This window comes from Saimiri boliviensis, chromosome 13, assembly GCF_048565385.1.
Source record: "Saimiri boliviensis isolate mSaiBol1 chromosome 13, mSaiBol1.pri, whole genome shotgun sequence".
NCBI classification, from domain to species: Eukaryota; Metazoa; Chordata; class Mammalia; order Primates; family Cebidae; genus Saimiri; species Saimiri boliviensis.
The window spans coordinates 59826405-60114762 of NC_133461.1; the positions used below are offsets into that span (position 1 = coordinate 59826405).

The window sequence follows — 288358 nt, forward strand, 5'->3', positions numbered from 1 at the left end:
TTGCAGAAACCCCACCTCTCTGATGCTGGGAACTCTTTGCTGGCTTTTGAGGGATGCGGTGGGGGCTCTTTAGAGAGTCTTAGGGACCTCTCGCCTGTACAGCCCTTGGCCCTTGGCACAGGTCTGCAGCTGCTTGAACCCTCCCTGCCCCCACCTCCACCCCACCACCCTCCTGCCTTTAGCTCCCTGGCAGGTGTCCACCCATTGGCAGTTTCCTTCTGGGTCAGCTTGTCCAGAGGTAGCCCTCTTGCTGAGGCAGGGAGAACTGCCAACTGCTGGTGGCCAGCCACCTTACATGGGGTCCACTTGACCCTTGGGAAACTCATCTACTTGGCATACCTGGGAGTGAGAACACAGCATCTCGCTCCTTCTCTGTGTTCAGCGTCACAGCAGCAGCATCCAGCACTTGTCTGGAAAAGCGGATTGGCAACAATCAGATGAGAAGCAATTTCCATCATTGAACTTGTAAAGGAGAGGGTGTGTAGGAGCCTCTGCCAACTGTATAAGGAAATTTCTTGCCCCATTCCCTAACTTTGGCAGGAGAAAGAAGGGGGGAAATTCTTTTTTTATGAGATGGTCTTGTTCTGTTGCCTAGGCTGGAGTGCAGTGGCGCCATCACAGCTCACTGCAGCCTTGACCTGCCAGGCTCAAGTGATCTTCCCACGTCAGCTTTCCAAGTAGCTGCGACTATAGGTTGGCACCACCACACCCAGCTAATTTTTAAAATTTTTTGTAGATATGGGGGTCTCTCTATGTTGCCCAGGCTGGTCTTGAACACTTGGATTCAAGCAATCCTCTTGCCTCAGACTCCCAAAGTGCTGGGATTACAGGTGTGAGCTACTACACCCAGCAGAAAAAACTCTTCACCATGACAATTTTCTTAGAATGGTGTGTGTGTGGGGTGTGTGTGTGTGTGTGTGTGTGTGGTGCTGGGGTTGAGGAGGATAAAACTCTCTAAAACAGCTTCTGCTGGGAAGCTGACTCTTAGCAAACCCCTTAGGGAGTGGCAAGTTCCACAGCTGGCAGTTCTCTGAGCTTAGAATGAGGCTTCTTTTGTGCCTTTTATTCTTAGCTATGGGTCCTTAGTCTCCAATTCTGGCACGAGGCACCTCACATCATCTTATCACATGTAATTGGCAATAATGGAATTGGCTTGTGTGGTAAGCCAACAGATGTGCAGTTGGAGTGTAATTTCACACTCCTGAACCTCATTGAGCTCAGTCGACTTATCTGATCATGTTGAGAGGTACTGCTTTCACCAAACGGAATTTAAATAAGATGTGGCACAAGACGTGTTGAGAAAGAAGCACCAGAAGCCACCCAACCTAGCAGCAAAACAGTAGGAATTCGAGAAACACTGTTGGGGAAGAGGACAGATGTGAAAACTGTTTATTTGTACTGAGGAGGTTCCCAGCCACGAGGCACCTGCAGAAAAGCACATCACTTCTGTTACAACACGAGACGTGGCCTTCACTTCACAGCTGTGGCAAATCCCAACTCGCCCCACAACACATTCGTCTGCCCTCTGACCATCATTCAATGTCCCTCCAACTTTATTCAAGTCTTCTCATTAAAACTGTTTCCTAATCTCTGTGCTATTAATGGTATTTTCTTAACACATAATTCTGTAGATAAGGAAAAATGATTAAAGTGTCATTATTTGGTGCTTTTTTTATATGAATCAAAGATCTGACGTTATTTTTCCCTCAAGCCAGAAAATAACAGGGAAGAGAAAGCACGAAGATGTCTCATCCTTAACGCAAACCGTTCACGTGCAAGTCGCACAGGCCGGCTGGCTCTCCTCGCACCCCCGGTCACTTGGCCTTCTTGCCGCCTTTCTGGGACTCCAAGGCAGCCATCCTTGCCTCCTCCTCTGGGATGAACACGCTGACGGTGAAGTCGCTGGTCTCCGAGCCATACTTGTTCTTCACAACCAGCCCGTATTTGCCCGAGTCAGCCGTGCTCACACCAGTGATGGTGAAGTATGCGGTCTTCCCAGCCTCAAACTTGAGGGTGCAGTGGTCATCTGAGGCCAGGGCCTTCTCATTCTTCAACCACGAGACCTCTGGAGTTGGGTCTCCCCACACGTTACAAGTAAGATTAAGGGCCTGCAAGACAGGTTTTATGGGAGAGAAGAAGATAAATCAGATATAATAGATGCAACGTCAGCCATCTTGCTGGCTGGTGGTTTGGCATGAGCAAAGGGAGGATAAATAAAAACCTCCCAGACCAGGATTTAAAATAGTTATATGTATGCACCCATGTGGGTTACAGTTTGAAATAACATTTGAGGAGGTCTCCTCAAGGCCTTTTTGTGCTTTCTGGCTTCTGGAATGCTTCCTATCAAAAACACACGAAGGAGTTTCCATCTATTCCCCATTTTCACTTCCTCTTTCTTAAACATATAGATCCTTTTGCTCTCTTGTGGCATTTTGGGTCTGAGTAGAGCAATCTCATTGCTGTAATTGCCACCTGCTCACTTTGCATTTCATTTGCGTCAAAGAGCCCAGCAGCAGAATCATAGCAGCTGCTTCAGATCCTGTTACTAATTTTCAAATTCCACCACCTTCTTTCACTTCTCTCCTCAAACCCCATCCAATCTGTTGCAGTTGCAGTGGTCCCCTACCAAAATGCATTCCTAAAGAAAAGATTCCCATCTGTGCTGAAACCTTATTCTAAAAGATCGATATTCTAGATATACATGTAGATACAAGGTCTACAGTTCTACCTTACCTTACCTTTTTTTAATTGAAAAAAATTTAGATAATTGTAAATTCACATGCAGTTGTAAGAAATAATAAAGAGATCTATAAGAAATAATAAGGAGATCTGGTGTGCCATCTACCCAGCTTCCCCAGTGGTAACATTTTACAAAACTGTGTACAATGTTATAAACAGTTTATTGACATTGATGCAATCCACTGACCTTACAGTATTTAGATTTTTCCAATTTTACTGGCACTGATTTGTTTTTGTGTGTGTTTCATTCTGTTCAATTTACAGAATATTTTCATCACTATAAGAACCCCTTGTGCTGTCCTTTTTTAATCACACTCACCTCCCCCCTCCAACTTCCAACCCCTGTTTCTAATATCTGGCAACCACTCATCTGTTTTCCATTTCTAAAATTTTGTCATGGCAAAGATATTATGTAAATAGAATCATGCAGTATATAACCTTTCAGAATAACCTTTGTAACTCAGCATAATTCCTTGCAGATTCATCCAAGGTGCTGCATGTATCAATAGTTTATCCCTTTTTACTGCTGAATAGAATGTCATAGTATGTTTACACCCTTCAGATTCACCTAGGCTTTCTCCAGTTTTGAACTATGATGAACTAAGTTGCTATGAACATTTGTGTACAGGTTTTTATGTGAGAATAAATTTCTTTCTCTGGGATAAATGCCCAGGGATACAATTGCAGGGATGTATGATAAATGCATGTTTCATTTTTCTCTTTATTTAATTAAAAAAAATAGAGAATAGAGATGGGGTCTTGCTATGCTGACCAGGCTGATCTTGAACTCCTAACTTCAAGCAATCTTCCCATTGTGGCCTCCCAAGGTGCTTGGATTATAGGTATGAGCCACCATGCCCAGCCCATGTTTTCTTTCTTTTTTTCCCCCAGAAATTGCCAAACTGGCCGGGCGCGGTGGCTCAAGCCTGTAATCCCAGCACTTTGGGAGGCTGAGATGGGTGGATCACAAGGTCAAGAGATCGAGACCATCCTGGTCAACATGGTGAAACCCCATCTCTACTAAAAATACAAAAAATTAGCTGGGCATGGTGGCGCGTGCCTGTAATCCCAGCTACTCAGGAGGCTGAGGCAGGAGAATTGCCTGAACCCAGGAGGCAGAGGTTGCGGTGAGCCGAGATCGCGCCATTGCACTCCAGCCTGGGTAACGAGAGCGAAACTCAGTCTCAAAAAAAAAAAAAAAAAAAAAAGAAATTGCCAAACTGTTTTTCTGTGTGGCTATATAATTTTGGCTTAGATTCCCACCAGAATATACAAGTGATTCACTTTCTCCGCAGCCTCTTCACCATTTGTTGTACACCAGCCCATCCAGCTCCTATTCTTTATTACAGCAATTCTGATAGGTGTGGAGTGATATTTCATTGTGGTTTTAATGTTCACTTTCCTGGTGGTTAATGATGTTGAATTTACTTCACATGTTAAAGTTCCATTCTTGTATTTTTCTCTTACTAAAATCCAGAAGTGATAAGGAAAGAACTAGGGCTCACAATGTAGAGAGAAACAGCATCCTTCTACATATGCTTCTAATGGTGTTACATGATTATTTGTTACCTCTTTTGTAGGTGTATCATTTAAAATTGGCTAGATTAAGAAATCTGTTTTTCTCCCATCACTAATTAATATTTCTTATTGAATTACCCTACAAATACATTTCAGTCAAAAAAAGAAGTGTCCAATTATTATACTTAAACACAATGAGCAGATTAAGTATATGCTTTTGGAAATTGTGATTATTTGGGAGTTAAAGCTTTCAACAAAATCAAATGAAGAGTCTCAAACACTCCCAAACAGTCTAGTGGTTAGGAAAAAAAAATGCAAAAAAACCCAAAAAATCAAAACTCCCAAACACCTTAGGTATCATGGAAAACTCATTATGTATACTTAAGATTTGAGTTCTGCATTAAAAAGTACTTTCACATACATTCTCTTTCTTAATTCTCAGTATGACCTAGTGAGTTGTATATGTTTAACCTTGTTAGGTGAGGAAAATGGAAAAGAGAGTCGAAGAACAAAAGAGCCCCTGCAATGCTTGAGTTTAAAGTTCACTCTGATCATATTTTCCACCAAGGAGGAAATACAGTTGAATGAAACCTACCACTTGCTAAAGCATTTCCACATGCCTGGCTTTGTTACCCGAATTCCAACCACCCACTGTATGTCTTCAGTGCCCTCTGAAGTAGAAAGTTTGTTCCACTACAAATATCTCTACCCTAGGACTGGTACACTGAACTTGTTTTAATTTATTTTTTGTAGAGTGTCTGTGTTGTCTAGGCTGAAGTGAAGTGCCATGGTCATGGCTCACTGCAGCTTTGACCTCCTGGACTCAAGCAATCCTCCCACCTCAGCCTCCAGAGTAGCTAAGGCTACAGGTGTGCACCACCACACCCAACTGAATTTTAAAAATATTTTTGTAGAGATGGGGTCTCATTATGTTGTCCAGGCTAGTTTGAACTCCTGGGTGGCAATCGTCCTGCCTTGGCCTCCCAAAGTGCTTGTTTATAGGCATGAGCCACTATACCCAGTGGCTCTAAACTTTTTAATGAAACATCAAGTTAAAAAAAGTGAATCTAGGTTAGAAACTATGTTGGTTTGCTCAGACTGTGTCTAGTTAAATGAAGGTAAGAAAGGCCTTATTTGGCATCTTTATCTTACAAGAGCTCTTTGGAAAATGTACAGTACTTGTTTGGGACAAGTTTCAGTGATTTACCTGAAATTTACAATGTTGTAATCTCTTGGAGAGATTATTATAGAGCCAGGTTACATCAGTTTAAAATCAAAGGGAAAGAAAACAGAGGTGCATGTTTTTTTTTGTTTTGAGACAAGATCTCTATTATCCAGGCTGCAGTGCAGTGGTGCGATCTTAGCTCACTATAACCTCTGCCTCCTGGGCTCAAGTGATCTTTCCACTTAGACTCCTGAGTCGCTGGGACTACAGGTGTGCACCACTACATTTCGCTAATTTTTGTATTTTTTGTAGAGATGGGGTTTCGCCATGTTGCCGAGGCTGGTCTCAAACTCCTGAGCTCAAGCTATCTGCATGTCGCCTCCCAAAGTGCTGGGATTACAAGCGTGAGCCACTGCTCCCGGCCTGGGGGCACATGTTCTCAGGATCCCCTGGAGTTCTGTCACAGGGGAAAAAAATTAATAAAAAAGAAAGAAGCCTGTTTTCTTTTCTTTTCTTTTTCTTTCTTTTCTTCTTCTTCTTCTTCTTTTTTTTTTAGAGTCTCGCTCTCTCGCCCAGGCTGTGGTGCAGTGGCGTGATCTTGGCTTACTGCAGCCTTCGCCTCCCTAGTTCAAGCCATTCTCCTGCCTCAGCCTCCCAAGTAGCTGGAACTACAGGTGTGCGCTGCCATGCCCAGCTAATTTTTGTATTTTTAGTAGAGAGGGGGTTTCACCATGTTGGCCAGGATGATCTTCATCTCCTGATGTCATAATCCATCCACCTCAGCCTCCCAAAGTGCTGAGATTACAGGTGTGAGTAACTGTGCCCAGCCAAGAAGCCTATTTTCAACAGAACTAGAGCCTATAGAAATTTCCATATTCCACTCTGTTAGAGGTAATTTCTTTCTTCAATTTTCTTTGTCATACAGTTAACACAGAACATTTTCAGTTTCTCATAATTTTAAAGGGCGACTCTTGAAAGATATTACATATATCTATTAGAGATAGACTTTTATCCCGATGGTTGATGTATAAAACATTAAAATGATTGGAAAACTGATTTTTTTTTCTTTTTTGAGATGGAGTCTGGCTCTGTTGCCCGGGCTGGAGTGCAGTGGGTTGATCTTGGCTCACTGTAAACTCCACTTCCCGGGTTCAAGTGACTCTCCTGTCTCAGCCTACCGAGTAGGTGGGATTACAGGCACTGCCACCATACCTGGCTAAGTTTTGTAATTTTAGTAGACAAGGTTTCGCCATGTTGGCCAGGCTGCTCTTGAACTCCCGACCTCAGGTGATCCTCCTGCCTTGGCCTCCCAAAGTGCTGGGATTACAGGCATGAGCCACCGCACCCAGCCAGAAAGCCGACTGATTTTTAACCTTGTGTTTGTTTACTCTGGTCAAGTATAAGCAAGTGGAATAAGATGAAGACAGTAGGCCGTTAAGGGTATCTTAAAAGAAGGAACATGGTCTGGGGCACTGGAACATGTTCCTAGTGAAGAAGGAGCAGGCACAGGCGTGCTTTATGCTTACCTTCCCCTCCTGGATGGTGACCACATCTGGGAGACCTCCCAACACTCGGGCACGATCTGTAAGCATAGGCATTTCAGGTTAATCACTGCAGTGGCGAGGCCAGCGGTCATACTCAAAAAACCACCTGGGAGGCTACACTTGCAATTTAGTTTCCCTCTCCTGATAGTTCTTTTAGATAGTTTTCGACATGCAAAAGAAGAAAATGATCCAGGGATTCAGGATTTTTTTTTTCTTGAGACAGAGTCTAACTCTGTCATCTAGGCTGGAGTGCAGTGGCACAATCTCAGCTCACTGCAACCTCTGCCTCCCAGGTTCAAGCAATTCTCCTCCCTCAGCCTCCCAAGTAGCTGGGATTACAGGCATGCACCACCATGCCCAGCTAATTTTTGTATGTTTAGTAGAGATGGGGTTTTACCATGTTGGCCAGGCTGGTCTTGAACTCCTGACCTCCAGTGATCTGCCTGCCTCTGCCTCCCAAACTGCTGGGATTACACGTGTGAGCCACCACGCCTGGCTGGATTCAGGATTTTAATCCTTCTTTACCAGTATATTGTTTGTGTGTGGGGGTGCCTGTATCTGTACCTAAAATACCAGCGTGTGATAGCTTTCTCATATCAAGACCTGCTCTACCATTTTCATGGCTATATTCATCCCTGCGCCTTCTGTACCTTAGCAGGGCTAAGCTCAAGTAAGGAGAACAGATTTCTATGGGCAGCCTCCAAGCCTAGCCTGGCCTTTTTTGGGGGTTTCCATATGATGAGATAAGGTTGCATAATGGAAGGGCGGTATGCTAGGAGACTGGAGGATCATGCAGATGTAAGCATTTTTGTTTTTAAGAGACAGGGCCTTATGTTACCCAGGCTGGTCTTGAACTCCTGGGCTCAAGTGTCTTGCCTTGGCTTCCCAAAGTGTTGGGACTACAGGCTTGAGCCACCAGGCCTGGCCATAAGCTTTCTTTGAGGCTTTCTCTAGAGAGTGTCTCCCTTTCTTGTCCCCTGGTTGTTCTTGGTAGTGCCATGCAGACCACTGTGTATGGCTGTGAGTATAAAGGCCCCCAGGTGAGGAGACGAGGCACAGGATAGGTGCTGAGATCCTGGGCTGGTGCCCTTGCCAAGTTCTGTGCTCTGGGCATGACTGCCTCAGCCCCTAGAAAGGGTACATTTCTGTCATTCACTCAAAGGTGTTCTCTCTGGCATGAACACAGCAGCCACCTCCCTCTCATTTTTCAGCCTGGTTCTGTTAATGTGTGACTCTTGGCCCTCCTGTCTACAATTCCGTTCTCCACTAAGTGAGGCTAAAGCTTTGCTTTTGGTGAAACATGACAGCATTCTACTTCTGGTTCCATCACGCCACCTGTAAGCCTAACCCTTGTCTGGTTCCCTGTGTGACATGCTGTGTGATACTGGGCAGCTCACTTTACTGGGTTGGGCTCAGTCTCCTAATTTGCAGAATGGGACAAGGGGTTGCATTAGACTTGTGGGTACTATGATTATTTCTGAATAATGCCTTTTAACCAATCAAATGCTGCCTTTTCTGATACTACCTACGTCTTGCCTGGGCATGCCTACATGTGCACTGGGGGGATGGCAGGGAGCCACCAGGAATTTGTGCCTTATACATGGAGGGGCCTGGCCTCCTCAGCTCCATGGTAGCCCTGGTATTCAATTGTGGGGGGGAAACCTGCTTGGAGAACCCCTCTCTTCCCGAGAGCTTTCCTTTCACTGAATACATTCTGCACACCTCACCCTTTAATGTGTCCACGTGCCTCATTTTTCCTGGTTGTGAGACAAGAACCTGGATTTAGCTGTACTAAGGAACAAAAATCCTGCATCAATTTGAAGCAAGTGTTTCATGGCTTAAAAAAGTTTACAAACATGGAACTAGAAGAGCTCTAAGGTTGCCTTCAGTTCTAAAGCATTCATGAACTCCTTGCCCACAGAACAGTTTAAGAATCTGCAGACGGAAGACTGCTTGTGGATGTAGGCTTTGCTCAGTAGCAAACAAGAACGGCTCCCTCTTGTTCAATACCCACAGCTTACCCTGTGACCTCTGATGCCCCCGTGCCAGCCTCTGCTGCTTACCCCTAGCTGCAGTCCACAAATTCAGGGCCTGAGCAGGAGTGGAGAAAGCAGAGACGGGAATGGAGTGCAACAGTGCAGGTTTCAGGTTCAAAGGTTAAAGTTCCATCCAGAAGCACATGGAGCCCTGCAGGGAAGGATGACTTTCCTTCTCGCTCCTCCCTTTCCTCTTCACATCCAACTCAGGTGAGCTCTACCATTTTAGCCCGTAACAATTTTAAAATTCTGGCTCCCACTGGCACAGAGAAGCTGAATTAGTATTATGGATTAGTTAGTGACTCCTATGGTCCTGTAAGACTGAATTCTACAAATCTGTGTGTGTGAAACAAACAGCTCACAGGAAGGCAGCAGTGTATGTGTTTCTGGGTACACAAGCAGACTTGACAGACTGGTGTTGGTGCTCTTGGACTGTGTCTAGTCACATGAAAAGAAGAAGGGCCTTATTTGCATTCCCAGGAAAATGCACAGTACTTGTTGGGGACAACTTACAGTGAATTTACCTGATATCAAATTTACAATGTTTCTCTTTTGTTGTTGTTGTTTTTTGTTTTTGAGACAGAATCTCACTCGGTCGCCCAGGCTGGAGTACAGTGGTGTGATCTCGGCTCACTGCAACCTCCACCTCCCTAGTTCAAGCAATTCTCCTGCCTCAGCCTCCTGAGTAGCTGGGACTACAGGCGCACGCCACCATGCCTGCCTAATTTTTGTATTTTTTAGTAGAGATGGGGTTTCACCTTGTTGGCCAGGATTGTCTTGGGACTCCTGACCTCCAGTGAACTGCCTGCCTCAGCCTCCCAAAGTGCTAGGATTACAGGTGTGAGCCACTGTGACTGACCCTAACAATGTTTCTTTTCTCCAATATATATACATTTTTATGAAACATTGTACCTGCAAGTAACTAACAACCTATTTTATGATTTGCAGCCAAGAAGTTTCTCAGGATATCTGGGTCTTAGCTCAAGTCAAGGGTGGGGTGACATTCTTTACAATGTAACCTGAGACTTTCTTTTCATAGACATTCTTACTCAAAAGACTAAAATGAAAACATATGTAGAACAGCTAAGATTTAAAAAAGAAAAAAAAAACACTTCCACTCTCCTCCATCTGTAGTCATAATAGCAAAATAAAATTATCTTTTGAATCTACAGCAGGAATTTGTGTGAAAATGGTTTACTTACTTTTCTCGGCGATGGCAGCTTGTCTGTGGTTGAGAGAAACGAACAAACAGACAAACAAAGAAGAAATCTGTGTTAGTATTACTTCAAAGTAGTGAACCTTGATGACATTTTCATTGCCTCAGGAACATTCCACCTTTCCATATAATAATGGGAAGTGCTGCTTCTACTGTGCTTTCTAAAATAAAAGCCTCTTTCTCTCAGAGTGGTGAGCAGTAAGCAAGTTTCCAGGGAATGAGCTCATGCAAGTGGCATTTGTTAGGACAAGGGACTTACTTCAACCTCTGGAATTCAGCATAGGCCTCATCGTATGCTTTAAGAGAAAAAAGAAAAGTTAGAATTTTCTCACCCAGAATTGATGACACAAAGGAGCCAATGAAAATTTACAACTGGAGAGCACTGTGATCCATCCAGACATGACTAAACCAATTTCGATTAAGATTTTGCCTGTGTGTTCACTCCACAGCTTCATGTACTTAACAAGGCCAGGAGGTACTTTCTAGGTACAAAATACGAAATTGATTTTAGAAGATTTCGACTCATCAAGAGAGCTTCAATCCCTCAAACAGAAAGGCAAAGATTAGCTCCAACAAAGAAAAAATGGAAATAAAAGTCTGTTTCTTTTCTTTTTTTTTTGAGACGGAGTCTTGCTGTGCCCAGGCTGGAGTGCAGTGGTGCAATCTCCACCCACTGCAACCACCACCTCCCAGGTACAAGCTGTTCTCCTGCCTTAGCCTCTCAAGTAGCTGAGACTACAGGTATGCGCTACCACACCCAGTTAATTTTTGTGTTTTTAGTAGAGATGGGGTTTCACCATGTTGGCCAGGATGGTCTCAATCTCCTGACCTCAAGTGATCCACCCACCTCAGCCTCCTAAAGTGCAGGGATTACAGGTGTGAGCCACCCTGCCTGGCCATAAAAGTTTGTTTCAAAGAAAAGCTAGTTGTTGAGTAAACATCCTGAGTGTCAAAACAAAAACAAAAACTTTCTCTTACTAAATTATCCCCGACATCATAGCCTCCGAGATAGGCTCTTTCCGTTATGCTGTCTGGTCTACTTGGGTAAAAAGGCACAATGAGTTACTGTAATCACAGAGTGTGCTGGCGCTTGCCTGAAGCAATGTTTCTTATGTCATGATGGAGAGGAGATGAAAGCAAGTAGGACAAGAAAATCAGACCTATATAGCTCTCAAATCTTTTTTTTTCTTCTGTGCCTGCAGAGTAAGCCACTTTGATTAAAGACTCAGGCAAAATGGCAGCTTCATTTTTTTTTTTTTTTAAGAGACAGGGTCTTGCCATTGCCCAGGTTGGAGTGCAGGAGTGCAATCATAGCTCATGGTAGCCTTGAACTCCTGGGCTCATGTGATCCTCTTACCTCTCAAGTAGCTGGGACTACAGTGTGTACTACCACACCTAGCTATTTTTTTAAATTTTTTATTTTGTAGAGACAGGGTATTGCTATGTTGTCCAGGCTGGTCTGGAACTCCTGGGCTCAATGGATCCTCCTGCCTCAGCCTCTCACAATGTTGGGATGAGAGATATAAGCCACCATGTCTGGCTGGTAGCTTCATTTTGAAATCTCTCTTACCTCATCTTTAATCTCCTCAGTGGTCTAGGAATCATAATATTTTAAGTCTAGAGAATGTTTAGATAATACTAGCTTATTCCCTCATCTTATAGATGGGAAAAATAAGTATAAGGCTAGGCTTAAAGTTGCTGGCCCTGATTTTTTCTCCTCTGTAAAATGAGGGGTAGACTAGTTAGGCAGACCCAGGCTGAGGTCAATGCTTCTTCTTGTCCCCACACCACTCAGAGAGGTGGGAATGGCCGAGCCAATCTGTGCTTGGTGGCAGTGGCAATGCTGGCAGGACAATCTACAGCCTCTTCCTTAAAAGGGATTTCAGGGTGGGGTAGTTAAATATGCTTTGGTAGACCAGAGAGTAAAAATAAAATTTAAAAAAATTTAAAATTTTCCACCCACTTCCTGCTTCCCTTTTCCTATTGTGTTTCAGATTGTCAGATGGAGTGTGGAAGAAATCCCGTTACTGTGCGCGTGTGACGCAGGCAGAGTGTGTCCTAGAAAGTCCGCATCCCTCGGGAGCAGCTGCTCCCATTACTGCAGGTCCTGTATCGAGTCTTTCCAGTCACCGTGAGTGGGTGGGGTGAAGGCAAGGGGATTCAGCACCAAAAACACTCCAAGCAGGGTGAAGGACTATGCTCTAAATGATGGATCCACACTCTGAGGCTGAAAAAACCTGAGTTATTACATACTGAGACTGCATTTTTTTTTTGAGATGGAGTCTCGCTCTGTAGCCCAGGCTGGAGTACAGTGGTGCAACCTTGAATCGCTACAACCTCCGCTGCTTGGGTTCAAACAATTCTCCTGCCTCAGCCTCCCAAGTAGCTGCGATTACAGGCATGAGTCACCATGCCTGGCTAATTTTTGTATTTTTAGTAGAGACAGGGTTTTGCCACGTTGGCCAGGGGCTGGTCTCGAACCTCTGACCTCAGGTGATCCACCTGCCTCAAACTCCCAAAGTACTAGGATAACAGGTGTGAGCCACAGCGCCTGCCTGAGACTGTATTTTAAAATGAAAAAGTAGAGGAAAAGTCAGTCCACAGTTTCCTTTATTAACTCTTAATATAGTATAGACAATACTAAAAAAAAATTTTTTTAAACAGAATCTTGCTCTGTTGCCCAGCCTGCAGTGCAATAGTATGATCTTGGCTCATGGTAGCCTCAACCTTCTGGGCCCAAGTGATCCTCCTAGCTCAGCCTCCTGAGTAGTAGGGATTACAGGCATATACCACCACACCTGGTTAATTTCTTAAAATTTTATTTTTGTAGAGCTGTAGTCTTACTATATTGCCCAGGCTGGTCTTGAATTCCTGGCCTCAAGTGATCCTCTCACCTTGGCCTCCCAAAGTGCTAGGATTAAAGGCCACTGTACCTGGCCGACTATTTTATTTTTCAGGAAAGAATAAGATGAAGAGTATAGTTTTGAAAAAAGATTAAATAATGGCTCAGTATTTTTCAATTTTTTACTTATAACTGAGCATTTTTTTATTACTTATTTATTTATTTTAATAGAGACTGAGTTTCGCTGTGTTGCTCCAGGCTGGCTGGTCTTGAACTCCTGGGCTCAATTGATTTTTCTGCCTCCTTAGGTTGCTGGCACTACAGGTGTTGTTGTAGAGATAAAGTCTCACTCTGTTGCTCAGGCTGGTCCTGAACTCCTAACTTCAAGCCATCCTCCCGCCTTGGCCTCTTAAAATGTTGTGATTACAGGCATGAGCCACCATACCCAACGCCCTTCATTCCTTTTAAAAGGCTCACTCATCTAGAGTAATTTGAATCTGGAAAATAACTCTTTACCTTGTCCAGAAAGATCCACTGTCTTCTGATGTCCAGTTTTGCCATCAAAGAGCTCCATGATGTACTTCCCTTTGTCATTCGGGGTGGGCTCATTGATTTGTAGCCAGATCTGTTCTCCCGTAACCCCGGTCTTAACCCTGTCTGAGTATTTAATGGCGGTTCCACTGTAAAAATCAAAGAAAACATCCTTAGCGTTTGCTTCCATCCAGTGCTGATCTTTACTTTGTCTCTTATTGACACTCTTGACATAAAGTTTTGTAGGCTTTTAAAAAAACAAGGGATTCGCTGGGAGCGGTGCCTCATGCTTGTAACCCCAGCCCTTTGGGAGGCCAAGGCGGTGGATCACCTGAGGTCAGGAGTTTGAGACCAGCCTGAGCAACATGGAGAAACCCCATCTCTACGAAAAATACAAATCAGCCAGGCTTGGGGGTGCATTCCTGTAATCCCAACTACTTGGGAGGCTGAGGCAGGAGAATTGCTTGAATCTGGGAGGTGGAGGTTGCAGTGAGCCAAGATCACACCATTGCACTCCAGCCTGGGCAACAGAGCAAGACTCCATCTCAAAACAAACAAACAAACAAACAAACAAAACTGAGGGATCTGTATATGTTGTTCTTCTGCTTCAGAAAAATTGTGGGCCATGACATACAGAACTGGGATTCTAAGGCCCAAGTTCTGACAGTCTGAACATTTATTAATAACTCATTATAGGCTGGGCATGGTGGCTGGCACCTATAATCCCAGCACTTTGGGAGGCTGAGGTGGGCGAATCACAAGGTCAAGAGATTGAGACCATCCTGGCCAACATGGTGAAACCCTGTCTCTACTAAAAATATAAAAATTAGCGGGGCATGGTGGCGCACGCCTCTAGTCCCAGCTAATAAGGAGGCTGCGGCAGGAGAATCGTTTGAACCCGGGAGGCGGAGGTTGCAGTGAGCTGAGATCATACCTCTGCACTCCAGCCTGGCAACAGAGCAAGACTCTGTCTCAAAAAAGAAAAATAAAAAATAAAAAATAAAAAATAAACTCTTTTTTTTTTTTTTTTTTTGAGACAGAGTTTCGCTCTTGTTACCCAGGCTGGAGTGCAATGGCGCGATCTCAGCTCACCGCAACCTCCGCCTCCTGGGTTCAGGCAATTCTCCTGCCTCAGCCTCCTGAGTAGTTGGGATTACAGGCACATGCCACCATGCCCAGCTAATTTTTTTGAATTTTTAGTAGAGATGGGGTTTTACCATGTTTACCAGGATGGTCTCGATCTCTTGACCTCGTGATCCACCCGCCTCGGCCTCCCAAAGTGCTGGGATTACAGGCTTGAGCCACCGTGCCCGGCCAAAAATAAACTCTTTATAGCAGTCTCAGGTCCAGTGTAAATCACAATACTACTGCTTCTCAGTGGTATTAATTATCTTTGTTTTTGTTTGGGTTTATTTGTTGGACTGGGGTAATCTATAAAACTAGAAGGCCAAACTACATATTATTGTACTGCATATTTCATCTAGATAATCTACGGCTTGTAAAAATCAGATTTTACAAGCTAGCTGAAAAACACACTTATGGAGGCTCACCTGTGTCTGACATCTATTGACATATTTTGTTACAAAGCTATTTAAAACAGACAAATATGCACTTGGTAGGAGAGCCAAGAGTGAATAAAAAGCAGAGTTGCTGCCAACGTGAATGAGTCACGTTCTCTGCCCCAGGATGTGAGTTTCTCAGAATTCTACAATAGGTCATGGGCAGACTCATGAAATGTATTCTCTGCAAGAATATAAGGAAATACAGCCCTTTGTTTTGTGATCTTATGGAGTAGAAATGCTACCGATATAGATGAACTAAGAGAAAGCTAGGTAGACATACTTTTAATTATGTTAAAAGAAACTTTATGAAGAAGTTATTAAAAGTGAGGAAATGTTTAAAAAGTGGTATGTAAAATAACATTATTATAGTAACCATCATGCATAGAAAAAAGGCTAAAAGGAAGTATCCTAAAATATTCATAGTAGGGCTGGTAAAACTATGGATACTATTACAATTTTTTCTAATGTATATTATTATAAATGTATTTTCTGAAGCAAGCATTTCTTATGTCTGTTGTAATAAACAAAATGAACTTTAGAAAAAAATAGAAAAGCAAAATTTCTAGCTAGGTACGGTGGCTCACACCTGTAATTCCAGCACTTCGGGAGGCTGAGGGAGGTAGATCATTTGAGGTCAGGATTTCGAGACCAGCCTGGCCATACGGTGAAACCCCTGTCTCTACTAAAAATGCAAAAAATGAGCTGGTTGTGGTGGCACGCGCCTGTAATCCCAGCTACTCAGGAGATTGAAGCAGGAGAATAGCCTGAACCCGGGAGGCAGAGGTTGCAATGAGTCAAGGTCATGCCATTGCCCTCCAGCCTGGGTGAAAAAGTGAGACTCCTTCTCAAAAAAAAAAAAAAAAAAAAAAAAAAAGGTCCTACTTAAAAGTTTTTAGCTTTCAAATATTTAGTATTTTTAATAACATTAGATTTTAAAAATAACATTTATTTATCCAAAAAGATATTAAAAATTAAGATGCCATAAAACGTAGGGTAAAGAAATCCATCTGTACCCCACAGATTTTAGCCTGAGCCATAGATGTGTCTTAGAGAGTTAAACAGAAAGATTGTCCTCTGCCTTGCTATAAAAAAATCTGTTTTAATTCTTTAATCTCTGGGTAACATGGATAAGAGTATCTTCCACCTGCAATGTGCTTCAGATAAAACAGGTATGATTGGCCCTATTTTCTATAAGAGAAAACTGAGATTCAGAAAATTCAATGACCTGCCTAAGATCACAAGGGAAGATAGGAGCAAAGTGAAGACTAAAATCTGTTTCAAGGGTTTTTTCCCACAATGCCACATACCGACAACAAAGACCATCTTTATCCCTGAATCTCATGGGCACGTGGAAACAAGACACTCAAGTAGTTGACTAGACCAAATAATGAAGAAGCTTATGCTTTTCTCCTCTAATAGCAATTTCCTCAAAACATACTTTCAGTGTTCTCAGTTTTGAACAAGTAATTCTTTCAGAGATGATATAAAGCTTTTTGACTGATGATTGAATGAATTTTACTTCTCTCATTCTTCAGACTGATATATTAGAATGTCCTGGATGTCAGAGAGGAATTTCCTAGAATTTGATCTATTTTAGCCTAAAATTACTTTCCTAAAATGTATTCTGAAAGAAACTGAACAAAGGAATAAGTCCCAAGCATTCTACATTGGAATTTTACTAATTTTCGTTTTTATGACTCAGGAAATAATAAATCATAGTACTAATGAAAACACTGTTTTATACAACAGTAAGGTCATCTTAAAGAAAACACAAATGGCTGCTTTGTGGGACCTGGCTCTGGCTAACTGTTCAATCTAGCCCAGTGGTCCCCAACCTTTTTGGCATCAGGGACTGGTTTCATGGAAGACAATTTTTCCACAGACCAGGTCGAGGGAGGGTTTTGTGATGACTCAAGCACATAACATTTATCATTAGATTCTGATAAGGCGTGCACAACCTAGACCCCTTGCATGCGCAGTTCACAATAAGGTTTGCGCTCTGATGAGAATCTAATGCCGCAGCTGATCTGATAGGAGGCGGGCTCAGGTGGTCATCCCCACTCGCCTGCTGCTCACCTTCTGTTACAAAGCCCAGTTCCTAATAGGCCACGGACTGGTACCAGTCCATGGCCTAGGGTTTGGGGACCTCTAATCTAGACTTCATGCAACTGGAATCCAGTGGTGGGCAGTGCCATGGTAAACCGGGCTCTGGAGTCAGGCTGCCTGGGCTAAGCTTTGACCCACCTCTTAGCTGTGTGACCCCAGGCAGGTCACCTCCCCAAGCCCGAGCTTCCTCATCCCTCAAGTGAGGAGCACCTACCACGTAGAGTGGTGAATATGAAATGAATTCACATACATAAATGGCTTGGAGCAGTGCCTGCATACTGTCAATGCCACTGAGGGTGCAGTGTAAGGAAACACATTATATGTACCCTCCTGGGGATGCCACGTGACCTTTCCAGTGGGGCTCCTAGGAACATGGGCAGTTTGGAAGAAGCGTCCGCTGCATCCTGAGACTGCACTGAAAGTGGCTACGCCCCATCAGATTAGCTATGCCAGGCCTCTGTTCTCTTTCAGCTCAGGATGGTTCAAGGAAGCACAGAGGTTAAGGACACTGTCAAGAGTGTAAATGGGAGGCCTGGTTTGATTTAGAAACCGATTTCGGCTCTTGGAATCCCAGAAGTGAACCTGAATAGAGTCCCTGTATAAATGCACAGAGGTTGCCTGGGAATACAAAGATCTTTGGGCTCAATCCAGTTCAAACCCAGCTTCCTCAAAGTCACCTTAAGATCTCCAAAGCCTTCTGAGGGTGGACAGAAACATGCTAATGTATTACTCTGCCAGCTGCTGTTAACAACAACAATAATCTTGGGCACTCGCTGGATTAGGCTTCTTTGGTGAATATCGTGGGAAATGTGGTACCTCCTGGTGCACACTGCTTCATTTCTGTTCCTTACCATAACCCGTGTTAACCATGTGTATAGAGAAAAGGCTAAGAATGTGGCTCCCGATGCCGGCACTGCAGAGAGAGCCCAAGAATGACTGCCTGGAGGTGGAGGCTGCATTATACAGATGTCCATGAATTATGGTACTTCTTAAATCACAAAGGAAGATGTACTGTAGCTATTACTGGCCTCAGCACGTACATGTTGCGGGAAAGACCTAACCTCACAGTAAGAGAATGTCCTGGGTGTTTCTGTCTTATGCTCACCAGTTCCAGACCTGAGAATTAAGAAGACTCCTTACTCGAGAAGAACAGAATTTTTTTCTCCCTATCTTCCTGCCTTCCAGCGGGAAAATAATTTCTTTCTTTCTTTCTTTCTTTCTTTGAGACAGTGTCTCACTCTGCCACACAGGCTGGAGTGCAGTGGTGCCATCTCAGCTCACTGCAACCTCCGTCTCCTGGTTCAAGTGATTCACATGCCTCAACCTCACCAGTAGCTGGGATTACAGGTGTGTGCCACCACACTTGGCTCATTTTTTTTTTTTTTTTGTATTTTTAGTAGACACAGGGTTTCACCATGTTGGCCAGGCTGGTCTCGAACTCCTGACCTCAAATGATCCACCCGACTTGGCTTCCCAAAGTGCTGGGATTACAGACATGTGCCACAGTGCCTCGTGGGGAAAGAATTTCTGCACAGCAAGTAAGTTTCCATTTACTTACTTGTGGGACCAGTTAACTTTCAAATCTTCCACATAGTAAGTTACAAATGAGTACAGCCGGATGCCTTCAGCTGTGCTCTGGATTTTCAGGTCTGTAGCAGACAAAGCTGAAAGAAGAAAATAGTATATTTCATGCATCTGTACACCCTCCTGGCAAGAGGATTATAAAGCATTGTTGTGGTGGGAAATGTTTAACTTACCTATTTTTTTGCATACTTCTGTCATCAGTTCCTTAAAGGCTGTGGAGAGAGATTCATAGCCAAAACTTTAGCAGAAAAATTCTCAGTGTAAAGTTAAATCTCAAATTCTTAGCTCTCAGAACTTCCCTCTCTGGGTGAAAGGAAATGGAAACAAGGGAATGTGTTGACCCATTGATAAGGAGTGTTCTTTGAAGAAATAATTCAATTTTATCAAGTTTTAAAAGATCCCTGCTTGTTTTGATATTTTTTCCCTTGAGTTCTTTGTAATTATCGCCATATTTACATTCTAGAGAAAGGGCCACAAGAGATTTCTAGGAAGGTTCTTGGCTTTGAGATTTGCTTTCTCCTTAATTCCCAGGAAGGCTTAGTTTACATTAGAGGACATTTTCTTATCCGTGTCATTGATTCATAACGAATTAACCATGTAGGTCCCCTGGCCTTTGTCAGCCTCATAATGCTTTTTGCCAATAAACACATTTAGCCCACCTCCACCTAAAGTGGGAAGGTGACATTAGTCAGACTTCTGCTGTTTGTGAGCAATATTATTTTAAAAATCTTGTTCAGTAACAGAATGCTAAGTTTGGGGGTCCTGTGTAGATTTTCATCATCATGATATATTTGTCCTCAGTAGACTCTGAAAAATGCAAGTTGCTTTCTTGCTCTGCTAAAAATTGCAAGGCCTGAAATTTCATATATAAATCTTGCTTGCTACCTTTAGAGTGGACTATTTTTCATCATGCTTCTCACAGAAGTTTTTGAGCCTGGAACATTCTTTACAGAGTTGAAACAAAAATAACGATTTAAATTGAAAACAGAACCCTTGCGGACTCTGCACTATAAATTCTCTGAGGATCAAAAATATACTTCTGATTTTGAAGATGACTAGAAGTGAAGTAGTTTTGAATAAAACAGTTCACTCTGCTGGAATTTCAATTAAGCCAAAATCTGTGGACAAAAAATCAGCCTGACTTCAATTGTCAGCTCGGCCTCAATCATCAATCTGGTAAGCTGTATGCAGAAACACACAAGACAGACCCCAGCAGCTGGTGGACTGACCTTCATCCACAAGCTTCAGTCTGCTCTTATCTTTTCCTCGGTCATCTTTCAGGATAACTTCATAAATCCCAGCATCTTTCTTGGAAAACTAAGGGGTAATAGATATACCACATTATACCTTTTGTAGCCTGAGGGCATGGTATCTGCATTTTTTTTCTACTGCTTCTTCCTTTGTTTTTTTGTTTTTGTTTTTGTTTTTGTTTTTTTAAGAGACAAGGGTCTTACTCTGTTGCCCAGGCTGGAGTGCAGACAAGTGGTTATAGTTCACTGTATCCTTGAACTCCTGGCCTCAAGCCTTGGCCTCCCAAAGCACTGGGATTACAGGTGTGAGCCACTGCACCTGACCCGGTATCTGCATTTTTAAAGGCCCTTGATTTACGGAACTGCCATCAAAGCACACTTTGAGCAAGCATCTAACTGTGTGAGTGGTGAACTGTTCACAGATGCAGAAATGTGCCTCTCCATAATGATTTGACCAGTAAGCTAGCAGTCCTGACTTTTTACATTCTAAGGCTGTAACTGATAGGAGGCCTAAAGTCCTTACCTTTTACTCTGCTTTCATTTATTAAAACAAGTGATCACTAGTTTTATAGTAATATATTTAAATGCTGTGTTCTTTTAGACAGAAAGTAGATAAAAATCTCTCCTTAAATGAATACCATGTGTGATGTCTCTATACTTTCAGAGAACAAATTACCAGGAGGCTTAAGTACAAAGAAAGAAATATCCACTTAACTGCCCATATATGGATAAAAATAACTCAGGAAAGCAAGAGTTGTGGCATTCAGCTGATACTGGTTTGCTATGTAACAAATCCACACACGTCACAAGGCGAGAGAAGCTTTTGTGTTCCTACAACAGTTGGAAGTAAGCTAATATAAATCCCCTGGTCATGAAAGGAATACAGAATCTAGTCGCTGTTTTGGGGTAAGATAGAGGGTAGAAACCTAATATAATACATTTCACATTTATAATCACCTACCTCTGTTATAAGCAGGGTACATATACCATCATTAAAGTCGTGCTTTTCATCCACTGATATCTCCCTCTCATCCTTGTACCACACAATATGAGTCTCCTTTTTAATATTGGCCACCTGGGAGAAAAACCATAATTACTTTTCTTAAAATAAGGAAATGTACTCTTGTGAAGCTAAACAGTTCTTAATGCAGCAAGATACAGAAGAAAAGGCACTGAATGTGGAGTGAGAAGACATACATTTTTAAAGGAATCAATTGAAAGTTATTTTAATTGAGAAAAGAGTTTAGAATCAAGTGGACACAAATAAATAAACCTAAATCAATAGCATCTCTATTTCCAGTAGTGAAAATTGACTTTAAAATCATGTGGTAGGAAAGAAAAGAGAGAATAGATACATTTATACTGACACACATAATTAAATGAAAATAGAAATCTCAAAACCAAAGGAAGACAAATCCCATCAGATTAAAATACAGGCTGTGTTACAAAAACAAATGGCTTTATTAAAGTAAGCCCCAATCTATATCTAAAAATTTAATAAAAGATAAATGAAACATTGCAAATATATGTGGAGGGGAGGCATGGATTAATAAATTAATTCACAATTTTGATGAGACTCACTTAGATACACTAATCCACTCATCATATCATCTATTTCAAATGGACTGAGCAACTACATATGGTTAAAGGGATCTTGAACTTTATCTACAATGCTTGCATTTTTTAAAAGGGAGAATATGCTAATGTATTTCTCGTACAATTCAAATTGTATGAAAAAGTAAAGACTTCCTACAAATCAAGAACACCATCTCAAAGACTCCACTGAATAATGGGTGAAATGTACATATCATTCCCCAAAGAGAAAATACAACTATAAAACCAACAAAGAAAATGTTGTCTCATGATACATGAGTATATGCAAGTTTTTAAAATGTGAAACAATTTCAGCCAATAAATAAACATAGGAACCACCCTGGTAACTGCAGTGAAACCACTATACACAATCATTCTTTATGACCCTGCAAACTGGTTCCTGAATTACAGAAAGTGTGTTACCAGCTGACCTTGCTTACACAAAAACAACCCTGACTAGAAAGCTGCATCTGGACCCGGACGACTAGAAATGTACTCCACAGCTTTGGGCTTTGCTGAGTACATTGCTCTTGTAATTTGGACACATCCCTTGTGTGTCCCTGGAAGCTCTGCTTAGGAAATTGTTACAAGAGATACTAGTTCTTCGGGCATGAAGGTTTTTTTGTTTTTGTTTTTTTAAAGCCATGGTGCCTTCCTGCCCACTTCCTCCCAAAGTAGACCTTGCCTCCTTGCATCTGAGCTCTCTGTTGTCCGGGCTGGCAAAGATCATAGTTCCACATGTGGACTGCCGCGGGAGAGGAAGTCCCAGTGTGCAAGCTAGAGTTCCTCCTACATTCAGTTTTATTGTTTGTTTGAGACAGAGTCTCACTCCATCACCTAGGCTGCAGTGCAGTGGCGTGATCTCGGCTTACTGTAACCTCTGCCTCCCAGGTTCAAGCAATTCTCCCGCCTCAGCCTCCCAAGTTGCTGGGACCACAGGTGCCTGGCTAATTTTTGTCTTTTTAGGAAGAGATGGTGTTTCACAATATTGGCCAGGCTGGTCTTGAACTCCTGACCTCAAGTAATCCACCTGCCTTGGCCTCCCAAAATGCTAGGATTACACGTGTCAGCCACCACGCTTGGCCCCTCCTATGTTTTATTGAGTAGACTAGTGCCAAGCAAGGCCCATGATACTCTTTTGAGTCTGAATGATTAGCCGTGCATACTTATGAACTGTAATGCGATATGTGAGTGGCTAAATTTATAGAAATTGCTACAATAATGGAACAAAGAGGAAGGGGGAGGCCTTCTAGAGATAACTGAGCTGGACCTGGGAAAGGATTTTGTCAGAGAAGCTGAAAGAAGGACATTCCAGGCATCGGAACAACAGCATAAGCACGAAATGTGTGAATATTCACGACCTATTTCCAGGCTGTCCTTGGTTGCTCAGAATCTGGGTACAGGGCTGATTCTCCTGAGAAAGGTGATCACAGAACACCAGAGCTCCCCTGCAGAGGGCCACAGCAATCGCAGAAGGGGAGGAATATGTGGGCTTTTGAAAAGGGCTGGCTTATAGGGAGGGGCCATGCAGATAAGGAAGTGAGTGGAGACAGCAAGACAGAGGGCAGCTGGGATGAGATAGAAAGTGAGGGTTTCAGCTGCTGCCAGAGAAAGAGTTTTTCAAACAGCATTGCCATCTCCTGTGAGGCTAAAACCTAGAATAATTTTCCATATATGTATTTTTGATAGACTGCTGTTTCTTTGAGTTTATCAGATCTAGCAGACACTGGGGCACTTGGTTTCTGGCTTATCTCATGACAATTGTGAAATCCAGACCAAATGCCACACCTATGCTTCCACTTGTCACTGTTGGTCAGCAGGACCTTCATGCTCCAATCTCACCCACCAGTTCCTTACCCAAAACATTTCTGATGACTCACTCAGCTACATACCACATGCTAAGGTACGAACTAGTTGAGAATGCTATATAGAATTTTTTTTTACCCCGAATCCTTCCAAAGTCCTAATAAGACAATTGGTTATGAGCTTCCAGTTCTTTTCCACATCTCTCCCTCAAGACAGCACAGTGGCTTGGAGTCAGTGGCACAGCTGGGCAACACCCAGGGGTATTGTTGAGCCAACCCCACAATTTACATAGCAAGGTCCACGAAATTGCCACTGGAGTGATTCTGGAATAGGTCTATGATTTAGAATACAGATTTGGCTTAAAACAAAAACAATGTGAGAGTCTTTAGAGATTACTAATTATATAAAGGTCTAGATTCTTACTAAGTTGGTCATGAGTAGTGAATAGGAATGATCACCTTGCCTTCTCATACTTTATGCCATTTTATTTTAAATCTTTCTTATCAACAAATGGTTACGGTAACATTCAACAGTAAATATGTGTCCCGCTTATCATTTTGGCTCAGATGGAGGAGATGAAAAATTGATCTTCCTCTTCTCCACATTCTATTTCCCTTGAATCAAATATTAAAAATTTATCTACCTCTTACCTTGCACTTCAATAGTACATTACATTCACCAGTCACTTCCCAGCTCAAATATTCAGCAAAGTGAGGACCTATAAAATTTTAACGACATTAGTAATTACTCTATTAATCACAAGTGTAAAATCAAAGCTCACACTTAAGTCCTAAGGTGATTTAGGTCTGAAGCCTAAATTTTTAAATTTTGGATTTAGCTTTTAAATATTTTAATGTCTACATATTGACCATAGATGTTTTCAATTATGTTAATTTACTAGGCATTATTAACATAATAATATTTATTTTAATTTGTTATGGAAATAACCTTGGAACATTTTGTATAAAAAATTAAAAATTTTCTCACTGCCTATTTTTACCTTGTTTCCTGATCCATTCTTGCCGCTGGAATTCAGCTTCTTTCTGGAGCTTTTTGAAAACTACAAATTGAAAAATAAGGAAGTGTGAAATTGAGTTGGGTGTTATAATTGCACATGTCAGCCACTGTGCTAAGTGATTTATATTCATTATTGTAACATTCATACGTTGTGACAACCCTGCTCCTTTTTTATCTTTATAGATGAAGAAATAGGCTTAGGAAGGTTCAATAAATTGTCCAAGGTCATAAAGCTAGGAAATAGTGAAATATTATTAGATGGTGCAAATACAGATATCTGGCCAGCCTTTCCATTGCCTTCCTAACTGCCACATTTTAAATCTGGGTGGTAGTAAGTGAACAGCTGACTTACTACAATCTAGTTACAATGTATCATTAGTAGATTCGGCATGCACTTCTTTTGCAGATTTTTCTTCTCAATTTTAGTAATTTACAGTAAGTACACATGGTAAAACAGTATCATGGTTTGTTTCTGAGACACATACAGTCTTTGTTGTATTGCAATTTCCCTCACTGGAGAATTTCAGCAATAAACATTTGTTTATATATGAAAATATTTAAATGCAGTCTTGCCTGTGGGCTAGGGATATATTTGGTGTTCTTTTAAATTAACTTTCATTTGTATGAAATAAAATACCATACAAAGTATTAACTGTGGTTTGATCTCGGCTCACTGCAACCTCCACCTCCTGGGTCAAGTGATTTTCATGCCTCAGCCTCCCAAGTAGCTGGGATTACAGGTGCATGCCACCACACCCGGCTAATTTTTGTATTTTTAGTAGAGACAGGGTTTCACCATGTTGGCCAGGCTGGTCTTGAACTCCTGACCTCAGGTGATCTACCCACCTTGACCTCCATAAGTGCTGGGATTACAGGGATGATCCACTGTGCCCAGCTGAAAATTGTATTTTGAACATTAGAATTCAATTAAGCAACAATTCCTACTACCTTTCACAAAACAACTTTTGTGCCATAGAGTATTTGGATTGAAGGGAGTATCAAAGCCTGCTGGTTAATGTTTCATGGAATTCTTACCATCTCCAATGAGAACAACAGTAGAATGGTTAGTTGCTTTTCCATCTTGAAGCTGGAAAGAGTACGTTCCCTCATCCTCATCCCGTAGCTGTTCCATGAACATTTCAATGATGCCAGTGTTTCGGTCAATATGCATTTTATATTTCTTCAGTGTGAAAAGAAAATGACAGAGAAATCAGTGAGGCAGATATTTTACTTCGATGACAATAAGCTTGATGAAATAAAAATAAACCTCAAAGAATAATAATTTTATGCTAGGCACAGTGGTTCATGCCTATAATCCCAGTACTTTGGGAGGCCAAGGTGGGAGGATTGCTTAAAGCCAGAAGTTTGAGACCAGCCTGGGCAACAATGCAAGATCTTGCCTCTATAAAAATACAAAAATCAGCTGCGCATGGTGGTGTGTGCCTATAATCCCAGCTACTCAGGAGGCTGAGGTGGGAGGATCTCTTGAATCCAGGAGGTCAAGGCTACCGGGAGTCATGATTGTCCCACTGCAGTCCAGCCTGGGCAACAGAAGGAGACCATGTCTAAAAATAAGAAATAAAAATTAAAAATTAGAATAACAATTTAAATAAAATTTCTTCATAATAGAGAAAGTTCTTCATTTTCTTATACCCAGGAAAAGGGAAATGTTATGTGGAGTTTTTGACTTAGACCAGAATAGGTTACTAAAAAGTCTGAGATTTCGTTTCTTTTTTCTTTTTCTTTTTCTTTTTTTTTTATTTTTTAGACGGAGTCTCGCTTTGTCACCAGGCTGAAGTACAGTGACGTTATCTCGGCTCACTGCAATCTCTGCCTCCTGGGTTGAAGCAATTCTCTGCCTCAGCCTCCTGAGTAGCTGGGATTACAGGAGTATGCCACAATGCTAAGCTAATTTTTGTATTTTTTAGTAGAGATGTGATTTCACTATGTTGGCCAGGACAGTCTTGATCTCTTGACCTCGTGATTCACCTGCCTTGGCCTCCCAAAGTGCTGGGATTAACGCATGAACCACCACACCCCGCACCTAGCCTCATTTCTTAAATCTAAATAAAGTTTTGTTACCTCAAGTCACAAAATGTCAAAAATTGTCTTGAGACTCTCACATTACCTTCTAGATGTCTGTACGTACGTATGTTGAGACAGATTCTGGCTCTGTCACCCAGGCTGGAGTGCAGTGGTGCAATCTTGGCTCACTGCTACCTCTGCCTCCCAGGTTCAAGTGATTCTGCTGCCTCAGCCTCTGAGTAGCTGGGACCACAGGCATGTGCCACCACACCCGGCTACTTTTTGTACACTTAGTAGAGGTGCAGTTTTATTATGATGGCCAGGCTGGTCTTGAAGTCCTAAACTCAAGTGATGTGCCCACTGCAGCTTTCCAAAGTGCTGGGATTACAGGCATAAGCCACTGCTCCTGGCCTGCATTATTTTTAATTAGTAGAATAATGTAAAATCATGGGCAGCAGAGGCAGGTATCTTGCTCATTCATTGCTATTTCATTGACATCTTGCACATGCATGGAATATAATAGGCAATTAAATATCTGCTGAACTAATACATGAATAAAAATGCTTCTAAATCTATTTACTCTTTTTTTTCTCTCTTTTTAGAGACAGGGTCTCTGTTGCTTAGGCTGGAGGGCAGTGGTGCAATCATAGCTCACTGCAGCCTCGATCTCCTGGACTCAAGCCATCCTCCTGCCTTAGGCTCTTGAGGCTAGGACTATGGGCACACACCAGCATGCCTCACTAACTGTTAAAAATTTTTTGTAGAGATGAGGTTTTGCTATGTTGCCCAAGCTGGTCTCAAACTCTGAGCCTCAAGCAATTCCCCTGCCTCAGCCTCCCAAAATGCCGGGATTACTGGTGTGAGCCACCACGCCTGGCCCTATTTGCTTTTTCTGAATGGAAATAGCCCTATTAGACTATACTTACCATATCACATTTTAGACAACCTTTTTTTTCCCCAGACTGTAAAGACAAATTTTAGTCCCTGGGCATGCAAGCACAAATTTCATAATAGATTTGAACTGGTTAACGTTTGCTATAAGATATCACAGAATGAAGGCTCAGGTCTGGGCTGAACTCTGATGCAATTCATGCTCCCAAGCCTCCCCTGCAGGAAGTCAGTCTCCAACTGAGACCACATTTTTGCTTAGCATCTCCCTTATCCTCTCCCACTCCCCTGCAATATATCACTTGAGTGAGAAACTACTTCAGACTCTCCTAAGAAATATGATTTAAGAGAGCAGGCAACACGTGTGCTTGAACACATGAAGGGGAGTACGTCTATATGCACGCATGCATGAATGTTCACTCAGCAGCTGTGGGGTGATGAGTGAGGCCAACAACACTTTTCCTTCCTCTCCCCTGGCCAGGTGGTGAGGGAACACTTTGAAAGTGGAGAGGAGACAGGTCGCAGTAGACACAGGAGTCAGGAGTGACTTGCACCGGCCCCACCCCAAGTCACTCTATGCATTGGAAAGGACCATACTGCATGCTCTCCAAATATTCATGGTACTCGTTTCCCTCTCACTAACAAGTCCTCAAATGTTTTAAAAATACATCTCAGTGAAAAGAGAAAGGGTTGCTAATAATGGCCATAAACCACACCTCCTCTGCCCTTTCAGTTTCCCGTTTACACCCATGATAGCACAGGTGATGGTCGGAGCCCATGAACCCCAGTTCTTTAGTACTACTGGGCACTGGCCTGATCTTGACTTGACTGATGTCAGTGGGGAGGACAAACAAAGCATAGATGTTATAACTCTATCTATAATACCATGTTTATGTTAAAAGGAAAGCAAAGAAGCCAGGCACGGTGGCTCATGCCTGTAATCCCAGCACTTTGGGAGGCTGAGGTGGGAGGATCACCTGAGGTCGGGAGTTCGAGCCCAGCCTGACCAACATGGAGAAACCCAAACTCTACTAAAAAATACAAGATTCACCGGGCGTGGTGGCACATGCCTATAATTCCAGCTACTTGGGAGGCTGAGGCAGGAGAATTGCTTGAATCAGGGAAGCAGAGGTTGTGGTGAACCAAGATCATGCCATTGCACTACAGCCTGGGTAACAAGAGTGAAACTCTGTTTAAAAAAAAAAAAGGAAACGAAAGAATATATATATAATTACCTCTGTAAATATGATACAAACAGGCATACACACAGAGAAGCATAGAAAAAGTCCAAGAACGTATATACCAATATGTACATCAAAGATCCATAAGAAGTGTTACAGCTCTTTTAGAATTTGTCTAGCAGGCTTTTGGTTTTTGCCAGAAAACCTCCCCCAACACCAAAAGAAAAAAAAAAGCTGTAAGAATGTGTGATTAGTCCTTTCTGAATCTTTAATGCTTTTTACAAAGCATTAAAGGATGTATTGTGGTTTTTTGTTTTGCTTTGTTTTTGAGACAGAGTCTCGCTCTGTCGCCCAGGCTGGAGTGTAGTGGCGCGATCTTGGCTCACTGCAACCTCCACTTCCTGGCTTCAAGCAATTCTTGTGCCTCAACCTCCTGAGTAGCTGGGATTACAGGTGTGTGCCACCCTGCCCGGCTAGGATGTATTATGTTTTTCACCAGAAAAGCAATGAAAGGTATTTTTATTGCATTTTTCAGAGCCATTGGGACAAGAGGCCTGTTCTTCATACAATGAATCAGGTCTGTGCTGGGGTTTCCAGGGTGAGTATGATGTGAACTCAGGCGAGGGTGTGGGCTCCTCTGCCTCCCAGGAGACCCACTCTGTTCTGGTGGGTGATCATAAATCTTGGTTTTCCTGAGACCATTTTGGTTTATGACTGCTTCTGACTGCTGTCCTTTCATTCTCAAATCGTCCCAGTTTGCATAATATGATATAGTCAATCTGTATTTTCCTTTCACAGTTTTCACTTGTGAGAAGGATTTCAACTCTCCCACTCCACCACCCAGCGGTTTTTATAACAACATATCCACATCCACATAAGGCTTCCTCAGTGTATTCTACAATGATACGTTAAAAAGTCTAAACAGTGTAAAACCTACCGGGCCTTCAAAAATTTCCTTCTCGTTAAATATGTAGTTGACTTTGGCATTGGCAGATAGCTTCTCAGCCTGCATCCAAAACCGGACCTGGCCTTTCTCCAAAATTTCAACTGCCAACTCTGATTTAACTGGGACAGCTATGAAAAGTAAAAATAAACACAGTAATTATATTGGTAACCAATTATATTGATACAGATTTTCCAACAAGTGAAAAAAATAAACCAGGCAATGGAAATGACAATGTAGCACCTGCTTCCTGCAAAGCCCAGAGGCAGTGAGTGGTGCAGGGAAAGGCATAGATTAAAGACAGAGGGACTCAGCTCTGATGCTGGGACTGTCACTTAGAGCAAGTCGTTCATCCTCTTTAATCGTAGTTGTTTGAACTCTAAAAACGAGGAAGATGAACGTACCTCTGGGGGCGTAGGGGCACTTCCAGCCAACATCTGTAACTTTCTACTGTGGCATTTGGTTGGTGTTTTTTCTTTTTTTTTTTAACTATAAGATCTCGCTCTATTGCCTAATCTGGTATATAATGACACGATCTCAGCTCACTGCAACCTCTGCCTCCTGGGTTCAGGCGATCCTCTCACCTCAGCCTCCTGAGTAGCTGGGACAACAGTCACGCACCACCACACCTGGCTAATTTTTTTTTTTTTTTAGTCAGGGTCTCACTATGTTGTCCAGGCTGTTCTTGAACTCCTAGCCTCATGTGATCCTCCCTCCCTGGCCTCCCAAAGTGTTGGGATTACAAGTGTGAGCCACTTCACCTGGCTGGCATGTGTTGTATTTTAAATTAGAAGCTTTCTAACTTATGTCAAATGTAAATTAATATTTCTTTGTGTTTATTTTAAAACTACCCTTTTCAAGTTTCAAGGGATACTTTTCTTTGCATGATTCCATATTCACTACCAAGTTCAGTGTGATAAATTCATTACAATGCAGGACTGAGAGGGGGCTCAGCTGTCATCTAGTGAGGGGGTTTCATGGTAGAGAGAAGGTGGGCTTTGGAGTCCCACCAAGATCTGGACCAGTTATTCTCCTCCTTCAAACCTTACATCCCGGCCGGGCGCGGTGGCTCAAGCCTGTAATCCCAGCACTTTGGGAGGCCGAGGCGGGTGGATCACGAGGTCAAGAGATCGAGACCATCCTGGTCAACATGGTGAAACCCCGTCTCTACTAAAGGTGCAAAAAATTAGCTGGGCATGGTGGCGCGTGCCTGTAATCCCAGCTACTCAGGAGGCTGAGGCAGGAGAATTGCCTGAACCCAGGAGGCGGAGGTTGCGGTGAGCCGAGATTGCGCCATTGCACTCCAGCCTGGGTAACAAGAGCGAAACTCCGTCTCAAAAAAAAACCCAAAAAACCTTACATCCCTCACCTGCTAACATGAATGTGCTATAAAGAGTAAATATAAAGCTGGGCGTGGTGGCTCATGCCTGTAATCCTAGCACTTTGGGAGGCCAAGGTGGGTGGATCACTTGAGGTCAGGAGTTTGCGACCAGCCCGGACAACATGGCAAAACTCCATCTCTACTAAAATTACAAAAATTATCCAGGCATGGCGGTGGGCGCCTATATCCCAGCTACTCAGGAGGCTGAGGCAGGAGAATTGCTTGAACCTGGGAGGTGGAGGTTGAAACAACTAGGATTCAAAGGGGATGAACCACTTGCTCTTCTGTATTCCTCTTGGTCCTGGTGTCCATACGTTGGTTTTCCAGTGTGAGCAGGAGATCTGAGTGGACCCCAGGGCAGCAGGGGCAGAGGCTAAGCTTCTCCCTTCCAAGACACTCATGCTGCTACAGTAAGTCTTGAGGAGAGTGGAAAGAACAACTTCTAGAAACATCTGGAAAGAGACTTCATTCTAGGAAACCTAATGTGTAAGTGAGGAGGTTACCTAAGGGGCCCAGAGTGGTGAGGGAGGAGGAGGAACAGGCCTTCCCAGAAGCCTCCAGCTCCTTACTGTTTACTGTCCTCCCTGAGTCCTGAGAACAGCGGCTGAGGAATGCTGGCCGCCTTGAATGGCCACAGGGAGCATGGAGCAAACGTGGCCGTGCATACACAGAGACAGCCTGTGTCGTGGTCAGGGGAGCAGGCTCCAGAGGCAGAGAACCTGGGTTTAACCAGCTGTATGCAAATGATCTAGTTACTTAACCTCTCTGGACCTCATGTTCTTCCCCTCTAAAATCAAATCGCCACAATACCAACCCTTTTACGGTCATTGTGGAATTCAAATAATATATCCTATTTAAATACCCTGTAAAGAGCCTGGCATATAATAATGCTCTATTAATGTTGGCTGTTAATATTTTGGTATCTCTTTCCTCCTCTAGTTGCTTCTACAACACCCTACAAACACCAAAAAAAATTTTTTTTTGAGATGGGAGTCTCACTCTGTTGCCCAGGCTGGAGTGCAGCAGCACGATCTCAGCTCACTGCAACCTCTACCTCCCTGGTTCAAGCGATTCTCCTACCTCAGCCTCCAGAGTAACTGGGATTACAGGCACCTGCCACCATACCTGGTTAATTTTTACAATCAGCAATTTTAGAATATGATATGTGGACAACTAAGAGGACACACCAATATATCTATATTTATGTATATGTGCTTGTACATGTCTGCACACAAATAGCGCATGTGTACAAGACAGGTCACAACTGGTGTCTGCAAATGAAGGGCTATCATGCAGCACACTGACAATACCGGAGTGTACCCTCCCCCCACCCCCAAAATACCTTCAATTCTTGGTGTACGGACATATATTCAAATAAGCTGTCTTTCCACGCTGTAATTTAGTACCAATACTGGCAAGATAGACTAAGTCACTTTCTATTTTTAGCTTTGTGCATTTTTATTTTTTCCATTTACTCAGCTGTAAATGGCCTTAGGCTCTGTTCTCTGGCAGTTAATGTACCTCAGCAAAATATGTTATCTGTAGGTTTAAGGGACATGTTTAGTGGTTTTCAAAATATTTTTGAAAACAGCTTAAAATAGGAGAATTTACTGTGCCAAAAGATGAAGGAATCCCATGTTCTTTATTACATTCTCTACGAAATAAGACAGCTTAAAACCTTACAAAATCGGAAGAAAATGACTTCATTAACATGCCAGCATTTACAAAGAGGAAGTGGGTATGAATCAAGAAATTACATGTGCTACTTTGATCCTATCACCAGACCTCTGAAAATCATGTTGTGACCTCATTGGTCTTATAGTGGTAGGGGAAAGAGAAGAACTGGAGCTTTAGTAATGAAAAATGCTGCTTCCATGGGTTAACAAAAACACCTGTGCATTGGGGGCTTTGATTCTTGTGTGTAAGAGTTTGTTATTTTGTTATTTTTATTTTTATTTTTTTGTGACAGATTCTGACTCTATCACCCAGGCTGAAGTGCAGTGGCATGATCACAGTTCACTGCAGCCTTCAGCTCCTGGGCTCAAGTGATCCTCCCACCTCAGCCTCCCAAGGAGCTGGGAATACAGGCACATGCTGCTACACAGGACTAATTTTTCTATTTTTGTAGAGATAGGGTTTTGCCATGTTGCCCAGGCTGGTCTTGAACTCCTGGGCTCAAGTGATCCTCCCACGTTCAAGTGATCCTCCCACGTTGGCCTCCCTAAATGCTGGGATTACAGGCATGAGCCACTTTGCCTGGCCACATGTCAGAGTTTTACTCACATTCTGAGGTTCTCCCTCTGTGCCTCCCAAAATGCAACACTGGGTCTCTAATAAAAGGATACCTAAGTTTGCTGTTACCCTCTCTCCTAGCACCAATAATCAGAGTTCTTGGGCTTATGCAAGATAAAATATCTCAGTATAAATGATACTGACATCAGGCAATGCCTACTGCCTGGATGAATTCTCTTTTCAAGGCCATATGAACACTGAACTCCAGGGAGGCCTGGACACCTTGAGGTCCACAGTGACAGCCCATCTTTTCTCATCTCCACCCTTTAAGTTGAATGTAAATGTTGTTTAGACCAGTTGTCTAGACACTTAATCAATGTTTATCATCTGACTAGATTAGTAGGTGCTGCTGTTTCTCTCCATTTCTGTCAATGTTTGAGAGCAGAAGGTACAACCATCCTATGCAGCTTGGAGACTTCTGTTCTGGGCAGCAGGTTCGAGGGTCACTGGTCTGTTTCAATTAATGTTTATATTTTTCCTGAATAGTTTATGGATCAATCAATCCCACAGTTGTTATCTCTGAAGCATTTCTTTTCCTTTTTTTTTTTTTTTTTGAGATGGAGTCTTGCTTTGTCGCCCAGGCTGGAGTACAGTGGCGTGATCTTGGCTCACTGCAATCTCCACCTCCCAGGTTCAAGCAATTCTCCTTCCTCAGCCTCCCAAGTAGCTGGGATTACAGGCACATGCCACCACATCCAGTGAATTTTTGTATTTTTAGTAGAGATGGGGTTTCACCATGTTGGTCAGGCTGGTCTTGAACTCCTGATCTCGTGATCCACCCACCTCAGCCTTCCAAAGTGCTGGGATTACAGGTGTGAGCCACTGTGCCCTACCCTCTGACAGCATTTTTATATAGTAGGTGCTATAAACTATTGTGATAGCCATTCCTGGAAAAGAAACCACAACACAGAGAAATAAAAGTGAGCTGCCCAGGTGCACAGAGTGAGTCAAAGAGAGTCCAGGCCAAACACTTTGTGATACACTTCAGTACTTTCTGCAAACTTTTTCAAAATTAACATTTAAAACCTCACTCATGATATTACTTTTCCAGTTTCACAGTAAATAGGCATACAGATGAGAAACGACTTGCCTAATGCCACATGGCGGCATGGAGGGTTCTTCTCTAGAATTTAGAAGTCTGCGCCCTACAGTCACGTCTCAGGGGCACTCCACTCTGCTACTTTGCTGAACAAAGTTGGGTTTGTTTTTAGAGATAGGGTCTTGCTCTGTTGCCCAGGGTGGGGTGCAGTAGCACAATCATGGTGTACTGCAGCCTCGAACTCCTGGGCTCAAGCGATCCTCCCACTTCGGCCTCCCAGAGTACTGGGATTACAGGTGCAAACCACTGTGCCCAGCCCAAAGCTGGTTTTGAGAACGTTACAGCTGAGGCCAGTATCACCAGCACGCAGCCTCATTATCAAACAAGTCACTCCCTGCAGATATAGGAGAAGGTCAGCAATTGGTTCTAGAGCAGTGTGTGAGTCACAACCTCCACTGGGAATTTACTAAAAGTGAAGGATACTCTTCCTAGAAAAATGCACATATACAAATATACAAAGATTGTCCACAGTCTGGAATAGGGATATAGTTTTTTGGATTCCTGAAATTCCTTTATTAGTGAAGGATTTATATTTTAAGTATTAAAATTTCTGATTTAATAGAATAAGTGTATCTGATCACTTTCTACTTTTTTTTCACCAAACTCCAGGGTGTAACTTTCCCGATGCTTCACTACCTTGCCCAGTGGGTACTAATGCAAGAGATCCTATCTGGCCAGTGGAACCTTCCGAGAGTTGTTTCTGACTTCCTTCTCTTCTCTTAGTGTCATGTGGTGTTTAATCTTTTATGTAGAAAGTGCTTTATTGAAGGGTTGAAGATAGTTCAGAGGGATTCTTTTTCTGACCAAGGTATGTTTACCCTATTTTCCAGGAGTTTAAAATTGTAAGCACTGTCTTCATATTGTCTTTATTTAGAGATGTAATTCTTCTTTTAAGTGCTAATCTTACTTAGGAAAAGATTAATTTGGCTAAAGACATATAAATGTATATATCCAGAAAATATATATGCGATTCCAACATATGTAGGCAAAAAGTGAAGAACTTAATTACTCAGATGTTACACCTGTGTAGCCGCACACTTCACCATGTAATGGAGCATGGGATATTATTTTCTATGTTAGTATCCTTGATAACTCTGGGGACCAATGGCAAGGAAAAGGCATCACTTCTAGAAAGCACATCTGTAGCTACTGATCTGTGTTCCATTATATGTTCTCAAGTCTCTCTCTTAATCCCATCAGAGCTGTTATCTGATCTATTCTAGACATTGCTGCCTAGTAAGACTGCTAAAATCTGTGAATGTATTATGGATACTTACTTGGGAACTTGTGTTCATGGCTGAGAGCAAGTAACCGTTTCAATTCTGTAGGGGGAAAAAGAAGACAATTAAAACCTTAAACTACTAAAATAAAAGTCACTTAAGAATAATTGAGAAATTAAAGCAACATTCGATGTGTGAATGCACTGATTTTAAACTTACCCTCCTCATCTATTAAGTAGCTTGATGCTATCCCATCAGTGTCTGTTACATCGCAAGAGTAAAGACCCAAGTCATCCGTCCCAAGGTCTTTGAAGGTCATTTTCGTCCTTTGGAACAAAATATTTTTCTTAGAAATGAGGCTGTGTGGGATCTGTGGGCCTGTGTTTCCCCTGACTCTGGCCATTTTTCAGATGCTATTCCTTTCATTTGGATGCTTCCTCTCATCTTGCTGAGCTGTAGCCTATGTGTTCTTGGTGTTTCAAATTAAATGCTATTTCCTCTGGGAGGACTTTTCTTACCTCCTTCCAGGGGGTGATGGTGACAGGGAGTGGAACTGATATGCATCCCACATGCTCAAGTTATATTGTTTATCAGTGCACATCCTACACAAAAATATCCAGTGATCAGCCCCTGCGGGGAGCCTGACACTTCCTTCCCCAAGGACAAAACTTGCTATCGGTAACTCTGGGTGCCTCTTCTATGCCTATCTCCTGCTCTTCCCTTTTCTGAACTTATTATAAGCATCTGTATTCTCCCTACTGTATAATCCCTGTGCTTTCAGAGACAGGAACTGCTTTGTTTACTCCGGTATCCCCAGCACCCAGTACCTTGTCTGGCACATAATACACGTAATAAGTAAATGAATGGCTCAGTGGGTGAGTTCATTGTGTTTTCTAACTTTGGCAAGCTATATTGCTAGGCGGTGTCTAAGATCAACCAAATATTGACATGTTAAGTATACCAAAAAAAAACTTTATTGTTTAACTATCTTTTCTTGGGCCAAATGTGTTTTGTTTCAAGAAATTTACAGCATAGTGGTTGAAAAACATCCTTTAATTATATTCGGTATTTCCTTGTCATTCTACAACAAAATTGCTAGTTTTCTCTTTTATTTTTGAGATATACTGGGCTTCGTTTTAATAGAAAAGAGTACTTAGAAATACTGTGCTTTATCAAATTTGCCTTAGTATATTAATCCAATGTGATTGACACTATGAAAATATAAAGCTTGATAAGTTTTTACTGTAAAGCAAAGTAAAAAGAACACTCAAAATCTTGGAGCTCAACAGAAATGATAGATCATACAATTCCTCCATTCTCCCCACCCTCATTTTATAGAAAAAAGAATCCGAGGTTTATGGAAATTAAATAGCTGCCCAAGGTTATGTAGCCAGCTCCTGTTAGAGCTGGGCCTAGAGCTCATTGATCTTGTGCTTCTGTATAGAGCTTTTTCCCTATGTACTATTGTGTCACTCATGAGTGCTGGTGAAAAAAGCAGAAGAGATTATCCTCAATCCATTTAATTTACCATGACTTGAGCCAGCAAGTTCTACCTAGCCCCCTATAAGTATCCTCATCATTAATATTTCAAAATTTCATAAATAATGAGAATCATCTTTAAAGCTGATCTTCATGTCAATCAAATGTTTCTAACAACATAAATGAGACAATAAATAAGAAAGCACTTTAAATGGAATAATGTAAAAAGTACTTTCTAAGGGTTATTACTATTGTTTTATTTTATTAGAGATGGGGTCTCACTATGTTGCCCAGATTGGTCTTAAATACCTAGCTCAAGTGATCCTTCTGCCTCAGTTTCCCAAGTTGCTAGGATCTCAGGTGTGAGCCAATGAGCCAGTCGAGGATGATTACTTTTAAGGTTTAAGTTGGTTATTATTTTCTACAATACCAGATATAAAATACATATGACTTCATCCTCTTATTCCAAGCAACTTAAGTGGAATCAAAAAGCTTATCTCATTCTGTAGTGAAAAGGAAACCCATATTGTGATGGACATAGTCCTTACTTGTTGCCCTTGCTTTCGACTTCTAACCGTGGAGAGTCTTCAGTGGATACATAATCTTTGGACCAGGTGAACTCGGACTTTGGGGTCATCTGATCACATTCAAAGTTCAATGAAATGACTCCGTCATCATCCACATGTACAACAACCTCTTTGGTTCCTATAAGATAAAAAAGAAGGCACTGATACTTCATGGAGGAAAGCAACCAAGTAAGAATTTGTTACTTTGAGATCCTTCACTTTAGCCCTAAAGTAGAGCCCTGAGCCCAGGTCAGGGAAAAGCTTCACTGCTCACGTGGGTGGACAGTCCTACTCTACCATTCAACTTTTATGCCATGACACGAAATTAGATGAATGCATCACATTTCTTAGGTAGAGTCAACACCATGGACAGTACTGTTTGTGATGTGACTGATGGTACGGTTATGGGAGTGGATTGATTGCAATAACGAGACAGGGTAGCTTTGGGAAAAGGGAAAATCAATGTCTTATCAGGCCCTAATTCATGACTTTTGCTTCAATAATATCCACATGCAATCAGTCATCAGGAAAGCGTAGATAGCAGTGAAGAACCCAAAGGGAAATGGAATGGGAGAAAGTAGAGAGACTAAGAATTGCCTATATTCACATATTCAAAGTCTGTAAGTCATTTAAGAGTGGAGAAACATATAGATGCCTGCTCTGTGGATCACATAACCATAAATCAATTTAAAGATGTCCCTCTAGATTAGAGTGACAGCAACTGAGAAATGACTATTATTGAACTGCATGGAAATTTAAATGGAAATAAGTTTCAAGAGATTCAGCTCTTTCAAGAAGATTGGTTTTAGATTTAAAAAATTCAGTTAGTGTTTTGAGTTATTCTATTTTTGAGAGTTATGATAAATTGCACCTGCACCTAATAGAGAATTCAAGGAAAATTTGTAGAGCATATGAAACATTCACATCTATGCCTAAATTCAGTTGAAAGGAGTAAAATGCTCTACTCAAATTTATACTCATTCAATTGCCAGTCTAAACTTGGTTTGTTTCAGTAGATTAGGAAAAATATATTTAAACATATATTATATTTAATCACAGAAAGTACAGCTGTGTTTTTTAAAAAGCATAAAAACCTTCCAAAGGAATTGAATGTTTTCTCTCTAGAGTGTATCATAAGAGGCCAACATCCTGGCCTACAGTCCAATAAAACTTGTTAGTGGAAAAAAAATTACAAACGTTCTCCCAAGGGAAGGCCAAGAGGAAACCAGTGCCCAAATGGCGCCTGGCAGGGTCATCTGGGCTCCTGAGCCTGACAGTTGATCTAACTTGTGTCCCTACAGATGGCAGCGTGTGCTTCAACTAGAAACTTCCGAAAAGTAATTGTTAGCACATGCAAAGCTTAGAGAAGACTGGTTCTAGAAAACTTTTTAAAATTCCTTTTTCTTCAACAATGGGCTATTTTCATATTTGGTTACATAGATAAACTGAAATAACAATCAATTAAAGGCTTAATTATTCCTTAAGTGAATTGTCCACCATATGTTACTTTTAAAGGGCTACATGTATTCCATTGTAAGTTGCAGACCATATTTTATTTCTATTCCTGATAACACATGACTAATCCTCACATTCTATTTTCGTGTAATATATGTTGAACAAATGCTCTTATTAAAACTTAAGGAAAGGCTAACAGTAAAGAGTGTTGTGGTTACACCATATTATACAGTTTGTGTGACTGAGTCACAGAAAGACTATAAACAGAAATTTTTGTCTATCTGTATTGTTGCAAAGAGAAAAGAAGTGAGGTAATCTTGCTTTTTGCATATTATCTATTTTGGAAGCATGACAGATTGCTCATATCAATCATTCATTGTTATATCTGCAATTCCTTTTTAAAAGGAAGTGAATCATCCATATGCTTGCTGTTTATTACATTAGATGTATGACAAGCTCACAACAAAAATATTAAGAATCTTGATTATGTTAAAATAAAATATTTGACTTTTCTGAAAACAATATCACCACAAAACTGAAAGAATATGGACAATTTAATCAGCTTTGCATTCTCTCAATGCTATAGATAACTTTTGTACTGTAACACCTCACCCATTTGGAACATTGCCCAAAACTACGAAACAAGACAAATAAGCTCTAATACCAGTTCTGATGTGACAAAGCCCACACACTAGTGTGCTGCACACTCGCTGGAGAATTACAGAGACTTGGGATTTTTTTCTGAGGCAAGGTCTCACTCTGTCATGCAGGTTGGAGTACAGTGGCAAGATCTTGGCTCACTGTGGCCTTGGCCTCCCAGGTGATCTTCCCACCTCTGCCTCCCGAGTAGGTAGGATCACAGGTGTATGGCACTGCACCCAGCCAATTTTTTGCATTTTTTGTAGAGACAAGGTTTCATCATTTTTACTGGCTGGTCTCGAACTCCTGAGCTCAAGTAATCCACCCACCTTGGCCTCCCAAATTTCTGCAATTACAGACATGAGCCACTGTGCCCAGCTTTGGAGCCTTTTTTACTTTGCTTGAAACAATTCTCACAAGCCTAGTTGGTTTAAAAAAAGTTTCCCTCAGTAGATTAAAAAAAGAGAGGGAGGTAGGCTGGACATGGTGGCTCATGCCTGTAATCCCAGCACTTTGGGAGGCCGAGGCAGGTGGATCACAAGGTCAGGAGTTTGAAACCAGCCTGATCAACTTGGTGAGACCAAAAATTAGCTGGGTGTGGTGGTGTATGCCTGTAATCCCAGCTACTCAGGAGGCTGAGGCAGGAGAATTACAAACCTGGGAGGCGGAGGTTGCGGTGAGCCGAGATCACATCATTGCACTCCAGCCTGGGCAACAGAGGGAGACTCCATCTCAAAAAAAAAAAAAAAAAAAAAAAAAAAAAAAAAAAAAAAGGAAGTAAGAAGCTACCATGAGCAGGAGCATTAAGAATAAAGAAAATGACATCAAGAGAAGAGGGAGAAAAACTAAAAAGTAGCCTCACAAACATTATTTACTATAGAAGCAGATAGCTTCTCACCCTATAACAACACTTGAGGATTGTTATAGGGAGGATCACTTGAGGCCAGGAGTTCGGAACCAGCCTGGCCAACAAGGTGAAACCCTGTCTCTACTAAAACTATACAAATTATCCAGATGTGGTGGTGCACTTCTGTAGTCCCAGGTACTTGGGAGGCTGAGGCACAAGAATGACTTCAACCTGAGAGGTGGAGGTTGCAGTAAACTGAGATTGTACCACTGCACTTCAGCCTAGGCAAAAGAGGAAAGAAAAGAAAAGAGAGAGAGAGAGAAGAAAGAAAGAGAGAAGGAAAGAGAGAAAGAAAGAAGAGAAAGAGAGAAGGAGAGAAAAAAGAAAAAGAGAGAGAAAAGAAAGGAAGGGGAGAGATCCAAGATGGCTGATCACTAGCAGCTCAGGATTGTAGCTCCCAGTGAAAACGCAAAGAATAAGAGGACGCCACACCTTCACATGAATTCTTGTTGCTCACGCACCAGGAGATTCCCAGCGGAGGAGCCCCACGGGTTGCCAGCACGACTCTTGTGACCGGCGAGGCAGTTTTGCCAGCGCCTCGGAGCGTCAGTTCTTCGTGCAGAATCAGAAAAGCACCACCAATCTTAACGCCGCTGATTTAGTCGGCGCAGTGGATTGCTCAGATTTCGGTGCTGAGAATCAATAAGTTGGACATCCACTCAGAAACCCAATTACAAAGACGGTAATTATAAAGACCACAGATGGATAAATCTACAACGAAGGGAAGAAAACAGCCAAAAAAGGCTGAGAATACCCAAGATCAGAACGCCTCTTCCTCAGCAGGGGATCACAGTTCCTTATCAGCAACGAAACAAGGCTTGATGAAGAACGAGTGTGTTCCAATTACAGAAGCAGGCTTCAAAATGTGGATAATAAGAAACTTCTGTGAATTAAAAGAACTTGTTCTAACCCAATCCAAAGAAACTAAGCACTTTGAAAAAAGGTTTGACGAAATGTTAACAAGAATACACAATTTAGAGAGGAAAATAAGTGAATTGATGGAGCTGAAAAACACAACACGAGAACTATGTGAAGTATGCACAAGTTTTAACAGCCGAATTGATCAAGCAGAAGAAAGGATATCAGCGGTCGAAGACCAACTCAATGAAATAAAACAAGAAGACAAGATTAGAGAAAAAAGGATAAAAAGGAACGAGCAAAGTCTCCAAGAAATATGGGACTATTTGAAAAGACCTAATCTACGCTTGATAGGTGTACCTGAATGTGACGAAGAGAATGAATCCAAGCTGGAAAATACGCTTCAGGACATTATTCAGGAAAATTTTCCCAACCTAGTAAGGCAGGATAATACTCAACTCCAGGTAATACAGAGAACACCACAAAGATATTCCTCAAGAAGAGCAACTCCAAGGCACATAATCGTCAGATTCACCAGGGTTGAAATGAAGGAGAAAATACTAAGGACAGCCAGAGAGAAAGGTCAGGTTACCCACAAAGGGAAGCCTATCAAACTTACAGCAGATCTCTCAGCAGAAGCCCTACAAGCCAGAAGAGAGTGGGGACCAATATTCAACATCCTTAAAGAAAAGAACTTTCAACCAAGAATTTCACATCCAGCCAAACTAAGCTTCATAAGTGAAGGAAAAATAAAGTTTTTTGTGAACAACCAAGCACTCAGAGATTTCATCACCACCAAGCCTGCTTTACAAGAGCTTCTGAAAGAACCACTACACGTAGAAAGGAATAAACAGTATCAGCCTTTCTAAAAAATACCAACAAGTAAAGAGCATCAATATAATGAAGAATTTACATCAACTAATGGGCAAAATCGCCAGCTAATATTAAATGGCAGTATTAAACTCACATATATCATTATTAATTCTAAATTTAAATTGACTAAATCCCCTAATCCAAAGACAGACAGGCAATTTGGATAAAAAACTAAAACCCATCAGTATGCTGCATCCAGAACCATCTCACATTCAAGGATACACAAAGACTCAAAACAAGGGATGGAGAAAGATTTACCAACCAAACAGAGAGCAAAAATAAATAAATAAAAAGCAGAAGTTACAATTTTTGCCTCTGATAAAATAGTCGTTAAGGCAACAAAGATCAAAAGAAGCAAAGAAGGACATTATATAATGATAAAAGGATCAATGCAACCACAAGAAGAGCTAAAGATCCTAAATATATACGCACCCAATACAGGAATACCCAGACATACAAGACTAATAAAGAGACTTAGACTCCCACACAATAATAGTGGGAGACTTCAACATTAATATTAGACAGATTAATGAGACAGAAAATTAACAACGATATCCAGGACTTGAACTCAGATCTGGAACAAGTAAACATAATTAATATTTATAGAACTCTCCACTTTAAATACACAAAATATACACTCTTATCAGTACCACATCATATCAACTTAGAAGTTTAAGTGAAATGTTGGTTGGCTCCTTGTTTGTTATTCTCTTCCCTCATTTTCTTTTATGTCTCCATTATTAAGGACAATTATAGGCATACCCATATTTAGACTGCATTTTAGCCCGGGCAATAAAGCAATACCTCCATTCTCTCCCCCTCTTGCTCTTTCTCTTTCTTCCTCTTTATTATTTTTCTTATTATTCTTTATTTCTTTCTCAAAAAAAAGAAAAAGAAAGAAAGGAAGCAAGGAAGGGTAAGAAAGAGAGGGAGGAGGGAGGAAAGAAGGAAGGAAGGAAGAAAAGGAAGAAAAAAGGAAGGAAGGAAGGAAGGAAGGGAGAAAATCCTGTTTAGTTTTTGTCTCAGTTGCCTCAGATACTGAGCAAAGAATACAGAGCTGAATCATTGAAGTACAGTTGGTCCTTCATATCTATGGGTTCTGCAACCATGGATTCAACCAACTGTGGATCAAAAATACTTGGAAAACAAACAATAAACATGACAACACATCAATAAAAACAACGCAGACTTAACAACTATAGAGTATCACAACTCTTTACATAGCATTTATATCATATTAGGTATTGTAAGTAAGCTAGAGATGATTTAAAGTATAAAGGAGGATGTCTGTAGGTTATATACATACATTATGCCATTTTATAAAGGGACTTGAGTGTTCCTGGATTTTGGTATGTGACCAGGACAGGGGGTCCTGCAACTGATCTCCCAGGTTAAAAAAGGATAATTGTATTCTGAAAAATAAATCTTTGTAAAGCACTTTGAGATCTTTTGTGAAAATATAAAATGAAACAAAAGATGTTGTTTGTTTGCCTTTTTAAATAAAATATGTTATTTCCCTAGGTCCCAGCCACATCTGCATTTCAAAAATGACGTACGACTCACTGGAAACAAAAATCTATGAGTGATATATCATTACCTTATAGTGAGTTGTAACATAAGAAATGGGATCATTTATACTTTTAGAAAACAATGGGATCATTTATACTTTTAGAAAACAATGTGAAATTTTTTTGAAGTTTTACATTAAAAATTGTAATTTAAAATTGGGTAATTGGCTGGGCCCAATGGCTCACACCTGTAATCCCAAAACTTTGGGAGACCAAGGCAGGAGGATTGCCTGACCCCAGGAGTTTGAGACCAACCTGGGCAACAAAATGAGACTCTGTATCTACAAAAAAAATTTAAATTAGTGGGTTGTGGTGGCTAACAACTGTAGCACCAGCTACCAGGGAAGTTGAGGAAGGCGGATCACTTGAGCCTGGGAGATGAAGGCTGCAGTGAGCAATGATCATGCCACTGCCCTCCAGCCTGGGTGACAAAATGAGACCCTGTCTCCAAACAAAAGCAAAAAGAAACAAGTAATTGCTAGGAGAGAGCCAAAGAGGTAAGGATTATTGGTAATATCAACCAGTATCTAAGAGTTTTCCTTATCTGTGAAGCTTTTATGTCAAATCAGTATATCATAAGCAATATCTGTAGTGGGTGGAAAAGAGAGGCAGGAACAGTTCTTCAACTTATGGACACACAATTGTGGGTGCTACTGGTGGATTTATTAAATAAATGAACAATAAAGGAAACAAAAACAGTTAAAACTATATTTGGCACTTAAGGTTTAAAAAATAAAACTTGCTAAGAGGATTATTTAATTGGATTTTTATTTTTCAGAAAGTTGCATTGGTTGTTTAGTTTATTGAGAATAGGGTCAAATTCTACAAATGTCTTTTATATTTCCCTTACATATTTACACAGGCCAGGGACTGGACTGAGAAAAACAAACAAACAAACAGCTTTAAAAGATGAATGCTGCCAGGCACGTTGACTCACACCTGTAATCCCAACATTCTGGAAGGCCAAGACAGACAGATGAGGTCAGGAGTTCAAGACCAGTCTGATCAACATGGTGAAACCCCATCTTTACTAAAAATACAAAAATTAGCTGGACGTGGTGACGTGCGCCTGTAATCCCAGCTACTCATGAGGTTGAGGCAGGAGAATCACTTGAACCCAGGAGGCAGAGGTTTCAGCGAGCTCAGATCATGTCACTGCACTCTAGCCTGGGTGACAGAGTGAGACTCCATCTCAGGGGGAAAAAAAAGAAAAAAAAAAGATAAATGGCAGTTTAAGATTGTGACATTGATTTTATTGGAACCTTATTAAAGCTGAAGTATAACACCATTATTTTGATAAAGAGGTGAGAGGAAATAAAATCACTGATGAAACTGCCTTTGCAAAATTATAACACAGTTGACTTCATCTTGCTTCTGACCTCTAAGCTGCCCTTGGTCATTCCTGGGTATAGTCTAAGCCAACTTTGAGAGAAGTTTAGTATATAATTTAACTTGAAAGCCAGAATGACAATAGTCCTCCTCTCTTTTCAGGGGCTGAAACCACTAATAAGAAGATACAAGACAGGTGTAGTTTCTATGATCCCTTACTGCTTAGATGTCATGCGGCCAGAGGTCACAAGATCTGTGAGCTTCCCAATTGCTCCTATAGATAACAACAGTATTATAAAACCTAAGATTGTTTTTTTTAGATGTTTTTCAGACCGACTCCAGCCAGACTCATGACTTGTGACTCAACTAACTGTGGCCCCACCCAGAGATGGATTCAACATATGAGGACCATTTTCCACAGCCCTATGATTTCATTCCCAACCAATCAGGAGCACCCATTCCCTAGCCCCCACCTACCAAAGATCCCCAGCCTCTGAGCCTTCAGGGAGACTGATTTGACTGATAAGTCTTCCACTTCAGCTGGCCTGTCAATTAAACTCTTTCTCAACTGCAATGCTGCAGTCACAGTGGATTGATTTTGTTTGTGCAGTGGGAAGGGAGAACCCAATGGGCAATTACACTAACAAAGAAAATATACTAGTGGCAGTGGGTTTCCTACTTAATTTTATACTCAGAATTTGAAGCTAGATCTCCTTCTTGACAAATTTTTTGAGACAGAGTCTCACTCTGTCTCCCAGTTGGAGTGCAGTGGTGCAATCATGGCTCATTGCAGCCTCAACTTCCTGGGCTCAAGCAAACATCCTGCCTCAGCCTCCCAAGTAGCTGGGATTACAGGCATGTACCACCACTCCTGGCCAATTTTCTATTTTATGAAGAGGTGGGGTCTCACTGTGTTACCCAGGCTCTCCTTAACAAATCAGTGATGCCAACTGATGGAAAGTATAATTCAAAAAGTAATCGTAATCTCAAGCTTTAAAAAAAATCAAATTTGTTCACAATATTTCAGATACTAGTTCTTTAAGCATATTTCTGGAGTTCCATTGCAATTCTCCTTGGAAAATGTTTAGTCAAAATAATATTTCAAAGAAAGAATGCACTTAAACTAATGTCATTTACAATGTCAAATAATGTAAATGTAAGACAGAGTATGCAAATGCAACAAATTATGGCTCCTTTCCTATTTGTCACAGGAATTACAATGTGGATGCTATCACACTCTTATAATATGGCTTTTCAAGTTCAAAGCCTTTTCTTTTTTTTTTTTTTTTTGAGATGGAGTCTTGCTCTGTTGCCATCTGGAGTGCAGTGACGTGATCTTGGCTCACTGCAACCTCTGCCCCGCCCAGGTTCAAGCAATTCTCCCACCTCAGCCTCCTGAGTAGCTGGGATTACAGGCATGCACCACCACAACCCACTAATTTTCATATTTTAGTAGAGAAGGCGTTTCATCAGGTTGACCAGGCTGGTCTTGAAGACCTGACCTCAAGTGATCCACCTGCCTTGACCTCCCAAAGTGCTGGGATTACAGGCGTGAGCCACCACACCTGGCCTCAAGCTCAAAGCCTTCTGTTACCATTTGGTTTTAATTAATTTGTTAACATAGTCCTTTGAATAAAGGCATTTTAAAAAGATGCCTATAATGGGAAAGTAAATTGATGTTGACTTTGGAGAAAAAATAGACTTTCTTCACCTTGGGTTTAGAGAAGAAAGATATTTTGGGGAAATACTTTAAAGAAATTACTTGGGACAGCAAGGAACTAATGTGAGAAAGTAGGAGTTTAAAATGAAATATATCTCTTGGAAAATTTAAAAGCAGGAAAAACAAAAATAAGCTAGGAAGCTTTTTTGCATCTGAAAAGGAAGGACATGTAGGGTTATAGCTTTCTATTTATATTAGAGGAAATAGACATGTTTATCTGGGGCAATTTTTTCACATATTGAAATCTAAAAGGAATTATAGAATTATTTAAATAAGGATCCTGTACATAGTAGACAAAAAATTCTATTGCAATTTAACAAAAGATACATGATATTCAAATGGATAATTCTTTTTAGAGATGCCCTAGCAAAACCAAAGCTGATATATTAGCCTACAAAGCAATGAGAGCATTTCTTTTTTCTTTTTTTTTTTTTTTCTGCTGAGATGGAGTCTTGCTCTGTCACCCAGGCTGGAGTGCAGTGGCACAATCTCAGTTCACTGCAACCTCCACCTCCTGGAGGGTGGAGCCTCCCAAGTAGCTGGGCTTACAGGTACGCACCAACACACCTGGCTAATTTTTGTATTTTTAGTAGAGAGGGGGTTTCGCCATATTGGCCAGGCTGGTCTTGAACTCCTGACCTTGTGATCCGCCTGCCTCAGCTGCCCAAAGTGCTGGGATTACAGATGTGAGGCACTGCGCCCAGCCAGTGGCAGCATTTCAGCATTTCTAACATGCCCCAGGCTAACCCACGAGACAGTGCCTTGTGAAGATTAACTTGGTACAATGTCACAGAAAAAGCCCAAGGGAAAAATCTACCTATAACATCCTCCTCACATTTTCCTTCTTCTTCTTCTTTTTTTTTTTTTTTTTTTTTTTTTGAGATGGAGTCTTGCTCTGTCATCCAGGCTGCAGTGCAGTGGTGTGGTCTTGGCTCACTGTGACCTCTGCCTCCCAGGTTCAAGCAATTCTCCTGCCTTGGCAGCCTGAGGAGCTGGGCTTACGATGCTCACCACATAACCAGCTAATTTTTTTGTATTTTTAGTAGAGATGGGGTTTCACCATGCTGGCCAGGCTGATCTCAAACCGCTGATCTCAGGTAATCTGCCCGCTTGGTCTCCCAAAGTGCTGGGATGATAGATAGGCATGAACCACCGTACCTGGCCAAATTTTCTTTTCAGAATGTCCCACAGCTTAGCTGAGGTTTTTCCAAGAGATGAGCTCCTGTCAATTAGTTCATGGCTGAACTGAGAAATGCCTAAAGAGGCATATTCTCTCAAGTTGATTGATGATTAACATGGTTCTGATAATTAATGGGCAGGAAGCAAGTTTGATGTTCTGCTATCAAAGTAAAGCAGTCCTTGTGGGTATTCTTTTTTTTTTTTTTTTTTTTTCCGGAGTTTCGCTCTTGTTACCCAGGCTGGAGTGCAATGGCGCCATCTCGGCTCACCGCAACCTCCGCCTCCTGGGTTCAGGCAATTCTCCTGCCTCAGCCTCCTGAGTAGCTGGGATGACAGGCACGTGCCACCATGCCCAGCTAATTTTTTTGTATTTTTAGTAGAGACGGGGTTTCACCATGTTGACCAGGATGGTCTCCATCTCTTGACCTCGTGATCCACCCACCTCGGCCTCCCAAAGTGCTGGGATTACAGGCTTGAGCCACCGCACCCGGCCCTTGTGGGTATTCTTATCCAGATAAGAGGCCATTCCACTTTCCCACAAAGTTGGACTGAAAAGTGGACCAAAATTTGGCATCACTTAGATTTTCTCAGAAACAACCTCAGAAATGATCATGACTTGCTCATGATTATGAAGAATTTAATTAAGATGTCAGGAGATGCAGGTATAAAACATGAGAGAGTTGTTGTTGCCTAAAAAGGATTTAAGAAGAGTTGTCTAGTCAGCTCCTCAACCCTAAGCAAATCCTTAATACAGACACAGAGATAACGGATGGTAACGGATCTCATTTTACATTATCATTTTTTCTTTTCTTTCCTATTCTTTTCTAATAGAGACAGGTCTCACTATGTTGCTCAGGGCGATCTCCAGTTCCTGGGATCAAGTGATCCTCCTATCTGGACTCCCAAAGTGTTGAGATTACAGAACCAAGACAGCATTCCAACGGTCCCTCAAGGCTTGCCAATAACTCCCAGGATGTAAATGGGTTCAGGTGCAGCTCAGGACTAAAACGATCTATTTGGAAACTAATTCACTTCCTTCCACTTTTCTCTCCCCTCCCCACAAAAATGATAAAAACAAACAAACAAAATTTGAAAGCTTAAATAAAATCACAGTAAACTGTTCACCTTCCTATACATTTTGTAATCTGATATGATAATTCTTTCTCATATAAAGTGTTTTACATGAGCATGAATATATCACTTTTATAAGCCTTAATTATTTTTTCTCCATGGTGTAGGTAATGGGTGTGTGTGGTGATGTTTAAAATATTCAAGAGTGGAGCTGGGCACGATGGCTCACACCTGTAATCCCAGCGCTTTGGGAGGCTGAGGTGGGTAGATCACGAGGTAGATCATGAGGCCAGACCAGTCTGGCCAAGATGGTGAAACTTTATCTCTACTAAAAATGGAAAAATTAGCTGGGTGTAGTGGCAGGTGCCTGCAATCCCAGTTACTTGGGAGGCCGAGGCAGGAAATTGGTTGAACCTGAGAGGTGGAGGTTGCAGTGAGCCGAGATCACGCCACTGCACTCCAGCCTGGGCGGCAGAGTGAGACTCTGTCTGAAAAAAAAAAAAAAAAAAAAAGGCAGACAAAAATGAATTAATGTAATCAGTCAGGTGTAATACTGAGCTTCCTTGTGTTTCAGATGAGGACTGGCGGCTGACCATTCACCCTCATGCCCACATCGGAGCCTCACCAGATGTTACTTTCCCAGCTCACCCATCATAACCAGGGCAGGCAGTACAAGATGATTAGGGTGAAGTGCACACACTGAGGCTACAAGACAGAGGCATACTCACTGGCAAAACAGGCTAGTCATTCATTATATTTTCATTCAAAAAATTAGCTACTACATACCAGGTACTATGCCAGACTCTCAGCATATGTACAGAAAAGGCACAGCTCCTATTTTGAGGAGCCATGGTCTAATGTACAGTTCACAAGCCTAGTGTCACACTGGAATTACCCAAAGAGCTAAACAAACAGCAATAAGCCTGTACTCAGGTACCTAGCCTAAGAGTTTTGTTTGTTTTTGTTTTTGTTTTTTTAGAATATCTGATCTTCTGTCATCATCCCTTTAGCACTGAAGATCCTGATTTAATTGGTCTTGAATAGAGTCTGGATATCAGTATTTTAAAACTTTCCTGGTATGATTCTAATGTACAGGTAAGGTTCAGAACTACAGTGCCAGCATATGAAAGAGGTCAGTTAGTGAGCAAGTACAAGTGCAGTTTTCTAAATGAACCAGCTGAGCTCATCTTTAAAGTTAGTCTGGCTTCCTGCTTTAGAATCTTTCACTTCATGACTCCACCACTTGGCCATTGAGCACACATTTGCCTTCTCATTCCTGCCAGTCTCTGGAAACAACCAGTGTTTAGGCACTGGGATTGTAATGAGCCCTTGCTTAGTAGGTTACCAACTCAGTCCCAACTCACAATTCCTTCTGGTAATGCTTTCTCCTAACCTCCCTTGCTCCTTGTGACCAAGCTAACTTCTATAACCCAGTTTTGCCTGGGACTCAGCCCATCACCTGACTCTCCTGCCCACTGCTCGGTTTCTCTGGTAAGAATACCTGTGGTCTGTACTGCCAGCTGTAGTGCCATCCAGATCACCTGCCAGGCTGTGGCAGGTCTCTCTCTCGTCTTCCATTTGATCTGGCACACATGGCCTTCATTGTCACCCAGGCTTGATGCAATCAACTACAGCTACTGTTTTTTAAATATCTAAATATCAAGAAGAGAACATCCTCTTTTTATGCACCAACTCATCCACATTATGTTTCACTCTATTATTTTCATAGGTTTCTTTAGCTAATAGATTTCTTGGTAAAGCATGACACACTCAGTCCATTATCTGGATTCTCATTACTAGCACAATGAGACAAGAATACGTCCACTTGCAATGTATTCTTTGACTTTAAAGGGAGACCAGTGACCCTACCAACCCCAGTAGATTAACTATTAAAGTGGAATTCAAATTACCCTTGAAGTATCTTGTTAGATATATTTGTGGTTTGCTATTACAAGATAAGCTTTGTTTTCTATCTGAAATTTTAATAATGCATCCCCTAAAAAGTTGTTCTTCTGAAATAGCAATCCAAGTTTCACATCCCAAGTCTTGAAGTTGATAACATGCTCCCCTGTCACGTGTTCCAACATAAAATAAATAATGTGGGTAAAAGTAATATGTTGATATCTAATAAAATGAATACATACAGAAAATTTTAGGCTACATACAAAGTTTTTAAAGGGACTTATAAAACCTTGCTACCTAGCTTATAGCTTATTTGGCTATAAGAAATCCTTTATGAACACCTATCCCAGCTCTCATCATTGTATGCTATAAACATTATCTTTTCCATTAGATTGTAAGCCCAGCATGCAGTGATGATGTCACATTATTCCTGGGGTCCAAATGGCACCTGACACACTGTAGGAGCTCAAGAAATACATGTGGCAACAGTGAGTGTGTGCCTACTGCATATAAAACAGGCTCAGATGTCACGGGATTTTGGTGCTCTTTCACAGGAAAGCATTTGGACTTTGTGTATCCTGGGTTCTTCTCTACGCTGTGAGCCAGTGGTTTGTCTGTGGGTGCTGCTTAGCATAGCAGTGTTGCAGCTGTCGGTAGTTAGAGTCTAGGAAAGGAACAGCACATAAATGACTTTTGGTTCCTTCAAGCCAGTGAAACAAAACTCTCGCCCAGGAGGTCACCAGCAGATCCTTTTCTGGTGGCAAAATTTCCCTAATGATGGCTCTGCTAATGTCATGCCTGGTCACCTGCCAGTCTGAGGCTAAAAACGAGAAAATAAAAAATTGACTTAAACTCTTTTAACAATCAGATTTGGAACCCATGGCTTCCAGGGTGCTTTTAATATAGTCCAGACTAGATTAAGTGTTTACTTGTGTAGCAATCTATGGTGTTCTGAGAGCAAACTCTGCCATTGGGTCCTTGGAGATGTCCATTTGGCACCTTTAATATCACACAATTGTCAGCTGAAGGATTTGATTTCTATAGCAATATGTGTTCTGGTGTCTTTGTGTGTTACCTTTTACCTGGTGTATACGTTCCTAGCACTTTTCTGTTTTCTCATGAAATTTTGCAAAGGTTATTTACATGAAGTGTGGCACTTCTTACAGACACCTACCACACTTTCGTCTAAGAAGGTCACTTTTGTCAGACCCATGTCTAGAGAGTACTTCTAAGACTAGCTGAAAACTGGTTATGAATAAATAGGATGAAAGGGGAAGATATTTTCTCAAAGGGTTCATTTTATATTCTTTTCAAGTAACATGCAGTGAAAGCAGTTTTCTATGTTTACATCCTTTTCTCATCAGAAAAATAAATATTCCATTCTGTATCTGCTCTTTGTTTATTTCAGCCTGAAAATAGGGACAGATTAAAGCAAAAGTGCTCATACTAGAATGAATACAAACTTAATGTAATTGGATGATTTAAAAAAAAATTGTACAAATTTATAGGGCATATATGCAATTCCATTACATGCCTAGATGGCATAGTGGTTACGTCATGGCTTTTGGGGTATCCATAACCCCCAATAACGCACATTGTACCCAGTATGTAATTTTTCATCATCCACACCCCCTTCAGCTCTTCCCCTTCAGAGTCTTCAAAGTGATACACTTTATCATCTCTTTCAGACAGGGTCTCACTCTGTCGCCCATGCTAGAATGCAATGGTGAAAACATGGCTCCCTGCAGCCTTGACCTCCTAGGCTCAAGTGATCCTCCCACCTCAGCCTCCAAGTAGCTGGGACGATAGGCATGTGCCACCACATCTAGCTAATTTAAACATTTTCTAGAGGTGAGGTTTTGCCAAGTTGTCCAGCTGGTCTCGAACTCCTAGGTTCCTCCTACCTCAGCTGCCTAAAGTGTTGGGGTTATAGACATGAGCCACAGTGCCCGGCCTCCAGTGCTTGCCTTTATGTAACTTAAATGAACTGCAGTTTTTGATAACTTTGAAAAATAATACAGGTTAAACAATAAAAGAAATTATTATGTAATTATCCGAAACTAGTTGGACAATGAACACTGTAAAGTTTGTTCTCATAAGACAGGGCAAGTCATCTAGTAAACTCTAGCAATCGTGGCATCTTTGAAACTGGGAAGTATGGGTTGCCTCAAATCTATAAACCATTTAGTTGGCACCACTGTTAGCTTAACGCAGGGGTCAGCAAACTGGAGCCTGTGGGTTAAATTTGGCCCATTATCTCTTTTTGTATGGCCTGTAAGCTAAGAATTTTAAATAGTTGAAAAATTTTTATATTTTTAAATAGTTGAAAAATTGAAAGAAGCTTAGTATTTCAAAACATAGGAAAATTATACAAGATTGAAATTTTATAATGCATATAATGTATCATATTATATAATGCATATAATATGTATGATAAAGTTTTATTAGAACACAGCCATGCTTATTAGTTTATGTATCCTCAATGGTTTCTTTTGTGTCATGGCAGAGTTAAGAAGTTGTGACAGAGACCATAGGGCTGCTGAGTGAGAAATGTTATCAGGCCCTCCATAGAAAAAGTTTGCTGACCTCTGGTTTAAACATCATAACTACGATTACATAAATCCTACTTTTGTTTAAGGATTGTGCCACTAACTGGGCTGTTCTAGCTTCCCCTATGAGTGGGAAAATATTCTTATGAGACTTAAATGCCAGGGTATAATAGGAATGACATCCCAGTAATGAATGCCTGGAACAGTTGCTCCAAGAAGCTTAATTTGATCCAGACCTTCCATGTTTTTAGGTATGCATCATAATAGCCCCTAGACCATGACACACCTGGCTCAACCCTGTCCCCAGGTGCCTGTGATGGGACCAATGACTGTTAAGTTCTAAGATCATTACTTACCAACTATATTCAGATAGCACACATTGATGATTTTGAAAATTAGGGAAAGCCTAGAAAGGTCGAACGTTAATTCAGTATCTTACACAGAAGGACTAGTTTTAATGAAAAGGTGAAAGCCCACCTGGACGAGTCTCTGCCACAACAGGGCCAGCGAGGTCAGACGGCTTCCCAACTCCTGCCTGGTTTATGGCTCGGACACGGAACACGTAGCTGACGCCCTCCTTGAGGTCTCGAACCTGGTAAAAGCAGGTACAGAAGTAATGGGTGTTTTATGAAGCAGTGGCTGTTTTATGTCATTTAAACAGACGGAGCTCTTCCTCTCTAGTAATAATTTAGTGATCTAGCACCAGGGATATAAGACTTGTGTTCTAGACTTGATTCTGTCAAACACTAAGCAGGTGACTTTAGCTATAGATGGTCTCTGTGAACCATCTTTAGATAGAGAGGAGTTGTTAATATCCATTCTCACTCTGATATTTCTCCTTTTTAGTTAATTTAGTGGCCACCAACATCAGAAACAGAGACTTGTGTATGTAGGCATCACACGCATTAGCCACTGTATTCTTCGGTCAAAAGGACAAAATACTAAGTGCTCACTATAGCATATATGTTGCCTTTTCCCCCTTATCCTTTTGAGACATTCCATGAATAATTTCAGATAAAATTCTTGCCAAGAGGGGAGAATTAAAAGAATGAATCACAAACACTTTCCATTTGTTTAAAAGCATGTTAAACTGATAGAACCAAAACAAACAATAATTGTTCCTGTAAATTTAACATAGCCGTTTCTTACTAAATAGACACAAAATTAAAACAATTGTGAATTTAACTAGTTTGTGAATAATCAAAGGGTACTAAAATTCTACATCCTACAGTTTTTAATAATCAAAATGTATGCTGGGCATCCACTACATACGTGCCATTAAGCTAGGATTATGAAGAGCTGTTAAAAAAGCATTTATAATTTATTTTTGTATGACAGTCCCACTTTGTGTACATATATATACACACACACATAAATATATACACACCCACATGTATATGTACATGTGTATATATACATGCATAGATGTGTATATATGTATATTATGTGTATATGTATACATATATGTATATGTATATATATGTGTGTGTGTGTATATATATACACACATACACACATATATGTAGTTTTGAGACAAAGCTTCACTCTGTTGCTCAGGTTGGAGTACAGTGGCATGATCTCAGCTCACTGCAGCCTGGACCTCCTGGGATCAAGCAATTCTCCTGCTTCAGCCTCCTGAGTAGTTGAGACCACAGGTATGTGCCAGCACACCAGGCTAACTATAAAATTTTTTTGTAGATATGGGGTTTCACCACTATTTTTTATAGATATGAGGTTTCACCAGTATTGAGCCCAGGCTGGTCTCGAACTCCTGGGCTCAAGCAATTCTCCCACCTCAGCCTCCCACAGTGTTGGGATTATGGGAGTGAGCTACCATGCCCAGTTTCCCACTTAATTTTTTGTAACCTTCTTTGGGTTCTGAACAATAGCATTACTATTATCAATACTGTTAATGTTTTACTAATATTTTTATTTTAAAAACGTGAATTTTAAAAGCTATGCTCTTTTAAGAAGGAATTTATTATACACAGAAGGCATAATTTTTCCCCAAAATGATGTGATAGAGACCAATATCCACAATGTGATCTAAATCAAACAACGTTAGAACAAAGTTATTCAATCAGGTGAAGTGTTTGTGATCATGTATTTAAATGAGGTACATATTAAATTGTGAGGTTTTTAATCTAATTGTATGTGTTTACAACAGAATGTCACTATTTATGTAGTAATAGCTTTCACTGGCACTAATTAATTTTTGAAATGGATTTTATTCCATAAATAAACTTTAAATTAGATACAGGTTAAATGCACAGAGGTTGACATATTTAAATTCTATGTTTAGAAATAATGCTGGGAAACTGTGGATTTCCAGAAGGACACAGAAACATTTCCTTGTAATAAAAATAGAGTAACTGCCAGATATCTGACACATCTGCACCTGCCACCTACATGATGATGTATGGCTGTGAGTCAGATTTCTGCAACATGTATAGGAAGTATTTTCACATTCCAGTGTCTGGTCCCTGGGGTGACAGGGCACTCCACTCTTCCATCACCACAAGGGCAATGACCACTGGCCTCAACAGCACCACAAACACGTAATCGAGATAATCAATTTTTCCTTTTCTTTTCCTTTCTTTTTTTTAAGACAGAGTCTCACTCTGTTGCCCAGGCTGGAGTGCAGTGGTGCAATCACAGCTCACTGCAGCTTCCACCTCCCTAGTTCAAGCGATCCTCCCACCTCTGCCTCATGAGTGGCTGGGACTATAGGCACATGCCACCACACGCAGCCAATTTTATTTATTTATTTATAGACAGGGTTTTGTCACATTTTCCAGGCTAGTCTTGAACTCCTGGGCTCAAGCAATTTGCCTCCCAAAGCCCTGGGATTATAGGCATGAGTCACTGTGCCTGGCCTACTTTCTTCTTTGTGCTTCTTATGTTTGAATTTTTCACTCAAATTGTTAGTTTTATAATCAGAAAAATAAAAAAAATCATTTTATAAAAACTGTTGATAAAGTGTAGTAACTCTTCTTACAGAAGTTCACTTCCAGGTTTGTTAGGCGTACTTAACCTCACTCTCTCCCTCTCTTAAAATTACTTTTCTTCTTTTTCTTTTTTAAAATGAGTGACATCGACCATTCTTTGACACATTTAAACTCTATTTTTTCTTTCTTTCTTTCTTTTTTTTTTTCTTGCTTCTTCATCTTTGTTTTGCTTCCAACCTCAGGCCCTTGGCATCCTCTACAGTGGTGGATGGAAGACTTGAAAAATCTTCATCCCAGCCATATTCACCCACCACCACCATCCAGGATGTTCCCAGCCTTTCTTTTACACTGTACTTTGGGGGTTTCTTGTTATCCAGGGGCCTCTGGACTCATCTGGAAAGCAAACAGCATCATAGGCTCCAGTCCTTCCTTGACGTTTTCTCTTCATCATGAAAAGATGACCTGTCGTACTTCTTTAGAGTTTTGCAAGAAGCTGGAGAGCTGACTGGCACATGCTAAGTTGAGTTCATGGCATGTTGGGTGTAATGGTTTATGGGTCATATCTCCTGGAGGATATATTTACACAGTTTATGTTAAATACCTGTGTAACTGGAAATGCCTTAACCCTGGAGACTGGCTGATAGATGGAAGGGACTTAGTCCTTTATACCTTAAATACCTGTCCTTAAATACCTGTGTAACTGGAAATACCTTAACCCTAGAGAGTGGCTGACAGATGGAAGGGACTTAGTCCATGATGGCAGGTCAAAGATATTCAAAGTGTACCTGGCCAGAAAGATCTCTTCCTGAGATCTTTCTGCCAACAGATAGGACTGTGCAAATGCAGTGTGTAACTTCCTGAGTGAATGTGGTGAAGTCAGTCATATTTCACTCTAAGTAGTAAGTAATGCAATCATATTCCCCACAGTTTCCGAGGCTTTGAGGGGCAATCAGGGTCTCCAGGTGCCACTGCTAACACTAGGAGAAAACATTCTTTTGAAATTTTTTTTTGGTACAAGTGATTTGGAGGCTATGGCAGAACAGTGTTTGGTCGACAGAGTTAGGAAATGGTTCAATTAGCACACTCTAGAGCAGGCGTCCCCAAACTACAGCCCGCGGGCGGCATGTGGCCCCCTGAGGCCATTTATCTGGCCCCCCACCGCACTTCAGGAAGGGGCACCTCTTTCATTGGTGGTCAGTGAGAGGAGCACAGTATGTGGCGGCCCTCCAACGGTCTGAGGGACAGTGAACTGGCCCCCTGTGTAAAAAGTTTGGGAATGCCTGCTCTAGAGGAACCTGAAAGGCAGGGACATGGATAAGGGGGTTGAGTGAACCCATTCCACTAATCTCTGAGAGCTCATGTGAGAACCAGCCTGACGGGAGGAGACAGGAGTGACTTGAGAGGATCAGTAGTCACAGGTTTCTTGATACGAGCTTTATAAAAACAGCACCCTCAAATCAACAACCACCCCCAAAAAAAGGGGAATGAAAAAGTCACCTTTGGGGGATGGTAAGCAGTAACGTTTAAAAACCATGAGTAACAAAAATACAAAGTGGGTAAGTTGAGGCAAGGAGGGACAGGAGAGAGGAAGGAGCTAGTGGGTATGTTTCAAAACTATGCTAAGGATTTCACATATAACCAAAGTGTTTCAAGCATCAGAAACTTTCCCCAGCCCCAACCTCTGCCAATGGAATCTTACCAGGAGCCCAGTATATGAAACAGATCAAAGCAGAGATATTCTGTTTTATCTGGTTAACTTTAAAGTTAATATTAGTCGAGCCATTTTCCACTTTTTTAAAAAAAGAGAAGCTCTAGAACTAAGCATCCTCTTACCTTCAGGTATAAGGTTTTAATTGCCGCCTCATTGAGCCCTCGCCACTGGTCCTCTTTGGCCTGGGCCTCCTTCAAGTCCACAAAGTAACCAGTGACTGGAGTCCGCCCAGAGTGGATGGGGGGCTTCCAGTGGAGGACCAGGGAGTCTTTCCTGACTTCGCTATACTTGAGACTGTGCGGTGGTCCTGAGAGAGAGAGAAGTCAATGAGGAGAAATCATAACATAGGTAAGTAAATCATAGCACGGATAAGTAAATCATAACATAATCATAACATAGATAATCATAACTCATCTCTACACATTTAGGACCACATTGCAAGTCTTAAAGCTAATCTGACACTGGTGGTCTTTTTTCAAAATCTAGGATTCCCATAACAATCAGTATTCTGTGGTCATTTCATATCATTTCCCTACTGCTCTACATCAGCCCAGTGGTCCCTTTAAGGGTGGCGGGTAGGGAAGGCCACTCTGAGGTGCCTCTCAAAGGGTAGACCCAAAACTTCCCTTCAGGCCATGCTCAGGCCTGCATTTATCTTAAAGACCTTTTATTGGAACAGTATGATTGAGCTGCAGATTCGTATTTTTAAATTTTTAGTTTTAGAGACAGGGTTTTGCCCTCTTACCCAGGCTACAGTGCAGTGGTGTGATCATGGCTCACTGTAACCTGGAGATCCTGGTCTCAAGGGATTCTCTCACTCCAGCCTCCTGAGCAGCTGGGCCTACAAGTGTGTACCACCATGCCCGGCTATTTTTTTAAGTTTTTGTAGATATAGGGTCTCGCTATGTTGACCAGGCTGGTCTTGAACTCTTGAGTTCAAGTGGTTCTTCTGCCTCAGCCTCCCAAAGTGTTGGGATTACAGGTGGAAGCCACCATATCCGGCCCCTGGTTTCAGATAATTTTTGAGTGACAGCCTAAAAATTCCCCTTAATCTCAAATAGTAGAAAGAAAGCAGCTCAATTGGATGGCATATGAATATAGGGAGTAATAGCTCTTTCAGAGGAAAAAGAATCACTCTCAGTTGGGGGGAAATCTTCCCCCTAAAGAGTGTGTGCAGCTCACAAATGGGTAAAAACAAATGATAGGTTATGGTTTACAAAAACCTTTAACCAAAATAAATATAATCAATCCTATAGGTCCTGCATCTGCACAAATACTGCCAGGTGGTTTACATTCATTTATCTCACTCCTCCTGAAGACAATTAACAGAAAGCTCAGAGAAGCCAAGTCACTTGATAACCCTCTCAAGGGACAAAGCCCGAATGCAGCCTGTGTGAATGCTCTTCATGTTCTTGGCAAAGTCCAAACTACTAAGTGATTGCCTGTACCTTTGCATGACCACCAGTTGCTATCCAGGTGATAAATTTATTTTTATTTTTTCCTTTCCTTTTTTTTTTTTAAACAATGCGACTGACATCGAGCTAACCAATCAAAATCACCTGAAGTGGCTCATAGTAGCCTGAAGCCAAAGCCAACCTGTACAAGGACATACACTGTTCTGCCATGCTTTGTTGTTTTGTAATTGACAGTTCAATATTTGGCCCTTTACCTTGGCTTCACGGCTACAAATATGCATCATGCTTGCCTTCCGATGTTTTGTATAGAACTGTATTTAAATATTAATGCCAAATACCTCACATGAATGTGGCATGTCCCGTTTTACAAGGGCTTTTATAACCATGATCTTGTGTCATCCTTAGAACCCAGGAAGGCATCCAGATCGGCAGCAGTATCCCTGCCCTCCAGAGGATGAACTACGCTCTGCTGTTTCCTAGCAGCTCCAGTCTAAGAAAATGCAGACCTAGTTTCCTACCCTAATTATGCTACTTGTTACCTCTGGCACCCTCTGGGCATCATTTAACCTGAGTGTCAGTTTTTTCATCTGTAAACCAGGATGATGAAACATTCTTACTGCTTTCTTCTAAAAGGGCGTTCTTGAAGTGAGGCTTACCTCACACTACTCAGGAAGTCAAGGAGGGATCTGAGAAGCCAGGATGTCAGGAGGGTCGGGGGCTGCCCTCTTCATTTCTTCTCTACGTTGAGAGTGCTCTCCTGAAACCTTTTTTTGTCAACTGCATCACCCTTTTTTTTTTTTTTTTAAGAGAGACAGATCCTCATTCTGTTTTCTAGGCTGGAGCACAGTGGTGTGATCACAGCTCACTGCAGCCTTGACCTCATGAACTCAAGCAATCATTCTGCCTCAGCTTCCTGAGTAGCTGGGACTACAGGCATACACCACCATGCCCAGCTAATTAAAAAACATTTTTTAAGAGATGAGGTCTCACTATGTTGCCCAGTCTGGTCTTGAACACCTGGGCTCAGGATATCCCCCTGCCTCAGCCTCCCAAAGAACTGGGATTATAGGAATGAGCCACCGCACCCAGCCAACAACATCACTTTTGATCAAAAAAATTTCTACAGGCCTGCTTGGAATTTCTTAATCTTTAATAAATTGCATTTCACATTACTCAGGAATTGCAAGAATTTGAAAACAGACCCACTTTTATGCAGGTGGTAGAAAGGACTTAAGCAATACCACTGGCTTGAAGAAAATACCAGGAAAGAGCAATGTGTTTGTCTCTCTCTGTTTGCTGAAGTCAAGTGAGCACGTGAACTGCTCTTGAGTTTCTCTTGGAATGCTGTTATTCACACCTGACAGAGGAGTTAAAGGCAAAGTGGTGGTCTTCAGGGGTAAAGGGTTTCAAACAGAGGAGGGGGCGGCACAGGGACATAAAATCACCCACCAAATACATTTATTGCTAGTTTAAATCTTAATGGTAAAGTAGTAAATTTGCATTCAATTTTTATTTTATTTTTATGTTTTGGTTTTATAGCTCTGTAAGAGTTATAAGCAAGGTAAGTTCCCCCCGCATCCCCGCCCCACTTCCCACTTTCTTCCCTGCCGACCCAACCACTCCCTATGATGGCCTCTGAAGGACAGTAATTGCCAGGTTCCAGGAACTTTCTTTTGGTTCAGAGTTTGGAAAATATGCAGAGAGAAAGGACTGGAAATCAGTGCAGAGAGGCAAGCAGAGAGAAGTCAGCCCTAAACCCTAGACAGCTGTGTGAAATCCATCCGTGTGATATAATGAAAAGCTGGGAGGAGTTAGAAGGAGAGACGAAGAAGCCACATAGCTTGAATGTTGAGAGAGAGATTCTGGGGAGCTGATAAACGAGAACCTTCCAGCAGCATGGCAATATATGAGAACGAAGGCAGACGTTTTTGAGAAATTTTGCTGTGGGATATAAATTGGATGACCTTTAAGTGGCCTTTCGAAAGCAAAAGCAAAGATTGGGATTTCTTTTAAACACTCATTTGCCCTCAATCCAGCCGCCTCTGCTAATCCTACCCCACGCAGTGGCTGAGTGGTGAGGGCTCTAGGATTTACTTGGAACACAAGCATAAGGAATTTACACTAAGTTTTACCTTGCTACCTATTATTTAATATTATCATTAAAATATTTTAGGTAAACACGAGAGGTCAAGAGAATTCTTTTCCCTTAAATGTTGACTTTATAGGACTTTGAATTTCATTCCAGGCTATAGGTTCTCTCGGAGGAAATTCCAAGGTGCGGTGTGGAGGCCTGGTGTCTATGATTTACCTGGGACAGCGATGGTCCACTCTTCACACTTGAAGCATTCGCTTACTGCTGAGGGTGCGCCCAGCCCGGCCATGTTCATAGCTGCCACTTGGAACTGATACACCACATTTTCCTTCAAGTTGCTAATCTGCAACATTGACAACATCACAGATAGTGAATGTTCCAGGTTTTTTTTTTTTCTACTTGTTCAACAATGTATTTATTTACCTTCCATGTCAGACACACCTACGGGTGACCCTCGATGAGTCACAGCTTTTTGTAATCTCCTGGGTGTGGGTGAAACCATGACCTTGTAGCTTACATTAGAATGTGGCAAAGGATTGGGAGATCAGTCCTGTGATGGTGTCACCCCATATGGCAAAGGAGAAAAGACACTGTAGATTAAGGTCCCTAGTGACCTGGTTTGGGGTTAATCAAAAGGGAAATTATCCTGGATGGGCCTGATGTCATCAGATAAGAACTCTTACAACAGGGCTTGGGCCCCTCCTAAAGAAAAACATTGTGCCAATGGCCTTGAGGAAGTAAATGCCACACTGAGAGCTGCCTACCCACTGACATTTAGAGAAAGGCGGCATCTAGGAGTGGAAGCCTCAGCCCTACAGCTGCAAGGAACTGGATTCTGCCAACAACTTGAGTGGGCTTGGAAGAGGAACTCAACGTGAATGTGACCCAGCTGATACCTGGATTGCAGCCCTGTGAGGTCCTGAGCGGAGGACTGTGCCACGCCATCCCCAGGCCCCTGACTCACGGACACTGTGACATAACAAACATGGGTTGTTTTTAGCCACCGAGTCTATGGTAACTTGTTATGTAGCAATAGAAAGCTAAGGCATGTACAGGTGAAATTTAAATGAGATCTAAGCTGGGAATCAAAATGCTCAAGTTCTTGTAATGTTTCTGCTCTTTACTGAGTGACCTAATATTTTCTGTATCACTCAGTAGGAATTAGGTTGTTGTAAGGGTACATATATGTGATAAAATAATAAATGTTTAAGATATTTGCAAAATAGAAGTGACGGAATATATTAGTGTGAAAAACATTTGTAGGAAGCAGCAAAATATAAAATAAGTAAAATGTGACCAACAAGAGATGAAAAATACAGTAAGAAAAAAATAGACATTTTCAACAGAATATCAGATGCAAAAGAAGAGAGAGTTTGTAAACTGACAGAAAGTCAGAAGAAATTACACAGGACATGATGCAGAAAGACTCGAAAATGGAAGAGAGAGAAAAGTTGATTAACAGACGTGGAAGACAGAGTGAGAACGTCAAACATATGTTTAAATAGAGTTTTGGGAGAAGTGAAGAAAGAGAGAGAATGAGGGAGCAATAATATTTTGGGAGACACAGAATTTTCTAGAAAAATCTTCTGAAAAATCCAACCCACAGATGAAAAATCCTCTTCCCCCTAAAATCCTGGGTAGATACATTTTTTTAAAACCCACATCTAGACCCATAGTATTTTAAGTATTGGACATCAAGCATAAAGTGAACATATCAAAAGCTGTCTGAGAAAAAAGGCAAATTACCCTCAAACAAGCAAGCAGACCAAGAGCTGAACATCAGCAACAATAGGCCAGAATATGGGGGAATTACACCTTCAAAGCACTTAATTAAAAGCAAATAAAATGGTAACTATATTGGTAAGTTGAATCTATAAAACAATCACATGGCTGTCAGGATTTTAAAAAGAATTGAAACAGACACATACATACACAATAGCATACGAGCTGGGAAAAGGGTAATGGGGTAAAGCTCTGAAGGCCCTTATGTTTCTTCGACAAGGGTAAAACAATGAAATAACCTCAGACTTTAGGCTGCACCATCATTACAACCAAAGAAACTTAGAATCTATAACTTTTAAGGTATTGTAGAAGGAAAAATTGAGTAATTTTTTTAAAAATTCAAAAATAAGAATAAAAGGAGAGAAAATGAAACACAGAACAGGCCAGGTGTGGTGGCTCACACCTGTAATCCCAACACTTAAGGAGGCCAAGGCAGGCAGATCATTTGAGATCAGGAATTTGAAACCAGCCTGGCCAACATGGTGAAACCCCATTTCTTCTAAAAATACAAAAATTAGCTGGGAGTGGTGGTGTGCACCTATAATTCCTGCTACTTGGGAGGCTGAGTCGTGAGAATTGCTTGAACCTGGGAGGCGGAGGTTGCAGTGAGTTGAGATCATGCCTCTGCACTACAGCCTGGGTGACACAGCAAGACTCTGTCTCAAAAAAGAAAAGAAAAGAAAGAACAGAAAGGACAAATAGAAAGCACAAAATAAGATGATTAGGTTTTTTTTTTTTTTTTAAGTAATCAGTAATAACAAACGAATGACAAAGACAGGCAGGAAAAACATAAAATTTAACTCCATGCTATTTTTAAGAGACGTATGTAAAGCATAAAGTTACAGAAAGATAGAAGGTCAAAGAATAAAAAGTTACATACTCTGCAAACACCACCCCCATCCCAAAACCCTAGTGTGTCTATAGTAAGAACAGGTAATACAGACTTTAAGGCAAAATGCATTAGTGGTAAAGAGTCACTTTGTATGCATTTAATAATATCACTTCAAAATACATAAAGCAACATTTTGAATGAGTGAATTTTATGGTATGTGAATTATATCTTAATAAAGGGATATTATTCTGCATTTTTTCCTTCCTGTACTATCCTTGTTAGATATTAGTATCAAATTAATTCCAATATCAGAATAATCTCACTCAACAACATAGAAGCAAAAATCCTAAAGGATAATTAGCAAACAAAATCCAGGTGCTATAAACAGATAGTGTCCAAGTTGAATTTATTACAAGAATGCAAGGTTGTTTTAACATTAGACAATTGCTAGAATATATCGAATTAAAAATAAAAGGGAAAAAGCATATGATCTTCTCAATAAACCCCCAAAAAATGTTTTGGATAATTTTAACTAACTCTTGGCAAACTGGAAATAGAAGGAAATTTCCTTTAACTGATAATAGATGTCTACAAAATACCTGTAGCAAACAACATAGTATTTAATTGGGAAATGTTGAAAATTTTCCCTTTAAGATAGCTATCAAGTCTAGAATGACCAATATCACCACTTAAAAAAAAAAAAAGAAAAAAAACAATTTGAGATGGTGTCTCGCTATGTTGCTCAGGCTGGTCTCGAACTCCTGGGTTGAAGCAATCCACTGCCTCAGCCTCCCAAAGTGCTGGAATTATAGGTGTGAACCACTGCACTCCAGCATCACCACTTTTATTCAATATTGTGCTAAAGTTGCCACGCAGAAAGTAAGGGAAGAAAATGAAGTTAAAGTATAAAATTTGGAAATGAAGAAGTAAACTGCCACTATTTGCAGATGATATGACTATACACAGACTCCAAAAGAACTTAAAGAACTCAAATTATAAAAAAAATTTAGCAAAAGACCATATGTAATAATTATATGTAAAATCAATGTATAAAAATTAGTTATATTTCTTTTTACTAGCAACAAAAACTGATATAAAAATATACTGAAAATATATAGTCTCTATTAATAAATAATATACAAATCTCTAGAGAATCATAAAACTTTAATGAGAGGCTTTATAAAAGAAGATAAAAACAAATAAAGAAAAATATGTTCACGGATTAGGAGACTCGGTATTTTTAGAGATTCTTTTTTTTTTTTTTCGAGACGGAGTTTCGCTCTTGCTACCCAGGCTATAGTGCAATGGCACGATCTCGGCTCACCGCAACCTCCGCCTCCTGGGTTCAGGCAATTCTCCTGCCTCAGCCTCCTGAGTAGCTGGGATTACAGGCACGCACCACCATGCCCAGCTAATAGGAGACTCGGTATTTTTAAAATGTCAACTATTCCTCAATTTATTTATAGATTCAGTGCAGCCTCAATCAGAATTCTAGTGGGTTTAGCTGGGTTGAATGTAAGCTTTTTTTATTGTTGTGTTCTTTTGTTTTACTTATTATTTTTGGTAGAACTTGGGACCCTAATGCTAAAATTTATAACAAGTACAAAGGGCTGAGTAGCCTTGGAGAAAGAATAATTTAGGAGTACCTGATCTACCAGTCATCAAATTTAGTATAAAGCTATATATATATATATATATATATATATATATATATATATTTTTTTTTTTTTTTTTTTTTTTTTTTTTTGAGACAGGGTCACCCTCTGTCACCAAGGCTGGAGTACAGTGGTGCAATCTAGGCTCACTGCAACCTCCACCTCTTGGATTCAAGTGATTCTCATACTGTAATCTCCTGAGTAGCTGAAATTACAGGTGACAGCCACCACGCCTGGCTAATTTTTTCTATTTTTAGTAGAGAAAGGTTTTCACCATGTTGGCCAGGCTAGTCTCAAACTCCTGGCCTCACCTCGGCCTCCACCCACCTCAGCCTCCCAAAGTGCTGGACTACAGGTGTGAGCCACTTTGCCTGGCCTATAAAGCTATTTTTTTTTTTTTTTTTTTTTTGAGGCGGAGTTTCGCTCTTGTTACCCAGGCTGGAGTGCAATGGTGCAATCTCGGCTCACCGCAACCTCCGCCTCCTGGGTTTAGGCAATTCTCCTGTCTCAGCCTCCTGAGTAGCTGGGATTACAGGCACGCGCCACCATGCCCAGCTAATTTTTTGTATTTTTAGTAGAGACGGGGTTTCACCATGTTGACCAGGATGGTCTCGATCTCTCGACCTCGTGATCCACCCGCCTCGGCCTCCCAAAATGCTGGGATTACAAGCTTGAGCCACCGTGCCCGGCCTATAAAGCTATTATATTTAAATCAGTGTGGTATTCACCCAGTGTTAGACAAACAGACCAGTGGAACATCATAGGAAGCACAAACAGACTCGTGCATATGAGGAAACGATATATGATACAGATAGCCTGGCAGGATGGCAGGCAGAGGCCAAACTTTTCAATAGATGATGCTGGAACAACTACATCTCCATGGGTGGTGGGGGGAGGGGAACTAATTTTGAGGCTTAACTCACAGCATATAAAAATATAAAGGTGAATTAATGACAGAAATATAAGTGGTGAAATAGCATAGCTTTTAGAATATAACCAACTACAATAACTCCATGATCTTGGAATAGAGAAGGTATTTCTTCAAAAAGCCACAAAAATCACTAATGACAAAGCAAATGTTTGTCAATCTGACTACAATGAATTTGACATTAAAATTAATGTGGTGACCATAGAGAGAGGAAAACAAGCAGGTAAGAGGGAGAAGATACATGCAACTTACAGAGTTGCAAAGGATTTATATTCATAATATGTAAAGAACTTTGCAAGTCAACAAGAATGCATTAGAAAAATGAGCCAAAACCTTGAACAGGCATGTCATAAAAGAGGATATCAAAAGGGACTGCGTACGTAGGAAAGGATTTCAAACTCATTTCATACTCAGATTGCCAAAGCTGGAAATGTGTGAACAGAACAAGATTCTCACATGCTCTTCAGAAGACAGCATGGCATTACCTAGCAAAGTGGAAGATAAACAGACCCCCGACCCAGCAGTTCTACATTTAGATAATCACCTAGAGAAACTGGTGCACATATGTACCAGCAGACAGATGTATACAAAAATGTTCACAGCTACCTTGCCTGATGTAGCTAAAACTGCAAAAATGCCCAAATAGCAATAATAATTGAATGAAAGAGTATATTGTGATACAGCCACATAATGGAATATCCCACATAGTAATGAAAAAGCATGAGTTATAATTATGTGCACTAACAGGGAAGAAACTTAAAAATACAATTTTGTTTTATGCATTCTCAGCATGTGTGTGTGTGATATTTCAAAAGTTAAATTAAAATAGCATGGTGTTAGGAAAAGTGTCATTGCCCTGGCCTCGCCCTGCTTGGACCCTCATGGCACAAGATTCTGTGAGTGTTAAGAGGTGGCAGCTTGGGTGTAGCTGATGAAGCTCTGAAGAAGAAAGTCATCAGCTAAGGTGACAGTGAGACTGTTTTGGTTCCCTGATATGAGCTGAGCAGTGGGAGCCCCCATGAGAGGGAAACACATGTGAGGCCACACTTTGTGGCCATCAAGTGACTATAACAGGGTCCACTTCACAAACGGAGAGCTGAGTCTGGCTGTCAAGCCTATGTCCCTTCATCCTCTGTAATTTGGATATTGAAAGTTAAAAATCCAGCCAGCTGTGGTGGCTCATGCCTGTAATCCCAGCACTTTGGGAGGCTGAGGTGAGTGGATCACTTGAGGCCAGGAGTTTGAGACCAGCCTGGCCAGCAGGGTGAAACCCTGTCTCTAGTAAAAATACAAAAATTAGCTGAGCATGGTGGCTCTCACTTGTAATCCCAGCTACTCTGGAGGCTGAGGCAGGGGAATTGCTTGAAACTGGGAGGTGGAGTTTGCAGTGAGTTGAGATCACACCCCTGCATTCCAGCCTGGGTGACAGAGCAAGACTCCATCTCAATAAAAAAAGAAAGAAAGAAAGAAAGAAGATTAAAATTCAGTGTCATTAAATCCTGGGACTTTTTTTTTTCCTCCGTCAACTTGAGGGCTCTGGAAGGATCCTGGGACTCCTGAGGCTAGTGGTATATTAATTACAGATATTTCCTAAGTTTTGGGAAAAAAATAGTTTGTATAATAAGAACATATTTCATAGTAAATATTCTAGGAAATTATTATGCTTATATGTATGAATCAGAAAATACAAATCCTGGCTGGTTAGCCAAACTACTTGTATTAACCACAGTATATTTTTCACAAAACTCATGCCACTGAAGACAATGGACTCTGGAGAAATGACATGAATCCTTTACAAGGTGCTAGGTGTGTGAGTGCTGGGTGTACAGGCACATCCTCATACCCGGGACACGCCACACTACAGAAAGTCATGTGCTTACCTTGTATGCCTCCTCACTGACAGCCTTGACATTGGCTTCTCTCCATTTTCCTGGTACCCCGCCAATGACCTCACGATAGTTTACATAATAGCCAGTGATTTCCGCCCCTCCAATCTTATCCGGCTGCTTCCATCCAAGAACCATTGAGTCACGAAAACTTTCAAGACAGGTGATATCACAGGGTGGAGATGGTGGTGCTGTGGCAATATGAATAGCTTGTGAGTAGGCAGAAATGCATTTATGATTATAAATAAACATTTATGATTCTATATATGAACATGAGGGCACTAGATCTTGCAGTATAAAACTAAAATGTGAGGCTGATCATTAACTTTGCATTTGACTTGGTGTATGCAATGAACACAGTAGAAAGCACACTACAATTACTATTCCAAAGATAAAATGAACCTGTCCTAGCAAAATGGTATATCCTGAAAAAAGAAAAAGATTATTTTCCCCATAAGAAGAAATATTTTTCCCAAGGTGTAATTTTTGTTTCTTTATGTGGTTTTGTTTTCATTCGTTCTCTGAGGAAAATGGAATGTGTATATCAATTTCTGCCTCAATTTGCTTATTCATAATTTCCATATATACATATATATATATATATATATATATATATATATATATATATATTTTTTTTTTTTTCTTTCAGACAGAGTCCCTCTCTGTTGCCCAGGCAGGAGTGCAGAGGCACGATCTCAGCTCACTGCAACCTTTGCCTCCCCGGTTCAAGCAATTCTCCTGCCTCAGCCTCCTGAGTAACTGGGATTATAGACATGTGCCACCATGCCTGGCTAATTTTCATATTATTAGGAGAGACAGAGTTTCACCATGTTGGCCAGGCTGGTCTCGACCTCTTGACCTCAGGTGATCCAGTCACCTGGGCCTCCTAAAGTGCTAGGATTACAGGTATGAGCCACTATGCCTGGCCTAGAATTTCCATATATTTCTCAAATGGTTGGCATTCCACCATTCAGGCACACTTACCCCTGTGAGACCTTACCACTACGCAGCTCTGTCTGCACACAGGAAAAAACTTACTCTAGAGCTCAGCTCAATGACACCTTTGGAAAACCTTTTTAAAAAACAGGCACAATCTGCTATGTGACTTTCTCTTAGTATATAATACTTTTGTCCCATTATTTTTAATCTAATGTTGGAATATTATTCATGTGGTACAATACTATACAGCTGTCACCATGTTTATCAGTGCTTAGATAGAAAAATATTTGGAGGATATTTCAAAAGTCCTCTTTCATTTATGTGGCTTTGCTGATCAGCTTTTCACTCAGTTACTGAAATTACAGTTTTCAGTGAAGACAGAGGGAGTGATGTGGTAGAAAGAAATCCATCTAGATATGTAATAACATCAAAGAGAATTTTTTGAATATTTATTTGGATTACAGGAGATAAAGGAACTATCTCATTCTTATCCCAAAAGAGTATCAGAAGAATGAAGGCTTTTAAAACAAAACACAATGATCTCTTTTCCACTCACCAACCTCCTTTATTCTTTACATTTTAAAAAACCTTTCTCTCTCTCCATTTCAGAGCACCGTTGAATATGTGCTCTCAAATGAATATCTCATCTCAAGTTGAGGGACAAAGAAAGGTGTCATAAAATAGAGGATGTTATAGAAGTTGGGGGTGGGCTAGAAATAAGAACTGGATGAGAGGCATTTAAAAATTTATCAACACATGCTCATCAGTTGATTTTTATTTGTTAAGAAAAACAAATTTCCTTATTAGCCACAGGTACCAAATATCCTAATTGTTCATTCTTAGCCTACTGATAAATAGTCTTAAATAAATCACTTCTGGAAATGAGGATCATATATTATGTGATATAGCTATATCTGATTATAATTTTAACTTTTAAACTTTTCATGGCAACTCAAAGATATATTTATAGCAATTTTTTTCTTTTTTCAATTAAAAAAGTAGTATGTAAGTAGCTAATTATTTTAGAAATTTACATACTCTTTTTACTTAAAAAATTTTTAATTTTCCAATGCTGATTTTTCTTGCAAACTATTTAAATTAAATGTGAATAATTGCTTAATAATCTGAGGATAAGCAACAAGGTAACAACTATGACCCTGGTACAATGTCACCTTCTTTGTGAGATCTATGTGTTCCAAACATGACTACTTCGAAAGACCTCACACAGGCTAGCAGTACCAAGTCCTTCCTGCTCTCCTATCTAATTCTCATAGCAAAATGAGGCCAGAGGGGTATCTTCCTGACAAACCAAGAAAGGCTCTATAACCAAATTACTCGAAACATTCTAGCATCGTTAAGCAACCAAAATGATGTGTAAAAGCCAAACTCATAGACAATGACTTTTCCAAGTCATTAGATGAAAGTATGCATTTCAGATGGCTAGCTGAGAACACATACAATAAGAATAGACACTGATGAAAGCAAACATGGATGAAGAATGTGATGTAGACGATGAGAGGTGAGGACACTGATGGAGACAGATGGAACAGCTTCACTTTCTCAACTCTCACCTCTGTCTGTCTTCTTTTTCAGGGGGTGCGACTTACTTTTCCCCTGAGGAGCCGCTTTCTGTGGTGTCGGGGTAACCTCTTCCTGAACTGTTTCACTTACTTTACTCGCTTCTCTCTGGCCCAGGTTTTGAGAGCTACTGGGTAGTGAAGGTTTGTTAGGTTTGCTACCGAGCAAAGCGTCTTTCTGGAAGGTTGGCGGGGAGGCTTCATGCACGCGCCCCCTGGAGGCGGTTAGTCCACCAGGCTCATCGCTCAGTGCAGGACACACATCTGGAGACATTCCTCCCCCTACAATTGCCAGACAACAACAGAAACGAGTTGAGCACGGAGAGACTATCAGTTGCTCTTATGGGATAGAACAAAGAGAAAAACATTAGGACCACAAGCAGAACAAAAACAATACTGGCTTACAGAAAATCGCTTGCATTTGCAAGAAATACGGAAAGGCTACGTTTCACACAATGTATGCCAGGGAACATTTCAACTTCTCCATATTCTGGAAAAAGAAGAAATGAGAACAAAAAAGCCACAGATAGAATAGGAACCATTTCGATTTGCAGAACCCAAAGGGTTTTTAGAGTACATATAAGGAAAAGCAAATCTTAGACATTTCTTGGGAGATATAAGCCCTATTATTCAACAGAATGAAAAAAGGACGATAAAGTGCACAAGAGACATAATATTACAGATCCTGGTTTTATAACACTTAGAATTATGTGCAATAGTACAATAGTAATGGTCTGTACCTCCCAACCTCAAAAAGACATGTTTACGAGGGTTCACATTATAAGGAGTATCTTTTCTTTCCTTCCTTCCTTCCTTCTTTCCTTGTTTCTTTCCTTCCCTCCCTCCCTCCCTCCATCCCTCTTTCTTTTTTTCTTCCTTCCTTCCTTCCTTTTTCGAGATGGAGTCTTACTCTGTTGCCCAGGCTGAACTTTGGCTCACTGCAACCTCCACCTTCTGGGTTCAAGCAGTTCTCGTGCCTTAGTCTCCTAAATAGCTGGGATTATAGGTATGTGCCACCATGACCAGCTAATTGTTGTATTTTCAGTAGAGACGGGGTTTCGCTGTGTTGGCCAGATTGATCTCAAACTCTTGACCTCAAGTGATCCGCCCACCTCAGCCTCCCACTGTGCCCGACCCCTATGTTATAAAGAATATGAAAAAGTAATATGAGATGCTAACTGAAGACAATCAATATTAAATCAGCTTTCTTTTTAAACATGTGTTACTATATAATAAATTTTATCTTATTTATTTATTTATTTTAGACACAGGGTCTTGCTTTGTTGTCCAGGGTAGAGTGTCGTAGTGCGATCATAGTTCACTGCAGCCTTGAACTCTTGGGCTCAAGTGATCCTCCTGCCTCAGTCTGCTGAGTAGCTGAGACTATAGGCATGCACCACAATGCCTGACTAATTTTTCTGATTTTTTTTTTTTTTTGTAGAGATGGGATCTCACTATGTTGCCCAGGGTGGTCTCGAACTCCTGAACTCAAGAGATCTTCCCACCTCTGCTTCCCAAAGTGCTAGGATTACGGGTGTAAGCCCCCATGCTCAGCCCACAAATACAATTTTTATTGTTTCTAACCACCTGCATCCCTTTTCTACTTGATCCAAGATTGGGAGGTACATCACATACACACATATAATTACTTTATTACTGGTTTTATTCCGTTGGTTACTTTGCAAGCAGAGATGAAACATATGATTAAGCAACTAGATGTGCCTTGCATGAATTTTAGAGGCATTTATAAGAAGCATATTAATATTCTGTTAGCGAAGACAAGCCAGGCTCTGGCATAGATGAAATGGCTTTTAGGGACAAGATGATCTGTGTTATTGGTGATGTTACCACTTCATGGAATCAGGATGGCCCTTCATAGTCCCAGGATGAGCACGAAGTTAGAATGGAGTTTCACACAATGGGAAATATCTGAGGAAACTTGGACTCGTGAAGATGAAAAGGCTATGGATGCACAGAATCTGGATGTGATGAAGGTCTGTAAAATGACAGCTATGGAAGGTTAGACATCACCTAGAGTCAGAGAAATAATCATCTAAGGATGCAATAATCCAGGAATATTGGAAGCTTTAAACAATTTCTAGAGAGGATGATATCTTCCTTTCTAATATAGAAAATCAATTTTTCCTCTATGCAGTTGTTCATGAGGAACTTACCAATAGCAGCTTTGACTTCAATAGCTTCTGAATCCTGGGAATATTCACTAAGTCCAGCTGCATTGACTGCTCTGACCCGGAAAATATAACTCTGACCAGTCACCAATCCATGACAAGTAAATCTAAAAGAAAAAAATAATTTTTTAAATTTTCCTTAGGAGGAAGATTAGGGAAGATTACTTCATTAGCTTAATGGAGTAGATCTGGCTTTATGAAAACAATTCTTTTTTTTTTTTTTTTGTAATTTATGTTAAATAAAAATGGGGTCTTGCTGTTTTGCCCAGGCTGGTCTTAAACTCCTGGCCTCAGGCCATCCTCCCTCCCACCTCAGCTTACCAAAGTGCTGGGATGGATTACTGGTATAAGCAGCATGTCCAGCTAATAATTCCGTGTTTTTTTTTTTTTTTTTTTTTTTTTTGAGACAGAGTCTCGCTCTGTTGCTGGAATGCAGTGGTGGGATCTTGGCTCACTGCAACCTCCACCTCCTGGATTCAAGCGATTCTCCTGCCTCAGCCTCCCAAGTAGCTGGGACCATACGTGTGTGATAGATAATTCATTTTTTAAAAGAAAGAAAAAGATGTAGAAAGATTCGGGTAATGTATATCCTGTAGAAAGAAGGTAACAAAGGCGCTTTTCTAAACATACTTTATGGAAAAATGAGGAGCCCTGGTCTTTCCCTGAATGCTCACCAGTAAAATAGGGATAATGATGCTTACATAATAATATTCATGTAGAGGTTAATTATAGGTATATGAAGTGCCTAGTATACAGTTTGGCATATATGTGGCACTTAATAAATACAACTACTAGTAATCATGTTATTTTTAAGAAATAATTTTAGAGTATAACTCATATATAGTTTTTAACTTTTAGGCTCAGGAATACACGTGAAGGTTTGTTATATTGGTAAACTCATGTCACAGGAGTTTGTTGTACAGATTATTTTATCATCCAGGTATTAAGCCTAATACCCAATTAATAATATGATTAATTGGTGGCTCCTTGTCGTAGAGGCCTAGTCACTGTCTGCCTGGATGCCAAGAAAGGTACTTGGAAAATTACTCTAGAATCTGAAGATAAGGTGAACAATGGATTCTAGAATTACTATTTAGATATGAGGATCCAATAATGAGGTGTGAATCCATGGGCAGTTTCATCCATAAGACAACCTCACTCTTTTCATAGCTATTATGGCTATAAATAGCTGTTCATGAATCACTGTAACATTTGAATCCATCCTAAGGATTACGGCCAGAGGAAGTAACAGGTCTGCTAATGAATCTATGACTAGTAACATGTTCAAGTATTTAATAAAGGAGCCATAATCCAGGCCAGTTCTTCAGTCCTTAGGGTCAGCTTGCTTCAGCGAAGATTTATTGAGGTCTCGCCATTCCAGACACTGAGCTAGGAGTTACTGTGGACAAAAGATGAACAAAAAATGGTGCCTGCCCTCCAGCAGCTCCTGCCTACATACCACCAGTGTTTCTAAATAGTCCTAGGAAAATGCTGGATAACTCAGAGGAAAAATTAAATGCACCAACAGGCTAACTGAATCTTTTTCAAAACATATTGCCTTCCCTAATTAAACTGTTTGTCTCTATTCTCTCATATTCTGCAAAACCAACTCATCCTATGAGGGGTCTTCGGATTGAGAAGCGGTCAAGCCAGAAGCTGCCAAACAAACCTATTTGACAATTTTGGGGACGGCGGCATCCCCCTCTCAGACTGGTCTCCGGTCTGGGCGCAGACCAGAATTCACCATCAGTGTGCAAAGCCGATTGATAAAATAGTTGAAAGCAAGGAAAAAACCAACGCTCCCCCATTAAAAACAGACACAAAGAGGCAGCAAAGTATTCTGAGTATCTTTGTTTTGGTGTTATTTATGTCTGTGTAGCATTTGGGTTTAATCATGTTGATGTCCAGAATTTGTAAAATGTTGATACTTTTTCTCTCTTCATTTAAAATTCCTGGGTGATTTATGTTAAGTAGAGTATGTTAGATCCTCAGACTCTAGTATCAGGTTTCATATTACATACAAAATCAGAGAGGTAAAAAAGGAAGAAGCAGCATACAGGAAAAAAACAGAAAAGCACTATTAAATGAACTCTTACAATAGCTGGCATTACATGTTGCTAAGTGTTTAACATCACAAGTAAACATTTTTAAAAAGATGTATTGCATCTAATATGTTCAATTTTAAATTCATTTAAATGTCTTAAGTGTAATCGTTTTTTTTTTTTGAGACGGAGTCTTGCTCTGTCGCCAGGCTGGAGTGCAGTGGTATGATCATAGCTCACTGCAACCTCGACCTCCCAGGCTCAAGCAATTCTCCACCTCAACATTTTGAGTAGCTAAGACTACAGGCACACCACCATGCTGGGCTGATTTTTATATTTTTTGTAGAGGTGGGTTTTTGCCATGTTGCCCATGCTGTTCTCAAATGCCTGGGCTCAAGCGGTCTGCTCACCTTGACCTCCCAAAGTGTTGAGATTACAGGTATGAGCCACCATACCCAGCCTTGTTCTTATTTGCTTTTTTAGAGATGGGGGTCTTCCTATGTTGCCCGGGCTGGAATATAGTGGCTATTTAAAGGCCTGGTCAATGGGTACTACAGCTTCGAACTCCTCGGCTCAAGTGATCCTCCCACCTCAGCTTCCTGAGTAGCTGGGACTATAGGCCTGCCACTGCATCTGGCTTATTTAAAGTATAATGTCGTTATTTTTATTTTTAAAGATAGGGTCTCACTGTTGGCCAGGCTGGTCTTTAACTCCTGGCTTTAAGCAATCTTCCCACTTCAGTCTCCCAAAGTGCTAGGATTACAAGTGTAAGCCACCGCATCCAGCCAAAAAGTATAATTTTTTTTAAAAAATCTCCCTCACTGGATGTCTGTGTGCCATGTGTGTCTGTAGCAGCCCCAGAGGCCATGGCCCGCTCTGCACACCCGGTTCAGTTACCGTGAGCCCTTCACGGGGTTGTTGTTACAGGGCTCCCATTTGCCAGAGCCAGCAACGCTCGCCTCTATGTAGTACCCGACCAGCTCTTTGGCATCTTTGGACTCCTCCCACGTAAGTACCACTGAGGTGTCTGTGTTTCTGCTTGGGATGATGTTGCCAGGAGCCCTGGGGATATCTGAGAAAGAGGAAAATGGTGATCAAACTCAGGTGGTTTTAAAAAGTCATCCTTATCACCTATGCACAAACAGACACCTAGGTATTTTACACACTTCATTATGTCAAAAGGACAGTTGCTTTATTTTACAATTTTTTTTTTTTTTTTTTGGGACCAAGTCTCTGTTGCCCAGGCTGGAGAGCAATGGCAGTGAGCAGTGCAGGCTCAGGTCACTGCAGCCTCCACTTCCCGGGTTCAGGCAATTTTTTTTTTGCCTCAGCCTCCTGAGTAGCTGGGATTACAGGCAAGCGGCAGGATGCCTGGCTAATTTTTGTATTTTCAGTAGAGATGGGGTTTCACTATGTTGGCCAGGCTGGTCTCAAACTCCTGAACTCAGGTGATCTGCCTGCCTTGGCCTCCCAATGTGCTCAGATTACAGGTGTGAGCCACCAGGCCTGGCCTACATTATATTTTTTAAAGCAGAAAATTTAAAAACTGTTAGTTAGGGAGCATGGATACACTAAATATCCATGAACTTCAGAAAAAACACATTATCAATATTGTTGAAACTCCCAAGGAAGTTTACTTTTCATTAACGAAAACACTGAATTCTTGTTTAATGTATAGGCTAAGTACAACCAGCAACTAAATTTATAATGTGAAAGAAAGATGTCACCATTTTTACTCCTGGCCAAAAATACATATACAACTTAGAATCTTGCTTTAAAATTTTCTCTTGAAGTAAAAGAAGTTTACAGTTGCTTACCAAGTTTGTCCCCTACCACAGTCACCTCCGTTGCCTCAGAGGGCTCACCGACTCCTGCAGAATTAGAACAGCGGACGCGGAAACAGTAGGATTTCCCCTCAACCAGGTCAAACAGTGCAAAGCGGGGAGACTTCACAGGGAGCTCCGTGTTCACTCGCTGCCAGTTTTCTGTTCCTGCCTCACACTGCAGCAAAAACAGGGAAACCCACTGAAAGCACAGCAAGCACAAGCGAGGCATCTCCAAGTTTCATTCATCTGCAGCAAACCACTCCCTGTAATGCGAGTTGGACTGAAGGAGAGATTTGGAGGAAATGGGGGATGAGGCATCTAAAGTTCATAGGATTCGCTAAATCAAATATGGCTTTTGATATGGTTTGGCTGTGTCCCTGCCCAAATCTCATCTTGAATTGTAGCTCCCATAATTCCCATGTGTGTGGGAGGGACCTGGTGAGAGATAATTGAATTATGGGGGTGGTTTCCCCCATACTGTTCTTGTGGTAGTGAATAAGTCTCAAGAGATCTAATGGTTTTAGAAGAAATTTCTTTCACTTGGCTCTCATTCTCTCTCTTCCCTGCCGCCATGTAAGACATGCCTTACACCTTCCACCATAATTGTGAAGCCTCCACAGCCACGTGGAACTGTGAGTCCTTTAAACCTCTTTTTCTTTATAAATTACCCAGTATCAGGTATGTCATTATCAATGGGATGAAAATGGACTAATACAGCTTTGTATTGTTTGAAAAATATACTACTTTAATAGTTCACTTCCTTTGTTAATGAAATACAGTAATTCAATCCACAAAAATCTTATTTTGAGGATAGTCTGGGGTCAGGTAATTTTCTAATTTTAATTACATTTTATTTTATTTTATCTTTGAGACAGGATCTTACTCTGTCACCCAGGTTAGAGTACAGTAGTACAATCAGGGCTCACTGCAGCCTTGACCTCCCTGGGCTCAAGTGATCCTCCCACCTCAGCCTCTTGAGTAGTTGGGACTACAGGCACATGCCACCACACCTGGCTAATTTTTGTATTTTTTTTTTTTTTTTTTTTTTTTTTTGTAGAGGAGAGGTTTCCCCATGGTGCCCAGGCTGGACTTGAACTCCTGGACTCAAGCAAGTCACCCACTTCAGCCTCCCACAGACATGAGCCACTGCACCTGGCCTGTCCATTACCTATTTAAAAGAATACTTGGTCCTTTTCTTATCACTCTCTGTTTCTTAGCCTGCTTTATTCTTCTTCAATCATGTATTACTACTTGAAATTATTTATTTGTTGTCTCCTCCACTGAAGAGCAAATCATGTAAGTTCAAGGAGCTTTGTTCACTGCCTTATGACAGAGCATAAAATTGTATCTGGCAAATAAGACATAATCAACTGCAGTATTTTTTTTCTGAATGAATGAAAGATGAAGATGTTCTGCTATATGATCCAGCAGTCTCATTGCTGGGTATATACCCAAAAGAAAGAAAAGTCCTATGTCAAAGAGATATCTGCATTCCCATGTTTATTGCAGCACTATTCACAATAGTCAAAATATGGAATAAATCCAAGTGCTTATCAATGGAGGAATGGATAAAGAGAATGTGGTACATATACACAATGGAATATTATTCAGCCATAAAAAAGAATAAAATCCTGTCAATTGCAGTAATAGGAATAGAATTGGAGGTCATTATGTAAAGTAAAATAAGTCAGGCACATAAAGACAAATATCTCATGTACTCACTCACATGTGGGAGCAAAAAAATTTGATCTTATGGAGGTAGACAGTAGAATGGTGGGTACCAGAGGCTGGGAAAGGTTGGGGGTGGTGGTGAAGAGAGATTGGTTAATGGGCACAAAAATATAATAAGAAGAAATAAGTTATAGTGTTCAGTAGCACAGGAGGGTGACTATAGTTATCCATAATTTTATTATATTTCAAAATACCTAAAAGATAAGATTTGGAATTTTCTCAACACAAAGAAACGATCAATGTTTGAGTGATGGATACCACAATTACTCTGATTTGATCACTACACATTGCAGCGATGTATCAAAATATTCAGTGTACCCTGTAAATATGTGCAATTATTAAAACCAGATTTAAAAAACATGTTTTTCTTTTGCCCAAGTTTTAGAATAATTAATGGGAAAACTAATTTAATGAGACTCTATTCTTAAAATTAAAATGATCTAGAGTGACTTGGAAATCCTCGAATGAAGGATGTGATGTATATTTAAGCTCTAGTAGAAGATATGGTAAGAAAACTGTCAGAAGTCTTTGGTAATCTTTTTTCCCTCCTATTTTAACTTTCAACTTTGCCCTTGATTGGTAGAAGAAGAAATTTAGAAACTCTTGCCTGATTTTGCTATAAAACTTTTTAACGGTTTCAAAAGACTTTTCCAAAATCCAGATCTTGTGACAGACTGACCAGCTGTCAGGATGGCATATTTTTGAGACTTTAAGTTTATTAGTCCAGCACACAGCATAATCTTCCTTGACTTGATAGGGAGGCAATATGGCATGGCAGAGAGGAGTCAAAGGATGGGATCTGGTCCCTTTGTGCTAATAACAAGCCACATGACATTGGAAAGTCACATGCATGCTCTTGGCCTCAGTTTGTCTTCTGTAAAATGAGCAAATTTGACAAGGTAACCTCTAAAGTTCCTTGCAGTGTTTTGTTTTGTTTTGATTTTCAGATGGAGTTTTGCTCTTGTCACCTAGGCTAGAGGGCAGTGGCATGATCTCAGCTCACTACAACCTCTGCCTCCTGGGTTCAAGCCATTCTCCTGTCTCAGCCTCCCGAGTAGCTGGGATTACAGGCATACGCCACCGCATTAAAAAAAAAACATTATTTTTTAATGTTTTGTAGAGACGGGGTCTCCCTATGTTGTCAAACTTGACTCATCTGCAGCTATTTTTTTTTTTTTTGAGACAGCATCTTGCTCTGTCACCCAGGCTGGAGTGCAGTGGTACGATCTTGGCTTGATGCAACCTCCACCTCTCGGTTCAAGCCATTCTCCTACCTCAGCCTCCTAAGTAAGCTGGTCTACAGGCACATGCCACCATGCCCAGCTAATTTTTTATATTTTTGGTAGAGACAAGATTTCACTGTGTTAGCCAGGATGATCTTGATCTCCTGACCTCATGATCAGTCCACCTCAACCTCCCAAAATGCTGGGGTTACGGGTGTGAACCACTGCACCCAGCCAATTTTTATAATTTTAATAGAGACCAGGTTTTGTGCCTGGTCTTGAACTCCTGACCTCAGGTGATCTGCTGGCCTCAGCCTCCCAAAGTGCTGGGATTACAGGCATGAGCCACCGTGCCTGGCTCCTTGCACTGTTTCTTATGATAATATATCTTTTGTGTGTCTGCTGCCTGTTGAGGTGTGAAATTCTCTGAGACCTTTTAATTTTTTCATTTATGGCTTGGATTTATTTTGACATACTCCACCCTGCGATATTCTTAAACAATTATCAGGCACTTATACTCTCATAAAAAAAAATAGCTACCTTTCACTGTGCCAAGAACTTCATAAGCCATTATAACTCTTTACTCCTCTCAACTATGCCACGAAGTAAGTATAGTGGAGGTAGTATTATATGATTGTCAATGTTTTCCAGAGAAGACAAGGCTGGGAAGATTGAAAGGCGGCCCAGTGTGATAGCTGGATTATGAACCTGAACCAGACTGCTGGAGTTCAAATCTTAGTTCTATGTTGTACCAGCTCTGTGACATTGGGCAAATTACATACCCTTTGGTGTCTCCGTCTCCTCATCTACAAAATAGACACACTCTGCCAGGTGCAGTGGCTCACAACTATAATCCCAGCACTTTAGGAGGCTAACAGGAAAGGATTGCTTGAGTCCAGGAGTTTGAGACCAGCCTGGGCAACATAGGGAGACCCCATCTCTACAAAACATTAAAAAATATATAGGCACAATGAAAACAAAGGTATTTACCTCATAGGGCCACTCTAAGAATTCTTAAATGGGTTAACTAGTGTAGAGTGCTTAGAACAGTGCAAATCTTAGCTATTTTCATTCCTGCTGTTAACAAGTGATAGTCCTTCTTTCTGACATGACTGGATTTTCAACAGGGGAGTGAGAGAAAGAGCTCAAGATACAAGACACCTGAGGAAAAAGTTTGGGGCTAAAAAGAACACAGTAGGATGGGGCGGGGGGTGCGGGTATGAGCTGGAATTGCCAAGGATTGATTCATCTGAGTCCCTTGCTAATAAACCCTTCAATTTCACCCATCCTATGGCTCATGGACATGCTGTGAAGAACAAGTACACAGTGACCCAAGAGGCAGCATGCCAGGTGCAGGGCATCCTGGAACAGATACCTCAGGGACAGGAGTTTGTGAACCTTTTCCCTTTAGAAAGGTCAGCAGCAGATCAGAAGAGCTGCATCAGAAATAATTTTAGCTTCAGCTCGGAACAGTTTGACATTTGGATGGTTCTGTAAATGTACCCCAGGTCCCTAGACGTGTTCTGTGTCCTCGATACTGGGTGTTCTGTGCCCTGTGCTGGCTTCTGTATGCAGCGCTGTGCTCATAAATGTCCCCTTCTGTTCCATGCCAATAGGTGTGCTGGGGGGAAGAATATTTAAATTTTTAGTCACAAACTCATATGTATTTAGGTCTAGGGAAGTTATAGACTCTCACAGAGAAATTAGAGTTTATATGACCAGAGGGAAGGTTCAGCAGAAGCCAAACTTGACTCGTCTGCAGAAAATGCCTCAGAATAGTTGTTATGTGTCATTATTATAGGAAAAATTGTAATTACTGTCACAGACATTATTCAGAACCTTCTTCCTGTGAAGTGTTTCAGAGAGATTCAGTGGGGGTGTGTAGTAAACACACTAGGAAGTGAACATTGATCCACCACTCTATTTTTGCCATCTATTTTCTTTAAAAAAGCTTCGAATGCAGCTGGGCGCAGTGGCTCATGCCTATAATCTCAGCACGTTGGGAGGCTGAGGCGGGCAGATTACTTGAAATCAGGAGTTTGAGACCACCCCCAAAATAATACAAAGATTAGCCAGGCATGGTAGTGGGTGCCTGTAATCCCAGCTTCTTGGGAGGCTGTGGTAGGAGAATTGCTTAAACCCGGGAAGCAGAGGTTATAGTGAGCTGAGATCATGCCCCTGCACTCCAGCCTGGGCAACAGAGCAAGACTCCATCTCAAAAAATAAAAAAGCTTAGAATGCTACCCAAGTTATATTATATTTGAAGCTAATATCTAGAAAGTATATAAAATTGTAATATTATTTTTGTAAAACAAGACTCTCTTGGAAGATGTCCATTATTACATGCTGAAGAGATAAGGCATTCATTGTTACCAATTTGCTAGGAATAAGAAGGAAGTGAAGAATGTAGCTCAAAGACATTTGCATATTGTCTTTATGTTGTTACCTAATTTGCAGAAGTTTGCATACACCTATATACCTATGAAATGTATTCTCTTGCAGTAATTACCAGGAAAGGTAACCTAATAGGAGTTACAAAATTGAATGATCAGAACAGTATTAAGGATACAAGAGAAAGACCTTTAGGAAAATTAAGCACCATATTTTTATTAAAAAAATTGTTTCTGTGATTTTGCTATGAAAGTAAACTGTAAAGCAAATGATACTTTTTTATGCTATCACACAATTTTATAAAAATAAAATTTAAAATTACAAACATGTATGTCATTTATTGTTCTAAAAAATGGTGTATTGCTATAAATAAAAATATAAATGTTTGCCAGGTGTGGTGGCTCATGCCTGTAATCCCAGCACTTTGGGAGGCTGAGGTGGGTGGATCACCTGAGGTTAGGAGTTCAAGACCAGCCTGACCAACATAGTGAAATCCCATCTGTACTAAAAACACAAAAATCAGCTGGACATGGTAGCAGGTGCCTGTAATCCCAGTTACTCAGGAGGCTGAGGTAGGAGAATTGCTAGAACCCAGGAGGCAGAGGTTGTATTGAGCTGAGATGGTGCCATTGCACTCCAGCCTGGGGGACAGAGGGAGACTCTGTCTTGGAAATATATATATATTTCCAAGAACATATATATATATATGTGTGTGTTCTTATATATGGGATAAAATAAACTTATTTTCTTTCATTTTCTTAATTATATCCTAATCAAAACGTTTTTAACAAATGGATTTTGAATCTTATTTTTAGCAAATTCTCTCTAAATGTCATTTTCCAGTAGCTATGATCCTGTTAGCCAAGGACTTCCTGCCCCCCTGAGACCTGTGCCTTGCTTGGCCAGCTCTCCTGTTTCTACACTTGTGGCTGGGTCAGTTCCCCCTAAATAATGTCCTGTCCAGATCTTGGCTCTTCTCCATCTGTTGGGCATAAATTCTTATTAGAACTCCCCTCAAATATGTGTGGCTGATTCACATGCCATTCTCATTCATTCTACCCATTCTGGGTCTTCATTGCATGCTGTCTTCTCTAATTCTCGAAATAATTATAAGATATCTGAGGAAAGAACTTGTGGATATTTATTGTTTCATGACCCCTGACCTCATTCTGCTACCTGTACTCAGAGTGGAGCTAGCCAATTGCAGTGGCGTTGCTGTCTTCCACACTCCCAGCCATTTGAGAGTATTGCCCCTTCTTCATTCTCCCCTCCCTGCTAGCATCTATAGAACTCTAGAATTCTATAGAGTTCACAGTTTATAGAGTTCTATAGAGTTCACAGTTTATAAAGATCTAGTGAGTTTAGGATATGCTCCATCCTCCATTCTCCCTGGGAATGTAACCTCTACTTCTCTAAAGAAATCATTATGAGGTAGTATGAAATCATGTTGAATCTAGAGTCTTACCTTTTCCACAAAGTACATAATGCCCTCATGACCACGCTGGCCAGGGGGCTTCCAGCTGAGCACCACATAGCTCCGGGTGGCCTCAGTGACAGAGAGGTCTGTCGGGGGACCAGGCACAATACCCTCTGAAAAACAACAAGGAAAAATGAGAAGCACACATTCTGGGTAGCCCAGGACACGCAGAGAGCCACAGATGCTGCTCTCCTCCTAGAAGAAGAGTTAATGACGATTCCACAGTATAAAGAAGTATTTTGTCTCTAAAATTCCCCCCAAAACATCATTCATTCATTCATTCTTCAAATGCCATTGAAGAGGGTTTTTTGTTTGTTGTTTGTTTTGTTTTGAGACAGGGTTTTGTTTTGTTTTGTTTTGAGACAGGGTCTTACTCTATCACGCAGGCTGGAGTGCAAGTGGCGCGATCATGATTCATTGCAGCCTTGACCTCCTGAGCCCGAATGATCCTCCCACCTCAGCCTCCCAAATAGCTGGGACCACAGGTGCACACCACCACACCTACATAATTAAAAAAATTTTTTTGTAGAGATGAGGTCTCCCTGTGTTGCCCAAGCTGGTCTTGAACTCCTGAGCTGCCGTGATCCTCCCACCTTAGCCTCCCAAATTACTTGGATTACAGGCATGAGCCATTGCAGCCAGCCCCATTGTTCATTTAGAATACAGAGCTAAGGAATCTAGGACATTGTTCTTATCTTTGAATAGTTCTGAGGCCAAGTCAAGAGTTTTAGGGCGAAATCAAGGACAAAGTTCCAGAAGCATTCAGATCCCAGAATTCCCAGAGCATCTAGAGTTTAGAGCCACATGAACCCTCCAAAAGCAGGATTTACCCTGGCTCAGAGATGAAAACGAAGTGGGGCACAAAATCCTATGAGCAGATAGGCAGGAGCCAAGGTCCCAGTGGAGATGAGTTTACAGTTTTAGTAAAGTTTAGGACAATTTTAGTTTACAGTTACAGTAAAGTTGATCTTATCAGGCAGGGAGAGAGGAGACTGGAAATATATGGACTCTAGAGGTCAAGAAGAAATAATGTACAGAAAAAATACTTAAAGAAATAATGATGAAAAATTTCCAAATCCGAAAACTACAGACACACAGATTGGAGAAACTTGCAAACCCTAAGCACAAGATACATGAAGAAAACTATGCAATGTATATAATAATCAAATGTGAAAAAAACCAGTGATAAAGAGAATATATTAAAAGCATATAGGGAAAAGGAGACACATTATATATTGAGGAACAAAATAAGAATAAAAGCAATCATTCTTGTAGTGTATATCTGCACTATGCTGGGCAAAGCTCCTAAAGTACTGAAAGAAAAAATCTGTCAACCTAGAATTCTATACTCAGTGAAGATATCTTTCAAGAACGGAGGTAAATAGAGGTTTTTCATATAACAAAAGGTAAAATACCTGCACTACAAGAAATGTTCAAAGTAGTGCTTCGGGTGAAAAGGAAATCATATCAGATGAAAATATGAATTTATACAAAGAAATGAAAATCAATGGAAATGATAATGTGAGTGAATAAAACCATTTTTCTCATATTTTATACCTCTGAAGGATAACTGACTACAGTCAAATAATAATATCATATTGAGAAGTTTATAATAAATAGGCAAATAAAATGTATGACAATAACAGTACCAAGGCTAAGAGTGGGAAATGGAATAATACCATTGCAGGCCAGGCACACTGGCTCATGCCTGTAGTCCCAGCACTTTGGGAGGCCAAGGCATGTGAATTGTTTGAGCTCAGGAGTTTGACACCAGCCTGGGCAACATGGTGAAACCCCATCTCCACAAAAAATACAAAAATTAGCCAGGTATGGTGGTGTGTACCTAGAGCCCCAGCTACTTGGGAGACTGAGGTGGGAGAATTGCTTGAGCCCAAGAGGTCAAAGCTGCAGTGAGCCATGATTGTGCCACTGCATTCCAGCCTAGGCAACAGAGTGAGACCCTGTCTCAAAAAAAAAAATAAAAATTCACTGTTGTAAATTGTTACACTACATGTGAAGTAATATAATATTAGTGGAATGTAGACTGTGAAAAGATGTATATTATAAATTCTAAACTACTAAAAGGCAAAACAAAAAATTATAGCCAAAGAGAGAACACAGATAAAATGAAATAATAAAAAAATGCTCAATCCAAAAAAGGTAGAAAAAGAGAAAAAAAGAAACAAGTAGAATAAATAGAAACCAAACAGCAAGATGATTATTTTAAATCCAACCATATCAATGATCACATGAAATGTAAATGGTTAAAACACTCCAATTAAAAGGCAAAGATTAGCAATTTAGATTTTTTAAAAAGCAAGACCCAACTATATTCTGCCTATGAGAAACCCACAGTGTTAATATAAAAACATTCATAGGCTAAAAGCAAAACTTTCAACACTAACACTAATGCTAACACTAATCAAAAGAAAGCTGGAATAGCTATATTTAAAGTAGATTTCCAGGCAAAAAATACTACCATGGGTAAAAGAAGTCATGTTATAATAACAAACTGGTTAGTTCACAAGAAGATACAGTAATAAAAATGTTAATTCATCTAATAACACTCCCAAAATATATGAAGAAACTGGTAGAACTGCAAGAAGAAATAGATAAATCCACCATTTAGTCAGATATTTCATCACTACTCTCCCAGTAATTAATAGATCAAGTAGATATTAGTAACAGTAAATAATTAAGGATCTAAAAGACTTGAGGAATGCTATCAACTAACTTGACCTAGGCCAAGGCAGGCAGATCACCTGAGGTCAGGAGTTCAAGGCCAGTCTGGTCAATGTGGTGAAACCCCATCTCTAATAAAAATACAAAAATTAGCCTGGCATGGTGGTATGTGCCTGTAATCCCAGCTACTCAGGAGGCTGAGGCAGGAGAATCACTTGAACCTGGGAGACAGAGGTTGCAGTGAGCCAACGTCACACTGCTGCACTCCAGCCCGGGTGACAGAGCAAGACTCTGTCTCAAAAAAAAAAAAAAAAAAAAAAAAAAATACAATGCTTTTTAAGTGCACACTAAATATTTACCAAGATAGACCTTTTTCTGGTGCATAAAACAAGCTCAACAAATCTAAAAGGATTCAAATAATATAAAATATATTCTATTTAATTTTTATAATAGTATTACAAACAAATAAAAGAAAGGTACCTGGGAAATCTGCAAATATTTAGTAACTACATAGCATACTCCAAATAATCCATGTATCACAGAAGGTATCAAAAAATTGGCAAGTATTTTGCACAAAATAAAAATGAAAACACAATAGATCAAAATGTGTGAAACATAGCTAAAAGAGTACCTAGAAAAAAATATTTAGCACTAGGTGCATGTGTTATAAAAGAATACTTCAGACCAGGCTCAGTGGCTCATGCCTGTAATCCCAGCACTTTGGGAGGCTGAGGTGGGCGAATCGTGAGGTCAGTAGTTCGAGACCAGCCTGGCCAACATGGTGAAACCTGTCTCTGCTAAAAATACAAAAAATTAGCTGGGCGTAGTGGCAGATGCCTGTAATCCCAGTTACTCAGGAGGCTGAGGCAGGAGAATTGCTCAAACCTGGGAGGCGAAGGTTGCAGTGAGCCGAGATCATGCCACTGCACTCCAGCCAAGCTTTTTCCAATAATTAAAATGATGGGAACACTTTCCACTCATTACCCTAATACCAAAACCAAACAAAGACTTTACTAGGAAAAACCACAGACCAATATATTTTATGAATATAGATACAAAATTTCCTTTAAAATTTTTAGCAAATAAACTCAAGCAATGTATAAAAAGTATACCACAGCATGACATAGTAGGATTCAACCCAGGACTGTGACATTTAGTTTAAGTCATTTATTTTATTTAGGTTTAATAATCTAAAATTAAATCAATGTAATTCAACATGTTAATGAAAAAATAAATATCATATGATCATCTCAATAGATACAAGAAAAATATTTGACAAAATCCAACAATTATTCCTAATATAAACTCCCAGAAAACCAGAGTAGAAGAAACTTTCCTCAACTTGATAAAGGATATCTCTCTTAAGAAAAAAACCCTGAATCAAGATGAGAGGCAGATCCAAGATGGCTGAATAGGAACAGCTCTGTAGTGCAGTTCCCAGTGAGAACAACACAGTGGGTGAGTGATCACTGCATTTCCATACTAGCTTTTACTGCCCACAGACCAGGAGTTTCCCAGGCTGAAAAGCACCATGAGTTTCCAGCACAGAGAGCTGGCGCAGTGGGTCTCTGCACAAAAACTCACACAAATCTGGTTGACCATTTCAACTGGGGCCTGGAATGCCTGAGAGACAGAGCAGCTCATTCAACTGAAAAAAAGGGGGGCTGAGGGCTGGGCAAGGTGACTCAAGCCTGTAATCCCAGCACTTTGCGAGGCCGAGGTGGGTGGATCATGAGGTCAAGAGATCGAGACGATCCTGGTCAACATGGTGAAACCCCATCTCTACAAAAAACACAAAAAATTAGCTGGGCATGGTGGTGCGTGCCTGTAATCCCAGCTACTTAGGAGGCTGAGGCAGGAGAATTGCCTGAACCTAGGAGGCGGAGGTTGTGATGAGCAGAGATTGCACCATTGCACTCCAGCCTGGGTAACAAGAGCAAAACTCCGTCTCAAAAAAAAAAAGGGGGGGGGCTGAAACCAGGAGCCAGGTGATCCAGCTCAGCAGGTCCCACCCCCACAAAGACCAGCAATCTGAAATGCTCTGGACTGAGAGTTTCCAAGCAAGCACAGCTGGACCCGGGACAGTCCAGCTCTGTGGGGGAAGGGTGTCTGCCATTACCGAGGCAGTCTGCCATTACTGAGGAAATCCACCATTACTGAGGCAGACCACCTTTACTGAGGCAGTTCTAACTGTACCTCTGTAAATAAAACCACAAAGAAGTTCACACAGCAACTGGGCAGAGCCCACGGCAGCTCAGCAATGCCTCTGCTGGCAGACTGTGACAAGGCTACCTTCTTGCTGGGCAGGGCATCTCTGAAAAAAGGCAGCAGCATGCCAGGAACTTATAAATAAAGCCCAACCTTTCCAGGACAGAGCACCTGGGAAAAAAGGCAGTTATGAGTTCTGCTGCAACAGACTTAAACATACCTGCCCAGCAGCTCTGAGTGGAACAACAGAGCTCCCAGAACAGCACTTGAGCTTCTATAAAGGACAGACTGTCTCCTCAAGCAGCTCCCTGACCCCCGTATATCCAAAGATAAACCTCATAAAGCAGAGCTCAGGCTGATATCTGGCTGGTACCCTGCTGGGATGACAATAACAGAAGAAAAAAACAGCAGCAACCCTTAATGTTCTGCAGCTGCCCCAGGTGATCCCCAGGCAAACAGGGTCTGGAGTGGACCTCCTGCAGTCCTACAGCAGAGGGACCTGACTGTTAGAAGTAAAACTAAAAAACAGAAATAACTTCAACATCAACAAAAAAGACATCTACTCAGAGACTCCATCTGAAAGTTATCAACTACAAAGACCACAGGTAGATAAATCCACAAAGATGGGAAGAAACCAGTACAAAAAGGATGAAAACACCCAAAACCAGAATGTCTCTCCTCCTCCAAGGGATCACAACTCCTCACCAGCAAGGGAACAAAGCTGGATGGAGAATGAGTCTGATGAATTGACAGAAACAGGCTTCAGAAGGTGGGTAATAACAAACTTCTCCGAGCTAAAAGAACATGTTCTAATCCAATGCAAAGAAACTAAGAACTTTGAGAAAAGGTTTGACAAAATGCTAATGAGAATAAACAGCTTAGAGAAGAACATAAATGACCTGATGGAGTGGAAAAAACACAACACAAGAACTTTGCGAAGCATACACAAGTTTCAATAGCCAAATAGACCAAGCAGAAGAAAGGATATCAGAGATTGAAGATCAACTCAATGAAATAAAACAAGAAGGCAAGATTAGAGAAAAAAGAGTGAAAAGAAATGAACAAAGCCTCCACGAAATATAGGATTATGTGAAAGGACCTAATCTACGTTTGATAGGTGTACCTGAATGTCATGGAGAGAATGAATCCAAGCTGGAAAACACTCTTCATGATATTATCCAGGAGAACTTCCCCAACCCAGAAAGGCAGGCCAATATTCAAGTTCAGAAAATACAGAGAACACCACAAAGATATTCCTCAAGAAGAGCAACCCCAAGACACATAATCAGCAGATTCACCAGTGTTGAAATGAAAGAAGAAATGCTAAGGGCAGCCAGAGAGAAAGGCCAGGTTACCCACAAAGAGAAGCCCATCAGACTCACAGCAGATCTCTCGGCAGAAATCCTACAATCCAGAAGAGAGTGGGGACCAATATTAAACATCCTTAAAGAAAAGAACTTTCAACCTAGAATTTCATATCCATCCAAACTAAGCTTCATAAGCAAAGGAGAAATAAAATCCTTTATGAACAAGTGATTGCTGAGAGTTCTTCACCACCAGGCCTGCCTTACAAGAGCTCCTGAAAGAAGCACTAAACATAGAAAGGAACAACTAGTACCAGCCACTCCAAAAACATACCAAATAGTAAAGAGCATCAACACAATGAAGAAACTGCATCAACTAATGGGCAAAACAACCAGCTAGTATCAAAATGGCAGGATCAAATTCACACATAACAATATGAACCTTAAATGTAAATGGGCTAAATGCTCCAATCAAAAGACACAGACTGGCAAATTGGACAAAAAGTCAAAACCCATCAGTGTGCTGTATCCAGGACACCCATCTCATGTGCAAGGACACACATAGCCTCAAAATAAATGAATGGAAGAAGATTTACCAAGTAAATAAAGAGCAAAAAAAAGGAGGAATTGCAATCCTAGTCTCTGATAAAATAGACTTTAAACCAACGAAGATCAAAAGAGACAAAGAAGGACATTACATAATGGTAAAAGGATCAATGCAACAAGAAGAGCTAACAATCTTAAATATATACGTGGCCAATACAGGAGCACCCAGAAACATAAAGCAAGTTCTTAACTAGGTAAAAAGAAACTTAGACTCACACACAATAATAGTGGGAGACGTTACCACTCTACTGCCAATATTAGACAGCTCAACAAGACAGAAAATTAACAAGAATATCCTGGACATGAATTCAGATCTGGACCAAGCAAACCTAATAGACAGCCACAGACTCTCCACCCCAAATCCACAGAATATACATTCTTCTCAGCACCACATTGCACCTACTCTAAAATTGACCACATAATTGACCACTCCTTAGAAAATGCAAAGGAATGGAAATCATAACAAATAATCTCTGAGACCACAGTGCAATCGAATTAGAATTCAGGATTAAGAAACTAACTCAGAACTGCAGGACTTCATGGAAACTGAACAACTGGCTCTTGAATGTTAACTGGATAAACAATGAAATGAAGGCAGAAATAAAGATGTTCTTTGAAACCAACAAGAACAAAGACACAACGTACCAGAATCTCTGGGACACATTTAAAGCAGTGTCTAGAGGAAAATTTATAGCAATAAGTGCCCACTTGAGAAGCAAGGAAAGATCTAAAATTGACACCCTATCATCAAAATTGAAAGAGCTAGAGGAGCAAGATTTAAAAAAACTCAAAACCTAGCAGAAGACAAGAAATAACTAAGATCAGAGCAGAACTGAAGGAGATAGAAACACAAAAAAACCCTTCAAAAAATGAATAAATCCAGGAGGTGTTTTTTTTAAAAGACCAACAAAACAGACAGACCACTAGCCAGATTAATAAAAGAGAGAAGAATCAAATAGATGCAATAAGAAATGATGAAGGGGATATCACCACAGATTCCACAGAAATACAAAGTACCATCAGAGATTACTACAAACAACTCTATGAATATAAACCAGTAAACCTGGAAGAAATGGATACATTCCTGGACACTTGCACCCTCCCAAGCCTAAACCAGGAAGTAGTTGAAACCCTGAATAGATCAATGACAAGGGCTGAAGTTGAGGCAGCAATTAATAGCCTAACAACCATAAAAAGCCCAGGTCCAGATGGGTTCACAGCCAAATTCTACCAGACGTACAAAGAGGAGTTAGTACAAATCCTTCTGAAAGTATTCCAAACAATCCAAAAAGAGGGAATCCTTTCCAAATCATTTTATAAGACCAACATCATCCTGATACCAAAACCCAGCAGAGACTCAACAAAACAAGAAAACTTAAGGCAAATATCCATGATTAACATAGATGCAAAAATCTTCAATGAAATACTGGCAAACCAATTGCAAGAGCACATCAAAAAGCTTATCCAGCACCATCAAGTAGGCTTCATCCTGGGTATGCAAGGCTGGTTCAACATTTGCAAGTCTATAAATGTAATCCACCACATAAGCAGAACCAAAGACAAAAACCACATGATTATCTCTATAGATGCAGAGAAGGCCTTCGACAAAATTCAACAGTCCTTTATGCTAAAAATTCTCAATAAACTAGATATCAATGGAACGTATCTCAAAATAATAAAAGCTATTTACGACAAACCCACAGCCAATATCATACTGAATGGGCAAAAACTGGAAGCATTCCCTTTGAAATCTGGCACTAGACAAGGATGCCTGCTCTCACCACTCCTACTTAATGTAGTATTGGAAGCTCTAGCCAGAGCAATCAGGCAAGAAAAAGAAATAGAGAATATTCAAATAAAAAAGGAGGAAGTCAAATTGTCTCTATTTGTAGATGACAGGTTTGTATATTTAGAAGACCCCATCATCTCAGCCCAAAATCTCCTTAAACTGATAAGCAACTTCAGTCAAGTCTCAGGATATAAAATCAATGTGCAGAAATCAGAAGCATTCCCATACTCCAATAACAGACTAAAAGAGAGCAAAATCAAGAACGAACTGCCATTCACAATTGCTACAAAGAGAATGAAATACTTAGGAATGCAAATAACAAAGCATGTAAAGGATCTTTTGAAGGAGAACTACAAACCACTGCTCAATGAAATAAGAGAAGACACAAACGGCAAAACATTCCATGCTCATGGTTAGGAAGAATCAATATTGTGAAAATGGCCATACTGCCCAAAGAAATTTATAGATTCAACACTGTCCCTATCAAACTACCTATGACCCTTATCACAGAACTGGAAAAGACCACCTTAAACTGCTTATGGAACCAAAAGAAAGCCCGCAGAGTCAAGACAATCCTAAGCAAAAAGAACATAGCTGAAGGCATCACGCTATCTGACTTCAAACTATACTATAAGGTTATAGTCATCAAAACAACATGGTACTGGTACCAGAACAGAGATATAGACCAATGGAACAGAACAGAGGCCTCGGAGGCAATGCCACACATCTACAACTATCTGATCTTTGACAAACCTGACAAAAACAAGCAATGGGGAGAGGATTCCCTGTTTAATAAATGATGTTGGGAAAACTGGCTAGCCAAGTGCCGAAAGCAGAAACTGGACCCCTTCATGACATCTTACACTAAAATTAACTGCAGACGGATGAAAGACTTACACATAAGACCTAACACCATAAAAACTCTAGAAGAAAGCCTAGGCAAAATCATTCAGGACATAGGCATAGGCAAGGACTTCATGGCTAAAGCACCAAAAGCATTGGCAACAAAAGCCAAAATAGACAAATGGAATCTAATTAAGCTCCAGAGCTTCTGTACAGCAAAAGAAACAATCATTAGAATAAACCAGCAACCAACAGAATGGGAAAAAGTTTTTGCAATCTACTCATCTGACAAAGGGTTAATATCCAGAATCTACAAAGAACTAAAAGAGATTTACAAGAAAAAGACAAACAAACCCACTCAAAAGTGGGTGAAGGACATGAACACTTTTCAAAAGAAGACATATATGAGGCCAACAAATATATGAAAAAATGTTCATCATCTCTAGTTATTAGAGAAATGCAAATCAAAACCACACTGAGATACTATCTCACACCAGTTCGAATGGCAATCATTAAAAAATCTTGAGACAACAGATGCTGGAGAGGATGTGGAGAAATAGGAACACATTTACACTGTTGGTGGGAGTGTAAATTAGTTCAACCATTGTGGAAGACAGTGTGGAGATTCCTCAAGGACCTAGAAATAGAAATTCCATTTGACCCAGCAATTCCATTACTGGGTATATATCCAAAGGACTATAAATGGTTCTGTTACAAAGACACATGCACAAGTATGTTTATTGCAGCACTGTTTACTATAGCAAATCCAACGCAAATGCTCATCGATGATAGACTGGACAAGGAAAAATGTGGCACATATACACCACGGAATACTATGCAGCCATAAAAAACGATGAGTTTGTGTCCTTTGTAGGGACATGGATGAATCTGGAAACCATCATTCTCAGCAAACTGGCACAAGAACAGAAAACCAAACACCACATGTTCTCACTCATAGGCAGGTGTTGAACAATGAGAACACATGGACAAAGGGAGGGGGGCATGACACACTGGGGTCCGTTGGAGGGGAATAAAGGAGGTACAGTGGTGGGTAGGGAATTGGGAAGGGATAACATGGCGAGAAATGCCAGATGTAGGTGATGAGGGATGGAGGGAGCAAACCACATTGCCATGTATGTACCTATGCAACAATCCTGCATGTTCTGCACATGTACCCCAGAGCCTAAAGTGCAATTATATATATGTATATATACATATATTCTTTTAAAAAGCCCTACACTTAATGTTAGGCTTAATGGTGAAAGATTGAATGCTCTCCCCATGGGATCAGGAAAAGGGAAAGATGAACAGTCTACCACTTGTATTCTACATTATACTAAAGGTTCTAGATGAGGCCGGGTGCGGTGGCTCAAGCCTGTAATCCCAGCACTTTGGGAGGCCGAGGCGGGTGGATCACGAGGTCAACAGATCGAGACCATCCTGGTCAACATGGTGAAACCCTGTCTCTACTAAAAATACAAAAAATTAGCTGGGCATGGTGGTGCGTGCCTGTAATCCCAGCTACTCAGGAGGCTGAGGCAGGAGAATTGCCTGAACCCAGGAGGCGGAGGTTGCGGTGAGCCGAGATCGTCCCATTGCACTCCAGCCTGGGTAACAAAAGCGATACTCCGTCTCAAAAAAAAAAAAAGGTTCTAGATGGAGCAATAAGGAAAGAAAAAGAAATAAAAGGTATCCAGACAGAAAAGGATTTATGTTTATTTATAGATGGCATAATCCTGTATTAGAAAATCCATAATAAATTTCAAAAAAAAAAACCCTGATGTTTACGAGAATTAATAAATTAGTTTAGCAAGGTTGTGGGACACAAAATCAATATGCAAAAATCAATTGTTTTTCATTATACTAGTTTCTTTATAAAAGCAAATTAAAGTAAAAAGTAATACCATTTACAGTATCATCGGAAATATGACATACTTGAGATTAAATCTATTAAAATGTGCAGGACCTGCACACTAAAACTACTAAACAGAGAAATTAAGGCAAACCTAAATAAATGGAAATACAGAATATGTGCATAAATCAAAGGAGTCAATGCTGTTAGGTTGAAATCCCAGCACGTTTTTGTAGAAATTGAAAAGCTAAATTTAAAATTTAAATAGAAATGTAAAGACAGAATAGCCAAAACAACTTTGGGGGGAAAAGCCAACACAGGATTAGAGGACTTATACTTATTTTGAGGTGCTAAAATTTATATATTAAAAAAATGAAGCTCAGAAAAGCTACAGTAATAAAGACAGTATGGTATTGACAAAGGGGAAGAAAAACAGAGATTCCAGAAATCAATCTACAAATATGTAATCAGTTGAATTTGACAATGATGCCAAGACAAATTTGTTGGGTAAAGAATAGTCTTTTCAATATATATTGCTAAAATAATTTAATAGCCATATGCAATTATAAATGATAGTAATAATTGAGACCCTTCTTGTAATATAGAAAAAATAATAATTTTAAATGGATCACAGAGTGAAATGTAAAAAACTAATGCTATAACATTTCCGGGAGGGGAAAAAACAGGAAAAATACCTGGATTTGAGAAAGATGCCCAATGTCACGAACACTGGCCAATGAACACATGAAAAGATGCTTGACATTATGAGTAAAATGCAAATCAAAGCCACAAAGAAATGCCACTAGGAACCCACTAGAATGGCTAAAATTAAAAAGACTGGCCACACTGAGCGCTAGTGACAATGTGGGAGTAACTGGGAGTCTCTTGGGGTGCTGGTGGGAATGTAGCATGGTACAATCATTTCGAAAAACAGTTGGCAGTTCCTTTAAAAATTAAGTATACACTTATCGTATAACACATCTATTCAACTCCTAGGTATTTATGCAAGAGAAATGAAAGCATATGTCCACAGAAACAGTTAAGAATGTTCCAGGGAGGCTGAGGCAGGAGAATTGCCTGAACCCAGGAGGCAGAGGTTGCAGTGAGCCGAGATCGTGCCATTGCACTCCAGCCTGGGTAACAAGAGCGAAACCCCACCTCAAAAAAAAAAAAAAAAAAAAAAAAAAAAGAATGTTCATAGAAGCTTAAAACAGTGAATGAATAAATATACTGGAATGAATTGATAAACACACCAACGTAGATAAATTTCATGCTGAGTAAAGAAAAACAGACAAAAATGAACATGATTCAATTTATCTAAAATTGTAGGCAATGTAAACTATAGTTACAGAAAGCAGATCAGTGATGGCTGGAGATGGGGGGAGACGTGAAAGGGAAGAATTAGAAAGGGGCAGGGGTAAATTTTAGGGATAATAAATATGTTCATTATTTTGATAATGATGATGGTTTCATGGGCATATACACGTGTAAAATTTATCAAATTGTACATGTTACATATTTGCAGTTTAACTGCATGTCAATTACACCTCAATAAAGCTGTTAAAATAAAATGGGATTCTCTGATAATGTTACTTAAAACTCCAGATATTTTAGAATGTTCTTCCCAAAACGTCTTAGGACATGCACACTGCACTCTCTACAACAAAAGTTGAACTGGCTAGCAAAACATCAGCAATAGTATCTTGGGCAACCAGACTTCTTACCTGAAGGTTCTTCTTCAGTAACAATGATCTGACCAGTCCAGGGTGCTGAGGGGCGACCTGAACAGAGACAAATATAAAAATCATAGATGTTCACAAATGTGCAATTTATCAGCTGCATTGATGAATTGGGAAAGTGGCTAGATTAGTCACAACTGGGATTGTTACTAGTAGACTTATGTGTTTTCCTATGAATCTTATCCAACACGTAGAGGGCATTGTGGGGAACACAGTCCCTGTCCTCAAGGGACTCGTAATCTGCTGGAGCCTAGAATCTGCCTGGACTGGCTGAGATGTTTCTGTTGTACAAGCTAGGTCAATAACCTGTATTCATTTAACTGTTCAATATGAATCTCCTGAAACAGGTAGGCTTTCTCATCCCCTCTGAAGAGATAGCACGCGTTTGGGAGAAGCATTTCCAGAACAATTGTAAGCCCAGTAGTTATTTATCTGTCATAATGAAGATGAAACAGGAGAGGTGATGATCCTCCAGGAAAGCTCAGCAAAGCAATTTTTCTCATTACATTTTGAAAAACATTACAAAGAAAATCAGTTGAGATCCTGAGGAAGGAAAATGAATGATATGGGTACCAAGTTAAAGTGAAAATTCACTTGTAAGATCCCGTAAACATGAGAGAGAATGGTTCTAGTCCTGCATTAATAAAGGGACTTTTTGCCAGAGTTTGCACAAAAACAGAAAGGTGGTAAAGGAGATAACTTATTTGCAATTCAGACAAGTCTTTTTTTATTGGAATTTATAAAAGAGGAGTACATGAATGTATGAGATGGAATTTGCCAGTTTAGAAAAGGGGGCAGGAAGTCAGAGGGCTGGTGAAAAGTGACTGAAGAGCAATCAAGGAACTTGAGGAGATACAGTTGCCAGGGAAACTGTGACATTATTTTATTTATTTATTTATTTTGAGATGGAGTCTTGCTTTGTCTCCCAGGCTGGAGTGCAGTGGCACGATCTTGGCTGACTGCAACCTCTGCCTCCTGGGTTCAAGAGATTCTCCTGCCTCAACCTCCTGAGTAGCTGGGATTACAGGCACCTGCCACCACACCCAGCTAATTTTTTGTATTTTTTTTAGTAGAGATGGAGTTTCACCATGTTGGCCAGGTTGGTCATAAACTCCTGACTTCAGGTGATCCACCCGCCTTGGCTTCCCAGAGTGCTGGGATTACAGGCGTGAGCCACCGTACCTGGCCAGTGATGTTATTTTAATTAGATTTTTACAATGCCACTACATGTACTGAAGGTAAAGAATAACATTGTGAATGTGGCATAGACCAGCAGTCCTCTACATAGGTGATTTTGCCCCTTAGGTGACACTACTGGCATCTAGTGGGTAGAGACAAGCAATGTTGCTCAGCCTCCTGCAATAAATATGACACCCCCAGCCACCTCCTCCCACAACAAAGAATTGCTGGCCTAAAATGCCAGTAGGGCCAAGGTTGAGAAGCCTGGCATAAGACTGAAATGTTACTATCCAACACTTCTTGTAATGCCATTTTATGTTTCCTATAGTTGGAGATGTCATATGGGTTTCCATGAAACAAATATAGGGCATGATTCATGTACCACGGTTTTGACATTAAGACTTGGAGACTAGGCCAGGCGCAGTGGCTCAAGCCTCTAATCCCAGCACTTTGGGAGGCCGAGGCGGGTGGATCACGAGGTCAAGAGATCGAGACCATCCTTGTCAACATGGTGAAACCCCGTCTCTACTAAAAATACAAAAAATTAGCTGGGCGTGGTGGCACGTGCCTGTAGTCCCAGCTACTCAGTAGGCTGAGGCAGGAGAATTGCCTGAACCCAGGAGGCGGAGGTTGCGGTGAGCCGAGATTGCACCATTGCACTCCAGCCTGGGTAACAAGAGTGAAACTCCAACTCAAAAAAAAAAAAAGACTTGAAGACTAAACATATTGAAATATTATTATTGTTATTATTGAGATAGGGTCTTGCTCTGTTGCCCAGGCTGCACAAGCACAGCTCACTGCACACTTGACCTCTTTGGCTCTAGCGATCCTCCCACCTCAGCCTCTTGGGTAGCTGGGACTATAGGCATGTGCTACCACACCTGGCATTTTTTTCTTCTTTTTTTTTTTTCTTTTTGTAAAGTTGGGGTCTTTCTATGTTGCCCAGGCTGGTCTCGAACTCCTAGGCTCAAGCAATCCTCCTACCTTAGCCTCTCCAAGTGCTGGGATTATAGGCGTGAGCCATGGCACTAGGCCTGAACAAATTATTTTTGAGTCTGATATGAGAACTCGAACATAGATCAGATATAATGGTGTCTATCTGTTTTTCCTTTGATATAGAGAGACACACTGTACTGAGATATTAATGCTCTAAGGGTGGACTCCAAGGTAAAGAAATAGACCTTGAGCCAGAAAGAAAATTATTTTTGGAATGTATAACAACAGGAATAAAAATGCTCTCCAGACTCTTTGCTTTCATACTTCATTCCACACACAATGCCTGGAACTCAGTTTAATAACATAAAGTCTTCTGAATAAAATAAAATAAAGCTCTTAAGAGAATGGATAAAGGCAATGTTTTCTGGGGATTTTCCTCCTTGGATTTTCTGATGAAACACAGGATTTCTTGTTCTTGCCTCCCTCTAGTGGAAGGGAGAGAAACGACCTTGCAATGAAGCTGATTCCTGCAGTCATTTTTAAAAGGTTTACAGAAGATCCTGAAAAAAGAAAAGTACTTACTTTTAAGTCTAGCTTTCTCAGCTGGATCCAGAGCAGCCACAGGCTCAGAAACTCGAGATGGGAAACCTATTCCCGTTTTATTCACAGCTCGAACTCGGAAGATATAGGAACGACCTTCAATCAATCCAGTGACCGGAAAACGAGCAAACTTCACAGGTGTGTCATTGCACTGTGACCAGCTATCTGTGCCCACCTCACACCTAAGGGAATGAGTGATTGACAAAAATATTAAAAGAAGTATGGCTCAGTGAATAGCTCCAGAGCTGCAAACCCGTCCAGTTGTTTTGGATCTTCTCGTTGTAAAATATCCAAATCAAGTGTGGCTCACTAGCTGGTGAACTGCAGACACTCAGTTCCACTCAAATGCACTGTGTCTTCTTTACCAAGAGGAAAGAAGTCTCACGTCCTTCCGGAACTCATGAAAAGCAGGCATCTGAGGGGCCTTGTGTACAAAGCAGATGGGTTTGGGGGTTGCTGAAATAAGCAGATAAATGTCTACAATCTTTGCCTTGGAGAGGATCCCTCAAACATCTCCCTGGCTGATGCCTTCAATTCTACCATTAGTGACTTCTTCGTCTTCTTTAGGTATTTTCTTTAAAAAACAGAGGTATTATTGAGAAAGCTGGCATCTTAAAAGATATCTATTTGTACTGTAGTTTGGAAAATAGTTCACAATGTGTTCTCACTTGATGGTCATTCCATCCTGTGTAAAGGGTAAGGAGGTTATTGTGAAGATGTTTGTTTCTTTAACAGATGAGATTGATGAGAGGCAGGGAGATGCCCAGGCCTGACAGGGGCAGATTGAGTAGGTATTTGGAAATGCTCGTTTCTAATTGAGTGCTTTTACAGCAGTTGGTACCTGGGGATCGAGTGGGTCACTCCCCAGCAAACAAATGTGATAGCTCATATCATGCTGTTGGCCTGATCAACAAAGCTTTAGAGGCTCAACACGTGATTAAAATTTACAGCACTAGGATTAAGCAACTCTTACTTTTTTTTATGAGCAGATTGCTGTACTTTTAGTTCATATCTTTTCCTCAATATGGCTCTATGTCTAAAATATGTAATTCCCATATGATTTTCAGGGGCGTGCGGGTTGTCAGTGGCAGGACAAAGGTGTTTGGTGTGGGGAGTTTATCGCCCCGCCTCCTGATCACCTTCCTCTCTTTGATACAGACAATAGATAATTTCCTTATGTAAAGTGGAATAGATAATTTACTCACTTTTCTTATCTAAAGTGTTACCAAATGTGTCTTCAATCCCTGCCTTTGATCCATTTCCCCTAATCCTCCTTGGTGGAAATTCTGGAGCTGCTAGAGGTTTGGGGAGGTGGGGCAGTGGCAGAAGCTGAGAGGGCCAGGACAATTCCTCAAACTACATCTGTCTCCAGAGATTCAGCCTCTTCTCTGTGCAGATACTGCTGTGGTGACCCAGTGATACTAGAGCGTGCTTCCTAAGCTCATGTGGGCAGAAGGAAAGGTGGAAGCCACCGCTTCTGACACTTTCACAGCATGTTGGAGCAGAAACCTACAGCCAAGCTCACATCTGAATTCCAGCTCTGCCACTTACTAATTGCGTGACCTTAGGTGAGTTAGTGCTTCCTCACTGACATGTGGTCTTTGGCTGATATTCATTTCCTACTTGAAATAATAGTACTGACCTCAAAAGGTAGTTATGGGTTAGTGGTTAATATATGCAATGTTTCAAACAGTGCCATGCACACAGTAAATGCCTAATATATAATAGCCTCAAGGTGGGTATTTTCATTATGAATAATACCAGAGGAGGACAAAATGTACATATTGATCCCAGCCTTTCACTGATCCAAGTTTAAAAATCTCTTGGAAATGTGCCAAAGACAATAAAGCACAAGAAAGAATATATCTTAAACCATCACAATCCATCACTAGTAAATGATGAAATCTTATGAAAGCATTATTTCACATATAGAATTAAATAGTATATAATTTATCAGAAATATTTCTTAGAAATAGTTCTGAGCACAATCACATATATTTATGTACTGCGAGGTTCAATACACCCTTGGTGCAAACCCATTGTGCTAATACAACCCAGATTACCCATCCCTAGTGATTTCTACAATGAGATTTCATTACTCAAAAATGAAAAGAGGGAGCAATGATCTGAATAGAAACCAAGTTAGAGAACACTGTTATTTAGGCCAGTAATCTAAACTTACTGTCTATATTGTCCAAACTCATGTCATAATTACTGTGTAAAGCCCAGTTACTATCAATATCAGAGCCTCTATGTTTTGAAGAATGTAGACAAGGACTTGTAGATAGTGCATCATTTGCACTATTGATTTTTTTGTTGTTACTTCTTTGCGTAACTTGAAACCACATCCTGAGATAGAAATATGACTTTGGTAGTATTACCAAAATAAATATTCTTAAATTATTGACATATTAGGAATATGGACATTAACTATGTTGAATTCCAATTGTTTCATTTCCAAGGTGGCCTCTATGAAGTCCACAAATTCACAGCATTCTTGCCAAATTAGTGACATGAGATGGTAGCCACATTCAAAACATTCATATTTGGAATGTAGTTAAATATCTAATTCTTAATTTTTACCTAAATTCCAAAGATGAATTTTTTTGAATTTGACTACCAGCTCATGTCACTAATTTGGCAAGAATGCTATGGATTTGTAGACCTACTAGAGACTTAACAGAGGCCATCTTAGAAATGAAAAAAATATATATATCTACCTACCTACTTACCTAAATTCCAAAGATAAGTTTTGTAACAGTATGATATGAGCTGTCACATTTGTCTGCTGGGGAGTGATCCACTCCATCCCTAGGTATCAGGTACCAACTGCTGTAAAAGCACTCAATTAGAAATCAGCGTTTCTAAGTACTTACTCAATACACACACACATGTATCTATAATGGGTATACATACCCATTATATATATATATATATATGTACCATTATATGTATGTGTATATAGATATGTATGTATGTGTATGTATGTACATATATACACATACACAGAAAGAGAGAGACAGATGGAGATAGAGGCAAATAGAGAAAAAGAAAGATGAAGAGAGACACAGAAATAGAAACGGAGGAGGAGAGGAAGGCCAGAAAAGAAAATATTTCCCCTAGAAATGATGGGAGAAATCAAGCATGCATCTCTATGACCAAATAACTGTAACAGATGCACTAACTTATCAATAAAATATCCCAGAATAGGACTCCCTCCGTCGACAGCTGGCTGTTTCCAAGAGATGATGATATAATCTTTGTTGGCCTCCAAGCACTTCACATCCAAGGGAGCAGCTGGGGCTCCTTCAATCTCTGCATCAGCATCTGTGGAGACAGAGAAGGATCCCATTCATTAACCCTCTCAAACATGCTCTCAGTTCCTCAGGCTGAGGTCTCAGTGCACATGCTTCTTACCACATCATCACAGTGGCTCAATCTTTGGCCCCTACACAGCAAGCATCAAATCTTGCTATTTGCTGATCAATATAACAATGTGTGTTTTTCACCTTCAGCAGGAAAAACACTGTGTTAAAAAATAGAAAGTGCTCTGAAAAGAACCCATAACTTTTGCTTCATGGCCCTTGCAGCCCAAAATGTTCCAAAAGAAAATTAATATGGAGAGGCTGAAGATTGCATTCAGACAAGTCAGTTGTGCCAGAAAGTCAGTTCTCATGACATTGATTGTGCAATGTTGCTAAGAAACAACTAAGAAAGGCTCCCAAAAGGGACAAATGCCCCTTCTGGAGGCATCCACTCACAAGAGAATACGAGTCATGGAGCTTTGCCAGTCCCAAGGCAAGACACTACCATTTCGAAAGAGGAAAGAAAACATTTGTTTTAATCAAATGATTGTTACCAAGCTGAAGATATTTAGGAAAAGAACTCCGATGCAATACTCACATCTGAGCTTAGTTTATCTGAGTTTAGTAAAAGTCTGGGATAATACAAGAAATAGAGTACAATCACTGTTTATGAAATGAGATCCCCTGACCACAAGGCCCCTTAGACACAGCTAAATTAGTGAATCAGGGCTTTTTATAGCAGGGAGAAAAGGGGGAATAAAATATTCAGTTAGTAACCTTTTAAGTGAGAATAATTAAGACAAGAGGCAGGGTCCCTGGAGGAGGAGGCCACACGCCAATTCCTCATGGCATTTGACCAACGCTTTCATAAACAGTTAGTAGAAGAGGCTGAGACATGCAGGAGCCACTCGCTCAAGGGAAAGCACCCATGTCAACCGAACAAACACTTTCTTCTCCTATGATCTACGTTCTGTAACTCTTATGAGTTACAAGGACATTTAATAACATGGCAGAAATATTTGTCTACTTTTCCATTTAATAGGTTTGCATTATCTGTGAAGAGCTCAAGCCACTTGGGTTTTGAACATTCTGTTTCTTGCTCTATCAACCAACATGAAAGTGTCTAGGCAAATATCTCCTGCAGACGTGGTATAGGAGAATGTAACTAATTCATCGCGCCTAAAACTTAATGCAGAATCTCTGCATGCCACTCAATGGGAAACGAGCATTTTGATGAGGAGACACTTCTTTCCTTCCAGGCTTTGAGAGCACTGGATGGCAGACAGTGGGGATGTTGATGGCAAAGGCAGAGCAGAGCCGCAGAGGAGGTGGGGATGCTGAGGCTGACGTGCTTGGGCTACAAAAGAGGCGCTGCTAGAAAGCCACTCAGCTGCAAGGGGGACAGCTGGCAATCTCTAGCCATGTCCTTTTGCTAATGGCCTATAACACAACAACCAGCAGCCTCTGCAGAGTTTAGTGAGCTGGGCATCCATTGCATAGATGCATGATGGCAAGAATGCACTGTAACAGAGCCTGGCAGACAGCAGGCATTCTGGGAGCCATTGTTCAGCATTTGTATAGCATCGATTGGAACTGAGGTGGGCTTGACAATCTTCCAAGTTACTCAGGCATTCATTCGCTCATTCATTCATTCAGTATTCTTCTAGGTGTTAACTGCAAAAGTTAAAAAATAAAGATCCTAGCTGGGTGCAATGGGTCATGCCTGTAATCCCAGCACTTCTGGGAGGTTGAGGCAGGTAGATCACTTGAGCCTAGGAGTTCGAGACCAGCCTGGGCAATATGATGAGACCCTGTCTCTATATTTAAAAAAAAAAAATAGCCAGGTGTGGTAGGGTGAGCCTGTGTTTCCAGTTGCTTGGGAGGCTGAGGCAGGAGGATTGTTTGAGCCTGGGAGGTAGAGGCTGCAATGAGCTATGATCGTGCCACTACACTCCAGCCTGCATGAGAGAGCAAGACCTTGTCTCAAAAAAAAAAAAAAAAAAAAATCCTTATTGTTCTCAAGAAGCTACAATGCAGTGTGGGAAATAAAACATAATTGGGATGACAAAAGAAAATGGTGATGCAAGGAGACAGTATTTGGCTTCTAGCAGCTGCTACACAGTATGGGGTCTATAGTACCCTTCAGACAACATTAATCCTCTTCTACGCCTCTACCCTTCCCTATTCCAGCCCTCCAAATGGTCAAACTCTTTGTAGGTTTGATGATTAGATCAAAGATTAGCCCACAACTCTTTGTATTTTGACCTCTGACATAGATTATTAATAACTTTTTGCAAAATGTAGGTAATTCTATTGTCTTTATTGTAAATTACATATTTTTTATATCAAATATATGATAATCAAAAAAAGTTAAAATTCCTTTTTTATAACTCAGAGATAACTACTATTAACATACCGGCCTAAATCTTTCTAGACTTTTATTCTACACTTACAAACTCAGAAATGATTATTTTTGAAACAAAGTGATTGTACTATATAGTTTCATGTCAGCTGTTTTTTCCTGATATATTTCCATATCAATACATGGAGGTAGACACTGATTTTGGTTGCTGTGTGTTATACCATTGTTTCATGGAGCATCTATTATACTTTATTCTACAAATTGCATATTGGTGAATATCTATATTTCTTCCAATTTTCCCCCAAACATTTTTTTCACCTTTGTCCACTTAGTTCTTAGAATTGTTAGAAATGTCTGCTTTTGATACCAGTGGCAAAGACCCTGAGAAAAGCTGAACCAGTTTATATTCACCAGCCACTGTAGCAGTGCTTGCCCCGCCATCCCTTTACCCCAGTGGATTTCAATAAACTTTAAGTCTTTTCAATATGATAGGAAAAAAGATCTTATTTCAATTTTCTTTTTTCTTTTTTGAGACAGGGTCTCACTCTGTGGTCCAGGTTGGAGTGCAGTGAGGCAATCATAGCTCACCATGGCTTCAACCTCCCAGGCTTAAGCTCTCCTCCCTCTTCAGCCTCCCACGTAGCTAGGACTATAGGCACACTCCACTATGCCCAGCTAATTTTTTTTTTATTATTTTTTAGAGAGATAAGGTCTCACTATGTTGCCCAGGCTGGTCTTGAACTCCTGGGCTCAAGTGATCCTCCTATCTGGGCCTCCCAAAGTGTTGGGATTACAGGTGTAAGCCTCTGTGCCCAGCCTCATTTCAATTGTCATTGATTTGATTACTAATGAAAAGTTTTTCAAATACTTAGTTGCCATTTTCGATTCTCCTTTCATGATATTTTTATGACATTCTTTATCACCTTATTGTTTCTCTGTCTCTTCATGAGAGAGAGAGAGAGAAAGAATGTGTGTGTGTGTGTCTGTGTGTGTGTGTGTGTGTGTGTGTGTGTGCGTGTGAAAAAAGAGAAGGAAAGAATACATCAAACCTCAAGGAATATGTACTAAAATAATACTGGATATCTGTGGGTGGTAGACTTATGGATGGCTTTACTTTTTATTTCTTAAATTTATATTATCTATCTTTTCACAGTGAACACATATTATCTATGTAATAAAATCCTGGCCAAATGTGTACAGCTCTTTACAATGTGTTTCTGCAGACATATGGTGCTTTATATACTGATCATTCTGGTATGAAAGCTATTTTCTAAGCTGCAAGAATATCAGAGCCCCAAAACAATGCCCTGAAGTGGCCTCATGCAGCTCAATGAATACAAAGTTAAAAAAAAAAAAAAGCAAATATTATTTAAAACACTGGCAGTTTCTTACAAAGTTAAACACAAATTTATCATATGACCAAGCAATTCCACTTGTAGGTAGGTATCCAAGATAAACGAAGACATAGGCCTATAAATATGAACACACGTTTATATCAGAGTCATTTATAATAACCAAGAAATGAAAACAGTCCCACTGTCCATCAGTGGGTGAACATGTAGGCAAAGGATGCATATCCATGCATTGGAATGCAATTTAATAAGAAAAAGGAACAATATGTGTGACTATATGAATGAACCTCAAAACACGTAAAGCCAAAGAGGACAGATATAAAAAACCAACGAGATCCAGAAATGTCCAGAAAGACAAATCTACAGAGATAGAAGGTAAATTAGTGGTTGCAGAAGGCTAGACTGCGTATGGGAGAGGGAAATAGGGAAAATAAATCTTTTTGTAGTAATGTAAATTTCCTCCTTCCTTCCTGCTTTCCTCCCTCCCTCCCTTTATTCCTTTCTTCCTTGCTTCTTTCCTGCCTTCTCTCCCTCCCTCCCTCCTTCCTTCCCCTCTTCCCTTCCTGCCTGCCTTGCCTTCCCTCCCTCCCTCTCTTCTTATTCCTTTTTCCTCTCCTCCTCCTCCTTCTTCTTCTCCTCCTCCTTATCCTCCTTCTCCTTCTCCTCCTTCCCTTTCCTTCCCTTCATCCCCTCCCCTCCCTTCCCTTTCCCTCCCCCCACCACCTTCTTTCTTTCTTTCTTTCTTTCTTTCTTTCTTTCTTTCTTTCTTTCTTTTCTCTCTTTTTTCTTTCTTATTCTGGAGGCCAGGTCTCATTCTATCACCCAGGAAGTGGTGCAATCACAATTCATTGCAGCCACGACCTCCTGGGCTCAAGCAATCCTCCCACCTCAGCCTTTCAAGTAGCTGGGACTACAGGCATGCACCACATCCAGCTAATTGTTTTTAGTTTTTTGTAGAGATGGGGTCTTGCTATGTTGCCCAGGCTGGTCTCAAACTTCTGAGCTCAAGGTCTTGGCCTCCCAAAGTGCTGAGATTACAGGCATAAGCCACTGCACCTGGTCAAAATTTTCTAAAAGTGAAGTGTGGGTAATGGTTGCCCAACTTGGTAAATATACTAAAAAGTACCAAATTGTATACTTGGCATGAGTGAATTTTATGGTATGTAAATTATATCTCAAAAACACATTTTCAGAAACCTAATATATATCATTTAAAATAAATTTATAAGTGAAGTCTTTTCTAAAAGTTGTAAAATTCACAGTATGATTGCTGAAATTTACCTTTCCAGTTTTGCCTTCTCCATTTATCTTTTCAGTTCTCTCACATCATCCTCTGATAAACTGAGAATCTTTCCATTTCCTTAATTTGTGGATTTGAAAGCTGGCTTAAGTGTAAATTTTAAGTTGGAACACCTTCGCCCCATCCATAGTTAGTAACGTGAAGTCTGGCCTAAACTTGGCAAAGAGGCACCATTCTGGGCATGGGCACTGAGAAATTTTGAGGAACCCTAGGCTATATCAGGGTTCCCAGGAAAAGTTCACGAAGGAAGCACCACAGCATGGCAAGATTTTTTGAACAGCCAGCGATGTTCTCTGGCTCTGGTAAAACAACGGAAAGTAGAAGCAAAGACTTAGCTGAGTTCATCTTCATCTAGCTACGTTTATCCTGGTGATTTGGCTAAACAAACACACTTGCTAATTGCGGTGTGTCAGTTCTCACTGCCATTTACCCAGAAGGCCAGCTCCTCTCTTCCCTGGCGATTCAGACTTTTTTATGATGCTTTTGTCGCGGAGAAAGCCTGACACATTTTTCGGATGTTAGAGATATTCAGATATCTTTATCAGTTGTTGGTCTGAGGCAGAATTCAGTGTTCATTTGTATTGTTTAATGTTGATGTGGTATGGTCTGCTAACTGTCCCCAGTAATCATCCTTCCTGCTTCCTTTTAGTACCAGGACCCCTGAATATTAGCAGAAAACATGGCTGGCTAACAAGAGATGGTACAGCCTAGCTCCCCTCACTGTGAAGTGTGTGCATGTGCTAAGTGTGCACCAAGCAGAAGTGATGTGTGCAATTTGGCCTCTGCCCCTCCACTCCCTTTCTTTCCCTTCCCCATAGGCTGGGATGGGAGCCTGGGACAGTACCCCAGGGGACAGTGCAATAACAACATAGAGGGGACCTGGGAAGAGGCATCCGGATTATACCCAACCTCCTCATACAGGAGAGAAACAAACCTTTTGTTATTTCATTTCAGCAGCTTAGTCTAGATCCTGATTAAAATCCTGGGTTAGCCACTGAAAGACCTCTAACCTAGTTCCACTTCTCCTTCTAATTAACTGAAGTTTTTGGTAAATTATTGTACTTTTTTGAGCCTCATTTTCTGCATCTTAAAATTAAGAGGTTGTGCTAGGATGAGAATCCTAACATTATTTGAGCCATCAACTCCTTTGACAAATTGGTAAAGTGTAGAGGTCCTTCTGAGAGTAATACATTTAAACACATAAAATAAAACGCATGTGATTACCAAAAAACTTGATTATATATTGAAATATAGTTCTAATCACAGATCCTTTGGAAGTCTGTGGATCCCAGTTGAGTACTCAAAATGTTTATGAGCGTACGACTCTTATTTAGTGCATGACAGATAAAAATGAGCAAGTCTATCTGCATTGTTAATATTTTAAATTTTCTCTATATTACGAGGCCTTAACTTAGACACTTTCTGGCTAAGGAGGGCCTGCCTGCCTTCCTGAGGTAAGACAATTCTTAGGGCCCAGAAGGGAGCATGACTGATATGCAAACTAGTCACTGCAGCCACGCCTCCGTTATCTGGCCTGTAGAAGCCAGGAAGCAATATTACTCTGCCTTAATCATCTCTGGGGCCAGGTACCAGGCAAGTAGGGACCACACCTGTTAACAGAGCTTACTGAAATTATTTGAACTAGCCAATCCTAACCTGTTTACTTGCCCTACTTTCCTTTCCCAAGGAAACTCCAAAAAGGCCTTGGTCTATGCACTCCTTTGCCCCTCCTGACCCTTCTGACTCCTGACTACCCTTTTCCACATGGTCCGGCTATTCCTATTTCTAGGACCTGTGAGCATTATAAACGTTGTTTGCGCCTCTTCTAGATCTCTTCTTATGATGGTACCTAACTGTCCCATAAAAAAACCAGAATACTACCCTGTTAGCCTGAAAGTGCTAATGGTCTTCTAAAGTGCTAGGATCCTGTGGAGGAATAATATTCCACTTGTACATATCCAATCCATTTAAAACACCACTGAAAAAAAGAAAGCCTCCTAAAGTCAACAATTATGGTTTGTCTCAAGAATTAAGCTGAAACCCCTTTCTTCCTAGTTCATCAAAACAGAGGCTATAAAGTTCAGTTATAGGCCAAGAGGACTGAAATAAAATAATAAATTTACTCTCTGAAATGCATATTAAAGGCTTACACCCAAAATCACACATCCGTCTTTTGCAGCAGCTTCCTCAAACCGAGCTGGCTAGTATCATTAGGATTTAGTATCTCCACCTGAACAGTCATAGGCAACTGTACTAGTGGCTCCCATGAGGTGAAGAAAGTCCTGATATTAATGATAGTAACATGGTCTGGAAAATGGTGACTTTTGAGTTGGTGCCCTCAGGGTTCACCTTTTACACTAGTTCTATTTCTTTTGTTTTGCTTTGAGACAGAGTCTCACTCTGTTACCCAGGCTGGAGTGCAGACAGAGGCACAATCTCAGCCAGCTGAAACTTCTGCCTGCCAGGCTCAAGCCATCCCCCCACCCCAGCCTCCCAAGTAGCTGAGACTACAAGCGTGGACCACCATGCCTGGCTAATTTTTTGTATTTTTTGTAGAAATGGGGTTTTACCATGTTGCCCAGGCTGGTCTCGAACTCCTGAGCTCAAGTGATCCACCTGTCTCAGCTTCCCAAAGTGCTGGATTACAGGCATGAGCCACTGGGCCTAGGTCTATTTTATTGGAAACTAATATATTCTTATTCAATGTAATCTGCAATAATTTTCTTTTTTTCTTTCTTTTCTTTTCTTTTTTTTTTTATTTTTGAGACAGGAGGGTCTCGTTTCATCACCCAGGCTGGAGTGCAGTGGTATAATCATAGCTCACTGCAGCCTTGATCTCCCGGGCTTAAGTGATCCTCCCTCTTCAGCCTCCCAAGTAGCTGGGACCACAGGTGCATGCCATCATGCCCAGCTAACTTTTTAAAAAAATTGTAGAAATGGGTTCTCACTATGTTACTAGGCTGGTCTCAAATCCCTGGGTTCAAGAGATCCTCCCACTTGGCCTCCCAAAGTGCTGGGATTACAGGCATGAACCATTGCACCTGGCCAGAATTTTCAAACGACTCTTTCATCATTACAAAACATGTTTGAACTGCTTTGTAATCAAAAACTGCTTTGGCTTTAGTGTATTAAATATTGTTAGGTGTTTTGGTTTTTGTTGGGACTTACCTCGAACAAAGACATAAGCACTATATTGTTCATAATATTCTCCCATCCGTACACGGATTGTATAGAGGCCTTCATCTTCTTTGTTGAGATGCGAAAATGTCAGTGTGGCCCGCTCTCCACTCCAAAGTGTTTGCACCCATTTTGATGGAGAAAGAGGTACTCCTAGAAATTTATAAAAAGTAAGCAAATTAACTTATTTTTGCTTTATTAATTCCTTCTTGTCTCCTCTCCATTCCTCTCCTTAGCCTTTTCTTTTCTTTTCTTTTTTTTTTTTGAGACAGAGTTTCGCTCTTGTTACCCAGGCTGGAGTGCAATGGCGTGATCTTGGCTCATCACAACCTCCGCCTCCTGGGTTCAGGCAATTCTCCTGCCTCAGCAACCTGACTAGCTGGGACTACAGGCACGCACCACCATGCCCAGCTAACTTTTTGTATTTTTAGTAAAGACAGGGTTTCACCATGTTGACCAGGATGGTCTCGATCTCTTGACCTCGTGATCCACCCACCTCGGCCTCCCAAAGTGCTGGGATTACAGGCGTGAGCCACCGCGCCTGGCCTTCTTTTCTTTTTTGAGACAGAATCTCGCTGTGTTGCCAGGTGCCAGGCTGGAGTGCAGTGGTGCAATCTTGGCTCACTGCAACCTCTGCCTCCTGGGTTCAAGCAATTCTCCTGCCTCAGCCTCCTGAGTAGCTGGGACTACAGGTGCATGCCACCATGCCAGGCTAATTTTTGCATTTTTAGTAGAGATGGGGTTTCTGTGTTGGCCAAGATGGTCTCAATCTCTTGACCTCGTGATCCACCCACCTCAGCCTCCCAAAGTGCTGGGATTACAGGCATGAGCCACTGTGCTCGGCCCTCTCCTCAGCCTTTTATATATTGAAAGTGATTTAACTACTAGAGTAAGTCTCTAGGACTTTGAGCCATTCTGATATGCTTACATTGGTAAAAATACTGGACCAAAAGTAAGGGGATCAGGGGCAGACACATAATCTGCTTGGGCCTGGTGCAAAATTAGATTTCAAGGCCCCTTGTTCAAAAAGGAGAGACAAAATGCAATTAAAGTGCAATTTTAAAAAGTGCAATTAAACTAAAATATGTCTTATTCCTTTAAAAATATTGTATTGCTTATAATAATATAATAGGGGTAACACAGTGGCAAAAAATCATATTTTGGTGCCATAAGTTTATATGGAATCAATAATAATATGTTACTAGTATGATACCTTGATTGATAATAAGATATATCTGGCCTGCTTTTCTGCAAATTCATTTATTAGTCATCAAAATGTATACTTTTAGCAACTTCATTTCAAATCTATATAATTAAAAGCAACATCAGTCACTCTAGAAATGCAAGCTCATGAATGAATCTCCATAATATTTTTAGAAGGAACTTTCTGCTGATGCAACTGTTACTGGAGCTGTTAAGAAAGTTACAGAGGCTATGACAACATTGGTTAACTTTCTGAGAAACTATTTCAAAATATAAATTTTAGTAATCTAGAACTAATGATTCTTAAGGGACAATTATTCTAAAGAGATTTAACTCTTCATACAAATCAGTTTCATGTAAATCTCAATTTAATTTTAAGGGTGAATTTATACAGTTTCATTTTAATGCTTTGACCAATATGGCTTATAATTTTTGTGGAGGACATACTACAAGCCGAACATGGTATTGTGATTTGTACATAATTCAGGATGTTTATGTATTCTACTACTGTATCTTCAATTATAAGTGATAATTTTAAAACTGTCTTCCTTGTTAATAATAAGCTTATCCAAAGTTTCATATGAAAATGTTCTTTTCCATCAAATGCTACAATCTTTAAATTTAATTTCTTTTTTTTTTTTTTTTTTTTTGAGATGGAGTTTTTTCGCTCTTGTTACCCAGGCTGGAGTGCAATGGCGCCATCTCGGCTCACTGCAACCTCCGCCTCCTGGGTTCAGGTAATTCTCCTGCCTCAGCCTCCTGAGTAGCTAGGATTACAGGCACGCGCCACCATGCCCAGCTAACTTTTTGTATTTTTAGTAGAGACGGGGTTTCACCATGTTGACCAGGATGGTCTCAATCTCTTGACCTCGTGATCCACCTGCCTCGGCCTCCCAAAGTGCTGGGATTACAGGCTTGAGCCACCGTGCCCGGCCTCTTTAAATTTAATTTCTAATTCTAAGCCTCAAAACCAGAGAATTGAACCTCCAAGAATTCTAATAACTGCCTTATGTGCTTTATTGCAGTGTCTACCTGTACACTTTTATTTTATAATATTTTACTGACAAAGTTTACTGTCTTATTGCCAGCAGCTCCTGTCCCCATGCCCAGGCCAGGAGTTAATATTTGTGCAGATCCCACAGAGCTGAGTTCTAGGGAAGGCTGGATAAGCTGGCCCCACACTGTGTGTCCCTGTGCTGCCTCCACACTGAACCCCTTCTCTCCTCTGCAGCCATGGGACCTATCACCACTGCTACTGCTGCTGGTGCCACCACCATAGCTAATTCCCATCTGGCCCTAGGTTCTGGTCTCTGCCATCACCTTGAAACGCCATGGTGCCACAGACTGCCCCAGGTGCTCGTGTGCACACCTGAAGACCACACATGCTGCCTGATGCTCACACTGCCCACTCCCCACTGTGCCCCGAGAGCCTGAGTCTGCACGGCCACTCTGATCATGTGCATGTGCCATAGTCCCTTTGGACTCCATGTATAAAACACAAGGTCAAAGATACAGTGATTATGAACTTCAAGGGGGTGACAGCAGAGTGTTAAACGAACCCCAGGTCTCTTGGTCCTGTAGGATGGCACCGTTCACAAGCCCAAAACCCAAAAAGTCAGCTATGGAAAGACCTATATCTCAGTCTGATCTCTTTCTATCTGAATATTTTTTTAGTTTTTTATTTTTATTTGAGAAGGAGTCTCTCTCTGTCACCCAGACTAAAGTGCAGTGGTGTGATCTCAGCTCACTGCAACCTCTGCCTCGGGTTCAAGTGATTATCATGCCTCAGCCTCCCAAGTAGGTGGGATTACAGGCACTCATCACCATGCCTGGCTAATTTGTGTGTGTGTGTGTATATATATGTGTATATGTATATATATATAGGTTTTTTTTAGTACTATGTTGGCCAGGCTGGTCTCAAACTCCGGATCTCAAGTGATCCGCCCACCTCGGCCTTCCAAAGTGCTGGGATTACAGGCCTGAGCCACAGTGCCCAGCTCAGTCCAATCTCTTTCATTAACTAATTACATAACTTAAAGCAAATTACTTAACCGCTCTGTGCCTTTGTTTTTTTTACCTGAACAAAATGGAATTTGAATAATAAATAGTAATACGAATAATAATAATAAAGTATCTTACAGGAAAATACTGCAAAGCATTATCATTAACTATTTTTTCTTTCATTTTTTCTGTATTTTTCCAAAATTTATTTTCTAAAACAATTAAACAGAAAAATTATATGATGATCTTACTAGTGCACTACTAAATGTGTCTGGAATTTTAAATTGTTTAAGAGCTTAAAAATATAATCCTCTGTAGAAATAAACCTAGTGAAGACTTCAAGATAAATAAGAAAGGATGATGAAAGTCCCTGGGCCCTATTCATTGCTTTCTCCACGACACATCTTCTATTAGCTAGGAGCTAGCATGGGCCTCACAAATAATTATGTATGTAGGCCCATGCTAGCTCCTAGCATTAAATTTCTTAAATGTCAATGCTTTTTTCAATACCTAGGCATAAAAGGAGGCAGACAGGTAAGAGAAAGTACAAATTTTCTCATGAGGCTTTTTTCTATATTAGACCTAATACAGACAATATAAGAGGAGGCAGGCACATGGTAATGAAAAGATCTCCAGGCTTAGAGTGAAAACCAGCAGGTCTGGAGGTCTCCCGTGGCCAGAATTTGACTGTGTGATTTGGGGCAATCCCTTATTCTCTTCAGACAGTTTATATGGCTTGATCTATTCTATGAGATACTCTTGTAAAGAAACTCAGTGTATTTGGACCTAAGATTTATTATTTTATTTTATGTTTTTTTGTTTTGTTTTGTTTTGAGACAGAGTCCTGCTCTGTCACCCAGGCTGGAGTGCAATGGCGCAATCTCAGCTCACTGCAACTTCTGCCTTCAGAGTTTAAGCGATTCTCCTGCCTCATCCACCCAAGTAGCTGGGACTACAGGTTTGCGCCACCACACCCAGCTAATTTTTCTATTTTTTGGTAGAGACAGGGTTCTGCCATGTTGGCCAGGCTGGTCTCAAACTCCTGACCTCAGGTGATAAGGCCCCCTTGGCCTCTCAAACTGCTGGGATTATAGGCATGAGCCACTGTGTCCGGCCTATTGTTATTTTAGAAATAACATTATTTCTTAAGTCCAATGCTTCAACTCATCAACTTGTTTTGATAGCTTTTTTGTTTTACTTTGCTTTGACTGGGTTTGATCGGAGTGTTACTTTAAATAGACTTTAACCCAAATGGAGTTTAAAAGAGGAAATTAAATCCTTATGTCTTTCTCACACCAAAGTATCATGGCTTTAGTCCCTTTGGAAGCAAAGTGAGATTGAATTGTGATTTAAAGCCAGAGTCAGAGGAACCGACAACAGAAGGATTTTCTTTCTGTTCTACCAGCCTGCTATAATATGATGCAAAACAAAAGGATCATTTTATCTATTTTTGTGTCCTTAAGGGACCATGAGTGTGACTTGGATATACTGTATACAACAGAATATACTTATCAAAAATTTTAAAATTATAAAAAGCTTTTAATACATTAAAAGAAAAGTTCGAGGGTCTGAAATTCTTCTTAATGTACTCTTCTGGTTAATTAAAATCATATCAGTATTTTATTGTTTCATAAGTATCAGGATTTTATTGTTTCATAAGTATTTTTTAAAGTTACATACCATTTCTGTGGTATAAATAAGTCTATGAAGATGGGCATTTATCAAATGGATTGATTGAAAAAATGAATATACATTCTTTTTTTTTCTTTTTCTTCTTGAGACTGTCACGCTGTCGCCCAGATGAGTGCAATGGTGCCATCTCTGCTCACTGCAACCTCTGCCTCTTGGGTTCAAGGAATTCTGCCTCAGCCTCCTGAGTAGCTAGGATTACAGGCGCCCGCCACCACGCCTGGCTAATTTTTGTATTTCTAGTAGAGATGGGGTTTTGTCATGTTGGCCAGTCTTGTCTCAAACTTCTGACTTCCGGTGATCCACCAGCCTTGCCCTCCCAAAGTGCTGGGATTACAGGCATGAGCCACTGCATCTGGCTGAATATACATTCTTTATGATTCTTTCCATATCTTGTTAAAAAGAAAATATCATCTCCACAAACATGAAAGTGTTGCTACTTTGCTATACATGTAAAAACCTTTTAATCATGTAATAGGTAGTTCCCTCTAACTTCTAGACTCCCTCTAACTTCCAGCTCTGATAAACAGATCTGCAATCTGGTCTACAACTTCCTTCAAATAAGAACCTAAGTGAGCATCCATTATAAAGACTCACCATTTCTGTACCACTGGATCTCTGGCTGGAAATGTTTAATTTCAGGAGTGATGACTACACGACAGCCTAGACTCATAGTCTCTCCCTCTCTCCCAAAAGACACATCAAATTTGTCATCAAAGTGGATCTCAAACTTGGATGCATAACCGTATGGGGTCACAGCAACTGGGTACAAAAAAAACAAATATCAGTAATTTTTTTCTTCATCAAAGAGACACAAGCATTTTAATAAGCACAGGCAGAAAGCAGTCACAGCAAAGAAATGAACAAATGAGCAAATGATTTATCTGGGCCAAAATGAAACCTTATATAAGAACTATTTAGAACAAATGCATATATCATTTGTATGGAAATTCTCGCTTTATTGGTTAATAGCTTGTTTTTATTATTGGATTGAATAGAATTTAAAGGGTCAGGTTTAATGTCTTAAGTGCAAATTAATACTACATTTAGCCTAGACTTAAACCTTTTTTGCGGCAACATATGCACTTTTTAATTTTAGATGTTGAGTTAATTTAAACTCTACTGCTTGTACTCTTGGGCCAAAATAGCTATATCCATTATTCATAAAAATGGAGTTTTTCATCTGACAAGAGATTCATAACCAGAATATATAAGAAGCTTAAAGAACTTAATAGCAAAAAATCCAAGTAATTCAATTTAAAAATGAGCAAAAGCTCTGAACAGACATTTCTAAAAAGAAGACATACAAATGGCCAACAGGTATATGAAAAAATGCTCAACATCGCTAATCATCAGAGAAATGCAAATCAAAACCACAATGAGATATCATCTCACCCCAATTAAAATGTATCCAAAAGACAGGCAATAATGCTGACAACCATGTGGATGAAAGGGAACCTTCTTACACTGTTTGTGGGAATGTAAATTAGTACAGCCACTATGGAGAACAGCATGGAGGTTCCTCAAAAACTCAAAATAAAATTGCCATATAATCCAGCAATCCCACTGCTGGGTATATATCCGAAAGAAAGGAAATCAATATGTAGAGGAGACATCTGCACTCCCGTGTTTATGGCAGCACTTTTCACAATAGGCCAGGATGTGTAATTAACCTAAGTAATGAATGAATAAAGGAAATGTGGTACACACACCCAGTGGAATGTTATTCAGCCAAAAAAAGATTGAAACCCTGTCATTTGCAGCAACATGGATGGATCTAGAGGACGTTACATTAAGGGAAGTAAGCCAGGCACAGAAGAACTGCTATCAACTCAAATGTGAGCTAAAAAAATTGAACTCATTGAGATAGAGGGTAGAATGATGGTTACCAGAGGCTGGGAAGCATAGCGTGATGGGGAATAAAGTAGGGTTAGTTAATGGGTACAAAAATACAATTAGATACAAGGAATAAGATCTAGTGTTTAGGAACACAATAGCATAACTACAGTTAACAATTTATTTCATATTTTCAAACAATGGGAAGAGTGGAATTGGAATGTCCCTAATACAAACAAATAAGACATGCTTGAGATGATGGATGTTCCAGTTAACCTGATTTGATCATCACACATTGTATGCGTGTATCAAAATATCACATGTACCTCATCAATATGTACAACTACTATGTATCCATAAAAACAAAAATCATTTTTAATTAGATAATTTTAATGGAGTTTTTAAATAAGTTGCTTCAGTTTCTTTAATGATCTGAGTAAAACATATTTTAAGAAATATTGGGAGAAAATGGAAAAGTTTAAAATATTCTAACTTTTAAAAATATTATTCTCAGAAATATCTTATTTATTGATTGAGTAAATGCAGCCTGCATCATCAACTCTCCTAGGTTTTATTTCTTCATCAAAGAAAGGACTTGGGAAAGAAACAACTATTTATTGATGGGTTATTACATGCCAGGCACTTCACATTTGACATATCAAATATTCCTTGCAACAACTCTATGCCATAGATATTATCTTTTTCCTCTCTTTCAGTTGGGAATATGGAAGTTCACAAAAGTAATACACACATAATGCCAGAATTTCACAGACAGCATGTGTGAAATTGAAATTCACACTCATAATTTCGCAACTCCAAAACTTAGTCCCTTTCTCATATATTTTGTTTCTCTTCCTAATACTTCTTTCATTGCTCTTGAAAATATAAGCTGGGCCGGGTGTGGTGGCTCAGGCCTGTAATCCCAGCACTTTGGGAGTGCGAGGCGGGTGGATGACCTGAGGTCGGGAGTTTGAGACCAGCCTGGCTGACATGGTGAAACCTGTCTCTAATAAAAATACAAAAATTAGCTGGGCATGGTGGCATGCACCTGTAATTCCTGCTACTCAGGAGGCCAAGGCAGGAGAATTCCTTGAAACCAGGAGGCAGAGCACTGCAGCCTGGGCGACAAGAGCTAAACTCCATTTCAAAAGAAAAAAAAAAAAAAAAAGAAAGAAAGAAAAGAAAAAGAAAATGCAAACTAACATTGAGTTCAACTTAGACCAAGTATTGGTCCAAGCATTTAATACCTACTAACATAAACCCCATAATAATGCTATTAGGTAAGTACTACTTAATATCCACATTTTATAGAAGAAACTGATGCATCGGAGGGCAAAATAACTGACCACATTCCCCTGCAGGGCCAGATTTGCACTGGCTGGCCATTTCGGTGCTCTTGGCCAGTACATTGTACTGTCTTGATTTTGTGTGTTCCCGGGTAACCCTAATCAACAGTGAAATAACTTCTATTTGGAAGCAAGTCTCCCATCTGCATCACTTTTATATGTTGACATCCATTGAGACCAGAGAGAGAAACAACTTGACAGATCTTGCACAGTGCTGGGAGGATGGGCTGGTTCCAGAGTTGCCTTAGGGCATAGAGGTGAGGGTTACTGGGAGAGCCTGTAGTGGCCCAGATGTTCCAGACCCAGCTGGAATGGCAAGTAGGCTCCCTAGAAACAGACCTAACTTCTAGGTTCTCTTCTGTTTCTAAGATTGGACTGGGCTGTTTGAAGTAACTTTGGGGTTCAGTAGGAGGCACCCCAGTTTAACAACCAGAAGACGGCACATCATTCCGTTGTCATGTCCTCAATCTTTTATGACATGTACTTACTATCCTGGGAAAAATGGTTTAGGGCAGGGGTTGGCAAGTCTGTGGGGCAAATCTAGAATGCCTCTTGTTTAGACCATTAAGAATGTTTTTTGTATGTTTTAGTGGTTGAAAAAAATAAAAAGAAATACAACGTTTTGTGACGTGCAAAGTCACAGAAGCTTTCAATTTCAATGTTCATAAAGAAGATTTTATTAGAACACAGCCATGTTCATTCATTCTCCTACTGTATGGCTGCTTTTGTGTTACAGAGGCAGAGTTGAGTGGTTGTGACAAGAGACCGTATGGCCCACAAAGCCTACAATATTTACAGTCTGGTCCTTTACAGAAAATGTTTGCTGACTCCTTGTTTAAAATAACGGTTTAGAATTAAAAAGACCAGGTTACACATCCCTATTCTACCACTCTGTGTGGTCTTGCCCCGCTATTTAACCTCTCTAAACTATTTCATCTACATAGCACAGACAGAAATGCAACTACTTCATAAGCTTTTGGGAAACATTAAATGAATCAATGCATATAAAAAATGTGTTTGTACATTGTCTGGCAGAACTGAACAATAAATGTTAACTATTAGAACAAACTCAAGAGCCCAGGCTGGAGTGCAGGGGCATGATCTCGGCTCACGGCAACTTCCGCCTCCCCAGTTCAAGCAATTCTCCTGCCTCAGCCACCTGAGTAGCTTGGATTACAGGTGCCCACAACCATGCCTGGTTAATTTTTGTATTTTTAGTAGAGACAGGGTTTCACCATGTTGGCCCAGTCTGGTCTGGAACTCCTGACCTCAGGTGATCCACGTGCCTTGGCCTTGCAAAGTGCTGGGATTACAGGCACGAGCCACCATGCCTGGCCCCAACTATTCTATCTCAGCATAAATCAAGAGATGGGAGAAGAACATGATTTGGGATGTGCTTCTCCGTTGCGCTACTAGTCAACCCTTCTCACCCATGGGGCTGATACCAATGATTGCAACTTGGGGTATTAAATGAGAAGCCATTCCATGAAATCAGTGAAGTAGGTCATATACAGACATCAAGCTAAACAGGTGAAAAACAGCTAGCAGCCATTTTCAAAACTACCATTTATTTTTTAATGTGTGTAAACTAAGTTAGGGCTTGACTACCTTTTTCAGTCTGACCCCTATATCATTATTTTAACAACCATAAAGATTTTGCTTTTATTGCTTCTCATAAATAGAAGTTCTGATGTAAATGAAATGACATTCACAAATTTGCAAATTACCACTAACTAGAATATTGTCAATAGGTTTTTATTTAATCACATTTAGACTTCATTTTAGATTGCACTTTGTAACAAGGCATTTATTTATTCATTCATTATTGAATACCTACTCTGTGGCAGGCCCTGGGGTTTAGAGATAAAAGGTCTAACCTTGCCTTCAAGTGGCTCATGGACCAATGGGAGAGACTGACACACAATGGATAACAGTGTCCAGCCTCACTGATGCTCTGACAAGGTGCCGTGGCCTCACCTAGGACACCTAAACCTGACTAGGTAGGGTTTAGGGATGGCAGTGGGGGTAAGACTTGATTTCTCAAGGAAGTGATGCCCATTTGGATAGTTAAGGGTGAGTTAAGAGTACTTTGATATAGTCTAGACTCGGGTATGTGTGTGTTTGGTTACGTCATTCTGCCCAAGTTTGTATAATGATCTTTCTCAGTTTAACTCCGAAAGACTTAAAAGCATTTGCGATTTTTAGCCCATCATATCAGGACTTCATTAAAACCATAAAAAAGCAATTAGATTCAGAAAGAGAACAGTAACCAAAGAATCTAAAAAAAAAAAAATAAGTAAATAAAATAACCACAGATACCTACTATATCCATCCTAGCATATACTATGTTATATATAATACATATTTATTTCAGCATTATGGACTAGCTTATTATGCCATATTGAACACAGAGATGACACTTAGCAAATGTGTTTTTAAACTTACAGCTGAGGGGCATGGTGGAAGCCCCAGCATGGAAGCGAGTCTCATCAAACTCTCCCTTATACCCTAGAGAAGAAAACAGAAATACATGTGAACTGCTTTGTGACAGATTATTTTAAAACAATATGGAGAAGTTAAAAAAAAAAAAAAAGTAGCAAACCTACTCTTCACCACAACTGAAGCGTATGCGGAAAGCTCTCCTTTAACATTCATCGCCGAGGCCCGGTACTGAGCTGTATCTTCAAAATCACATCTGAAAGAACAGATGGAAATGAACATCCATCACAGTGACAGTCCTTGTAATTACTAGCCATTCCGTCAGGGAATTCTTTGCTATCGTAGCCCCCTGCAAATCAGTGGCTAACACATGGCTCTTTGGCTCTCCTGGTACAGCTATTTTCTCTGATCTAGCTACCTGTGGGATATTACAAGTGATCTACTGCAGTTTCATGCCAGCAGTATAGAGTGGGGAGAGAACACCTATAGTTCACTGTGACTCTAGCCTAGGTTCATTTAAAATGTCAAAAAAAAAAAAAAAAAAAGCTTTAGGAGGCCAAAGTGGGTGGATCATGAGGTCAGGAGTTCAAGACCAGCCTGGCCAATACGGTGAAACTCCATCTCTACTAAAAATACAAAAAATTAGCTGGCCATGGTGGCACACACCTGCAGTCCCAGCTACTCTGGAGGCCAAGGCAGTAGAATTGCTTGAACCCGGAAGGTGGAGATTACAGCGAGCCAAGATAGCGCCACTGCACTCCAGCCTGGGCGACAGAGTAAGACTCTGTCTCAAAAAAAAAAAAAAAAAAAAAAAAAGGTCAGAAAAGTCAACCAAGTGCTAGGGACATAAATTATAGCGTGAACGGCATTATAATCTACTTATCTAAAGTTGCACTGGGAGGAGAAAATGTGCAGGCGTGTACCTTTGTAGCAGGTAACTACCCAGAGGCATACTGGAGGGCGTGGCTTCCCTGCTGTCCTGCCCTTGTGGTGGGCTTCAGTCTGGGAGCAACAGAGCAACAGGGAAAAGAAAGAAGCAGTCCTTCCATGTAGATTCCCACAACTACCCTGAGCCCAGCTGGTCTATGTGTTCTAGCTTCGAACCTCAACTAAGTTATTTCCACTTCATTTCCACTAAGGTTCAGGCCATACTTGCAGTTTCAGCTCACAACACAACACGAGAAGGGCCATTTGGATGTTCTTCTAAGTTCTAATACAGAAATTGGAATGTCTTATAAAAAACAGACCATTAGGGAGAGAATGGTCTCATGGAGAGATGAAGAGGCTAAGGTTTCAAAGTAGGTTGTTTCATGTCTTATCACTACCAGTTTCTCGTGTTCTTCATTATTCCTCAGGGTTCAGTTTCATTCATGTAAACTTTTTTCTTGTTGAAATTTTATAGACATCAATAGAACCCCAGGAAGGCAAATACAGTTGCCCATCTCATAACTACTTAATTTTGAAAGTTCCACTTCAGCAGAACCACCCACTGGCAGAACTGACCTGACTTTGGGTCAGGGTCAGTGCTTGGCAAACGTCACAGGGTCCTAGCATCACTTGGCCAACTCCTCTGATCTGAGGAGAAGGCTATATGTCCCTTGAGAATGAATGATATAAATTTCACCTTGACATTTATGCACACCATGGGTTTATCTAAACTGAAAATGGTGGGGTTTGTTTAGCTTTTTCATTCACCTAATTAGGCTTGAATTTCAAAATCATCTTGGGAGGCATAATAAACGTTTGGGAACTTAGGAATTTTGATGTAGGTTTTGTTTTCAAATTTTGCTTTGGATTTTACTTTAAGCTTAAACATCTCAATATCTAGCCTGCTTCACATAAACACAGATTGACAGAGTGCATACTTTCCCATGGTTCCTGGCAATATGAAGGAAAGAACATTATCTCCAAGTTGAGCCCATATTCAATGTCACCTCCCTGGATCTCCATGGCCTTTATTTATTAAAAGCAAAAGAATGTGATGATGATATTGATTTGGGACTCTGAAACGACTATTAATGTAAATGCCTCTTTATGCAACCTATTTTATTATTTACATCTAAGAAAAATTCTCAAGTATATAAAAAGATAAATTAAAAGATGCAAATTGTTTTTTTTCCACATCATCTTTGACTAAATTCAAACATAAAATCATTTTGGGAGGTAGTGTGCGCATGGTTAGGATCAGTCATACATATCACTTTCAGGTGTGCACCCAGAGAAGCACTGTACGTGAATGTCCCTCGTGATCACGCAGCACTGGGAGGAAGTGGGGAGAGTGGCTATTAACTGCAGGGCTGAGTCGCGTTCCTGAGCACTGTTGAGCAACACATGGACATTGATGTTATCTTACGCATTAATCTCCAGAGTGTGCATTCCATATCGACTCTCAATAATGTATTTTCCAGGGTTTGCATGGACATTTATTGGCACCTGGTTTTTATACCTATAACAGAATGGAAACAAAAGGAAGTAAGTTGAAGTGTAAGTAACTTTGTGATTAAACACACACATACAATTCTTGTTCTTGCAGAAACACCTGGAAACCAGGCATTGAGGGTAGCAGCAGCATCAATTAAATGGAAATCGGGCAGGCGTGGTGGCCCACACCTGTAATCCCAGCACTTTGGGAGGCCGACACAGGTGGATCACCTGAGGTCAGGAGTTTGAGACCAGCCTGCTCAACATGGCAAAACCGTTTCTACTATAAGTACAAAAATTAGCCAAGTATGATGGCAGGTGCCTGTAATCTCAGCTACTCAGGAAGGTAAGGCAGGAGAATCGCTTGAGCCCAGGAGGTGGAGGTTGCAGTGAGCTGAGATCGTGCCACTGTACTACAGCCTGGGTAACAAGAGTGAGACTCCATCTCAAAAAAAATAATAATAATAATAAATAAATAAATGTAAATCATATAAGCTTATGTGAAATGCCCCAGCAATATAGTTATACTTCCTGATGAAGTGCTTTCCCCTCCTCTGTAAACTTACATGAAAAATGTTGACCATTCACAACAATATGGCTGAATGTCATGTAACAAAATGCAGTTACAAAACTGTGAATGCAGAATGATTGCTTTATATTAAAATAAAAAAACAAAAAGACTAATGCTACGAGAAATCAGTAGTAGTGCGTTGGGACGCATGAAGGAGTCTTCTTGGGTGCTGATAATGTTTATTGATTTGGGTGCCAGTTACATGGGTGTGTGCAATCTACAAAAATTCACTAAAGCTATACATTTATATATGATACACACTTTTTGTGTGCATATTATACTACAATTAAAAAGCTTTTTAGGCCAGGCATGGTGACTCATGCATGTAATCCCTGTAATCCCTGCACTTTGGAGGTGGAGGTGGGAGAATCTCTTGAGGTCAGGAGTTTGTGACCAGCTTGGGGAATAAGCGAGACCCTGACTCCACAAAAACTACAAAATATTAGCTGAGTGTAAACCTGTAGTCCCAGCTGTGATCATGTCACTGCACTCTAGCCTGGGCAACAGAGTGAGACCCTGTCTCTAAATAAATAAATAAACAAATAAATAAACTTTTAAAAAAATTGGCCACTGTTGACGTAACTGAGAGAAAGGCTTTGTGTTGGGGGTTTTATTGTTGGCTGTCTGTGTAAAATGAGAGCAAAACATTATTCCTGCTAAGATTCTAGCATGTTATTAGAAGCAACATCATTGTATTTTTTTTTTTTTTTGAGACAGAGTTTCACTCTTGTTGCCCAGGCTAGAGTGCAATGGCATGATCTCAGCTGACTGCAACCTCTGCCTCCAGGGTTCAAGCGAGCCTCCTGCCTCAGCCTCCTGAGCAGCTGGGATTACAGGTGCCCGCCACCAAACCCAGCTAATTTTTTATATTTTTAGTAGAGACGGGGTTTCACCATGTTGATCAGGCTGGTCTTGAACTCCTGACCTCAGGTGACCTACAGGCCTTGGCCTTCCAAAATGCTGGGATGACAGGCCTGAGCCACAGCACCTGGCCTGCAATATCATTGTACTGAAAGATAATTATGTTTAAGGGTTTTTTTAATTTTCAAAATTCATATTTTATTCAGATTTGCTTAATTTTTAACGTATCATCACTTTTTTGTTTCAGTATCACATACAGAATATCACATTATATTTAAAATGTCATTTTCCTAGTGAAGAGTTTCTTGGCTATGCAAGCTTATCAGACTTTCCTTGTTTTTTATAACCTTAAAGAGTTTTAAGTATTAATAGATATTTTGTAGACTGTTTCTAAATTGGGATTTGTATGATGCTTTTTTTTTTTTTTTAAAGAAGAGGAAGAAAGAGAAGAGGAAGAGGGAGAGAGGATGGAGGTATTGCTTTATCGTCCGGGCTAGAATGCAATCTAAATATGGGTATGCCTATAATTGTCCTTAATAATGGAGTTATAAAAGAAAATGAGGGAAGAGAATAACAAACAAGGAGCCAACCAACATTTCGTTTAAACTTCTAAGTTAATATGATGTGGTGCTGATAAGAGTGTATATTTTGTATATTTAAAGTGGAGAGTTCTATAAATGTTAATTACGTTTACTTGTTCCAGATCTGAGTTCAAGTCCTGGATATCATTATTAATTTTCTGTCTCATTGATCTGTCTAATATTAATGTTGAAGTCTCCCACTATTATTGTGTGGGAGTCTAAGTCTCTTTATAAGTCTTGTATGTCTGCGTATTCCTGTATTGGGTGCGTATATATTTCGGATCTTTAGCTCTTCTTGTTGTTGCATTGATCCTTTTATCATTATATAATGTCCTTCTTTGCTTCTTTTGATCTTTGTTGCTTAATTGTAACTTCTGCTTTTTATTTATTTATTTTAGCTCTCTGTTTGGTTGGTAAATCCTTCTCCATCCCTTGTTTTGAGTCTTTGTGTATCCTTGAATGTGAGATAGGTCTGGATGCAGCATACTGATGGGTTTTAGTTTTTTATTCAAATTGCCTGTCTGTCTTTGGATTGGGGGATGCTCTTTTTGGTATTTTTTTTAGAAAGGTTGATACTGTTTGTTCCTTCCTATGTGTAGGGGTTCTTTCAATAGCTCTTGTAAAGCAGGCCTGGTGGTGATGAAATCTCTGAGTGCTTGCTTATTCACAAAAAACTTTATTTTTCCTTCACTTGTGAAGCTTAGTTTGGCTGGATGTGAAATTCTTGGTTGAAAGTTCTTTTCTTTAAGGATGTTGAATATTGGTCCCCACTGTCTTCTGGCCTGTAGGGTTTCTGCTGAGAGATCTGCTGTAAGTCTGATAGGCTTCCCTTTGTGGGTAACCTGACCTTTCTCTCTGGCTGCCCTTAGTATTTTCTCCTTCATTTTAACCCTGGTGAATCTGACGATTATGTACCTTGGAGTTGCTCTTCTTGAGGAATATCTCTGTGGTGTTCTCTGTATTACCTGGAGTTGAATATTATCCTGCCTTACTAGGTTTGGAAAATTTTCCTGAATAATATCCTGAAGCGTATTTTCCAGCTTGGATTCATTCTCTTCGTCACATTCAGGTACACCTATCAAGCGTAGATTAGGTCTTTTCACATAGTCCCATATTTCTTGGAGACTTTGCTCGTTCCTTTTTATCTTTTTTTCTCTAATCTTGTCTTCTTATTTCATTGAGTTGGTCTTCGACCTCTGATATCCTTTCTTCTGCTTGATCAATTCGGCTGTTAAAACTTGTGCATACTTCACGAAGTTAACAAGATACACAATTTAGAGAGGAATATAAGTGAATTGATGGAGCTGAAAAACACAATACGAGAACTTCGTGAAGTATGTTTAAGGGTTTTATTCAATGTTATAAACAAACATGGCTCTTGCTTTGGAAGAATTCATAATACAAATCATGAAAGGAACTTCTGACAAATAAGAGCTGAAAGCCTCCGTTTTTCTGACTGTTCCATGTCTGGTTAAGTCTCGCAGCCCTCAGTGGCTGGACTCCGCAGAGGGGCCTCTCCCTGTCTTCTGGGTCTGTACGTGGTGACTGAATTTTTCATCACTTCCTCATGTTCTCAGTAGCCAGTGGCTATGGTGCTGGACCAGGCTTTTCTACTTAAACCCTTTTCTGCCCAAAAGAGGAACTGGGTTTCACTTATTTCCCTTTCAGACAGCCTACTTTGCGTGCACAGATGATGTAAATAACCCTGATAAACACCACTGACACAGAGAATTGACTACGAGCCAGGCAATGCTCTAAGTACTTTATGTATGCATTGTTAAGTTCAGTTCTCACAATCACCGTATGAGATAGTGGTGTTTTTAACCTCCTTTCCCAGATGAAGAAACCAAGGCATGAGGGTTTCAGGAACTTGCCCAGTCACACAGCCAGGAACAGCAGACAGGGACTTTGAACCCAACCCTAATTTTGATAAATATTATATTTGGTAATTTGAAGCAAGTGACCCTGATGCAGAGAGGAACAATTCGTATTGTATCATATTTTAGGGAGAAGTTTATTGAAGAAGTGGCATTTGATCTGAATTTTGAAGCATGAGTTGGGGTTTTACTAGATGGAGAAGAGCGATTTTTTTTTAAAGTGTAGAAAATGAGCAATGTGCTTTAGGGACATAGGGTGTATGTGTGTGAGAGAGAGTTGGAGAAAGGAAGGAGCTGACTGAAGCCAATATTCTTCCTTTCTTTCCCTTTCCATTATGTTCCCTCCTCCCAAACCTCCTAATGATCATGTCCACAAGTCTGAAGAAATGAAATGCAGAGAGAACAACTGGAAAATGGAAGCATCATATGGGTCAGCAGCCAGGCTGCCGGTTCAAAGTTCCCGTCTGCTGTTCCTGGCTATTAAGAACATGAGGAAGTGGTGAAGAATTCAGTTACCACGTACAGACCCAGAAGACAGGGAGAGGCCCTCCACCTCCCAGTCTCAAGCAATCTTCCCACCTCAGAATTTTGCATAGCTGGGACTACAGGTATGCACCACCACACTCAGCTAATTTTTTCTATTTTTTTGTAGAGATGGGTTCTTGCTATGTTGCCTGTGCTGGTCTTAAAACTCCTGGGCTCAAGCAATCCTCCCTCCTTGGCCTCCCAAAATGCTAGGATTACAGGCATGAGCCACTGTGCCTGGCTTGATCCACATTTACTTCTATTTCCAATCCTGAGGAAGGATGAGTCATGGGCAAACAGCAGGCCCTCAGTTGGTTAAATTGGGTTGAACAGAATTATCATGTAATGCAATAGGTTAATTGTAGCTTCATAATTTTTTTAGCTGAGACAACAGAGTTCTGACAAACATATATGTCATGATATGGATGACTTCATGTTATTTTTTATTTTATTTTAAATAAATAGAGATGAGGTCTCACTATGCTGTCCAGGCTGGTCTCAAACTCCTGGGCTCAAGCGATCCTCCTGTCTCCGCCTCCCAAAGCTGGATGATTTTCAACAAATGGACACGAAGAAAGTAAGTTGACGCTTTGAGTCTCAGTTCCCTCAGATGTGAAATGCAGAGGGTAGGACTGGCTCAAGAATCCTCAGCTGCGTGGCAGGTGCAGCAACATAACCTTCGCCAAACACAGAAGACCCTGCAAGTTGATGCGGTGCTGTTCCCTGCCAGCAGCCTCAGACAGCTGTCTCAACACAGGGCTCCAGCGGACAGGACTATCCGATCAGAGATGGCCTGGAAAAAGAAATCTACTGGCCACTGCCTGTTTTCAGCATTCCCCGTTTTGATGAAGGACAGGGTAGAACATGTTAATCCACATGTTCTTCTTATTTTATTGATTTAGGTAATTTCACACTGGACTCAGAAGCTCGCTCTGGCTCTGCTCTTTCTTGTGCTGGAGGGTTGTCGGTAGTTTCTCTTTGCCTAAGAAAGGCATTGTGATACCAAAGGCTGTGACATGTGCTGTTTGACCAAATGACTCAGTGACACTCAATTTGGCTTCTCATCAAAAGTATTGCTCATATCTCTATAAAATTTGCATTACAAAGTATTTTGCAGGTCAGAAGTGGTGGTTCATGCCTGTAATCCCAGAACTTTGGGAGGTTGAGGCGGGAGGATCATTTGAGGCCAGCTGCATAACATGGTGAGACCCCATGTTTGTAAAAAATAAATTTTTAAAAATAAAATAGGGCCAGGTGCGGTGGCTCATGCCTGTAATCCCAGCACTTTGGGAGGCCAAGGTGGGCGGATCATGAGGTCAATAGATCGAGACCACCCTGAAGAACATGGTGAAACCCCGTCTCTACTATAAAATACAAAAAAAAATTAGCTGGGCATGGCAGTGCATGCCTGTAGTCCCAGCTACTCAGGAGGCTGAGGCAGGAGAATTGCTTGAAACTGGAATATGGAAGCTGCAGTGAGCTGGCATCATGCCACTGCACTCCAGCCTGGCCATAGAGCGAGACTCTGTCTCAAAAATAAATAAATAAATAAATAAATAAATAAATAAATAAACCATTTTGCAGGTTCCATGGTTGCTTCACCATCCTTTCCTTCCAGTACCACTCAATTCAGCACCTTAATGCCTTTCCTCCAACTAATGACTTTTCTATTATCACCACCTGGCAAGAGAAATGGGTTTAAAATACACACATGCATCAGACACCACTTTGACTGCAGAGCTTGTAGTCTTTTCTCTGGAGCACCAGATACCAATGTGAGAAATTCCTCATTTAAAGCAGTGGGCAAGGATTAAGTCAGAAAGGTATTTGATTCTATTCTCCAAGAAATTTCACCCAGTGAGGCATTTAGGTTTGGAGTCACTTGAGACTGGCTGTCTTTAGCTTCAAGTCAGGGAAGAAAAGAAGGATTTGGGGCCCATTCTGTTCAGAGCTGTTATTTTTGGAAAGTGAAATTCCAAGCTGAATAGTCATTGGCTAATTTTGGAGATTAATCCACACCCCGGGATTATGTGTCAAAAGCTTTCTTAAATCCCTGTGGATATTCAGATATATACCATCTCCCCTATCATTTTTATGTAATGTCTATGAATTGTTAATGAGCTTTCAGTATACTATAAGTTTTTCCACTAACATTTCCTTTATGTGTGTAAAACACACAATTCCCCCGGACAAATACTAGTTTGGATGTTGGGCCAACTTTCATAGTACAGGGTCACAGTAAAAGCTCTTTGGCAGAGTAAAGCATGGTCAAGCAAAAGCCTTCACAAAAATTATTTTCTATCAACAAATAATGCACACCAAAATGATTTTTTGGGGGGTGGGGGGGACAGAGTCTTACTCTGTCACCCAGGCTGGATCTCGGCTCACTGCAATCTCTGCCTCCTGGGTTCAAGTGATTCTCCTGCCTCAGCCTCTGGAGTACTTGGGACTGCAGGTGCAGGCCATCATGCCCAGCTAATTTTTGTATTTTTAGTAGAGATGGGGGTTTCATCATGTTAGCCATCATGTTAGTCTCGATCTCTTGACCTCAGGTGATCTGCTGGCCTCAGCTCCCAAAGTGCTGGAATTATAGGCGTGAGCCACCGTACCCAGCCAAAGATGATGTTTAACATACTGAATCTCACCATAAATGAGATTGCTGCTTAGAATCCAACCTCCTGTTTTGAATAAATCGCTATACACCCACTTTAAAAACTAAAGTAGGGAGAGAGAGAGAGACAGAGAAATCCCATTCAGATAGATTTTGGAATTAAGTAAGAAAAATCCAAAATAAAACTCCAAATCCTTATGTTGGAAAACCGTTGTAAATAATATGTGTTAACCATTTTAAATATAGGCTGTTTTTTCAATGATAATATGATAGTAACTGCTAAATTTAAAGATGTGATAAATAATTCTAATCTTGAAAATAAACTCAACGCACGATTCTATTATGAAATTTACGGATCTTCATAATTTGTAAAAATAGAAGAGTTTTCCAAATCTCTGCCTTTATAACTATTTTATTTCTTGGTTTTTACTTATTATAATGGGCTTAATGACTAATTTCTTTAAGTATATTTGACAATAGCTTTTGGGTGAAACTGAAGTTTTTTTTTTTTTTTTTTTTGACAGAGTCTCACTCTGTACCCTAGCCTGAAGTGAACTGGCACAGTCTCAGCTCACTGCAACCCCCACCCCACTGGGTTTAAGCAGTTCTTTTGCCTTAGCCTCCTGAGTACCTGGGACTATAGATGCCTGCCACCAGGCCTGGCTAATTTTTGTATTTTTAGTAGAGATGGAGTTTCACTATGTTGACCAGATGGTCTTGAACTCCTGACCTCAAATGATCCAACCACCTTGGTGTCCCAAAGTGCGGGGATTACAGGCATGAGCCTCCTCACCTACCTGAAACGGAATAATTTTAAACATGTATTGTAAATGTTTTGCTTGAGGATCTAGTTCAGTGTTCAATATATAGATATGAAAGCTTGAGTGCAAGTGAGTGAGTGAATGACAAGTACACACTAATACCAACACATTGCTCGAGTGAGTTCACCTAATCTTCCTGCGGGCTACAATTAAGATTTCCATTGACAAATTCCATCTAGGCTTCAGGCCAGAAACCCAACTGAATCCAGCTCTGTAAAAAGTATACAATTAACACCATTCTCTCCTTTTAAAGAAAACTTTTTCCTTCTCTGCTATTTCATATAATGTTTAAAATTTGACTCAGTAATACATTTAGATGGTTCAAGAACCAGAAAGAATAAAGGGTGCATAGCGAACCCTTCCTGGTAACTTCCTTGCACTTTTGTCTCCTTTTACAAGGCTCCCCGTCAGGCCAATAGCTTTTCTTAGGTTCTTACATATCCTTCCAGAATTTCATTATGCAAATAAAACAAACACAAACATAAATGCTTTTTTCTTCTCCTCTTAAACAGAAAGACTATCATTATACAAGTTATTACATAAATGTACCCTATTAAACTTTAAAACTTCAGTGTTTTTTCACTACGTATGTATTTTGCCTTCTATGATGACAGAGTCCTTCTGCAGGATGGCCAGCTTCATGATGGGGGTGGAGCAGCATCTTCTGTAACTAACTTTTTTTTTCTTTCTTTTTTTTTTTTTTTTTTTTTTTTTTGAGACAGAGTTTCGCTCTTGTTGCCCAGGCTGAGTGCAGTGGTATAATCTTGGCTCACAGCAACCTCAGCTTTCCAGGTTCAAGCAATTCTTCTTCCTCAGCCCCCTGAGTAGCTGTGATTACAGGCATGCCTTACCACACCTGGCTGATTTTGTATTTTTAGTAGAGATGGGGTTTCTCCATGTTGGTCAGGCTGGTCTCAAACTCCTGACCTCAGGTGATCCTGCCTTGGCCTCCCAAAGTGCTGGGATTACAGATATGAGCCACCGCACCTGGTCTGTAACTAACTTTTCAACGGAGGCTGGTGCATGGTCAGGCTCCTGCTGCTCTCTGAGCGAGTTGGGCATGGGACGGTTCTGCATCCCGTCTCTGCACCTGACCCTAATGAGGGATGTGTGCCCTCATTCAGTGCTCTCTGGGTAACCTCTAGGTTCCACATAAATAGATTTGTTAGTAACATGGGATTGGTTGGAGAGCGGCTGCTGAGCGTTTGTATCATCTGTTAGGCCTCAGGGACTCCCATGATGTAAGAGTGCTCAGTGGAAACTTGGAGCCAAATCCTCTTTGGAAAGGGCTTTGATGGAGCCAGGCCCAGCACATGTGCCTTTGAAAGACGTGGCTAAGGACTTAACTGCTACGAGTGGAGGCAGTGTGATTATATGAAGATCGTCACAAATTTACTCCTTTAATTAACCTCCTGATATTCAAGAAGGGCATTCTCAATATTCTCATCATAGTTGTCCTCAGTGTCAGACCCAGGAAGCTGCAATCAGATACCAAAAAGGTGTAAATGCCAGCAATGTCATCACCAGTGATCTTGGTTCTTGCTTGGGTTGTGGGTTCCCAGCTCTTCAAGGAGAAGGCTGCTTACTGAAGATTTTGTGCTCTGTACCAGCAGTGCAAAGTCAATTAGTGCTCCAGTGAATGGCTGCTTTTTTTTTTTTTGTTTTGAGACAGGGTCTCACTCTGTTGCTCAGGCTGGAGTGCAGTGGTGCCATCTTGGCTTACTGCAATCTCTGTTTCCTGGGTTCAAGCGATTCTCTTGCTTCAGCCTCCCCAGTAGCTGGGATTACAGGCAGTCATCACTATGCCTGGCTAATTTTTGTATTTTAGTAGAGATGAGGTTTCCCCATGTTGGCCAGGCTCATCTCAAACTCCTGGCCTCAAGTGATCTGCCCACCTTGGCCTCCCAAAGCGCTGGGATTACAGGTGTGAGCCACCTCACCAGGCCCAGTTAATGACTTTTTAAAAACATTCCCAGGAAGATATGCTAATCCCATCCAGAAGTCAAATCCCAGAGGTGGATTTAACTTGAAGTAAATTAAGCTTAAGTTTCAGGGTCTCTCACTACCCAAATCCCTGCAATACCTTATGCCCTAGCTTATACTGCTAATTTATTCATTTATTTTGTAGAATGCCCTCCAAGTTTCATCAGCTTCTTGCCCACAAAACCTGAACTTGACCCCGTTTACTGCCATTTCCAATCATCAGTTATCTGCTAACTGATTGTCTGTGTTCCAGCTTTACCCAGGACAAATCTTGCTTTCAGAAGTATAGTTCACTATGTTCTTAGTTGTCTACCAATTCTTTTTTTTTTTTTTTTGAGACAGACTCTCACTCTGTCACCCAGGCTGGAATGCCGTGGTGCAATCTCAGCTCACTGCAACCTCCATTTCCCAGGTTCGAGCAATTCTCTGGCCTCAGCCTCCCGAGTAGCTGGGACTACAGGCATGTGCCACCATTCCCAGATTACAGGCATTAGCCACAGTGCCCAGCCTTTTTTTTTTTTTTTAAAGAGACAGAGTCTTGCTCTCTTGCCCAGGCTGGAACGTAGTGGTATGATCAGAGCTCACTGAAGCCTTGTTGTTTGTTTGTTTCAATATTTATTTTTCACTAAGCTTGCAAGGCAAGGAGACTATCTGTGAAATGCTCTGGTCTGTCCCTCATGGGAGAACGTACAATAAGGAATAGAGTCGCTAGGACTGATGCTTTGCATGGGGCTGGAGGGAGTTGTTCTCTCCAAGAGCACTAAAGGGGTTGCAGGTACCAGAGGAGGCTCATCCAGTACTTCCGGAGAGGAAGCTTGTCTCTGTGCCTTCCCTTTTGTTTGAAAGGAGCCCCTAGGACGTAACATCCTCAGGTAAAGGATGTGAATATTTCAAAGCCACCTGGAAAAGCTTTGTCCATTTCCAGTTAGTGAAGATAACTGCAAATGGACAGTATTTCTATTTTTGAATTAACTGGAATTTGAAGGGTTTACGGTTCAGTCATCTCCTAATTTTCTGGAAAGTTTCCATTTTTTAAATTGCTTTTTTCCGGATCCACAGGGCACAATGTAAGGAGTCTAATCTCTGAAGTTGAGCTTTGCTTTTGTGAAATCACTTTGCTTTTGCTTAATAACACTATCAAGGGCACGTGGCTCAGTTTTTATTCAAGTTGCTGTGTACTTAACAGAATAAATAAATGCTTATGAATTTAATATTTATCTCCCAGAGGCTACTTTGTATCGTTTTGATAATCATCTTTAACTCTAATTTTTTTAAAAGTGGGAAAACACAAATAGGAAACTGTATAATAAATGCATGTATTCAACAAAGGCCTTTAATTATTCATTATTATACATTTTAATTTATGAAAGAACTATTTTTACTAATATTTCTTGCAGCTAAAAATTTGTTATTGTTTGTGCATTTCATAGGAAAGTTTTGAAAAAATTTTTTTTGAGGTGGGAAGTAACTGGTTTTTCAAGAGGAAATTTCCCTTTAACAAGCCAAATTATGCAACTCTGTAATCACAGAAAAGGGCAGGCAAAAGCAGAGTGATTACTAACTTACTTTTCTATTTTAAAGCTTGTAAATTGATTCTATTTATTTATTTACTTATTTATTTATTTATTGAGACAAAGTCTCACTCTGTCACCCAGCTGGAGTGCACTGGCTCAATCTCGGCTCACTGCAGCCTCCACCTCCCAGGTTCAACCTATTCTCCTGCCTCAGCCTCCTGAGTAGCTGGGATTACTGGTGCCTGCTACCATGCCCAGCTAATTTTTTGTATTTTTAGTAGAGATAGGGTTTCACCGTCTTGGCCAGGCTGGTCTTGATCTCCTGACCTCGTGATCCACCCACTTTGGCATCCCAAAGTGCTGGGATTACAGGTGTGAGCCACCATGCCCGACGTAAATTGATTGTTTTAAACTTCATTTTTATAGAAATACGTTTCCATCATTCTCATTTATGTTTACTATAAATTATTTATCCTGATAATTCATAGCCAGCTTTGATTTTTATTCTTTGGTTTCCAAACTCAGAAGCCCTGAAGAGTTTACATACATAGAAAAATTGTAAGTAAATTCAAAATCATCAAAGACAGCTCAAGATTACAGGTAAAACTCACCATGTGCTCCTTAAGAATAACCTTAGAGGCCGGGCACAGTGGCTTATGCCTGTAGTCTCAACATTTTGGGAGGCCAACGTAGGTCAGGAATCCCTTGAGATCAGGAGTTTGAGACCAGCCTGGCCAACATGGTGAAACCCTATCTCTACTAAAAATACAAAAAATTAGCTGGGTGTGGTGGTGGGTGCCTGTAATCCTAGCTATTCAGGAGGCTGAGGCATGAGAATCGCTTGAACCTGGGAGGTGGAGGTTGCAGTGAGCCAAGATCGTGCCACTGCACTCCAGCCTGGGTGACAGAGCAAGACTCCATCTTCAAAGAAAAAAGAATAACCTTAGAGAGTTAAGTGGGTTTATCTTATCAGCTACCTCCACAGTGCTAGGCAGGCATCTGATCAACTTTAGAAATAACAGAAAAAAAGAAGAAGGAGGCAGACCCTCTGGGTGACAGTGACATTTGTGTAGTGTTTACACTGCAACCTAAGGTGCATTTACCACCACTCCTGAAAATAAAAAAATAATTGAGCCAATTAAAAAAGATATTTCAGTTTTACTCTTGGATGCAAAAAGTAAAACTGAAATATCTTTTTTAATTGGCTCAATTCTTTTCATACTTCTGCTGTCTATGGTAGATATTTGTGACATATGACAGGAAAGTTCTCAGTTTAGGGATCAGAAAGTTATTGAAAATTGCAATAGGACATATTATGGAAGGAGAAAAAAAGTACTTATTCTTTATGGAAAGAAAATATGACCCATGTTGGGTACTATCTGCCATTCCAATTCCTTCTTTCGCTTGGTGTCAGAAAACACATTGATGTACTTACTTAAGCTCTCTGGTTTAAAAAAAAAAAAGTAAAAAGAAAGAAAAAGAAAGAAAGAAAGGGGAAGGAAGGAAGGAAGAAAGGAAGGAGGGAAGGGAGGCAGAAAGGCAGGCACATTAAGGCCTCAGCTCACATGAGGCGTAGAGATGGAAGCCTTCTGAGTTTTAGTTATTTGTAAAAGGCAGAATTGCTTCCGATCACAAAATCCTGCCATGTCGTGTAAAGTTTGTTGATGGAAGCTAATTTTTACTTTTATCATTCATAACAGTTACAGACATATATTTGGTATGTAAATATGTTGACTAAAATGCAATACTTCATATAAAATAAAGACCCATTTGTATAATAAGATTATAGAGTATTATCATATAGCATATATGTGCAAGACTGTTTTTTCTTTCCATACATAAAAATTCATCCGAATACACTTCTTCAGTCTTTTGAAAACCCATACAATCTTGTAGATGCCTTCCTTGACTCTTGCATATGGTTGTTTTGTGTGTTTTCACTAGAGGTGAACTTAACGTTGTGTAATGAATTCTGTTAGCTTTCATAAAGATAACATACCACGTGACACGAGGTTCTGGCCAGCCTGCAACGGAGCAGTGCAATTTTACATTCTCTTTCTCCCAAACCGTGTGGGATCGAGGTTTAATGATAAACTCAGGAGCATGGAGAAGATGGTCTTCATTTAACTTGGCATGATATGCCTCGGTTTCTTCTAACTGAAAAAACAAATAAGCAAACAAACATATTACCAAGATACCACTAAATCAAAGTGACTTTTGATGCTAAAATAACAAATAGAAACCAAAAGTTTATTTTTCCATTTGGAAGCTTAATTTTGTTTAGATAAAATGCACTCCCTTCTCCTTTTTAAGAAGAGATATTGTTATTTGACATTTAACATTTTAAGCTTAAGCAACATCTTTCATTTCTTTTTCCTTTCTTTTTTTTTTCTTTTGGATATAGTCTCGCTTTGTCTTGCAGGCAGGCTGGAGTGCACTGGTGCAACCTCGGCTACTGCAGTCTCCACCTACCAGGTTCATGCAATTCTTGTGCCTCACCCTCCCTAGTAGCTGGGATTTCAGGCATGCACCACCATGCCTGGCTGATTTTTGAATTTTAGTAGAGATGAGGTTCCACCATGTTGGCTAGACTGGTCTTGAACTCCTGGCCTCAAATAATTCTCCTGCCTGGACTTCTAAAACTGGGATTACAGGTGTGAGCCACCATACCTGGCCATATTTCACTTCTTTAAGGTGGATTTCTTAAGGTTTTAAAAAAATCATTAATTTCCTTAAAACATAAAATTCCATGGAGTTTAAAACTGTTGTCTGCTTTCTTTGACCTACATATTAATATTTTAATGTCTTTCTCCTTGTTTTCTTATGTTTTGTTTCTCCAAAAGACCACATGTTTCTTCATTTGAAACAAATCAGCTGGGTGCAGTGGCTCATGCCTGTAATTCCAGCATTTTAGGAGGGTAAGGTGGGTGGATCACTTGAGGTCAGGAGTTCGAGACCAGCCTTGGCAACATGGCAAAACCCCATCTCTACTAAAATATATATATATATATATATATATATATATATATATATACACACACATATATAAAAATTATTAGCTGGGTGTGGTGGCACACACCTGTAATCCCAGCTACTCGGAAGGCTGAGGCAGGAGAATTGCTTGAACCCAGGGGGTGGAGGCTGCAGTGAGCAGCGATCATGCCACTGCACTCCAACCTGGGGGACAGAGTGGGACTCCATCTCAAAAAAAAGAAGAAACAAATCAATCTATATCTACACACACACACACACACACACACACACACACACACACAAATTATGACATGGATTTCCACCTTGTAAGTTACGTTGAACTGTCTTTAGAGCAAGACTCCATCTCAAAAAAAAAGAAACCAATCAATCTATATCTACACACACATACACACACACACACACACACACACACACACACACACAACTTGTGACATGGATTTCCACCTTGTAAGTTACGTTAAACTGTCTTTTCTTACTGTTTTCCTCAGGGACAGCTGTTCTGCCTTTTCTCGAATTGCAACTTTCCTTGACTTCTTTTCAAAAGTTTCTTCCTGTTGGAGAGTTGACATGGCCTGTTTGGAAATCACGGACTGCTTGGATGCCATGGACTGCTTGGATGCCGTGGACTGCTTGGATGCCGTGGACTGCTTGGATGCCATGGACTGCTTGGATGCCATGGACTGTTTAGATGTTGTGATTCCTTCCTCACTAGCAAGAAGATTCCTCTGGGCTATATAAGCAGCAGCTTCTTTAATTCTTTCTTCTTCCGTATCTGTAATTCCACTGACATGCATTTGACTAAAACACAAAAATGGCAAAATGTATGGATGGCAGTGATAAGATTTTGTAATTTTTACTAAGTTCAAAGTATCACACCTCAGACACTATTATCTTGCACCAAAAGAAAATCTGATACAGAAAAACCTGGTAAATCAGAAGCTGATGCTTCATGTACAGAAGTGTTTTTTGCCTTAACAAATAACAATAATAATGATAACAGTAACAATAACACCTATTATGGCCCTGGTGCTTTTCACATACACTATCTTGTTTCATCCCCATACAAACCCTATGAGATAAATGTTTGTTTGTTTGTTTTTTGAGATGGAGTCTCACTCTTGTAGCCCAGGCTGGAGAGCAATGGCACGATCTCGGCTCACTATAACCTTGAGGCCTCCTGGGTTCAAGCAATTCTCCTGCCTCAGCCTCTGAAGTAGCTGGGATGACAGGCACCTGCCACCATGCCTGGCTAATATTTTTTGTAATTTTAGTAGCAATGGGGTTTCACCATGTTGGCCAGGCTGAGGTCAGGTCGAGCTCCTGACCTCACGTGATCCACCAGCCTCAGCCTCCCAAAGTGCTGGGATTACAGGCGTGAGCCACCGTGACCAGCTGAGATAAATTATTTTTTCTGTTTTAGATACATGGTAATGAGGTTCAGAGAAGTTAGATAACTTTCCCAAGGTCGTCTCACTGGTTGTCTTAGTGTGTTTAAATATGATTTTGTTTATGATAAAGATTATAATTCCTTTCCAGAAAAGCCATATTCAGATGAGATGTAGCTTGTGTGCCTGTGACCCTGATACATGAGTAGGAGCTTGATCTGGATTCTGTCAGTTTGCTGACGTAATGCATTGCCTGGAGTTGTTGCATGTATGAATAAGTTCTGAATTTACATGAGGTTCCTTATGCCTTCTGGGTTTCTTTCTAAGATAATACATGTTGTGTGTGCATATACTATGTGTGTACCTATACTATACACTAAAAAGTTATCAAACTTGTGTAATGGAAGTGGTGACTTTTATAAATGTGACTTATTATTTGTGATGACAATAGCAAGGGAGTAGTACATCCCAAGTGCAATGCTTACGTGGCAGTTTATGATAGAATCTGTGCTGTGATTTATTCATGTTGTTTAAAAATATTTTAATTGCCGGGAGCGGTGGCTCAAGCCTGTAATCCCAGCACTTTGGGAGGCCGAGGCGGGTGGATCACGAGGTTGAGAGATCGAGACCATCCTGGACAACATGGTGAAACCCCGTCTCTACTAAAAATACAAAAAACTAGCTGGGCGTCGTGGCGCGTGCCTGTAATCCCAGCTACTCAGGAGGCTGAGGCAGGAGAATTGCCTGAACCCAGGAGGAGGAGGTTGCGGTGAGCCGAGATCGCGCCATTGCACTCCAGCCCGGGTAACAAGAGCGAAACTCCATCTCAAAAAAAAAAAAAAAAAAAAATTTTAATTATTTTAACATATTTCAATGCCTTTTGTTGTAAACCTCCTCAAGTGTTTTAGCGAAAGAGTGTATTGATTATATTAAAGGTTCTTTTGAAACTGAGTCTCCTTAGGCCTCTTAACTCAGAATTGTACATTCCAAGAATGATTACTTCAGAATGTAAGCAAATGCTGCCATTTGTGTTTGCAAGTTCCTAGCATCTGAATCTATGCAGCGCACATTTGCCGAGTCTGTGGTTTCTCATGGAATATTCCTAAAACATCTGGCAGAGAAGATGAGTCCACTTTATTTCTGACTAAATGTAATGAGTAAATTTTACGGTTTTTCTCTCTCTGTGTAAATAAAATAAGCTAATCCCTACTCCAGATGTTAGTAACATGCCCATTATCATTTGAGGGGGAGGAGGAAGAATGAAAGATTTTTAGCTTAGTGTCCTGACATAATGACCTCTCATTCTTTTTTTTAACAAGATAGGAAGTGAATGAATTACTAAGTGAATACAAAACAAACCGTCAGGAGAATTTGCTTGAAATTCTCTATAGAAGTCAATATATACTAGGGAGATGTGAAATGAGCTTTGTGATCTGTTTCAATTCATGTAATAATGGATCAGACTCAATGCTAGTCACCCCAGGCTGCAAGTAAGAGAGCTTTATATTAAAGTTTTCATTACTACTGATACTGGACATGCTGACACAGCTCTAGAGGACTGAATGAAGTGATAGTCTCCTTGCCTTTTCCATTAACAAAGAAGCCAAACTTCAGGAAAAAAACTGTAATTATTTCACATGGCAACTACACTTAAAAAATATGTTAGATCCAGGGCAGCAGGGATATTCTCCTTTAAGTAAAAGTCAGGATTTATCAGTTATAACCCTTCCATAATCTGGACACAAAAGCAAAACTGTGTGGCTAACGTGACAAAAGTATACGACTACATAGTAAAAATAAATTTAAAATCTCTCAGTACTCTGCGAATCTCTGACAGTCTCAATTCAAAATCTCTTGCTGACACAGTTTACCTGATTTACTGGAGTGTAAGTGGAAATTTCCAGTGCCATGCAGAGGAAACGGTATTTTCCAGAAGCACACTGTGAGTGCAGAGGGCATGTCCATTGCATTGACAAGGCCTACATGGGACTTTCAATTCTTACCCTCCCAGGCATGGGACTTTCAGCAAGTCACTGAGTCATGATTTCCTTATCCAAAACATTGATACATTAATATCTCTGCAGGGTTGTATGGAAGATTTAGCAAGATGATTTATATAAAGCACCTTGCATGACTCCCAGCAAATAGTAATAGACACTGAACAAATGTTCATTTCTTTCCTATCCTCTCCTCAGATTAATACTGCCAAAACCACTGTGATGTGTTATTTTCAGCACAGTAATAGAGTATAGGCGATGATGCCATATAGATATAATGGAGAACTAGAAAATAAAGCCTAGACAATCAATTTTTATTCACATCTTCTGTTATCACAGTTTATTTGGTAAATGATCATTTCTTGAGACTGGCCTGGAAGAGACAAATAGTTTGGCGTGGACAGAGCACAGAGCAGGGAGAAGATATTAGGAGTGAGAAGCTTCATTTTGGGCCCTGCCACATAGAGTCATGCCATTTAGGCTGGTGTTAAGCTGATGCGGTTTTTAAATGATTTTTGAAACAGAGTGGGAAAAATACTGAAGACAAAAGACTTTACTCCTAGCCTACCACCTCCTGTAAGGAATGCGAGTTACATTAAGCTACTGTGAAGTGGCCAAAAGGCTGGGCATGCATATGTAGCAACAAAAGCATGTTCGTCTGGAAAGTTCACTTAAAAAAATCAGAGATAGCAAAGATATCAGATAAAAAGCTAAAAATAGAATGTTATTTATCCCTTTACCTTCCTAATTGGGTTCAGAGCAATTATGACATTAGCCTCTGACATGAGTCAGAAAGAAACTGTCAGAGGGCAATGGAAAGAAAAACACAGGCGACAGAAGTAGGTCACCATCAATCACAACAAAATTATTTCCTGACTTCCAAGAGGATCTACTTTTCCATGACATTTGCTCTTAGAGGATGGCCTAACTTTGAGTGTCACCTCTGTGGGAATAACTCTCTCTGTTCAAAGGAAAATAAACAGGAGATGAACCAGAAAATTCCTGTTCAGCTTTATTCTTGGTGTCCAGGACATGTTTTCCTTTGAATATGATTACTGCTCAAAATAAAAAAAAAATGCTTATGTAATAAAGATAGAAAATTGGCATCACACAGACTTGTGATTTTGTGATAATTCTGTTTGAAGTTTACCTCAAAGTAAATAGCAATTTATTTCCCATTGAACAAGGCATTCAAATTATGATGAGATTTTGCCCCCAATGAATAATAATTAAAACCTGACAACCAGGCTATTTTTCATCTACCTAACCATATCATCTTGGGTTTTTAAAAAAAGTTCACCCAGACCAGGTATTGTAGCTCATGCCTATAATTCCAGCACTTTGGAAAGCCGAGCAAGGAAAAACACTTGAGCCCATGAGTTCAAGACCAGCCTGGGCAACATAGTGAGACCCCATCTCTACAAATAACTTTTAAAAAAATTAGCTGGGCTGGTGGCTCCTGCCTATGATCCCAGCTACTTGGGAGGCTGAGGTAGGAAGATTGCCTGAGACTGGGAGGTTGAGGTTGCAGTGAGCAACCTGCACTCCAGCCTGGATAACAGAGTGAGAACCTATCTCAAATATATACATATTTGGAGTGTAAGTGGACATTTCAGGTGCCATGCAGAGGAAATGGTATTTTCCAGAAGCACACTATGAGTGCACAGGGCATGTCCATGGCATTGACCAAGCCTATGTGGGACTTTCATGTATGTATTTTATATATACATAAAATACAACATAATACATACACACAATAATAAAAAATCACCCAATTTTTATAGTTTTTAGAGCTTTATTTTTACTCTGGCTGTACTGTCCAATAGCCAGCACCCCAGGATCCATTTCCCATTCCAGCTAGTTCTATAAGCAGCATTAAGTTCTGGTCATTCCTGTTTGTCATGTAGCCAGCCTATGTGATAGCAAAATTTCTGAAACAGAAGTCCCTTTAACACAATTAATACATGTCTCTCAGTTCAGGGGTCTAAGCTTCCTCAGATCTTACACAATCAGCATATAGCATGTGCTCAATAAAGGTTAGCTGCTTTTACTATAATCTGACAAGTGCTCAATAAATGTTAGCTGATATTTCTACAATCTATCCACAGCGTATGACTATAATCTGCTATTCCTATAGCACTTACTATATACTTCCTAACAATTAAAGATAGGAAGGAAAAGCACACTCACCGTCCTGAGAAAATGGGTACCATGTAGTCACTGGGCACATTTTCTTTCTCTTCTCCAGACAGAAGGCTGTGCTTGGCTCTCTTTGGTTTGGGGCTCAACTTGGATGAATAATCATCTAACAGCAGACTGGAATCTGTAAGTCTGAAATAAACCATATAAAATCAGACAACAACCAAAAAGGCATTTATAATATTCAAAATACTGATACAGGAAGTTTTAACTGGGGATAATTTTTACCAAATCCTAGATCTCTAATGTTACAATTACCTTTTATCTTTAGAATTAGAGTTAGGAAGATTTCAAATAATGGACTCTATATAAACAGAAAAGAAAAACAGTGATAATAATTTTATGGCTACAGTAATTTCATAGCTTTTTCCTCACTTAAAGTTTCAAGGGAAAAGAGTGATGCTTTTATGACAGTTTTAAATGCCCTTTTGTGTTAATGTAATGTTGGAAATTTAGGCACCCACACACACACACAGAGAGAGAGAGAGAGAGAGAGAGACAGAGTTTTGCTGTTGTTGCCCAGGCTGGAGTGCAATGGTGCAGTCTTGGCTGCCTGCAACCTCCACCTCACAGGTTCAAGTGATTCTCCTGCCTCAGCCTCCTGAGTAGCTGAGATTATAGGTGTCTGCCACCACACCCAGCTAATTTTTGTTTTTAGTAGAGATGGGGTTTCACGATGTTGGCCAGGCTGGTCTCGAACTCTTGATCCTGTGATCCACCCGCCTCAGCCTCCCAAAGTGCTGGGATTACAGGCGGGAGCCACTGCGCCCAACTTAGGCAGTCTATATAAATGGTTTTGATACATCATGCATCCAGATTCTTTGGGGAGATTATTTAAAATGCACACTTTTCTAGATAGGGAGCCCAGGTGATTCTGATGTAGAACCCTTGGTTTACACTGAGACCTTTATTATTATGACTCCTGTCTTTGAAGGGACATGGGGCTTATCAAATAATAGAGTTAACATATTTTATGGAACACATGATGCCAAGTGACTCTGTGATTCACAAGGGTGTGATAAAGAAGCCTTTGATCAGTTCTGTCTTCCTATGCATACATACTGGTGCAAACGTGCACTTGGAGGCAGTGTTCTATTAAACCAAACAATTGCCTAGGGAAGTGGAAAACCTGAGAGTACAGACAGCAGAGAAAAAGGATGAAATGAATAGTCTTAATCTATATAGTGTGAAATAAAATGAAATGCATTTTCATACCAACATAGATAATTTGGCATAAACTTCAGGAGTTCATGAACTCCCTGAAGTCAATCTGTGGACTCTGGGCTAAAAGTCCCTGATCTACATAGTAAGAAAAGATGTTAACAATAGGAGTCTGTATGGGGATTCTCTACACTAACCTTGTAATTATTTTATAAATTTGAAACTATTCTAAAAAAAAGTTAATATATATTTTTAAAAGCCCCTGGTCTAGAGACTATCTAAAGACAAGGTGAATAGGGGTATTGTGGCATGGGAAAAGCGAAGCTGCCCAGTCGAAATACAAAAACCTTTCAAATCATGCAAACCTTGACCATTTCCTAATCTTTGAAAATCATTTGAAAAAGCAAAAGGGATTACCCAATCAAAAGCAGAAGAGAGGTCAAGCATATACATGGTGCAAAATGGTTATATGACGATGCGAGAAGACAAGTAGCACAGGGCTTTGAGGACGTGTAGGGCAGGCAGGGGAATCTTGAATCCTCTGGGGAGGTCGCATGGAAATGGCCAAACTCTTCCTTCTCCACTGTCTACCCTCGCCCCAGGGGGAAATATCTATCTCTTTTTCTTTGATCAGCATTAAAACTAAAGGTTAGAACTTTGAATTCGAGCTTGTGGATTGGTTACCAACTGGAAGCCAGGGTGACATTTGTTCCTGGCCGGCTGTCCTGGGCAGCAACAAAATGACTGCATTCTATAACCCAGCAGGTCACAAAGTACAGGCTGTGCTTATACAGATCTAAGTTTAAAGTGGTATTTTCCCTCACCCCTTTATTCATTTACCATCCAAAATGAAATAATTATAGGGCTTAAGAGTTTCATTTTTTCCATATTTCTAGAACAGTTGGATTTCTAATTTCTCTCCTGTCTTTCTGCTTTTACTTTTCTCTCTTTACTTCCATTCAAGTGGCTACAGTCATATACTCATGAGCTCATTATTTTGAGACATTTATTTACATCACAATAGCTATGATTTGTCATTTTTTTCATGGCATTGTTTTTTTTCTGTCATTTATCCTTTAAGATAAATTGTTAAAATAATGCATTTATTAAATAGAACCTGCTATAATATGAGTATTCCATTCTCAGAAGTAAATCACAGCAGCGTTTTTTTTTTTTTTCTTGCCTGTCCTTCCAGTGTAGGAGCTGATTTTAAATAGTTGAACTTTATGCTAAAGACTCATGGCACTTTCTTTAATCAACTTCCACTTCATATTTTATTTGGAACAGAAGAATTTTTAAAAAGCATTATGATGTTTTGTGTTATATAGTATTATTTAGAAAATGCAAGATCTTGACTTTTATTATGTCAATATTTCTTCAAGACTTTGATTTCTAATAAAGAGTATGTGAAGAATTAGATGTTAAAATACAACGCAAACTGATGATTTAGTAATGCTAAGGCATTTATTTATTGAAGCTGCCAAGAAAACTAAATCAGAGACACAAACTTTAAAGAAAGTGACTATGTAATAATAAGCATAATTATCTTAAGAAAAACCATCCGTAGTCTATTTTGTCATGATCCATGAACTCTGAAGTCTGACATCTGACTCTATCAAATTTCAAAGTTAAATAATGTTCCTAGAGGAGTTATATAGAATATGTAGATTTTAAATTTCTTTGAACTTACATCAAAGAGCTAAGCAAGGGCTTGCTAACCTCTTGGGCTTTTATGTATCTAAATTTTAAAAATAAGCCAACAACTCAGTTTCTGAGTAGCTACCAAACTTAATATGTATGGATTCATGTCAGTCCTTACCTATTAAAACTACATGTAGTGTTTTTTAATGTACTTAGCTTAAATCTTGAAGCTTTCCGAATTTTGATTAAAGCAATCCAATTAAACAATAGGCAAGGGTTGACTGTGTGTGCACGCAGGTATCTATGAGCCTGTAACTGTATCTATATCTAGGTACATCTCTTTGTACTCCCCTACCAATTATGCTATGTCCTTGTTACTCTGTCCACAGTTAACAGATTTTAAATACATATCTTAGTATGTAGGACATTATGATGTACATCTATGACTGGTAGCACCACAGGGAAGAGATGTAGCCAAGGTACAAAATGCACTCTCTGGAAATATTCCAGGAACTCAGAAGTAGACTTACACCAGCATCTAATTCAAATACTGAACAGAAAATATTATAACCCTCCACTTGTTCAACTTTATAATAAGAAAAGCAAAACCAAAACCATTTAGAGAATCTCAGAGCTAAAAGAGAGCTCAGAGATATTTATATCAGGCCCTTGATTTGGCAGATGTGGAAAGCAAAGGCTGGAGAGTGTTTGTAGCTCACCCATGCTCACACAGTGAGTTGGTGGTGAACTGGGACTAGCACTCATCTCTTCCTGATTTTCAGGTTAGTGTTCTTTTCACTATACCAGTCATCTCCAACTTCTTTTTTTTTTTTTTGAGACACAGTCTCACTTTGTCGCCCAGGCTGGAGCGTAATGACGCGATCTTGCCTCACTGCAGCCTCTGCCTTCTGAATTCAAATGATTCTCCTGCCTCAGCCTCCTGAGTAGCTGGGATTACAGGTGCATACCACCACACCTGGCTAATTTTTGTACTTTTTAGTAGAGATGGAGTTTCACCATGTTGGCCATGCTGGTCTTGAACTCCTGATCTCAGGTGATCTGCCTCCCTTGGCCTCCCAAAGTGCTGGGATCTCCAACTTCTATGACTGAGTACTCTTAATTAAAAAATACTGGGGTCATACCACCTAAATATATTTGTTTATTTATAAGTTCTATCCATATACTACTGTATAAATAGTCTCATTTATGAAACATTCAATCAATAGAAAAAAGCTAAAGACCACATTTAATTTTTTTTTAAAGAAGTGTTATTATCTCATTCTATACCCCTGTGTCTTGTCTTTGTGGACTCCCCAGTTTGGAGACCATAAAACCATGTCATACTGCCCATAATGACCTTGATATTGATTTACTATTCCTGAATTTATTCACCTAAATTGAATTTATGAAATCATAATTTACAGCTAAAAATAAAGCACAAAAAAAACTCATCAAACTGTATATAAAGTAAAATGCTGGCCCCTTAAAGTTATGTTTATAATCACCACATAATTTGGGGAAATTGTTCCATGTTTACTAGGATGAAGAAATGTACTCATGCTTATGGGAAGTATAGATCTGCTTAATGGCTATGTTACTTTCTGAAAACATTCTGACAGTCTATCATCACATTCCAGAGAAAGGATACACTGTGGGAACTGTCTCTGCTGACTGTGCTCCCAAAGCCAGCATCACCCAGCCCTACATGATCAGGGTTAGACTGCATTACTGGTTTCTCTGTCCTTCCCACTGCCTGTGACTACTCCAGAAGAGGGAGTATTTTTTCTGGTATTTTTTGTAGAAATGGGATTTCACCATGTTGCCGAGGCTGGCCTCAAACTCCTGAGCTCAAGAGAACTACCTGTCTTGGCCTCCCAAAGTGCTGGAATTACACATGTGAGCCATTGTGCCCAGCCTTCTCTTAAATTCTTTAAAAGACATAATGTTGTATAAAATGCTTATTGCGTTGCATTGTTGGGTTTATAACATTCATAGTTGTAATATATTTGACAATAATGCAAAGGAGGGAGAAGGAAATGAAGCTATATTAGAGCAAAGTTTCTATGTTTACTGATATTCAGTGAGTAGATACTATCTGAAGTAGATAGAAATAAGTTAATACATGTATTGTAATTCCTAAAGCAATCCCTAGGAAAATAGCTCAAAGAATATAGTCAGGAAACAAAAGAATTAAAATGATACACTAAAAAGGTCCATTTAATACAAAAGAAGCCAATAAAGGAGTAATTAAAGAGATAACGATTTTTAAAAAGTGGCAGACATAAATATAACTATATCAGTAATTTTATTAAATGTAAATAGAACAAAAATTCCAAGAAACAGGCAGAGGTTGTCAGACTGAATGGAAAAAAAAAAGATTCCACTAATCCACGTATATGCTGCCACAAAAGGAACACTCTAAATTTAAAGACACATATTTGTTAAAGTAAAAGGATGAAAAAGATGTACCATGCAAATGGTAAGCTATATTCATATAAAAAAATCAAGAAATATTATTAGAGACAAAGAGAAGCATTTCATAATGATAAAAAGAGTCAATTCCCCAGAAAAACACAATAATTATAAATGCATCTACACCAAACAACAGATCCCCAAAACACATGAGGCAAAAATGACAAAATTTAAAAAAAAAAATTTGGAGACGTCAATATTCCACTCTCAGTAATTGATGGAATGACCAGATTTTTAAAATGAGCAAGAACATAGAGTACTTCCAAAACACTATCAGTCACTTTGACCTAACTGATCTTTCTTGAGTATTTTACCCAATGACAACAGAATACTTATTTTTTTCAACATTCTGAAGGACGGTTCATATGGCAGTCCACAAAATAATCTCAATCAATTTAAAAGGGCAAGAATCATGGAAAATATATCCCCAGATAACAGAATTAAACAAGAATACAAAATAGAAAGAAATTTAGAAAATCCTCAAATATAAGGAAATTAACAACATACTTTTAAATAACCTATTGGTCAAAAAGAAATCACGAAGGAAATTGGAAAATACTTTGAACTATATAAAACAAAAACACAATATTTTAAAATATGTGAGATACAGCTAAAGCAGTACTTAAAGGGACATTTAAAGCTTTAAGTGTTTATATTGGAAAAGAAGGTCTCAAATTAATAATTTAAGCTTCCATCATAAGAAGCCAGAAAAGGATAAAATTAAAGACAAAACAAGCAGAAGGGTGATATAATAAAGATTATAATCTAATAAAGATAAAGGGTGATATAATAAAGATTATAATCTAATACAGATTAGAGGGGAAATAAATGAAACAGAAAACAGAACAACAAAGTTAATGAAACAAAAGTTTCTTTGAAAGGGCATGACAATTAGTAAGACTTTTGCTAAATTGACAATAAATAATAGAAGATACAATTATTAAAATAAAGAATAAAAGAAGAGGCATCACTAACAACCTTACAGAAATTAGGAGGCTCACAAGGAAATAATGTAGATGCCTTTATGACAACAAATTAGACAACTTAGACAAAATAGGAGAATTCCTATAAAGACTCAAATTACAAAAACTAACCCAAGAAGAAATTTAAAAATCTGAAGAGACCAATAACAAGTAAATAACTTGAATTGGTAATTAAAAATTTCGCTACAAGGAAAAGTCCATGCCCAAATAGCTTCGCTAATGAATTCTATCAAGTACTTAAAGTAACAATACCAATCATTTCTCTTTCTTTTCCCAAATATAGAGAAGGGAACACTTTCCAACTCGTTCTACAAAGTCAGTATTATGTGATATCAAAGCCAACAAAAGACATTATAATAAAAGGAAATTACAGACCAATATCCATCATAAATACAGATGCAAAAATCCTTCATAAAATGTTAAAAAATACAATCCAGCAACATATAAAACCAAGTGAAGAGTATCTCAGAAATGTAAGGTGGATTTAACATATGAAAATCAATTCGTGTAATATACCATATTAATAAAATAAAAAACAAAGACCATATTATCACCTCAATAGATGCAGAAAAACCATTTGACAAAAGTCAGTATTCTTGTTAACAATTCCCAACAGAATAGAAATAGAAGGGAACTTCCTTTACCTGATAAAGTCCATCTCTGAAAAATCTACACCTAATGTCACTTAATGGTAAAAAATAAATGCTTTCCTCTTAAGACTGAAACAAAGCAACGATCTGCTCTTGCCACTTTATTCAGCATTCTACTGGGGGTTCTAGTCAGGATAATTAATTTTTTAAAAATTGAAAAGATGTAAATCTACCTTTTGTTATAGATGATATAATCCTATGTGTAGAAAATCTTAAAAAATACACACAAAAATTGCTAGTACTAATAAATGAGTTCAGCAAGGTCATAGGACACAAAATTAAAACATAAAAATCAATTATATTTCCATATATTAGCAAGAAAAAAATCCAAAAATAAAATTAAGACAACTCAATTCACAATAGCATCAAAGATAATAAAATTCTAAGGAATAACTTTAACAAAGAAGTACAACACTTGCACATTGACAATTACAAAACATTATTATAAGTGAAAGAACAACTAAATAAATAAGTATTCCATGTTCATGGAATAGAAGACTCAACATTATTAAGATGATACATTTTTTTCAAAATTAATACACAGAGTAAACATGATCCTAATCAAAATCCCAGTAGACTTTGTTCTTTGTAGAAATTAACAAGATGATTCTAAAATTTATATAGAAATATGAAGGAACTACATAGGCAAACAATATTGTAAATTTGTTTTACAATATTGTTTGTATATAATATGTAAGAGGACTTACTTTCACCAGTTTCAAAATTTTTTATAAAGCAACAGTAGCAGTATGGTACTTATATATGAACAGGCACATATATTAATGGAACAGAATTGATAATCCAGAAATAAGCCTCTACATTTATGGTCAACTGATTTTTGATAAAGGTATCAAGAAATTTAATGAGGGAAGGGATGTTTGGGTTTTTTGTGTGTGAATTCTTTTATTTGTTTATTTTACTGTACTTTAGGTTCTGGGGTACGTGTACAGAACATGCAGGATTGTTGCATAGGTACATATATGGCAAGGTGGTTTGCTGCTTCCATCCTCCTGTCATCTATATCTGGCATTTCTCCCCATGTTATCCCTCCCCAACTTCTCCAACCCCTGCTGTCCCTCCCCTATCCCCCGCCAACACACCCCAGTGTGTGATGCTCCCCTCCCTGTGTCCATGTGTTCTCATTGTTCAACACCCGCCCATGAGTGAGAATATGCGGTGTTTGATTTTCTGTTCTTATGTCTGTTTGCTGAGAATGATGGTTTCCAAGTTCATCCATGTCCCTACAAAGGACACGAACTCATCGTTTTTTATTGCTGCATAGTATTCCATGGTGTATATGTGCCATATTTTCCTTGTCCAGTCTATCATTGATGGGCATTTGGGTTGGTTCCAGGTCTTTTCTATTGTAAACAGTCTATTGAACATACATGTACAATGAACATACATGTACATGTGTCTTTATAATAGAATGATTTATAATCCATTGGGTATATACCCAGTAATGGGATTGCTGGGTCAAATGGAAGTTCTATTTCTAGGTCCTTGAGGAATTGCCACACTGTCTTCCACAATGGTTGAACTAATTTACACTCCCACCAACAGTGTAAAAGTGTTCCTATTTCTCCACATCTTCCCCAGCATCTGTTGTCTCCAGAATTTTTAATGACTGCCATTCTAACTGGCGTGAGATGATGGTATCTCAGTGTGGTTTTGATTTGCATTTCTCTAAAGACCGGTGATGATGAGCATTTTTTCATGTTTGTTGCCCTCATATATGTCTTCTTTTGAAAAGTACCTGTTTATGTCCTTTGCCCACTTTTGAATGGGTTTTTTTTTCTTGTATATCTGTTTTAGCTCTTTGTAGATTCTGAATATTAGCCCTTTGTCAGATGAGTAGATTGCAAAAATTTTTTCCCATTTTGTTGGTTGCTGGTTCACTCTGATTGTTTCTTTTACTGTACAGAAGCTCTGGAGGTTAATTACATCCCATTTTTTGGCTTTTGTTGCCAATGCTTTTAGTGTTTTAGTCATGAAGTCCTTGCCTGTGCCTATGTCCTGAATGGTTTTGCCTAGGTTTTCTTCTGGGGTTTTTATGGTGTTAGGTCTTAATCCATCTGCAGTTAAGTTTAGTGTAAGGTGTCAGGAAGGGGTCCAATTTCTGTTTTCTGTATGTGGCTAGCCAGTTATCCCAACAGCATTTATTATACAGGGAATCCTTTCCCCGTTGCTTGTTTTTGTGAGGTCTGCCAAAGATCAGATGGTTGTAGATGTGTGGCATTGCCTCTGAGGCCTCTGTTCTGTTCCACTGGTCTATATCTCTGTTTTGGTACCAGTACCAAGCTGTTTTGAATACTGTAGCCTTATTGTATAAGTTGAAGTCACGTAGCATGATGCCTCCAGCTTTGTTCTTTTTGCTTAATATTGTCTTGGCTATGTGGGCTATCTTTTGGTTCTATATGAAGTTTAAGGTGGTTTTTTCCAGTTCTGCGAAGAGGGTCATAGGTAGCTTGATGGGGATAGCGTTGAAACTATAAATTACTTTGGGCAGTATGGCCATTTTCACAATATTGATTCTTCCTAACCATGAGCATGGAATGTTTTTCCATCTGTTTGTGTCCCCTCTTATTTCCTTGAGCAGTGGTTCATAGTTCTCCTTGAAGAGGTGAGAAGGGATAATGTTTTTTAACAAACGGTGCTGGGGCAATCAGTTGTACTGTACACCCATATGTAGAAGAAGGAATTCAAAGCTTTACTAAATATTATACATAAGAAATCACTTCAAAATGCATCACAGTTCTAAATATAAGTGCTGAAATGATAAAACTCTTAGAAGAAAAGATCAGAGAAACTCCCTAAGGTGCTGACTTAGTAAAAGAGCTCTTAGATATAATGCCAAAGCATGATTTGAAAAGAACAAAATTATTGAACTCAACTTCATCAAAATTTAAAACTTCTGGTCTTGATAAGACACTGTAGTAAAGAGAAGAAAAAGATGAGGCATGGAATATGAGAAAATATTTGCAAACACGTCTAATAAAGGATGTGTATGCAAACTAAATAACTATGACAATTTAGTGAGAAAAAAATCCAATTAAAAAGTGAGCAAAAGATTTGTAGGCATTTCATTAAAGAAGATACAGAAATGGCTACTCAATGCCAAAAGATGGTTAACAAAATTGGTCATTAAGCAAATACAAACCAAAACCATAACAAAACTCTGTTACACATCCATTTTAATGGCTATAATCAATAAGACAGAAAATAATAAATGTTGGGAGGGATGTGGATAAACTAGAATCCCCATACATTTTTGTGGGAATGTAAAACAGTACAACCACTTTGGAAAACCACTGGGTAGTTTCTTACAGAGTTAAATGTAAACTTAGCATACAGTGCAGCTGATATTTCAGAAAGTGCACAAGAAAGTTTATTTCAAACACTGTTGAACAATTGCCTTGTTCAATCATTAACTATATATATATATGACAATATAACATGTTATATATTATAGTACCACTGAAATCCTTACAGATTTATTTCTACAGAATGTTAATTCTGTAGCAATTTCATTTATTTGACAAAAAAACTTGAGTATCTACTTTGTGCAAAATACTGTGTTTGACATTGGGGTAGGAGTAGGGTACAAAGATAAATGTAAAACTCCTGTTTTCTGAGAGCTTTACAGTCTAGTAAGGGAATAAATGTATCCTGTCAATTAAGGAAGAAAGGATGGAAGAACATAACGAAGGAAGGCCAGTAACCACAAAGACCAGTGCAAACAAAATGTGAATTCACACACTCGAGAGCGAGTTTCTGTCTGGGTTTATCAGGGAATCCTTTGTGGAAGAGCTAGACATTGAAAGATGAGTAGGACATCCTAGGATGAAAAGCTCTGTTTTTAATGCTGACTTATCTATGTGTTGTCGTTAGACTTTACTGAGTGGCCAGAAAATAGTTGAATTTATTTTTGTTAGTCTAACAATGTTCCTTTAAAACTGCATCTTTACATATAGTACAACTCAGTACTGTTCACATATATGCAACATTCTCGGCTGTTTACTGGAAGAGAGAGAGAGACAGTGTTTTTGTTTTGTTTTTGAGACTGAGTCTCGCGCTGCTGCCTGGGCTATGGTGCAGTGGCGCAATCTCGGCTCACTGCAACCTCCGCTTCCCAGGTTCAATCGATTCTCCTGCCTCAGCCTCCCAAGTAGCTGGGATTACAGGTGCCTGCCACCATGGCTGGCTAATTTTTGTATTTTCAGTAGAGACAGGGTTTCACTATGGATGACCAGGCTGGTCTCAAACTCCTGACCTCGTGATTCACCCACCTCGGCCTCCCAAAGTGCTGAGATTACAGGCATGAGCCACCATGCCCAGCTAGAGGCCATGTTTTTAAACTGTGGGTTAGCTTTTTCTGGACCTCTTGTAGGCTGTCTTTGCTCCAGTTAGCCACTCCTCCGCAGAGCTTCAGCATCTGAAGTTCCGTCCCTCTCATCTTCAGGACCCTGTGCTGAGTCACTGGGAGTTTGTATTCTCTTTTCTACTCTCTTATTTTTCTGTTGGCCACAATTTCTTCCTTGCAAAACCTGAAAAACGATACTTTTCCTTGGACGTTTGTGAAAACGTTGTTTTGGATCTACTTTTGATTGAGAGCAGCTTTGTTTCGTGCAACTTTTTTGATAGAGGCAATCCTGGTGAACTAACACCTACTGATTTTTGATTCTCCTGTTTCCCTATCTTGACACATATGAAGGTTTCAGGAGAACATCAAAGTTAGGGGACAAGTAGGAAGCTGAAGACTCCCTTTTTTGTTAATACACTTTTCAGGAAAAGTTTCTTATGGTACAAACATAAATTTAGTTATATCAACATAATCCTTGAAATTTACCAACAGGTAGTATCATAATAAATATTACGTCAAAATAAATAAACATCCCTTGGATTTTAATTCTTTTTGTATTATTTATCTTACACTAATCCTTCTCTTCATTTTACTCTTAGTCATAGAACTATCTCATTTTTAATGGGAATATAACACGATTTTTTCCTTTAATTTATTGCTTTTTTTCCATGAAAATTTCCATTGATGTGTAACATTTTACTCGCTTTTGCAGTAACTTTACACAGTTAATATATAGACATAATATAAAAACAAATGCCCTAGGAATGTAGAATAGTCATGTGTTCTAGAAAACGTGGATGTGTAAAATTCTGAGAGAATTAAATCTCTTATCATTCTCAACTATATACATCCTTCGGTTTTTATTAACCTCTGACTATTCCATAAGTGAATTCAATCAGACTAGATTATGGTTTTTAAGAAGGATAAAAGAGTTTACTCCATATTTCCTGGACATTATAGTATAAAGACCGGCCAGGTATTTATACTGGGGTGTCACTGAGCTTCCACACAGAGATCTCTGGACTCCAGAAGCCCAAGGGTGCCTTTGCAACAGGCTAGAGGTTTCCCACAGCCATCTTTTAGATGAAATAAGAAAGCAAGAGTAAGGTAATGTGCATGCAATGTCTAGTCAACCCCAGTGACCATCCCAGAGTAGAGTTGGATGTGGGTATTTGGGCTGCTTTATAAGTTAGTTCATAAGACCCACTTTGACAAACCCCGGACACCTCCGTTCACAACAAAACAAACAGACTCCATAAGGCATCTCCTAACACTATTGTCAAGTGTCTTTATACTTTAATACTGGGACTGACATTGTGGAGGCCAAGGCCCTGCAGGGACAGAGCAAATGTTTCACCTCTGAGCCCAGGGAGGTAGCAGCTTTGCCTCCTCTGCCTCTGGCTGACTCATTCTATTCCACTCTAGGAAGGGACATGCCTTCCTTCTCACAGCATGATTCACCTGCCTAGGGAAGACGATGCCGTTCTGGGTGTATCTGGTGCCGTCTCAACTTGATTTAGGCTGCATGAGAGCCCGACACAAGAGTCAAGCATAGGAGGCAAAGAGGGAATCACGTCTTTCTGGGCCTCAGTCTACATAGCTGTGAAAGGAGGGGCGTCAATTAGATGAACTTTTGGTCCTTTCTTGCTTTAACATTCCACAGTTCTATGGATCTACATATTGCCAGTTATGTGAACTTGTTGTTACCAGGAGTGAGAATCCTAACTCCCTCTCCCTGCGTTTACAGCCGAAGGAGTAGGAGCAGGAGACTAGTACACAGGGTGGATCACTCTCCTTGGATTTAGGGTTGGTCTTTGGGATTCAGGACATAATGCAACAGGCCAGGCACAGTGGCACACACCTGTAATCCCAGCCCTTTGGGAGGCCAAGGTGGATGGATTGCCTGAGCTCAGGAGTTTGAGATGAGCCTGAGCAACTTGGTGAAACCCATCTCTACAAAAAATACAAAAATTAACTACGCATGGTGGTGCACATCTGTAGTTCCACCTACTCACATGGCTGAGAGGACTGAGGTGGGAGGATCAGCCCGAGCCCAGGAAGTGGAGGCTGCAGTGAGCCGAGAGGGCACCACTGCACTCCAGCCTAGGCAACAGAGCAAGACCCCATCTCTTAAAAAAAAAAAAAAAAAGAAACAAAAAACCAACAAAGTAACTCTGGCATTTCTGCTTTCATAGATATTTCCTTCTGAATTTCTACCATATACAAAGTAATGTGGCTCATCATTTCATTGGTATTTAAATACTGGAAGACAAACCTCAGAATATTTTATTGATTTTTGTTACCCATGAACTATGAAGATGTTTTTCTTATATATAATAATTAAAATTTTATTTAGAGAGGAAGAAATAAAGCCATTTCTAAAGGAAAAGAAAGTAAAACCTGGATATATCAGCAGCAATAGAGACAAGTTTCACTATGTTGCCCAGGCTGGTCTCAAACTCCTGGGGTCCAGCAATCCTTCTGCCTTGGCCTCCTCAAGTGTTGGGATTACAGGCATGAGCCACTGTGCCCTGACTATCAGCAGCTTCCTAAGCAAATTGCATTTCCAGTAACCGTCAGTTGGTTCAATATTTTTTGTTATTCAGATGCAGCCACTTCGGTCTCCAGATGGATCTGAGTCTCCATACAACTACAGTTACTTCAAGGTGCTTTTCCTACTAAACACCAGAAAAATACTAACAAAAGAATAAGGCATTTCTTAGACACGACATGGATGGAATCTGGGAAAATGGGGAACAAGTAGATGGTTTTACTATCATCATTAAATCTTAAAGAGAGTCTCAGAAGATTCACTGTATGCACAAAATCTCCACAGACCATTTCACAGCCTCCAAACTCCCTGGCTAAGGGTGCTGAGGAGCTCTGGGAGAATCTGACAGAATTCAGAACTCAGCCATGACCAACAGATCCTCATATCTGGCCCCTGCTCACCACATCTTCTCTTACTGTACATCTGGCCCTGGCTGGACCAAAGCATTCACCTCCTAACTAGGGAACTTGCTTCTGCAACAGCCATAGTAATGCTGTTACCATTCAGCCAGAGCATGTCGCTATTCTGCTCAAAACTGTCATGGATTCCTTCTTTAACTCAGAATATCAACTCCCTTCAGTGGTCCACAGGCCCTCCATGATCCGTCCTGCCCCACTCATCACCTTTCTGTCATCCTCTCCACCTACACTATCCGTCACTCTCTCATTCACTTGCATGGGCCTTGATGCTGTTCTGTGCTGTAAGGCCTTGCAGTGCTGCTCCTGATGCCTGGTGTACCTTTTCCCAGATAATCTCATGGCTAGCTCTTTGAGCTACTTCATTTCTTTGCTCAGATATTACCTTCTCAACAAGGCCTGACTACCCTCTTGAAAATTCTAACCTGTACTCCTGCCCCACATCCCTGATCTCTCTTACCCTGCTCTATTTGTTCTTGCTTCCATAACATGTATTACCTTCTGGTATAAAATATAATTCTACTTAATAGACTAGAATTCAATATGATATACAAAATAATTTATCCCAAGCACCCAGAACAGTGCTTAGCGCTCAGTAAATATTGATTGAATGAATGAATCATAATGCCTAAACTTGTGCCAGCCACCACACTCAATATCTTACATGATTATCTCGTTTAGACCTCACATGAGGGTCAGTCATTTTCTTTGTTTTATAGAAATAGATATGTAGAAAATGGCATGAATCTACAGCTAATAGCTGAGGTTAGGACACAAAAATGTCCACAAGGCAGATTTCTTTGGTAACAAATTTGAAAGCATATTGGGGTGGGAGATGGAACAAGCTTTCAAGTTCCCTGCACTCTCGGCTGTGTTTAGAGGTCTCTATTTTTAGCATTGCTATCTTCTGTCTGAATTAGAACTGGTTTGAATGGTCTTCACCGACTCTCGTAGTTTCAAGAGGTTATTATCCGGGCAATATGTGGGAGTGGGGGTGGTTGATCAGTGTGACACAGGGGTAGGTGAGGGGCATGGTTTAAAGTTAGGGTGCCCCGGGAAAGCCATTCAAGCCTCAGTGTTTTCAGCCCCAAACTTCTGTCTCTTAGAGTCTTTGCAAATATCTATGTCTGATTTTATGGTGGGTTAAAGTGTCTGCAAGGTCCCAGGCTTGGCATACATGGACACTCCTTGGATTTTCTTTATTTTAATTTGTGTCCTTTCATCAACTGTTCCCTGCTCTAAATCTTGGTTATTTTGGTGCTCAGTAGCTTCTCTACAAGAAGGGTACATCAAAGGAAGCACGATGAGAAACTATGTAAGATGCTTCAAGGAAAACCCAGTGGTGTATGGTCAAGGGGAGTTGCTGTCTGAAACTGGCATCAGGTGCCCGTGGAAAGGGTGGGGATTTGGGTATGATGAGGGTTCGAATAACCACTCTGCTACTTCCTAGTGTAAAGAAGGAAAGTTATTTAATCTCCTTCATTTCCAATTTGCTCATTTATAAAATGAGGATGAAAATTTCAAGTGCTCAGCGCTGTTGTAAAGACTCAGTGGTATAGAGAATGCAATGCTGAATTATGTCATGGAGGCTAAATTTTATTTTGTTTAGAACAAGACAACAAATGTCTGCTGTCACTACAGAAGGTTGAGGAATAGCTCCAAATCTTCTCATTACCTAATAAACCTGCTGTGCTCTTCTCTGTTTTTTTTTTTTAAGTTATTCATTCTTGTCAGTCATTCATTGTACGTGAATAACTTACATATTCTTCTAAGTTATTCATTCTACTTACAAGAATAAGAAAACATTCCTTTTTGCATTATTTTCATCTTAATGTATGATCCAGCTTAGTTGCAAGAATGGAGGGTCCCTGCTTTCCATAAAGGTGGTAACCTTTTCTGTAAACATCTGCCTTAGTTCATCCCAAGTCCTTATAACATTGGCATTAGAAAAGAGGTCCTCAGGTCATACAATAGAGTCTGTTAGTCATTTTTAGACTTCTAGAACAATGGTTCTGTCCTTTGTTAAATCATGGAGCTCTCTGAGAATCTGATGAAAGCTATAGTCCCTCTCTCCAGAAAAATTCTCACCTGTACATAATTTTGCATATAATTTCAGATCATCTAAGATTACTAAAATCATTAATGGACATAGGTTAAGAACCCTTGCCTGGCCAGGCACAGAGGCTCATGCCTATAATCCTAGCACTTTGGGAAGCCAAGGCTGGTGGATCACCAGGTCAGGAGTTCGAGACGAACCTGACCAACATGGTGAAACCCCATCTCTACTGAAAATACAAAAATCAGCTGGTGTGGTAGCACATGCCTGTAATCGCAGCTACTCAGGAGGCTGAGGCAGGAGAATCACTTGAACCCAAAAGGTGGAGGCTGCAGTGAGTCAAGATTGTGCCACTGCACTCCAGCATGGGAGACAGAGGGAGATTCCATCTGGAAAAAAAAAAAAAAAAAGGACCCTTGCCTAATGTTTGCAAAGTGGTCATAAGTAATACTGCTCCTTTAATCTGGATGATAGTTTGTTGATCATTAGCATGAAACAGTAATCTTGTCATTTCAAGAGTTTCTGTTTTCCTAAATTATTTGTTTTTTGTTTTTCCCATTGTGACCAAGAACAAAGGCGTTTAGAGTAAGCTGTCCAGAATTTACTTTATAACCATGGCTTAGGATACAATTGGTAACTGATCTGTGCTGCATGCACACTGACTCCAAACTAGTCATTGTTCCTAAGACTCACTAAGGTCAGCCAAGCCCTGAGCACATGTAACTCTCCATAGTTTCCACTTTAATCCTGGACATCTAACTACAAAGCACAGCTAAAAATAGACCAAGCCCAGTGCTTAGTACACACCACTGAGGTGCATTTCCAACCCCAGGCGTTTTAATCAACAACACTGTTCACAATCCAGAGAGAGTGCTTTCATTTAGCAGGAAAAAGTGGCTTCATTTTGAGCAAGCTAAAATACAACCTAAAGGAATTATGAAGACTTTGAAGTGTTCAAAAAATATTATCTGCCCCTGTGTTCTAGGTCTAAAAAGAGAAAGAGAAAGACTAAAATACCTTCAGGATTGAGTTGGCTTTCTTTGTCTTTCACGTTGAATTATTCAAAGATATTAGCATTCTCCCCCTCTTGTTTCTAGGTTAGCATGCTTCAGCCAAGAAGTTTAAGTTGTTCAAACATAGCAAGCCATAAGAAATACCTACCTACTGAAATATATACATAGTAGGAAGGAAAAAGTAATGAGTTTGAACATAGAAAAATAATTACAGTTCCATTCCCTAGAGAAAGTCTATTATCTAAGGCTCTTTATGGCCAAAATGGCTAAGTCTCCTGAGGATTATATAGAGCAAATGTTTTCATAATAAAATCTGCTCAAAGGTTTAATTACTAATAATATAGCAGATTAGGAATAAATATAAATATTACACATGTGGCTTAAAGGATTTGAATAAAATTAAAATAGTTTTAATATAAAATTTTGCAATAAAGTTGAGAAAACAAAGATCCTTTAAAAATACAAGTTCATAAAACTCTAGATTCTACAGCACTGGGGAAATGAAATAAGTACACAAGGAGTTACATTGACAACTGCATGATAATGAAAATGCCCATCTTCTATAAACCTAGCACAAAGAGTCTGGGAAAATGGATATTTAAAATGTAATCTTCCTCTATTACTCTTACTTTCCTAAATGAGGTTCTTAAGCATATCTGCAGAACGTTTTTCAGGCAGGAAAACAAATTGAGGCTGTCACATACATATGGTATTAATCCTCCCAACTTTTCTTGGGAAGGCAGTTCGTTAGAAGCAAGTGCTAAAAGAAATGAATTCACCTCAGTAACAGTATTTTCATATGTGCAGCCAATGTGTGATCCTTATGAATATCCCACAGCAAAATATGACCTATGACACTGAGATTGAGAAGTGATCCTATACATAGGTTCACTTAACCTAAATGGAATTTCAGAGTGTTGCCATCATACATTCCAGGTAAACCCCACCGGAGTCTGGCTCTGTTACTGAACCCAGCAGAAGCTCCCAGGAGGCCACCATCATCACTGATGAAATGACAGCTGTAGATCAGGTGCTGCTCAAACCCAACAGAGATTTAGGAATTTCTGCCTTTGGAAACATGCCTCACTTCTAGTTATATCAACCACTCCATTATTTCCTCAATAACTTTTTAGATTCCGAGAGAAAACAGCTTTTCCAGTTGCCCTATGAGATATTTTGTAGACTTAAATTTGGTAAGACTGAAAACTATGTTTCGTTTATAGCAAAAAATACAACCTATGCCAGATACTTTAGAAAAGAGGACAGAGGCAGCAGGTGGTTACTGACCACATAGCCCAGAAATGTCTGTGTTTTGAAGATCAGCAATTTTTTTCTTTGGACTACAGATAGATTTTAAATACAAGTCACATGTATCTTGCAAGTGTTTTTTTAAATCTCCACGAAGTATTTCATTCTGAATGTGAAGAAAATAAAACTTGCCTTGGACTGAGAAAGTAAATATCTGCCCAACATTCATCAAGCTGAAACAGCAGACACTGTTAAGCCAACTGCAAAGTTAACAGGAAATGACATTTCTCCCAGGAACATTGCTGTCGTAAAGCGTCATGGTAACCTTCTGTGAGTGAATATAGACTCACTCAGAAGCTTTCTTCTCTAATATCAAAGACAATCAGTGAGTTCACTGTTTAAAATTACATCAGTAAGAATGAAACATCTCACCCTTGCCTGGAGGATCTCAGTTGCTTTACTGAGGCAGAGAAGCAGCCTCAATTCCCACTTCTGGTAAGAAGCCCCAGATAAGAGGCTTGGGGATGCAACAGTCCACATTTATCTTAACTTCATTGTTTCCAAAGAAATAGCACCCAGGGTTCATGTTGCAGACCAGACCTGCATCTAAGCTCCAGTCTTCCTAGAATCCTAAAATAACCCTTTTTCCTCTAGTGTTTAGTCTCCTTCATTGCGTTGGGTCAATAAACCTAATTTTGTCGGATTACAGGTTGGTTCTTATTATTCTTAGGCTGACTGAGATAGGGCCATGTCATCAAATGCTCGAGCTAAAGAAAATACCTGCTGCATAAACGGTAGTTTCAAATTTTAAGCATTTGCTATTAGATATTGAAAAAATCTATTTAATAGAATACATCTTTGCAGTGTCGGTTTAGTCTCCTGTGCCCTGCGAATTTTAAATTCTATATGCCAGCTTCTCATCTAGGCAGAAACATTCTGAGCATGAGGAAACCCGCTGTGACTACTGAGATTATCTTTTCTGGCCCCTGCTGATGCTAAAGTAACCTGTGGCAAAACTTCCCTGTTTCTACAAATAGCACAGTTGGTAACATAAGCAAGACTTGTCCGTGAGAATATGAAGCTCTTTGTGAAGCTAAAATAGACCATAAAGAGAAATAGGTAGGCGCAGGTCCCAGGTCTCCCAAACAGGGTCTGTCTGCACACCTGGTTGAAATGCAGGGCTAACATAATTAAGAAGTAACTGGGCCGGGTGTGGTGGCTCAAGTCTGTACAGTAATCCCAGCACTTTGGGAGGCCCAGGCCGAGGAGGGTGGATTACCTGAGATAAGGAGTTCGAGTAGCCTGACCAACATGGAGAAAACTCGTCTCTACTAAAAATACAAAAATTAGCCGGGCGTGGTGGCGCATGCCTGTAATTCCAGCTACTTGGGAGGCTGAGGCAGGAGAATCGCTTGAACTCGGAAGGCAGAGGTTGCGGTGAGCCGAGATCATGCCATTGCACTCCAGCCTGGGTGACAAGAGCGAAACTCCGTCTCAAAAAAAAAAAAAAAAAAAAAAAAAAAGCAACTGGGAGAAGGCCGTAATCCCAGCACTTTGGGAGGCTGAGGCATGTGGATTGCCTGAGGTCGGGGCTCGAAACCAGCCTGGCCAACATGGCGAAACCTGGTCTCTAGTAAAAATACAAAATTAGCCAGGCGTGGTGGTGCATACCTGTAATCCCAGCTACTTGGGATGCTGAGGCAGGAGAATCACTTGAACCCAGGAGGCAACAGAGGTTGAAGTGAGAGGAAATTGCACCACTGCACTCCAGCCTGGGCAACAAGAGCAAAACTGTCTCAAAAACCCAAAACCAAACCAAACCAAACCAAACCAAACCAACAAAAAACAGAACAACAGCAAAAAAAGAAGTAACTGGGAGGGTCACTCAGAGCACACGCCTCTTCCCGGAGGTTGGAAGCATGCTTCCGACATACCCATGGGAGGCGTCATAATCGTAAGCTGAGGCCGCCTTCCGACTGACTTCAGAGCTCAGAGCACACTGCGAGGCCTGCTGCTGGAAGGAGGAGGCAGACGCCTGACGGAAGGCCTCGGATTCCTGGCGGTGCGCGGCGGAGGAGCGGCTGCTGTAGGCCGTGGAGCCCTGGGTGTAGATGGCAGAGCGCTTCTTCTCTTGCTGGTAGTGGCTCATGGTGGTGCGGAGGTCCTTGCTGCGGTAGCTGAGTTCATAGTGCTGGTGGGACCTCTGATAAAAAGGCAAAGACATCCTGTGCCCCTTTAGGGAACCGGGCCACCTGAAAGAAGACAACACTTTTTGAGTGAATTATTAAGGAACAAATTCCATAAACAAGTCATCTAAACCAATCTGTAAAAATCAATACTTTTGGCTGGCTGCAGTGGTTCATACTTGAAATCCCAGCGAGGATCACTTGAGGCCAGGAGCTCAAAATCTACCTGGCCGACACAGTGAGACTCTATCTCTACAAAAAAAAAAAAAAAGAAAGAAAGAAAGAAAAAAGAAAGAGAAAGAAAGAGAAAGAGAGAAAAGAAAGAAAAAATTAGCCGGGTGTGGTGTGTGTCTGTAGTCCCAGCAACTCCAGAGGCCGAGGCAGGAGGATTGCTTGAGCCCAAGACTTCGAGGCTGCAGTGAGCTGTGACTGACCATTGCACTCAGCTTGGGCGACAGAACAAGACTCTGTCTAAAAAATAAAATAAAAATTAATATTCTTATGTTTTCCAAAAAGTAAATGGAAAAGAGTATGAAGTTTAGCATAACAATATTTTAAAAACTCCACTTTGTAGCCCAGATGTGCCACTACTGTCATTGTACCTTTTTTTTGAGATGGAGTCTTGCTCTTTCACCAGGCTGGAGTGCAGTGGCACGATCTTGGCTCACTGCTGCAACCTCCGACTCCTAATTCAAGTGATTCCCCTCGCTCAGCCTCCTGAGTTGCTGTGACTATAGGCATGCCACGATGCCCAGCTAATTTTAGTAGAGATGGGGTTTCACCATGGCCAGGATGGTCTCCATCTTCTGACCTCATGATCAAAGGGTTGGGATTATAGGCGTGAGCCACTGCGCCTGGCCCATGGTACCTTTTTTTAAAAAAATTGTTATCTAGGCGGTCTTGACAAAGTTTTTCTATCCTGGCTCTTGTGCTTTTTCCTCAGACTCTTCATAATACATATTTCTAATCTTCTACCATTCCATCCTCATTTGGGGCTTCATTTGGGATAATATGGAAGGACAGAGTCATGTGATATTCATTCAATAAATAATTAGCAGCACCTACTGTGTGCCTGGCACCATCCAGCCCATGAAATCCAGTAGTGAGGCTGGGCACAGTGGCTCATGCCTGTAATCCAGTACTTCAGGAGGCCGAGGCAGGCGGATCACTTGAGGTCAGGAGTTCAAGACCAGCCTGGCCGACATAGAGAAACCCCATCTCTACTAAAAATACAAAAATTAGCCAGGCATGGTGGTGGGCACCTGTAGTCCCAGCTACTCTGGTGGCTGAGGCAGGAGAATCACTTGAACTCGAAGGTGGAGCTTTCAGTGAGCCAAGGTCACACTACTGTACTCCATACTGGGCAACAGAGCAGGACTCTGTTTCAGAACAAAAAAGAACGACAGATTTAAACAAAACAAACAAAATGCCTGTTCTAATCACCTGTACAGAACTGTACAGTCTACTGCCAGAGAAAGATAATAGAGATAACAAGTAAGTATGAGACAGGTTAATGTGCCAAGTGCTGTAGAGAAAAACAAAGCAGTTAAGAGGGAAAGATGCAATTTTCAACAGCCTCAGCAGGGATGGCTTTCCCAGAAAGTAACATCTGAGCATGAAACTTTCTGGAGAAGAGTATTACAGATGGAAGACCAGCACAAAGGCACTGAAGAATGAACATGACTACCGTGCTCCAGGAACCACGGATTAGCAGAGGTTCTGGGGGAGGGAGAGGTATAGGAGAGGATGTCAGAGAGGTGAGCTCTATGTGTGGGGGAAGGGCCGGTAGTGTAGGGTCCTATAGGTAGCAGTAGGGACTTCGGCCCTTATTGTGAAAGGGCTGAGAAGCCATTGGAAGACTCTGAGCTGAGACTCATTCTCTCTGATGTCTGAAGATGGACTGTGGAGGGACGAGAGTGAAAGCCAGGAGACCCATGAAAGGGCTAAGCTGTATCCTCTCAAAATTCCTGTGTTGAAGCCCTAACCTCCAGTACTTCGAAATGTGACCATATTTGGAGATAGGTCCTTAAAAAAGGAAGTTAAGTTAAAATTAGGCCATTAGGGTGGGACCTAATCCTATATGATGGTGTCCCTACAGGAAAAGAAAACCAAGACCCAGATATGTACATAACAGAGGGAAGACCACGTAGAAACACAGGGAGAAGGCCATCTGTGAGCTAACAAGAGACCGGAGAAGAAACCAACCCAGCTGACACCTTGATCTTGGACTTCTAGCCTCCAGAGTTGGAAGGTAATACGTTTCTGTGGTTTAAGCCACCCAGTCCATGGGACTTTGCTATGATAGCCCTGGCAAAAGAATACAAAGGCCATTGAAATGGTCCAGGCTAGAGGTGACAGGGGTAGCAGTGAAAGTGTGAGAGGTGGTCAAGTTCTGCATAGGTTTTGAAGTTGGAACCAATGGCATTTGCTGAAAGTTCTGAATTAGGATGTGAAAGATATGACTCCAATGTTTTTGCCTGAGCAACTGAAAGACAAGTTGCTATTAACTAAGATGGGGAGGAATGTGGGAAAGTATCAGTTTGGGGTGGAAGAACAGGAGATTGGTTTCAATGCTCTACATCTGACAGGCCTGTTAGACTTCCCAGAGGAGATATTTTACGTGGGAAGTTGGATAGGTGACTCTGGAGTGCAGGGGAGAGGTCCAGGATGGAGATCTACATTTGGGAGTCGACAGCATATAGGCGGTATCAAAAGCCAAGAAAACAGATGAGAACTATTATACACAGAAAAGAAAGTCCTAAAACTGAGCCAGGCACGGTGGCTCATGCCTGTAATTCCAGCACTTTGAGAGGCCAAGGCAGGAGGATTTCCTGAGCCCAGGAGTTCGAGTCCAGCCTGGGCAACATGGTGAGATCTTGTCTGTATTATAAAAATATAAGATAAAATAAAGTCCTAAAACTGAACCCTGGAGTATGCTAATCTTACATATAACCTCTCTCAAATCTCACAAACACTTCAAGCAAAGGCATAGTCTCAAACTAGAAAAAAAAATTGTTTGCTCCATGAGGAATATGCAGGCTTCTAGTCTCCCTATGTAAAGAGGCAAGAGAATTGATTCCCAGGGTGGCAGCTGGCATTGTGAACTTGAGCTAACAGTTCTACTGAAAGTCAAAGGTATGTTTGTTTAGCATAGGGTAGGGAGAAGTCACATTGCTTTAGCTTTCTTGAATAGTCTGTCTACCGATAGCAGGCCTATCAGCCAGGTTGACAACCCTGGATGAAGTAATAGTTTTATAAGTTCCACCACCAAATGTTTTAATAGTGTAGAATGAATTTTAAAGTGATCTGTTTTCTCCAAATCTCATTTTTTAAAAAAATTCAAAATGAAGAATGAATCCTTCTTGGTCAAGTTTAAAACTACTTTTTATTTAAACTATTTTAAAAGTCAGCATGTATTCCCTAGAGAAGAAAACCGAGCAAACTTCACTCCAGAAATATTTATCTTAGGGCTCATGGAAGATATCAGTCTACATGGCATGTCCTAAGAGAAAAAAATAGCTACCAGCAAGCAACTTTGCTTCAGCCCCTAAATAGATTGCTATTTTCTGTTATAAAATATAGAGGATAATTACCATGTCTAATTAATAATTAATAATTAATGTTGATAAAACAAAGGAGTTAGAAAATGTTAATACAGAATTATGTTAGGCAGTTATAAAGATATTAGAGAAGTTTCTGTTATGATACACACTGCATTATAACATGCCACGTTATTTGAATTATTTTCAAATAAATAATAAAGAACCTTGTTATGTGTTGTTATAAACTCAATTCACTCCCCAAAAGATTTAAAATGTTATTTTTCAAAATAAAAATTGTAAATGTCTTGCCCCAATACTATTTTTTATTTTATATTCCCCAAATATATTTATTTTTAATAATAGTTAATGTTCCTCTCACATAGATAGTAGGTTACAAGTAAACAGGGTTTGACTTGAAGTCCACACTGCTGATTGTCACAGCCCTGACCTCTGGAACAAAGGTACAACCACCTCCTCTTCATCAAATAAGTCCTTGAAGTCAACTAAAGCCAGGATTAGCCCCAACACATGACAGCTGGAGTACGTTGGGAGAAAGGATGGTTTTAGTGTCTTTTTTTACTTTAAGACCTAAATTTTCTTTCTGAAAATAATTTGAGATTTTAGGAAGAAATACACATTCCATAGCTTTTGATGAAATACACATTCCATGATACTTTTGTGCAGGCATTAGAGGGCAAAAGTGGATGAAAATGATTTCCGGAAAGATCACTACGTGGGGCTCTATGTTGCCTCTGAAATATTACTTAACCATTTTGAGTCCAGGAATATCATTGTGCACTCTCACATTTATGCACATTGCATTGTCACAGCAAGATCACTGAATTATCAACTAGTGACTTCAGAGTTCATTTTCCTTCTTTCGGTCTAATTTGTAACCAGGAAGCATTGTATGGCATGGCGCATGGAGGATTGAAAATACAGGGCCTCCTGTCTCTCATCCATTCTAGATTTCAACCAAACTGTACTTGGAAAGAGTATTTAACACACGCTTACAGTTCAATCTGAGGCAAATATGACCTCCCCAGAAACAGGAGCTTAATTTCAGAAGAATACAGTGATGAGAGAGAAGAGCCGTGCCAGCCCAAGTGGCACCGGCTGTTCTGCTTTCCCTCCCTGGAGCTTCACTTTCCTATTTCTCTGTTATTCTGATATCTCTCTGAGAAAACCGCTGAGTTCAGAAGCCAGAAAGCAACCACTTACACTGCAGCGCTGCTAAGCTCATAAGCTATCAAGTGCATTCTTCTGCCTCAGTGTCACACTTACCAGTTCCAAAGGAGTAATGGTGGTGGAGATGTTCCGACGAGGCCGAGGAGCTGGATGAGAGAATGAAAACTCCACTGAGGTTGAATCCAAGAAAATGTTAAGAGGCGGGGCTAAAGACAGGACCCTGGGGGCCAGTTCAAAAATAATGCATGTGGTCAGGCAGTCGAATGTCAGGCCACACAGCCAGCCTTTTATGGCCAAGAAGGCAGATAAATATAGCAGCAGATGGGGAGGGTAGTCCCAAACCAGGAGGAGGAGAGGGGCACGGGCAGGTAGCTGCCTCAGGAATGTCATTACGTAATGCCGATCAATGGGTCTGGCCCGATTAAAGCAAAAAGAGGATTTTTATATGGCAACAAGAGGTATTTTCATTATCACTTTATCATTAGATAATTTTAAAGCGTAATGGAAAGAGTGGTTTGTGTTAAGAGCTAAAAATAGGTGTAGTAATATGATTCTCAAAATGGACTTCATGGAATTTTAATGCCAAGTTATGGTTCTGGGCGTGCTGTTAATAACACATGTACAGTACATTTAAAAGAGACAAAGAACTTAAAGACATACAGTACATTTAAAAGAAAAAAGAACTTGAAGCTAACTAAAGGCAAAACAAGGAAGAAATGGGTTACACGTGGTAGCAATTTTTGCCTGACATCAACGTCACTATTTCTCTCATTTCAGGAAAATTTACAAAGTCAAGTCCCAGCTTCAAGACTGATATTTGATTTCCTATTGATTAACTAAAGCCTTTTAAGACACAACTCCATGTTTTATCTTTCCTAACTCAGAGTAGGGTCAGTCCATCTAATAAGAGATTCTCTTTCTTTGTCCTTTAAATGGTGTTACCAAGTAAGAGGAGGTAGAACCCGGCAGTGAGAGCCTGTGTTGTGGATTCAGACCAGATCTAGGTCCCACTACACTGATAGCACTTAGTAGCCACATAGCCTCTCGCAATGTATTTCTCCTTCCTAAGCGTCACGTTTTTTGTCTATAAAATGGGGATAATAATATTCAAATTATAGGATTGCTATGGCGATTAAATGTGATACTGCAGACAGACCACTTAACCTAGTGACAGTCACATAATATAGACTCAATAAATATAAGCTATTATTACTGATAGCAATAATATCAAAGCTCATTGTTAGATTATATGCATTCAGGAGGTTGGTGTTTTGATCTTTTGGCCTTATGATCTGACAGTGATATTACATCAGCTGAATAAAGATCACTTGTGTCTATTAAATTTTTTTTTCTTTTTGAGACAGGGTCTCTCTCTGTTGCCCAGGCTGGAGTGCAGTGGTACTGCTCACTGCAACCTCTGCCTCCCGGGCTCAAGCTATCCTCCCATCTCAGCCTCCTGAGTAACTACAGGTGCTTGCCACCACGCCTGGCTAATTTTTTTTTTTTTCAATTTTTGTTAGAAATTGAGTTTCACCATATTGCCCAGGCTGGTCTCAAACTCCTGGACTGAAGCAATCCACTCGCCTCGGCCTCCCAAAGTGCTGGGATTACAGACATAAACTACCACGCCCAGCCCATCATTACTTTCTTGATGATAACTACAGTTAACACTTTTGAGGACCTATCCAGTGCCAGACACTGGGATAGGCAGCTTATATACATGATCCTGCTGAATTCTCACCGTATCTTGTAAGGGACAGCTTCATTAGGTAGTTGAGGAAAGCAAGGCTTCCAGAAGGGAACGCATTTGCCAAAGATCACACAGCTGGTCGACAATGGAAATTCAATTTATTCAGAGGTATCTGACTCCAAACCCCATGTACTTGTAGTCATGTATTGCTGTCTCCTCCAGTGACATTTTGTTGATAAGAAACTGGATATTTTGAAATGGCCTTTCAAGCGCAATATGGGTCTTCACTTGTAACAGAGTGTTAGCTTCTGAGCTACTCAAAGTATATAAAAGAATCTATTCCACCTACTTCTGATCCAGTTACCTGTGAAATTCAGCCTGGCATTTCTTCATATACATACATCTGCTCTTAGCAGACATTTTAGCTAACTGGAAGCTAGCTAAAGAATTTTCCAAGTGTTATGTTCCCCAATCATCCATTTGTTCGCTAAACATGTGATAGAATGCAGTGATTCTTGTCAAGTTTTATCCACCAGCCATTAGAATGATTTCTGGTGAACTGTTTCTCTACAGAACATTGGTAAATTGTTCCAAATCTTCTCAAAGCAGAAAAGAGGAAAAATAAAAATAGGAGATATAAGTCCTCATAATAATAGCTAATACTTAATGACTATTTGCTACTTTCCAGGAAGTAATACTGTTTTACATATCTTATTTGATTATTATATGCATGATTATCATGAAAACATTTTATGGATTAAGAAATTGAGATTTACAGCCAGACATGGTGGCTCACACCTGTAATCCCAGCACTTTGAGATGCCAAGGTAGGCAGATTTCTTGAACTCAAGAGTTCGAGACCATCCTCCACAACATGGCGAAACTCCATCTCTACAAAAGTACAAACATTAGCCAGGTGTTGTGGTATGTGCCTGTAGTCCCACCTACTCAGAAGGCTGAGGTGGGAGAATTGCTTGAGCCTGGGGAGGTCAAGGTTGCAGTGAGCCAAGATCACACCACTGCACTCTAGCCTGAGCAATAGAGTGAGAGAGACCCTGACTCAAAAAGAAAAAAAAAAAAAAAAAAAGTTGAGATTTAGAGAGGTTAATATCCTTAAAGTCACACAATCAGAATGTGACAGAGGATGAAACCCAGGACTGTTCTACACAGAGCATAGCCTCCTCTATATTACACTCTGCTGCCTCTCAACCATCTAACTGTGTGTGTGCGTGTGTGTGTCTGTGTGCATGCACACATGTATGTTGATAGAAAGCAGCATGTGCCAATACTGTCCATTAGAAGGATGAACTGTTATACAGAGGAAGAGTCTCATTTATGTTTCTTATGTAACAGATGATAATTTATTAGGTCAAAATGTACTGGCTACAAATATCAATACATTGAAATATTTACTGAATTTTGATCTTTGTTAAAAATACAAAAATAGGAGAAGTCTATACACACTATGGAAAACCTAAAATATTATCATTGATTCACTGATACTCAGGATCCCTGTGAAAGGCAGAATTCATTACAAACAAATGTACAATAAGATTAGATCAAAGAAGCATGAGCTAGACCTGGCAGAATCTCTTAAGTGATCTTTCTGCTGTAGCATCATCTAAATTCAGCCTTTTCTAACAGCAAATTTATCTGAATTACAATTAGCCACATAGTAAAGTACATATGGTGATGTACTGGATGAAAAAACTAAAGGTGAAAAACTTGGGGTCATATGACTCAATTATTGTAATTTAGTTATAATTCCTTTATAGACGTGTATTCTGGGTCAATTACACTTACTCATGATGCCCTTACAGATGTGTAATTAACCGGAAAACTTAATGGAGTGCTAACCAGCTGTTAATTTCAAATTTCCTAGAACATAATCTAGTGTAAAACACTTTTTTAAAAAGCATATGTCTGGAAACTTCAGAAAATATTTTATTCCAGAATTATACCTAGTTTTCAAAAATGGTTTTAAAGTAGATACGTGTTCTCTTCAAACTAACTGTAAAGGCATTAATTTTTTTTACGGTTGAAGTGATGAGTTTAACTACCAACAGTATATCCTAAAAGCCAAAATAAATGTATGAATTATATTTAGCCACCTAGCAATTTTCCAGCTCATTTTTGTTTTACAGTAGGCTAGGTAGTTAGTAAAAATTTATACATGAGGGAATAGACAAAAGAAACAGTCTCCATAAATATAATGGAAACAAAACTTAAACTCCAACTGAAATGAAGAACATTTTTTCTTACGTTGCTGGTTTTAATTAACAAAAACTCATACATCAGTAATATACAAAAAGGCCTGCATTTACTCAAGTCAGTTGATAAAGCATTTATTGAAAACCTATAAGACATTAGAGGCATTGTACTATGTCTTAGCATACAAAAGTGACTAATTCATGCCCTCAAAGTAGCCACTAAAGTGATGGGTTAGAGCCCTTTGTCTTTGTTGGGTAACAAAGATTACATAAGAATATTTATGTTACAGTGAGATACGTGGAATGATGAAATGATGGACACAACACAGAAGGAGCATGTGATTAGTTGTGATAGCTGCAGAAAGCAAACACAAAAATAATCCCTCTCCTTTAAAAGATAGGGATTAGCCAGTGTGGTGGCTCACGCCTATAATCCCAGTACTTTGGGAGGCCAAAGTCAGCAGATCACCTGAGGTCAGGAGTTTATGAGACCAGCCTGGCCAACATGGTGAAATCTCATCTTGGCATACGCCTGTAATTCCAGCTACTCAGGAGGCTGAGGCAGGAGAATCAGTTGAACCAGGGAAGCGGAGGTTGCAATGAGCCAAGATGGCACCACTACACTCCAGTCTGGGCAACACAGCAAGACTGCATCTCAAAAAAAAAAAAAAAAAAAAGAAAAAGAAAAAAGGGATTAAGGGAGCAAATCTAATGTGCACCTATTATGCAAAGCACTATGGTAGATATGGGAAAGCAAAAATAACTGATACTGGCCCCAGAAAAAAGGATTCTAAGCAATATTTCTTCAATGCAGATGCTTTCCACAGAAGGAAAAGCTTAAATAAATTGTTCAGTGAGCTCTTTTGAAAGCTGTAAATTTGCTGTATCCTTCCTACCTCACTGTTGCCTAATTTATAGGCAACACTAAAATAAGATATCATGTTTGGCAGCTGGTCCTGTTTATTGAGTAACTTTGAGGAATCATTTCACCTCTCTGAAGCTCCATTTTCTCATCTGTAAACTAAAGGGCTTAAAGCTAGATGATCACTAAGGTGCTTTCCAGCTCTAATAACCTGTGCTGTCAATCCACAAGGTAACTGTTTTATTCTTGACTTGCTCATAAGCAGATTAGCAACATTCTGTGTGGAGCAATATGTGGGAAGAATAAAACAAATCCTCCTTGAGCCAAAAAGTCTGCTTCTACCTGCTGGCTCATCTCTGAAGTGGTGTCATTTTATGACTTTAATCCCTACTATGCTGAAAATAATCCAGAAAGGTATTTCAGTACGTTATTGTTTAAGTCTTTGTGTGTAATGAGTAGAGGAGAGGGAGGGAAGCAGAGTGGGTGAGTGTGGGAGTGGCTGGAGGATGGGGCCTAGGACTCTTATCAGAAGCCACATTTCACCTAGTTATTATATGAACTAAATCTAAACTAGGTAAACTGAATCTAAATCTAAAATTAGATTTTTTTTTTTTTTTTTTTTTTTTTTTGGAGACAGAGTCTTGCCCTGTTGCCCAGGCTGGAGTGCAATGTTGCAATCTCACTGCAACTTCCGCTTCCCAGGTTCAAGTGATTCTCCTGCCTTAGTCTCCTGAGTAGCTGGGAGTATAAGCGCCCGCATTGATAGCTGGCGAGTTTTTGTATTTTTAGTAGAGATGGGGGTTTCACCATGTTGGCCAGGCTGGCCTTGAACTTCTGATCTCAAGTGATCCGCCCACCTCAGCCTCCAAAGGTCTGGGATTTACAGGCATGAGCTACTGCGCCTGTCCTAAAATAAGATCTAGTTTGAATGTTGAATGTATCTGGGCAATGGCAAAATTAAGGCCAGTATAGTCGACATCTTGCATCAGAATCCACAGGCTGTGAGGGGCCCCTGTGAGCTCCCTTCCCAGTTGAGGATAGGTGAAGAAGTGCTGGGCCAAAAGCCCGGTCCTGGAGGAGGGCATGCCTGCCATGGTGCAGAACTGGCAGGTAAGTGGTGGCATAGGGCCTAACCCTTAGTCAGATCCTTTCCTGTTACCCTGTCCTCTAGACTAGACTCTAGACTATTAGGAAGCACAAACGTAATTCCACAGTGGCCTTGGTTTTTGTAAAGTGCTGCACTCATGGTTATGGAAAGGGAATTACTTTTTATTCTTCATTAGTTGCCCGTATTTCTCTCTCTTCTCCTCAATTCGTTCCTGCATCACAGATGCTTCATTTTGCCCGTCTGAACCTTCTTCCCCTATTCACAGGAGAAGGGAGGGAAGCCCTTTATTTGTTAAGGTGCACCTGGCCCTTGGATTGATGGACAATTGGGTAGAAGATGATAAAATACTTCCCTACAAGCCAAAGGAGGGGGAGAAGCAAGTGGCCTTTACTGAAGCTCCCAATACAGGCAGGAGGAGTAATCTTGGCCTCTTCCAGAGCCCCAGATTCCAGAACAAAGGCTTGGCACCTCTCTTCCTAGACTACCCCTTCTGGAGGTAAAGGAGGGGAGACTCAGTATGAATGGGCAGTGTCTTAAATGTCAAACATCTCCAAAGTCCAGTGAGCTTTATCCATATTAATATGTTCCAAGGCCATGGAAGTTGACTGTGGTTATGTTGATCCACACCCTCCTCCCTCCACGCCCCTCCATCCCCCTCTCTGGTTAATGAAGAATTGTCCGTTTGCTACTTTATGGCTGAGGACAAAAAGAGGTCAGGCAGCCAAGGCTGGTTAATCTATTGGCTTTCCTGTTTCAGGACTTGTCAGGATTCTAACTTAGACAGAAATATTGCCCTTTCATCATTCACCAATGACTGTCAGTAAATGATGTGTTTGAATTTCCAGAGATATGACACAATTTCAAAATCTTGCATTTTGAGAAGGGAGATGGCCAAGTGTCAGCATATTCTTCACTGGTTTGCCAACTCCCAATCCCCATGTTCCCAAAGGACAGCATGATGAAGACCAGGTGAACACCTGCAGTCACAGCGGGCCGCATTACAGAAGAATCTTGACTTCAGAGCACCTGAATATTTCATCATGAGCATTCCGCATCCCTGCCCTTTGCCGCAGAGGGAGATATTCTTGTTACACTGGATAGTAAGCATGTCTGCCTTTTGCTGTGGCTGGAGACACTTCTCTATCTTGAAAGGCTGTTCACTGTATGAACAGTCCTGCAGAAACAGCCTGGAACAAAGGAGAGCCAGTGCTTCACTTGCAACGTGTGCCGAGACACGAGAGACCCGTGGAGAACTGTCTCCCAACAATAACTGTGTGTTATTTTTACAAAAATAATATAGATTTTTCTTTCAAAGTAAGAACCAGAATAAAGATCAGCAGATCTGAGTCTCCAGTTTCAATTCATTTAGAATTTCCTTTTAACAGTTTATAGCAATAAAATTGACACACCATAAATTAATCCATTTTAAGAGAAAAGTGAGTTTTAGTCTATTTTTACACTGTGCATCCATCACCAAAATCCAGTTTTAAAACACTTCCATCTCCCTGAAAAGTTTCCTCAGGTTTGTCTGAAGTTAATCCTGGATCCTACCCACAACCGAGGCCACCACTGACCTCTGTCTCTACGGTTCTGCTTTTTCTAGAAATTTCACACAAACGGAATCCTACCATATGTAGTCTTTCGTGTCTGGTTTCTTTCACTTGGCCAGATGTTTTTGAGTTTTCTCTGGGGTGTCCCGTGATTCAGCAGCATGTTTCTTTTTATTGCTAAGAATTATTTTATTGAAAGATATACTACATTGTGTTTCTCCATTCATCAATAAATGGACATTTGCATTATGCCTAGTTTGAGGCTATTATGAATAATGCCAACTTAAATCTTAAAAGACTTAAAATCTATTTTTCCTTATTTAATTAACCAAATGAAACATCAAAACACTGACCAGGATGGGCGTGGTGGCTCATGCCTGTAATCCCAGCACTTTGGGAGGCCAAGGTGGGCTAATTGCTTGAGCTCAGGAGTTCAAGACCAGCCTGGGCAACATGGCAAAAAAACAGCTGGATGTGGTTGCATGTGCCTGTAATCCCAGCTACTTGAGAGGCTGAAGCAAGAGGATTGCTTGAGCCCAGGGAGTTGAGGCTGCAGTGAGCTATGATCATGTCACTGCACTACGGCCTGGGCGACAGAGTGAGACCCTGTCTCAAGAAAAACAAAACAAAACAAAAACAAAAAACAAGGTATAGAGAAGTTTAGTAATTTGCTCTAGAATACACAACTAAAAAGTGTTAGAGCTAGGATTCAAATTCAGATAACTGAGATCCAGAGTTAATATGCTTAAATGGTGCGCAGTATTTTCCGCATAAATGAAAACAAAGCATTTCTGATTAAAGTCTACAACTTTTCCAATTTCTAAAGTAATATAGACACCATTTTTTCATGTGAGACAGGGCTATGTTTCCCAGTATAAATGTGATTATGTTCTGTTTTCTTCTCTCTCTCTTTCATACACCAAGAGTCCTATTTCTTCCCTCAGTTCACACTGAAACAGAAACAAAGATGCAAGAACAAAACAAAACCACCCTTCAGACTCTGCAGTCTCAGATGCAGCTTACAGAGCTAGCATTTCCTATCCTGCCTACTAGATAACACTGAGCCTTAAAGGACAAGGAAAAAGGCAGAGTGGCCCCTAGAATGGGAAAGCAAGGATCGACAGGAGGGATAGGTGATCCTCAACCTCGAAGGAAAAGGTATTTGATGGAAAGAACAGGGGAGCAGAGAGAAAGTGGATATTTATTTTTAGAAACAGCCTTTTAAACTTGGAGACATTATGCTAAGTGAAATAAGTCTGTCACGAAGAACAAATACTGCATGATTCCACTTATGTGAGGTACCTGCGATAGTCAAGTTAACAGAGACAGAAAGCAGAATAATAGCAACCAGGGCCAGGGTGGCGGGGTGGGAAGAATTAAGAGTTAGTATTTAATGGGTATAAAGTTTCACTGGGGGTGATGACAAAAGTTCTGGAAATGGGTAGTGGTGATGGATGCAAAACAATGTGAATGTACTTAATGCCAGAGAAATGTGCACTTAAAAATGGTTAAAGCAGTAAATGTTATGCTATACATATTTCGCCACAATTTTTAAAAATGAACTCTTGCTAGTTCATCACTGCTTAGCACAGATAGCCCTGCATTCAGCAGTCCTGGACATTGATAACCTCATCCTCCACAACAGAGATGTTGGAGGAGGAGGTAAGTGCACCCACAGGATTCACCCCTTCCAGCTGGGAACAGTTGCTCTCTCTCTCTCTATGAAAGTCAGTAATGGATGCACCAGTATCACACTTGTTTCTCACCAATGTCCTACCCTGTCCACAGCTGTCTGTTTAATAGCAATGAATGAATGTGTTGTATTGGTCTGCAATAATTTGCTACCTGGTCTCTAAGTGTTGAGCACCTAGGATTTCTAGTCATTCACCAGGACTAGAAGCTGGAAGCAGGCACTTGGAGCAGCTTTAGTTTCAACCCAGCTCTTTTATCACCTCTCTGTGACTTCTTTTGAGAGGCCTTTTAGCCTCTCAGGTTCTTGTTTTTTCATAGTTCCCCTAATACGGTGGGATTAGAAGAGTGGTTTTCCTGCCTGGCTGTACCTTAGCATTACCAGAGGAGCTTCTAAACCATATTCTAAGACAATTAACTCCTTATCTCTGGCATGAGACATGAACATCAGTGTCTTTTAAAAGCTCTGAAATGATTCTAATACGCAACTCAAGATAAAAAAAAAATAATCTCTTAGTTCTCTTTCAGTTTGAAAAGGATGAAAGCTTGAATTAAAAAGAAAGCTATAAATATTTTGTACAAATAGAAGTATTCCTTTTTAACTACCTCCTTGGGAAGTATTTGCCCAGAAGGTACTATGAATTGGAGGATATGTTTTATGAGGTTGCTATTTGGAATAATTAGCTAATGTATAATGCCATTAACCAAATATGAGTGTACTCTTTCCTCACTGTCCCATCAATATTGGAATGGTTAATTTTATTTCAGCAAGTTTAACAGAAGTGAGATATATCTCATAGCTGTTTTCAAATGTATTTAAAAAATTATTTGTGAGACTGAGCATATCCTTAAATGTTATCCCACTATTTGGCTTTACTCTTGTGTGAGCGTTCTTTTCCTGAGATCATTATTAATCTGTTAATGTAATAATAAAATAGCTACCATTAGTTGAGACCTATTGTGTGCTAGATACTATACCAGTGCTTTACAGGTATTATTTTATGTATTTGTTATGAAATCTCTTCAAGGCAGTTATTATTCCCAAGTAATAAATGAAAATGAGGTAGGAGAATAGGGTCTGGAGGCAGGGAACCTAAGGCCGATTTATGCTGACTTTCTAGAACTAAATCATAAGGCAAACCCCAACTTTCCATGGCCAGGTAACAAAAGGACCACAGGCTACTTCCTTTGCAACCTCCCATTTTCCAAGTTGCAGATAAAAAATTGAAAGTGCCTCTGTCGGCTGGGCGCGGTGGTTCCAGCCTGTAATCCCAGCACTTTGGGAGGCCGAGGCGGGTGGATCACGAGGTCAAGATATCGAGACCATCCTGGTCAACATGGTGAAACCCCGTCTCTACTAAAAATACAAAAAAATTAGCTGGGCATGGTGGCGCGTGCCTGTAATCCCAGCTACTCAGGAGGCTGAGGCAGGAGAATTGCCTGAACCCAGGAGGCGGAGGTTGCGGTGAGCCGAGATAGCGCCATTGCATTCCAGCCTGGGTAACAAAAGCAAAACTCCGTCTCAAAAAAAAAAAAAAGAAAGGGCCTCTGTTTTGTCCCCTCTGGAAGACAATCAGCCTGGTTGCTAAGTTTTCATTTGCATGGTAATATAACTTTGTAACTTCACTTCAGCATCTGATCGGTCACTTTCTGCAAACAATCAGACCTTTGCATAGGGTGTAACTTTGTAACTTTGCTTCATCCTTTGATTGGCCCCCTCCTGCAATCAATCACACTGATCTCAGGCCACTGCTTCCTGTACATAGTGTGTACACCAAGTAACCAATGGGAGACCTGTAGAAGGTCTTTAAACCCCAGAAAATTCTGTAACCGAGCTCGAGCTGGTTGCTTGGGCTGCTCACACCATACGAAGTGTACTTTAATTTTTTTTTTTTTTTTGAGACGGAGTTTTGCTCTTGTTACCCAGGCTGGAGGGCAATGGCGCGATCTCGGCTCACCGCAACCTCCGCCTCCTGGGTTCAGGCAATTCTCCTGCCTCAGCCTCCTGAGTAGCTGGGATTACAGGCACACGCCACCATGCCCAGCTAATTTTTTGTATTTTTTAGTAGAGACGGGGTTTCACCATGTTGACCAGGATGGTCTAGATCTCTCGACCTCGTGATCCGCCCGCCTCGGCCTCCCAAAGTGCTGGGATTACAAGCTTGAGCCACCGCGCCCGGCCGTGTACTTTAATTTTTAACAAATCTCTGCTTTTGTAGCTTCATCCTTTCCTTGCTTTGTTTGTGCATTTTGTCCAATTCTTTGTTCAGGATGCCAATAACCTGGACACCTTTCACCAGTAACAAAAAAACTAAGGTTCAGAGAGGTTAGGCAAGTACCCCGAAGTGACATAGCTAGTAAATAATAGAACTGGGATTTGAATCAATTGCCAGCTGGCTCTCAAACTCCATTCTCTTTGCTAGACAAGAAAGCACTCAATGCCTACATTACTCATACCCCTTCCTGAGGAATGCTGCCCTGCTCAGAATACCTGCTGAAGTTTAGAACCAGGTGACCCTGCTTTTTGACCCCAGGTGATGGGTCATTTCAGATCCAAAGGTAGCAGTGAATGGCCTGGACCAAAAAGCCAAGCCAAGCCAAGCCAATTATACTCCTCCTCTGAGAATTTGAATTTGGAAAGACTGAGTGTCAATACACTTAATAGAAGGAAGGAAAGTCAAAGAGGCTGAATCAAGGTATAGCATGGGTGTATTTGGAATAAGATGAGCCACGGCATGCTGAAATATGAGGGACCGCAAACTAAAGTTAACAGAGAAAGATGGGTGGCAGGGAACAAACAAAACAGATGGGCTTAAAGAGGCAGAGGTGCCATTGGAGAACAAACATTTGGCCCATGAGACCCTTGAGAGAAAACATGAAGAGCCAAGCCTTCGAGTTACCTTTGTTTTCAGCAGTAATCCAGTCATGCGTTATCCCTAAAATCTGCATCCTTTCTTTTTATGAGATAATTGGACCATCCCTGTTCCTTGCAATCAAATAAGCCAAAATAAAATATTCTTTTTTTCAATGTTTGCTAGTGTGGATATTAAGCTTTTATTTGTCATAGTTATCACAAAAGTTTCCATTTCATTTCTTTCCTTGCTTTTTTTCCATTACATTTTGACTTTTAAAAGTAGAACCTGGCCTGGTGCGGCAACTCATGCCTATAATCCCAGCACTTTGGGAGGCCAAAGAGGGTGGATCATCTGAGGTCAAGAGTTGAGAGACCAGCCTGGCCAACATGGCAAAACCCTGTCTCTACTAAAAATACAAAAATGAGCTGGGCATCGTGGTGAACACCTGTAGTCCCAGCTACCGGAGAGGCTGAGGCACAAGAATTGCTTGAATACTGGAGGTGGAGGTTGCAGTGAGCCAAGAGGGCTCCATTGTACTCCAGCTTAGGCAGCAGAGGGAGATTCTGTCTTGGAAAAAAAAAAAAAAAAAAGTAGAACCATCCATCATATAATCAATAACCACTTCACCAGTCAAGAACTTAACTCATGCAAATGATAGTAACAGAAAGCAGATCAGTGGTTGTGTGAGTCTGGGAGAGGCGAGAGGAGGGAAGAATTGGGAGCATTGGGTTACAGTGCAACCTAGGGACACTTTGGGGTGATAGGTATATTATTATCTTGATTGTGATAATGGCTTCATAAGTGTATACATATGTTAAAATTTGTCACATTGTAGAATTTAAATGTGTAGTTTATTGTGTGCTAATAATACATTGGTTAAAACCATTTTTTAAAATGTATATTCTTCTTCCCAACAAAGATATACAGTTCTACTCAACTTATTATGCTTTATGTTCTATGCTTACCTATAATTTACCTGCAATTAATTGTGATATATGCTGAGAGACTGATCATATGTTTATATTTCTCAGTTTTAATTATTTTCAATGGTTTTCATAAAGAATATCCTTCACCATTGAAAAGTCATGTGTTGAGCACTGTAGTTTTAAATTTATTTTTTATTAATATTTTTTATTCCTTGACCAATTTTCCTGTTTTTTGTTTTGTTTTGTTTTTATGAGACAGAATCTTGCTCTGTCACCAGGCACCAGGCTGGAGTGCAGTGAATTTTCCTGTTTTTAAGTGTAGATCTGATTTGGAGGTTTGAAATTTTGTTCCTTTGTAGTGTTATAAAGTCATAGTAAGGCATGGACCCCAGTGAACATTTTATAATGAAAAGAGTATATAATAGAAAGAACTACTGTAAGAACTAGTATAGATATATTAAAGATTTTATGTATTGTTCTCCCCTGCCTTGGACAATAATTTTTATTGTGCCTTTATATCTAAATAAGATCTGGTCTATTGTTAATCTGTTCACTTCTACCACTTCTGTACCAAAAATTTCTTTTTGGACCTAGCGGACCATAAAGAAGTCTGGTAATAACATTCATCTGGTTGCGTTTCAACACAGGACTACTTTCATCATTTACCCACTTACTAAAACTCTCTTACTTTTTCTACTACTTTTGCTCCAAAGTTTTTAAAGTTAATAGATTTAACTGAAGTTTTTACTAAGCACACATGACATGTCCAGCACTCTGCAAGGTACTGGGAGTACAAATAGACTAAGTTACTCTTGGGAAGCATGCCCACCTTACTAACATGGCTTGTTCTTTGTCCTCAAGCAAATAATGAACTGTGTAGCACATGACAGGACACTGAAAAATAGACCCTGGTAAAGACCCTCCAAACTTAACCTCTGGCCCTTTGGCCCTTCAGGGATTACTGGGTAGCACTGCCAGTCCAGAGCTTGAATGCTTTACTAAATCAACACTGCACGAGGTAATGCAAAAAGAAGTCTTGTGTGTTCAATGCTGACAAGTCATACGAATGGAAACTGTCCACAGATTCATGTACCATTCCTTCTCTGGAGGAAAAAAGAATCCAATCAAAAGCCCTAACATACCTACAAGTGTACAAGTGTATAAGTAAAGCAGAGGCACTGATTTCAGTGGAATTAGACCTTGCTGGAAATTTTGCAAGAGACCATACAACAAAAAAGTCAACATTTCAAGTAAATATTCCCACTCCAAATTATTAACACAGTCATTCTTATCAGTAGTTAGAATGTTTTACTGATCAGTATAGCATAGGGGCTGAAAGGTCAGGCTTTGAAGTCACACAGACATGCTTCACATTCCTGCCTTTTCCTCTTACCCAGAATATGACCCCCGGCAGCTCACTGACCTCTCTAAGCTTCAGCTCACTCATCTGTAAAGTGGAGGTGGCAGTCATTACCTTGCAGGGAATGTTAACGAGAGGTAATGTGAATAAAACACTTTGCAGAGAGCTTGGCTCATAGGAAGTGCTCAATAAAGAAGAGGAATATAATGTTATTATTATTGTTAAAAGTATACACTGAAAAACTTCTACTTAGCTAATTTAAAAGTAATATATGTTTACAAGCCAGTTTGGGAAGCAAGTCAAACATACATGAAACAGTAGAGGACAATCCCAAATTATGTAACATCGTCCAGTGTACTAGGATGATAAGCATGACGTTCCCATTATTTTAGAATTGTGGGAGATGTCCCCAAAGCTGGAAACATTCTTTGTCAAGAACATCGATTCAGGATGTGCTACAGATTGTGGCATTAATTTTTTGAACCCCCCTAGTTAATCATCCACCTCAGGAATTATAGGAAAGAAGATGAATCTTCAGACTGAAGAGATTTCAAGAAAAGCATCCAAAGTCCTTTGGGAAGAGCTGCCAGTGCACCACACTCAGCCCACACACACTGTGAGGAGTAGGCGGTGCTTCTCACAGCATTTTGAAGGTATTGCTGCTCCACCTTCAGCTTGCATGGTTGCTACAGGAAAGCACACTGCTGGCCTAATTACTCTTCCGTTGTAGACACTACCTTTGTTCTGGCAGCTTTTATCATTTCCCTTTTACCTTGCATGTTCTGAAGCTTCATTGTGACAGAACTTACTGTAGGTTTTATAGATTTGCCGGGCGTGATGGCTCAAGCCTGTAATCCCAGCACTTTGGGAGGCTGAGGCGGGTGGATCACGAGGTCAAGAGATCGAGACCATCCTGGTCAACATGGTGAAACCCCGTCTCTACTAAAGATACAAAAAATTAGCTGGGCACGGTGGCGCGTGCCTGTAATCCCAGCTACTCAGGAGGCTGAGGCAGGAGAATTGCTTGAACCCAGGAGGCGGAGGTTGCAGTGAGCCGAGATCGCGCCATTGCACTCCAGCCTGGGTAACAAGAGCGAAACTCCGTCTCAGAAAAAAAAAAAGATTTTATAGATTTTATTTTTCCTGCTTTATATTCAGAGTACACTCTCCATTTGAATGAAAAATGTTGACTCTCTTTCAGTTTCAGAAGACTCTGTCATTATCTCTTTCAATTTTTTTTTTTTTTTTTTTTTTTTTTTTTTAATGAGACAGAGTCTCGCTCTGTCGCCAGATGCCAGGCTGGAGTGCAGTGGCATGATCTCGGCTCACTGCAACCTCCACCTCCTGGGTTCAAGCAATTCTCCTGCCTCAGCCTCCTGAGTAGCTGGGACTACAGGCGCGTGCCACCATGCCCAGCTAATTTTTGTATTTTTTTTTAGTAGAGACAGGGTTTCATCATGTTGGCCAGGATGGTCTTCAATCTCTTGACCTTGTGATCCGCCCGCCTCAGCCTCCCGAAATGCTGGGATTACAGGCATGAGCCACCACGCCTGGCCACTTAATTTTTTTTTTTTTTTTTTTTTTAAGAGATGGGGAGTCACACCGGGTTGCCACACCAGTCGGTCTTCAACTCCAGGCCTCCAGCAATCTTCCCTCCTTGGCCTCCCAAAGTGCTGGGATTACAGGTGTAAGCCACTGTGCATGGCCCAGCATACTTTTGATATTGTTTTTTCCATCGTTCTCATTTTATCTTGTTCTGGCTTTCCTATACACAAATATATACCCTGTCACCTCAATACATTCTCCATGATTCCTTACAGCACTTCTACATTTGTTTTTCTTTTTGTCTCTTTGTACTGTGTTTGGGTTAAGGCCTCAGTACTGTCTTCTAATCCACTACCTCAAAATGTCCCAAATGATAACTATCATTTCCTACCATTACCACAATCTGCCCTCCAAACTATTTCTCCTCCTGTCCTCCTTACTTCAGTGCATGGCCTTACCATCTGTCAGAAATCCTAAGCTTCTCCCAGGCTTACCTTCTGCTATCCTCCATACTATTACTAGAGTGATTTTTAAGTAATACAATTCTGAACATATTGATCCCATGCTTAAGACGTATCAGTGGCATCCTACCAACCTTCAGAAACATGGCTGAGAAGTCACTCAAGACGCAGTCTCTGCTGCCCCTGTTGGCCTCATGCTTCTTCACTTTCCCTTTATATTCTGCCTTCCAGTGATTCATTCATTCAATATGCCATTTTATGCATTGAGTGTCTGTAATGTGCCAACTATTCTTCTGGGCCTCGAGATGCTTTAGTAAACAAAGCAGGCCAAAAAATCCTCTTCATGGAACTTACTAGGGGATATAGATATTAAAGTCAGTAAAGTGTCTGATGTGTTAAAGGTAATAAGTGCAATGGAAAAAATAAAGCAAGGGAGGGGAGCGCTGGGGGTAGAAACTGGGTGATGGAGACTTAAATGGAATGGCCAGAGAAGGCTTTACTGAGATGGTGATATCTGCTTGAAGATGTGAGAGAGTTGAGGGCGTGAATAGTGAAGAACCTGAAGAAAGCATGGAAATCTGGAGAGAGATCCAAGATGGCTGATCACTAGCAGCTCGGGATTGTAGCTCCCAGTGAAAGCGCAAAGAACGAGAGGACGCCACACCTTCACATGAATTCTTGTTGCTCACGCACCAGGAGATTCCCAGCGGAGGAGCCCCACGGGTCGCCAGCGCGACTCTTGTGACCGGCAAGGCGGTTTTGCCAGCGCCTCAGAGCGTCGGTTCTTGGTGCAGAGTCAGAAAAGCACCATCAATCTTAACGCCGCTGATTTAGTCGGCGCAGTGGGTTGCTCAGATTTTGGTGCTGAGAATCAATAAGTTGGACGTCCACTCAGAAACCCAATTACAAAGACGGTAATTATAAAGACCACAGATGGATAAATCTACAACGAAGGGAAGAAAACAGCCAAAAAAGGCTGAGAATACCCAAGATCAGAAAGCCTCTCCCTCAGCAGGGGATCACAGTTCCTCATCAGCAACGGAACAAGGCTTGATGGAGAACGAGTGTGTTCCAATTACAGAAGCAGGCTTCAAAATGTGGATAATGAGAAACTTCTGTGAATTAAAAGAACTTGTTCTAACACAATCCAGAGAAACTAAGAACTTTGAAAAAAGGTTTGACGAAATGTTAACAAGAATACACAATTTAGAGAGGAATATAAGTGAATTGATGGAGTTGAAAAACACAATACAAGAACTACGTGAAGTATGCACAAGTTTTAACAGCCGAATTGATCAAGCAGAAGAAAGGATATCAGAGGTCGAAGACCAACTCAATGAAATAAAACAAGAAGACAAGATTAGAGAAAAAAGGATAAAAAGGAACGAGCAAAGTCTCCAAGAAATATGGGACTATGTGAAAAGACCTAATCTACGCTTGATAGGTGTACCTGAATGTGATGAAGAAAATGAATCCAAGCTGGAAAATACGCTTCAGGATATTATTCAGGAAAATTTTCCCAACCTAGTAAGGCAAGATAATATTCAACTCCAGGTAATACAGAGAACACCACAAAGATATTCCTCAAGAAGAGCAACTCCAAGGCACATAATCGTCAGATTTACCCGGGTTGAAATGAAGAAGAAAATACTAAGGGCAACCAAAGAGAAAGGTCAGGTTACCCACAAAGGGAAGCCTATCAGACTTACAGCAGATCTCTCAGCAGAAACCCTACAAGCCAGAAGACAGTGGGGACCAATATTCAACATACTTAAAGAAAAGAACTTTCAAACCAGAATTTCACATCCAGCCAAGCTAAGCTTCATAAGTGAAGGAAAAGTAAAGTTTTTTGTGAACAAGCAAGCACTCAGAGATTTCATCACCACCAGGCCTGCTTTACAAGAGCTTCTGAAAGAACCACTACACATAGAAAGGAATAAACAGTATCAGCCTTTCTAAAAAATACCAAAAAGAACATCAATATAATGAAGAATTTACATCAACTAATGGACAAAATAGCCAGCAAATATTAAATGGCAGTATTAAACTCACATATATCATTGTTAATTCTATATTTAAATTGACTAAATCCCCCAATCCAAAGACAGACAGACAATTTAGATAAAAAACTAAAACCCATCAGTATGCTGCATCCAGACCCATCTCACATTCAAGGATACACAAAGACTCAAAACAAGGGATGGAGAAAGATTTACCAACCAAACAGAGAGCTAAAATAAATAAATAAAAAGCAGAAGTTACAATTTTTGCCTCTGATAAAATAGTTGTTAAAGCAACAAAGATCAAAAGAAGCAAAGAAGGACATTATATAATGATAAAAGGATCAATGCAACAACAAGAAGAGCTAAAGATCCTAAATGTATATGCACCCAATACAGGAATACCCAGACATATAAGACTAATAAAGAGACTTAGACTCCCACACAATAATAGTGGGAGACTTCAACATTAATATTAGACAGATCAATGAGACAGAAAATTAACAACGATATCCAGGACTTGAACTCAGATCTGGAACAAGTAAACGTAATTAACATTTATAGAACTCTCCACTTTAAATATACAAAATATACACTCTTATCAGTACCACATCATATCAACTTAGAAGTTTAAGTGAAATGTTGGTTGGCTCCTTGTTTGTTATTCTCTTCCCTCATTTTATTTTATGTCTCCATTATTAAGGACAATTATAGGCATACCCATATTTAGACTGCATTCTAGCCCGGGCAATAAAGCAATACCCCCATTCTCTCTCCCTCTTCCTCTTTCTCTTTCTTCCTCTTCTTTATTCTTTTTATTATTTTTTTCTTTCTCAAAAAAAAAAATAATATTCAACTCTAATTGATCTAAAAATTATAAAACTTTTTGACTCGTATAACTGAGAAGTCTAGATAATATTCTGGAACATCAAGTGTGGTTTCATTAGGTGCACTTAAAAATGTCACTACAACTTCATTATTATTTCTCTCTATGATCTTTCACAATATTGGCAAAATTGAAAGACTACACAGGATTCATGAGCAAATAAAAAAAAAAAAAAAGAAACCTCATCTTCACCAAAAATACAAAAATTAGCTGGGCGTGGTGATACACGTGCCTGTGGTCCCACCTACTTGGGAGCTGTTGTGGGAGGATCCCTGGAGCCTGAAAGGTCCAGGCTGCAGTGAGCCATGATTGCACCACTGCGCTCCAGCCTAGGCAGCATAGCAAAGACCTGTCTCAAAAAAAAATTACAAATACTTTTTTTCAAGTGCTGTATTATAATAATAATAGTTGACAAAAAAACAAAAAGAGCATGGAAATCAGGAACATCAAATGCAAAGGTCTTTAGGTGGACAGTTACCTGACTTCTTCAAGAAACATTTGGTATGTCAATATAGCTGAGCAGACTGGGGAGGGCAGGAAGTAGGAGATGACAGTAGAGAAGTTTCCAGATCTGAGTTCTTGGGCCTTACAGGCCATGGTAAAACATTGGGCTTTTATTCTGAATGAGGTAAGGCATTACTTCACTCAGCGTAGTGACGTAAGTAGAGGTAGTAGGACACTACACGATGGAGGGTATCAGGCAGAACAATGATATGCTCTAGTTTAAAGGATTACTCTGCTATGTGGAGAACAGACTACAGGAAGAAAAGGAAGTAAGAAAACTACTCAGACCTCTTTAGGAGGCTATAACAAAAATCCAGACTTGAGATGACGATGACTTGCACTGGAATAGTAGCAGTAGAGAAGGCGAGACTTAATGAAATTCTGGATATATTTTGAAGGACTTCCCTACTAGGCTTGTGCTAATTATGGTTTTAGAACATGGAGATACTTCTGTGAACAAAGTAGACAGAAAACCCTACCAGAAAGGTTGAGTGAGGGGGAGAAAAGAAAAAGAGGTAGCAGACCAGGTACGGTGGCTCATGCCTGTAATCTCAGCACTTTGAGAGGCCAAGGCAGGTGGATCACAAGGTCAGAAGTTCAAGACCAGTCTCATCAAGATGGTGAAACCCCGTCTGTACTAAAAATACAACAGTTAGCTGAATACAGTGGCAGGCACCTGTAATCCCAGCTACTCAGGAGGCCAAGGCAGGAGAATCGCTTGAACCTAGGGGGCAGAGGTTGCAGTGAGCTGAAATCATGCCATTGCACTCCAACCTGGGTGGCAGAGTGAGACTCCATCTCAAAAAAAAAAAAAAAAAAGAAAAATATGGCAAAGATGAGTCAAAGGTTTTCGGCCTGAGAAGATAAACAGGATGAGCAGGTTTTGGAGGTAAAATTAGATCAGTTGTGGAGTGTGAAGGTTTAGATGCCCAACAGACCTCCTCATGGAGATGTCAAGTGAGTGGTTAGATACACGAATCTGGAGTAGAGGTCAGAGATTCTGGGCTAGAGACAAACAATTGGTGATCAGTGTATAAGTGGTATTTAAAGCTATGAGAGTGGATGAGGCCAGCTCAAAAGGACTGTCGACAGAAAAGAGAAGAGATTCAAGCACTGAATCCTCGGCTACTCCTAGTGATTAGTGAAATTAGGAGGACTTGGCAAAGGAGAATGAAGAGTAATCACAAATGAATGCAGAAACCAGGAGAGTGTGGTATCTTGGAAGCCAGAGAAGAAGGTATTTTAAAGGTAAGGGAGTGATCACTTTTTCAAATACTATTTGAGAACTGAAAATTAGCTATGGGGATATAGAAGTCACTGGTGACTTTGATAAACACACATTTGATGGAGTGGTCAGGAAAAAAAGATTTCTTGTAGCAGATTCAAGAAAGGATTGGTCAGAAAAGGATCACTGAGGAAGAAAAAAGCAAAAACTAGAATAAAGAGAGAACTGGGTTTGTACACCCATGGTTATAGCAGCACTACTCACAATAGCTAAAATGTAGAAGCAACCCAAGTGTTCATCAACAAACAAACAGATAAGCAAAATGTGGTGTATACATATCACGAAATATCATTCAGCCTTAAAAAGGAAAGACATTCTGACATGTTACAACATCCACGAACCTCAGGAACATTATGGTAAGTGAAATAAGCCAGTCACAAAAAGACAAAGTACTCTATGATTCCATAACTTATATGAAATACTTAGAGTGGTCAGAATCTAGACAGAAAGCAGAATGGTGGTTACTAGGGAGAAGGGAGGAATGGTCACAGAATTTCAGTTTTACAAGATGCAAAGAGTTGTGGAGTTGGATGGTGGTGATGCACAACATTAAAACTATACTTAATCCACTAAGCCAGTGGTCCCCAACCTTTTTGGCACAAGGGATCAGTTTTGTGGAAGACAATTTTTTCAGGGACTGGGCAGAGGTGGTGGTAAGAGGGGGCACAGTGATTTCAGGATGATTCAACTCATTACATTTATAGTGCACTTTATATTATTATTACATTGTAATATATAATGAAATAGTTGTACAACTCACCATAATGTAGAATCAGTGAGAGCCCTGGGCTTGTTTTCCTGCAACTAGATGGTCCCATTTGGGCGATGATGGCAGAAAGTGGCAGATCATCAGGCATTAGATTCTCATAAGGAGCATGCAACCTAGATGCCTCACATATGCAGTTCACAATAGAGCTCATGCTCCTAAGAGAATCTAATGCCATTGATAGGATCTGACAGCAGGTGGAGCTCATGCAGTAATGTGAGTGATGGAGGAGCAGCTGTAAATACAGACCGTCACTCCCTGGGTCCTGGGGGAGGGGGGAGGGAGGGGGGAGGGAGGGGGGAGGCAGGGGGTAGGCAGGGGGTGTTGGGGACCCCTGCACTAAGCTATACAATAAACATGGTTAAGATGGACATTTTCATGTTATATACATTTTACTAAATTACTAAAGTTGGGGGGGGGCATTGAGAACCAGTGAGTACAGGTGACTCCTTTAAAGAGTTTTCTAAAAGGGAGCAAGAAAATAGGACAGTAGCTAAAGGGAGTTTTTGTCGTTGTGATATGGTAGATTAGTTTTCTATTGCTGCTAACAGATTACCACAAATTTAGTGGCTTAAAACAATGCAATTTAGTCATCTTAGTCTTGTAGGTTGGAAGTCAAATGTGGGTCTCATTAGGCTAAAATTAAGCTGTCAGGGAGACTTTTGTTCATTTCCTGAGGCTTTAGGGGAGAATCAGTACCTTGTTTGTTTCAGCTTCTGGAAGCTTCCTGCTCCTGACCCCTTCTTCCATCTTTAAGACCAGCAACATTGTATCTCTTTGGCCCTCCTTCCACAGTCACATCTTTCTCTAAGCCTTCTGCCTCCCTCTTCTTCCTCCTGATTCATCTTTTAAGACCTCTTGCGGTGACACTATATACATGAATAATACTGGATAATCTCTGTATTTTAAGGTCAGCTCCTTAGCAATCTTCATTCCAAATCTTCTCACTTGATTCTCCTTGCTGTGTACTGTGTAACCTAACATATTCACAGGTTCTGGGAATTAGAACAGGGATATATTTTGGGGGTCTGCTTACTACATATGGGGTACAATATAGCATTTCTGTTGATGGGGATACTCCAATAGAGAGAGAGAGAACTTGATGATGCAGGAGAGGGCAGAACTGCTGGTGTGGCATAACCAAGAAAACAGAGGAGCTGGCTTTCTGTAGGAGCAAGGAGAGCTCCTCTCTAGTTAGCAGGAGAGGAAGGGGAGGACAAAGTATGAAGAGGTGAGTAAATGTGGTGGGGGATTGTGAGAGCCATTATCTTCTCAGACTTAGAAACAAGATCATCAACTGAGAGTGGGGATGGAGTAGAATGTGTGAGAGGTGTGAAGAGACAAAAGATATAAAACTGATAGCAAATAGACAAGAGCATGGGCCAGGATGGTGGCTCATGCCTGTAATCTCAACACTTTTGAGGCCAAGGCAGGCAGACAGCTTGAGCTCAGGAGTTCAGGACCAAGTCTCAGCAACATGGGGAGATCCTGTATTTACAAAAATACACATAAATTAGCCAGGTGTGGTGGCATGTGCCTGTAATCCCAGCTACTCAGGAGGCTGAGACACAAGAATCACTTGAACCTGGGAGGCAGAGGTTGCAGTGAGCCAAGATCGTGCCACTGCACTCCAGCCTGGGCAACAGAGCAAGGCTCTGTCTCAAAAAAAATAAGTAAATAAGAATAAGAATTCAAAAAATAAAATTTTTTTTTAAAAAGAAAAAAAGAAGAGGGAGCTCTTTTTGCTACGTGAGAACACAGAGAGAAGGCGACTGATTATCTGCAAGTCAGGATGAGGGCCTTCAATTGAATTGGCCACCACTCTGATCTTGGACTTCCTAGCCTCCAGAAGTGTGAGAAATACATTTCTGTCATTTAAGCCACCCAGTGTGTAGTATTTTGTATGGCAGCTGAAGCAGACTAATAACAGAATTGAAAAATTTGAAAAACATTATAGGTAGTCAAGTATTTCTTAGAGAACTAAATTTCTTACTGAGTATTGGTCAAAAGATTGAGGGATGGCTTGAGCCTCGGAGATCGAGGCTGCAGTGAGCTATGATCGGGCCATGCACTCCAGCCTGGGCAATAGAGCAAGACCCTGTTTCACTCTATTTGGAACAGAATTCAAGTCTCCAACCTTTTACTAAAAAGGTGGGAAGAAGATTATCACGTGGGGGCAAAGATCTCCCATAGGGTCCAAAAGGATAGAAGTATCAGAAAGAGTCAGAGGCCTTTGATGGTGGTCCAATCATCAAAACTGAATATCAAAACACTAGGTGGACATCTGAAGAACATTTTATTCAAATGTTTTTTTTTTCCACATTGGTTGACTATTTTTATAGCCATAGTTGTGGAATGAATAAATGAATGAATGAACACAGACTACAAAATTCCTGTTCATCTTCAATCAGCCAGGCCCTCTGATCACCTCTAGACAATCAGACATGCTGCTCCCTCTGCCTGGCATCTCTCTCTCCTCTCCTTCCCCACTGGATTCTAGAATCAGCTCTTTAATATCCCTTGCGGGGACACCTTCCACTAGTTCCCAGACAAGTTTATTCTTCATCTGTTCTCCTTCAATAGACCCTAACTGTACTGTAAATATCTGTTCCACCCTGTTCCCTGATACCCTGCTAACTCCTCATTCTTTCCATTCCACCCCTCACCACCCCAAGGTAGCATTAACTGTGTTCTGTTCCAGAAAACCAAGCCCCCACCACAGTGCTTGGCAATGCAGTTGCTGTTTAATACCTGATGACTAAGTGGAAGGAATACAAGGAAATGATCTGACTCTAGAGAAGCAAAAGAATGTCACCTTCAAGCTGAGGGGAAGGCAGAACTGTCCGTTTCCTTCTGCTCTAAGTGTCCTCTGGAGAGGACGCTGGCGGAGCTGGTGCTCTCGTGGTGACAGGCCACCACCCTGTGGAGGTGTCCATGCACTGCAGGTGCTTGCAAACTGCAGGAACAAATGCATCCACGCAGCCATCTGGGGTTCGCCCCGTCGCTGCCTGCCCTCTCGCTGAGTCCCCACCCTCCCTGATAAGAGGCCCACTTAGGACTCCCCGTTACATGGATGGCTTCCCAGGACCTACCCCTGGAGACTCTGATTTAGCAGGTTGGAAATGACGCAATTATTCTTTTTTTTGTTTTGTTTTGTTTTTTTGAGACGGAGTTTTGCTTTTGTTACCCGGGCTGGAGTGCAATGGCACGATCTCGGCTCACCGCAACCTCCGTCTCCTGGGTTCAAGCAATTCTCCCGCCTCAGCTTCCCGAGTTAGCTACCGAGTTAGCTCCCGAGTTAGGACTACAGGCATGCGCCACCATGCCCAGCTAACTTTTGTATTATTGGTAGAGATGGAGTTTCACCATGTTGACCAGGATGGCCTTGATCTCTTGACCTGGTGAACCACCAGCCTCGGCCTCCCAAAGTGCTGGGATTACAGGCGTGAGCCACCACGCCCCGCCTATTTGTATTTTTAATTAGTACCCCAAGTAATTCTTACCATCAAGGAAGTTTGGGAAACAAATCACCTTTGTTTCAATCACCTGTGGAACTGGATCAATTATTTTCTTTCCCGCGACTTTATCGCGAAGTAAACCTTGGAATGTTAGTGGTTGACACACGGAATGTTCCAGAGATTCCTCAAGAAAGAAGCTACGAATACTTCAAAGATACGATTCCCGCAGCGTTTACAGTAAAACTGTCCCTTCCAGAAGGAGTCAAGTGACGGCCTGCTGTGACGGCGAAGACCAAACTTCAGAAGGGCTGTGGCCGCGGGAGCCGCACTGGCCACTGTCCGCTCGTGCCGGGACGGCCCGAGTGTGAGCGCATCCCACTCACTCCTCCGGCAGATGACGTCAGACTGCCGAGGGGGCCAGAGCAAGTCTTTTTATCAGACTCTGGGTGGAAAAACATGAAGTGTGTGTCCGGGGGGTACTTTCTCTCTTTAGTAAGATTCATTGTCAAGAACTGTTCTAGGCAAGGAGAACTCGGGAGAAACAGGCCCGGGTTTTGATGCCTGTTTTCCCCGAGCCGCAAGTCCTCCTCGGAGCGAGAGGCGCGGCGAAGTGCCGCCTTCCTTCCTAGAGAGATCCGGATCAGGCTGCCCTTGCTAGTCAGAGTCCAAGGGGCTCTGCCAGGGAAAAACGACGGTCAGTGCTTTTCAACAGGAAGGAAGTCTCCAGCCACTCGTGACCTTAGGAAATCCGTCTGGGCAAAAAAGATAGTGGGCGCTTGGCTGAGGGTCCCACGGATACAAAACGTTTCCTCCTATATGGAGCGGGCGGAGCACTTCATAAAACTGCACTGCACACGGATATCAAATGGTTAGCAGCAAGGCCTGCTCCGTGGCGTCGCGCGCGGCTCCAAGCCCCTCAGGCAGAGACCCAGGCCCCGCAACTGCGCGTCAAGCGCAGGCGCACTACCGCCCAGAGGCCAGAGCCCGGCGCTTGGGGCGGGGCGAGGGCCAGTCACGTGGGGCTGCAGCCCTCTCTTCGATTTCCTTACAAGGACTTAAAGCGACCGGCCCTACCCTTCGCGGAGCCCTGGAATGTGCGGCGGGGCAAAGCCACAGGACGGACGCAACCATCTGCGGAAAGAATGGGGGGAGGAAGACTTAACGCTGCAAGAAAAGGTACAAAAAAGAAGGGAACTCAGTAACAGGACCCAACGAACCATTATATATTGCTCTATATTTTAGGTTACCCACTTTATACTTCCTTCTCTTGCACTTGGTCAATACCGCGCCCGCTGACCACACTGGCTACTTCCCTCCCTGTCGCCCCTCCATGAAGTCAGGCCCACTCCGCCGGCCAAGAATGGTGACCTAGCTTCCTTCCGGCTTGCTAAGCGGCGGCCGGAAGCGGTGGTGTTTAGCCGCTCTCTAGGTAGCAGGGTGGTGAGAGCTGCAGCAAAGGGCTCGCTGAGGTGCTCGGATTCTTGTAACTGTGCCGGGTGAGTGATGCTCGCGGTCGGGCGCGTATGACCCATCCCGGGGATCCGTCTCCGCGGGGTAGCTGGAGGGCGGCGGGGCTCCGAGTGCCGGGAACGCACCTGAGCAGGTGTGCCACCCAGGTCCCCGTTTCTGGGATCCGAGGCCATGGCCGGAAGTGGCCCAGACCCTAACTTCGCTCCTGTGCCCTAACTTGGAGCTCTGGAAATGTGGCTTCGCTCACTGGCGCCTTGAGCTTGGGCGACTGCCGGGCCCGCGAAACCCGACCCCTACAGAGCTGACTCCGGGACTATTTTAGTTTCTAACGTCAATTTGCCCTATTCAAGAGAGTTTGCGCAAAAAACGTAGCCCATTGTCCCTCCTGCTGCAGCTGTTGCAGCTGTGTGGCTACGTGTGGTAGGAATAACCAACTCAAATTGTTAAGTTCCTCAGCTCAGTATCCGCTCCTGTAATTAGAACTTTTCTTTAAGCAGTGACAAAGAGATTTGGCGTTTAGTTTGTGGCTCTAGGAAAAACTCCAAAATATAATACCTTGTCCCATTTGAGGGGAAACTTTGGGTTAACTCAATTCGCGACGGAAGTGTTTTCTTTTAATTTAGTGGGTATATGCATGTGTATATATATCAGTTCTTGAGAGACCTATGGATTTAGCAGAGATTTTAACTTCAGTGCAAAAAGTTTTATATGGAAAGGTGAATAAAGTGAATATTTCTTAAAATTATTGGTGTTTGTTTTATGTTCTGGAAGGGCTCTGATAAACGGTAATCAGAAAAGCACTTAATTTTCAAAAGCAAGGCTTTATACTGGCAAGTCAGCCGTCACAGCTAAATTGTCTTTGTCAATTGGTGAGAACTTCTGGGTGTGGCAATCCAAGGTGACGAATCCTACCTTCAATCGGAAGTTTGCATAAGAAATGAAAACTTGATTTACTTGGAACGGAAGCACCAACTTGAAAATACACTTTCTAAAAATTGTGGTTAGCACCAGAAAATTACTTATACTTAGGTTTTTTAAAAAGTGTATTGACTAAATGAGGCAGTATATTATTTGGACAGGGTTTGGAAAGCCAACCAAATAGTAGGTGCTGTCACACTGCGCAGTGTTTTGTAAGATGGTAGTTTTTTTCATGGAGAATATCTCATATTTCTTAGAATCTTATCAATTTGAGTGTCCTTTTTGTAGAAAAAGTTTCTAGATTATTTTGTGTTTATTATCACTTTGTAAATGCTGGACTCTAGGATTCTAACCAGAGGATTCCAGTGTATATATTGGTATGGATAAGTACCATTTTGTAAGTGAACATAGTTTCTAGAACATAGTTTCTGAAAAATCTCGTGTCCTTTGGTGTGTGGGGAAAGCCACTTTGAGAATCTCTTGTTTCTCCCACCTATTAATCTAGTCTAAAATTTTCCTTAATCGTGATTTTATATAGCCGATAATGATTCTGAGCTAAAACACAACAAAATAAAAACCAGATTCATTACCACCAGCACTCCACTCTCCTGACTTAAAAAAAGCTTATGCTCCTTTACATCTGTAAACTTCAGTATCCGGGTTGCCCTTCATCCACTTTCTCATGCATCTGAAATCCTCTTATATTTTGTAGAAGCCTGTTCTCTAAGTCTCCCTGCTTTCCAGTTTCACACAACAGATACCCCTTCACACCAAAGATCTTTCATTTAATCCTTCAAAAATAAAGACTCAACTTTATGATTGAGGAGCTTCGTAATTTGGGCACCTCGGGTCTTTACCTGGCCATCTTTGCATCCTGAAGAATAATTACATTGATGTGAAATATTTTCAATTTATTTTACCCTATCTTGCTTTTTGTAAAAAGTAATTTCACATTTTTTAGATTAAGGTTTTTAAAATTTACATGAGAGTTGTGCATTTGCTGAAGGCTTATTACATGAAGAATGACAATCTTAACTTGCTTGAGGGAAAGTAAAATGAATAGCAAACTAGAGTCAGAGCAACAAGGACCCTGACAATATCAGAATTGATCTGCTCCTTGAGATCATCCCTCCACCATTGTTTATTCCACCCACACTTTTCTTATGACAGGAAAAAAAGCCCCAGTTTCTGTATTTTGGAACAGTGACTGTGAAGCCAAACTCCCTGTCACTGAAAGACTCCAGGTTTCTGGTGGAAAATCAGAATCCAGCTTCCTCGAAAAAGTAAAGGCCTAGGTAGTAACTTGCTCAACTTTACACTATCAGTTTTCGGTAGAATTAACTACCTTAATTTGTTAGAATTAAGATTAACACTCAAATCTCTTAATTCTAATGATGCCTTATAGCTTCTAAATGATCTCACACTGAGTTTTTCAAGGTCTTCCTCCTCCTCAGTCCCTTAACTACTTCAGAAAAGGAGTATCTTTTCTGAACTCACAGCATTTGATAATTATGTACCATCTTATGAATTATTTTTCATTATTGTGACACATTGTTTTAAGTTTAGAGTCATAGCTCTGGAATGAAAACGATGTGACTCATTTCATAAGTTGAACCAATCATCTCATTTCTTTATAGTTGGCTCCCCAACTGTATTTTAAGCTCCTTGAAGATAGGACACATGCCTTACATTTCTTAACTCTTAACTAGTATTCCACATAATTAATATGACAGTTGATACACGTTAGTGTAATTAGCTGATCATAATAAAATTGATAAGATTAAGTATTGAATGTGCTGAAAAAGAGTTCTATATGAGGCCATTGTCAGTGTTGACCAAAAAAAAAAAACCTTCAAAAATCTATTTTATAATACATTTACAAAATCCAAAGAAATGCATGATTAAAAGAATAGGAAATACATCAGAATTCAAAAACATATTACTTTACAACCAAAACTGAGTATTTTGAAAAGGTATCTAGAGGACCCCCCGTAAATTTAGTAATATGAGATTTTGTATAATAGATTAAACCAGTTGTGTCAGCCATTTGACCTCATCAGTTTCTTTGTTCTTAAAATAGCTGACATTTCTGCATCATTAGGGAAAGACAATGTTGTCACACAAAACTATTTTTAAAGATGTGCTTTGGCTTGCAAAGGCGTGACATGCCTAAACTATTAAAGTGATATGGACTGGTAAATGTGCCACTCATTGGGTCTCAACCTCTTGCTCCAAGTCCTTGAGTACATTTAAGAGGTGGAGGAATATTATACTGTATAACTGTAGTTTTTAAGACAGCATTTATAACAGAAGAGGAAAGTACAACCCTGTGTAGTTGAGATATTGATGGGATTTACTACCCCCAAAAGGTATTATAGAATGAAAATACGCATTGGTGAATGGTTTAAGTTATGAAACGCAGCCTCTTAAAAGTTTATTAAAGAATTACTAGGAAATATGGGAGCAGCATGTATTCATAACTTCTGTGCTGTGTAGGATATATCTTTCCAACAATATATTCCAGTTGCTATACAGAGCTATATTGGATGGGCTGGAATTTGTGACTACCTTTTGTGGAATTTCCTATTAAAATCTGAAAACAGATTTAGCTTTAAAAAATTTGAGGCAGAGCTTTTCTAATTATTTCATAATTGTATTTAGCCTGGACGATGTGGTTCTCGTCAAGGAAAGAATGTAAGAAATTACTTTTTAAACACATTGGAAACGTTATATTCTTAGGGTCACTTTGGAGCGCTGAGATCTAGGTGGTAGCTCATTCTTTGCAGTCCACAGTCTTATTTTTAGAGCAATGGCATAGTGTTTTGCCACATCATAGCTAAATGTTGTTTTCAGAACGTAAGCTTTAAAATTGTTATCCTGGTCAGAGTGAAATCAGTAGTGCCTATTTTAGACCTGCTTGGAAGAGTATAACTCAATGCAGTGTCTTTCTTTTGCTGCTAAGCGGTTTTGCAGACTACCATCTTCACTGCAACTCTGAAGGATGGTATGGTAGAATTTTATTGTTTGATGACTATGGGATTTTTACCTTCAAACAAACTTTTGTACTTTTTTAAAGATTGAGTATTAAAAGGAAAATTGCCTTTTTATTTTAGGTGTTATTAGACATTCATTTTAATTTTAACTTAAATTTTACTGAGATAAATTTAGATAAGAGGGCAAAGGTAGTTTCTACCATTTAGATGTTTTATAAAACTTTCAGAATTATTTTAACAGCTGTGCTCTGATTTCTGTTTAGAGATCTTAGATACTTCAAGTGATTTAGTGTGGCTGTAATGCAATAAGCTGGTTTGGATAGAGTGTAATGTTTATAAAAAGTATAGATGAATTCCCTTCAGTTTTTTTTTTTTTATTCTTAACTGTTAACCTTTCAACAAATAGTTTTCTTGAGCTAGTTTTGCCCAGAGGTGAGAGTACAATGAAAAATGTTAGTTGAAAGTGGAAGAACAATGTTTGCTGATAGAGATTAGGAGATGAAGACCTGTTCCATCAGTTAGTCATTCTTTCTGCTTCCTCACCTTTTTGTCCACCGTACTATGGAATAGCTCGTTTAGGCTAAGGCTGCAAAGGGTGAACCTACTGAAGATGAATTAGTATCCCTCAGCACCCTCATAGTGCTGAAGTATAGAATTTGGCAGTTTCCCAAGTGCCTAGTTTTTTTTGCTTCTTGGTTTTTTATTCTCAAATCAGCAGATTTGGTTATCAGCTGTTGTTAGCTATAATAATATGGGACATATGTAATCTTGTTGATAGGCTAAGATGTATTAAGACATTTCTAAGTAGCTCAAATATATTTGAGTTACCTAGTTGATTCTGTATACTTTTGTTAATCGTGGTTTTGATTCAAACTTAAGTAATCTTAGATGTTGATTTGGTTTTTATTGTATTTCCTTTCCTAATTAGGATTTAACCACCACCATGTCAAGCAAAAGAGCAAAGACCAAGACCACCAAGAAGCGCCCTCAGCGCGCAACATCCAATGTGTTTGCTATGTTTGACCAATCACAGATTCAGGAGTTCAAAGAGGCCTTCAACATGATTGATCAGAACAGAGATGGTTTCATCGACAAGGAAGATTTGCATGATATGCTGGCTTCGTTAGGTAATGCTCAGTTTAAGTATTAATCTATTACATAGATAGAATTTCCATGGTGCCTTTCATGTTTATTAAAGCTCTGTGAAGCCTGTCTAATGAGTCTATTAAGGTTCAAGTAAAGTGTGGAACAGTGTTTCCCACCAGACCAACAGCAGATTGCTGGCCCTCTCTTAGGACTGGGTTGGGGTGTGTGTGTGTGTAAAAACACTGATCTTGCTTATGGAAGCAGTATTATTCCTTCTGACATTCCAGTGGAATATCATAAACTCTCTAGACTATTAGGCCCTATTCATTAAGAAGACTTTTCCCCCCAATAATTTTGCTTTCATGAGTGCAAATAGCAAACCGTATGAATGATAGTCTTTATTGCCAAAATGTTTACTGTCATTAATAATTGATGTGTATTATAATGTAATTAAATTTATGACCCTTTAAAAAAATTTATTTAGGGAAGAATCCAACTGATGAGTATCTGGATGCCATGATGAATGAGGCTCCAGGCCCCATCAATTTCACCATGTTCCTCACCATGTTTGGGGAGAAGTTAAATGGCACAGATCCTGAAGATGTCATCAGAAATGCTTTTGCTTGCTTTGATGAAGAAGCGACTGGTAAGTGGGAGGTAACCTTTAATTACAAAGTGACTTAATATTAAGTTATGGTAACTAAAATATACAGTAACTTAAAATATGATAACATAACGTGCTTAGGTTTATAACACACCTGTTTTTTTAGATTTTTCTGGCGCGTTTGTCACTCACTTAGCTGCATCTGCCCTAAATAGTTAGTAGTTTACAATGAATAGGTTGTATTTGAAACGTCTTTGGGAAACTTACATTACCCCTTTCCTAGTGTGTTAACTCCACGAGTGTTAGGCTCTCAGAAAATAGTATTAAATAAAAAACTTCTACTAGAACAATCTTGGATGAAGTATAAATTGTTACAGGCTGTAGCACCACTATAATCCTGTATGTGTTTACTAGGTATTTGTCAGCTCTCAAATTGTTTAAATCTGACATCTAAACTTTATTTTAAAATACACCCAGTAGAACTTAGGGTCTGGAATTAGATTACTTGGCTTCAAATTCCTGTTCCACATAATAGCTGTGTAATTTTGGGCAAGTTGCTTAACTTTCTCTAAGCCTCTGTTTTCTTATTTGTAAAATGGACAATATTACCTACTTCATAGGGTTGTTGTAAGAATTAATGAGGAAGTGAGATGTACATGAAGTACTTAGCATACTGTGTGGCATAGAGTTAACTCTAAAAAAAAAAATGTTAACTATGTAGGGGCCTGATCCTTTGGCAGAAGTGTATGTAAGAGAAAATATAATGAGAGAATATTTTCCATGATTCCCAACTCACATGGCATAGCCAAATGTGTTTAGAGAAGGAAGACATACTCTTTGGTTGCCTGTAATACCAGGGCTAGTTTAAACACGGGTGGTTGCCAGGGCCTGCTGGTGGAAGCATGGTTTCTGGCTTTCAAGGCTCCGTACACGTACTAGCCAGTTATTTGGAGAATCTTAAAAATACCAATACGAGATAATTAATCAGGTAACATCTGATTCTTGTAGGCAGGCAGGTTTAATGAGAACTCTGGTATCAAACTCCCAGAGTAAAGAGCACACCTTTCAGCTTGCCACTGCATACCCCCACTGCCTAGCACAGTGCCTGCCACATCGTTGATGCTCAAATCTCATTTTACATATGAGAAAATCAAAGTCAGGGATGAAGTGAAATACCTAAAATAATACAGCTTATTAAAAGTGGGCCTCGGCTGAGCGAGGTGGCTCATGCCTGTAATCCCAGCACTTTGGGAGGCCAAGGTGGGCAGGGCAGATCACAAGGTCAAAAGATCGAGACCATCCTGGCCAATATGGTGAAACCCCATCTCTACTAAAAATACAAAAATTAGCTAGATATGGTGGTGTGCACCTGTAGTCCCAGCTACTCAGGAGGCTTAGGCAGGAGAATCGTTTGAGCACGGGAGGCAGAGGTTGCAGTGAGCTGAGTTTGTGCCATGGTACTCCAGCTTGGTGACAAGAGTGAGACTCCGTCTCAAAAAAAAAAAAAAAAAAAAAACAGGCCGGGCCTGGTGGCTCACGCCTATAATCCCAGCACTTTGGGAGGCCGAGGCGAGTGGATCACGAGGTCAAGAGATCAAGACCATCCTGGTCAACATGGTGAAACCCTGTCTCTACTAAACATACAAAAAATTAGCCGAGCACGGTGGCGTGCGCCTGTAGTCCCAGCTACTCAGGAGGCTGAGGCAGGAGAATTGTTTGAACCCAGGAGGCGGAGGTTGCAGTGAGCCAAGATCGTGCCATTGCACTCCAGCCTGGGTAACAAGAGCAAAACTCCATCTCAAAAAAAAAAAACCAAAAAACAAACTAGGCTTGAAGTTTCCAGTATTCTTTCCACTATACCACTTTATTGATGTGTATGATGGAATGCTGATTTTAGTAAGGTGGGTAAATGTTATTTGCTTATAGAATTAGGTGTGACCATTCATGCCACTTGAAGGAACCATAAGGCTTAGATTCTTTAACCATACTTTTTATTACTTTGTTTAGGCCTAGGTTTAGTCTCTAGTTAATCAAGAGCTCAGAAGCTGAATGTGGAGGCAGAATGATAGAGCAGAGTGATACTGCTAAGCAGCTGGGCATGTTTCTAGGCACTTCTCTGCTGAGGCTGTTTTAAGTAGGTAGACACCCTATATTTCAGATATTTGCATGTTTATAGTTTTTAACATACAGAACATGCTTAGTCAAGCATAGATATTCTTTGTAATTAACGCTAGGAGTAGTATGTATTCTGATTCTCTGTTTATTCTCCAGGCACCATTCAGGAAGATTATCTGAGAGAGCTGCTGACAACCATGGGGGATCGGTTTACGGATGAGGAAGTGGATGAGCTGTACAGAGAAGCACCTATTGACAAAAAGGGGAACTTCAATTACATCGAGTTCACACGCATCCTGAAACACGGAGCAAAAGACAAAGATGACTGAAAGAACTTCAGATTCCAGCCAAATGTTCCTTGTTGCCACTTTGGGTATTTCTGAGATTTTCTCTTGCATGCCCTTAGCTTTGCGGCTTTTGCATTTCCTGTTGTATTTATTCTCAGCCATTTTGGGCACATGTATCTTTATACTCAGACTGGAAACGGGACTTTCTATTAATATCATTTTCAGAATAGAAAATAGGGTAATTTAACCTACCAGCCCCTCCTCTCAATAACTGCAGGCTATACAGAGTCAATATATTTTTTCAGAGAAAGTTTTTCTCTCATTTTTTTCTGAACCATAATTAAACTTTATGATAAAATACTTAATTGTTTAAACTTCTTATTGACCAAAATTGGCTGATGTTGGTTTTACTTGTATCTTCCAAAGAAAGGTAGATGAGGGAATTCCTAGAAAATGATATGATTATTAGACCTTTCTCTTCCTCCCTCCAATTTTCCTAACAATCCTACCTCTATCCACTATTCACTCCTCCTCCTCCCAAGGATATTCAATTTTAACTGCCCTGATCAGGTTTTCTGCATTTTGTTTCCAAGTCTTAAGATAATTTCCTGTAGAATTAGCATATATATGATAGTTTTTGTAGCTTTAAGTCCTTAAGTTGACATACCTGCCAACATTTCCACTTTTTTTAAACTTTTGTAATTTCTGGTCATTTAAAATTAGACCAGGTTACTGAGTGTAATTTTAATTTGTCCTATTTTTAAAAACTATTTTGGCTTAAAGGATCTGTGGAATGCTACCAAAGAGAGACTTCTGCGTTGTGTTTCAAAGTGCTGGAAATATAATGCAGTATTTTTTTTTTTATTATATGTAGTTTTTCTTTAACACAACAATCCCTATTGAAAGATCATATCTGTGGGTCCAGGCACGGTGGCTCACACCTATAATCCCTGCACTTTGGGAGGCCGAGGCAGGCCTATCACCTGAGGTCAGGAGTTTGAAACCAGCCTGATCAATGTAGAGAAACCCCATCTCTACTAAAAATACATTAGCCAGGTGTGGTGGTGCATGCCTGTAATCCTAGCTACTAGGGAGACTGAGGCAAGAGAATGGCTTGAACCCTGGAGGCGGAGCTTGCAGTGAGCTGAGATCACGCCACTGCATTCCAGCCTTGGCAACAAGAATGAAACTCTGTCTCAAAAAAAAAAAAAAGAAATCATATAATCATATTTGTTTATGCAAAGATTCACCATGAGTCCATGTGTGAGTTTTTGACATTCCTGACCTTCCCACAATCAAAACAGCTGCACCTACATGCCTGGGAAAGTGAGGTCATTATTTCAGTCCTAGAAATAACTTCTGCTATTTGCAGAAATGCAGAACTGTTTCAGAGTTAATCAGGGAGTGGTAGACAGTTTCTTTCTTTTTTGGCTTTAAAAATTTAACTCTCAAAGGACTTTAAGATTCTCTTTTTTTTCCAGACAGGGTCTCTCTATCACCCAGGCTGGAATACAATGACATTATCACAGCTTACTGCAGCCTTGACCTCCTAGGCTCAAGTGATCTTCTGTCTGTCTCAGCCACCTGAGTAGTTGGGACTACAGGCATGTGCCACCATGCCCAGCTAATTTGTTAATTTGCTGTAGAGACAAGGTCTCATTATGTTGCCCAGGCTGGTCTCAAACTCCTGTACTCAAGTGATCCTCCCACCTCTACCTCCCAAAGTGCTGGGATTACAGTTGTGAGCAACCATGCCCAGCCCAAAATTCTGACTCTCAAAGATTCATGAGTTTTAAAATATTTGAAATGGAGAAAAAGTTGGTTGAAAAGAGTTGACAAGTAGCCTATGAAGATGAGTAATTGACAATTACTGTAATAACTTCAAGTTTAATGCTACTATTAACATGACTTTCCTTGGACAAGCCATTACCTCATTCAGTAAACAACTACTAAAAGCCTTGTGGGCAGCAGGCCTTTGCAGCCAATAAGATAGATCAGCTAGATCCTGTAACCTGGGAAGGCCAATGCTATGGGAATAGAAGGACTGGTCAAAGCTATTCCTTGCTTTCTTCAACATTAGAACCTGCCTTCAATCTGTGTCTTTTGTTTCTGAATTTTATTCAGCAGTTAAGTCAAAATATTTTTTCCAGGCTATGGCCATGGTGCTAAAATCTTGTTTTTTGAATGAATTTCCATTTCAAGAGAAAAAATTATCATCTACTTTGTGAAATCTCTAGTGAAGAACAGGTAACATTGTTTCCACTGCATGAAAAACATGGTACTACTAAAATGATGTCTTCCAGGGTCCCTGTTTCCCTTTCAGGTAACTGTTCATAGAACCAACTTGCAGTAAGAACAATGATGTACCCTGAATGAAATAATTCTCCTAATTTAGTAATAGCATTCTTTGCTTAAACAAGAATGATTGCCAATAGAAAGGTAAAAGCATCCATTTCAATGGTGTGTTTGACTGAAAAATCAGTCTCAAAAGTTTCCATGATGAAAGTCATACTTGAAACAAAACATTTCAAAAGTTCTAGCTGGGCATAGTGGCTCACATCTGTAATCTCAGCACTTTGGAAGGTCGAAGTAGGAAGACTGCTTGAGGCCAGAAGTTCATCATCAGCCTGGGCAGCAAAGCAAAACCCCAACTCTACATGAAAATTAAAAAATAAAAATTAGCTGGACATGGTGACAAGTGCCTGTAGTCCCAGCTACTCCAGAAGCTGAGGTGGAAGGATTGCTTGAGCTAAGGAGTTTGAGGCTGTAGTGAACTGATTGTGCCACTGCACTCCAGCCTGGGGTGACAGAGCAAGACCCTGTCTTTAAAAAAAAAAAAAAAAAAATTCCAACAAAGCCGATTTAATCAGGGTGGCCTCCTTATCCACCTGCATATGATGATAACGGTCATTTGGATTCCAGGCCCCAAATTTTACTTGAAAGAACCGATGACTTGATGAGAGCAAGAATTGAATGCTCCTGGGAAAGAAAGGAGGAAGGCCAGAGCATAAGAGACAAAAGCAAATTGAGAAAGAAAGAGAACCATTTTCTACAAAGTCAAAAGAGGAAGGACAGCAAGAGGTTTAACACCTAGACTTGAGGATCAGATAAAAAAAGATCAAAGAATTCAGAAAGGTAAATTGAACCACAAAAACAGTCTTACAGAAACCTAGTTAATTTCAAGAGTTAGGAGGTCATTAGTGTCCAACACAGAAAAGTGGAGTCTGGGAAGGTTTAAATGAGAGCCCCGCCACCCCAAGATTTGACAAGATTAGTCATGTTTGATAGAGCTATTAGGTACTGAGTTTTGAGTCCAGAATCCATAATACAATACAGGATAGTGAATAATGCCTAGGTGAGGGGGTCGGACAGACCTACACTTAATTCCCATTTGTTGCTACGTAATGGCTTTATAACCTTATATAAATTATTTAAACTCCCTTGGCCTATTTATTCATGTATAAAATAGAAATAATGCTGTTGGTTCATATCAGGAACATACTATTAATATATAAAGCAGCATTTGTGTGATTAAGAGCAGGGTGGACTTGGAGCCATACTTAGTTAAGTGAATTGCACCTGCTTGTTTGACTAGCTTTGTGTTTTTGGTCACGCTTAATTGCCAGTTTTCTCATCTGTAAAATGGCCAATACCATCCAAGTTTCTTCTGAAAATTAGAAACATGAAAGGCAAATGATCTGGGACACATTAGGTATCCAAATAGTAGTTATTCTGTTTACCAGTGAGCCAGTGAGGAGAAGGGTCAAAAGGCCTATCTTTAAAGTAGAGATTCAAGCCTGTTTGTAGGCTGAGTGGAAGAAGACAAACTAGGAGGAAAATATTAGTGAAACAAAATGGATCATGTCTAAGAACTAGGAAGTGACAGAACCTAGATCACATGTAGGATTGCCCTTAGAAAAGTGAATGGATTTCAAACTAGAATTTCATTAACAGGTTCTTAGGAAGATTTCTTAAGACTATGCATAGAAATGCCTGTCAGTTTGGTACCTAGTGGATGCTGAAATAGTTGACTTTCGCTATCCTGAGCAGGTCCAATATGCCAGACTCACGTGTGTAGCATTAGGTCCTCTTCACAGGTACAATTTACTGATTTCCCTGGAACCTCATTTTTATCTTTTCTGTCCATAAAGGGATTGTTGTAGCTAATCCCAAATTGAAGAAATGCCCAGTTTTCCACTGCTGCTTACTCCATTTCTACTTGCTCTTCCATCTTCCAAGTACTATGTCTTTTTATTCTAGATTTTGCTGTGTCTGCTCAAATAGCACAAATTATGACCTTTCTCCAGTATTTATCCACATACATTTTAGAGTTGTAATGAGTTTACAACTTGTTTCATTGACTACTTAAATCATATCTCATGTTTTGGCATAGCCACCATTGTTTTGTTTTGAGTATGTTGCTTTTTCAACCATTCTTAACTTCAGTTATCTTTGACGTGAGTATGCTATAATTAACAATTTCCCAATGATACATATTTAGATACCCAGCTATTCTTTTATTAGTGAATAAATTTTTATTAATAAATAAGGCCTATTTATTATAGGCTTTTCTTTTGCATCTAGAGAAGACAATATACCTTAGAATTATTTCTTCAGAACAGTGCTGTCAAATAGAAGTTTCTGTAATGATAGAAATGTTCTCTGTGCCATCCAGTAGGGACACTAACCACATGTGGCTGTTGAGCACATAAAATGTGTCTAATTCTGGCCGGCCCGGTGGCTCACGCCAGTAATCCCAGCACTTTGGGAGGCTGAGGCAGGCCACGAAGTCAAGAGATCCAGACCATTCTGGCCAACATGGTGAAACCCCGTCTCTACTAAAAATATAAAAATTAGCTGGGTGTGGTGGCACTTGCCTGTAGTCCCAGCTACTCAGGAGGCTGAAGCAGGAGAATTGCTTGAACCTGGGAGTTTGAGGTTGCAGTGAGCTGAGATCATGCCACTGCACTCCGGCCTGGGTGACAGAGCAAGACTCCGTTTCAAAAAAAAAAAAAAAAAAAAAAAGGTGTCTAATATTGCCAGGTGCACTGGTGCAGTGTCTGTCACCTGTAGTCCCAGCTACTTGGGAGGCTCAGGTGAGACGACTGCTTGAGCCCAGGAGTTCCAGGTTGTAGTGCATTGTGATCACACCTGTGAATAGCCCCTACATTCCAGGTTAGGCAACATAGGGTGACCCCATCTCTAAAAATAAAATGTAGCAAATACAACTGAGGAACTGAATTTTAAATTAACTTTAGCCACAGTTGATTAGTGACGTATTGGACAGTACAAATCTACAAACTTATTTTTTAAAAAAATTAAACTATCGAACCAAAACCTAGGGAAAGAGTAAATATTGTAGAACCAGGTGTGCCTTTTCAGCAATTACTTTTCTTTTCTTTCTTTCTTTTTTTTTTTTTGAGACGGAGTTTCGCTCGTTACCCAGGCTGGAGTGCAATGGCGCGATCTCGGCTCACCGCAACCTCTGCCTCCTGGGTTCAGGCAATTCTCCTGCCTCAGCCTCCTGAGTAGCTGGGATTACAGGCACAAGCCATCATGCCCAGCTAATTTTTTTTTTTTTTGTATTTTTAGTAGAGACGGGGTTTCACCATGTTGACCAGGATGGTCTCGATCTCTTGACCTCGTGATCCACCCGCCTCGGCCTCCCAAAGTGCTGGGATTACAGGTGTGAGCCACCGTGCCCGGCTAGCAATTACTTTTCTAAGGCTTGAGAAAATACATACAGTTATGAACTGGATTTAGAGCAGCGCTGCTGGGATGAGGACTACCACATTAGCATCACGTGGGTGCTTACCAGAAATTCTGATTATCCTCCACGGCTTACTCACTGAATCCTAATACCCGGTTTCGAGACTCAAAAATGTTTTTAAGAGCCCTGTGGGTTATGATGTATGCTACTGTTTAAGAACTACTGCTATAGAGTGCTGAACACAAGGTCCCTCCCTTCTAGGAGTTTCTAATCAAAGATTTCTAGAATATAAACTCCCTGAGAAAAAGAGGCTTTGCCTTCATCTCTCAGCATCCGGCACTCGTTAAAGCAGAAGAGGTCAATAAAGACTTGCTATTAGATTGCCATTCTCCACCACCCTGAAGTAATGCTATTCATCTACATTACCTCAAGGTGAGGTAAAATATCCTAAAGAGCATAGCCATAAACACTATCTAGAACAAAATCTGAAAAATGTAGTTTGGTGTTTTCCTTTGTTTTGGCCAAGAGCATTATGTATGTCTGTGCATGTATGTACGTATGTGCGTTGCCATTTTCTTGATAATTTAAAGGAAAGCAAATAATTTGAATAAAACTTTCTTGTGGCTAAAAGGGGAATGAAACAGCCGTAGGCTGTGGCCGTAAACCTTATGAGGGTAAGATAGGAGGAGTAGGTTAAAGGATTTAACTCGATCTGGAATGCGGTTTGAAAAGAGAAAGGGATTCTGGAGCGGACGAGAACGCCCCCGGGCGGCGCCCTCACTCGACATTACACGGGACGAACCCTAAAACCTGAGTTGTCTGAAATTCAAATTTAGGACAACTGTACTTTTACTTGAAAAATCTGGCAACTCAGGATTCGGCCCTCCCAAATCCTCAGCGGGTCGCGGCCCGCCTGGGTCAACGGGGACCCCCAATCCTCGGCTGATCGCGGCCCGCTGGGGTCAAATTCCAGCGCCCAGCCTCGCCGCGCCCAACCGGCCCAGGAATGCGGAAGGGTCGCGGAGCTGCCGCGGGGAGCGGGGAGCAGGGGGCGAGGGCGGGGCTGCGGGCGACCGACGCTGCGCAGGCAGCGATACCGCAGCAGATCGGAGCAGGCCGGAGGGGCAGCCAAGACCCCAGCGGTGTGCGTCCGGTGCCAGCAGCCCAGCCTCTGCGAACACGCAGACTCTGCCAGCCCGGGCGCGAATAGCCGGCGCACCCCCGTTCCAGTTGGTCCCGCCGCGCCTTCCGGTGCGCCTTCCGCTCCGCCCCTCCAGGCAGGAAGTGCCGGTGCCGCCACTGTGCGGCCACAGCCCTGTGCTCTTCGCTGTCGTTCGTCGTCTCGCGCAGGGCGGCCTCGGTTCTGGTGTTTGGCGCCGGGTGAGTGGCGCTCAACCCCGCTCGCGGGACCCCTTGGGCCGCCTCCATGTCCCCGCGTCCCTTCCGGTCGCGCGCCTGCGGCCGGACCCCGCCCCAGTGCGGCCGGGCGGCGGCGGGACCTGTCAGGCTGGCTGAGGAGGGGGCGCGGGGCCGGAGGTGGATGGAGGAGGGTAGGCGGCGAGGCCCTGGCCCGCAACGTCCAGGGGCCGGGAGACTGCAGGCGATGGAGCCGGGCTGGGGAGACGCCCTGCTGGAGAGGTGGCCGGCCCTGCGCCACCTGGGTGACCTCATTCACCTGGGCCCTGGACCGCCGGGCAGCCCCGCAGCCAACGCCTGCCCTCCCCGGGCCGTGGCGGACCCTGGCGGTGGATTAGGTCCGAAAGGGCTTATTCGTGTGGAGCACCTGCCCTGTGCCCCACACTGTCCTAGGTGCTTTGGAGGGTGCAGGAACCTCCTAGTGCATGGTCTTGCCTAAGGTGAAGCCTCCAAGGAAAGCATTAACAATCCGGTACCGGAGTGTGTGGTTGATAAAGGCTCAAATGTGTTGATTTACATCGAGTTGTAATTCTCTCAGTGTGCCTTGCATCTTATAAAGGTTTAGTTCATTCGTGTTGATTGAAGAAAGGACAATTAACAGAAATCGGGAAAGGTTACTTGGAAAAGAATCGTGACCTCACTGAAGGCCTTGAATTCAGCCCTAGGAGGGAGAACTTAGCGTTTCCGGCTAGATGTGTGGGAGGTGGTAACTAGAGCAAAACTCAAAAGCTGGGAATTGTGTCCTGTGAAAAGCAGACCGTGGGAAGACCAGCGGGTATGGAACAGAACTGTAATGACTAACAATTGGAAATAAAGGTAGATAGATAAGTGGGACCTTCTTATGGATGTCTTGAAAACGTAGGAGAAAGAAAAGATTAGATAAGCCATAGAGAGTAATTTTGGAGTCTTCACTTAAGGGAGTAATAAGAAAGGGATGTTTAGAGGATTCGCTTGGCAGCTTTAGTTTAAGATAGATTTGGAATGGTCTTTTGGTAAGAGAAGAATTATAGCATTTAGAATTCAGTAGGACCTTACAGATTACCTTGTGAAGCCCTTGCATTTTATAACTGAGGAAAATGAAACCCAGAGAGGTGAGGTAATTTGCCCAAGGTGGTGAACCCTCCTGAACTTTATAACTAAGAGCACAACTTGCCTTGTGAAGGCTGTGTTGAGTGAAACAACTTTTTTTAGGGGGTGGGGTGGGGGGGGTTCTGTAATGATTCTAGACTTTGTTCTGGCCCCAAGAGTGAAACAACTTTTATGATGGCTGATTCGATGTTTGTTTATGCTTTGATGAGACTAAGCTTGTACAAGATGAACTGCAACTTCCGAAGGACAGATCCCCAGACGAGGGTTACTAGTACGGTTAGGAAAGAGAAAAGGGGCCCCAACATGGGATTGGTTTTCCCCTTCTCCCAAGATTCAAAGACTCCGGGTATCTGGGGATGAGTTTATCATACCCTTTTTGCCAGTATTTTTGGGATCTTCTTTCCTCATTCCACACATTAGCTTTGGGGTGTAATTGCTTGTTACTCCCATGTATTCACATTTTCATGGTAGGGAATTTCAGCTGCCTCTATGTAGGATATTAGGGGCCCGTGGTTCAAGCTCTGGAGCTAGATTTCCCGAGTACACATCCTGGTTCTGAGCTCTGCCATTTTCTTGCCACACAGCTAGAAATTTTTCTTTTTTATTCTCTTTACCCTGATTTTCTCATTCCAGAGAAGAGGATGGTAACAGTATCCATATTATAAGTTGTTGTGAGGACTAAATGTGTTAACGCAAACGGGATGCTTAAATCAGTGCCTGGTACATCTTTAGCACTCAGTTATTGTCCCTGGTTAGTACTGCTTCTTCCAAGTATGGAGCAGGGGTTAGCCGCTAAGTTTCCTTAGGGATCTCTTGGGAAAGAGACTGAAACCATAGGTAGACCATAGAGAAAAGCCTCATATTGGAATTCAGATCTGGGACTTACCTTGTAATGAACATATATGTGTAATTCTGTTTGTGACAGGAAGGAACCATATATATATATATGTGTGTGTGTGTGTGTGTATTTGCTTAACTAGGACTCTTTGACCACCCATCGTGTGCAAGGCACACTACTAAGTTCCGCAGTCCAAGGTGGAAAGGCAAAAGGCAATATGGCCAGGTATGGTGGCTCACACCTGTAATCCCAGTGCTTTGGGAGGGTCATTTGAAGCCAGGGATTCAAGACCAACCTGGGCAACAAAGCAAGACCCCATCTCTAGCCCCCTACCCACTTCTTGCAAAGTAGCCAGGTGTGGTGGCTCATGCCTGTAGTCCCAGCTGCTCAAGAGGCTGAGGCAGGATGATCACTTGAGTCCAGGAGTTAAAGGCTGCAGTGAGCTATGGTTGTGCCATAAACCCAGTATGAGAGGTGAACTTCAAAACATTGTATTGAGTGAAAGAAGACAGGCATATATATGGATATGTACTGTACAATTCCATTTATAAGAAGTTCAAAGACAAAACTAACCTATGGTGATAAAAATCTGAACAGTGGTTGCCCATTGAAGATGGTAGTTAACTTGGAGAGAATTTTCTGGAACAATCTCAACATTTGCAACTTAATTGAGATGATGGTTACGTGGGTATACACATTATAAAAACTTATTACGAGGCCAGGTGTGGTGGCTCACACCTGTAATCAGGGCACTCTGAGAGGCTGAGGTGGGTGGATCATGAGGCCAGGAATTCAAGACCAGCTTGGCTAACATGGTGAAACGTCATCTCTGTTAAAAATAGAAAAATTATCCGGACGTGGTGGCACATGCCTAGCTACTTGACCCCAGTGGTGGAGGTTGCAGTGAGCTGAGATCACACACTGCATCCAGCCTAGGTGACAGAGTGAGACTCTGTCTAAAAAAAAAAAAATTAAGGTTTGTACATTTGAATGTATATAAATTTCACTGCAGTAAAACAAAATGATATGGGACCTCAGAGAATAGAAAGTTCACAGCCAACTGGAATGATCATAAAACCTATAATAGAGAAAGAAATGTCAGTGTTATAATATGTTTGGGGTAAGTGGTAAAATACATATAGAGTACTAGGGGAAATGTTTCCCTGATGTTTAGAAAAGTTGAAAAAATTGAGTTTGGCTCTCTAAAAAAATACATATAATTTATGGAACTATCTTTTTTGCCTAAGTATGCAGCATAAAAAACATGATATGTCATTAAGTATATGAGGTTAATTCTGTGAAGTATTTTAACTTGATATATAATAAATTCTGTTTATGACTGCTGTTTTCAGTCTGTCGCTTATGTATCCAGTCATTTGAGTCTTCCAGTTAGAACATTCATCTTGACTACAGTAATAACCATGGGAATCCATGAGAAATTTCTAAAGATTCTAATAGACCTTGGTGAAGATGAGGTGGAGTAAAAATGACCTTAGGTTAGCCCAAGAACTACTCTCTGCTTTTCTATGTGAGTTCATCTATTTTTAGGGCTTTACCTTGTGCCTCTGCTCACAAATCAGCATTGCTAAACGTGACCCCCTCAGAGTCCTGCCCTCTCTGCTAGCATTCTACTGTGGCCTAGCTAAAATTTGAGCTGTTTATCATCCTTTGCTCACAAAATCAACTCCTCCCCCCCTTCCCAATTATCTCATTTTTGAGTGGCACCTTTATGCTACCAGTTTTTCAGTCAGTACTTACGAAAAAGGACAGAGCTTTGAGACTCCAATTGGAAAGTGAGAATAACTAGCAAATCAGGAAGTGTTTTGCTGGTCAGAGCCAGAGAAATTCAGCCAAAAGAATAGGATGGTGATGATGGGAATGTTGATTGAGGAAGGGTGACTTGTGCAGTAAAAAGAACCTACAGAACTTGGATGGCAACTGAGAAGAAGGAGTTAAACTTTTCTGCTCAGAAATAGAAACTTCCTGGTGCTATGGAAAGTTGATTGTGGTCCCTTGAAACTTGGACTGTGGCTGAAATAAAGGCATTGCCCTATTTTAATATTAAAGAGGTCAAGGAGACGGTGATTTTATTAGTTTTCTATTGGTGTACAACAAATTACTCCGAAACTTAGCACCTTAGAAACAATAAACAATTTTTGAGGGTCAGAGCCAGAGCAGCTTAGGTGGGTGGTTCTGGCACAGGGTCTCTCATGAGGTTGCATCCAGGGGCTGCAGGTTTCTGAAGGAAGATCAGCCTCCCAAATGTCAGACACATAGCTGACAAGTTGGTGGTGCTGGCTGTTAGCAGGAATCGTCAGTTCCCTGCCACATGAATCTCTCCATAGGGCTGTGTGAGTGTCTTCATGACCTGGCTTCTGCCAATTGAGTTGATCCAAGACAGCAGGGCAAAAGCTGAAAGGTCTATTATAACAAAGCCAAGCACCCTCATTTCACAATATCTCGTTGGTTACACAGGTCGACACTTTTCATTGTTGGAGAGGACTGCACAAGGGCATGAGAATTGTTGAGAGCTTTCTGGGAACCTGGCTACCACCATGACCAGAGGAGCAAGTTTAAGTGTTCTGAGGGGCCAGGCAGATAAACTAATACCTGCTGGGATAAGGAAATATAGGGAATAGAGGAGATTGCTTGTTGAACAAGCGACTATTGCCTGCAGGAATTTCCAGGGTGCTGGTCAGGTGATTCCTTATTGTACAGTTGTTTAAAATATCCGAAATTTAGGTTATGTAAAATGTTCAGTTTTTTTAAATGTTGGCAAACTAATTCAATTTTTAAAAGGGATTTTAAAGGTCATGCCTGGGGATTACTAAATGAACCTCTGTGTCGCTACATGTAGTTTAGTAGCTGCGAAGTTATTACTTCTGATCTACCTAACACTGATTTTATGGTTGAGGAAAAATGAGGCCTGGGAAAGCCAAAGTGACCAGCAGTCATACAACTTGTGAATAATAGAACTGCAGTTAGTTCTGTCATTCATCTGGAATTAGTTTTATCATCCAGCATCTCCGTTAAACCATAAAGATGACATTGAAAAACTAAGGGGAGCTAGATGCATAAACAGCCAGTGTGATCTGAGTGGTTAACTTAATACTCTAAGTGGTTCTCAACCTTCAATGTGCATTGAAATCACCTGGTGTATTTTTGAAAATACGGATGCCTCGGCTCCACCCCCAGATGTTCTATTACCTTGAGGCTACAGGCATCACTTTTTGCAGCCAAGATTGAAACCAGAGGATATAACTGCTTTAAGAGCCATGTATACTTGCTCTAGCTGACTTGAAGCCTCAAAGCAATGTTGAGGAAGTCATAGGTAGCTGACAGAATGTGCTCTGTGAGCATCTTCCCCAAGCTTTCAATAAAGCTGAAGTTCATAGACAATTTCTACTTATTAATGATGATGGAGTCTATGTTTCTCTTTGCATATCAGTACTGCAGGTGACTTTGCAAACATTTTTATTATCAACCAAGTATGTTGATACCACAGCCACCTATAATACATAATACAGTAGTCCTATATTATGCTTCTTTCTATGGTCCATGGTTTTGCTTTCTGGGTTTCAGTTACCTGAGATCAACTGAGGTCTGAAAATAAGTGAGTACAGTACAATGAGATATTTTCAGAGAGAGACCTCATCAACATAATTTTTGTTACAGTATATTTTATTATTGTTGTTAATCTCTTACTGTGCTTAATTTATAAATTAAACTTTATCATAGATATGTATATATAAGAAAAAAACAGTATATATAGTCATTCATCTGTATCTGCAGAGGATTGGTTTCAGGACTCTCCTGCAGATACCAGAATCTGCAGATGCTCAAGTCCTTCATATAAAATGGCATAGTATTTGCATAAAACCTACACATATCCTCCTGAATACTTTAAATCATCTCTAGATTGCTTATAATATGTAATGCAAATACCATGTACATAGTTGTTATACTATATTTTTATTTGTATTTGTATTGTTTTATTTTTTGTTTGTATTTTTTCAAATAATTGATTCTCAGTTGAAATCTGTGAGTGTGGAACCTGTGGATATGGAGGGCTGACTATGTGGGTTGGCTACCATCCCTGGTTTCAGGCATCCACTGGGGGTCTTGGAATTATCCCCCTCAGATGAGGAGGGACTGCTGTATCAATTCCTACATGCCTGTCTTTGATGTAACTCTGAATACTAATTCTATCCTTTCATTAGCTTTATGTTAGAAATTTATAGCAATATCAGAGTAACAGTGTTGGAGAGTAAGGAAGAAGTGTTTTTACTGCTGTTGAGGGTTATTATATTCATTTTGTACTGTGTTCTGTATGGCTATTTTCTGTCTATACTTTAAGGGTTGGATTGGTTTTTTTGTTTATTTTTGTTTTTGTTTTTGAATGCTTTTAAGTTAAACCTTAATAAATTTGACAGACCTAGATCAAGTTTCAAATGAAAACTATGACTGATAGCTGCCACCTGACTAAACCCGACCTGGACTACTACACTGCACAATTCCAGGGTTTGCCATTCACATGTCAATTACTCACTGCGGTTCTATTCTGTACATTGATTTCTCCTGTATAGTTTGGCTTTATTTGAAAACTCAGTTTGTCTAGGATTGGAATTTAGAGGAATGTAGCTGCTCAGAAATCAGTGTTGAATTATATTGGTAGGATTGAAAGTTTTTAAAAATTTTGTGTCAAACTCAGAAATAATTAGAAGACTATTTAGAATGAAGTGGAAAATATACAGGGTGAACAACCTGTAACAAATGGGGTTTGAACCCTAGCTCTGCCACTAGGTGACTTTGGGCAAGTTATTTAATATCTTTGACCTTCGGTTTCTTTATTTGGCAGATGGGCATGTTTCATTTAATGCACATAATGTTTCTAGCACATGAGTCACTTAATAAATGATAGTAGCTATAAGCTGAGTAGACCTTTAATTTTCTCTCTGTTCCTAAGGCAGACAAGTAGATCAGGGCAATTGGGGCTGGAAAAATAGCAAGAACAAAGATACACAAGATAAGAAATGTCATGGTGCCTTGGGGACATTTGCAGTTTGGTGTTGCTGAAGGAAAAGTACAAAGCAGAGAATGGCTAGAGAGGAGGCTGGAAAGGTCATTCTAGAGTGGGAAAAGGAAGACTCATGTGCCATGCGTAGGAACTTGGTACTTTATCCTTTGGGAAATGGAGAGCCAAAGAAGATTTTGAAAAGTGGAATGATGAGGTGATCATATTTATGTTTTAGACAACCGTGGCTAGAAAACTAAGGGTAGTTTTGAGAGAACCAAAAGGCAAGGGAACTAGCGAGGAGGCCATAGAAATATTTTACACAAGAGGTAATAAGGATCCAGTTTAGGGTGGTGGCAGAGGAATGAAGAAGATGAGCAGCTCTGAGAAACATTTCTTAATCATCAGGGAGAGGGATTTGGGAGGTTGACTCCTAGGTTTCTGGCTTGTGGGTAGATGATTGGAAACAGAAAGATGGGAAAGTTCAGGAGTGGGGAGATAATTGAGTTTTCAGCATGTCGATTATGAATGTCTGTGAGATATCCAGATGGGTGCCTTTCACAGGCATTTAGATATTTGAGTCTGAGGCTCCAAAGAAAGGTCAGGCCTGGAGGTTCAGATTTGGGGGGTGTAGGTGGTGTCAGAACAGTGAAAGTTGATGAGATCATTCAAGGAATGAAGACTGAAAAGAACTTAAAACCATGTGTTGCCAGAATACTGGGAAACAAGAATATTTAAGTGGAGGTAAACATCTAAGAAGAAAATGGAGGAGGAAGTCTTAGAAATAGGAGAACGGAGTAAGTCAAATACACAGTTTTATAATCAGTCTTTCCAATATAATATTTAGCAGGCTTCCTCATTGGAGCGTAAGTTCTTCAAGGTTGGGGCCCTTTCCACCTGGGACAGTTCATTCCTGCTGTTATGGGTCACCAGGCTAACAGTGGCTGAGTCTCCAAAGAAAAGAGGGATAAACTAGTGTCATACAGTAGACTGATTCAAGATTTAAACCAGACTTGGCAATTAAAGCAGTTGCAGTAAGGAACAGAAAGCCAGATTGTGGTGGGTTGAAAAGTGAGTGGGAAGTGAAAAGGTGGAGAAAGCCAAGATACTTATTTCAGAAGGGAAGGAGAGAGGGTGGTAATTTCTTTGGGGGCCACAGTTCCCTTCAGATTGATTATTTTGATACAACTTTGCTTCACTTTTCAGCTGATATTGTATGTACAGTTTTTATAGGTACCATATGCATATACAAATATGCCAGTTTTTAAATGAAGTATGAACAAAAATTTTAGATACAGTATTACTACATTGAGCCTATATCTGCTCTAATGTATTTGATTGGGACCAGTTAGTGAATTGTTTTTTGTTCTCTTCCATCAACTTGCCTTTTCTGTTTCCTTCTCTTGAGGGTCACCATCAGATGGTGATGGCTCTTCTAGCCTTATCAGGCTAACTCCCTATTCTTTCTCACAGGCATTTCCCCTAATAAAATTCTTGGGTGTTTAATCCCATCTTGGTATCAGCTTCTTGGAGAACTCGGACTAAACTTCAAACATGTTTAAATATAGGATACTTTTGGGTTAGCTGTAGAGGTAGCATGATACAATTGACTGATTTTTATTTGATTTGATACGATTTTTTGAAACAGGGTCTCTTTTTGTCACCCAGGCTGAGGTGAGGGGCACCATGACAGTTTGCTGTCCTCGACCTCCCAGGCTCAAATGATCCTCCCACCCCAACCTCCTGAGTAGTAGCTGGGACCACAGGCATGTGCCACCACACCTGGCTAATTTTTATTTTTGTAGAGACAAGATCTCACTTTGTTGCTCAGGCCTGTCTCAAACTGCTGGGCTCAAGTAGTCCCAGACTCAGCCTCCCAGCGTGTTGAGATTATAGGCGTGAGCTACCGCACCAACTTGATTATTTTAAAAAAATAAATATTTAACTCTTTGGGAACTTTTTCTAAGTAGCTCAATTACAAAAATGACTTGCTGATGGAAAGAACTAATAATTTTTACCTTCAGACTTAGTTGACTAATCTTCAAGAAATTGAGTCAAAATTTTTAGCATGAGAATGAACCTTAATCTAAGTTTTGGTATTTGAAGAATGAAAACATAATCAAATGCCTTGTTAGTGGACTACATTCTGTCTCTGATTTAATCTTCTGTATAACTAAGGGCAAATAACTAACTAAGTTACAGGGAAGAGAAGAAAATTAACCTTTATTCAGGACTTGTATGTGGGGAGGATAAGGGGTTGGAATGTTAAGAGTAAGGACTGTAAGGCTGGTGTACTTCAAAACTACACCACTAAGCCAAGCCTCAAAACACTCTGTGGGATGTTCTTTAGCTTGAAGAAATAGAAGTAGACAATAAATGTATAAAAATCCCAATACTGGAAGTCCTGGAGATGCAGGTCCCAAATCCCCCTGCTTGGCCATTGGCGTGTCTAGTCATTTGTTTTCACATTGCGGGACGTTATGGAACAGTCTACAAGACCATCATTTCTGATAGCAGTTTCAAGTTTGGATGTCCTAAGACCACCCTTGGGTTTGATTAGTTGCCAAGACTCACAGAACTCACTAAAAGCTGTTAGGGTTACAGATGTGTAGGTTTTCAGAGGTGATATGTAGCTAGTAATGGTGGAGCTGAGATTTGAACTCAGGACTTCCTAACTCCAGAGCTGATGGTATTTTTGTGTCTTATTTATTATTTAAAACTGCAAATTAAAAAGAAATAACAAGTGTCTGCTCTGCTTGATATTTAAATTATTGGTGGCTTTCAAGTGTTGGAGGCTACCGCCAAAGCCATATTACAGAGAATCAAGGAATGCTTGAGAAGAAGAGAAAAGGGGCTGCACACGGTGGCTCATGTCTGTATTCCCAGCAGTTTGGGAGGATCTCTTGAGCCCCAGAGTTCAAGACCAGACTGGGCAATATAGTGAGAATCCCCATCTCTAAAATAAAAAACAGAAGGGGAAATGGAAAGAGTTCAGTATTAGACTGGTATTCCGAACATTTTGTCAAGGGAAGTGGGAAATGGGGGGATAGCTAGAAGGGCTAAAAGATGAAAGGGTAGGTTTGATATTTTTAAAGGTGAGACCTTTTTGAACATGACTAGTCTTTTTACATATGTTACCTCATTTAGTTCTTACCTTGCATTGAAGTAGGTATCATGTTTTACTGATGGAAAAACTGAGGCTCAGAGAGTTTATATTATACTGGTAGTAAAATGGAAATAATAAGAGTATTTACCATAGGTGACTATTGTGAGGATTAAATGGGGACAGTCTTTGTCAAAGTAAGAGATCAACTTTGGAGACTTTTTCTTTGGGGAAACCCTATGCCTTCATAAAGTACTTGGCTAGAGTAAGTACTCCATAGATGCTACCTATTGTTAGATATTTTAAATTCTCACTTCATAAAAATTAGTCTGCTGCAATGTAGGAGAAAGTACATCAATAATTTCTATTCTGTTTCTTTCCTTTTTTAGAGATGGGGATCTCACTGTGTTGCCCAGGCAAGTCTTGAACTCCTAGTCTCAAGTGATCCTCCCACCTTGGCCTCCCAAGGTGTTGGGTTGTAGGCATGAGCAACTGGCGCCTGGCTAATTCTGTTCTTTCATGTTTCAAAAACTGCTTTTTTTCCTACTCAGTTATTTAATTGTCACATTGAAAATAAAGTTTAGGTGGTGTCCCATGCAAATGAAGTAATAATTCCATATTGATATTTTTACCTACTAAATTAACACCTAAAGTATTCTGTTTTTGTTTTATGTTTTTTGCATTCTTTTTGGTTTTATATTTTTGTGCTTTTTTCAGCTCCAGAATTAAACCACCACCATGTCGAGCAAAAAGGCAAAGACCAAGACCACCAAGAAGCGCCCTCAGCGCGCAACATCCAACGTGTTTGCTATGTTTGACCAGTCACAGATTCAGGAGTTCAAAGAGGCCTTCAACATGATCGATCAGAACAGAGATGGTTTCATCGACAAGGAAGATTTGCATGATATGCTTGCTTCTCTAGGTAGACTTTATATTCTTTATTTGCATTTTCCCAAATACAATAATTTGTCTCTTTATGAATCATTTTTTGTGTGATATACAGATACTTCTCTCCTTGTCTGAAAAGGCCTCTGGAGAAATTTCTGGGTGTGGGAGGTGCCATTTTGGGGCTTGGTCAGTCATACAGGGATAAGCTTACAAAGTTGGGGACCTGGCAGATGCTGTGCCCAGGTAGGCTGATGGTCCTGTTAGCTAAATATTTTAGGTCTCTAGACAGAAAGTCAGGGCATGGCTAGGCAGCAAAATACCAGAATTTCAAACTTAAGTGTAGCTAATAGTATACTTAATAAAGGTTGACTACAGGTTATAAACAAGAAGTGACAGTAAGTAATAATGGTTATCTCTGGGGAGGAGGGGCAGTGCTACTAGAAAAGGAAACACAGGGAAGAAGACTTTCACAATATTTTATATGATTTTGTTTTGTTTTTTTGAGATGAAGTCTCGTTCACTCTGTTGCCCAGGCTGGAGTGCAGTGGTGCAGTCTCAGCCCACTGCAACCTCTGCTTCTGGGTTCAAGAGATTCTCTCGCCTCGGCCTCCTGAGTAACTGGGACTACAGGTATGCACCACCACACCCAGCTAATTTTTTTTTTCCGGTATTTTTAATAGAGACGGGGGTTTCACCATATTGGCCAGGCTGGTCTCGAACTCCTGACTCTGTGATCTGCCCGCCTCTGCCTCCCAAAGTGCTGGGATTACAGGCATGAACCATGGTGTCTGGCCGTGTTTTTTTTGTTTTTTGTTTTTTGGTTTTTTTTTTTTTAAATAATTAAAGGAAATGTAAAGATGCAGGATTTAAAGCAAACACAAACAGCTGTTTGTTACTGTTGGTATATGGCTGTTAATATTCCTTGTATAAATTTGTGGGGTTGTTTTTTTTTTTTTCATCTTAAAAAGAAGGACAGGAAGAAACGTCCTTCGTGTTCTGCCCAGGGGCAGCAGTTATTTTACAGGTGGGAGTCAAGGGAACTGTAGGCGAAGGAGACCTTGATAGGCCAAAGCAATGGGGGTGAGGCGGGCTGGGAGTGGGTCACGGATGGCCTGCAGTGAGGCTTTGCACTCTGTTCTGCTGACTGGACAAAAAGGCAAAGAAACAGGGGGGTCTTTTTTTTTCTTTTAATGACCACACAATGATTAGCTAGCTTTTATTCTTCTACCTTTTGATTTTGATTATTTCTCCTAACACATTGAAAGTAAAATTTAGGTGTGTACTTATTCCTATCCAACATGTGATTTAGAAAAATTCCAAGCCTACAAAAAATGGAAAGAACACTATAGTGAACTCCTATACATCTTTAGCTATATTCACCAATCATTAACATTTTGCAACTTTTGTTTATCCAGGGTGAGAGTAGAATCAGATTTTAATCTGATTTGTTGACTTGCGGTTAGATTATAACCTAGTGTTTTTCACATCCAGAATGTCTGAGTGTATTCTTGGGCAAGTCAGTACTGAAGAAGACCACTGAGGAAAATTGAGAAACTTAGCTGTCTGCCAAAGATTGAACTCTATAACTCATCGTCTCTCAAGTCTATAACTTGAGAGATGATCAATAACTATTTGGTTGAATGGACAAGTGGTGGTAGAGTCAGAGGTTATCTTTGAGGTCTTCTGTTTTGCAGAAACCCATGCCTTTAAAGATATGTGTTAAAAGAACAACTTCAGCCAAATTAAATTTAAGTGAGTTTAATTGAGCAATGAACAATTTGCAAGTCAGGTAGCCACCAGAATCACAGCATATTCACAGAGACTCCAGTGCAGCCATGTGGTAGAAGATTTATAGACAACAACAAGAGAAATGACGTACAGAAATTAAAAGTGAGGTATGGAATGGCTGGATTGATTACAGCTCGGCATATGCCTTATTTGAACACAGTTTGAACACTCAGCAGTGTGTGAATGGTTGAAGTCTGACCGCTGGAATTGGCCAAGACTTAGCAGTTGTTACAGGCTCATACTCCTAAGTTAGGTTTTCAGTCTTGTCTGACTATTAAGCTACGTTACAGTTCATCCACAAAGACTCAAATGCAGAAGTACAGGCCATATTTAGTTTGCTTTAACATATGTATTTACCTTTCAGGGGTACCTTCATACACTATTGGTAGGAATGTAAATAAGTACAGCCACTGTGGAGGACGGTATGGAGGTTCCTCAGATAACAAAAAATAGAGTTCCCATATGATCCAGCAATCCTAAAAAGAAAGGATATTAGTTGTATTATTGAAGTGATATCTGCACTCCCATGTTTATTGCAGCACTATTCACAGTAGCCAAGATTTGAAAGCACCATAAGTGTATATCACCAGATGAACGGATTTTAAAAATGTGGTACTATGTACAACAGAATACTGTTTGCCCATAAAAAATGAGATCCTGTCACTGCAACAACATGGCTGGAACTGGAAGACATTATGTTAAGTGAAATAAGCCAGGCACAGAAAGACAAGCTTCACATGTTCTCACACATTTGTGGAAGCTAAAAGTTAAAATAATTGAACTCATGGAGATGGGAAGGATGGTTATCAGAGACTGGGAAGGCGAGAATAGTGGGAATGGTTAATGGATACAAAAGTATAGTTAGATAAAATGAATAAAATGTTCTATTTGATAGAACAACAAGGTGACTGCAGTCAACAATAATTATTGTACATTTTTAAATAACTCAGAGTATAATTGGAATGTTGGTAACAAAGAAATGATAAACGCTTGAAGGGATGGCCATGCTGTTTACCTCGATGTAATTATTATGCATTATATACTTATATCAAAGTATCTCATATAACCCATAAATATATACACCTACTTGTACCCATAGCAATTTAAATAAATATGAATTTTTTAAAAATGCGTATTTACCTTTCAAATCAACATACCACATTGGATGTCCTGTGCAGGCCCATAAGTGTTTTGCCTAAACCAATTCATTTTCCATCCCTGTGACTTTTTGTACCCTAAAGTTCTTCTCTTCACACCTTTCAGTTACAGGTTTTCTGAGTTCGGTTAAATTTGGAGGTAGGAAAGTAGATCTTTTTAGCTGCTTTCACTTATTCAGTGAATCTTGAGTTTAATTTTGGGCTAATTTTGATACTGGGACATTGAGTAGGTGCAATCAGGTAGGATTGGAATGCAGTGAAATAGATGCCAACATGATGTTTAAATTTCACCCAAATTCCCAGGATTAAAACTTACATATTAACTATATAAGTGTAGCTTTGATTGTCATCCTAGCTTTGACTTAGTTGGGTATAATTTTGAGATGCTTCCTTAGATATGAATATCTGACGAATAGATGTTCTTTTCATATAAAATCATACAAACTTAATGTTGGAAGATACCTTTGAGATACCAACTTTAACCAGTCAATCTTAGACTTTTAAAAAAAAGAAGTAAATTCTAAATAGGGCAGCAGTGAACAAAGGATCTGGAATACTGGGTTTGAATGCCAGTTCTGCCACTTCCTCCTGTATCACCCAACCAGTGGTAGACCTGGGATTCAAACCCAGTATTTCAGACCCTTGGTTCAGTGCTGCTTTCCCCACACCAAGGGACCTCAAAAACAATCCCACCACGTCTGGCCATTCCAGAGAGATTTCTTCCAGCTCTTACGGAAAGATCAAGGGAGTTCCCTCACCACTGCACTAAAAGAAATGTGCACACTTGGATTGGAGATTTAAGATTTCCCATTACAAACAATACCAAACAAGACCACAGTTCAGTGATATTAGATATCTTCAAATGCTGTGTATACACATAAACAGCATTTGAAGATACCTAATATTGTTCAAAGAAGCTCCCAATTCAAAACCATGCTAATAGTTTAAACTTAAATGGCCAACTTATAAATATAACTTTGAAGCGTACCAACTCATTGGCATCTGTACCACCATTGGAAATATGAATATTTAGATTGTTTTGAATGACTGGTATTGAATTGACTCCCCTGATGGACTGTTGATGTTACCAGCATTCAGGGTGTAGGCCAGGCTCGGTGATGCACGCCTGTAATCCCAGCACTTTGGGAGACCAAGGCAGGTGGCTCACTTGAGCTCAGGAGTCCAACACCAGCCTGGGCAACATAGTGAAGCCCAGTCTGTACCAAAAAAAAAAAATTAGCTGGGTGTGGTGGCACATGCCTGTAGTCTAAAAAAAATTAAGAGGTAATAATATGACACTGCCTGGCATCAGGTTTTTGTTTTGTTTTTAATGAAAAATAAGAGAAAGTTCACATAAATAAACAACCTTCGTTGTAACCCTGGAATACATTTTTACAATATTTTTATGTTGTCAAAAATAATCTTTTAAAAATGTTCTTAAAATTAATTGAAAAATTAGTTTCAAATGATGTAAATTTAAAAAATATGTTGGGGAGCATAATAACAGTGAAATAACTTAATTGAAATTAGTGTTTTTGTCTTTAAATGTTAAAATGTGAATTCTTACAGGGAAGAATCCCACTGATGCATACCTTGATGCCATGATGAATGAGGCTCCTGGCCCCATCAATTTCACCATGTTCCTCACCATGTTTGGTGAGAAGTTAAATGGCACAGATCCTGAAGATGTCATCAGAAATGCTTTTGCTTGCTTTGATGAAGAAGCAACAGGTGAGTGCTGTTTGTTTATGCCCAGCCTCATTCCAGACTATATTAAGTACTTCTCTGAAATAGAAAGGGTTTTCTTTTTTTACCTCTAGAAAATATGTGCTTAAGATTAATTTTGTAAGCATATGATCTATTTCTGAGCTTTTAAATGATTTGATCTAATATTAATACAGAACTATAAAACCATCGGAAAACATAATGATATAGTTCATGTAGCCTTAGTTCACTAACTTATTTTTTTAATAGATATGGATATTCTGAAATATTTTATAAGATTGGCTAGCTTTAGAAATGAATTATTAAAGTGCCAGAAAGTATTCATGACTGCTGTCTTCTTTCTGTTGCCTTCCAGGCACCATTCAGGAAGATTACCTGAGAGAGTTGCTGACAACCATGGGGGATCGGTTTACGGATGAGGAAGTGGATGAGCTGTACAGAGAAGCGCCTATTGACAAAAAGGGGAACTTCAATTACATCGAGTTCACACGCATCCTGAAACACGGAGCAAAAGACAAAGATGACTGAAAGAACTTTAGCTAAAACCTTCCAATTACATTGTCTTACTCTGTTTTATTTCTCAGACACTTTCCCCACCTCATAGAACCTGTTGCATGCAACTTAGTTTCACAGCTTTGCCTCTTTTTTTTGGTGTATTTATTCCAGACCTTTCTGCCACTTAGCACTTGTATAATCAGACTGGAAATGGGGATGAGGGTGTAAATTGTATTGAAAAAGAGATCGCGAATAAAAATCAACAAATGTGAAAGCCCAGGAAAATATATTCGTATTTCTGGTTTTGCTGGATTTTTACATTTTTATATAATAAAAATGCTATTTTGAAATAAAGATTATGCTGACTCAAATGCAATGTAATGGCAAGTTAAACAAATGATCGGTAGGTGGGGGTAGTCCTTTTTTCAGGTTTTCGACTTCATATGATTCAAGTTTTATGGTAAAATTGGTTTTTCACATATATGAGACTTCTTCAGAATTTTTAAGTACCCTTTTACATTATTATGTAAAACCTAGTTATGCCTTTGTTTCTTTCATGCTTCTAGTCAGATGTTTAAGCTATTAAATGATAAATATACAATGTATCTGGGAAAACATTAAACATTGCATTCGTCTAATACTCTGAGAAGAGGCAAAATTCTGAAGATTAGTTACTGTACATTTTCTGTATGTGAAGCATTGTGCATACACAATTTTTATTGAATCCTCCCAGCAACCTTAGGGGATTTTTATTAGTCCTGTATTTCAAGTGGGAGGACTTAGCTCAGCATAGTTGAGTCATTGATCAGGGTCACTCTTAGGATGTAAGAGTTGGAATTTCAGCCTAGGGCACTTCAGAGCTCACAGTTCTGGAAGCACGATACTGTATGAAAAGCCCCAAATGCCTAAAAGAGTCAAAGACATTTCTGTTCTGTTATGACATAATTCTGTAGTCATTATTGAAGTTTAAACTTGGGGTAATTGATTATTGGAACAGAATTTCAGAAAATTCTATCCCAGGTTAAAAATAAATACTATTTTATGTTTGAAGGCAGTTCATGAAATACAGAGACTAGAAAAGAGCGAAAAGACAAGGCTGCTGGAGCTCATTTAGAATCCTCAAGGCCAAGCAATTCGAGAATGAAGAGAAAAATCTAAAAAAGGAAAACATCTGTTTTAAAAAATTATCTAACATTCAAGACCAATTTTCCCTTCTGATGATGTTTTATCTGCTTAACATCAAAGCATTTATATGTTGTTTAATATTGGTGCTTTACAGCTTGGTGCAGTAGGCTGGGCTGAATTCACTTGCTAACAATTTTCCCAGGCTTCCTTTTATCTTTAGAACGAGGGAGCTTTCCCATTTGTTACCTACTCCTCTTGGTCGCTGAGGTATCAGTTCTACTTTTTATTAATAGACCTGAAGTTTAGACTGAAGCTCCTGCCCAAGACCTCACAAATACAAGAATCCACATCTGGCTCTTTTTTCCACTTAGAAGCTTAAAGTCACCACAAAGTGTCACAAAACCAGGTGGAGAATCACTGTTTCACAGCAAACAGAAAAATATGGTGGGATAATCTTGATCATCGCTGAACCACTGTCAGTCACCTGTTAGGCGTCCAACACTGTTGTAAGGGTTGGGAATAACAGCTGGGTCGGACAAGGCTGCTGCCCTCGTGGGACTGCATTCTCTGCTGGGAGACAATCCATGTGCAATATCAGGTAAGTGCTGCACAGAGAAGAACTGGCTAGACATGACAGAGGGTGCTCAGGAAAGGCCTCTGAGAGGGTAGTTAGCTGAGATCTGAATGACAGGAAGGAGGTCCAGGCCCCATAATATGATCAGGGTGAGGCCGTTCATTCAAAGTCACGCATGGCAGGTGCATCAGGAGAGCACATGGATGATATGGGTCCAGGGAGAGTATTTGGCGCAGAGTCCAAGTGTGAAATGTGGGGAAGAAAGGTGATTTACATTTTTAAAATCAGTGTTGCTGCTGTATCTGGAAGGGAGGGGCACAAGGAGAAGCAACATGGCCAGTGTGGAGGCTGTTGCCATTGTCCAGGCGACAGGGGGCAGCGTGGACTCGGGTAGCAAGGGAGATGGCTGTAAAACACCTCTCCGGTTCTACCTGTTTCCTCCCCTCCAGCTCAGCTTGTTTCCATCTCTGGCATAATCGTAACTGTGCTTATTCCATTAATCTGCTTAAAGCCAGATTTTAAAAATTGAGAGAAGAAAAGTTTTGAAGATTAAAAACTAACAGTTGTTTCTCTACTGCCTTATGTTTACCTGACACACTTCTGTTTCATCTATATTATTTGTGAGGAGTGTTGTTGAGTCCAGTAGTGGAAGGCACCTGGGCCAAGACCTTGTTTCTGTTTGGTGTCTAGTAAATATTATTAATGATGACAATGAAAACTCTGTCTACTTATTATCTTTCTCCTTTTGAGAACCACACAGTGACAGTCTCCTAAGTTCATGGTTGATCCCATGGCCATTGCAGTGAGAATATCTGTTTGTGTGTGTGTGTGTGTGTGGTCACATAGTGAAAAGGTACTGAGTATTTACTATGTACTAAGCACGTTACACAACTGCCCTTTGAGGTAGGTTGGTGTTTGAGACAGAGTCACTCAGGCTGGAGTGCAGTGACACAATCTTGGCCTACTGCAACTTCCACCTCCCGGGTTCAAGTGATTCTCCTGCCTCAGCCTCCCAGGTAGTTGGAATTACGGGTGTGCACCACCACACCTGGCTAATTTTAAAATTTTTAGTAGAGATGGGATTTCACTATGTTGGCCAGGCTAGTCTCAAACTCCTGCCTTCAAGTGATCCACCCACCTCGGCCTCCCAAAGTGCTGGGATTACAGGCATGAGCCACCTGAGGTAAGTATTTTTATTATCCCTGTTCTACAAATGAAGTGTCAAGGGGCAGGGAAGTAACTTCCCCAAGTTAAACAAGGAGTAAGCAGTGAGGCGGTCGCCTGAGCCCAGGCAGCTGTGCTCTTCCCATGAAAATGATTATGGAAACAGCACCTCTAGTTTCTTACCGTCATGGACCAGTTTTACAAGCATTTGTTATTGTGTTTGATTCTCAGAACTCTATGAAGTGAATAAAGTAGGCAGTCATCCCACTTCACAGATGAGATTACTGAAGTTACCTGATCAGCTCAACTTTATATAACTAACGAAGCTATAGAGGTGTCTAGTTTCTAACCTTTTTGACCAAGATGGGTGCTTCTCATTAAACCTATAATTTCCTAATTTAATAATTAGCACCTGTAGCCTGATCAGACTGTCTCACAATCAATGTATATACTTATCTATCCTTAAAAGCAGCAATTGTATCAATTTGCATCTCAAAATTGATATGTATTAAAATATAAGAAATTAGAAATATAAAATTATATTTCTTAAAATATAAGAAAGTTTTTGAAATAGAAACAAACTACTGAAAAATTGAGTGTAAGATGGTCCCTTAGAAACATCGTCTGGGAAATATGAATGAAGATATAAAGGCTTATCACATACTAAAATTTCAAGAAAAGGTTTCTTGTATAGAAAAATGATGAAGATGATGGATTACACACCTCACAGTCTCTTAAGTGGATCTTTTTTTTAATACATGTAACAGTTGTCAGACGCAATTTTAGAGACAATAACTAGAAGTGTCACTAGGTGGCACTATTGTTCTTAGTATAGTACTGTCTTAACCCATTCCCTAATGAATTTGAGATCAAGCAGTCAAATCTTGAGTATGTAGACAGCATTATTCCCAGTAATGCTGTAACTTTGTGAAAGTTGTTTCTTAAATAATTGATGAAAAGCGTTTACACTATTCATGAACCCCAAATGTAGGGAACAATCTCTAGGACTCCTTTTTACAAATATCAATGGCAAATTCCCTTCCCCTTTTCCCCTTTGCCACTTCCCTCTTTTTTTTTCTTCCTTCCTTCCTTCCCTTTCTTCCTTCCTTCCTTCCTTCTCTCCCTCTCTCCCTCCCTCCCTCCCTCCGTCCCTTCTCTCCCTCCCTCCCTCCCTTCTCTCCCTCCCTCCCTCCCTTCTCTCCCTCCCTCCCTTCTCTCCCTCCCTCCCTTCCTTTACTTCTCTCCATCCCTCTCTCTCTCCCTCCCTTCCTCTCTCTCTCCCTCTCTCCCTTTCACCCTTCCTCCTTTCATTATTCATTTACAAGCATTTATTGAGTGACTGGAAAGTGCCAGCAACTCAGCGTGGCTCCAGCTGCTTTTACACTGAAGTAATGACCTTTGTGTAAGAGCATAGGCTTTGCAGTGACAAGACCAGACTTCCTCCACTTACTGACTTGAACAAGTCATTCTTATTACCATACATACCCACTGGCTATGTATGAAAATACTTTGTAAAATTATGTTTTATATAGAAGTGCTATTATTACTACCTCAGGAAAGTTGAGAACTGTATTGCTTTTCTAGATAATATACCCTATCAAAGCACCTAAGCTGATTAAAATCAGCTCTAGCACAAATGACTGTGAGACAGTTTCTTTTTTCTTTTCCTTTTTTTTTTTTTTTTTTTGCTATGAGATGGAGTCTCATTCTGTCTCCCAGGCTGGAGTGCAATGGCATGATCTCGGATCACTGCAACCTTTGCCTCCCAGGTTCAAGCAATTCTCCCACCTCAGCCTCCCAAGTAGCTGAGATTACAGGCACCTGCCACTAGGCCCAGCTAATTTTTGTATTTTTAGTAGATACAGGGTTTCAACATGTTGGCCAGGCTGGTCTCGAACTCCTGGCCTCTGGGGATCCGCCCATGTCAGCTTCCCATAGTGCTGAGATTACAGGTGAGAGCCACTGTGCCAGACACAGCTTCTTAATGTAGCTATTCCCTGCCTCTTAGAAATATATGTGAATAAAAAATGAATTAGGTAAACTCGAGTGCTTTGGTAGAAAGGTACTAAAAGTATTTTGTGAGATGTGTATGAATGGGTGTGTTTAAATATAAAAAATTGTTCTAACAAATCTTGCAGGAGACCAGCCTAATCTTTTACCAGCCATACTTGACTGCAGTTGATCGTACTGCCAGGACACACAGGCTTCCCAATTAACTTGATGATGATTTGTATTTCCTCGTGGACACTGGTAACCAGCACAGCAAAAACCAATCTGAAGACCTTCGTCTACTCACATTTTTAAACAATCTGAGTGTAAATTGAGATTGGCTCATTTGGGAGGTTGTGCTTACTGTACTTTTCTCAAGTAATCTTTTTATACGATCTATTTGGTTCTTTCTTACTGATGTGTACGTTACATCTGAGAGGCGAGGGTGATAGGAAAACTAGGACCCTTCTCTCTGGACGTGTTTTAATGCCCAGCACTTTGGAAGTACGTAATGAATGTGAGTTCTCTTCGGTTACCAGGGTGCTAAACAGCTGTTCAGGAGTTGCAACGGGTGTCTAACAGCTCACTGAAGAGGTCAAAGAGCGTTTAGAAATGCCTGCTCTGACAGTGACACTTGTTCTCTTAGCGACTGCCTTCATACCAGCCAATCACATAGTTGAGAACTCAAGAAAAAGAAAAACCTTGAGTTGAAGGGTTTTATATGAAAAATACCCAGGATTTCCTGATTATTTTACAGACAAGCTAAAGAAATTCAGTAGATTTTCTGTGTTTCATCCCTGCCAGGTGATAAACAATTGGGAGCAGGGACCACTTGCTGAAAGGCATCTTGAGAGGTAAACTCCCACTTCTCGGATTGGAAGACTAAGGCCCCAAAACCTCCAGAGCTAGCCTCTGACTTAATCCAGGCTTCTCAGCCACTGAGGTCTCACCTAGTTTATCAGCTGTGGGCTCAGCCTGCCCTACCCAACTCCAGAGCTTTTCCTTTTGTTTCTAAATTGCCCTTGAGTTCTCCACTGCTCTTCCCTTCCCCCTGGGTATGAAAACACCATGGATGTCAATATCCAAACCTAGGCTGTAAATATGAAAAGACAAGGATCTGTAAACAAAGGAGCAAGCAGGGAATAAGGCCTGCATTCATGGGAATAAACTGGGCAATCCTAGAAAATTCGCCATTCTGAATGGCGAATTTTAATCAGTGGTGCTGAGAAACTTCCCAAGCAAAACAGGCTTGCGTCTCTCTGGGGTGGGCCTCTCTCCTTGCCTCACTTCTGGTCTTAATTCCCAGGTCTAAGGGAGCTAGGGGATCTTCACAGCACTGCTCTTGAACAATATCACATTTATATAACTTTGTCCCTCCCTTGCTTGTGAGTCTGGCTATGTCTTTTCCTGTTAAAAGACAAAAAGGGTCTTCAACCCCAACCTCTTCAGAGAACACCAACCGAACAAGAACAGGGATACCCCTTTATCTGATGGGCTTGCCACGCAGAGCTGCGGACACTGAATTGCCTGGCAGATGGGAAGCGAGTCCCTCCTGGCCTGTGGAGGGGAGGGGTGGAAGACAGCCCACTGTCAGTCCACAACTGCCACACTGGAGAGACCTGAAAATCCGGGCTGGCTGTGCAAATCCAGGCTCGTTGTCAGGCTGGCAGCATTGGCCGGGGCTGAGTGAATCAAGTGAAACAGAAGGCAAATGGATTGACCAAGTTATTACCACGAGGAAACAGACAAGGTAATTTAAAAGATGAAAAATAAGCTCTTCTACTCTCCACAGTCATGGAGATGGAAAATGTTAGCTTCTTGCTTATCTTTTCAGTGTGTATCTGTGTTTTTATGCATATGATATTTGTTGTGATTTTTTCTTTTTGGCCTTGTATGTTGCACGTGTTTGTCATGTCACCTCTACCACTTTGCTACATTACTTGAATATGTGAAAATAGACCTCAATTTTGAAACTCTTTTTTTTTTTTTTTTTTTTTTTTTGAGACGGAGTTTCGCTCTTGTTACCCAGGCTGGAGTGCAATGGCGCAATCTCGGCTCACCGCAACCTCCGCCTCCTGGGTTCAGACAATTCTCCTGCTTCAGCCTCCTGAGTAGCTGGGATTACAGGCACACGCCACCATGCCCAGCTAATTTGTTTTAATATTTTTAGTAGAGGCAGGGTTTCACTATGTTGGCCAGAATGATCTCGATCTCTTGACCTCGTGATCCACCCACCTCGGCCTCCCAAAGTGCTGGGATTACAGGCTTGAGCCACCGTGCCCGGCCGAAACCCTTTTATGACATATTTTTCTTTTATTTGAAGAGGTGAGTTTGATTTAGAAAATACAAAGGCACTGTCCTGCTTTCTTTGTACCTGGGCTAAATTGGACATAGGTATCAAAACTACCTTCTCACCTGTGAAAGAGACACTGATAACAGATTGAGGGCTGAGGGGCCGGCCGTGAGGACCTGAGGTGCAGGCTGGGGTTGTCCAGGCCGGGGGAGTCTGAGTCAGGGACAAGTATGTGTTCCAGTTCTTGTGCTTGTGTCACGGAAGTCAGAAATAACAAGCAGATAGGGAAATCTGTGACTTTGGTTTAAAATGGAGCCCAGGTAGAGTCCATATTGTATTTAGAAATCAATTCATATATAATATATGTGTTCCATGCATGTGTACACATATGTGTTCATACAGCCATCAATCAGACATCCCTGGAAAGACCCACCAGAAGCTGGTTGCTGTTGTGGTGAGAATTTAGTAGCCATGGGCCAGGGGTGAGAGGAAAACTTAATTACATTGTAAACACTTTCTTTTTAAAATTTTAGAATGTGTGTCTGCATTTCCCATTAAAACAAAAACATCTGATAATCATCTTAACTAAAGGATTTATTTTCTTAATGTATCTTTGTCTAGTTTCGATATCAGGGTAATACTGGCCTTGTAGAATGAGCTTGGAAATACTTCCTCCTCTGTTTTTCAGAATAGTTTGAGTAGGACTGGTATTAGTTCTTCTTTAAATATTTGGTAAAATTCAGGAGTGACGCCATTAGGTACTAGGCTTTTCTTTACTGGGAGACTTTTTATTACGGCTTTGATCTTATCATTTGTTATCAGTCTGTTCAGCTATTGGATTTTTTCATGGTTCAATCTTACTAGGTTGTTTGTGTCTAGGAATTTATCAATTTCTTCAAGTTTTCCAATTTATTGGCAAAGAGTTGCTCATAGTAAACTCTAATGATCCTTTGAATTTCTGCAATATTAGTTGTAATATCTCTTTTTGAATCTCTAATTTCATTTATTTGGGTCTTCTCTTTTTTTTTTTTCTTAGCAAGTCTGGCTAAGACTTTTCAATTTCCTTCTTAATTTTTTTATTAGGCTGGGAGTGGTGGCTCACGCCTGTAATCCCAGCACTTTAGGAGGATCCTCAGGAGGATCACCTGAGGTCAGGAGTTCAAGACCAAACTAGCCAACATGGTGAAGCCCCATTGCTTTTTTTTTTTTTTCTTCTTCTTCTTCTTTATTTCTCATCGCTTTTAAAAATACAAAAAGTGGCTGGACATGGTGGCAGGTGCCTGTAATCTCAGCTATTGGGGAGGCTGAGGAGGGAGAATCGCTTGAATCTAGGAGGCAGAGGTTGCAGTAAGCTGAGAACGTGCCACTGCACTCCAACCTGGACGAAAGAGTGAGACTCCATCACTTATACACACACACACACACACACACACACACACACACACACACACACACACAATTATTGACCCACTGGTTATTCAGGAGCACATTGTTTAATTTCCATGTATTTGAATCTGGGAGGCAGAGGTGGCAGTAAGCTGAGAACGCGCCACTGCACTCCAACCTGGACAAGAGTGAGACTCCATCACACACACACATAAACACACACACACACACGCAATTATCGACCCACTAATTATTCAAGAGCACACTCTTTAATTTCCACGTATTTGTCTAGTTTCCAAAATTCCTCTTGATTTCTAGTTTAATTCCATTGTGGTCAGAGAAGATGCTTGATATGATTTCAGTTTTTTCAATTTTTAAAGACGTATTTTGTGACCTAGCACATGGCCTATCCTTAAGAATGATCTAGGTGCTGAGGAAAAAAAAAATGTGTATTTTGCAGCCTTTGGATGAAATGTTCTATAAATATCTACTATGTCCATTTGGACTATAGTGCAGATTAAATCTGATGTTTCTTTGTTGGTTTCCTGCCTGGATGATCTGTCCAGGGCTGAAGGTGTGGTATTGAGGTCTCCAGCTGTTATTGTATTGGGGTCGATCTCTCTCTTTAGTTCTAATAATATTTGCTTTATATATCCGGGTGCTCCAGTGTTGGGTGCATATCTATTTACAATTGTTATACCCTCTTGCTGAATTGACTCTTTTATCATTATATGATCAACTTCTTTTTCTCTTTTTATAGTTTTTTATTGAAATCTATTTTGTTTGATATAAGTATAGCTACCCCTGCTTTTTTCTGGTTTCCATTTGCACAGAATATCTTTTTCCATCTCTTCATTTTCAGTCTGTGTGTGACTTTATATATGAAGGCTGTTTTTTGTAAGCAACAAATCACTGGGCCTTGTTTTTTAAGATCTATTAATATTAAGTCACTATATCTTTTGATTGGAGAATTTAGTCCATTTACATTCCATGTTAAGAATGACTTTCTGCCATTTTGTTGTTTGTTTTCTGGTTGTTTCATAGCCTTCTCTTCCTTCTTTACTTTCTTCTTATCTTTCTTTAAGTGAAGGTGATTTTCTCTGGTGGTATGTTTCAATTTCCTGCTTTTCATTTTGTGTATGCTTTTTTATTTGAGGTTACCATGAGGCCTACAAATATCCTATAATAGTCTTCTGATTATTTTAAACTGATGATAACAGTGATTATATAAACAAACTAATAAGCAAAGACAAAACTAATAAGAACTCTATACTTTAACATCATTTCCTGCTTTTTAACTTTTTGTTGTTTCTGTTTATGTCTTATTGTACTATGCCTTGAAAAACCGTTGTGGTTACTTTTGATACGTTCATCTTTTAGTCTTTCTACTCACGATGTGACTAGTTTACACACCACAATTACAGTGTTATAATGTTCTGTTGTTTTCTGTGTTCTTACTATTATCACCAGTGAGTTTTGAACCTTCAGATGATTTCCTATTGCTCTTAATGTCCCTTTTTTTCAGATTGAGGAACTCCGTTTAGCATTTCTTGTAGGACAGGTCTGGTATTGATGAAATCCCTTGACCTTTTTTTAGTCTGGTGGGAGAGTCTTTATTTCCCCTTCATGTTTAAAGTATATTTTTGTTGGACATACCATTTTAGAATAAAAGTTTTTTTCCTTCAGCATTTTAAATATGTCACACCACTCCCTCTTGGCCTGTAAGGTTTCCACCGAGCAGTCTGCTGCCAGATGTTTTGGAGCTCCATTGTATGTTATTTGTTTCTTTCTCCTGATGCTTTTAGGATCCTTTCTTTATCCTTGACCTTTGGAAGTTTGATCATTAAATGTCTTGAGGTAGTCTTACTTGGATTAAATCTGCTTGGTGTTCTATAACTTTCTTGTACTTGAATATTAATATATTCTGTAGGTTTGGGAAGTTCTCTGTTATCATTCCTTTGAATAAACTTTCTATTCTGATCTCCCTCTTTACCTCCTTTTTAAGGCCTATAACCCTTATTTGAACTTTTTGAATTACAGATGCTTGGTGTTCAGCTGGTCCACATTAAATCCAGATAGCCTCTAGTAATGCAAGAGATGTGGTGGAAGCTAAGAAAAAAGGGCCTCAAGAAAGCAAATGTGACAAAAATGTCAGTTACTTCAGTGAAATCAAATAAGTGTCCATTTGCTTTGACAATATGGAAGTAACTGGTGCTCCCAGTGAGACAGGGTCTCACTGTCACCCAGGCTGGAGTGCAGTGGTATCATCATGGCTTATTGCAGCCTCAGCCTTCTGGGCTTAAACAATCCTCCTACCTCAGCCTTTCTAGTAGCTAGGACTACAGGCACACACTAGCATGCCCAGCTAATTTTTTATTTTTATTTTTATTTTTTTAGAGACAAGGTCTTGCTATGTTGTCCAGGCTGGTCTCGAACTACTGGGTTCAAGCAGTCCTCCCTCAGCCTCCCAAAGTGCTAGGATAACAGGTGTGAGCCACCATGCCCAGCCTATTGTGTAAATTTTAAACACAAAGGAAGAAGCAAGTGGTGTTAAACAAATGACATAAGTTATCACACTGAGAATAGGATGCAAGTTGGACACAAGAGCCATACAAACAAAACCCTGTGTCACACAGTGATCATATCCTCTCTCTCACATACAAAGACATGTCAGAATTCCCTACTGATGGCATGGTCTGATGCAAGGATCAGAGTCAAGCGTAAGCAAGGAGACTCAGCAAACTGAAGGTGCCTGAAGCCAATACATGCTTGCCCTTTCAAAGAGATGGAGGGACAAGCAGCCTGTGCACAACGGAAACTCACCAATGAAGTGCTGAGAAGCCGTGGATCTATCTGTGTATCTTGGACAGACGTCACATGGGGCAAGAATAGCTGTCACGATTCAGTAGCTGATTTAAATATGACATAGCTGTCATTCTGGAGGATACATGATCTGTGATTTTACTAATATTTTAGGTTTACTTGGTCCTTCTATCCTTTCCTATCTACAAGTAGCACACTTGGTGTTTCCGTTCTTTTAATCTATGCTCATCAAACATATGTTCGGTATATGCTCTTTATGTTTAACTTAAAACATTTCTAACTTAATACATTTGCTATCTTTCTTTGACATGTTTTATGAGCGTCACCTATTATTCTACTTGTTTGTTTCTCTTGTTATTTACAGAAGAATTGAATATTCTCAAATACTATAGAAAAATCATATTATAGAAGTAACAATAGCATGAATAGACTTTTTTGTACTCAACACTTGGCTGTAATGGAAAAGAGAAAAAAAGGTTATTTGCTGTAGGGATTTACAGAATCATGGGAAGTTTAAAAAAGTAAGCTGAAGATATAGAACAGCCAGAGACAGAAGTTAATTGATGACGCGTGATTATTGAGAGAAAATAAAAGGTGGAGGGAGAATTGATGGGAGATCTTATCCTCTTAGAGGAGAAGAGAGAAGGAATCATGGGTGGCAATGCAAATATGTATCCAGTGGTCGATGGGATTCACCATGTGTGTTTCAGTTTACTTTGTGAAATACCTTGGCCCTTAAATAAGTACTTCCAGGCACCGGCTGATTGATTTACAAATGTTTGCTTTTTATTAAGTGTGGTGTGGTGGCCTTGTAATGAATTGACTTGGCTAAGCTGAACTACGGTTTTCTACAATTTAGTTTCTTGTATGTTTCTGAATACGGTGGGCCACAAGGGAGAGTTTTGTGAGATTCAGAAAGCAGATGGGAAGCTGCAGTGATTTTGTAGCTCACACACATTGTTGCTGATCTGCTGACTCTCCTCATCAGCGTGAAGCAGTGGCTGGACCTGCTCTACCTTCCACAGGGTTCTCCCTCAGCTTCCCTCCTCCTGGGCCTGGTGTGTGTTTGTTCCATGAGGATGGGTCCCCACTACCAACACCAGAAGGAATATGAACTGACATGAGTTTCAATTTGTCCTGCTGGGTTCTAGTTCATGCTGTGAGTCGCAGTCTTTTCTTGATCTTCCTCACTTTAAATCCATTATCCCTTTCCAACTCCCTGCTCTCTGGACTTCAAGCTTCAGTATCAGACAAAAGGACTACAGCCTTACAGAGACTCTTTAAGTAGTTCCAACAACTGTGGAAGGCTGTATTTCTATAAAATAATACTCTCAGATTATTCCTGAGTTTATGTTAATGATGCCACTCAGGATAGGGGCTGGCCATGCCAGAAAAGCCATCCATGTGACTAGAGGGTTGGGGCTTTGAGCAATGTGGATATCAGCCTGACTTCTGACCTCTCACCCCCAGGGAGGAGCAGGGGGCTGGAGACTGAACTCAATCACACTCCCAATGATTCAACCAATCATGCCTACAAAATCAAACTCAAATAAAAACTCTGGGCATGAAAACTAGGGGAACCATGCAGGATGATAATCATACATGAGTGTACATCAGTGTGCCAGCAGGGTGACAGGTCCCGAGCATATGAATGCTTTGAATGTGGGACCCTCCCAAACTTTGCTCTCTGCACCTTTTCATTCAGATGCTCCTGATTTGTGTCTTTTATAATGAAACTCTAAGCCTAAGCATAGTGCTTTTCTGCATTCTATGAGTCATTCTGGTGTATTATGAAACCTGAGGAGTTAGTGGAAATCCCTGGATTTGTGGTCAGTTGGTCAGAAGCACAGATGGCTCAGGAACCCTGGAACTTATAATAGCTGGTATCTGGGGTAAAAGGCATCCTGTGGGTGGCTGTGCCCTTAACCTGTGAAATTTGACCTTACTCCAGGTCAGGATTGCATTGCAAAGAGAAAATATTATATGAGCCAGGTGCGGTGGCTCACGCCTGTAATCCCAGCAATTTGGAAGGCCGAGGTAAGTGAACCACCTGAGGTCAGGAGTTCGAGACCAGCCTGACCAACATGAAGAAACCCCATCTCTACTAAAAATACCAAAATAGCTGGGTGTGGTGGCACATGCCTGTAATCCCAGCTACTCGGGAGGCTGAGGCAGAAGAATCACTTGACCCCAAGAGGCGGAGGTTGTGGTGAGCCAAGATTGCACCATTGCATTCCAGCTTGGGCAATGAGAGAAACTCTGTCTCAAAAACAAAAAAATAAAGAGAGAGAGAGAGAGAAATAATATATGGATCCCTGTGCAGTCATTGCCTAGCTTCAATAATAATCAGCTCATGGCTGAATTTGTTTCATATATAACCCCTCCCATTATCTTTCCCATCATTATCCTTCACCCCTCTTATCTGCATCACTGGATTACTTTGAAGTAAATCACTGACAAATCATTTTGTCAGCAAATCAGTGATATCATTTTGTCCATACATATTAAAGCAGATAATCTCTAAAAGACAAGACTCCTTCCCTTCCCCATCTTTATTTATTTATTTATTTATTTATTTATTTATTTATTTTTTGAGACGGAGTCTTGCTCTGCCGCCAGGCTGGAGTGCTGTGGCGCAATCTCGGCTCACTGCAACCTCCGCCTCCTGGGTTCAAGTGATTCTTCCGCCTCAACCTCCGGAGTAGCTAGGACCACAGGCGCGTGCCACCACACCTGGCTAATTTTTGTATTTTTAGTAGAGTCGGGGTTTCACCATGTTGGCCAGGATGATCTCGATCTCTTGACTTGGTGATCTGCCTTCCTCGGCCTCCCAAAGTGCTGGGATTACAGGCGTGAGCCACCGCGCCTGGCCCCCATCTTTTTTTAAGAGAGAAGGTCTCACTCTGTTGCCCCCATGATGGCAGATTGGAGGCAGTGTTAGCATGCCTCTTCCACTTGGAAAGACAAAAATACTGTAGTGTGTAGAGATTCACATTGTGAGCTTTTCTCCTAGAAGCAACACAGGAACTTAACAAGAAAACGGAAAGAAACCACAGTCCCCTTGACAGAAGCATTGGGTTGCAGCCCACACCATGAGCCAGTGGAAAACTAAGTCCTCAGAGCATGAGAGAGGAATAAATTGCCTCTGGAGCATACACTCCCACTTGGGAAGCTGGCAATCCAGGCCCATGAGGGAAGAACTTAACCCTGTCCAGCGCTGGAGCTGATTTTAGTGAGCAGTGGGGAACATATGAGAAAAAACAGCACTGGGAAGGGCTTTGCATGCACTCCCAGGCTCCACTGGGGATGGAGGGAAGATATTCCTGATTCTACCTCACAGGGGACTGTGTAGAAATCTGCCAGCCAACTCAGGCAGCTGTCACAGGTTGACCGAAGTTCGTAGTTGAGATTCACAGTACAATCTCGAATAGGGACAACCCCCCTTGGACAGACGCAAGAAGTGAATGGGACATGGGCTGCAGGAGCTGGGCACCCCCGCTTCAGGGACAGACTGGGAAGGGCGTGGTTTGAAAGCTTTGGTTACTGTCTCCTTGGGGAAGGCTTATGGCATGGGGCAGTCTTGAGTTCTGAATGCAGACTGCCTGGATTCTAGCTAGCTGCTGCGAGCGCAGCACTGAGGGTGAGGGATCTGCCTTGCTAAGTGCATGGGAGCTGGTGGGCTTACTGTGCCTGCTACCCCCCAGCCCCTGCACAGAGACTTCTGTGTAGCAGAGGCAGCTGCACTCTCCCCTGCAACATTACCCCTGTGGCCAGATAAATGCTCTCTGACCCCCAGCGGGGCCACTGCTTGCCCCACATGGGGGCCACCAGAGCGTGAACCTGCCTGATCCAGCATTTGCTCTGGTAGCTTTTCTCAGAAGCAGCATTTGCTTCTTCATTTGCTCTCAGGCTTCACAGAAAGGACAGAAACGTTTTGGAGCTCTACGGCCCCACCCATTACCGGAGTCACTAGAGTACCTCTCCCGGGTAACCTAAGGCAAGTACAAATCCCACGGCTACTACTGCAGTTGGTGTTCTTTTGCAAGCACCACCTCCTGGCTGGAGGCCAACTGACAGTCCATGACAGCACCTCCAAGTAGAGTAACACTGTGCCAAAGGAGAAACCTTGTGCATGACCTCGGCTGTCACCATTGCCTGCATCACTCTGGCTAACCAGGAGGGTCCTGAGTCTGTCCACATGACCAATTCATTACTACTGCTACTACTACTACTACTACTGGCATTTGAGAAAGACAATACACTAAGGCTATTTATAACCAAGGAATCTCACAGAGTCTACATAATTTCCCTGCTACCCTCAGCAGAGCTGATACCCACTACTGGGAGTCTTGAGGACAGGTCACATCACTGGACCCCTTGCAGACGTTCCCCAGCACCCACCTGGAGTGTGACAGTCCCACAGTGCGGCCAGACACAGAGGAGCAGCATTGTTCACAGTAGTCTGGTCCTCAGGGACTCCTACTCCTAGAGGAAAGGGGGGTGTGCCACATCAAGGGAGCGCCCCAAGGGCCGAAAGAACCCAGATGTCAGAACGTGATTCCAAGGACTTTTCGCTTGTGGGAACCTTCTTTCCACAGAGGCAAAGGTGCGGTGATGGGATCAGTAGGGAGAGTCAACAGTTAGTCCTGGTGCTCATGAAGGGTCTCCGAGAAGGGAACTTTCCCTCCCTGCATCCACCACTTGCAGACATAGTGGGAGCTTCTCCCACAGGAGGTCAGTATGGATGCAGCTGTAGACAGCCTTTCTGGAACACATCAGGGTGAGTGCATCCCCACCAGAGAAGCGTCCTCCAGATTCAGGCTTGCACAAAGGGTAGAGTTACAACTCCTGTCTACCCGGAACATCAGCATGCCTGCAAATGAACAGATGCCTATATGATCTGAATGGCAGAAGCACTGGGTCAGGAGTGTGACTGGGAGGTGGATTGCTTTCCTGCTAGCCTGGCAGTGGAGCTGAGGTAGCTCCTTCCTTCCCCTTAAAAAATACCTCCATGTGTTTCACTGAGAGCTCCCACAGCTGACTCCGTCAAGACTGGGACCTTTGGTATTGCATTTACCAAACTGATTTAACCACAGCAGGCTTTTACCCATGGACACCTCCCCTGCTGGCCTGAAGCCTGAACTGTTCAACCCAGTAAATAAAGCACTGGGGTGAAAATACACAAAAAGTACACGAAACTGAGGGATGAGATAAGTTTCAAGAGACCTCTGCCATTTCCAACCCCACAGAAGACAGTAAACCTGCACACATACTGAGCACATTGCTGCTATAGTCAGCACCTAAGAAAGCCATTGCATAAAGACTCTATATAACCAAGAAACGCATACAGAATCTTCATCCTTGAAAGCACCAGAGATGAGTTGGGTTACAATAAACTATAAACCTAAAGTCACATCTTCAAGGGGGAAAAAAATGAAATTAAAAAAAAAACACTGTCAAAAATAAATTAAAAAATAATTAACAGAAATAGTCTACCTAAATGAAAAGGAGCCAGAAAAATAATTCTGCAGTATGACAAAATATGGTTCCATAACACCCCCAAAAGATCATACTAGCTCTCCAGCAATGAATCCAAACCAAGATGAAATCTTTCATCAAACAAAATGAAACAAATCTTTACCAGACAAATAATTCAAAAGATTGATCATTAAGCTACTCCAGGAGATACAAGAGAAAGGTGAAAAACAACATATAAAAATTTAAAAATCAATTCAGGATATAAATGAAACATTTTCTTTTTTTTTTTTTTTTTTTTTTTTTTTTTTTTTTTTGAGACGGAGTTTCGCTCTTGTTACCCAGGCTGGAGTGCAATGGCGCGATCTCGGCTCACCACAACCTCCGCCTCCTGGGTTCAGGCAATTCTCCTGCCTCAGCCTCCTGAGTAGCTGGGATTACAGGCACGTGCCACCATGCCCAGCTAATTTTTTGTATTTTTAGTAGAGACGGGGTTTCACCATGTTGACCAGGTTGGTCTTGATCTCTTGACCTCGTGATCCACCCGCCTCAGCCTCCCAAAGTGCTGGGATTACAGGCTTGAGCCACCGCGCCCGGCAAATGAAACATTTTCTAAAGAGATAAATATTTTTTTAAAAAATCAACCAGAACGTTTGAAATGAAAGATGCGTTTAGGCATTTAGGGAATTACAAAAAATGAGCTGGAAAGTTTTGACAATAAGATAGACCAAATAGAAGAGAGAATTTCAGAGCTCTAAGACAAGGCTTTTGAATGAACCCCATCAGACAAAAATTTTTAAAAAAGAATTTCTAGAAATGAACAATGTGTCCAAGAAATATGGTATTATGTAAAATACACATATGTAAGAACTATTGGTGTTCCTGAAGGAGAAGAAAAAAAATGTGAAAAACTTCTTTGAGGAAATAATTGAGAAAAACTTCCCTGACCTTGCTAGAGATTTAGACATCCAAATACAAAAAGTTCAAAGAAGTTCTGGGAGATTCATTGCAAAAAGGATATCACCAAGGGATATAGTCATCAGACGATCTACAGTCAGTGTGAAAGAAAGAATTTTAAAAGCAGTGAGTCAAAAGCATCAGGTAACCTGTAAAGGCAAACCTATCAGACAGATGGTAGACTTTTCAGTAGAAAATTTACAAGCTAGAAGGGATTGGGATCCTATCTTTCCTATCTTTAGCCTTCTTTTTTTTTTTTTTTTTTTTTTCGAGCAGGAGTCTTGCTCTGTTGCCAGGCTGTAGCACAGTGGCGTAGTCTTGGCTCACTGCGACCTCTGCCTCCTAGGTTCAAGTGATTCTTCTGCCTCGGCCTCCAGAGTAGCTGGGACTACAGGCATGTGCCAAATGCCTGGCTAATTTTTGTATTTTTAGTAGAGACGGGTTTTCATCATGTTGGCCATGATGATCAATCTCTTGACCTCGTGATCCGCCTGCCTCGACCTCCCAAATTGCTGGGATTACAGGTGTGAGCCACCGCACTTGGCCTCTTTAGCCTTCTTAAAACAGAGTAACTCAGCCAAGAATTCTGTATTCATCAAAACCGTCTCACAAATGAAGACAAAATAAAGTGATTTTTTTCCAGATAAGCAAATAGTGAGGGAATTTGTCACTATCAGACCAGCCCTACAAGAAATGCTAAAATGATTTCTAAAGTTTGAAACAAAATGTTGATATAAACCAGAACAGAATCTCTTGACACATAAAGCTCATAGAGTCTATAAAACAAGAACACAATGAAGAACACAAAATATCTAGGTAATAATAATCAACATGATGACTGGAACAGTACCTCACATCTCAATGTTAATGTTGAATGTAAATGGTCTAAATGCTCTACTTTAAGGTACAAATTGGCAGCATGGATAAAAAATAATCACAAACCACATATCTTCAGTCTTTCAGAGACTCACCTAACACATAAGGATTCTTGTAGATTCAAGGTAAAGGAGTGGCAAAAATATTCTGTGCAAAAGAAAACCAAAAGTGAGCAAAAGTTGCTATTCTTGTATCAGATAAAACAGACAAATAACAACAGTAGGAAAAAGACAAAAAAGTTATTACATAGTGAAAAGTGGATCAATCCAACAAGAAGATATTACAATTTTAAATACATATGCCTCTAACTCTGGAGCTGCCAGATTCATAAAACAATACTTCTAGACCTAAGATGAGAGATAGACAGTAACAATAATAATAGGGAACTTCAACACTACACTTACAGTTCTAGACAGATCATTCAGGCAGAAAGTCAACTAAGAAATGCTGGTCTTAAACGGCACTTCAGAACAAGGGACCTAACAGATATTTGCAGAACATTCTACCCAAGGACTGCACAATGTATATTCTTCTCATCAGCACATGGAACATTCTCCAAGATAAGTCATATGACAGGCCACAAAACAAGTCTCAAAAACTTCAAAAATCAAAATCATGTCAAGCATATTCTCAGACTACAGTGGAATAAAACTAGAAATCAACTCCAAAAAGAACCTTCAAAACTATACAAATACGTGGAAATTAAACAATCTGCTCCCGAATGATTTTGGGGTTAACAATAAAATTGAGATAGAAATTTTAAAAATCTTCAAAATGAATGATAATAGTGATACAAGGTATCAAAACCTCTGCAGTACAGCAAAAGCAGTGCTAAGGGGACAGTTTTTGCCAATGCCTGTATCAAAAAGTCTGAAAGGTCACAAATTGACAACCTAACATCATACCTCAAGAAACCAAAGAAACAAGAACAAACCAAACCCAAAACTAGCAGAAGAAAAGAAAAAACAAAGACCAGAGAAGAACTAAATGAAATTGAAGTTAAAAAAAATACAAAAGATTAATAAAACAAAAAGTTGGTTCTTTGAAAGGATAAAAACAATAGATCATTAGCTAGATTAACCAAAAATAGGGAAGAGTCAAATTAACTCAATTAGAAATAAAAATGGAGACATTACAACCAACACCACAGAAATACAATCATTGGAGACTACTAGGAGCACCTCTATGCACAAAAACTAGAACATTTAGAGGAAATGAATAAATTTCTGGAAACATACAATGCTCCTAGCTTGGATCAGGAAGAATAGAAGTCCTAAGCAAACCAATAACAAGAAGTGAGATTAAATCAGTAATAAAAAGTTACCAGCTAGGCGTGGTTGCTCACACCTGTAATCTTAGCACTTTGGAAGGCAGAGGCAGGCAGGTCACTTGAGCCTGGGAGTTGGAGACGAGCCTGGGCAACATGGTGACACCCCATCTCTACAAAAAAAGGCAAAAGTTAGCCAAATGTGATGCTACATGCCTGTAGTCCCAGCTACTTGGGAGGCTGAGGTCGGAGGATTACTTAAGCTTTGGGAAGTCAAGGGTGGGTGCAGTGAGCTGTGATTGCATACTGCAGCTTGAGTATCTCAAAGAAAAAAAGAATTACCACCTACAGCAAAAATACCAAAGGCCAGATGGATTTGCAGCTGAATTCTACCAGTCATTCTAGGAAAAATTAATACCAATCTTACCAAAACTACCCTAAAAGATTGTGAAAAAGATCCTCCTCCCTAACTCATTCTACAAAGCCAGTATCACCCTGATGCCAAAATCAGAAAATGACACACACAAAAAAACTACAGACTAATATCCCTCATGAACATAGATGCAAAAATCCTCAACAAAAAGCTAGCAAAGTGAATCCAACAGCACATCAAAAATATAATTCACCATGACTAAGTGAATTTCATCCCAGGGATGCAGGGATGGTTCAATATATACAAGTCAATAAATGTGATTCATCTCATAAACAGAATTAAAAACAAAAACCATGTGATTATCTCAATAGACTCAGAAAAAGCATTCAATAAAACTCAGCATCCCTTTATAATGAAAAACCCTCAACAAACTAAGCATAGAAAAAACACATCTCAAAATAATAAAAGCCACATATGACAAACCCACAGCCTACATCATACTGAATGGGGAAAAGTTGAAAGCATTCTCCCTAAGAAATTGAACAAGACAAGGATGCTCACTTTCACCACTTCTGTTCTACATATTACTGTATGTCCTAAGAAAAGGAAATAAAAAACCTCCGAATCAGAAAGGAAGAAGTCAAATGATCTGTTTGCCAATGACATGATCATAAACCTAGAAAATCCTATGGACTCCATCAAGACTCCTAGATTTGATAAACAAATTCAGTAAAATCTGAGGTTACAAAATCAATGTACACAAATCAGTAGAACTGCTAGACACCAATAACAACCAAGCTGAGGATCAAATCAAGAGCTCAATCTCTCTTACAACTGTTATTAAGAAAATGAAATGCCTAGGACTATACTGAACTAAGAAAGTGAAAGATCTCTACCAGAGAAAACTATAAAATACTGCTGAAAGAAATCATAGATGACACAAACAAATGGAAATACATCCTATACTCATGATTTGGAGAATCAATATCATGAAAATGATCATCCTACCCAGAGAAAACTGTAAAATTCAGCTGAAAGAAATCATAGATGACACAAACGAATGGAAATACATCTCATACTCATGGTTTGGAGAATCAATATCATGAAAATGATCATCCTACCCAAAGAAATCTGCAGATTCAATGTAATTTTTATTAAAATATCTACATTTTTTTAACCATCTTTTCATATGGAACCAAAAAAAGTGGTTGAATAGCCAACATAATCCTAAGCAAAAAGAACAGATCTGGAGGCATCACGTTATCCAACTTTAAATTATACAAGGCTATAGTTATCCAAACAACATGATACTGGTATAAAAGTAGATACATAGACCAATGGAACAGAATAAAGAACCCAGAAATAAAGCCAAATGCTTACAACTAATTGATGTTTTGACAAAGGATACAAAAACATAAATTGAGGAAAAGACATTCTATTCAATAATAGAATGTCTGGGACAACTGGATAGCCACATATAGAAGAATGAAACTGGATCCCTATCCCTCACTATCTACAAACATCAGCTCTAGAAGGATAAAAGACTTAAATCTAAGACCTGAAACCATAACAATTTTGGAAGAAAACCTAGCTAAAATACTTCTGGACAGTGACCTAAACAAAGAATTTGTGACTAAGACCCTGAAAGTAAATGCAACAAAAATAAAAATAAATAAGTGGCACCTAATTAAACTAAGAAGCTTCTACACAGGAAAAGAAATAATCATCAGAGTAAACAGCCAACCCACAGAATGGGAGAAAATATTTGCAAACTATGCATCTGATGAAGGACTAATATCCAGAATATACAAGAAACTCAAACAAACCAGCTAGAAAACTACATATTGGTACAATGTGCTCTACTCGGGTGATGGGTGCACTAACATCTCAGACTTCAGAACTATACAATATATCCATGTAACTGAAAACCACTTGTACCCCAAAAGCTACTGAAATTTTTTAAAATGTATATAAAAAATAAAAATAAAAAATCAGAATCCAATCAAAGTCCACACATTGCATCTTATTGAAGGTCTCTTAATCTCTTGTTATTTATTTATTTTGCAGACAGGGTTTCACTCTGTCACTCAGCTTGGAGTGCAGTGGCATGATAATAGCTTACCACAGCCTCAAACTCCTAGACTCAAGCAATCCTCCCAGCTCAGTCTCCCAAGTAGCTGGGACTACGGATACACACCATCATGTCTGGCCAGTTTAAAAAATTTTTTTGTAGAGATGGGCTTTTGTTACATTGCCCAGGCTGTCTGATCTCTTTTAATCTGTTACCTTCCCTGTTTCTTTTTGTTGTAATTTTTTTGTTGAAGAAATTGTGTGTCTTCTCCAATAAAGTGGTACTTCTCAAATGTTAAAGTATATACAAACCACCTGGGGATCTTGTTAAAAAGTAGATTCTCCAGCTTGGCCAACATGGTGAAACCCCATCTCTACTAAAAGTACAAAAATTAGCCAGATGGGGTGGCAGCCACCTCTAATCCCAGCGATGCAGAAAGCTGAGGCAGGAGAATCACTTGAACCCGGTAGGCAGAGGTTGTAGTAAGCCAAGATTGCACCACTGCACTCCAGCCTGGGCAACAAGAGTGAGACTGACTCCATCACACACACACACACACACACACACACACACACACACACACACACACACAAACATTTTGCTTTAATAAGAGGATCTGGAGTGGAGTCTGAGATGTGGTGTTTCTGGCAAGCTCCCAGGTGAGGCAGATGCCGCCTATCCACGGACCACACTTCGAGTAGCAAAGCCGAGAGCTGCCTGAAGTCTGCATTCTGATGGTTGCATCCTTATGATGTCATTACCGTATTTCTCTGTTCCCTCTAAACTGGCGGTTGGATCTTCTGAATTGCATGGAAGCAACCTTCTTTTTTGTAACTTTTAATGTTCTCTCCAAAATATATATTTGAACAATTTGGAAGTTTTCCGCTGGTATCTTTATAGCTTTTGGTATAAAAGCTATGGTAAGTGCCCTATATATGTGTACCCATTTAAAATCTTTTATGCCATATTTTTTATGTTTTTCTACCTTTTCTATGTTTAGAGACACAAATACTTATTGTGTTGCTGACAGTATCCAGTACAGTAACATGCCGTACAGGTTTGTAGCCCAGGAGCAGTAGGATATCGGGTATAGCCTATGTATGTAGGAGGCTAGACCATCTAGGTTTGTGTAAGTATACTCTATTATGTTCACACAATGTCGAAATTGTCTACGATGCATTTCACAGAACAGGTCCTGTGGTGAAGTGACCCATGGCTGCATTTATTCACTGCCGAGGGTTTCCGTGCACTCTCGTACTTAGCGGGCACTTGGTAGTCTGGATGTGTTTTCTCATTTACTGGAGGAGGCACGAATGCACCCTGTGCATTTACTGTGTGCGGAAATGTGGCATTTGTGCTTTTGCACACGGCACTGATCACATACCAATAACGTAGAATTTTTAGATTAATTAGATGAACTTAGAGTTGCCAGGCTCTGGAATAATTGGATCTCAGACAGGAAAAATGGAAACATAATTTGTAAATGATTTACAAGTTTCAGCACTTTGTTTTCAGTCATAAAGGCAGACTTCATCAAGAAGGGAAAAGATTCCACAGAGGAACATTTGAACACAGTGGCCAGAGCTTACTGGGCCATGGAACCCTGGGCTCGTGACCTTCCAGGCTGGGATGTCTCACTCGGCCTTACTGCTTGCAGCAAAACCGCTGGCTTGGTTGTAAATGTTATCTTTTTATGGGATTCAGTCATTCAGAGGGCAAGCATGGACTTCTAAGGATTAGAGGGAGCCTCCTTGTTAAAATGTTTACATGATTTCCTCTTCCAGCTCCGAGGCAGCTTGGTCCTCACACGGGCAGATAAGGCCCCGGCTCTTCTCCCTCAGGCCCGCGCTCATCGCCTCCTCCGCTCCGACGTTTCTTGTCTTCTGTCACCTCTGGCCCTCACCCAAGGTCAGCCTGCTGCTGAGTGTGTGTTATTGGCATTCCCACACATTTTGAGAAACCCTGTAGTGTTTCTACTGCGTCAGGGTATTTAAGTTACAGGAGGAACTGGTGATGTTGAATTGAAGGCTTTTTTCATTACAGTGACTCTTCTGTGAGCAGATGGAGTCATACCAGACACTGATCCATTTATCAATCTGAACACATTTTACTGATGCTCCGAAAAGTACACTTTTCTTCTTGAGCTCAAATAACATTTTGTTAGAGATGGAATGCATTTTATTCACTGGGGAGGTGAATCTGGTGGCCCCCGAAACCCCTATCTTTGTCCCTACTAATCCACTGGGAAGTCATAAAGTGGCTTCTACAGGCAACTAAAAAACATTCTGAATTATCCACTCGATCTGCTCCCGTGAGGCAGATATCAAGAGCAAGAAGAAAACTCAAGGCCGGGCGCGGTGGCTCAAGCCTGTAATCCCAGCACTTTGGGAGGCCGAGGCAGGTGGATCACGAGGTCGAAAGATTGAGACCATCCTGGTCAACATGGTGAAACCCCGTCTCTACTAAAAATACAAAAAAAACTAGCTGGGCGTGGTGGCACATGCCTGTAATCCCAGCTACTTAGAAGGCTGAGGCAGGAGAATTGCCTGAGCCCAGGAGGCGGAGGTTGCGGTGAGCCGAGATCACGACATTGCACTCCAGCCTGGGTAACAAGAGCGAAACTCCGTCTCAAAAAAAAAAAAAAAAAAAAGAAGAAGAAAACTCAAATCATACTGCTTAGGTTGGAATCTCAGAACTAGGGGAAAATAGAAGTTTCAATTCCTGTCTTACTCCAAAGTAAATTCAAGGCAGAATTTCATGTGAAATATAAAGTAAATATATATTACTTTAAATTTGGACAAAATTATAAACTCTTTTAAGCCTCATGTTTATCATCTGTAAAATAGAGAAAATATGAGCACACACTTCACAGAGGTGTTGTGAGCAGTGATTATTATAGCTCATGGCAAGCACTTAGCATAGTGTCTGGCTCATTATAAGTGTTCAAGATATATTAGTCATTCATATTTCTCCAAGGTTTGTTGATCAATATTCTGTCTTGTCACACATTATTATCACTAATTATAAAGCCATTTTAGGTAAAAATTATTTGAATCAAAGATATGATAAATATGATGAGAAGACTAAAAACATAATCAATGAACTGAATTTTAACGTTTTTATGTCTTTTAATATTATTTAGTCCAGTATGTTCAATGTGTTCCTTATTCCCTTGCAACCTTTGAACATATCCTAGGTTGCTCTTGCAATGATTGTTGTGTGCCAGAATAATCTGTGTATCCACAACGATTATTCTGATACAGGAATTGTCATATATTATTGTCAGGCATTTCAGAGGTCTGCTAATTTTTTTTTTAAACTAAAGGCCTCACACATTTATTACTGAACCCAGCCAACCAACCCCTTCATAGCACACATAGAAGGAAAAAATATATTCCCAATAAAACATGTCCAACTGCCCAGATAGTGATGACATTTTCAGCTTGATATGGTAAGATGGTCGTGACCTTGACATAGCATAAATATGTGTGCCATCTCATGTGCAATTCCTTACAGACCCAGCTTCGTTCTTCCCCAATGTCTCCTTTTGGAGTTGTGCCTGATTTTATTGTCTGTTTTTATCTGAATCCACTGGGGAATGAGACAATTTTGCTTTTGTTTCTTGGCCAGGAATCACTTAATCCTGAAAGTCCTGTGAGGAGATGTGGGGAGAAGCAAAGTCAAACACACCACGATGGCAGAGAAAAGCAGTCTGCTAATTGTAACGTTCTATTCAAAAGAAAATGCCAGGCCAGGCGCGGTGGCTCAAGCCTGTAATCCCAGCATTTTGGGAGACCGAGGCGGGTGGATCACGAGGTCAAGAGATCGAGACCATCCTGGTCAACATGGTGGAACCCCGTCTCTGCTAAAAATACAAAAAATCAGCGGGGCATGGTGGTGCATGCCTGTAATCCCAGCTACTCAGGAGGCGGAGGCAGGAGAATCGCCTGAACCCAGGAGGCGGAGGTTGCAGTGAGCCGAGATCGTGCCATTGCACTCCAGCCTGGGTAACAAGAGCGAAGCTGTGTCTCAAAAAAAAAAAAAAAAAAGAAAGAAAGAAAATGCCACAACAGCAAACATTTATTTGTTACTTACAGCAAACTTTCTGATTCTGCATATCCTATCATTCAGCAAAGAACTGTCCTTTGACTTTGTTTTAAAGTAATAAATGCGCATGATAAAAACTTCAGAGTAAACAATATGAAATGAAAAGCAAAACTCTCCCTACCTCAGCCTCCTCTGCACTCCCCAGACATAACCAAGACAATTATTTATCTTTCTAAAAATTTCCTGATGCTTCTACAAGTGTATATTATGGAAGCTTTGTAGTTCAGCTTGGCCTCAATATTCTGCCAAAATCTACTTGGTTTCATGTTTGGCCTGGGGTCGACTTAATAACCAAAAGCCAAATTCAGCATCCATTCTAACATTCTCAGGTTACAATCAATTATCACCCAGGTCAGGGGATCTGCAGTTTACAACTTTTAGGCCAAATCTGGTTTCCTTTCTGCTTTTGTAAATAAAGATTTATCGCAACTCATCACACTCATTCATTTAGATATATTAAGAGTTTTCAAATAAATAAATAAGGCAATAGACTGGCAGTGCACAGATTAAAATAGTTTGATAACTTTAAGAACAAATACAAAATTATTTTGTGGGTCCACAAGCGTTTATAAAAAGTATTAATACAAGGAAGAATAATTGAGACCGAAAAGTATCAAAATTCAAATATCTATAGACTTATTTGGTGAAGTAGGTGAGCAAAATACACTTTAAGAGTTTTATTTAGTTATTTGGTATTTAATATTTCCTTAGATTTGTTGATTTTTTTTAAAAAAAACTGTATTTATGTAATTTTTATTTTAGCCAAACAGAAACCTTATATTTTCCTCAAAAATCGCATGTTTTATTTTTTCACTTGTGGGATTGTGCTCTGCTTCAAAATTATATTTAAAATTTACTTCAAAATTATATTCAAAAATTTCACTCTTTTCATACAAAATTTTTTACCATTTTGGTAACTTTATATTTTACATAAAACGCTACCTTGAATTTATTTTGAAATAAGACAGGAATTGAAACTTTTATTTTTCCCTAAGTGGTTAACCAATTGAACCCACATCACTTTTAAAAATGTACAATAATGAGACTCAAGTCCACATGCTATATTTATTTTTAAATTTAGTGACATGTCTTGGACATTTTTCTATATCGAGATATACCACTCCTAGATAGATATTCATCTAACAGAAGTAAAAGCATATGTCTGTATGAGATTGTACACCAATGCTCATCACAGCTCCATTTGAAACAGCTCCACCTGGAAACAACTTAAATGTCCATCAACAGGTGAATGACTAAATGGATTGTAGAATATTCAGATGGTGGAATACTTTCAATGATTAAGAATGAACTAGCTGGGCTCGGTGGCTCACACCTGTAATCCCAGCACTGTGGGAGACAGAGGTGGGCAGATCACCTAAGGTCAGGAGTTTGAGACCAGCCTGGCCAACATGGCGAAACCCTGTCTCTACTAAAAATACAAAATTAGCTGGGCACATTGCACACCTGTAATTCCAACTACTTGATGGGCTTATGCAGCAAAATTGCTTGAACTTGGGAGGTGGAGATTGCAGTGAGCCAAGATTATGCCACTGCATTCCAGCCTGGGTGACAAAGGGAGACTCTGTCTTGAAAAAAATAAAAATTACAAAATTAAAAATAAAGAAGAATGAACTATTGATATATGCAACAACATGGATGAATCTCAAAATATTTATGCTGAGTTTAAAAAGCCAGACCAAAACAAAAAGAGTATTTCTGTGTAATTCCATTTATATTCAATGATAAAAATGCAAATTACTCTGTAAGAGCAAAAAACAGGTCAGTGGTTGCCCAGGGACTGGGGGTGGAAAAGAGGAGTGAAGGAAAGAGAGATTGCAGGGACACAAGGACATTTTGGGGTGACAGATATACTCATTATTTTCATGTGGTCACAGTTTCACAGATTTATCTATATATCAAAAATGATCAAATTATTTAAATATGTGTAGTTTTTTACATGTCAGTGTTATCTCAATAAAGAAGTTTTAAAAGTAAAACAAAAGGTTTCCAGGAGTTGGTAATGTATTTATTCTCACACTCCACAAATTCAATTGTATCAAATTTTTTTAAGTAAGAAATTTTAAATCTGTTAATGAAATTAGCCCTTTTCTATGATGTGTGTGGCAACTATTTCCCTGGTTTTTCTGGTTGTTTATTTGGAGACAGGGTCTCACTCTGTTGCCCAGGCTGGTGTGCAATGGCCTGATCATGGCTCACTGCAACCTCCCAGGCTCAAGCTATTCTCCCACCTTAGCCACCTGAGTAGTTAGGACTACAGGTGTGCCACTGCACCTGGCTAATTTTTTGTATGTTTTGTAGAGACATGGTTTCACAATGTTGGCCAGGCTGGTCTGGAACTCCTGGGCTCAAGGGATCTACCCAGTTTAGCCTCCTGAAGTGCTGAGATTACAGGTGTGAGCCACCACACCTGGCCTGTTGCTTGTTTTCTAAAACTATATTGTGTGATTTTTTTTTTTTTTTTTTTGAGACGGAGTTTCACTCTTGTTGCTCAGGCTGGAGTGCAATGGCGCAATCTCAGCTCACTGCAACCTCCGCCTCCCTGGTTCAAGAGATTCTCCTGCCTCAGCCTCCAGAGTAGCTGGAATTATAGTCATGTGTCACCAAGCCCGACTAATTTTGTATTTTTAGTAGAGATGGATTTCCCCATGTTGATCAGGCTAGTCTCAAACTCTTGATTTCAGGTGATTCACTTGCCTCAGCCTTCCAAAGTGCTGAGATGAGAGGGGTGAGCCACTGTGCCAGGCTGTGACTTTAAAAAAAAAAAAAAAAGCTAAACAGACACCTTGTATTTTCACCAAATTAAATATATGCTTTTGTTTATTTTTGGTTTGTGAGGATGTGCTCTGAAAGAAGATCTACTTCAACAATATATACTTAACATTTTCTCACTTTTTTCACAATTTTTCTAGCATCTCCGAGTATTTCAATTGCTTCATATTTCTGTCTCAAATTTATCTTGGAATAAGGCAATAGTTAAAATATGTTTTTCTTTAAATGGTTAGTGAAATGAACCAACAACCTTTATTTAATAATCACTTTTGTCCCACAGATTTTTATCACCTAAAAATACTTATACAATTTTGGTTTTATTTCTGGAATTTAATCTACTCCATTGGTCAGTTAATTATTGAAGTTTTGGAATCAATGCTCATTTCTGTTAGGACTAGTCTCCCTCAATTTTCTGATCTTTTTGTGGTTTTTTGCATATTCATTTTCCTTATTTTCTAGCTCTTCCTTTTTTTTTTTGATGGTGTATTGTTCTGTCACACAGGCTGGCATGCTGTGGCACAATCTCGGTTCACTGCAAACTTCACCTTGAGGGTTCAAGTGATTCTTTTGCCTCAGCTTCCTGAATAGCTGGGATTACAGGTGCGGCCAGCTGATTTTTGTATTTTTTTTTCAGACAGACAGGGTTTCACCATGTTGGCCAGGCTGGCCTCAAACTCCCAACCTCAGGTGATCTGCCTGCCTTGACCTCCTAAAGTACTGAGGTTACAGGCCTGAGCCACCACCCCTGGCATCCAGCTATTCTTAAATATTTTCTAAAGAAGAACTGGAAATGACTTTCCCAAAAAGTTAATGTCTTTTACTTCTATTGTCTTTTAAAAATTCTTTGTGCATTTGCAATTTTTTCTTCGTGTATTTGAAGAATATTCTATTTAGTCCATAAAGATTTATGACAAGTAAAACCTTACGCCTTTACCATCATAAAATTTCCCTGTTTATCATTTTTCAACTTTTTATTTGTTTTGAATTCAGCCCTGATTGAGGTTGATACCAGCACTCTTTTTGCTTTCATTGTCTTGGGATGTATTGATCCATCTTTCCCTTTTATCTTTCTGAATAACTTTGTTTCTAACTCTCTTATATATGACATTTAATCTTTTTTAACCCAATCAGATTTTTTTCTCCTATGTATTTATTACATCATATGTGATATATTTGATGTTAATTTTTCATCAGAATATATTTTATATTTTTAATACACCCTTTGTTTTGCTTAGTGGTTTTTCTGTTTCCTTTGCTTTAAGTGTGTACTTTTCTTTTTGAAACTTGGAAATCTGGTGTTTACTTTCAGATCTTCTAGGCTACAGAATTTTTGTTCAAAATCTTTTAACTTATTTATTTTTAAGGAAGATGCAAGCAATTTGATTTGGAGGGAAGGTTATTAAATTTTCCTTCACGTTCTTCTCTTTCTAAATCAGATCTATAAGGGACAAATAATAAATATTTCTCTTTGCCAGACATACAGTCTTATTGCAACTACACATTTGTCCTATAGAGCAAATGCAGCCATAGATAGTAAGAAATGAATGGGTGTGGCTGTGTTCTAGCTAAAATTACATGGACAGACACATTTATATTTCGTATGTCAAAACTATTTTTAAATGATTTACAAATGTAAAAACTATTTTTACGCTGTAGTCTAGATTTGACTCAGCCCAAAAGCTGAGAGTCAGGAGAGGCAATAGTGTAAGTTCCCATCCAAAAGTGTGCAAGCTTGACCCCCAGGAATAACCAATGTTTCAGCTGGAGTCCAAAGGCCAGAAAAGACCTGATGTCCCAGCTCAAAGCAGTCAAGTAGGAGGAGCTTCCCTTACACTCTGACTTTTTGTTCAGTTCAGATTCTCAACTGATTGCATAAGGCGACCTATGTTAGAGAGAAGAACAATCTGCTTTACTTGGTCTATTGAGTCAAGTAACAGTCTCATCCAGAAACATCCTCACAGACACATCTAGAATGTTTGACCAAATGCCTGGGAACACCTTGGTCCAATCAAGTTAACACATAATTTTAACCATCACACATTTCAATCTCAGTTTTCTGTTGCCTTATGTCATCTTTGATTTCTTGTTTCATTGAATTCCAACTTACAATGGAGTTATGTCCTAATAAACCCATCATAAGTTGAAAATGTTGTAAGTAAAAAATGCATTTAATACACCTAACCTACCAAACAAACATCATCTGCAGAGTGCATATCACTTTTGCAACATTGTAAAGTCAAAACACTGCAAGCAAAACCATCAAAAATCAGGGACTATCTGTACTTTAAAATTGTTTCCTAGACTACAAAACTTTGGTTTGAGGAATTTTCTTCACTTTTTAATGGTATGTTTCTTTCCAAATATAGTCTTAATCTTTCATTCCTTTTTTTTATTGCTGCATTTTTGCATTTTCATATAACCCTCCTCTCCATACTGCTCTTTAACATGTGGGGCTCTATCCATGTTTTCTATTTTTGCAGATATAGTGTGGATAAATTTTTATTTGTTACTTTCCTTTATTATTTTTTCCCGTTGCTCTGAGACGCATCTTCCTCTTAGAAATCTGGTTTGAGGTTGCATCTTTTGTGCTGAGTCTTTTCTCCCAGTGCCTGAGGAAAAGTGAAGGGACCATTTGATTGCTTAGGATTAGTCTTGACTGTAATAGAGAAAGCTCAAAGTAATACTGGCTTAAATCAGAAAGAAGTTTATTGCTCTCTTACTTAGAAGTCTGAGTAGACCATCACAGTTACTACGACACTCTGCAGTATTCAAGTCTCAGGCTCAAGTTTACCAGGTGGTTCAAGATGGTCACTCTAGCTCCAGCCATCACATCTACTTTATAGCCAGAAGAAAGACAGAAGAAGAGGAAATGGGGATGTCCACTCCATTTAAATATCTTCCCACAAGATTTACATATTGCATAGAACTTCACCAATGTGGCTGCACTTACCTACAAGGCTGGTGTAGAGTTATATGTTTTTTTCTGAGTAAGACTTGTGCCCAGTAAAAACATGTAGATTTTTCTGCTAAGGAAAAAGGAAGAACAGACAGTAGGGGCAACTACTGGTTTCTTTCCTTTTCTTTTCTGCTTTGCCTTGCCTTGCATTGCTTTGCTTTGCTTTTTACTTTTAGTTCTGGAATACGTGAGCAGAACATGCAGGTTTGTTACACAGGTATACATGTGACATGGTGGTTTGCTGTACCTATCAACCCATCATCTAGGTTTTAAGCCCCACATGCATTAGGTATTTGTCCTAATGCTCTCCCTCCTTTGCACGCTGACAGGTCCCGGTTGTGATGTTCCCCTCTCTGTGTCCATGTGTTCTCATTGTTCAACTCCCACTTGTGAGTGAGAACATGTAGTGTTGGTTTCTGCGTTAGTTTGCTGAGGATGATGGTTTCCAGCTTCATCTATGTCCCTGCAAAGGACATGAACTTATTAACTTATTCTTTTTTATGGCTGCATAGTATTCTATGGGGTGTGTGTGTGTGTGTGTGTGTGTATATATATATATATATATATATATGCGCCACTATCATTGATGGGCATTTGGGTTGATAATGTTGATAAATATCTGAGCCTTCAGCAAGCTGTAAGCTTTTTGCTGGTGGAGGGTCTCGCCTCAATGTCGATAGCTGCTGATTGATTTATCAGGGATGTGGTTGCTGAAGATTGGAATGGCTGTGGTAATTTCTTAAAATAAGACAGCAATGAAGTTTACTTCATTAATTGACTCTGTCTTTCATGAAATATTTTTCTGCAACATAGGATACTGTTTGATAGTATTTTACCCACAGTAGAACTTGTTTAAAAATTGGAGACAATCCTCTCAAACCCTGCTACTGCTTTATCAAGTAAGTTCATGTAATATTCTAAGTAATTTGTTGTCATTTCAGCAATGTTCACAGCATCTTCAGCAAGAGTCGATTCCATCTCAAGAAACCACTTTGTTTGCTCATCCATGGAAGCAACTCCTCATCCATTCAAGTTTGTTAATAAGATTGCAGTAATTCAGTCACATCTTCAGCCTCTACTTCTAATTCTAGTTCTTGTGCTATTTCCACCCCATCTGACGTTCCTTCCTCCACTGAAGTCTTGAACTCCTCAAAGTCATCCATGAGGATAAATTTTGAGAAGTTCAACTTTATCCATGAGGATGAACTTTGAGGGTTTCAACTTTGAAGATGAATTTTGAAGGGTTCAACTTTGAGGATGAACTTTGAAGTTCAAGAGAATCAACTTCTTCTAAACTTCCGTTAATGCTGATATTTTGACCACCTCCCATGAATCACCAATGTCCTTCATGGCATATAGGATGGTGAATCCTTTCCAGAAGATTTTCATTGTCTTTGCTCAGCACTGTCAGAGGAATCACTATTTACTGCAGCTCTAGCCTTACAAAATGTATTTCTTAAATACAGCTAGTGCTTGACTTACGACCACAATTGGTTCCAACAGATTGGTCGTAACACGATTTGGTCGTAAGTTGAGTAGGCTATTTGTACAGTACTGTGAAATGATATTATAAAAATCTTTAAGTCATATTTTATCATAATTTTCTTTCATTATTATATATCATAATTTTGTTCATTTTATGCCATTTGTATAATCTCTACACCATTTTGTTTCTTATTTTTACATTCGTCAGGTTTAAGTAAAACACTGCATTACCAGTATAACTGGTTTAATATTTGCAAAACATACAAAATTACAAAATACAGGTGCATACAAAAATACAAAATACAGGTGTAAAAAATACCGTAGGAAACATTTTTCCAATTGCAAAACATATCAGAATATATAAACATGTACGAAACATTTTATTGGCAATTCCTCTTGGTAGACATCTTGGGAGGGGTTTGATGAAAAATATCCAAGACAAAAAGCACAAATTGCTGTACCGAGTCTGGGATAACAGTTGAAATGGTGCACGTGGAGATGGTAGTGCTGCTGGAAGCTGGTCCGCACTGTCATACGCCCAGCTGGGCAACGTTTGCGCTGCCAGACACGGAGCAGTCGTGGCTAGCGATTGTGGTTGTAAAGTCGAATGGTCGTAAGTTGCATAGGTCGTAAGTCGATCAATACCTGTAGTAAGACTTGAAAGTCAAAATGACTCCTTGACCTGTGGGCTGAAGAATGGTTGTTGTGTTAGCAGGCATGAGAACAACATTCATCTCCTTGTCTATCTCCATCAGAGCTCTTGGGTGACCAGGTGCACTGTCAATGAGCAGTAATATTTTGAAAGGAATCTTTATTTCTGAGCAGTAGGTCTCAACAATGGGCTTAAAATATTCAGTAAAACATGTTATAAAGAGATACACTCTTGGCTGGGCATGGTGGCTCACACCTGTAATCCTAGCACTTTGGGAGGCCAAGGCAGGTGGATCACTTGAGATCAGGAGTTTGAGACCAGCCTGACCAACATGACAAAACCCCATCTCCACAAAAAATATAAAAACTAGCCAGGTGTGGTGGCAGGCACCTGTAATCCCAGCTACTCAGGAGACTGAGGCAGGAAAATCACTTGAAGTCAGGAGGCAGAGATTGCAGTGAGCCAAAATTGAGCCACTGCACTCTAGCCTGGCCAAGAGAGCAAGATTCTGTCTTAAAAAAAAAAGAAAAAGAAACAAAAGGAAAGAAAGAAAGACATATACAGTCATCTAGTCATTGTTGTTTCATTTAGAGAGCATAGGAAGCATAGATTTAGCATAATTCCTAAGAGCCCTGGGATTTTGAGAGTGGTAAATGAACATTAGCTTCAACTTAAAGTCATCAGCTGCCGTAGGCTCTGTAACAAGAGAGTTAGCTTGTCCTTTGAGGCTTTGAAGCCAGGCTTTGACTTCTCTCTAGTTATGAAAGGCCTAGATGGCATCTTCTTCCAATAGAAGGCTGTTTTATCTACATTTGAAATCTACTGTTGAGTGTACCCACCTTCATGAATTATCTTAACTGGACTTTGTGGATAAGTTGCTGCAGCTTCTCCATCAGCGCTTGGAATTCATCTTGCACTTTTAAGTTATGGAGATGACCTCCTTCCTTAAACCTCATGAAGTAACCTCTACTGGCTTCCAACTTTTCTTCTGTAGCTTCCTCACCCCTCTGAGCCTTCATAGAATTGAGAGTTAGGAGCTTGCTCTGGATTAGGCTTTGTATTAAGGGAATGTTATGGCTGGTTTGATCTTCTATATACCCTAATCAAACCTTATATATATCAGCAATAAAGCTGTTGCACTTTCTTATCATTGGTGTGTTCACATGAGTAGCATTTTACATTTGCTTTTGCATTTCACATTGTTTTTGCATTCACAACTTGGCTATTTGCCATGAGAGGCCTGGCTTTTAGCCTATGTTGGTTTTTGACATACCTTCCTCACTAAGCTTAATCATTTTTTGCTTTTGATTTAAAGGAGAGATATGTGCTCTTCCTTTCATTCGAACTCTTAGAGGCCATTGTAGGGGCATTTATTAGCCCAATTTCAAAATTGTTGTTTCTCAGGGAACAGGGAGGCCCGAGGAGAGGGAGAGAAATGGAGGAATGGCCACTTAGTGGCACATTTGGTGAAGTCAGAACACACAACATTGATGGATTTAGTTTGCCATCTTATATGGGTGTGGTTTGTGGCACCCCAAAACAATTGCAATAGTAACATCAAAGATCATAATAATTCATATTCATATAATTATGAAAAAGTTTGAAATTTTACAAGAATTACCAAAATGTGATGCAGATTTAGGAAGTGAACACAGACTGTTGAAAAATGGAATGGATAGACGTGCTCATTGCAGGGTTGCCACAAACCTTCAATTTGTAAAAAATGCATTATCTGTGAAACACAGTAAAGCAAGGTACAATAAAACGAGATATGCCTGTAATTATAGCTGATGTTTATCGAGTGCTTACCAATAATATCCTTGCTTAAGCACAGCTTACTACCATAAAGACGTACAAATATTGCTCTCTCCCTTTTTTTTTTTTTTTTTTTTTTGAGACTGAGTCTGTGGCCCAGGCTAGAGTGCAGTGGTGCCATCTTAGCTGACTGCAACCTCCATCTCCCAGGTTTAAGCAATTCTCCTGCCTCAGCCTCCTGAGTAGCTGACATTACAGGTGCCCACCACCACACCTAGCTAACTTTATTATTTTTAGTAGAGACAGGGTTTTGTTAGCCAGGCTGGTCTCGAACTCATGACCTCAGGCGATCTGCTTGCCTTGGCCTCTCAAAGTGCTGGGATTACAGGCATGAGCCACTGTGCCTAGCCAAAAAGTACAAATATTTCTTTCAAAATTATACTCTTTTATTTCACATGGAAATATCCTTCCTTTCCCCTCCTCTTAGTTTTGATTTTATTTTTATTCTTAGAGACTGGGTTTCGCTCTATTGCCCAGGCTGGAGTGCTTTGGCACAGTCCTAGCTCACTATAAGCTTGATCTCCTGGGCTCATTCAATTGCTCCTCCCACTAGGACTGTAGGCACACACTACCACTCCAGACTAAGGGTTTTTTTAACTTTTGTAGAGATGGGATCTTGCTCTGTTGCCCAGGGTGGTCTCGAATTCCTGGCCTCAAGTGATCCTCCTGATTTGGCCTCCTTGAGTGCTGAGATTAGGGGCATAAACCATCATGCCCCGCCCCCCTCCTCTTTGTTTTAATGAGACACTTACGTTGTAGACATTCCCCCTCACTCCCAGATTACAATACTAACCTAACAGTTCCGGAACTGTCGTATATTGCTCACTCACTTTCCTGCCCACATTCCTGAGAGGAAGACAAAATTGCAGCTTCCCCTTTGTGTGTGTCTGTTTCCTATCACCTCTACTACCGCTGTGCGTCACTCAGATGTACTACAACGTGGTCACTGACCTTGGTAATTTGATTTTCATTAACGTTATTCTGTAGTTTCGCTTTCCTTTTGGAGTGGGGGAGGCTTTCATTTTATATCCATCTTTTGGGTATGCAGATGTAAGCAGAGATTGTTTTTTCCATTTTCCAGAAAAATATAAATTCCAGGGTAATGTATCATTAATTCTGTTTTTCACTTAAATGTTTACCATCGTCAAGAGATGAGTTGTAGTCTTTGTTTTGTCCCATGGGCAGAAATCCCAACTTGCAGGAAATTATGTGGTGACAGAAACCTTCCTAGGAAGCGCAGTGACTGATGTGAGCTCGGTAGTGGTTCCACCTTGCTCCAGGGAGACCTCACGCCCTGCGAGAGCAAAACCAGGAGGGAGACTCTGCCACCCCAGCTCCAGGCCAGCCATACCCCCACCAGGGCTCCATCTGAAAACACAGCAGCATCAGCCTCCCACCTCCTCATTCGCATTTCCAGAGTGAATATCATTTTGTGTCAGCCTCTGGTTTTGCCTGTAATTAAGAGCACTCCTGGCCGGGCGCGGTGGCTCACACCTGTAATCCCAGCACTTTGGGAGGCCAAGACGGGTGGATCATGAGGTCAAGTGATCGAGACCATCCTGGTCAACATGGTGAAACCCCGTCTCTACTAAAAAATAAAAAAAATAAAAAATAAAAATTAGCTGGGGATGGTGGCGCGCGCCTGTAGTCCCAGCTACTCAGGAGGCTGAGGCAGGAGAATTGCTTGAACCCAGGAGGCAGAAGTTGCAGTGAGCCGAGATCGCGCCACTGCACTCCAGCGTGGGTAACAAGAGCGAAACTCCAACTCAAAAAAAAAAAAAAAAAAAAAAAAAAGCACTCCTGTTTTCTGTCACCACTCTCAACATGATTTGTAGAGAGTAGTTTAAAGGGAAAGTATGTGGCGTGGTGGGACAATCAAGATTTTAAATAAATATCTGTGATAATTTTTCCTTCCACATTTTGAACTTACAGTGAAGAGTGCTTTCTTGGTTTTATACCAGATCAGCCACGAATTTGATCTTTACTGTTCACCATGATGCTGCATGAAGCTTGTGTCCAGTTGTTTCGTAATTTTTCTATTAAAGTCTTAGCCCTCTGACTTTTAAGTGTCTGGAGACAGGACTACTGTCTGTAGGGGATAAGGCTGGCTTTGCCACTGCCATCTCCAGCCTCTTGAAAATGGTTAGCTTTCTTCAGCACAGCTCAAAGGGTGTTGGAGTGGAGTGTTCTCAGTCCCTACAGATGCCAGCAGATGGCATCTACTCTTGATAGGAAGGGTCACATTAGGTTAGCTGATGGCCAGATGTGGAACTCTTAGGTTCTGCTGCACCCAATCAGGAGCTGCCCCACCCCCAGTACATTGATGTTCCATACCAGGCCCTCCCTTTGCATTCTGGTCCAACTTCAGCATCCTTTAAGTTGCTGCCTTGGGACTCCAGAGTAATTACCCCCACACTTCAAACAAAATCCATTTCAGAACCTGCTTCCTCCTTGAAGTCCCTATGCCCAAACTCTACAATCTTCCTGCAGTTATTCTAAAGCATTAAATAAGAAACAATAACATTTCAATATGTGTACTCTGAGATGTTATGCACACACGTTGGTGAATATTTAGAGCTAAGTGCTGGTCCGGTGTCAAAGCAGTGAGAAAAAGAGCAGGTAGGAAAAACTGAACTTAAGGCTAAAAAAGGAAATCAGTGTCCTTCTGAAATTATTTTCCTCCTTCCGTGTCGTTAGACTTTCTCTGATCTCCAGAGCGTGCCAAAAGTTCAGGCACAAATAAACCATAAAAAGAGAGGTCTGGAAGAATTCTCCTTTAAAAGAGATGTATTAAATCTAAGATCTTTCACACAGTTATAGTTTAAAAGAACACAGTAAGCAAGGGAGATAAGTTAAAAGATAGTAACAGAGTTTAAAAAAAAATCATAAAATAGATTAAAACACTCTTGGCTGCTCTTCCTTATCCAGTCTACGACCCTATGCCATTAGTTGCTTGGTTTTTGTGGTTGACGTTGTTTTTAAATAGTGAAGCCTGAAAATAAATCTTTGTTGTTAAAGACCAGAATGGTGGTTACCTTTGTGGGAAATTGATAAGACGTGGCCTGAGGAAGCCCCCTGGGTGGTTTGATCTGGGTGGTGGCTATAGGGGGGTATGCACGTGTGTGTGTGTGTGTGTGTGTGTGTGTGTGTGTGTGTGTGTGTTTGTTAAAATTTATTGACCTGAACACTTAGGACTTGGACGCATTACCGAATGTAAGTTATACCTCCATTAAAAAATGAACTTAAAAATGAGTGAAGATTTGAACTACCCTAGTTTATGAAGCGATGCAAATTGTGTTTCTAGTTACCTTGATGCAATGCCCTGAGCTGCCTCACAGCTCAAATGCGTGTTCCGTGAACCCAGTAGTGGACTGAAAGGCTACATTGTACTTTGCAGATGTATTGAATCACCCATGAATCTGAGGGGTGTCTGGCCACCAGCAGTGGCCCCAGTTTGAGGGGAATTGTTAGTTTTCATGCAGTTAAGTCACTTCAAAATTATTCAACAATAAACACTGACTAATTTTGAGGTCATTTCCTAATACATTATAATGTATGACATTTTCAGGAAATACTTCTCTAACACTGAGATCTAAATGAATTGAAATTTCAGGCACATTTGGAGAAATTTCCCAGATACCACAAAATCAAGATAGTAGAGTGCAATTGTCACTTGGCCCGGGACCATGTCAGATGAGGACCTGACCTCATCTTGGCTTGTCACTGGCTTGCTAAATCACTTTCAAGTCTAAGTCATCTGAATACTCTGGACCTCAGTTTTCTTATTTATGAGACAAGAAGATCTCAAGTCTAGAATTATGAGCCTATAAAATTTTGAGTTTTATAAACTGTTTGAATGGATGTATTGGGCAGTTACCTGTCCCCACGGGAGAGGTGATGTTTTGAAACATAAGATACATAGATGGCAAAAAAAAAGAAAGAAAGAAAAAGAAAAAAGTCCAAAGAGTACCAAATATAAAATGAAGTCTCCCTCTCCATTAACTTCCAGCCCTTTTCTTTAAATGTAATTAATGTTTGTAATTATTTATCCTTCAAGAATTGTTTAGGCAAATATCAACATATATGCGTATAATCTTGAAAACATTGATACAAAGATATATTAAATACTGACTATATTTTGCTTTTTTCTCATTTAATAATATATCTTAGAAGTTTTTACATGAGATGTGAATTTATTTCATTCTTTTTAACAGCAGCACATTATTTCATTGTATGCCACAATTTATTTTATTTGTATTTTATCATTTTATTTTATCATTTATTATTATTATTATTTTTTGAGATGAAGTCTTGCTCTAGTCCCCCATGCTGGAGTGCAATGGCACGATCTCGGCTCACTGCAACCTCCGCCTCATGGATTCAAGCCATTCTCCATTCTCCTGCCTCAGCCTCCCGAGGAGCTGGGATTACAGGCGCCCGACACCATGCCTGGCTAATTTTTGCATTTTTAGTAGAGACGAGGTTTCACCATGTTGGTCAGGCTGGTCTTGAACTCTTGACCTCAGGTGATCCATCCACCCACCTCGGCCTCCCAAAGTACTGGCATTACGGGCGTTAACCACTGCGTTCAGCAGCCACAATTTATTTAATTTCTACTACTGGATGTTTGGATTATTTCCAGAATTCTCTCTCTCTCTCTTTCTCTCTCTCTCTCTCTCTCTCTCTCTCTCTCTCTCTCTCTGATGGAGTTTTGCTCTGTCACCCAGGCAGGAGTGCAGTAACAGTGATGCGATCTTGGCTCACTGCAACCTCCACCTCCCAGGTTCAAGCAATTCTCCAGCCACAGCCTCCTGACTAGCTCAGATTACAGGTGCCCACCACCACACCTGGCTAATTTTTTTTGTATTTTTAGTATAGATGGGGCTTCACTATGTTGGCCAGGCTGGTTTTGAACTCCTGACCTCAAGTGATCCACCCACTCAGCCTCTCTTAGTGCTAGGATTATAGGCATGAGCCATGGTGCCCAGCCCAGAATTTTTTCATTACAATTAATGCTCTAATGAACATATGACAATTAATGCATTGAATTAGTCATACTTTTGTGAAGGTATCCCGTAAGTAAATTCCCAGTAGTAGAATTACTGGGTCAAATGATGTGTGTTTTAAATTTTGGAAGACTATAAAATTACTCTTCCAAAATGTTTGCCTATTTATCCTGAAACTGACCACGTAGCAGGGTGCCTCTTGTTTGTGCCTCCTTTCCAACACTGAGCATTATCCATTTTAAACATTTTTTTTTGTCAATTATAGACAAAAACTTGGCAAGTGACAGATTTTAAAATCAGAATTAAATGATATAAGATTGATTACCAAGTCCCACATATTTCCTTGTATTTGGCCTAACAAAGAGGCTCTTTCATGTTTGACTGGTTTGTTTTGCATTTGTCAACTTGTCAATTTACTATATGATAATGCTGGAAGTTTAACAATTAACTAGATTTGCTTGTACAGCTAAAGAATATCAAGACTCACCTGACATTTGCATTGTTTTCATACCTTATTTGGTTTCAGAAAATGGGCATATCTTCTGTAACTTAACTGATATAGTTGAGAACACAGCGCACATGTCACCAGCTACATTGTGTCCTGATGCGGCAGCTCCTGGAACTACTCAGAAAAACAGATTATACTTTACAAAACATGCACAGTTTTCTCAGGTTAACTCATTGTAGATTTTCCTCACTGATCCCGTACAAGTCACCCTAACAGCTACCTGCTAGTCCTTCAAGAAGGGCAGAGTACATACTCTATCTTGATATTGCTTCAGGCAGAATATTGTTGAATATATACCCTACTGTATTTACATCTGACTTCCTAGATTTCCATGGGAATAGTTGGTGGAAATGTGTATATGTACAGAAAGGAAAAATGACTCAGTAACAATAAGCGATGAATTCAAAGTCAGTAGGTTGGAACGCACCTGAAATACAATTTCACATTTTCCTTTGATGCTTTAAAAATTATCACGCACAACTTTTCACTATTTCAAAAAGAAAATACTAATAATTTTTTAAAAATTTTACAACTTTCCTTTGAACCCCAAAAAGAAGCATCTATCTGTCATGAACACATTTCTAGAGTCTGCTTATAAATACTGTCATTAAGCCGTCTAAAAAGTACCTGTGGGTATATTTACTGTAGGAATGATTTTTTTTAAACAACCACAATGAAATTGAGAAAAGGAGAAATAGAGGAAGAAGAGTTACAGAAGGACAGATGGAGAGGATGGAGAGAAAGACTAGAAGGGAATAACAGAGAAGTGGTGAAGTGAGGCTGAAGAATACAGGGTCAGCCAGGGGCCAGCAGGAGAGTGGTAGAATTATTTTCGAATTTGTGTTGGTCCAGCCTAATTTATTTCACCAGTTATATAAGGTCATAGGTGTCCATTTGAAAGGCTTTCATTTTTTTTTATTTATTTTATTTTATTTATTATTATTTTTTTTTGAGACAGGGTTTCGCTCTTGTTACCCAGGCTGGAGTGCAATGGCACGATCTCAGCTCACCGCAACCTCTGCCCCCTGGGTTCAAGCAATTCTCCTGCCTCAGCCTCCCTAGTAGCTGGGACTACAGGCGTGTGCCATCATGCCCAGCTAATTTTTGTATTTTTTAGTAGAGACGGGGTTTCACCATGTTGACCAGGATGGTCTCGATCTCTTGACCTCGTGATCCACCCTCCTCGGCCTCCCAAAGTGCTGGGATTACAGGCTTGAGCCACTGCGCCCGGCCTTCATTTTTTTTTAAATTGCATTTTAGGTTTTGGGGTACATGTGAAGAACATGCAAGATTGTTGCATAGGTACACACATGGCAGTGTGGTTTGCTGCCTTCCTTCCCCTCACCTGTATCTGTCATTTCTCCCCATGCTATCTCTTCCCACCTCCCCACCCCCGTCCCTCCCCCATTTCCCCCCAATGGACCCCAGTGTGTAGTGCTCCCCTCCCTGTGTCCATGTGTTCTCATTGTTCAACACCCGCCTATGAGTGAGAACATGCGGTGTTTGCTTTTCTGCTCTTGTGTCAGTTTGCTGAGAATGATGGTTTCCAGGTTCATCCATGTCCCTACAAAGGACACAAACTCATAGTTTTTGATGGCTGCGTAATATTCCATGGTGTATATGTACCACATTTTCCCTATCCAGTCTATTGTCGATGGGCATTTGGGTTGGTTCCAGGTCTTTGCTATTGTAAACAGTGCTGCAATGAACATTCGTGTGCATGTGTCCTTATAGTAGAATGATTTATAATCCTTTGGATACATACCCAGTAATGGGATTGCTGGGTCAAATGGGATTTCTATTTTAGATCATTGAGGAATCACCACACTGTCTTCCACAATGGTTGAATTAATTTACACTCCTCCCAACAGTGTAAAAGTGTTCCTATTTCTCCACATCCTCTCCAGCATCTGTTGTCTCCAGATTTTTTAATGATCACCATTGTAACTGGTGTGAGATGGTATCTCAATGTGGTTTTGATTTGCATTTCTCTAATAACCAGTGATGATGAGCATTTTTTCATATGTTTGCTGGCCTCCTGTATGTCTTCTTTTGTAAAGTGTCTGTTCATATCCTTTGCCCATTTTTGAATGGGCTTGTTTGTTTTTTTCTTGTAGATCTGTTTTAGTTCTTTGTAAATTCTGGATATCAGCCCCTTGTCAGATGGGTAGACTGCAACAATTTTTTCCCATTTTGTTGGTTGCCGATTCACTCTACTGACTGTTTCTTTTCCCGTGCAGAAGCTGTGGAGTTTGATTAGGTCCCATTTGTCTATTTTGGCTTTTGTTGCCATTGCTTTTGGCATTTTGGTCATGAAGTCCCTGCCTACGCCTATGTCCTGAATGGTTTTGCCTAGATTTTCTTCTAGGGTTTTTATGGTGTTAGGTCTGATATTTAAGTCTTTAATTCATCTGGAGTTAATTTTGGTGTAAGGTGTCAGGAAGGGGTCCTGTTTCTGCTTTCTGCACATGGCTAGCCAGTTTTCCCAACACCATTTATTAAACAGGGAATCCTTTCCCCATTGCTTGTTTTTGTCAGGTTTGTCAAAGATCGGATGGTTGTAGATATGTTGTATTTCCTCTGAGGCCTCTGTTCTGTTCCATTGGTCTATATCTCTGTTTTGGTACCAGTACCATGCTGTTTTGATTACTGTAGACTTGCAGTACAGTTTGAAGTCTGGTAGTGTGATACCTCCTGCTTTGTTTTTTTTTGCTTAGAATTGACTTGGCTCTCTTTTGGTTCCATATGAAGTTTAAGATGGTTTTTTCCAGTTCTGTGAAGAAGGTCATTGGTAGCTTGATGGGAATAGCGTTGAATTTGTAAATTACTTTGGGCAGTATGGCCATTTTCACGATGTTGATTCTTCCTAACTGAAAGGCTTTCTTAAGACACCTACTAGTATTATTAGATCTGTAAAATAGAATTGATGTTACTGATGAGATATTTAGAGAACATTTATAATATATGCTAATAATGTGGAAGGAAAAATTTGCTTCAGGAAATATAAGTTAGATGTAATTTTTTCTATTCTTTTCATTAGGTACAATGTTAAACCCTGGACATAATATATGAACATGCATAAGAAAAGTGAAAAGCAGAAAGAAAAAAAGTAGATGAGTTAGGAACCTCAAGACTCCTGTAACAAAAAGATGAATTGCTTGGCTTTGTTTTTTGCCATGTGTAGCTAATACTTGGAGCTGAAGAAGTCAACAACCCAGAAAGGATGGCAAGTGAAAGGCAAAAAATGTTTGATTGGTGCAAAAATAATTGCAGTTTTTGCCATTGAAAGTGATGGCAAGAACCACAATTACTTTTGCACCAACCTAGTAGCATCAAAGGCCTCCTCTCTCTCTTCAAGGACCAGGTGAGGAGCAGCTTAGCCAAACAGAACATTTAGACAACAACCACTCTGGTCCAGCCAAACACCATAGAAAAATCTCCAGTTCTACCTAATCAAAGTAAAAACTATATCCTAAACTTGATTTAGAAATGATTTTAAAAAATGGATAAGAATCGTTAGAATCGTTGGGCAGTGTGGTGGCATGGAAGCAAAGACAATGGAGGGAGGTCATTGCCGCCACATGGCTGTGGCCTGTGGCTTCAGGGTCCTCACCTAGAAAACAGTGCTATTACCTCTACCTTGCAGGGTTACTAAATCTCTTCAAAGAGGTAATGTATGTAAAAAGCTTAGTACAATGCCTAAAGAAGGTGTTCAATCAGGTAACTGTAATAATAATGATAATCTTTTACAAACATTAAACACTTTCTAGAAATATCTAGTGTTTCTAAATAGTAGGCAGCAACACCATTTTACAGACTAAGAATCTCAGTGGATAAAGTACACATTAAAGACCAAATTCCAAACTTCTACCTTGCAAATAATGCTGCTTAGGTAAGTTATTTTTAACTGGTTGAGCCAGCTAGAAAATCCTGCAACAAAAGATCAGTTCTTTCTTATAAAGCATTTGTTTAATGCACATTTTAAAAGAGTAAAATAGAAAGCTTTCTCTCTTAAGTAACATTTTTCTAAATAACTTTTATTCCCATGTACTTTATATGTAAATATATGTTGTGACTATATAGTCAAACAGGTACTGATTATGCATTTAAAAAAAAAAATGTTAAGAGAGTTTAAAGGCTTAGGCAAGAGTTTCACTTTGTGCCCAGGAGTTCAAAGCTGCTGTGAGCTGTGGTCACGCCACTGCACTCCAACCTGGGCAACAGAGTGAGACCCTGTCTCTAAAAATACATACATATATACATAAACAAATAAATAAATGAAATGAAATATGTGAGTGTACTCTAACAAAACATGCACAGGACTCATGTTTCATTTCATTTATTTATTTATTTAAAACATGTATAGGATTCATGCAAAAAATGCTGATGACAGAAATGGGAGAAGATCTAAATAAATGAAGAAATGGGCCAGGTGTGGTGGCATATGCCTGTAATCCCAGCTACTCGGGAGGCTGAGGCAGGAGAATCACTTGAATCTGGGAGGTGGACGTTGCAGTAAGCTGAGACAGCGCCACTGCATTCCAGCCTGAGCAACAAGAACACAACGCCATCTCACAAAATAAATAAAGATACACCGTGTGTTCACAGATTAGAATATTCAACATAGAAAAATGGTTAATTCTCCCCAAATTGATAAATAAGTTTCACCAATTCTTATCAAAATCTCAGCAAGATTTTTATAGGTATAGACAGGATCAGTCTAAAATTTACATAGGAAAGCAAAGAAACTAGAATAACAAAAACAATTTTGAAAAAGAAGAATAAAGTAGAAGTAAGTAGTATACTCAGTTTCTAGAATAGATAAATAACATGTAGCATATTCATATGATGAAATACTATACAGCAGTGAAAGGAACAAACTACAGATACAGGCATGAGATGAATACATCTACACAATTTTGGATAAAAGAAGCCAGGCACAAGACTATGTATTGTATAATTCCATTTGTATAAAATTTTAAAACAGGTGAAACTAAACTAGGTATTTTAGAGATTAATGATGTTTCACTCAACAAACATCATTAATTATTTAGATGTTAGAAGAGCCAGTATAGGCCGGGCGTGGTGGCTCAAGCCTGTAATCCCAGCACTTTGGGAGACCGAGGCAGGTGGATCACAAGGTCAAGAGATTAAGACCATCCTGGTCAACATGGTGAAACCCCGCCTCTACTAAAAAAATACTAAAAAAAATTAGCTGGGCATGGTGGCACATGCCTGTAATCCCAGCTACTCAGGAGGCTGAGGCAGGAGAATTGCCTGAACCCAGGACGTGGAGGTTGTGGTGAGCCGAGATCGCCCCATTGCACTCCAGCCTGGGTAACAAGAGCAAAACTCCGTCTCAAAAAAAAAAAAAAAAAAAAAAAGAGCCAGTATAGATGATAAAAGAATAAAATGAAGCAAAGATGTGGTTTCCACAAAAGTCAAGACAGTAGTTACTTCTTCTGGCAGGGAGAACAGGGGAATGGGTGTGATTAGGAAGGAATGTGAGGAGGCTTCTGGGATTCTGGCAATATTTTATTTCTTGTGGTTATAGGAAGCTTGCTTTATAATAATGTCTTTAGCTGTACATTTATATTCTGTGCCCCTTTCTGTATATAGGTCGTATTGCTAAATATAAAGTCTATTATTTTCTCTCTCTTTTGAGACAGGATCTCGCGGTGTTACCCAGGCTAGAATGCAGTGGCATGAACACAGCTCACTGTGGCCTAGACTATCCTGGGATAAAGGGATCCTCCCATCTCAGCCTCCCGAGTAGCTAGATCTATAGACATGTACCACCATACCAGGCTAATTATTTTATTTTTTTGTAGAGATGGGGTCTCACTTTGTTGCTCAGGCTGGTCCCAAACTCCTTGTTTCAAGTGATTCGCCTGTGTCAGCCTCCCAAAGTGATGGGATTACCACTGTGCTTAAAGTCTATTTTTTTTTTTAAGGATCTCTTACCATCTTTGGAAAGAGCGTCTTGTATGAACTGTAGAGGAGCAAGATAGAAGTCAGGAAAAGTGGCTAGATTGAGGGAGGCTTTTTATTGCTATAATCCAGGTGTCAGAGGACAAGCAGCAAGACTAGGACATTAATAGCTGGGATGGAGAGAAGAGGGAACTTTTGAAAGTAAATGGAGGAAAGGGGAAAGTCAGGGTGTGGTGGTTAGTCTCTAAAGATGGTCCCCAGTGAACCACACCCAGCAGTATTGTCTCACACTGATTCTGAACTGGGCCATTCTAACTGATGGAATGAGACAAAATGGTACTACATGACTTCCCATGACTTCCAAGGCTAGGTTAGAGGAAGGTTTGCCTGGGCCTCTTGGAGTGAGAACCCAGCTCTCACGCTGTGAGAAGCCCAAGCCACCCAGCTGACCTCCCGGCTACCAGCCAGCATCACCTGCCAGCTACAGGAGTGAACCATCTTGGGCAGCTAGTCCCACTAAGCCGCAAGATGACAGCAGCCCCAGCCGACATCTGCCCTTAATGACCCAAGAGAACCCAACAAGAACTATCTACCTGAGCCAGTGGACCCACAGAATCAGGAAAGATAGTAGGAAATTGCTGCACCACTGAATTTGAGGGAGGTTTATTTTGTAGCATTGAATAGCCAGAACACAGAGAACACACCAGCTTGTGCTTAGGTGACTGGATAGATGGAGGGTGATTATTATTAACTGAGATAGTTAATACGGGAGAAAGAATAGATTTGGTGGGGTAAATAGGTTTTGTTTTGGACTTTGAGATGCCTGAGGTACTTCTAGATGTAGTTGCCTAATAGACATCTTTATGTACAAATCCAAAGCCAATGAAGAGATCTAGGCTGAAGATGGAGATTTAGAAGACATCAGCATATAGCCCTGGGTGCATCACCCTACCCAAGAAGTAGGACTACCCTTCTGCAAAGATCAGTCCAAACAGCACGTCCTCTATGGCGAATCCATTGACATTGGTTTCTAAATACTAACCAATCTTTTCCCAATAATTTGGTAGTCCTTTCACAATAGCTTATCTACATCTCTTACCACACTACCGTTTAATGATATATTTACATGTCTGTCTTCCCCAGTAACTTGTGAGATGACCCAAGATAGGACTTTAATCTAATTATGTGTCTCATCGTTACCAAAGGCAAGTAGACCTTCAATAGATGAATGAACAAATGAATAAATGATTACTCACATCTTATATAGGTAAGTAAATATGAAATAAACATATTAGGAAATGTGAAAATTAATAGGGATTAGTTGTTAATAACTTACTGAGCAAGCCAGTTTCTTACCAAGTTAAAACTAGAAAATAACTTGGTATATGATTAACATTCAGAAAAGAATGTTTAATTACCTATATATTTCACTCTTCTTTTAGACCTCCTCTCCAGAGATTATTTCTAATTATACAAATTTATCTTCTATTTGATATTTAAATTGGGAGAGATTTTACAGATCATATTTGGAAGATACTCTTGTTTTTGTACGATTGAGTAGTTAGTAAAAAAAAAAAGAGAGAGAGAGAGAGAGAGAATGCCTTAAGATTCTGTGAATTAAAGAGAGTTATGGGTTTTTCTCTTTACCCAATAAGGGATTTTAAGTAAATTAAAAAACTTTAGGCACTCCTTTGACTATTTTAGGAAATTATGAAGACAGCTTTACTCTAAAACCTTTGATTTTTTTACCATGGAGTGCAATGTACTTTATTTAACCCAGTAAACATCATTAATTTATTTAGACTTTAAAAGAGTCAGTGTAATAATTTAAATCATAGGCCCATACCTTTAATTTTAAGTTTTCTATCCTTCTCACAAGTAAAGGAAACAGCTGCATTTATCCATTCATGGCTGAGAAAATCCATTTGTTGTACCTGCATTATCAAAGTTACTTGTATAAATGCAAAATCTGGCAGCATGTTAATTTCAAGGATCACATGTACTTAAACGAATCTTTAGAGTGAGAACTGCCCATTTTGAAGGACTACTGAAAGTGCTAAAATATTTATCAGACAAGAGTTCTGCCAAGCTTCCAGGGCCTGACTGCTTCCTCAAATTACACACTAGACATAGAAGATTTGGTGAATGTTAACAGAACAAGAATATTAGTTGTGTAAATACTTTGCCTGAAATCTGAATTGCTGAAATTAGATTGGGAGCAGCTAGCTTCATCCAAGATTACCAAGGTTGATGAGGAAGTGCCTTTCTAGAACAAGCAAAATTCTGAAATACTGGTGTGTGATCAGTATCACTACAAAGCTAGCCAAACTTTTGACTGGCAAATTGGAAGAAAAGAGACACTGGTAAGGGTTCTAAAGAAACCTCTAAAAAGTAGTTTAACTTGTAAAGCCTGGGCTTTTCATGGACTCATTTATTCAACAGATAAAGATTAAATGCTGATGCTACCAGTTCTATGAAAACAGTCCCTTGACGCCAGTGGTGTTCTGGTTAGTTTTTGATTTTGTTTTTAATTAGGAACAAAGCTACTTGCAAAACAATGTTTTATCATTGTCCATGATATGACTCCTGCCAGTCTTCCCAATTCAAACCAGTCTCTCTCTTTAAGCTTTCCAACCTTGCCATACCACCCACTTTTTTCTAATCCTACTCTTCCATCAGTGGTTCTACCCTTGACTACAAATTAGAGGTATGTGAGAAGTTTTAAAAGCATATAGAGCCTGGGCCCATCCTTAAAGGTTCCAATTACTCTGCTCTGGGGTGGGGCCCAAGCAGGAGTATTTTTTAGAAATTCCTCAGGTGATTCTGGATGTGCAACCAGAGCTGAAAAGCACCGCCTTAAATCCCTGCCTCCTCCCCTGGAAGCGCTTCCCCACCCCTCCTCCTTGTCTCTATCAATCTCTCAAGCTTCTACTCAACATTCTCTAGCATCACCTCACCTCTAAGTCATTTCCTGACTCTCCCAGGAAGGGAAGCATCCCTATCCTTTGTGGCCATCTGCATAGTTTCATCAAAGCACCTGGAGTAAATTTTTTCAGGACAAAATTTTCTGCTTCCACTGGAGTTTAAGTTTATGAGGGTCAGGTTCATCTCTGTAACCCCTGTGTCAATAAATGTTGCCAGGAGTACTGAGTGACAAATATTAACTACTTTTAAAACTCCATCTTCTCTGGTTTAAATCTCCAGAATCCCTCAGGGCAATATGTCCCAAACTACTAGTATTCCAAAGATCTGTAAATTCTCTACATTCTCTACTGCAGACCTGGCAGTGGAGACAGGAGATAACGTGGCTATGACAGGGACTGTGCAAGTCTGCAAAATTTTACTATTAGGCCCAACTGTTGGGACACACTCCCTCAGGGGCTTCGTAGTCCACTCTGGTATTCTGAAAATAACAGTGATAAAAATAGCTGTGTACCAGACACTGTTCTAAGATCTTTACATAGATCTTCATTTCATCCTCACAACAACGAGGTATTGGGTGTCTAGCATTTGGAATTTGCTAGATGCTAATATGATCCTCATTTTACATTTAAAGATATTAACACTAAAACTTTACCTATATAGCTCTGCATTTGTGACAACCTGTAAGAAAATGAAGCTGATGATACAGGAGGTAGAAAAAAAAATATTTAGGCAGAGAGTGAGGGCCAAAGAGTCCTCAACAGAGCTTCTCCTCTAACAAAAAGCAGCCCCTAAAATCATTTCTTTTCATAACAAAGAGAAGCCCGAAAAACTGAGCTGCAAGCATAAACAAGATGGAAGGTTGCATGGGGGAATGCCAGCAGCTGTGCCAATAGAAAAGGGCTACCTGGGGGCCAGCCATATCCAGCATGGAGGCTCCGTCTTCCCTGTCTTTGTTACCACATGTATAGTAATAAAGAAATGGGCAACATGGCACAGCTCAGGCAGAGAAACAACCTGCATAATAAAAAAGGTTAGGATGGGGGCTACCAGAGAGTCATGCCCTATGCAAATGGCAGAACTGGTGTAGCCAGCTTTTCTTGCCTACAGAGATCAGACACCACCTCCCCACCAGCTCATTTATAAAACCTCCTGCATTTCACCACGGATCCAGCAACTCGGGGTCCTCTCTGCAGCAGAAAGTTCTTCTCTTTCTTTTGCCTATTAAACTTCCACTCTCAACCTCACTTTTTGTGGGTCCTCATTGTTCTCATGGTCATGAGAGTTGTTACTCCAGACAATGAGGCTGTTTCATTTAGAGGTCAAACAACTTGCCCAAAGACAGGTAGCTATTAAGTGGAATCAAACCCAACTCCACCACTTACTTGTTTAAATGGACAGAAAGCACTGTTTTATGGATTTAAAAAACCTCTTCTGTCTGTGAGATTCTTTTGTCTGCAAATAATAGAAAAACACAATTCGGATCCATATAAACCATAAAGAAATGTATTCTTTTCCATAGGAAGTCGGAGATAGGGTAGTACCAGTCATGACGGTGGGCACTTCACCTTCCTTCTCTTTAATTTTAAGTTTTTTCATTTTTGAGACGGAGTTTCACTCTTGTTGCCCAGGCTGGAGTGCAGTGACACCATCTTAGCTTACTGCAACCTCCACCTCCCAGGTTCAAGAGATTCTCCTGCCTCAGCCTCCCAAGTAGCTGGGATTACAGGCATGCACCAAGAGGCTTGGCTAATTTTGTATTTTTAGTAGAGACAGTGTTTCGCCATGTTGGCCAGGCTGGTTTCGAACTCCTAGCCTCAGGTGATCCATCTGCCTTGGCCTCCCAAAGTGCTGGGATTACAGGTGTGAGCTACTGTGCCCAGCCAGCTTTCTTTTCTACCTCTGCTCTTTCCGCCACACTGTGTGGGCTTCGTCTTGAGATTGAATCCTCTCCCTAGATGGCCATTGAGATCCTGGTCATCACACCCAGACATAACAACAGTCGTCTTCCTAACTGAGCATTTCCAAGGGCATGGGCGAGCCATGAGCAGCTAGAGGAGTTGAACAGGTGCTGCAGAGCCAATCACTGTCTCCCTCATTCCTTATACTGACAGAGCATGCTTGAGGTTTCAGAGTTCTTTCATGATGATTATCACTTTCAATTTTCACAATAACCTATGTGAAATATGAGTTTTGGATTATCCTCACAGGTGGTTTTGTTTGCAGGGAAAAAATTAATTTAAATTGTTATTAATATGCAATATATTAAGGTACAAATCTCACAATCCAATCCTTAGATTTTTAAGTCTACCTTACAAATTCTATTTTTTTAAGTCCAATAAATTTGGTAATCACCTTACAGAGAACTTTGGTTTTTTTTGGTTTTGTTTGTTTCGTTTTGAGACGGAGTCTCGCTCTGTTACACAAGTTGGAGTGCAGTGGCGTGATCTCAGCTCACTGCAAATTCCACCTCCCGTGTTCAAGAGATTCTCCTGCCTCAGGCTCCCGAGTAGCTGGGATTACAGGCATGGGCCACCACGCCTGGCTAATTTTTGTATTTTTAGTAGAGACAGGATTTCACCATGTTGGCCAGGCTGGTCTTGAACTCCTGACTTTAAGTGATCCACCCACCTCGGCCTCCCAAAGTGTTGGGATTATACGCATGAGCCCCTGAGCTGACCTACAGAGAACTCTGATTAAAACTTGGTCCTATTTATAAACAAAATCAAATATTTTAGAACCTTATATTTTGCACTTATAAATTTAATTCATATTTAATTTTATTAAATAATTCTCTGACTTAGAAAATAAAATCTTCCTGACCACTAAATAATTATTTTAAATTTGCTATGTTCAATTAAACTGATAATATGTTGAACAGGAGGTTCTCTTAAACAATTCAGACCTGGAAATAAACTTATATACATCAGAATCAATTATGCATTTGTGTATTTTAAATCGGATTTACAAAGTAGTTGCTAGAATAATTTAATCATCTTAAAACATGACAAGTTTATAAAAATATCAAATATGTATAAACTCCTTAATCCCAAATGGTGAGTTTTGTTCTCAAAACTTACTGGAGTAAGGCATTTCCCACTCAGGCTACAATTTTCCCATCTAACTATAGCTTGAGGTTGCACAACTACCAAAGATTTTGGCCAGGAGGCTGAGTTCTTTGGTAACTAATTGAATTCTATTTGTGGTTGCTATGTCAATTATTCACGAATTTCAGGAGAGGGATAGATCAAGTAGCCCAAAACCAAGACCCTTGTGATTCTCTCAGGAGAGTTTACTCCACTCACACCACTTAATTGGATTTGGCAAAGATGTATAAATGTTTTCCTTGTCCCGTTAAAGAACTTTGAGTTTGCAAGAATTCTACATTCCTTCTTATTCTTAGGATTTCATAACTCTTATAGGGTGTTAAAATGATCTCCAGTTGAATTCTGGGTTTGTTTATTAGTTTACAACTTGCAAGGTAATTCAACCGACATACTTTAGGCTATACGAGTTACCTGGAAATCATGTGGTTGGGCTCTTAACTGTATGGGGTACTTTTCTCTCAGAGCAAATCTTCTATGGCCCATAACTCTTCCTCTGGTTAGAGAACCATTACTTGCCCAGATTACAAAGTTGGCCAATGAAAAGACTAGCAGCCCACCAAAGTGGTATAAAAGAAACAACTGAAATCTATAACTACAAAAATAAACATTATCTAAACTTAAGCAGAGCCTGCTGAATTACAGGTGCTATGATCCCCTCTGAGGGAGTTTCTTGATTGGGAGAAAACTGACTGTAGCATCAGCAAGTAAGAATTCAGCTACCCGTCAGCATAAAAAAGCCCAATACAACCCTCTGCTTTCCCACTGAAGCCCAAACCTTACTCTCCCTTTTTGTTAAGTTGGTATATAATCCTTTATTTCTGAGTATTCAGGGAGTCACTCATACTGAGGACTCCCACATGTGCATGTAAATAAACATTGTATTATTTTTCTTCTGGTATGCTGTCTATTGCAAGTTAATTTTCAGGCTCCCATCACTTTGCACCTAAGTGGGTGTATTAGTCTGTTTTCACTGCTGCTAACAAAGATATACCTGAGACTGGGTAATTTAAAAAGAAAAAGAGGTTTAATGGACTCACAGTTCCATGTGGCTGGGGAGGTCTCACAATCATGATGGAAGGGGAAAGACACATCTTACAAGGCAAAAAAATTGAGAACCAAGCAAAAGGGGGAATCCCCTTTATTAAAACCATCAGTTCTCATGAGACTTATTCACTGCCATGAGAACAGTATGAGGGAAAGCACCTATAATCCCAGCTACTTGGGAAGCTGAGGCAGGAGAATTGCTTGAACCTGGGAGGTGGAGGTTGCAGTGAGCTGAGATTGCACCATTGCACTCCAGCCTGGGCAACACAGCAAGACTCCATCTCAAAAAAAAAAAAAAAAAAAGCCTTTTTGGTGACTTGCAACCTTAGAGTTATGCTAAGGAATAGATAGTCATTAAAAATCTAGATAATTTCTAAGTAAGGATCTCCTGAAACATTCTTTATTAAACCAAAGTTTAAGTTTATATATTTTCAGTTTCTTTAGACAGAGTCTTGCTCTGTCGTCCAGGCTGGAGTGCAGTGGCACCATCATGGGTCACTGCAGCCTCGACCTCCCAGACTCAAGTGATTGTCCTACCTCAGCTTGTCAAGTAGCTGGGACTACAGGCATGCGCCACCTTGTAATTTTGATATTGTTTTAGAGATGGCGTTTCACCGTATCACCCAGGCTGGTCTCAAACTCCTGGGCTCAAGTGACTTGCCCGCCTTGATTTCTCAAGGTGCTCGGATCACAGGCATGAAACACTGCACCCAGTCTTGATTTCTTATTTTTACAGAGAGACTAAGGATACTTGGGTCTATTAATAAACATTTTTTTTTGTTATACTGAAAAACTGTATTATGAAGAGGCATGTAAGAATTATCAAATGATATATTCATAAGCTGCTAGCCTGCTATGGAATGCTGGAATATGACAGACAATTCACAATTGTCTACTTTTCACTACTGTTTAGTTTTCTCTATAAAAGGAAGGTTACTAATGATAAAAATTAATTATAATTCATATAAGTAACTTAAATTACTAAACATAATAACAGTGAAGGGAAAAAACTTTGTATGAAAAGTACACAAGGGGCTGGACATAGTGGTTCATGCCTGTAATTCCAGCACTTTGGGAGGCTGAGGCCAGAGAATCACTTGAGTCCAGGAGTTCAAGACAAGTCTGGGCAACACAGCAAGACATTATTTCTTTAAAAAAATTAGTCAGATGTGGTAGTATATACCTATAGTCCTAGCTACTCAAAAGACTGAGAAAGGAGGATCGCTCGAGCCCAGGAGGTCAAGGCTGCATTGAGCCAAGATTGCACACTGCACTCCAGGCTGGGAGACAGAGAGAGATTCTGTCTCAAAATAAATAAATAAAATAAAATTACCTTTAGCGTTAATAGTACCGGAATGCAAAACTAGAGTTTGATTTTCAATCTTTGTTAAAATGACAAAAATTTCTTGGATTATTGGTTTGCTCTTAATAAAAGACTATAAAAAGTTTTTCTTTACCTTTTAAGTTATCTCTCCGTAAAACAAAGATGCTCTGCCTCAGCAGGATAGTTTTCTATGTTGTCTTTATGCTGTCCTCAATTATTTAAGGGAAACAAACATCATTTTAAAAAGAGCTAAGGATTTCCTTAGAATCATATTACCTCTTATACTTACCTTTGAAATCTTTATCACCTTATTAGACAGGTAACTATTTAACAGCTCCAAACTTACGATGGTTAAATTTACAATTTTTTGACTTTACGATGGTGTGTAGGTAAAACACGTTTAGTATGTTCCTTAACTTGCCACCATGGGATTACATCTGAATAAATCCATTGTAAACTGAAAATATGGTAAGTCTGTTGTTTTGCAGTGACCTGTCATCCTATTCAATCAAGTAGAAATAAAAAATTTATTTTCTCAAACGTTTTGACATTTTACAACTTTTGATGTATTGCCTTCCCAAATTCAAATCCTAGATAAAATCTTAGTCTTAATTTACTTTGAGATTTTCCAGAGGGCTTCTGGAAAATCTTTTTTTTTTTTGAGACAGAGTTTTGCTGTTGTTGCCCAGGCTGGAGTGCAATGGCGTGATCTTGGCTCACCGCAACCTCCGCCTCCTGGTCAAGCGATACTCCTACCTCAGCCTCCTGAGTAGCTGGGATTACAGATGCCCGCCACCACGCCCGGCTATGGAAAATCTTAAAGATTTTGTTCTTTTATGTAATAAAAAGAGATTAATTTTTAAAAATTAGGTTTATTTGATATGTTGAATTGCATGAAAAGCATTGTCAAGGAAGAAGAGATGCTTAGCCTTCCTTAATTATATTCATGTGGGTAAATATTATTAATGTAACTATTTCAGAAGTTATATAAAATTTCTAGAAGTTTGGCAATGCCGTCACAGTACATGATGTGTCCTAGTAACGTCATCTCTGCTGTTAGACAACCACGTCATCTCTGCTGTTAGACAACCAATATTATTAGTGGCAACTCAATTTATTATTTTAAATGCTATATGCCATGAAACAAATGAATTCTCTTGTCAAATTGCATTATTTTTCAATGAACTCTCATCAGAGTTTTAACCATGATCATTTTAAATCTTTTGTCATCCACAGACGATTGTTGTTTTATGACAATACTTTTCTAAAAGCTCTTACCATCAACTACAGGCCAGAATGCTTTATCTTTAAAAAAAAGGGGGGACTATTTCAGTTATCCATGAAGAGGACCATGTCAGGTACTTTGGGACACAGGCTTCTGATGGCAATACTTAAATAACTGAAATCATATCACTGAATTGAGTAAGAGTTTCTAGAACTCTACTGGAGAAGCTGGTGTGTTCTTAAAACTACCAATCCAAGATCACGTAGAACAAGGATTAGTTACACGGGACTAAATGAATTGATGAAAAATAATTATGGCTTTTGTCTGGAACATTTCTGTTACTTTAATGTTCCATTTTTTGGATTTAAGGAACCTCTTATTCATTTCTCGTAAGTTACCTATACTTGCAACAATTTAATAGATTAAATGTTTGCAAACAAAAATGAAAAAATTTTCCTTTCTTTCTGCCTGATTCCTCCAGAATTCATTAACTCTCAATGAGTACTCTTTTTTTCATGGAAATATAATTATTTGCATAAATTGAATAAGAATTTGTTCTCCTTATAACAAGGCATGATTGGAAGCATTGGTGGTATAACCAAAGCTTTGACTAGTATGACATGTTTTTTTTTTTTTTTTTTTTGAGACGGAGTTTCGCTCTTGTTACCCAGGCTGGAGTGCAGTGGCGCGATCTCGGCTCACCACAACCTCCGCCTCCTGGGTTCAGGCAATTCTCCTGCCTCAGCCTCCTGAGTAGCTGGGATTACAGGCACGCACCACCATGCTCAGCTAATTTTTTGTATTTTTAGTAGAGACGGGGTTTCACCATGTTGACCAGAATGGTCTCGATCTCTTGACCTCGTGATCCACCCGCCTCGGCCTCCCAAAAGGCTAGGATTACAGGTGTGAGCCACAGCTCCTGGCCACTAGTATGTCATATTTTAAGAATGGTGTGCGTCTCTTCCAACATCAGATGTCAAGTGGATTAAAAAAAAAAAAAAAAGAATAGCGTGCATAGAATCAGATATGATCCGTTTTTTAAAATTTTATTTTAGGTTCAGAGGGCACATGTGCAGATTTGTTACCTGGGTAATTTGCATGTTGCTGAGGTTTGGTGTACAAGTGGTCCTATCATCCTAAGTAGTGAGCATAAAACCCGACAGGTAGTTTTTCAACCCTGGCCCCCCTCCCACCCTCCCTCTTCTACCAGACAGTTTTAAAAACTAAGGTTGACTTTATGGAGCCAATGCTTACAAAGTCCTCTTGGAAAACTGTCCTAGTTCCTGATTTACAGGGTTCCCAGTCTTCCTGAAAGTAAATAAGGTCACTTCCTGGCAAGTCCAAGAAACAGGATAGTTTGGGAATCTCAAGAAGAAAAGTATTCACCCAAATTTATAGGTATTGCCAAAGTCTGATAGGAAGTTCCTGGTTTGAGTTCCTAGCCTCAAGAGGCTTTTAAAAGTTCAATCTGTGCTTCTGTACAAATTCCAGCAAAGCGAACTTGAAAAGTCTCTGAGTTCAATTACTATTTTTGTTGCACTTACGTAAATAATCAGGCCAAGTTTAATGAGACTAGCCTTGTAAACAAAAATAATCTTAACTTTGATTATTTTTTGTCAAAATAGGGATAGCAAGTGAGAGAAATTTTATGTTTCAATAGAAAATTATCATTAAATATTGTGATCATATTCTGGTCCTGTTCATTGCCTTTGAGTTTTTATATCGACCTATAAACTTGACTGAATCCTGCCATCTTCTACATTTTATCAAATTCTCAATTTTTCTAGTTTTCTTCAATATCAGGCTCCAAATTAACATTTCCAATTTGTACTCTCACTTTTCTAACTTGGCGTTGTTGAGACCTAAAACCTGATTGCTGAGATCCTTTTTGAGACTCTAGGTTGTCTTGTGGCTGTCTTTTGCCCAAAGCCCTGTAAACTGAAGTTGGACGACTTGATATAAACTTCAATGTGGGCCATGGAGGAAATTCACCGGAATACCCATATCTTCCATAATCTGCTCTGAGAAGTAACCATGACCGTGACTCTAATTTCTACACTCTCACCAAAAATAGTGACCTGTGAACTGAGAAATCTGTCAGGTTGCCACTGCTGTCCTCACTCTATCATCTAACGATGCTTCAAGCCCAGTGTCCAGAAATCATCTGAACTGGCTGAACTGTGGACTCAAAAACTGGGTCTTTCATCTGCTCTCACCATTAATCTTTGTTTTTCTTTATGCTTCCACTCATGCCCAAAACTAGGAGATTGATTTGACAAAATACGGTGCAGTGTGCTTATGTTAGGTCTTTGGTGCTGACTGACGTTTTCTGATGTGTGTTCCTTCACTTTGCAGATCCTTACCTCACAAGGTCTGACCAGTATCTTCTCTCCACAGCAATAAACCCAGTTCCTTGTTTGTGAAACATCTGGGGAAGTATTAAATGGGAAAAAGGAAAGAATTAGCAGCCCATCAAAATGGTATGAAAATTACTTTACACTCAAACATCTGCACAATCAGCAGCCACAGAGACAAACATTATCTAAACAACTTAAGCAGAGCCTCCCGAATTACAGCTTCTGTGATGCCCCCACTCTGAGGGAGTTTCCTGATTGGGAGAAGACTGATCCTAGCATCAGCAGTGAGAATTTAGCGATCTGTTATCATCACAAGGCCCAATAGAACCTTCCCTACTCTCCCATGGAATCCAAACTCCACTGCCCCTGTCTGTTAAACTGATATATACACATTTAACTCTGCAGCCATAAAAAAGAATGAGATCATGTCCTTTGCAGGGATGTGGATGGAGCCTGTAAACCATTATCCCAAGCAAACTAATGCAGGAACAGATAACCAAATACTGCATGTTCTCACTTATCAGTGGGAGCTAAATGATGAGAACACATGGGCGCATAGAGGGGAGCAACACACACTGGGTCCTATGGTAGGGTGAAGGGTGTGAGGAGGGAGAGGATCAGGAAAAATAACTAATAGGGACTGGGCTTAATGCCTGGGTGATGAAATAATCTGTACAACAAACCCTCATGACACACATTTACCTGTGTATCAAACCTGCACTTGTACCCCTGAACTTAAAATAAAAGTAAAAAATGAAAAACCAAAAACCCTTACCTCTGAGTATTCAGGGAGTTATCCATTATTGGGTATTCTCACATGTACATGTAAATAAACCTTGTCCTTTCTTTTGTTAATCTATCCATTGTTACTTAATTCTCAGGCCTCTGACCTTTGAACCAAAGTGAGTAGAGAAAAAATTTTCCTCTTAGACTGTCTGAGTCGCTATAAAAAATACCTTAGACTGGACAATTTGTAAATAGTGAAAATTTATTTCTCACAGTTCTGGAGGCTGGGAATTCCAAGAGCAAAGCATCAGCAGCATTTGGTGTCTGGGGAAGACCTGCTCTCT

General features: G+C 40.3%; 3 protein-coding genes and 1 non-coding gene across 8 annotated transcripts; 3 read left to right on the forward strand and 1 right to left on the reverse strand.

Moving 5' to 3' along the window:
• Positions 1–1360: 1360 nt before the first annotated feature.
• On the reverse strand, positions 1361–195919 carry MYOM1 (myomesin 1). 3 transcript variants are annotated; one of them, XM_074383712.1, is made up of 38 exons: positions 195036–195919; positions 164854–165171; positions 144357–144497; positions 139261–139582; positions 137790–137947; positions 124379–124471; positions 122193–122281; positions 122032–122094; positions 117002–117166; positions 111503–111664; positions 103201–103342; positions 99998–100197; positions 97286–97342; positions 84266–84390; positions 77447–77630; positions 76527–76701; positions 73573–73694; positions 71393–71680; positions 68877–69073; positions 62016–62142; positions 58415–58599; positions 54111–54225; positions 37566–37722; positions 35758–35864; positions 35596–35640; positions 29541–29677; positions 25545–25689; positions 24493–24552; positions 24143–24210; positions 21055–21168; positions 20073–20160; positions 19017–19055; positions 18818–18923; positions 13577–13740; positions 10478–10514; positions 10205–10227; positions 6949–7004; positions 1361–2108 (listed from the first exon to the last, which is right to left on the reverse strand). In XM_074383712.1, the coding sequence occupies exons 2-38, from the start codon at positions 165141–165143 to the stop codon at positions 1815–1817; spliced, it is 5040 nt and encodes a 1679-aa protein (XP_074239813.1). In that variant the 5' UTR covers positions 165144–165171; positions 195036–195919; the 3' UTR covers positions 1361–1814. The 3 variants fall into 3 exon arrangements, with proteins under 3 accessions (XP_074239813.1, XP_003924857.1, XP_003924858.1); XM_003924808.4 differs by lacking the exon at positions 195036–195919 and adding an exon at positions 169932–170105; XM_003924809.3 differs by lacking the exons at positions 71393–71680; positions 195036–195919 and adding an exon at positions 169932–170100.
• On the forward strand, positions 28752–28812 carry LOC120361724 (U7 small nuclear RNA). The gene has a single exon (XR_005577859.1). It is a non-coding gene; the product is annotated as a U7 small nuclear RNA (small nuclear RNA).
• A 143-nt stretch (positions 195920–196062) lies between the features above and the next one.
• LOC101033130 (myosin regulatory light polypeptide 9) lies at positions 196063–205267 on the forward strand. 3 transcript variants are annotated; one of them, XM_074383716.1, is made up of 4 exons: positions 196063–196166; positions 201300–201498; positions 201942–202103; positions 204333–205267. In XM_074383716.1, exons 1-4 carry the CDS (start codon positions 196083–196085, stop codon positions 204503–204505), a joined length of 618 nt encoding a protein of 205 aa, XP_074239817.1. In that variant the 5' UTR covers positions 196063–196082; the 3' UTR covers positions 204506–205267. The 3 variants fall into 3 exon arrangements, with proteins under 3 accessions (XP_074239817.1, XP_003924859.1, XP_003924861.1); XM_003924810.4 differs by lacking the exon at positions 196063–196166 and adding an exon at positions 196366–196486; XM_003924812.3 differs by lacking the exon at positions 196063–196166 and adding an exon at positions 200276–200382.
• Positions 205268–211245: 5978 nt separating this feature from the next.
• Positions 211246–228057, forward strand: LOC101049446 (myosin regulatory light chain 12B). Its single transcript, XM_039463645.2, has 4 exons — positions 211246–211553; positions 222351–222555; positions 227036–227197; positions 227547–228057. The coding sequence occupies exons 2-4, from the start codon at positions 222372–222374 to the stop codon at positions 227717–227719; spliced, it is 519 nt and encodes a 172-aa protein (XP_039319579.1). The 5' UTR covers positions 211246–211553; positions 222351–222371; the 3' UTR covers positions 227720–228057.
• The last annotated feature ends 60301 nt before the right edge of the window (positions 228058–288358 follow it).

Excerpts from the sequence above, each read along its gene's own strand:
- LOC101049446 (XM_039463645.2), top strand. The coding sequence starts at position 222,372 with ATGTCGAGCAAAAAGGCAAAGACCAAGACCACCAAGAAGCGCCCTCAG. Across the intron at positions 222,556-227,035 it reads TGATATGCTTGCTTCTCTAG|GGAAGAATCCCACTGATGCA; the intron begins GTAGACTTTATA and ends GAATTCTTACAG. Across the intron at positions 227,198-227,546 it reads CTTTGATGAAGAAGCAACAG|GCACCATTCAGGAAGATTAC; the intron begins GTGAGTGCTGTT and ends GTTGCCTTCCAG.
- MYOM1 (XM_074383712.1), bottom strand. The coding sequence starts at position 165,143 with ATGTCTTTGCCTTTTTATCAGAGGTCCCACCAGCACTATGAACTCAGC. Across the intron at positions 18,924-19,016 it reads AGAAGTATGCAAAAAAATAG|CTTTGTCTGCTACAGACCTG; the intron begins GTAAGTTAAACA and ends TTCTTCTTTCAG. Across the intron at positions 10,228-10,477 it reads GCTGAATTCCAGAGGTTGAA|ACAAGCTGCCATCGCCGAGA; the intron begins GTAAGTCCCTTG and ends TCTCAACCACAG.
- LOC101033130 (XM_074383716.1), top strand. The coding sequence starts at position 196,083 with ATGTGCGGCGGGGCAAAGCCACAGGACGGACGCAACCATCTGCGGAAA. Across the intron at positions 196,167-201,299 it reads ACTTAACGCTGCAAGAAAAG|GATTTAACCACCACCATGTC; the intron begins GTACAAAAAAGA and ends TTTCCTAATTAG. Across the intron at positions 202,104-204,332 it reads CTTTGATGAAGAAGCGACTG|GCACCATTCAGGAAGATTAT; the intron begins GTAAGTGGGAGG and ends TTTATTCTCCAG.